The sequence below is a fragment of the Dermochelys coriacea genome, chromosome 14 (genome assembly GCF_009764565.3).
Source record: "Dermochelys coriacea isolate rDerCor1 chromosome 14, rDerCor1.pri.v4, whole genome shotgun sequence".
NCBI lineage: Eukaryota > Metazoa > Chordata > Testudines > Dermochelyidae > Dermochelys > Dermochelys coriacea.
Genome location: NC_050081.1, coordinates 26844687 through 27106714, shown reverse-complemented (window position 1 = coordinate 27106714; position 262028 = coordinate 26844687). Strand labels below are relative to the sequence as shown.

General features: G+C 47.2%; 1 protein-coding gene across 9 annotated transcripts; it reads right to left on the bottom strand.

The window, feature by feature from the left end:
* Positions 1-30811: 30811 nt before the first annotated feature.
* GAS7 (growth arrest specific 7) lies at positions 30812-255036 on the bottom strand. 9 transcript variants are annotated; one of them, XM_038371401.2, is made up of 14 exons: positions 254785-255036; positions 152109-152232; positions 116436-116513; positions 107779-107864; positions 99778-99831; positions 83802-83891; positions 78237-78352; positions 75605-75679; positions 68525-68603; positions 67139-67267; positions 61436-61559; positions 49939-50018; positions 45467-45565; positions 30812-41054 (listed from the first exon to the last, which is right to left on the bottom strand). In XM_038371401.2, the coding sequence occupies exons 1-14, from the start codon at positions 254965-254967 to the stop codon at positions 40941-40943; spliced, it is 1431 nt and encodes a 476-aa protein (XP_038227329.1). In that variant the 5' UTR covers positions 254968-255036; the 3' UTR covers positions 30812-40940. The 9 variants fall into 9 exon arrangements, with proteins under 9 accessions (XP_038227329.1, XP_038227330.1, XP_043352380.1 ...); XM_038371402.2 differs by having other exon boundaries at positions 152109-152229; positions 254785-255024; XM_043496445.1 differs by lacking the exon at positions 254785-255036 and adding an exon at positions 174259-174577.
* Positions 255037-262028: the final 6992 nt, after the last annotated feature.

Here is a 262028-nt window from a genome sequence, read left to right as displayed (position 1 = left end):
GCTGGCCCAGGGCAATGATCTGGGCTGCTGGCTGCCGACACAAGGATGTACAGCAATAGAGGGATCTTTGAAACTGGGCCCAAACCAGCTCTGCACAGCTCCCAGCATCCTAACGTTCAGCCACGCAGAGCACACAAGATTCCAGGGATATGGCCTCACGGAAGGACATTCTGAGAGGGACCATGCTGGGTGCCAGGAGACTGGACACCTTTGAATATATCTCTTTACTGCGGGGAACCTCTGGCACAGCACTGGCAGCAGGGGAGAAAGGAGGGCACTATCCAAAGCTCCCAGTAGCTACATGTAAGGAGACTGTGCAAGTTGAGTGGTGGTTCCAAGTGGAAATCTCCTGCGCATCCTTTCTCCCCATCACCATCCAGAGTTTCCAACTTTTTAGCAAGCATCCGGCACACGCCTCATTGCATTGTTCACCATCTCTCCCTACCTACCTCACTGAAGAGCAGCCTCACAGTCCATGTGGAGCAGGTGGCTGCCTCTCTTCTGAACCTCCCTCCTTTCCCCCTTCCATCAGGTACATGCACTGCCCAGACAGCCATGCAGGAGAAGGGAGAAGTGCCCCAGATGCTTCATACATTCTCTGACTGTCAAGACGCATGAAAACACCAAAGACTAGAGCAACAGGTGCAGCCTCAACAGTTAGTGCTGTCTGCAGCTGAAGCACACAGATGGATAGTTAATCCTACGGCCATTCCAGTTCATTGCCAGCATTTCATTACGACCTAATTCCTTGTACATAAAGAGGCCCAAGATGATTATATGACAGGTGCTCAGGCTGGGAGCTCAGAGTACTTACAGTGCAATAATGATTCTAGATACACTTTCACTTTGAGCTGGAAATGAACTTGCAAAGAATTACAGACTCCTGCATATTTTGTTCTTTGGGGCACAGTATTTCACAAACCGATCCAATGCTAAATGGGAAAGAATAGCTGAAACTTCCAGCTTCCTCTGATTTTAAATACAGAGTTTCATCTTAAATCACTTTCTAGCACAAATGCCATATTACAGCCCCTCCTTCACACATTTCTGTCCTTTTGAGTCACTTCTTACTAAGTCAACAAATTGCAAAGCCCCTGCTCAGCTGCCCCTTCAGTATCAGATTCTGTTTCACTTTTTGTCAATTTCCCATGAAATAACCTACCATAATCCAGGCACTTCATTTCCTATTCAAACAATTCCAGCCCTATAACTCCATGGACCTTGCAGAGCAAGAGGCCCTGAGGAAAGCAGATGCTGCTGGCTCTGCAGACCCACCATTGCGGTTTCAGCAATACCCAAGGAGCCAATATAATGGTATTTAAAATAATGTTAATGTTAAGTTCATTAAAGGAACCTTGTTTACTCAACTATTTCTAAATAGTTTATATATGGAATTCCCAGCTTTTGAGAAGTCTGGCGATACTAAATTTTACTATTACTTCTAAATGTGTGTATTTTAATTGTATTTTTATTCATTTGTGAAATAAAATGATGACAATGTAAATCATAGGGGCTGTAACTCGGGATGCTGGGGGTGCTGCTGCACACCCTGGCTTGAAGAGGTTTCCATCATCTACAGAGTATACAGTTTGATTCTATGGCTTTCAGCACCCCCACTGTACAAATTGTTCCAGCATCCCTGACTGTAATTATAATGAATGAAAAGAGGCAAATCTTATGAGAGTCCTATTGCAAAAAAGCTCAAAACAGTCCAGAGGAAAGACAGTCTCCATGAGGACCAGGGAATGAGGGTGGGGCACAAGGCAAAGTTAAGATCAAGAGATGCTTAGTTTGCATGTAATTCTGCAGCCATTACCCATGCTGAGTAGCATTTACTCACTGAGGTAATCTCATTGATGCCAATGGGGATAATCGTATGCTACTCAATAAGTGCTAATCAACATGAGGTAGAGTGGGCCAGTTGGGTCATAGAATATAAACCACGGGCTCACAGAGTGTGTCAAACAAAAGAAAACAAGGAAAACCTCAATTCCTAGTCAGGAAGCCGAGATATCTCCAGAAGGCCCTCCACCAGCATCAGCATAGAAATGAGCTTTCTTTTGACTCAGGTGTGGGGCAGGACCTTCCCCTGAGATCCAGATGCAGAGCCCAGCCCAAGGCTCATTCGAGGGAAGGGGCGTTGTCAAGCCTCCCCCCACAACCAAATATTTTAAGCCTCTCTGAGCTCTCCCCTGTCAGTGCTGCAATGGATTGAGGCAACGTGGCTCTGTGTTAAACTAACAGCCCTGCATCTCTCATGAGGGGAAAAACAAAATGCTATCTTAAATTTTTTAAATAAGCTTCATTTTCACCCAGAATACAAAGCTGGGAAGCCCTATAACAAGAATCCAGGGGATAGGCCATTACTTTCTTCTTTTGGATGGTTCTGCTGATTTCAAGAAAAGTAAAGATTTTTTATTTAAAAATATTATAGTCTAGTCTCCATAAACTAGTCATGATGTGTCCCTGGCTCCATGCCCATGCCCCCTGTGACTAGTCTGGTAATCAGTCTTTTATTCCAGGTAACATTCAGGCAGAGGAGATGGATGAGGCATTTCTTGAACAAATAACAGAAATATGCAAAACACAAGACCTGGTAGTAATGGGGGACTTCAGCTACGTGTTGGAAACATAATACAGTAAAACACAAAATTGCCAATAAGTTTTTGGAATGTTTTGGGGACAATGTTTTGTTTCAGAATGTGGAGAAAGTAACCAGGGGAACAGACATTTTGACTTGATTCTGACCAACAGGGCTGAATCTGAAGGTTTTAAGACAATTGGGTGAAGGCAATCTGGTCCTGGTGACTTATTACTGTTTAGTTCATCAGTTTGTTCCAAAACCTCCTTTAACGACACCTCAATCTGGGACAGTTCCTCAGATTTGTCACCTAACAAGAATGGCTCAGGTTTGGGAATCTCCCTCACATCCTCAACCATGAAGACCGATGCAGAGAATTCATTTATTTTCTCCGCAATGGCCTTATCGTCCTTGAGTGCTTCTTTAGCATCTCGATTGTCCAGTGGCCCCACTGGTTCTTTATCAGGCTTCCTGCTTCTGATGTACTTAAAAAAAATTGCTATTACTTTTTGAGTCTTTGGCTAGATGTTCTTCAAATTCTTTTTTGGCCTTCCTAATTTTATTTTTACACTTCATTTGCCAGAGTTTATGCTCCTTTCTATTTTCCTCACTAGTCTTTAACTTGCACTTTTTAAAGGATGCCTTTTTGCCTCACACTGCTTCTCTTATTTTGATGTTTAGCCACAGTGGCACTTTTTTGATTCTCTTACTATGTTTTTTAATTTGGGGTATACATTTAAGTTGAGCCTTTATTATGGTGTCTTTAAAAAGTTTCCATGCAGTTTACAGGGATTTTACTTTTGGTGTTGTACCGTTTAATTTCTGTTTAACTAACCTCCTCATTTTTGTGTAGTTCCCCTTTCTGAAATTAAATGAAATTAAAGTGTTGGGCCACTGTGGTGTTTTCCCCGCCCCAGGGATGTTAAATTTAACTATATTATGGTCACTATTACCAAGCTGTCCTGCTATATTCACCTCTTGGACCTGATCCTGTGCTCTACTTAGGACTAAATCAAGAATTGCCTCTCCTCTTGTGGGTTCCAGGACTAGCTGCTCCAAGAAGCTGCTTCTCCCCCCACCACCACTCCATGGCTGGAGGAGTTTCCTCTCCCCGCTGCGGCCCTGGCACCAGTGGATCTGTCTGTCCTTCCCTCCCCCCACAGCCCCTTGGCCAGAGGAGCTGTCATCTCCCTTCCCAGCCAGGGCCAAGGAGCTGTCTCTCCCCACTACGGCGGGTGGAGCTGTTTCTCCCCTGGTGGCAGAGTTGCTGCCTCTCCCGCTGCGGCCCTGGCACCAGTGGATCTGGCTCTCCCTCCCTTCCTCCACAGCCCCAGGGCCAGAGGAGCTCACTCTCCTCACCAACGGTCCCAGAGGAGTTCTGTGCCCCTGCTGATTGGGGAGACCTGTGGCCCTGCTTACCCCACCTGGAGGAGGTAACAAATCAACTAACAATGGGAAAAGGAGACTGCACCCCAGGAAGCCTTCCTGCTTTTGGAAGCAGAGTCAATGAACTTCAAGAGACATGCTTTTCAAAGGTTTGCTGGACTCTAAAGAGAGGGGCAGTGAACCCCTAAGTGATCTTTCACCTAAGAAGACAAGGCAAACCAACACCTCATACTTCTGTAGAAGATCCTAACTGAGAGACAGTCAGCCATGATGGACCAAAAGTATGGTGAGCAAATCCATCTTAAACAAAGTCTGTCCCTTGCTAGATTAAGTTTTAGACTTTAGATCCATGTTTTCACTCTTATGTGCTTGTAACCATCTCTGCCTTTATTTCATTTACTTGGCAACACTTAACATATGTCTAGTTGTTAATAACATTGTTTTATTTTAATCTAAACCACTTTAGTGCTGTGCTTTTAATTCAAGTAATTGTTAGCTCCAGTTAATGTGGCAAGCTGATGAGTATTGTCTCTTTAAAAGAGCAAACAAACCCTTATTGTTCCTCTGAATGGCCCAGCAGAGGGCTGGACATTTCAGGGCAGACAGTTTTGGGGAAATTCGGGACTGGGTGTGTGTTGGGGTCACCTGGCGATTAGTAACCAAGGCTGACGGAGACCAGAGTGAGGCTGTGGTGCAGCATGTAGGCTGTTGGAGTCAGAGTTACTGAACCAGGTCTGCTTATCACTCAGACAGTTAGTACATACCTATATGCATCTGGGAGCATCCAGAAAAGGCAGCAGAGCATTTTAAGGTACCCAGAGTTATAGGGCAGGTGGTGAAACAACCTCTCACTGATCTGAATGGCACCCCAGAATGTGACAAGGGAAAGCAATAGATGTGATGCAACTACAAAATGTGGAATAACTGACTACATGTAAGAGCCCACAGGCCTAGAGCTTAGACCACAGGGAGCTGAGGCTGCTGACACCACCACATTGCCACTAGAGATATAGGCTAGCCCTCTACTGGAGGACCCTGAGAAGCTAGGCTTGGCAGGAAGTACCACTCCACAGGGCCTGAGTGGCAGCCCCTCACAGCCACTGATTGGCCAATACCAGTATTTAAACCAGGAAACCATCATGAGGCAGTATCTGAGCAACAATACAGACTGCCTGCCTGCTTCAGGCTCTGCTTGTGATAGACCCTATAGTCTAATTTCTGACCTGGTTTGTCCTTGACTTTGCTATTCAATTGCTGTCTATAACCTGGTGCCCAGCTCCAGCCCTGCTATCTGCCTACAACTTGATGGCCTACAATAGTGTTCTGACCCAGCTTGCTCCTGACCCTGCTGCTTGTTTCCTGATTACAAATTAGCAGCTGACTGGGGCACACTGACCACCCACAGCTCGGCCCTCACAGTATGTAGTTGTACTGCTGAAAAGCTTCTGGGGCTTACAAATGCAATGAAATAGGTACAACACTTATGGCCCCTAATGCATAGAATGCTGTTAAGGTTGCAAAGGCAAGGACCAGACAATGGGAAATGTCAGAATTAAGGCACCTAAGTCTGGGCTGGAGGGAGATGCTTCCCTCCACTTGGGATTCACAGCCATGAACCCTCTCCTGAAGGTAGATGCCTAAATAGGTCAGTTCTTTTCCAAGAGAGGTGGAGGAGGACCAGGAGTCCCTTTTCCCCCCTCCTCAACCTATAAAACAGTGGTTAGAGCACTCACCTAGGAGGTGGGAGACCCACGTTCAACTTTTCTCCCCATCTGATGTGAAGAAGGGATTTTTAAATTGGGTCTTCTGCCTCTCAGGAAAGTGCCCTAGTACTAGGTTATGGAGTGTGCTGTGGCAGGGCTTTCTCAGTCTCTCCTGTTGAAGCTGTTCAAGTGTGAAGACATAATTAAGTATTCATTAGAGTTGGGGAACTGGATCCTGGGTCTCACACCTCTCAGGTGAGTGCCCTAACCACTGGGCTATAGAGTCATTCTCAGTCTACCTCTTTCTCTAGTGCAAATAGCCAATGAATATTTAAGCAGTTATACACCAGAGGTTCTCAAACTGGAGGTCAGGACCCCTCGGGGTTATTACATGGGGGGTTTGTGAGCTGTTAGCCTCCACCCCAAACCCCGTTTCACCTCCAACGTTTATAATAGTGTTAAATATAAAAAAGTGTTTTTTACTTTATAAGGGGGGGTCACACTCAGAGGCTTGGTGTGTGAAAGGGGTCACCAGTACAAAAGTTTGAGAACCACTGTAGATACAGTGGAACAACTCCGATAGGACAGTTTGAGAGAGACCAGTTTTACAATACTCCATAATCCAGCTGTTCAGCAATCCCCTGGTAGGTGGAAGACCCACATTAAAATCCCTAACCCACTTAAGGCTGGGGGAAGGGAGGGAGGAAGGGAGAATTAATTGACTCGTTAACATCTGGTTTCACATCTCCCGTTCTTAACAAGCATAATTTCAACACAGTCCTTGAATCATATCAACTTGGTCTTTTTGTTCAGACTAGTACAGTTCTTCTGTCTTCCTTTCATACCTTTTTCCATCAGCATTTGTTGTTATGGGTTATCGTATGAACTTTTACATCCTTTTTAAAGCTGAACTCACAATTCAGGGAAATGTATACACCCAGTTGTCACAACAGATCCCAAAGGCAAGAGAGGCGGAAGCATGCCTAGTTCAGGAACCCTGCTGGACCTAAAGGGTAAGTTAGGGAACCTGAGCTGCTGGATGATACCATGTCTTTGGCAGCTAATCATGTCCTAGCTGCTGAAATGTAGGCACTTAGGGGACTTTGCCACTGGAAACAGGCACCTACAGGGGGAGGCAGCAGCTGAACAGGGCGTGATGCTGCCCAGCAGGCTGCCAGCTCAAATCAAGGTAGCAGGCTAATTCACCTGCATGCCAATAGAAACCAAAGAAATGTTAAAAGGTCATAGTGTGTTCAAGCCAATGCACTTGTTAGAATAGAACAAAGGGAGATGTTGTTATACTACATGTACCTGGCATATGCCTGATCAGTGCATTTGCCCTAGAGGCTTAAAAACTATTGAAATGCCAATGTTATTGTCTTCACTCGTCTGAAACTTGTTGACTTACATTGTACTTAGTTAGCCCTAGATTAAAAAGCATGTTAGCATTAGGATAAGAATTTATTTAATATGTAAAACAGCATGAAAAAAAAACAATGAAAGATTGTTTCTGGCTACCTCTTTATTCCTGTAAACTAATGAAAGCTTGTCTGGGTGGCTGTAACTAAATGCATTATCTCTAAATTGCCCATTAAATGGAAAATCCACAAAGTTTGTCTGTGTTTAGTCAACAAAGCCTGTTGCCTGATTTTAGGAGGTTAATATTCTTGTTTGGATAATATGGGTTAGAGGCTCGCCAATTGATCTGATCAGAAGATAGCAAGGTTCTTGTCCCAGAATCAGGCTATACAGAGTTTGCAAGGACCCTCAGGATGTATGACAAGGAAACTCACACTGAGACAAATGTAGCCTTAAAGACTTTTATTGAGATCAATGGAATAGTAAACAAATCAAATCAAGTGAAATAATCAGAGTTACCAAGGCAATAATATTGTTCTAGAGATACATGTGATATTACGCACTAAAAAGCTTTTGATTAATATACTCACACCCTTCCTTGATAACTGGTGGTAAGAGACAAAGGACCAGCCTCATCCCTGGCATGCCAAGAGAGTTCAGGTCCAGGTTCCTCAATTCTTGAGTGGGAGATAGAGTGCTTAGGAGAAGTGTAAGAGCTATAGAAGATTAAAAAACGCTAACTGACTTAAAACTTACAATTAAGAACTAACAGACAGACAAAGAAACAAAAGGATAATAAACTAAGAACTGGTTTCAGAGTAGCCAACTAAGAATGAAGAAGCTTCCTTGGCATGGTGGGTCACCCCTCTTATAGAGCTTGAACACCTGAGCCCTCCTTCTATGTCCAAACTTAGTTTCCTCACCCACAGAAATGTCTGAATACACTTATACTATAGGCTGGTATGTTTGTACACAATGATATGTACACACATATTAATGACATTAGCTCATTCTCACATTTGTTATTTCTGTCCTATCCATTTATTTCGGTTCTTTCCAAGTTCTTTGTGGTGTACCTGTTAAGTTTAAAAAGGGGGTATGAACTTAGGTAGCCCGCTATACCAACCTGCTTCCACGCATCCTTTATCTATCTATGTTAAAGGTTGTAACCATACATGGACCTTATGCTTTAGCTCATCACCACCTATCTAGGTGAAAGGTCCCAAACATATGTACACTAACTTTGCCTTAGCTTAACATACAGGATGTGGCTTGTAGGTCCCTTGCATTACAGCCAAAAAATACTCTAATATCAACCTGTTATAATAAAACAAATAATCAAACCCATACGAAAATAAGAAACCCATCAGAAAAGATCTATAGACAAGCAAGCAGGCTTGGTATTATACTGCAAAAGACCTACACCCAATCCTTTAGCTGATACATCACACTGGAGTACCAATGGCTCTCCTGGATGGCAGTACTGCAGGACGGGGGCATGCATTAGTATTTGTGTCAGCAAGTCAAATGCTTGCCATTGGGGACCTGCCCAGTCCCCAGCTATATAGATTCATAGATTCATAGATACTAAGGTCAGAAGGGACCATTCTGATCATCTAGTCCGACCTCCTGCACAGCGCAGGCCACAGAATCTCACCCACCCACTCCTATGAAAAACCTCACCCATGTCTGAGCTATTGAAGTCCTTAAATCATGGTTCAAAGACTTCAGGGAGCAGAGAAGCCTCCCTCAAGTCAACCATGCCCCATGCTACAGAGGAAGGCGAAAAACCTGCAGGGCCTCTCCAATCTGCCCTGGAGGAAAATTCCTTCCCGACCCCAAATATGGCAATCAGCTAAACCCTGAGCATATGGGCAAGATTCACCAGCCAGATACCCAGGAAAGAATTTTCTGTAGTAACTCAGATCCCATCCATCTAATATCCCATCTCAGGGGATTTGGCCTATTTACCCTGAATATTTAAAGATCAATTACTTACCAAAATCCCATTATCCCATCATACCATCTCCTCCATAAACTTACCGAGTAGAATCTTAAAACCAGATAGATCTTTTGTCCCCACTGCTTCCCTTGGAAGGCTATTCCAAAACTTCACTCCTCTGATGGTTAAAAACCTTCGTCTGATTTCAAGTCTAAACTTCCTGGTGGCCAGTTTATACCCATTTGTTCTTGTGTCCACATTGGTGCTGAGCTGAAATAATTCCTCTCCCTCTCCTGTATTTATCCCTCTGATATATTTATAGAGAGCAATCATATCTCCCCTCAACCTTCTTTTAGTTAGGCTAAACAAGCCAAGCTCCTTAAGTCTCCTTTCATAAGACAAGTTTTCCATTCCTCGGATCATCCTAGTAGCCCTTCTCTGTACCTGCTCCAGTTTGAATTCATCCTTTTTAAACATGGGAGACCAGAACTGCACACAGTATTCTAGGTGAGGTCTCACCAGTGCCTTGTATAACGGTACTAAAACCTCCTTATCCCTACTGGAAATGCCTCTCCTGATGCATCCCAAAACTGCATTAGCTTTTTTCACAGCCATATCACATTGGCAGCTCATAGTCATCCTATGATCAACCAATACTCCAAGGTCCTTCTCCTCTTCCGTTACTTCTAATTGATGCGTCCCCAACTTATAACTAAAATTCTTGTTATTAATCCCTAAATGCATAACCTTACACGTCTCACTATTAAATTTCATCCTATTACTATTACTCCAGTTTACAAGGTCATCCAGATCCTCCTGTATAATATCCCGATCCTTCTCCGAATTGGCAATACCTCCCAGCTTTGTATCATCTGCAAACTTTATTAGCACACTCCCACTTTTTGTGCCAAGGTCAGTAATAAAAAGATTAAATAAGATTGGTCCCAAAACCGATCCCTGAGGAACTCCACTGGTAACCTCCCTCCAACCTGACAGTTCGCCTTTCAGTAGGACCCATTGCAGTCTCCCCTTTAACCAATTCCTTATCCACCTTTTGATGTTCATATTGATCCCCATCTTCTCCAATTTAACTAATAATTCCCCATGTGGCACGGTATCAAATGCCTTACTGAAATCTAGGTAAATTAGATCCACTGCATTTCCTTTATGTAAAATATCTGTTACTTTTTCAAAAAAGGAGATTAGGTTGGTTTGGCACGATCTACCTTTTGTAAAACCATGTTGTATTTTGTCCCATTTACCATTGACTTCAATGTCCTTAACTAATTTTTCCTTCAAAATTTTTTCCAGGACCTTGCATACTACAGATGTCAAACTAACTGGCCTGTAGTTACCTGGATCACTTTTTTTTCCTTTCTTAAAAATAGGAACTATATTAGCAATTCTCCAATCATTCGGTACTACTCCTGAGTTTACAGATTCATTAAAAATTCTTGCTAATGGGCTTGCAATTTCAGGTGCCAATTCCTTTAATATTCTTGGATGAAGATTATCTGGGCCCCCCGATTTAGTCCCATTAAGCTGTTTCAGTTTTGCTTCTACCTCTGATATGGTAATATCTACCTCTATATCCTCCTTCCCATTTGTCATGCTACCATTATCCCCAAGATCCTCTTTAAGCTTATTAAAGACTGAGGCAAAGTGTTTGTTTAGATATTGGGCCATGCCTAGATTATCATTAACCTCCACTCCATCCTCAGTGTTAAGTGGCCCCACTTCTTCTTTCTTAGTTTTCTTCTTATTTATATGGCAATAGAACCTTTTACTATTGGTTTTAATTCCCTTTGCAAGGTCCAACTCTACTAGACTTTTAGCCTGTCTCACTTTATCCCTACATGTTCTGACCTTAATTAGGTAGCTTTCCTTGCTGATCCCTCCCATCTTCCACTCCCTGTATGCTTTCTGCTTCTTCTTAATCACCTCTCTAAGATGCTTGCTCATCCAGCTTGGTCTACAACTCCTTCCTATTAATTTTTTCCCTTTCTTGGGATTCAGGCTTCTGATAGCTTCTGCAGCTTTGATTTAAAGTAATCCCAGGCCTCCTCTACCTTTAGATCCATAAGTTCTTCAGTCCAATCCACTTCCCTAACTAATTTCCTTAATTTTTGAAAGTCAGCCCTTTTGAAATCAAAAACCCTAGTTGCAGATTTATTTTTGTTAATCCTTCCATTTAGTTTGAACTGAATTAGCTCATGATCACTTGAGCCAAGATTGTCCCCTACAACCATTTCTTCTACGAGGTCCTCGCTACTCACCAAAATTAAATCTAAAATGGCATCCCCTCTAGTCGGTTCAGCAACTACTTGATGAAGGAATCCATCAGCTATCGCATCTAGGAAAATCTGAGCCCTATTATTATTACTAGCACTGGTCCTCCAGTCTATATCTGGGAAGTTAAAGTCTCCCATGATCATGTAGTTTCCATTAGTATTTACTTTATTAAAGACATTAAAAAGGGCTCTATCCATATCCAAATTAGATCCCGGAGGTCTATAGCACACCCCAAGCACTATCGTAGGAGAGGCTTTACTAGTTTTCTTCCCCAATGTAATTTTTGCCCAGACGGACTCTGTCTTATCTATTGCATCGCTTCTTATTTCTTTACATTCTGCCTCATCATTGATATACAATGCTACTCCACCCCCTTTACCTTTGTTTCTGTCTTTCCTAAAGAGCACATACCCTTCAATACCTGTAGTCCAGTCATGACTACTATTCCACCATGTTTCTGTTATCCCTATAATATCTGGTTTCACTTCCTGCACCAGTAGCTCTAGTTCCTCCATTTTGTTACCTAGACTCCTCGCATTGGTGTATAAACATCTTAATTTTTGCTGATTGGCCTCGCTCACATTTTGTACCGTATTAGGCACAGTCATTCTACAGCCAGTATAACCTATTAGACTAGTATCCACACTGCCCTCGCTCCTTATATACGTTCTCCTACCCACGGCTGTATCCTTTCTTACTTCATCTTCTTCCCTCTCAATGCTAAAATCTGGCGTGGAGATTACCTGGACATCTCCCATCCATCTCCCCCTAATTCCTAGTTTAAAGCCCTCTTTATCAGTTGTGCCAGCCTTGATCCTAGAAGTCTATTTCCTTCCCTACTCAGATGAAGTCCATCCCGAGAGAACTGTCCTCTGTCCGTGAATGCCTCCCAGTGGCCATACATCCCAAAGCCCTCCTTATAGCACCACTGCCTAAGCCATCTGTTGACAGTCATAATCTTGTCAGACCTTTGTTGCCCTTCTCTAGGAACAGGAAGGATCCCGCTAAAGATCACCTGAGCCTCAATTTCCTTAAGCGTCTTCCCCAGCCTAGCATAGTCTCCCTTAATACTTTCCAGCGAGAATCTAGCCGTATCATTTGTTCCCACATGAAGGATAATTAGGGGATTCTTTCCCACTCCTTTTAGGATCTTTTTCAACCTCAGGTCTACATCCCGTATCTTAGCACCCGGAAGAAGCACACCCTTCTATTCTCAGGATCAGCTCTAGTTACAGGCCTGTCTATTCTTCTCAATAAAGAGTCCCCGATCACATAGACCTGCCTTTTCCTGGTGACAGTGCTATTCTCCAGTCTCTCCCCTGTTCCCTCTGGCTGCAAGTTCTTTCCATTCCTATTTTCCCTTACAATCTTCTTCAACCCATCCTGTATCCTCCTGGGGCTCATATTTGGTGTAGTCTCCCTTGACTCTTCCCCTTTTTCTATAGGACTAGCCTCTCTTCTCTTCTTCCTTACCCTTCCACCTTCAACAAGTACCTGCCGAGCCCCTTCTTCATTTTCCAACTCTGCAAACCTGTTCCTAAGCTCTATTTCTCCTTCACTAGCCCATCTTTTCCTCTGCCTGGTTCTTTGAGTCACATGTTTCCACTGACCACTTTCCTCACCCAGTCTCTCCTCAAAATTCCCCAGCCCTGCTTCCATCTGTGAGTCTGAGCTTTTCCCTTCAGATACCTCATATCTTTGCTCCATCATCTGCTCAAACCCCTTCCTAAACTCAACCAGACTTTCCACCTGCATCTCCAAACCTCGGATCTTTTCCTCCATTAGCTCTATCAGACGACATTTCATGCAGAAAAAACTCTTACCGGTTCCCCCCTCCAGGATCATGTACATACCACAGCTTCCACATCCAGTCATCCTCAATGTGTCTTTCACTACAGGAGTCACTCCCACAGCTGCCTCTGTATCTGTCATCTCCTTCCCACCTAAATCCTGTTAATCTGGGAAACAGAAGCCACACCAAAAAGACCACCCCCCCCAGCAAAAGCAAACCCCAAACAAGCACCACAATCCAAACTCCCCTTGCAAACTCCCACTCAAACTCCCCTGTTTAGAGCTCTGTTTGCTAGCTCCTGTGCCGCTGCAGCTGTCTATATCCTGCCTTGTGTGTGGATGCATAGGTTCCACTCCTGCAGCCAGGTGAGGACAGAACTTGGACAGAAAAGTATCATGCCTATGAAGTGCTGTTCTCCTTTCACGTCCACTGGATCTGGAATGCCCCTGACTGCCTTGATCTTCTTGTAATCTGCTTTCAGTCCCTCTGCTGTGCATAGATGTCCAATGTATGTCACCTCACACTGTTTCAGTTCCTTTTTTTCTTGGTTCAGTTTTATGTTCTTGTCCATGTCTCGCTGTAGAAAAGGTTATAGTTTTCTGTCATGGTATCATTGCTCCTTTTGCCTACAATGAAGATATTATCTGCAATTATTTTCACCCAGAGAGTCTTTATAGTGGTAGGGTCAGTCTTTTCTGGAACACATCTGGTGCTGGGCTTATGGTCATTGGCATGCTCAGCCATCTGTAGCAACCAAATGGTGTTGCAGAGGTTGCCAGCATGCTGGACTATTTATCCAGGTTTATGTGCCAAAAACATTCCTCGCATCACAGATCTTAAAGATTCTAGCTTTGGAAAGTTCTGGAAAGATGTCATTAATTGTGGTTAGTAGCATCTTTTAATGCCCAGGTCAGTTCCTTTGGGTCTATGCAGATGCATAATTTTTCTGATGGCTTCTTTACCACTACCATGCTGCTTACCCAGGCTGTACTGGCCTCTACAGGTGCTATGATATGTCAGTTCTGCAGGATTTACCACTCTTTACATACTGGATTATTTAGTGCCACTGGAATTTTTCTTTGTGATGAGCATCCAAATTCCAATGTGGGGGTCTATTTCCAGTTGATTTTTCCAGAGGAAACAGTTTGATCCTGACACAGTCTCCTGAAAGTAGAGTTCACTAAATTTGTAGACATTGCCCTATGTATAAGAATGTTATCCTAGTGTTCCCCTGTTGGGAAGTTATTTATCAAAATGGGTTGGGCCTGCAGTACACCTGGGATGGGCCCAGAGGGTGGGAAATGCACCCAAAGGGCAGCTCTAGCACCTAGGTGTTGGGTCTGTGTTTGGGGGTGAGAAAGCTTTGGAAGGAAAACTTCTACTCTGTGTCTGAATTTTTGTGGGAGTGCCACATAGGGGTTCTCTCATGCCAATCCATGGGAATAGAGGAGGCAGTAAGGCTGGGACTCTCTGGAACCTCTAACAATTGTCCAGGAAATTGTCCTCTATCTCCAAGAAGTTTTGGCAGAGGCCAGTGTTATATTCACAGCCCCCACACACAGAGAAATGAGAAAAAAATATCTCTGTGTTTGCTGGAAAGTTGCAATGTAACACAACTTTATTTCTTAGAATTAAGAACAATAGCACTCAAGAACCCCAAAACAGAGATAAAAAAGCAGGTTGCTCCCTAAAACAGAGGCAGAACTCACCGCACCTTACTCTAGGCTAGCTGAAAACTGACACCGATCACATGCTTTGGTACAGACCTCTCTAGACTGCAAGCAGAATCAGGGAACCACCTCCCGCTAGTCATACACACACAAACACACACACTCTTAAAACAATAGCCTGCAAGTCCAACACGTTGCTTATATACCAAAGCCAGAGAGTGAGATGCCTCAACCCCACACATCCTGGGTAGCTCTAGGGAACGGAACACCCACAGAAGTGGGAGCTTCCCCCTTTCATACTGCCTCTAGGCCCATCTCTACATCTGTGGGATCCTGTGTCTATGGAGGTGCAGCTTCAAGGGGACACAGAAGGCATTAGTAGTGTTTGCAGCAGCTAATTTCCTAATTTCTACTGGGAACGTCACGTGGATATCCATAAGGTGACCATACACAATCCCCCAGAGAGTGACTGATACTCTCAGCCTCACTCCCAGCCCCGATGGTGCACCCTGGGAGGAGTTTCCACAAAATCCCTATGGAGTTTGCCCTGTATGAATCCCCTCCTCTTGTGTAAGGGTGGGAGACCAACTGTACTTCAGTGTGTATGTGCGTGCTGGATAGGAAGGAGGCTCTTGTGTATAAGGCACTGGACTAGGACTCAGAAAGCATGGGCTCTGTTCTCTGCTCTGCCTCAGAAGTACTGTAGGCAAGTCCCCTAGGGTACATCTACACTGTGTTTTAAAAACCATAGCCAGAAAGTCTCAGCCTCAGGCTCATGGGGCTTGAGCTACAGCATTAAACACAGATGTGTAGATGCTTGGGCTGGAGCTCAGGCTCTGATACCTTGGGTAGGGGGCTATAGACCTGGGCTCTGAGACTCATTGCTGTGAGTTTTTAAAATGCAGTGTGGATGTACCTCTAGGCCTCTAGGCTTTGGGGCTACTAGCCCTGCTCCACAGCATGGAGTCAGAGTGATGGGATATAAATGCACCAATGCATGTGAACAGTCCACATGCCAGCTACTTGTAAGTAAATTCAAAGTTTTCAATAAAAGTTATTTGTTTTAAGTAATTCTGCGTAATAGCTAGTAAAAATGTGGTGCTTGTTTTACATGGTGTTAGTAATTACTATGTAATGTAGTTTAAAAAATAAGAACTTCTTGGTAACTAAGTAATCACTAGGAAATGCTGGAGAGTTTGTATGTCAGGAACTGATTCTTGCTGAGTAGTTCCTCTTGGTGACTGCGCTGGCCCTATAGCCTACTCCTAGCCCATAGAGAGCTTCAGAGGTAAGACTAGGGCCTGACTCTGATGCTGATTTTACACCAGCATATCCCCATTGATTTCAGTGAAGTTATTCCAGTTTTACACTGACAGGTCCATTATCATGTGCAGTGCTGTACAGCTAAGATACATTTAAGGCCCACTCGTCTCAGGGAGAAAGGAACCTAAGTCCATGACAGACAGGGGTTGCCCATCTCTGCCTGGGATTTTTAATTGTGAACCCCCTCTTGAAGTCAGGCACCTCAGACATTTTTGAAACATTAAAAAAAAAAACAGGTAAAAATAAAAGTTCCATAATCTGTGACTCTTTGAGTAGACGCCACCAGCAGGCCTGTGAAGTGTTCAGTGACTGTGAAATGAAAATGATTAGGGGGCTGGGGCACATGACTTATGAGGAGAGGCTGAGGGAACTGGGGTTATTTAGTCTTCAGAAGAGAGGAGTGAGGGGGGGATTTGATAGCAGCCTTCAACTACCTGAAGGGGGGTTCCAAAGAAGATGGAGCTAAGTTGCTTTCAGTGGTGGCAGATGACAGAACAAGAAGCAGTGGTCTCAAGTTGCAGTAGGGGTGGTCTAGGTTAGATATTAGGAAACACTATTTCACTGGGAGGGTGGTGAAGCACTGGAATGGGTTACGTAGGGAGGTGGTGGAATCTCCTTCCTTAGAGGCTTTTAAGGCCTGGCTTGACAAAGCCCTGGCTGGGATGATTTAGTTGGTGTTGGTCCTGCTTTGAGCAGGGGGGTTGGACTAGATGACCTCCTGAGGTCTCTTCCAACTCTAATCTTCTATGATTCTATGACTGACACCAGAGCTCCTATGGAGGCTACCTCACCCTGTCCTCACCTGATCAATTGTACATGGTCACACTTGAGTTGGCCACACCTGCATGCACTGTACAGCATGCCACGATCTGGCCAGAAGGTAGTCACATGGTCACATAATGCTGTATGACATTGGAAAGCACCTCTAGACAGGCTTCTGCAGGGAAAGGAATGTGTATGGACAGCTCCGTGCTGCAAACTTCCCCCTAATTTACTTTTTAAAAAACAGCAGTGACTTTGAGAACTTGACAGGCATTGTTTGCAGGCAGAAATGAGTTTGCCTGTACAACGCTATGGCTCTTGGAGATGAGCTATCTCTTGATCTCATTTCAAACTAATCAAATGACCAAGGGTTAGCTCTCCAACCATGGTTCATACAGTCAGTTTATCTCACGGAATTTTGAAAGTGTTCAGAAATCATCCACTGGAAGAATACATCAATAAAAAATACATTTGGAGTCATGCCTTGAACCTGGAATGACACAATTCTGATTAGAAGATTTTCAGTATGCTGAGTTTGCCTGCAAATGCCTTTACAAATCAGAGTTTTAGACAAGAATTCGTATTCTGTGTTGTAATTGAAATCAATATATTTGAAAATGTAGAAAACTATATTTAAATTAATGGTAGTCTATTACTGTTTAACAGTGCGATTGATCGTGTTTTTAATCGTTCAATTAATCGCGATTAATTTTTTTAATCACTAGACAGCCCTAGTCTTAAGCAATAGCTTAAAGCATGGTGCCTGTAACGGACTGCTAAACTGTATTATATTGTTCAGCCACTAGGTGGCAATGTGTGTAACATCCCTTATGTGGACAGAAAGGTGGACTAATTTATGTCATTGAAATAGAGCAACATGGCTACAACAATACTGCAAACATACATTACTTAAGTTCACAATAGCCATACCTGGCAGAGCATTGAAGGCTCTTATAGTCAACACATCTGGTATGCATCTCACTCAAAAGGGAGCTCCGTAACCATGTACAAAAGCCTAACCTGGTAGTAGCAGCCCTGCAACCTACCTCGCACACAGTGTACATGACATGGTGTCAGGAGTAAACTAGAGCCAGAAGAGAACAGAAACCGAAGGAAAACAGCACCAAAGCAAATAGAAGAAATAAAGCAATGAAGGTTGCAGCACCGTGCTGCTCTTCAATGCCCCAGAGAACTTCGGCTTTGACAGCTCTTCAAAATGGACATAGTAAAGCAGCATTTTGCAAGATTTTGAATTGCTGTGAAACTCTATAAGGAAATTGAGGATATTCAGGTATCATAATTAATTCATGCTAAAGGGAAGCAAACAGAGCATATCCTTAAATCCTTTGGCTTCATTGAAGACAGTCACAAAGATGATTATGAAAGAGTTTGGGCTATGTTTGGGCTTTATATCTCTGAGAAATGTTATTTATGAAAGAGCATGTTTTCAACAGATATTTCAAGGACTAGGGGAAAATGTTGAAAGTTTTATAAGAGCTCTGCATGCATTGGCCCCAAACTAATTTTGGAACTGCAAACTTTGAAAATATCAGAGATAGGCTGGTTGTCAGTCACGATAAGTTGGAAATAAAACTAGAGTGTCAGGAGAATTCAGCCTTGATGTGGGCAGACAGATAGAAAAGTGTCAGCTGCAGCATCGTGAACAGTGATAGATATATATTCAAAGTCATGAGAATGGAGAGAGAATGGACAACCTAACCTTGAGTTCCAGCAGCTTCTTCCTGATAATAAAAAGTATGAGGTTTTGCTGTTGCAAGTGTATCCCACTAATGAAGCATAAAGAGAAGTGTCCTTGAAAAGTTTTTACTAACTTTGAAAAATACAAAAGTTAACAAGTAGGCAGCCTTAGGCATCTGAACCCCTGTAAAGAGAAAATGATTGGCTAAAGTTTCTTTGCATAGGATGCTATGAGTAAAATAACTGGTGAAGGTATTGATAAGAAGAACTCTCATTTTAACTATACAATAAGGGTCAGATAATAAGCTCATTGGAACCTTAACTCTGGGATACAGCTCAAGACCAAAGTTGCTAGGATTTTTAACCCCTGCACAACTAGACTGTGTAGAAGCCGGAGCTCTGGACGAGATCGGATCCTGACTGACCACTGGGAGACGTAATCTGTTCTATTGGGAGAGGTGAACATTGGACACTTAGCGTGTGTATTCTGCTGATTAGTTGTTGATTGCTAATAAATACATGTACATGTTTAAGAATATTCACTATGTGATAAAGGCTCTTTTACTGGGAAAAGGTCCCATTAACCTTTAGAGGGCCATTGCACCCAGAGTGTGTGTGGGGGGGGGAAGAATTGTGCTGCTAACAGGTTAACAGAAAAAACATTTTTCAGCAGCTATAAATAAGAACAGACGTACTCTGTGTACTGCCTTGCTACTTGAATAGCCATCTGAGATAGTGAGACAGCAAAACCCAGAGCAACTTCCCAAACTTGAAAAACAAGTAGCTAGCTTTAGAAGCTGTTAACAGATGCAACATGAGTGCTACAAGTCATTGCCATAAGAACACTGAGGCAAGGAGAGAGAATTCTCAGGATAAGAGGACAAATACAAGTCTAACACCAAAGCCTTACAGTCCAAATGCACAAGACATGGAAAAATTCCTAGTCCAACAGATGTATGTTGCACCAAAGGCGCAAAGTAATAAGTGCACAAAATATGCAGATTTTGGATCTGTTTGTAAAAAAGCAGTCAGGGAAGTTGACTAATATTACAGACAATCAATATCCCTTAAATCTTATCAAGTATGATGACACAAAGCCTGCCTAGAGAATGAAACTGAATATTCATGGAAAGACTATTGACTTTAAAGTTGACTCAGAAGCAAACATCTCAGAAAGGATTTACAATCACTTTGAACCCCTCCCAAAGCAAAAATCACCTGACACAATCGTGAATTGCCCTGGAGATATTCTGAACTACATGGGCCAGTTCTCCATAGAAAGAACTTGCAAAGACAAAAGCTTTGCATTCAAAGGATCATAGAATCAAAGAATCACCGACCAACAGCTTTCTGTGCCATGCATGGCAGCCATGATGGGCCTAGTGAGAAAAGTAAAAAAATTCAATGGAATATTTGGTGATACTGGAATTTTGAAAGGAGCTCCGATACAAATAAAAATGCTGGATCATATAGTGTACATACGCCTCACCGGATTCCTATCCCATTATGTCATAAAGTGGAAACTGAGTTAAAGAAAATGGAGCAGATTGGCATTATTGAGAAAAATCTTTGAGCCAACAGCATGGTGTGCCCCAATGGTACCAGTTACAAAGAAAAATGAAAAAATACAAAACGGTGTGGATTCTTAACAACTTAAAGAAGCAGTTGTGAGAGAAAAATACATCCTCCTAACACTGGATGTCTTCTTCCCTAAAATGAAAGGAGCTACAGTATTCTCCAAGCTGGATACCTTGCATGGATTCTGTCAAATTCCTTTAGCCAAAAAAGTGCTAAACTGACTTCATTTATCACACAGCCTTTGGGAGATTTTGCTCTTGAAGGTTATCTTTTGGAATTAGCAGTGCACTGAAATTTTCCAAAGAAAAATGGCAGAACTGTTAACAGACACAAATGGACATAGTTTTCATGGGCAATATTTTGGTATATGAGTCTTTGATGGAAAAAAGACCACAAAATTCTAAGCCTAATCAGCCAGTCCAGACTGAAGCTAAACAAGGAAAACTGCATTTTCCACCTATCCCAAATAAAGTTTTTGGGACAGACATTTCCCTACTCCTACTCAATTTTACCTGTGCATATCTCCAAGACTTGAATTAGCCCTCTTCACCACAGCATCACTCACAAAGTCACTGCTTTCCAGGATGAAGTCCCCCATTCTGTAAGTATGACGTACATTCCGTCCCTTGTAGATTGTGCATTTGGCTGTTTTAAAACATGTTGTTTTAATGAATCCAGTTTACCAAGCAATCAAGACATCTCTGTATAACAGACCTGTCCTCATCACTATTTTCCACTGCAACAATTTTTGTGTGCCCTCTGCAAACTTTACCAGCAGTGATTCTGTATTTTCTTCAGGTTTCAGAGTAGCAGCCGTGTTAGTCTGTATTCGCAAAAAGAAAAGGAGTACTTGTAGCACCTTAGAGACTAACAAATTTATTAGAGCATAAGCTTTCGTGAGCTACAGCTCACTTCATCGGATGCATTAGGTGGAAAAAACAGAGGAGAGATTTATATACACACACAGAGAACATGAAACAATGGGTTTATCATACACACTGTAAGGAGAGTGATCACTTAAGATAAGCCATCACCAGCAGCGGGGGGGGGGGGGGGGAGGAAAAACTTTCATGGTGACAAGCAAGGTAGGCTAATTCCAGCAGTTAACAAGAATATCAGAGGAACAGTGGGGGGTGAGGTGGGAGGGAGAAATACCATGGGGAAATAGTTTTACTTTGTGTAATGACTCATCCATTCCCAGTCTCTATTCAAGCCTAAGTTAATTGTATCCAGTTTGCAAATTAATTCCAATTCAGCAGTCTCTCGTTGGAGTCTGTTTTTGAAGCTTTTTGTTGAAGGATAGCCACTCTTAGGTCTGTAATCGAGTGACCAGAGAGATTGAAGTGTTCTCCAACTGGTTTTTGAATGTTATAATTCTTGACGTCTGATTTGTGTCCATTCATTCTTTTACGTAGAGACTGTCCAGTTTGGCCAATGTACATGGCAGAGGGGCATTGCTGGCACATGATGGCATATATCACATTGGTAGATGCGCAGGTGAACGAGCCTCTGATAGTGTGGCTGATGTGATTAGGCCCTATGATGGTATCCCCTGAATAGATATGTGGACAGAGTTGGCAACGGGCTTTGTTGCAAGGATAGGTTCCTGGGTTAGTGGTTCTGTTGTGTGGTGTGTGGTTGCTGGTGAGTATTTGCTTCAGATTGGGGGGCTGTCTGTAAGCAAGCGCTGGCCTGTCTCCCAAGATCTGTGAGAGTGGTGGGTCGTCCTTCAGGATAGGTTGTAGATCCTTGATGATGCGTTGGAGAGGCTTTAGTTGGGGGCTGAAGGTGATGGCTAGTGTTATTTTCTTTGTTGGGCCTGTCCTGTAGTAGGTGACTTCTGGGTACTCTTCTGGCTCTGTCAATCTGTTTCTTCACTTCAGCAGGTGGGTATTGTAGTTGTAGGAATGCATGATAGAGATCTTGTAGGTGTTTGTCTCTGTCTGAGGGGTTGGAGCAAATGCAGTTATATCGTAGAGCTTGGCTGTAGACAATGGATCGAGTGGTATGATCTGGATGAAAGCTAGAGGCACGTAGGTAGGAATAGCGGTCAGTAGGTTTCCGATATAGGGTGGTGTTTATGTGACCATCGCTTATTAGCACCGTAGTGTCCAGGAAGTGGATCTCTTGTGTGGACTGGTCCAGGCTGAGGTGAAGTTACAGAATAGCACTGGGCCAAGGGAAGATCTCTGTGGTACCACCCCACTTGGAACATGCCCTCTGGATGATGTTTCCCCATTATTGATTACTTTTAGAAATCTGTCAGCCTTTAATTCAAGTAATATACATGGCATTGATCTTGTATTTTTAATTAGATTAAAATTAGTGATTGAGTGATTTTAAGATAATTCTACTTGTTTTAAAACCTGAATTAATGTAGGCCCTGGTTAGTTTTGAGACATACTCCTGGAGCTTCACCTAAATGGGTGTCTGTGCTCAAATGCCATCCTCCCTTAAGGGACACCATATCAGCCTTTAGAGCAGTGTTTTTGCTGTGGTGTACCCTAGGTTGTGCAAATCTGCCATTAATTTCAGTACTTCCTCCCCACTTTGAAAAAAAAAAGCCTTATTTCTCCTAAATGTGTGGTTTTAGTCTTTGAAAAGTGTTCTATTTCCTCTGGTTATGAATGTATTGTATCTGTGTATTCCAGTAGAAGTGCTTGTGAAATAAAAAGCTTATGATCATATTATTATTTCTCATCAAAAACTGTGGTTTCAACTACTTCTTTGGAGCAGGATAAGATATTTCCCCTGGGGAAGAAGGCAGCCTCTGATGTTGCTGGCCACAGTTTATAGTGAATGGCATTTCTTCTCTCTCATGCATGTATAATCTTTCTGCCTGTTTCTGTTTATAGAAATCAACTGATCTTATATAATCAGACCCAGGAGGCCTGGTAAAAACAATCTCTTGCATTATTTCAATATTACATGGATTCTGTTAAAAGGCAAGTTGGTAACTATATTAATCAACAAATTTAATCATTGGAATATAATCATATTATTTATCCTATCAAAGAAAGACAGTGCATGTCAAATTCAGATGACCACCCACATGCTTTGTTTTTAAAGAAGCATTACAAGCTCCCCAGTTCTAAATAAATCACCACACTGTCTTGAAAACAGTGACCTTCTAGCAAATGAGGTCTTAGTTCAAGCATCATTTGAAATCTCTAATCTGGTTTACCTGTGTTTGGGGGAGGGGGCTGTAAACTGTGTAGTCCCAATTTACAAAATGCACCCTATAATCATGCAGGAACTCACAAGTGCAGAGGGGAAGCTGCCAGCACTGGCTCTCCAGCCAGCCAGGAGAGCAGCAAGAGTGTGTGTGCTTCCTTCTCCAGCAGCCTGAGGGTGAGGGATGCTAACCCTTGCTGGAATCCATGGGGGTGTTGTGAGGTCATAGACTGGATAAATAGGAGACAGGTGAAAAGAGCCTTAAAAGTGAAAACAAGAAATCTGAGCTTGATGTGCCAAATTTTATGCAGCTTTGTGTATGATGGCTTATGTAAATAATCTAATGATCTCATTTGCATATATACAATTAATTTGCATATAACAATAAAGTCTGGCTTTACAAATATTGTATGGCTTTAGAGCCGATACCCTATGGGGTATGCTTGCTCCATACACTGTGTTACCATCATGGCTCAGCATCATTCCTGATCTGGGGGGTTTCCTCTGGGTGTCCCATGGCCCCAGCCATTTTTGGCCTCACTGCTGAGTTGGCCTATTAATGCAAAGCATGGTGGGGAGTCTGTGACATGGGAGCTGATGTGAGACCCACCAAAGGTGTCTCACTCAGAGCCCACCAAACAGCCATTAGATAGGGACAATGTTAAATTCCAGCTGAGCTGGGCTGAACTCAGGCTCCTACCCTCTAGGTGGAAAGTTCTGTAGTGCATTAGCAACACTCCACAGCAGTGTGACAGAATACACCCCTGGAGTCACACCCTATACACCACTGTTATAATCTTTGTACAAAGTATGCCTTGTAAGGGATCATTGGAAAACTGATAATTTGCTGAGTAATATTGTCCTGGTAAAATGTGTGGCAACATTGTATGTGAAGTTAAAACATTCCCCTATATGGTGTTATTAACATATGTTCCAAACCCCACAGCCCTAGCCAAACAGATGTTGGCAAACAGGTTTGTCCTAAACAAAGGAACATGTGCTCAGCTTAGTTTGCATTTAAGCAGTAAACAGAGTCATCAAGCAGGAAAAAAAGACAAAGAAAGTTCAAACAGGTGAAAAACCAGCAGAGACTGTCCTTCCTCATAGGCTCTCTTTGGCTCCCAGTTCTCAGCAGGCAATGTTTTTCAAGAGGGGGACTCAAACTATAAAAAGGAGGGGCAAACACCCAAAGGCAATCCCCTCTGCCCTCGCCCACTGCACCTGAAGACACAAAGGAAGCAAGTGCTGGACTCTAGGGGAGAGGTCCTGACCTGAGAGTTTGGCAAGTTATCTGCTGGAGCATGTGGTGAGAAATGCTTGAATCTAGTATAGTTTGATAGTTAATATATTTTTTATTGTTTTATCCAATCCAGTGTGTTCAAACTGAAGTCTGTGGATCACTACATTTGGTGTAACAAGTTGTGTGCATATTATTCCCTTAAAGGAATAACAGATTCAATACATTTGTACTGTCTAGGAGAGGACAGGGCAGACAGGCCAAACATTTCTGGTGGAAATGGTCCTGATTTGAGCAGGGGTTGGACTAGATGACCTCCTGAGGTCTCTTCTAACCCTAATATTCTTATGATTCTATTCTATGATTCTATGAAAATCTGGGACTGAGAGTGTGTTGGGCTCACCTTGTGGTAATTGTTAAGGCTAGTAACAGCCAAGCTGTGGCTGGCTGGCTGGCTGCAGCACACACAGATGTGACTGGGAGTGATTTACATGCTGGATGCTCTTTATGAGCAGCAAGGTATTGTAAAGGGCACCTCAGGTTACAGGGCAGACGTGACACAGCTACTCATCAAGTCATCAGTCTGGATTGTGTCCTGGTATGTCACAGGCAGCCAGTTCCCAGAAACACTAATGTGACACTTTGGTGGGTGAGGCTGCTGTTTGCTTAGTAAATCAAGTTCTTACCTATTTGAAACTTGTACAGGTAGGATCCACTCACCTCACAGCACCCTGCTCACACAGGGAACATCAATGTAATCAGCCTCCTCCAACAAATCGTAGTATTATGTTTGTATTACCATAGTGCCTAGGAGTCCCAGCCATGACCAGGGCCTCATTGTGTGAGGTGCTGTATAAACACAGAACAAAAAGTTGGGTCCTGCCCCAGACTGCTTAGCAGGTTAGTGATGTCCCACACTGTTCTTAAAGGGACAGTCACACCCTTAACTTAAAGTTCCTGTTAACCAAAATACAGACTTTAAAAAACATTAACACAACATCCATATTCACCATAATACTCTGTAATATACGATCATTTCAAAAATTATGCCAGAGCCCTCACAATAATTTGCATATATTTTCCTCATGCATGGCTAGGAGGAGGGTTTGAATCCACAGTCTTAAGACCTGCAGCACAGACTTCTAGCATGTCAACTATAGGAGTTGCTGATGAGGGAGTCCTGCTGTTCTACGGTCTGTGAGGCTCAGTCCCTAGCTGGGGCCACATCACACACTCCCGGGGTTAGACATCTCTTTGTGAACCCAAGAAATGTCGTGTGTCAAGATGAGATGGGAAAACAGAATTCTACTCAATGGGAAATTCTGACATTTCAAAAACTGTTTTCATGCTGAATCAGAATGAAATTTGAAAATTTGAGCAGAACTGAAATTTGGAAAAAATCTATTTGGAAACATCTCAACATATTATTTTGATAATGTCATATTGTTTTTACAATGTAAAATATGTTTCCATAATATCAAAACAGTATAATGCCAAATATTACCACTTTTTGGCTGGGGCCCCGCACTGCCCCTGTTCCTCCTTTTCCCCGCAAAGGTCCCGCCCTCCCATCATGCGGCTGCAGCTGGAGCCCAGCCAGGGAGCTCGGGCAGCTATGGGGAGCCACACTGTGGATCATCCACCTGCCCGGGGTACAGGGGTCAAGAGCAGCCCCCGGCCCATATCCCTGCCCTGTGCCCCCCACCCCAAGGGCAGGAGGGTGCATGGTGTAGGGTTGCCAACCCTCCTGCTTTCGCCGGGAGTCTCCTGGAATCCACTTCAGCCAAACCGGGAGATTTTGGATGCTAAAAGTCCGGTAGCGCAGTGAGGCTAAGGCAGGCTCCCTGCCTGCCCTGGCTCTGTGTCACTCCCAGAAGCAGCCAGCACCATCCCTGCAGCACCTGGGTGGGAGGGAGGGGGACTAGGGAGTCTCCACGTGCTGCTCCCATCCAGAGCGCCGACTCTGCAGCTCCCATTGGCCGGGAACTGTGCCAAATGGGAGCTGCAGGGGTGGTGCCTGCGGGCAGCATTGCGCAGAGACACCCTGGCCCCTCCACCTAGGAGTAGCTGCCAGATGGATGTTAGTTAGTTGTTATTCAGAGCTTGTCTACACAGACATATAGTTCGCAGCAAGAGGGGGTGTAAATCTACCTGCTGCACAATAAATGGCCATGTGGACCCTGCTGCAGCACAGTAACTGATCCCTAGTGCATTTTAATTATTCCAGTTTCAGCGTGCACTAGAGAACTTACAGTGCACAGCAGCAGCGTCAGCAGCACTAGTGGAGAGTTAGGGCGTGGTGTGGTAGAGTTACACCCCAGTTTGCTGCAAACTAAGTGTTCATGTGGACAAGCCCTCAGTTAAAATTCCCATTCACTTCAGGGCTTGGATCATTAGGGAATTCTGACTCTCCATACACCTGTCAGGTGGGTACTGAGGTAGGTGAGGTAATATCTTTTATTGGACCAACTTCTATTGGGGAAAGAGACAAACTTGCAGGTTGCACAGAGCTCTTCTGTAATATAGATGCATAAAATGAGGCACAGAAAGATAATGGGGCAACATTCAGAATGAGAGGCCATGGTCTATACACATTTCTTTGGTATATGTTTTTACTACAACAGCATGTGCAAACTGGTCCTTTATGAATACAATTAAGTGTTCAGCTGTATTTGCACCAATTTGAGTCTTCAAGTCCCTCTTGTGCCTGTAATTACAGATATGCAAAAGTCTGTACTTCTTACATTGAGACTGTGACCCAAAGTAGTTTACAGAAGGAGTGAGCGCGCTTTTCCCATACCTGTGCCTCTGCCACAACAACATCCTTTCCTGCCCCCATGAAAGAGAAGTTCCAAAAAGTGACCTCATAGTAGGGAAAAGATACTGAGGCCTGAATCTCTGAGCAGAACATGTCAAATGTTCATGTCACCTGAGGAGACAGCTTACACAGCTAGGATACATGTAAACAACTGACAACTAAAGGACAGTTTAGGTCTTAAAAAAACAAGTTGTTTAAACTGATGTAGTGTTAATACATTTGTTGGGTCTAAAACAAGTCATAGCTCTGTATATAAAAGGGTATAATTTATGCAGTATCTTCAAAAGGGCTGAGTGTTTGGCTTGCTATATTAGACATCAGGAAATGAAAATAATATTGAAGTTGAAAGTTCATGGCCTCTCTCCATAGCAACTTGTGAAAATAGAATCATTACAAACAGGAGTGCATGGATGTTGGCTGGTTCAGCAGCAATGTTTGTCTTTGGTGTAAATATTTCTGTAGGACCAGTTTATAAAACTTATTTTTATTTGTAGAACATCTGAGACCGCAATTTAGAAAACCAGAAGGTGACATTAGTGTTTCCATGTTTTAAGTCATAATTTCCATGGAGCTTCTGACAGGAAAATCTCAACCTAGCAGACGAGCATGACTGACACACAAGATGCCCCTTCCCATTTTTGGGTGCTCAAATTGGCCATTAGGAACTTAGGACTGGAAGGGACCCCCAGAGTCACCAAGTCCAGTCCCTACTATTGCAGGCAGCCCCCACTCCTATTGCATGGCTGCTCCAGAACCTTAGTCATCTGATTATTAGAAACCAGCAATAGGACAATGGATTTGTCAGTTTGCTGGTGTGACACCCAGTACCCCACATGGTTATGATATATTTTGTACAACATATGCTTGTGAGGTATCATTTGAAAACTCATAATCTACTGCATATTATCATCCTGTTGAAATCTGTATAACAACAATGCATTAAAAATTATGAGATTTTTCAATATGAGTGTTACTGAAATATGAGTGTCATTCTGGGTAACACACACAAGCCAATTTCCCAGAGACAAAGACACACTTGCACACCAGCCAGGTGCTAAAGATCCATTACCTACTTAATCCGATGTTCCCAAGCAAGGGGGTGGGGAAGGTATAAACAAACAGTTACCATTTAACTGACAGACAGTTGGCAGCTCACGTATGCAATAGAACTGCCTGACCCCATGATCCAGTAAAGACTTTTCTAGTACAAAGGGTTAGAGTATAAGAAGAGGAAAAAAGGCCTGTGACCACTTCTCTTTTCCTCTCCATCTCCATGACATCACCTGAAGAACACGGAAGCCGACGCAGCCTGTGAAATGTATTGCAGCTAATGGTGAGACACTTATTTTGTTTCTAGAACTATTAACTCTGGTAAAGTTTAGGAATTAGATTTTAGTTTTTTGTCTTTGTTTCTTTTGTCACCAATTCTGACTTTTATGCCTTACCACTTATAATCACTTACAATCTATCTTTCTCTAGCTAATAAACTTGTTCTATTATTTCATCTAAACCAGTGTGTTTGATTGAAGTTTTTGGGAAAACACTACTTGAGATAACAAAGGCTGCTGCATAAACATTACCCTTTGGAATGCCAGACTATTTATGAGTTTATGCTGCCCAGGGGTCTACTGAGCAGTTTAAGATTTACATTTCTGGGATGCAAGGCTGGGACTAAGAATATGCAGATGTTGTCCTGTATGTAATTCATGGCTGGCTGGGAGAGCAGTCATGTATTCACCTGGGAGTGATTTTTACATGCTAGTGTGTGTGTGTGTGAGCACAGGAGATTGCTGTTTACCAGCAAAGGAGTCTGAAAGGCATCCCAGGCTGGAGAGTTAAGGGGATACAGCAGTTCAATGGGCCATGTTGCACCCCAGGGAATATCACAGCTGGCAGGTTCAAAAAGGTTTCATTCTGGATCAAACTGAAAACGAAAGCTTTCAAAACTTTTGGCAAATTGAAAAGTCAGAAATATATTTGAAAAAAGAAAAATGTTGAGATGGGTTGAACGACAAGCTGGATGTGACTCAATTTCTTTTTTTTTTTTGCTTTGTTTTGGCCTTTTTAACAACAGCAAAGGAGGCCTACATTCACTGAATGGCCAGAAAAGGAGGTAGAGCTGGAGGTTTCTTCTTGATAGCTTTTAGCCCATTGGTTGGAGCACTGACCTTTTAGGAGGGAGACCTGGAGCCAACTCCTATTTCGCTGATATGGGGAAGGAACTTGAACTTAAGTATCCCACGTTGCAGGGGAGTATCCTAGCCACTGGGGTATGGGATCATCTAATACAGAACTTCATTATGAATCATTATGAATTGCACAGTATGAGTGATAATGAATGCTCACTCAGCCAAGGCTGAAAAAAAAAAGAATGACTCTAGTCTGGTGTTAAGGGCATTCACTTACGAACCATAAGACCCAGGTTCAAGTATCTGCTTCCCTGACTCGTTAATTATTTTTAAAAGTGGAACAGCCTCAATAGGTGTGATTGAAATAGACCCCCTGTGAAGCTAGGTTATAGCTAGGGCATTGTCCTGCACTGTAGGAAACCCATGTTGAAATCTCTTCTGAAGTTCTGACTTCTGGGACTGAACTTGGATCCCCCACATTCTACGCAAGTGCCCTAACCACTGGGCTAGAAGTTATAAGAACACTACTGCCTCCTCCAGCTGCTTTGTGACTCTGGCCTGAAAAATCAAAATGCTTTAGTAATGTCAAAACAAAAATTACTCATTTTGCTATTACTGAAACATTTAAAATTTTCAGTTCACATGAAACTATTTGGTGAGCTTGACACAAATTCACGAATAGTTTTCGGTCAACCAAAACTGCACATTTCAGCAAATAAACTACTCACCAAATTTTTTTTGCCCAGCTCTATTAGAAACCTTCTTCTAATTTTCAACCTAAATGTATTCACAAGCAGATTATCCCCATTTGTTCTTGTGTCAACTCTGTCCATTACCTTAAATAGCCCTTCACCCTCCCTGTACCCTCTCCCCAGATGTATTCATAGACAGCAATCAGATCCCCTCTCAGCCTTCATTTTGCTAGGCTAAACAACTTATGTGCCTCCAGCCTTTTCTCATAGAATAGATTCGCCATCCCCAATCATCCTGGTAGCTCTTCTCTGCACCTGTTCCACTTTGAACTAATCTTTCTTGAACACAGGTGACCAAAATTATACACAGTATCCAGAAGAGGTCTTATCAAGGCGAGTCTATTTTTACTGGATATACCTTGCCTGATACATCCTAGGATTGCATTTGCCTTTTTTACAGCTGCATCACGTTGATGGTTCATAGTCATCCTATAATCAACTAATACAACCAGGTCGTTCTCCTCCTTTGTCACTTTCAACTGATGAGCCCGATCTTATCACAGAAATTCATTGGAGCAGCAGGTGGGGGAGATACAGCCACGTGTGTAATTGTTATGACAATGGGCTTTTGATTTAAAACAACAATTCTGTAAATATGACAACGTGATCGGCCAATGTATCTCTGTACAATTTATTTTACAAAGGATGAGATGAAGCACTGAGGTGCATACACACTCATGAATAATGCAGGAAAATACAGTTTACTTTTTGCAATAAGACAGAAAAATTATGTATAACAAATGCTTTCAACACTTAAGGACCAGATCAACAGCTGGTGTAAATCAACTGCCCTATTAACTTAAATGGAGCTATGCCAATTAACCCAGCTAAGGAGCTGGCTCTTAAACATTTTGAGCATTCAATTCTTCAGCCAAAATGACTCCATCATATGTTTTTATGGGACAATGACAACATTACAATTTACATACTGATCAAAGATTTACTGTTGTTATTCAGATACAGATCTTATGTTACATCAGTTATTTAAGGGTCTATTCAGACAATATTTGTGGAAAGATATAAAATTTTGATTAAACACATTTTAAAAAGAGGTCATTAGTACTGGCAAAAGACAACTGTTACTTTAAAAATTTAGACAGTATTTAGCAAAAGGACCATATAGGCAACTACATTTTATTAGAAAACTGCTTTAGAACATGGCTCACCACTGATCTGATCTGCTTTTGAACAACTGCAGTTAGACTGTCTACCAAACTACTCACTGGATTTCACACCTTCTTTTGGACTGTTGAAACAAAGAAAACAATTTTAAAAAGAGAAGATTCCATTTGTCTGATATTGCCACCTGCTTTGTCCAGAACAGACTGTGTATGACCAAGTGAATGGAAATTGGGCAAACCCCCAAGGCAGCTTTAAAAATCACAGCATCAGTACCCATTACTCTGAAGGAGTAGCAAGTCTCAGGACAAACGTTCCTAAATCTAAATGACTAGACAGTGACGTCTTGCAAACCTGAGCACCGCAAGAAATACTCTTCAAACTCCAGTCCCAATCCTCAGCCAATACACATGGTAACCCCACCCACATGCTGAGTCACTTTGCCACAGTGACAGCCTCAGAGGAAAGAGTCCACATTTACAGGGACCTCATCAGAAAACAGCATTTGGTTGGGTCCAGTGTGGCCTTTATTCAGACCCATTATGTGATGATTGTTGCTAGTTTTAATAGCACCCCTGTATGGAAGGACCTTTTGTTGTAAGATTAGCTTAGGAGGTTGTTCTGAACACCCTTTAGGAGAGGGTCATTTCTCTTTGTGTGGCATGAATAACTCTACCCTTCCAAGGCAAGTGTGACATAGCCCCTGGTCATGTGAAGTACTGAATGACCTCAACTTCCACTGAAATGAATGTGCACTAGAAAGCTCATAGGATCTCTCCCAAAACAAGGAATAGGCCCAACAAAGAGCAGAGGAGAAGGAAGCAGAGGCTAGTGGAAGACGAATGGGCAGTGATTGGGCCTTCTCTTTAACACGGCTAAAGTTTGCTATACCCTCAATTTCAGTGGCAAGCATTTCTGATGTCCGTACTTGACATTAATAATCAGTGAGGTAATATCAAGTGGGTTTGGGTCTGCACTGAGTGACAGTGTGGGAGCAACAAAGGGGAACTCAGAAAGCTGCTGAGGTCTATACACTGGCTGCTCCTGAGCTGTGGAAGTTCATAAGGTGGGTCTATGCATTTTTATACCTGTGTAGCTGTAGCAGGTACAATTTAAAGAGGCACTTAGAATTTGGGGGAGTTACTAATTGTATTTTTGGGGAATTGAAATTGAGATTCAAACCATTGTTCAGTTACTTAAGAAATCTGCAGCAATGAAACCAGTTTGCTCAAATTGTATTCCTGGAAGCTCAGGGAATCTGAACACAGTAACTGGTAGGCTTTTCCTGCATTCCTACTGAGTTTGTCTTTCACACCATAACTAAAAGATAGTCCAACTTAATATAAGTCAAGGGAAATTAAATTTGCACATCTGTTTCAAATTTGATTAAATATTTTCTCTGTTTCTTATGCTATTGACCTGAAATGTTATTTAAAAGGTCTTTACAAAACTTTAGTAATGTACGCATGTTAGAATCATATCTTTAGATAGGCCCAAAAGGCCTTCTGCCTTGTGGAGTTCATGGGATTAAAAATTAGAAATCAAATTATGCCAAGTATTGGTCCCACTGGTGAACAGACTAGGAAGGATTAGTGGAGTCTATGGTATGTAGCCCAAAAAGGAGTAATTGCACTTCCAACCACAGCAGCTTGAAGCATAGTTTGAGTACCAATCACTTTCAGAAATTATCCAAGAAGCATGACATTGTGTTCTGAACATCAGTGCAATACAAACATGCCAGTTACACCTGAAAATCTAAACTGAAGAACAAAATGCTTAGAAACAGATATAGCATTGGTGGAAATGTGTCTAAAATAACAATTAGGAGCTTACCACTCAGAAACAGACATCATATACCTTTATAGATAAGATCTACTTTAAAATATGACGTAATCACCATTGCACAGATAGCAGTTGAGGAGAAGAAATCCCCAAAGAAAAGACATGCTAATGAAAAAGAATGTGTCCTCATTATGTCACAGAAAGAATGCATGTGCTCCCAAGTCTTGGAGGATGCCTGAGGTGGGGTTTGTGTAGGTAGGACCCTGAGTCACGCGGTGGCCTAATGTAGTTCTGGACACGACCACACTACCAGGAACCTGGGAAATCTTTGGACATGACATGGGTGTTGCCATACATCAGTATCCTGATGAACCCTTGAGAAGTGACCAGGGAGTCACTGTATTACTGAGTATCAGGCAAGCCAGTTCACATGCCATGGTGAAAAAGATCTGGAATAACAGTAGGGCATTTATCTATGGGTATATTATGGATCTTGTACCAACTGAATTCTTCCCAGCATTGTTTTGGCCATAATTTAATTCAAATTAGTAGCAGAATTGGTGTTTCTGTATTGGGGTGGGAAGACATTTGCTCGTGACGTGCTGATACTCTCCCCTGGCTCTAGTAGTTACTGCTCCCTCTAACTCCCAAAGCTGGTCAGACTCTGGATTGGCCTGATCTCTAGAAGTTTGTCCCATGGCTGGATCCCCTGAACAGATAATTGTATTTTCTTAACAAAACTTTTGGCAGATGTTGCTCTTGTGGTGCAGGTGGTTAGCTGCATCTGGGATCAGCTTTACGAGGCTGATGGACCCACTGGGTTCTCGAGCTCTTGGAAAAGGACTGAGTAGATTCAGCTAGTGCAGAACACAGCAGCTGGTGCCTTGAAAGGAGAGACCCACTGTGATCACATTGCTCCACGAGCCAGCTACCCACTCTGGGAACCTTCAAGGGGTGGTTATGATCTGTAAGGTTCTCGATAGTCAGGGAGCCAGCTGTGTGAGCAGCAGTCTGTCTCCCTGTGTCTGACTGTGGGAGTAGAGATCTAACAGTTCACTCTTGCTGTTTGCCATGGGGTTTGTGCTTTCTTCACTTGCTGGCAGCAGAGCATGGTGAGTGGTGGGCCCCTCCCACTTTCCTGGCTCCCCATCATGGTCTGGCAGAGCCTGGGTTCAGAGCGCTGCAGTACACTATGGATATGGAAGCTGAGCCTTGTGACTCTTGTATAGAGAAGGAGCAGCCGGGAATATCAAAGGGTGTTTGGGTCTCAGTATGTTTTCATTGATGGAGAAGCTCAGGTGCCATGTTAGAGGGAGCCCACAGACTTTTCTAAACCCAACAAGTAACTAGGTCCCCTCCAGCCCACCATGGTAGCATAATGCCTTGTCTTTCAGCAGATCGTGAAGTTAATTTTCTTTGAATAAGCTGGAGCCTTTCACACTCAGGTATCTGAGGCTCTTATTTTTGAGTGCTCAGTCACTATTTATACTTGAAAGGTCACGATTTGTTATTTAAATGGAAGTCTGAATTACGTACAAGACCTTATTTAGGCACCTAGATCAGTAGTTTGATTTCCAAAGATTCTCTTTACCTATTAGCTCCCATTTACTTCCAAGAGACTTGTGAATGTTCAGCACTTCTGGAGAGCAGGTCATGTATTTCTATATGTGGATCAAGGAGTCCAACTTACCCATTTTTTAAAACTTTGCTGAAATGCAGAGGTTAGGTAGTACCCTTCTCAGACAGTCTGAGCAGTTATTACTAGTGCTGGTTTGAATCCATTGACCCAACCTTCTCCAAAAGATTTAGTCATAATTCCCATTGAAAATATCTGATACGTTGTTAAAATAGTGTGTTGGGAATGTAACCTTCTGCCAGAGAACGGTTAAGCACACTGGTCACACTGTTGTGTAGGAACATGCAAATGGAAAGCAGCAACAAAGCAGTGTGAAACTGCACAGCAAAGTGAACACAATGAAACAATAACTCTGTGAGCAAGCAAACATTTTCCTCTTTTATACACTGCAATGGAGAAGGTTTGCTTCTAGTGCTCATTGCAAACAAAGTCACAGCTGTTCCAGGGAAGTGGCTCCAGATGTGCACTTAGGCAGAGTTGTATATGAGAAAATTACTCTGGTAGGCGAAAAAAAGCTATTTGTTCCATGACTTCATGATTTTTTTAGAATAACTCACTCATCTTGTAAAATGCAGCCTCCAGAGCTCTCAGGCTGTCACAATCATTGACTCAGTGTTCCTAAGAGTGAGCGTCTCTCAGACTTACAGCAACCTGAATGCTTGAGTGGCTGCACAAAAATGCTGGTTATGGATCTGAGAGCTTTTAGAGCAGGTTTGGAATCTTTCAGCAGCCTCGTTTCATCTGTGAGAATAGCTGGTGGCTTGTCAGTCATTGAAGAGGCAGATATGACTCCTATGTTAAAGCCAGGGTTTAGCACATCCAGCTAGCAATGAACTGGAAATGGCAAATGTGTTGGTTCCAGAAAGAATTCAAAGAGTGAGAAAGATAGGCTTTAAAAAGATGGTTTGCTTTAATTAAGATGCATCAATAAATGGCTGCCCAAAAATGCACGGCAGGCTGGTGTATGAAGACAGAAAAGGCTACCTATGTGTGACATGCACACTGTTTTACATTCTATGGTAGAATGTGAAGGACTCAGACAAGCTCAGGCTGCTGACAACATAAAGAAGTTAAAATGGATAGATTACACTGCAGTTGTGAGGGGAAAGGAAGTGTTTGAGGCCAAGGAAGGAGTAGATGTGAATGAGATTGAACAATGTGGCAGAAATGAAGGGGAGCATACAAAGCCATTCAGCCTAGACAATGGTAATAAATATTCCACCCTTGGTGAGCGAGGACAATCAAGCTGAGAAAAGTGGCTACTGAAAACCCAAAACTGACAGTCAGCTGGATACAAGAGGCTGGGGAGCCACTGCTGAAGGATGTGGTTCAAAATACCTGCATTTGTTTCAGATTTAGAGAAAAGAACAGTACATCACCTCTGGGGTGAAAAACAAGGCATGTGACAAACAGCATCCTGAGAAATGCTGGGAAATTCCCCCTAATTGTCCTTTGTGTGGAAACAAATACACAAATCATAAACTGGAGATCTTCTAGTGTCAACAGTAAAATTTCTTTGGAGTCTCTTTAAATTATACATGACAATTGTCTAACACAAAAAAGTATTGCAGTCCTCATTCTGACTCAAAGATTAATTTATTACTGACATAAAAGATTAACTGTCAAATAGATGCTAGTTATTTTAACCTGACTGAAATATTTATTAGCAAAAAGAATACAATCCCAACTAGTAATATGTATATATACTTAGCGTTTTAAACAGGCCAGTTTCCAAAAGGTAAATTAATTATGAGCAAAACTTATTGGGGACAAAAAACTTGAATAGAAATGTATACATTAAATAATTACTCATTTAAGAATGCTTTACTACATGTCCCAAAGTCCACGATTCTTCAGTCATGAGAAAAGGCTGTTCAGTTAAAAAGCAAACAAAAAAAACAAATACCCATAAAGCCCTCCACTAGCTTAAGAAGGGATGTGAAACAGGAAAAACAAAATTGCTGAATAAAAAAGGGGAAATTGTAATAATAAATATAAATTAAAGTTAAGAAATGCAGGTAATCGATAAGAGAAGCTGAAGGTATTACCAAAAAATCTATGGTCAATATGGTTAAAATAATTATTTTAATTTATTTATGTCCGGTGATGTAGGTTCCATTACTAGATGAAGTGCTAAAATAGTCAGTAATGATGCAGAAAAAGAAGAAGTGTTCAACAAATATTTATGTCCTGCATTTGGAATGAAGTTGAACTATGTAGTTATTTATTTATAAAATTATGGTGAAACATTTTCTGTTTCAACAGTAACTAAGAAAGATGTTACACAAAATCTGCAAAATGATAATTTGCACCTAAAAGTTTTAAGAGTTGGCTGAAGAGCTCTCCAAATTATTGATTTTAATTTGTACTAAATCTTGGAAACAGGGATAGTACCAGAGGACTGGAAGAAAGCTACTGTTGTGCTAATAGACAAAATTTTCAAATTGACCTGCAGTAAGACGTAGGCTCTTAAATGCCAGAGTCACTTTTGGAAATTGTACGTTTGAAAACATTGCCTTACGTTTTATTGACTTTTCCAGTGCCTGTCATCCAAAGTGCTCAGTAAAGATAACAGAAGGACACATCACTAAAGCAGAAAACCAATGTAATAATAATCAAACCAAACAAGTGATGAGGATTGGGAGTGATCAGAGGAACAGCAGGAAAGTCAGGATAGCACAATGTGATGTACTCACTAGAGCAGCAAGGCAAGTCAGGTGAACTGGGTTCTAGTCTAGCCAGTGTCTAAATAGTGAGACAGGTGGCTGAGGGGCACACACTTTTAATACCATCTAGGGAAAACTCCTCTCTGATTGGCTGCCTGGCCCCATTTGTCTGCCTCCTGGGGAAGAGCAGCTAATCACAGCTGCTCTTTTGCTCTCTCCCCCACCCCTCAGGAGTTGACACCTTTCTCACAGGAGACGAAGGAGCAGAAAGCCCAGCAACTCACGGTAACATGGAGATGATTCTGATCAGAGTACTAAGCTGCAGTCCCAGCACGCTGGTGCACCAGCTTTGTAGGCATGATGGCAGAGGAGAGCTGTAAGGTGGCATTTGAAGGAGGACATTGTAAAGGCATTGCAGGTCTTTATAGAGAGCCCCTATGCATATGGGGTGGTGTGAGAGAAAGTGTGAAGGATTTGCTGGGCTAAACAAGCCAAACTCTTTTAATTTCCTCTAAAATCATCTTTCCATTCCAGTGATCATCCCAATAGCCCTTCTCCAAACCTCTTCCAGTTAACAATGTGATAATCAAGTAGCAGGACCAAAAGAGCCAGAACCAAGTTTTCTGCTGAATCTTAAAAAAGGATCTTGCAGTCCTGTGCAATGTCAAGAAGGGGTTAACTGCAAAGTTTAACAACAGGAATAATATTGGAGACAAGAAAAAACTGTAATTCAAAGATAATGTCAAACTTACACAGCTGTATAACATCAAAGAGCTATGAATATCAAAGGGCATTGGTGAGCATTCTGTCCCTAGTTCTGACAGTGAGAAACAGGAACAAACAACATTGGACAAGGGGCTTCAATTATAACAATAGGTTCCTGATGTTCAAAAGTACTGGGCACCCTCAACTCCACTGAAAGTCAGTCAGCTGGATATGCACATGGTTGGTGCCTTAGAAAATCTGGTTGGCAGAGGAAAATATTTTGAAGAGTTTGCAGCCCCAATGAAGTCTTCTTTGGCTGAAGGTTCATATCCACAACTGGTCAATTCCGTTGGTAGTCTAGAAGTACTCTTGGATTCCTCGCAAATGTTGACCTCTCACATCACAACATCTGTGAGTAATCTCTGTCCCATCCTGGCAGATCCTGGCCTTGGTTATTTGTGCCTCCATCACTGCTGGACTACAATGTGATATACCTGGGCATGAAACCTTCAGCTCTTTGGAAACTCCAACTAGTGCAAAACACTGCAGTGTGTCTCCTTAGCAACACAGGCTATCCTCTTGCTCTACACTGTGACCTTCCCACAGAATTTCAAATCAAGTTCATGGTCTTGGTCCTTATCTTCAAAGCACTGCATGGTCAGGGCCCTAAAAGACCATCTAAAGCTCCATGACGAAGCCCATAGTCAGCTACGTTCTTTTGGCACAGTGGAACACTCAACAATAAGAGTCAAGCTTATTTGTGCAGGAGACAGAATTTCCTCTGGGGCCAGTCCAAGACCGTGGAATGAACTCCCCCAGGAAGTAATGACTATTATAACCTCACCACATTCAACCTCCAAGTGCAAGGCACATTACTTTGACCTTGCTTTTTCTAATATAAACATATAGAGACAGGGATATTTAATAAATAAGAATTTTTTAAAAACAAGACACTTCACTTCATGGTTTTCCTTCTGGGGGAGGATGAGAGAACAAACAACATGTGACAGATGTGTAGTTGCACTGCTGGAAAGTGCATCATCAGATACTAGTGATGAGTGCAATATAAAGACCTATACAGAATAGAATAGACCTGCTAACTATCTGCAGACATCTGATGGGTGTAAACATCAAGGAAAGCGAGAAAGAGATGGAGAGACAGAGTGCCTGGGCATCCAAAAGGCTACAATCTAGGAGTTATTTTGAGGAAATTAAACAAAGGCCAATTTAAACTTGGATCTGTTTGGCTGGGAAAGGACCTCCCAAATGGAGTGTTAGAAGATCCTGCAGAAAGCAGAGACTGTAGGACAGGGTGGGCAAACTTTTTGACCTGAGGGCCACATCGGTGTTGTGCAACTGTATGGAAGGGCAGGTAGGGAAGGCTGTGCCTCCCCAAACAGTCTGGCCCCCACCCCCTATCCACCCCTTCCCACTTTTCGCCTCCCTCAGAACTCCTGCCCCATCCAACCCCCCCTGCCTCTTGACCTTCCGCCCCTAACCACCCCCTAGGATCCTACCCCCTATTCAACTCCCTCTGCTCCCCGTCCCCTGACTGCCTGCCCCGAACCTTCACCCCATCCAACTACCCCCTGCTCCCTGTCCCCCGACTGTCCCTCATCCAACCCCCCTGCTTCCCGCCCCCTTAGCATGCTGGAGCCAGCCATGATGCCGCACTGCCCGACAGGAACGGCAGGCCAGAGCGCTAGTGGTGCGGCGAGGTGAGGCTGCAGGTGAGGGGCGACAGCAGGGGAGGGGTCGGGGGATAGCCTCCCTGGCTGGGAGCTCAGAGGCCGGGCAGGATAGTCCCATGGGCCGGATGTGGCCCACGGGCTGTAGTTTGCACGCCTCTGTTGTAGGACCACACCCTGTACAGGCAGAAATGGACTTGAAGTCTAATTTATTCCATGGTAGCTGTCCACTTTTTGCCACTGAAGTCAACCAGACAATAAATGAGGTAGCTACAGCACAACCGAGTCCTTCCTGGTAAATAGGTGGTACAAGAGGTCCCTTTCAATCTTACTTTCTATCAGCCTCAAAGAGAAATGTTGATGATACAGGGTCTATATGTCTCTGCATGGGATTATAAAACAGGAACAGGCTTGAACAGGTGTCTTTCCTCTGTGGGATTTTCTCCTAGCCTTTTGCCTTGTTTACTGCTTTGGGGAAAAGCCCATACCTCCCTGCACTCAGACATACTACCAAGGTAGTTGTGCTAAAACTAGCAAGGTAGTTGTGCTAAAAAGTATTATACAAAATCAAAGTACCCTCACAACACCCCTGTGAGGTAGGTAAGTATTATGAGCCCATTATTATAAATGGAGGAACCAGAAAAGTTATGTAATATGCCCAAGGCCATCCAGCTGAGCAGTGGCAGTGCTAGGATCCATGTTCAGGAGCTCCTTGCTTCCAGCATCATGGTCAAATCACTAGTCTGCTTCCTTGGTAGAGGCTTGCTGCATGGCTGTTCTTACATTCTACACAAAGAGTCATGCAATGGGTGTAGTGCACAGTCACTGAAGAACAGAGCTTGCTCTGTACCAGGAAGCAAGGTCCTCAGTTTCTCCAGGCAGCAGTATATTCCTGGCAGCTGGAAACTTCTGACAGGAAGAACAGACATCTGGCTTCTTAACACTGGAATGTTGGGAGCTTAAGGCATAGCACAATGGGAACTGATGTGATGATCAAATGTGACAGAGATACTCCCTACAGACAATAAATACAAGGTATCTGGTAGCAGAGCAACCCCTTTGCCGTCCTGTACCTCTTTTGACCCTTTACAGATCCCATTGGCCTGGTTAAACCAGTGAAATCATCACATATCACTAATCAGATCAGTCTATATTTCCATGTCCACAGGTCTGATATCTCCAGTTTTGTGTTCTTGTACCCACACTTCCCTGTCTTTGGCAGGCTCCACTTTTTGAAGTAACTGATCGACAGGCTCTATTGTCTAAAAAGATCAGAATGAGAAGCAAATTGTCAAAAGCACATATCAGAAGACAGCAATTCCTTGCAACTGAATCAGCTGTGTCACTGTCACAGAAGTAACAGCCTCCTCTCAATTAGCTGGATCCATAAATGGGAGGTCAGACAAAATACAGGATTTGCAATAGGAATCATACCATTGGTGAGGCAAATCCAGTGTATGCTGCATCCAATTCTTGGTCTGACTGTAGGGTTGCCAACTTTCTAATGGCACAAAACTGAACATCCTAGCCCCGCCCCTTCTATGAGGCCATGCCCCCTTCCCTGTGGCTCTGCCCTCCGCTCACTACATTTCCCCTCCCTCGGTGGCTCGTTCTTCTCCACCCTCATTCACTTTCACTGGGTTGGGGTGCAGGAGGGGGTGAGGACTGTAACTGGGGGGTGGGCTCCAGAGTGGGGCCAGAAATGAGGGGTTCATGGTGCGGGGAAGACTCCAGGCTGTGGGTTGGGGTGTAGAAGAGGGTGAGGGCTCCATCTGGGGGTGCGGGCTTGGGGGTGGGGCTGGGTATGAGGGGTCCGGGGTGCTGGAGGGGGGTCCAGGCTGGGGGTGGGGCAGAGGGGTTTGGGGTGCAAGAGGGGATTCTGGGTTTGGGGGAGGCTCAGGGCTGGGGCAGGGGGTTGGGCCTTGGGGTTGGGGCACAGGCTTACCTCCGGCGGCTCCCAGTCAGCAGCGCGGTGTGTGTGTAGGGTGGGGGCTAAGGCAGGCTAATTCCTACCTATCCTGTCTCCACGCTGCGCCCTGGAAGTGGCCCCTGTGCTAGGCACTGTACAGACAGTCCCTGCCTGAAAAGCTTACCAACTATAAACAGACAAAACAACCAAAGGGTGGAACAAAGGGAGCACAAGTGTCCCTATTTTACAGATGGGAACTGTAGGCAGAGGGAGAGTAAGTGACTTACACAAGGTCACACAGAGAATCTGTGGCAGAACTAGCCCAGAATTCCTGAGTCGTAGGCCACTGCCTGATCTGCAAGACTATCCTTCCACTCTCTGTTTTCACTGGCTTGTTATTGTGACAAATGCCTTGCACAGGTTGAGTTTTTGGAATTGTCTGAGCAAAAACGGTTCAGCTTTTGTGAGAACGAAGTTAGTGGGGAAAAAAATCTGCCAATTTAAAAAAAAAATCAAACCATTGCTTGAAGTCCTCTAGATCTTCATGGGCTTGGGGCAGGAACTTGGAATTTTCAGGAGGATAGTCATAGGGTCAGAAAAATGTCTTACACTGTCCCCCCCAAAATATGTCTCAATTTAGCCAAGTTCTAAAATGTGGAAAATCACCATTTGCAGCTGAACTTCTTCAATGATTGCTCAATCTTGCCGCATTGTATTGTTTTGGAGTGATTGTCATGGAACTCAAGTATCAGAGGGCTAGCCGTGTTAGTCTGGATCTGTAAAAGCAGCAAAGAGTCCTGTGGCACCTTATAGACTAACAGACGTATAGGAGCATAAGCTTTCGTGGGTGAATACCCACTTCATCGGATACATGTAGTGGACATTTCCAGAGGCAGGTATAAATATGCAAGCAAGAATCCCTGATTGAACTAACCTCATTATCCCTAGCCTGATTCTTGCTTGCTGCCTCTGGAAATGTCCACTACATGCATCTGAAAAAGTGGGTATTCACCCACGAAAGCTTATGCTCCAATATTTCTGTTAGTCTATAAGGTGCCACAGGACTCTTTGCTGCTTTTGCATGGAACTGTGTTTCCATATGGGTTTCAGGCAAAATCCCTGCACCTGCACATCAAAATACTCCTTGGTCTATGGCAGGAGCACCTCCTCTCTCTACTGAATGGGGAGTTAAGAATTATTTCCATATTTTACAGATAGGATCACTGAAAACTGGAACAGTTGCTTCTGGGACAGCTTGGAATAGAACCCCAATTCCTTACCTATACTTCTCACAAAGGAAGTTCCACATCTATGTGTTTCATCTTGCTTTCTGTAAAATTCTGTTCTTTGCTTATCACTACAAACTCACTGATAAATGTACACATCACTTTATACAACCGCACACAGGAATCCTAATTCCCAATTGGCTGATCTAACTAGTAGATCACACTTCCCTCCAAGAGCTAGGAACAAAACCCAATTGGTAGCATTCTGCTGCTTAGCAAATAGTTGCACATGTGTTGATCCATTTTTCTTAAAACATGTGACCAGTCCCCTCCTCCTTCCCCTTCCAGGGAATTCCCTCCAAAAATTATATGAAAAGAATTGTCAAACATTTGTAAAATGAAGGACTCCAATTCCAGAATTAAGACTGCCTTTGCAACCTTAATTTGGCCCCTTGTGTGTTTGCATTATGGAAAAGTATTGAATTGAATGATCATGTACTATTATTTTCACAAGACACCTGCCTCATATGGTGCACAGAATGGATGTTAAAAGAGGCAGGGCTGTGTAGTGAATGAGGCTGTCCATAGCAGAAGATTGAAAGTATGCAGTAACTGTGGTAGTGAATTGCAGAAAGGGAAAACAGGAGCTTGTGTTTAAAGCAGTCTTCCTGGGACTTGTGAAATCTGGGTTCTTTCCTTAGTTCTGCGACAGACTTCCTATGCCATCTACTTAAAATGAAAATTTTCAGAAGTGGCCACTAATTATGTGTTCCTATTTTGTGGGTGACCAGCCCGAGACATCTGAGGCCTGATTTGCACTAGCTCAACAACTCAGAAAAATCAATCACCCAATCACTGTAGCACCCAAAATTACTGGGGACTTTTGCAGTTTGAGTTTAATTTCTCTGTACCTCCTGTCCCTATTCGTAAAATGGGGATACTAATACTTCCCTGCCTTTGAGGTGTTGTAAAGGTAAATTCATTAATGATTGTGAGACTCGGATACTATGGCGATGAGCACCACAGAAACATCGATGAAGAAATAAAAACTGAGTGTAAAATTTAGATGGCTTGTAGTAATGGAGGCACATGTTGAATGCTGAGGATAAACTACATAATCATCCAGTGAATAAAATATGTGATCATGTAATTAGAGAGTACCATAATGCATATGCACAAGGATCCAAATTAAGGTTGCACCAGCAGCTGTAACTCAGGTATTTCCTAACTTTTAGGTGCTTGACTTTTCAACCATAATACCATTCTTTTAACATATTTTCGTTTGAATATTATTATCCTGGGGAGACTGGCCCTTTAAGGAGAGTCTTGGCCCAGACTGCCCAGTAACTGCCTTCTTAAGGTCTATCTGGGAGTAATTCATTGTCCTAAGTGGCTGCTTAGTGGTTAATTAGTAAACAAGCACCTGGAGCTAATAAAAAAGGCTACCTGAGTTTGGTTAGGGAAGCTGCTCTCAGAAAGAGGGGCTCATGGAGAGAGGAGCAATCCCAGAGAAAAGGTTCTCCCAGGGAAAGGACAGGAGCAGCCCAGGAGAATGAACTGGGAGCCATTAGGGACTTATTCAGCAAAGAGCAGCATGGTCTGGGAAGAGTGGCAGCAGCAGAATGCCCCGCAGAGGCCCACGCCCCAGACAAGGAATTCAGCGTGAGAATGCTCCATGGCTAAAGGACCAAGATGTAAGACTAGTTACACCCAGAAGCAGAGGGTTTCCAGTGGAGAGCTGACTGAAGATTTTGCTTATGTTTTGTGTTGTTCTTTTCTATTTCATAAAAGAGACCCACAGAAGAAGGTGCTCTGTGATTCCCAAAGGCCTGCTTGGAACTGTTTATTGCTTGGGTGAGGGGAAACCAAGGCAGGGCTCACCACAGCACCAGGCCTGAGTGCAGTGGGGAGCACTGGGACAACCTGCACTATGACAATTATCTCTATATGTTATGATGTATACGGCTATGATTATATGATTTCTGTAATGTGAATATATACCTCCAAATATATCACAATATACTGAATACTACGCGCATCAGAATACATATCACATATGCAAGTATTTGAAAAGGTGCCAGTTTTACAAGATTTTACATTTTCATTTTGAAATAATGGTTGCTGTGATTACCATCTTTCCTGCAACAATGAAGGACTGTGTGGAGCTGTGTGTGCTGCTGGGAGAGTGATAAGCATCTATCGAGGAGAGGTGTAAATTAAAGTAAGGGGCTGCTTTGCCTTATGCCTTCCTGTCAAGCACTTCTCAGCCACATCCTGCACCACAGGGCTTTCCATTCCAGTGGACGTGCCCCTTCTGACCAGCTTCTCTGCTCTTCCATCTGTCTCACCCCCAGACTCTGGATGTCTCTGGAGATTCATGGTAGATGCACAACCACAGACTCCCAAACTGGCACCACTTACATCTCAGTCTCCACTAGACAGTGGAATTTAGCACACTGTATACAAGACCAGGCTTGAGTTCAGCAGATCCTCACTACAGCTTTTGGACCAAAGGGACCTAAAGGAAGAGTAGACTCACGCTTTGGTTGAACATGTCTGTCTCGTGCCGCAGCTGTGTGTACTGGCAAAGGTGCTGCCGAATCATTTCCACCCGCTCCACCTCCAGCCTCTCCAGCTCCTGTGAGAGAAAAATAGGCCCATATCTTGATCAATGGCTAAGCCCAGAGTGCTGCATGCAGGGCCAGCATAGGGTTTGCTAATGGTCAAGGTTCCCACCACTGGCGACAGCTGGGGCAGCTACCCCAGTCTGGGCTTCAGAGCCGGGCTGTGTGCACAGTGTCTCAGTAAGTACACTTAGTGCAAGAACAGGAGCAGCAACAGCAGGTCTGGCCTGTGCCCAGTGCCATTGGTGGGGGATCCAGTAAGGAGACAGTGGAGCAGGGAAGGAGACTTGTGCAGTTCCTCAACAATTCTGAACCTGGCCGAAGGTGAGAGTCCTTGGAGAGGGGGAAAGGCAGGAACTACAGAATCTGTGGAGGGCTGCTACCTCTGGAGGCAGGGGCAGGACAGGGACAACGACGCCCTGTTTCCTAGCTGCAGCTTACTGTGCTGCTAGCTCCAGAAGTTACCCTGGAAGCACTGCTCTGGAGTCCTGGTGACATGGGTTTATGCCCAGAGAGCTCATTCACTGGGGGGAATGGCTATGTGTAAATTAGCTTCCCATAACTCAGCCTATCCTTTTCTGTCCCCACTGAGGGTCAGCTGAGCCTCAGGCCACTGTGCATCTGAAGAAGTGTTTTTTTACCTACCAAAGCTTATGCCCAAATAAATCCGTTAGTCTTTAAGGTGCCACCGGACTCCTTGTTGTTTTTGTGGATACAGATTAGTACGGCTTCCCCCTGATACTTGTGTCTCTTGGATTCTGATGATGTATCCAAGCCCCCTGAACGTGGTCCCTGCCTGCTTTTTGACACTGCTGAGAGAGTTTGGCCTGTAAGACTTGTCAGGCCAGAAAGCTGCTCTGTCAGGAAGAAAGCTCTGTCTCTTACAATGACATGCAAAGGAGCAAACTTCTGCCTTCCATCACGAGAAACAGTGTCAGCCTTCACACCGCCTCCTCCCTGGGTAACCCATTCCAGAGCTTCACCACTCTCCTAGTGAAATAGTTTTTCCTCATATCCAACCTAGACCTCCCCCAGTGCAACTTGAGACCATTGCTCCTTGTTCTGTCATCTGCCACCACTGAGAACAGCCTAGCTCCATCCTCTTTGGAACCCCCCTTCAGGTAGTTGATATGCTCCATAGCTGAACTGGAGCCAGAATGGAGGGCTGTTTAGGAACTGACGGCTGCCTTGATTTAGCAGGTGACAACTTGGAAGGCATGTGTGGCTTGATGGTTGGTACCGATGCATCTGCCAACCTGTGCAATTTTTATCATGCTTTGGTGCCTTGGAACATACCACTTCACCGGGCTGGAACTCATGGGCAACGCTCTTCTTGGGCCTGGAAGAAGACTTACTGCCATGCTTATGAGCATGCTTTCTTGCCTCCCAACTAGGCACTGGTATGGGGTCCATAGTACTGGTACTGGCAGAACCAGACTCGATCTTCCTGGTGGAGGTGTGCTCCTGGATTTCTCAGGCCAATGAATAGGGGGGTTCCCCAGGCTGGATCTGACTGAGGCCTCACTGAGACCTCCACAAAGTGCTTCTTGAGGCGGAAAGCACAGCCCTCTTGGGTACGGCTTGGGAAGGACAGGCAGATACTGCACCTGGATGAAATGTAGGCTTCTCCCAAGCACTAGAGACAGAGTTGGCACTTGTTGTTGACCAAGAATGAATGCAGGCAGGATGCACAGATCTTGAACCCTGGCATCTTTGGAATAATTCAGTACGCATTCGTGGGTGCTGGGTGGGGAGTGGGGGGACTGGTGAAAAAACGGATCCCCAAAGTCTCTTAATTCCCCAAATTAACACTAAAAACACTAAAACTACAAGTAAAAACAGGAAAAACTATGCACAATTCTAAAACTTTTTTTTTTAAATGTGTCAGTGAGAGATGAGGGGACTCTAGCAGCTCTGACTTGGACCATGGGGTGGTGAGAAGGAACTGAGGGTGTGGTCAGTTCACCCCGTCCTTTATCGCCTCGGACAAAACCATGAGGCAGAGCAAGGGCACATGTGTGGACCTACAGACACTACTTTCAAATTCTTTGGCTCCGGACACATGTGCATGTGTAAACCCTCAGTGGAAAACAATAGGGACCATCACTCAAAAAGGAACCAAACAATTCTTTGTGGGAAGGATCATGTGACTGATTTGCATGTGGTTAAGGACACCTCTAAGCTGGAGCTGAAGGTATAATTTCCAGCTTGGACAGAAATATTCAAACTGGCTTTGAGTGAGCTAGTGCGCTATAAAGAGCGGTGTAGCTGCAGTGGCATGTGCCTGGGACTGGCTAGCCACCCCAGTACAATTCTGCCCAGGGCCTAGGTGCAGCTAGCCCATCTTGCTGCTTGAGCTGTGGTGACTACACGTCTACTTTTAGTATGCTAGGTCAATCAAAAGTAGTGCATGTACATCTATCCGAGCTGGAAATTACATCTCCAGCTGCCATGTAGGCATACCCTTAGACAGAAACTTCCCTGAGGAAGTTAAATAAAGAAAATTAAAAAAAAATAATCAAAACCTGAGTATGGGTTTCATTTGGAACTGAACTGCATTTCAGTCATTTGTCTTTATGCGTATGAAGATACAGCATTATGGGGACATTTCTCAACCTACTTTGATTTAAAACAAATCTTTCATGTTGCTTGTTGGGCAGTGGCCTCTGTCTGCTGCTGCAGGAGTTGTGAGCTCTATCAATTCCCCAGGAGTGAGAATCCTGCTCCTTTACACCAGTACACAGCAAGAGTCATTGTGCCATGGATGTCAATGGATTTTCCCCAGTGTAAATGAGAGAAGAATCAATCCAGCCCCACAGTAGGAGAGACAGATAATTACTTACCGTCAGTCATTCTGCTTCTCTGAAGAGATCACCTCTCAGGATTTTCACTCACCCACCTGCCTCCCCTGGGAGTTCATGGGCTTTGAGTGTTGAATGCTGGGTCTGCCCAATGGGCACACAGTTCTGAACAGCCCAGGGCTGATCTAGAATGGCTCATTCCTTTGTATTTGTTTGAAGAAAAAAATGGGTTACTTTTAAATTGCCTGTCAGGAGAGCTCCAACTTCCCATTCTTAAAAGGAACCGGCTGCAATCTTTAAAGCCCCTGAGGTACCGCTGTTTGGAGCATGCCCACAGGGAGCATGTGAGGTGGATTGGAGAAGAGCCCTGCAGCCCACTTACAGGTGCTTCAGAAGGCCTTAAATTACTCCTTGGGGAATCATGCACCACTGCGCAATGCAGAATTTTGCAGAAATTAACATTGTGTGCACAGAATTTCCTTTCCCCCACAGAAATGGGCTGCAATGTTGCTAGCCACCACTAGGGGCCGCTGGACCCAGCAGAGCCCAGATCGCAGACAGAAGACACTGCTGAGGAGCTAGAGGATTCCTGGCAGCTGCAGTTCCCAGCATGCCTTGAGGGAAGGAGAGGGCGGTGCACAGGAAACTCCGTGCAAGCCAGGGACGGAGCATCAGAATGTTACTCCCTCTGGATCCCTGGGCTCTGGAGGGAGGTTGTGGGTAACTGGGCTCTGGGGTGGGGAGGGGGGATTGTGAGTGTTTGGCCCCCTGGCTGGGCTTGGGTGGGGGGGAAGGGGGCAGAGAAAAAAGAACTGGGTTGTCATAGGGGTTTCTTTAACTCTCTACTCCTGGGGGAATTTTGGTGTGTCTGTATTGTTACAGACATACTTGCTGACAGGAATTTTGAAATAAATTACCAAACTAATTGAAACTGGCATTATTATGTAGTGTTATTTTGACAAATAAAATTTGCAGAATTCTGCAGATTTTTAAAATATTGTGCACTGAATTCTTATTTTTTTGGCACAGAATGCCCCCAGGAGTATTAAATACATAAATGCCAGGACCTTTCCCACATGAGTAACCCTGGAAGTATGAGCCCCAAGAGCGATTGTTCTGTGATATGATGCCTTCAGAGAAGCAGAATTACCAGCCATTATCTCACTCTATGTGCTAAATTGCAAAACCATGGGATAAAAAATGATTGCAAACCTTATTAATTTATAAATGTATTCACAGTTTAGCATGAATCTTTTACTGCTCTGCCCTCTTCCCATTATCCCAATTTTTGTGGCCTACTTCCACCATTCCTAATACCTGAGCAGCTTCAAACTACTGCCCCTTTACATTCATACTGCGAGGAAAATGCTTTCTTTTTTTCTCCCCAAATGACATTATGCTTGTTTTACTGGATGAGCAATATAGTGGCAGGTTAAAGTCTGTTATCTCTTCTGTATTGTGGCTGCAAATGGAGAGATATTAGGGTGATCGACATGACAGATTATCTTGAAGGGCTTTCATCACAAGGAGAAATACAAAAAAAAGAGCAGTATTAGAAACACAAAGTGCTACACACTGATACATACCAGAGTACTGGTCACCATTTCTTCAAACCACTTGGATTGGGCTTGATTATAAAGATCCACACAACGCATCAGGTCATCTCCTGGAAAAGGTCAAGATAGCAGTAAGTCATCCTCCTAGTCCTCATAAAGGAGTGGAGTGGGAAGTGACAGGTTACTTTTCATTTATAGTCATATATTTGAAGGCCAGAATTGACCATTAGGTCATCTAGTTTGACCCCCTAAACAGAACAGCCATAATTTCTGGTTGAACTAGAGCACATCTGTATTAGATCTGTTATGTGCAAACAGAAAACAATCCCACCATATACCCAGTGCTAGAAAAGGGCCAGTTGGCCAGTTTTCCAAGGCTGAAAACATTTATTAGAAAAAACTAATGGGGAAGGGGGATTTACACATAAAAATGTGAACAATAATTGGGACTTCTTTAAAAACATTTTTCTAGAAGCCCAAAAAGCCACAATTCTGCCATCATGAAAGAAAGCAACTTCAGTTAAAAAATCCATCCTGGTTAAGATGAAAAGTGAACGTAGCAATAAAAAGTTTAAAAACAGCAACTTATGACAAACTGAAACTAGGAGAATTTGAAAACAATGAATTCTGGACCCTCCTGGTAGCAACTCCACAGTTAAGACTGCATTTGAAAATGGGTTTAACATGGGGTATAAACCCTGATTTGTGCTGAAACTAGATGGTCATGGAATTTTAAAAATATATCAGGAAGAAATGGTTACTTACTGTAACTGTGGTTCTTCGAGATGTGATACGGCCGTGTATTCCACTCAGGTGTGTGCACGCCCAGAGCATCTGGAGCCAGAGAATTGTACCTAGCAATACCTGTAGAAGGGTGACATTCGTACCTCACAGCCATAGCCCGTCCCCAGGGTGTATGAGGCAGCACCAATATGACCCCCTCAGTTCCTTCACACCGAACGCCCAGAGACGAAACTCTGATGCAGAGGTAGTGGAGGGTGGGTCGTGGAATACATGTCTGCATCACATTTCCAAGAAATACAATTACAGTAAGTAACAGTTTCTCCTTCTTTGAGTAGGTGCAGCTGTGTATTTTATTTAGGTGATTCACAAGCAGTACCCCCAGGGGTGGGGCTCAGAGTCTATTGAAACAGACTGCAGGACCACCTTCTAAAAGTTTGCATCTACTCTGGATGCCACAGTAATGGCATAATGGTTCTTAAATGTATGTCTGTATCAACAACCATGCAGAAGCCCTGTAAATATCCAATATTGAGACATCACTTAAAAACGCTAGTGATGTAGCCTGCACTCTCGCAGAATGGGCTTGGACCTGCTGAGGGGGCACAGCTGAAGCTGTTTCACATGCAGTCTTGATGCAGGGAGCCATTCCGTAAAGTGCAGGGAGCTGAGTGAGCAAGTTGGGATAGGGAGGAAGAGGTACGGGAGGCTGAACCAACAGCACAAGAAGGTCCGAGAACCAGCACTGTTTCAGCCATGCTGGAGCAATGAGGATGAGTTTGGTCCAATCTGCCTTGAACTTGAGGATGACCTGAGCAATGATCAGTATGGGGGGGATGTTAGGATATAGATATTCAGGCCTGTCTGTAAAGGCCTATTCTCTATGAATTTAGGTGTATTCTTATCATTTAGCTAGTTATAGAGGTATAAAAGAAAGAAAAAAAGTCTCTGTCTGTCGGTGTAAGAGCCTTCTCTTACTGTGACAGTCTGAGGCCCTGTTCTTAGGCTAAGGCCTTTGGCCAAGCAGCAGACTCATGACTCATGGAGAAAATCCCACTGAGATGCTCCACAAAATGATTCTGCTCCTTGGGCAAGTGGACAGCTATCCAATTGTCAATGCAGAATTGCCACAGGGTGTTGCCTCTAGGCAGATTAAAATGGACTGTGCTCCCCTTGTTTGTTCACATAGCACATCATGGTGGTATTGCTGGTGAGTATGTGAGCCACTGAGTGTTTGATAGGGTCCCAAAAGCCATGGCATGCCTTGGGAATGGCCCAAAGCTCCAGCACACTGATACAGCCCAATGGCTCCTATTCTGACCACAGGCCCTGCACCCTCAACGAATCCAGATGCACCCCCCAACCCAGAAGGGGAGTATCAATAACCACTGACTGGGTTGGAGAAGGCCGAGCAAAGGCAACAGTCTGGCATACATTGCATGGGCACGTTCACCACTGTAAGGAGTCCAGGACTAGTGGGGGAGCCCAGATTGACTTTCCAGTGTTTAAACCAAGACGCAGCTGGTCGAGCAAATGCAATGTGGTGTTGACGTGGGCAAGAACTTCCTCTCTGGAGACACCCCTTAGTAGCCAGTCATCAAGTTATGGGAAGATGTGGATTCCTTTCCTCCTAAGATATGCCATAATCACAATCAGGCATTTGGTGAATATTTGGGGATCGGAAGAGTGGCTGAATGGGCAAACCATATACTGAAAGTGGCATTCTCCTATAATGAAATGAAGGAGCTTCCTGTGGCTCTGTAGAATCACCACATAAAAGTACGTCCTGAAGGTTCAGAGCAGTGAACCAGTCAATCTGAGACAATGTGGAAAGGATAGTCAGAGTGACCATTTGGAACCTCATGTATTTGATAAATGTATTGAGGCTGTGAAGGTCGAGGATGGGTCTCATCCCACCCTTGCATTTGGGTATCAGGAAGTGCTGGGAGTAGAGGCTGTGAAGTGGAACTTCCTCCACTGCTCCCATTGCCAGCAGAGAGCTGACCTGCTCAATGAGCAGTGTCTCATGAGAGAGGTCCCTGAAGAGGCACAGGGAGGGAGATTGGGGAGGAGGGATGGAGAGGAACTGGATGGCATTATCTGATACAGTGTCTAGGAACCCTGTTACCAGAAGTAATCGATCCCCAAGCATTGTAAAAGTGGGCCACCCTGTCCCCAAAGGGGCAGGAGAAAGAAGAGGGGAGAGAAACAACTGGACCAGTGCTCTGGACCAAGGAGTCAAAATGGGCATGTAGAGGGCACCACAGGAGGGTGCAGGGCCTCGCCAAACCCCAAACGTAACTGCTTCCTCTTGTGGGATCTCTCTTTCTGGGGTAGTCCCAGTGTTTCGGGGGAAGGAATGCACAAAGCAGTGCTGTGTGCGATACTGCTGCTGCTGAGCACCACAGTGACACCTCTGTGTTGATGGTGTATACACCCCCAAGGACCTCCAGGTCACTCTGGAGTCCTTAAAGGAGTGCAATTGGTCATCGATCTGGTTGCAGAACAAGGTCCAGCTGCCAAAAGGCAAGTCCTCAATGGCTTGCTAGACATCAGGAGTGATTCCAGAGTTTTCCAGCCAGGAAAACTCTCTCTTATAGTGGCTACAGAGGCCATCACCTGACTGAAGTGTTCACAACATCAAGGGCAGACCGCAGGGGTGTCTTGGCCACCAAGCAGCCTTCTGTGACAAATGCCTAAACCTCACTTGAGGCCTCAGGTAACTGGTCCACGAATTTGCACAGAGCTGTCCAATTAAGGAAATCGTATTTGGATAGCAAAGCTTGTTGATTGGCGATCTGCAGATGTAGGGACAAGGATGAGTAGATTTTCCTGCCCAGAAGGTCCAAGTGCTTGGAGTCTCCATCTTTGGGGGTGGATTTCAATCTGACCTGTCAGGCCCTGTCATTCACCACCATTACAATGAGAGAATTCAGGGCCGGATGGGAATAGAACCCCTCAAATCCCTGCACTGGAACGAAACAGTGCTTCTCTATGCACCTCCCCACTGGCGGTACAGATGCCAGTGTGCTCCAGAGGGCTTTTACCAGTTCAAGGAGCGTGTCATTGATCAGGAAGGCAACTCACCCAGGGACAGATGGCTGTAGATTGTCCACCAATGTGTGAGTGTTCTATGTAGGAACTCTGCCTGAATGCTGAGCTATGTGGCATAAAAGGTCTTGGTATGCCTTAAAGTCTTCTGGTATGGAAGGGGAGGATGAACCAGGCAACACAGCATCATCTGGAGATGAGGACAAGGCTCTTGATTGAGCCAAAGATGGATCTGGCTCCCGGGATGACATACCCTGGTGGAAGGACTCCGGAGGCTCTATGGCGAGGAAGCCTGCTGATGCCTGGGCTCATGGCTTATCTGTAGCCATCACTGTTGATCTGGCAGGTGATCTCATCTTTGAATGGAACAAGGAGTGAGATCTCTGCGAGCAAGCGGTGTCCCACTGGGTCCATGGTGGCCACTGATATGGGTATGGCATCAGGAGCCAGCAGGCACTAGGCCAGGAGCTTTCGTCCCAACCATGGGGCGCATGGCAATCCTGAGAGCCATAACCGTCCATTAGCAGCCCTCGGTGCTCATTGAGTTATGCAGAATGGATGTGGAAGAACCCTGGGATCTCGGTGACGGGGTGGAACACCACCAGAGGGAGTGGGGCTCATGACTTCTGAGGAGAAGCTGAGGGAACTGGGCATATTTAGTCTGCAGAAGAGAAAAGTGGGGGGTGGGGAATTTGATAGCAGCCTTCAACTACCTGAAGGGGGGTTCCAAAGAGGAAGGAGCTAGGCTGTTCTCAGTGGTAGCAGATGACAGAACAAGGAGAATCATAGAATATCAGGGTTGTAAGGGACCTCAGGAGGTCATCTAGTCCAACCCCCTGCTCAAAGCAGGACCAATCCCCAACTAAATCATCCCAGCCAGGGCTTTGTCAATCTTGGATTAAGGAGCAATGGTCTCAAGTTGCAGTGGGGAAGGTCTAGGTTGGATATTAGGAAAAACTATTTCACCAGGAGGGTGGTGAAGCACTGGAATGGGTCACCTACGGAGGTGGTGGAATCTCCATCCTTAGAGGTTTTCAAGGCCTGGCTTGACAAAGCCCTGGCTGGGATGATTTAGTTGGGGATTGGTCCTGCTTTGAGCAGGGGGTTGGACTAGATGACCTCCTGAGGTCTCTTCCAACCCTGATATTCTATGATTGTATGATTCTGATACTGGCTCTATCCCAACTACCAGGTGGGGTGCAGTGCTGAGAGACACAAGGATTCAGCAGCATATTCAGTTGCAAGGGCTATCGAAGGTGCAGTCCTAGGAAAGCCTTGGACCAGTGATGAGGTCAGGACCAAAAATAAGAGGAGGTCTGCAGCTGACCGGTATGCCTTATGCTGTGGATACAATTGCTACTGGCATCGCTAGCATCAGTACCTGACTTGACTGATGCCTGGAGGCTGGAACTGGAGATGGGGGCACAGGATTTCTGACTTCCCTACTTGGTACCAGAGAAGGGTCAGAGGTACCTGCGCCATCCTGCGTCGGCCACTGGCTGGTCCGTGATCTTCCTGGGGGAGGCAGAAGGGTTTCCTGAGACCTGGAGAAGTCTCAGTTGGTCTTACAAGACCTCTTCCTTGATGCTATCAATGGGGAACAGCTCCTCCACCTATTCGGGGAGGTGCCTGCCCCTGAATGGGTGGCAGTGCTCTCAGAGCCAGAGGGCAATCTTCAGCCCAATGAGGGCCTCGGTACTGGATCAGGCCACATGGCCTGTTTGAGCAGGTGCCCCTTGAGGTGAAGGTCCCGAGCCTTTTCTTGAATTGAATTTCTTGAATTCTGCAGATTGAACAACGCTCTTTAAGGTGGGCCTCACCGAGACAAAGCAAGCACCACGTATGGAGATCACTGTTAGGGATTGCTCCTCCATATAATGGACAATGTTTGAACTCACCATGGAGCCAGACTTTAACAACCAACACTCACTCACTTTTTACAATAAAACTAGGCTAGGACTAATCGTGAGGTTATGAGACTAGAACCACACAGAGCTCTGACTCCAGCCATGGGCAGTAAGAAGGAACTGAGGAGGGTCGGGGTGGTGGCACTCCATATGCCATGGGAGGGGCCACAGCCACGAGGTGCAAGCACAGCCCCTCTACAGGTACTGCTAGTGCTAGGCAAAACCTTCAGCTGTGGTGCACTAGGTGCACACACACCTAAGTGGAATACACGTCTGCATCTACTTGAAGAAGAACTTAGGATCTAACCTGGTCCGCAGAGTATGCTCACTTGTGAGAAGGTCACCACACATTGAGTTGGCAGGCCTGGAAGTTCAAGATAATTTTCCTAGTGATCCGAGCACATTTGATATGGAAATTACTGAGACCAGGTAAACACCGAAGCCCTTGATGGCCTTTTAGAATACAACCACCCAGCTGCCTTTTTTAGCTGGTAACACTGCCATAGTATTTGCACTATTCCTTATAGGAAACATGATGGGCTACTGCAGCAATCTCCCTCTACTCCCACTTAAATACAGAAAGGAGTTTCCTAAGTGTTTTAGTGAAGAAATGCAGATGATAGTGTTTTGCTGGCACCCAACCCCAGGTCTGTAGCAGATGCAATCCTAATAGTAGTACAGCGACCCAGTGTTTGCAGGAGAACCAAGTTGTGGCAATGTTAAGGGAAAATCCTGAGAGAACTCGTGGGAATTGTATCAGGACCAGTGACTGAGGGAGCCGAGCTGCTCCGTGTGATTCAGGTTCACAATTCAGGGTACTTATGGGACAGATTTGCCATTGCTGCTCAAGGTTTGCACAGCAGTAAGTGTGCTTCCCGCCCCCCTATCTGTGCCTGTTAAAGTGAGTCAACTCTTTCCTTTCACATGCAGACCTTGCAACACTTATCCACCCCTTTGTCACTTATCAGCATGGCACCTAAGCCCCTCACAGTCTTTGATGAGGTTAGCTGCACAACTCCCCGTGAGGGAGGGCAGTGCAATTCCCATCATTTCATAGAGCAGGAACTGCAGCCCAGAGAGGCTAAGTGACTAGCCCAAAGTCACACAGGGAGTGTGTGACACAGCAGGGAACTGAACCTAGTCTCCCCAGCCCACAGCTAGTGTCCTAACCACCAGACCATCCTGCCTCTTTAAGATTGCAAGACTAGACTACTCTAATACTCTCTGCATGGGGACCATCACATCTGTGACTGCTTGGAAGATGAAGCTTGTGCAGAAATACAATGGCTTGCTTGTTAGGGAATGCCTTTACCAATGTGCTTTGGAAGCTGCACTGTCTGCCTAGCAGGTTCGAAGTGCAGATCAAAGTGTCCATTTGGACCTTCAAAGCACTCTCAGGTTTGGAACCTGGAAGACCACCTCTCCCTGTGCCAAACTGCTGGCTGTAAGCAGTGGAGCTCTCGGGGCAGGGACAGCATGTTCTTTATGAATATGCTAGCCTCTGAAATTCCCTTCCCCCTCCTCCACAAGAGCCTGGATTTTTGGCCTTCTGTATGTACTGTAAGAGCTGTATTTTCCCCTCGCATTTGGAGACAAGACTGATGAAAGGGGATGTTATTTTGCTTGTTGGCAGGCAGCTGTAGCTGTAATTATCAGGGTAAGACGGGCAGCTCGTAAACAAGTTATTATACGAGTTTCCATCTCATTTCTTACTGTGACACATCAAAGGATACAGAGCCTGGGGCAAGCACTGAGTTATTATTATACAAAGCAATGAATAAGCTGCATTTATGTATTCCAGGCTCCATTTTCCTTGTGCTCTGTCTCAGACAATGTCCAGAGCCTTGGCAATGGAGCAGCATTCCAGGGCCACGCAATGGAGCAGCATTCCAGGGCACATTAGCTAGCTACCTGCAGACTATGGATTTTACTTGCCCTAGCTGCAGTTTCTGCGAAGGCAGCAGAGCCCCGCCTGTGCTGAAGGCACTTAGCACCTCTCTGGATTTGGCTTTCTCAGACATCTTGGGGCTGAGCACCAGGAAAACCCTGGGTTAGGTTAGATGGGCTGAGGCCCAGAGATTTCTTTGAAAGAGTAAATCTGCTTCCAGGATTAAGCTATTCATTAGGGGTGCGGGGTCACTGTGATGAAGTCCCCACACTAGTAGGGCCGGCTCCAGGCACCAGCTTTCTAAGCAGGTGCCTGGGGTGGCATTGAGAATGGGGCGGCAGTCCGTATCCCACAGCGGCAATTCGGCAGCAGTTCCGCCGCTCTTCCAGGCGCGGTGGCAATTCAGTGGCAACTGCTTGGGGTGGCAAAATTGGTAGAGCCGCCCCTGCTCACTAGTCCCTCCTTGCCAGCTGCACTGCATGCCTTGTGGAGTGGCTGCCACACTGCAGCACAGCTGGCTGCCAACAGGGCTCCTGGCCCTGCAGTATAGATCCCAGGAAGAGACAGCACAGAGTAGGGACTTCAGTCTTCTGTGGGGCAACTCCAGATCATGTGCACATGTCCCTTGCTGCCTGTTCTCCCGGTCTGCCAGATCCAGCAGGAGCAGGGGGCTTTGGAGTCTGGTGGTGGGTGCCAGGGAACAGGGGAAGAGCCCCGAGCCTGGTGGGTGCATGTGTGTATGCAGGCAATACGTGTGAGTGTGTGGCTGCATTCAGAGTTTGGGTGGGGGTTCTCAGCATGGGGGAGATAAGTGTGCCAGGTATCCACTAAAAGTCCAGTTGGTAGCAGGGGCCAAGGCAGGCTCCCTGACTGCCCTGACTCCACGTGGCTACCGGAAGTGGTTGCCAGATCCTGGCGGCACCTGGGCCACCAGGGAGGCTCCGCATGCTGCCCCTGCCCTGAATGCCAGCTCCTCAGCTCCCATTGGCTGGGAACCATGACCAATAGGACCGGTAGGGGTGGCGCCGCAGGTACCCCGCAACCCAAACCTCCTCCCGCACCCCAACTCCCTGCCGCAGCCCAGAGGCCTGCACCCCCCAAACTCCAACTCCCTGCCCCAGCCCTGAGCCCCCTCCTGTACCCCAAACCCTTCATCCCTGCCCCCACCCCCACCCCAACCCCCTGCCCCCTCTTGCACTCCAAACCCCTCATCTCTGGCCCCACCCCATCAGCCCCCAGGCCATAGTTTAGCCCTCCCAGACTCACCTCCACTTCCCTTAGGGTTCTTCACCCACCCCAAGCCTAGGAGGGCTGCAGTGGGTCCCCTCTCCCACTTCCCAGGCTGAGAGTGGCAGCCCTGGCCCCCACGGGATTGGGGCTGACATCAGGAGCACCAGCCAACCGGGGCCGGCTGACAGTTGGAGGCTCTCCTTGCGGCATGGCGGGACTGCTACAGTCAGCCCGCCCTGCGAAGAGGTCAGCCCTGGGTGGCTGTGACTTCCACTGTCATCCCCCAGGCTCATTGCCAGCGGGAGCCCTCGGCCACCCAGGGCGAACTGACAGCAGCTGAAAAAAAAAATCCTGATATTTGAGAGTTCTCTCACGAGAACAGGAGTCAGGCTTAATTTTACTTAGAAATTGTGTCCCTCGGATTTAGTTCGGGAGAGTTGGCATATCTGCACTTGTAAATGAGGGGGAGGGTGGACTGGCAGGCGGAGGATGTGGGCAGGGAACAGGGAAGGTCTAAGTTTGAGGGGAGTGTGTAGGACGAGACTGGGATGAGGATAGAGCAAGGAGAGGTCACAGAGGGATGAATACAGCTTGCCTCCACCCTGTCCCTTTCTGTACAGTTCCCCCGTTTGTCACTCTGACAAGTTGAAAGGGTGCGAGGGGGGGCCCTATTCCCATACACCTCCTCTAGCTAAACAGTTCCCAGTTACACACCATAGCAGTGTCCCAGTGTTTCACTCAGAGCATATGGCCAATCTGCAGAGAGTGGAGCATGTGGTACCTGCATCACTGCCAGCTATTTTGAGCACAAAAGTCAGCGATTTATGGAAGTTTTAGAAGATGCAGCCACATCCCTTGCAAGGCTGTCTGTGGACAGCTTCTGCTGCTGCCTCTGTGCTCCTTATCAACTCCACCAGGAGCCAGAGGAGCTGCTTGATTTACAGATAGGCAAAAATAAACTATTATATAAAAAAAACATTGTTTTGATAATGTTCTCAGATCATGTGTTGTCTCAAGAGGATCATCCCAAGGCTCTCTCCTTCCACCTAGTGGACAGAATCAACCAACATATTCATAGTTTTGTAAAGGCCAGTAATTGTGAAAGCTATGAAGAATAAGGTCCACATACTCAAAGGTACTTAGGTGCCTAAGCCTCAGATTTAGGTGCCTAAGTCGTAGTGTTAGGCACCACTGAGTCCACAAAACCGCTGCGTGGCTGCCACTGAACCCTGCAGGTGTTAAACTCACTTGGCACCTAACTTTTCGCTGTAACAGTTCCCTAGCTGCCTAAATTTCTGCACTGGGGTATGTCCACTTCTCCCTGTCTCCTGCCTAAATTCTACTGCAAACCATGAACTGGGTGAAGATACCTGTGGGAAGATACCTGTGGGGCATGATCTGGTACGCATGATTGGGTCCCATTCAAAATATGCCTGGAGGAGGTTGTTCGGTCACTATCAGCCTTGTTACCCTGGGTGTCTTGTGCCTGTGCAACTTAGGTCCAGAACTCTGACCTCAACAGCCTGCCAGCAACCCACAAGCCTCATGCACATCAACCTGCAGATGGGTCATCAGTAAGGTCGGGAGCAAAGCATACAGGCATTAGAGCTTCTCAGTGACAGGATAGTAGGGAATGTTGGCAAAACGATATATTTTCTCAACACCCTGTTCTTGGAAATGGCTGGACCAGTTTTGTTGGAACTTTCCAAAAAACTTCAGCATAAGGCAGACACTACGCATGGGAAATTTTACCCTGAACAGTTAAAATTTGTTGAAGTTATAAGGAACTTATAATAGAAAGTATTGGCCAACTTTAATTAGGGGTTTTGCTGCAGCTCCATCACTGACTAACTGGAAGGACTAGGATAGAAATCATAGGCCAAATTGTCTTTCAATAGATTTGTAAGTCCTATCTAAGACACGTTGGGCCCTCTTCTTTCTACCCACACCGCTCTCACTGAGGTCCCCGGTGACCTCTTTCTGGCCAAACCTAAGGGTCTTTACTCCATTTTCGCCCACCTCTGCTGCTTTTCACTCTGTCAGCCATCCTTTCCTTGCCGAGATCTTTTCCTCCCAGCTTTTCAAAATAACATCCTCTCCTGGTTTACCTCCTGCCTGCCTGACAGTTTCTTCATTTCCCTTCCTGTGGGTCCTCCTCTACCCTGTCAGTGGGGTATCCCAATGCTGTGCCCTTTGCTCCCTGCTTGTCTCACTTGACTCCCTGTCTCTCATCAGCTCACTGGGTTTAGGTATCAGCTCTATGCTGCTGACTCACAAATCTCTCTTTCCACTATTGATGTTTCTCCTTCCATCCAATTTCCTAGTTTGGCCTGTCTCGCCGATATTGCCTCTTGGATGTCTTGTCATCCGTTAAGCTTAACGCAGCCAAAATCAAGCTCCTTCTCTTCCTTTCCAAATCTTCACCAGTCCCCCGCTTCTCTATCATTGTTGACAACATCTCCATCCTCCACACCACTCAGACCCACAATCTAGTGGTTACTTTTCCCTCCTCCCTTTTCCTTCCCCCATACTGCAAATTCTGCTGCTGCTTCCTCATCACCTCACCAGGAACATCTTTTTCTTCCCATCCCAACAGCCTCATCTCTCATTCTGGCCCCCTTTGCACCCCACCCTAAGTACTGCAACATACTCCTCTCTGACTTGCCTAATTCAGTTTACCAGATATGAACCTCAAGCCTCACCCACTCACCAGCCTGAGTGGATTTCCGCCTCGCTTTCTTGATCTCCTCTTCTGTCTTGTTGCTGAGCTTTATCTCCAGCTGCTGGGTTTTCATTTCCAGATCCTTCTGCCTCTCTGTCAGGGCTTTCCGGGCCTTGAATAAACAAAGCACACCAGACATGCCTTACAGAAGAACTTCCAGCTGCCTTATGATGTCTATAGAGTCCGTCTCCTCCCAAATTAAATCATCCCAGTACAGCACGTAGGTACTCTGTAGTGATGTACATGCTGGGGACATTTTATGTCACCCAAAGTGTCCTTTGAAGTATCTCATCAGCTTCAGCCAGCCTGTCTCAGCAGTGATTAGGTTTGAGTACAGACAACTCTCTTTTGCAAACCAAGAAGCCAAGTGAAAAGCTGAGGGAATCGTCCCTCCTGACTTAGATTGAAAACACTCTATGGCAATGACAATGCAACCTGCACAGGTGATCATGCACCAAGCAGCACAGAGCCCTTCTTAGGGCTGCTCTTGATGGCTCTGTGGTCTGCTTAACAAACCACAGACACTGGGGACCTGGCCAGGCAATTTCATGAGAAGAAATGACAACTTACAAGAACCCGGATGTTACCCTATAGTTAATGACCCATTAGCGCTGGGTGAAATTTTCTGGATGAATCATTTATTTGCCAAAAATGTAGTTTTAAATCAGCTGCAGCTACTAGTGAGTACAACAATTGGGTTTCCCATATTGCAGGTGAGTGCCCTAAGCACTGGACTCTTGGGTCCTCGGGGGGTGGGTCTCTCAATTTCCTCTTAAAGCTGTTCCATTCTACATAACTAATCAAATATTTATTGCAGCAGGGACTGGAACCCACATAGCCCCCAGATCACCAGGCTTACAGAGTCACTCGTCTGCTCTTTCTCTGGCTCAATAAATATTTAATATTTGTACACAGTGCTACAGCTTCAGCAAGAGAGCCCAGCCCCACAGCCCCAGAATATCTGACAGCTCAGTGGATGGGACCCTTGGCTGTAATACTAGAAACCCAAGTTCAAGACCCCTGTGGCTGATGTAGAGCAGGACTATGACCTTAAGCCTTGCAGTTTAAAAGCAAGAGCCCTAATCACCGGGCTATAGGATCTGGAGTGGGGGGTACCTCTTTCTTTAGAGGCTTTGTGAATGGCATTTCAAATTTAATTTGCTTTTAATAGAAGAAGTAGTTTAAAATGCCTGAAATCTAAGCGATACATTCATATGTCCCAAAATGTTTGTTTCACTGAGAAAACCAAAGAATTTTCATTTTGGGTTGATCTGAAATGTACTGGGATTGGTTTTTTGGTTTGACCAACAAACGGATGAATTGATTATTGCTCAGCTTTAGTCCGAAGTAGCGAGGCCTCATGTTATAAGGGTTAGCGATATTAAACACCAGATTCATTTGACAGTCCTAATTGCTGCCCCCTACCATGTGGTCTTATGTTAGGGACACAAAGCCTTCTCCACTTTGTTCCTGTTACCTTCTGGGGGTGGCTAGTTGGGGTCCCCATCTTCAGCAGCTGCTAAGGGGGGGACACTGCCACCCCCAATTTGACAGATATGCACTAGTGTCATCAAAGGAAGGACTGCTGCCCTCCCCACATAGTGCTGGCAAACTGAAATCAGGTTGCCTAGGGTGCAAGGGGTTTCCCCTGTGATAAAGAGAAACTGCAGAGAAACTGGTGATCTGGGTCAGGTCTGGGGCTTGAAGGGAGATGGGGCACTGCAGGAGGGAGGAGGAAGCCGTGGGTCTATTCTTCCTGTCTTGGGGCACAAGAACAGGTGAAATTAAAAGGTGGAAAATTCAAAACTGATAAAAGAAAATACTTTTTCACAAAATGTGCAATCAGCCTGTGGAACTCACTGCCACTGGATGTCACCGAGGCCCAGAAATTACCAAGATTCAAAGGGGGATTGGACATTTTTTGTAATACAAAAATATCCAGAGTTATCATAGTAAATACCAAAAAGAGAGAATGTTGAAAGGAATACAAACCCTCCTGCTACCAGGCGCTGAGTATGAGGGGCTAAGAGGACACTTTCATGGGGAATCATTGCCCCACATCTGCTACTGCAGGGTTCTGGCACTTTCCTAGGCAGTGGTAGCTGCTGGCCACTATCAGAGACAGGATCCTGGACTAGATGGTCCTCAGGTCTCATGCAGCCTGGCAATGCCTACATTCCTATGACATGTAAGTATAAGGCTTGGGGTATGTGCCACAGCTTCTTGCCCATGCCCTCGCCTCTTGCAATGGGTGAGAGTAATTACAGGAAGGGAAGTCCAGTGGCTAGGGTACTGCACAGAGATGCAGGGAATCTGCTTTCAATTCCTGGCTCAGCCACAGGCTTCCTGGGTGACCTTAGGCAAGTTCCTCAATCTATTCTGTGCTTCAGTTCCCTTCTGTAAAAGCAGGGATAGCATTTTCCTGCACCACAGCAGTGTTGTGAGGATAAAATTCATGAATGATTGTGAGGCATTGACACTACAATAATGAAAGCAGTGCAGATAGTCCAAAAATATGAATCAGCTCCAGTCACTAATGGAGCAAGCCAAACACTCAGCCCTTGCAATACTGTCCATTGAGAAAAAAAAAACAACTGTTGGAGAACTGGGCTCCTTCAATGTGCCAATTGAATTCATATACAAAAAGGTTTTCACAGTGCAATTCAGAATAAGTTTAATCTACAGAGTGCTTTATATCAGTCTATTTCTGTGTAGCAGAGGTAAAATGTCCCTAGACAGCCAGGGAAGAAAAAGTATACCTTGAAAAGCAAGCAAAAAAGAGCTCAGTTCACCTACTCTAGAAAAGTTTCAGAGTAGCAGCTGTGTTAGTCTGTATTCGCAAAAAGAAAAGGAGTACTTGTGGCACCTTAGAGACTAACAAATTTATTAGAGCATAAGCTTTCGTGAGCTACAGCTTAAGATGAGCCATCACCAGCAGTGGGGGGCGGGGGGGGGGGGGGGGAGGAAGGAAAACCTTTCATGGTGACAAGCAAGGTAGGCTATTTCCAGCAGTTAACAAGAACATCTGAGGAACAGTGGCGGGTGGGGTGGGGGGGAGAAATAACATGGGGAAATAGTTTTATTTTGTGTAATGACTCATCCATTCCCAGTCTCTATTCAAGCCTAAGTTAATTGTATCCAGTTTGCATATTAATTCCAATTCAGCAGTCTCTCGTTGGAGTCTGTTTTTGAAGTTTTTTTGTTGAAGGATAGCCACTCTTAGGTCTGTAATCGAGTAACCAGAGAGATTGAAGTGTTCTCCGACTGGTTTTTGAATGTTATAATTCTTGATGTCTGATTTGTGTCCATTTATTCTTTTACGTAGAGACTGTCCAGTTTGACCAATGTACATGGCAGAGGGGCATTGCTGGCACATGATGGCATATATCACATTGGTAGATGCACAGGTGAACGAACCGCTGATAGTGTGGCTGATGTGATTAGGCCCTATGATGGTGTCCCCTGAATAGATATGTGGACAGAGTTGGCAACGGGCTTTGTTGCAAGGATAGGTTCCTGGGTTAGTGGTTCTGTTGTGTGGTGTGTGCTTGCTGGTGAGTATTTGCTTCAGGTTGGGGGGCTGTCTGTAAGCAAGGACTGGCCTGTCTCCCAAGATCTGTGAGAGTGATGGGTCGTCCTTCAGGATAGGTTGTAGATCCTTGATGATGCATTGGAGAGGTTTTAGTTGGGGGCTGAAGGTGATGGCTAGTGGCGTTCTATTATTTTCTTTGTTGGGCCTGTCCTGTAGTAGGCGACTTCTGGGTACTCTTCTGGCTCTGTCAATCTGTTTCTTCACTTCAGCAAGTGGGTATTGTAGTTGTAAGAATGCATGATAGAGATCTTATAGGTGTTTGTCTCTGTCTGAGGGGTTGGAGCAAATGCGGTTATATCATAGAGCTTGGCTGTAGACAATGGATCGTGTGGTACCCAGAAGTCACCTACTACACAACAGGCCCAACAAAGAAACACAAATCAGACGTCAAGAATTATAACATTCAAAAACCAGTCGGAGAACACTTCAATCTCTCCGGTCACTCGATTACAAACCTGAGAGTGGCTATCCTTCAACAAAAAAACTTCAAAAACAGACTCCAACGAGAGACTGCTGAATTGGAATTAATATGCAAACTGGATACAATTAACTTAGGCTTGAATAGAGACTGGGAATAGATGAGTCATTACACAAAATAAAACTATTTCCCCATGTTATTTCTCCCCCCCACTGTTCCTCAGATGTTCTTGTTAACTGCTGGAAATGGCCTACCTTGCTTGTCACCATGAAAGGTTTTCCTCCTTCCCCCGCCCCCGCTGCTGGTGATGGCTCTTCTTAAGTGATCACTCTCCTTACAGTGTATATGATAAAACCCATTGTTTCATGTTCTCTGTGTGTATATATAAATCTCCCCACTGTATTTTCCGCCAAATGCATCGGATGAAGTGAGCTGTAGCAAATAAATAAATTTGTTAGTCTCTAAGGTGCCACAAGTACTCCTTTTCTTATAGTTGCTGAGGTTACCTAAACACACAAGGTAGACGTGTTTTGCACAAGCTGTTGCCTGTTTAGTTAAAAATCAGGCCAACACTCCCTTGCCTCCCATAACATATTGGAGATTTTGACCTAATTTGGAGGCTGCTTTTTGTGTATGTGTTGAGTTACACACAGACATCCCCGCTCTGGAATAATGGCTCGCTACATCGACTTCAAAGGCAATTACTGGTGGGTTAATTTTGCAGCTTTGAAAGATTTTGAGGGAGGAATATTTGGTGTTGGGCTTAGCTGGCCAGGCCATAAAAGCGCATTGAAGCTGATGGAAATGGAGCCTGGCAGAGGGCTATCTCCTTTGTCTGTGTCATGCTGAGCAGATGCCACCCAGGAGGTCTGCATTCGTTTTCTAATCCATTGATTTAATTGTCCCTCTGGATAAATGGTTGGATAATGCTTGCTTCATACAGAGTCTAAAGAAGTTAGCACAGCTGGGGAAAGTGCTTTCCATGTAAGCAGTGCAGACTGACAGTTTTCCATGTGCTGTGTCCTTGGCTGTCTGGGAAGGCCATGTGATGTGTACTCCAGCATATAGTTTGGTTCCTGTGAGAATGCTCACCAGAGATTTAACGAACAACACCTGGATCATTCAGCAATATTGTGTTTTGGCTTCATACAGGACACAAACAGTGCTGGCACCTGGCTTTTCCTGCCCTTTCTCCAGTCAGAGAGTCAGTCAGGAGAAGGGGTGGAATGCAGAACAGGGGATGGGGCATGACCTCAGCTGTCTGCTGAAGGTGTATATACAACTGGCAGAGGCTTTGCTAGTAACCTTAGGTAACCCATGTTAGACTGACATCCCTGCCAGGCCCTGTCTGGCTAATGTGACTGCAGAGCATGCATCAGGATGGTATTTTCACCTAATGCCATAGCAATATATTAACTTAGAGAGTGAGAAGGGTTGGGTTAGAGACATAATTCAATGTAACAAAAATATCTCCAGACATGACACTGCCTCCCTGGTTTCCTATGAATCACCAGAACAGAACAAGACTTTAGGAGTTTAGCACAGCAGACCACACTCCACCTCTGGCAGAGTCCTCTCCTGTGTGGTTAGAAGCTGAAGAGAAGCATTCCATGAGTTTTTTCTTGTGTCTCAGAGGAGATTATCCCACCAAAGCTCACTCTGTTTCATTCTCTGCTCTTACCTTTTCTACTGCTGTGTAGCGACTAGCCAGCTGCTTCCGTAAATCCGCGATGTGATGGTCATATTTCTTCATGTCTTTCTTAAAGTTCTCTCTGAAGTTGAGCAGTGGTTTCTCCACATCACTCTGGAGCTGGGAATGACAACAGAAAGAGGCATTGGGAAGTGATAACAGCCAGGCACTGATCAGGAGCATAAAATGGCTGGATGCAGTTAGCTGTTTCTCCTGGAAGACTTGTTCACAGTGGACGAGAATGCGATGCTCATACTTAGCCAGAGATGCAATTTTAGCCGCATGATGGCAGAATGGGCTAGGGATCTTTCCCTTCCCAAAGAAAGCCTGGAGCAAAGCTGCCTCCACCCCAGCCCATCAGTTAAGGGTGCGTAGGAGGAATTTCTCAAAGGTCACAAGAGTCTTAGGCTCTTGCTATCCTCTCTCATCAGAAAGCCTGAAACCTTTAATCTCCTATAGAGATACTTGTAACAGCGACTGTCACAGTGTCTCGTACACAGGTAACGAATTTCCCCAGCCCATGCCCTGTGGGGACACTGCTGTTATCCCCATTTTCTGATGGGGACTGAGGCCCAGAGAGAGTGAGTGACTTACCCCAGTTGACCCAGGGAGCCAGTGGCAGGACCAGGAATTAAGGCACAGGAGGTTTGGGTTTAACCACAAGACTGTCCCCGCCCCAGCTCGAAGGTGGCAGGAAGCCGCCTCTCCCAGGCACAGCGCAGGCATCACAGTCACACCCTGAATTCTCCACTGAGCTGGGGACCACACAGGCCATTAGTGCATCCCCCACTGCAGGTGGCCTCGGACGACAGTGAGTGGGAGGGAAGGAGGGAGAGAGGGAGTGGGACTATGGCTCTGCCTCCTTCCCTTTGCATTGGGAAATCGCATGCTGTCAACAGACTTGGACAGAGGTGGCTGTGTGCTCCACTTAGCAAATGGCCTGCAGTGTTTTTCAGCCCTCTCATCAGGTGTGCAAGAGCCGGAGGTGTCTTCCCCCCCCCCCCATATAACCCCTGCACATGAGCAGGCCACACACCGGCCTGTGAGTTTGAATCCTGCTGCTACCACCAAGGCTATCGGTTCCCTTTGCCTTTTGGTGTCTGTGTCCCACTCTATAGGACAGGGTGATAATAATAATACTCCCCCATCTGACTCTTATGTTCTGTTCCCAGCTTTGGCAACAGAATGGGGTCTAACGGGTTAGAACAGGTTTGCAGAGAGCATAGGCAAACACACAGATTTCCTTAGTGCTCTCAGATTTTGCCATTTGGACTACCTGTGTATGTTCATATTTTCCTTATTAATATCCCCCAAAGGTTAGACCACTACCAAACTCCTGAAGAATGCTCTGTGTGAACAGAGGAGCTTGCAGATTACCTTGGAGGAAAATTTGAGATGAACCTCTGCCTCATCTGCCAGACTTTTCTTCAGCTGGGCCCAGCCCTCTCCTAGGGTGCTGAAAAACACAATGCGTCACTGGTCACTGCCCTGATCCGAGTCTTGTACCCATGCATAGCCCCCACCAGAATTCATGAGACAACCTTTCATTTGTGCAGTGTAGATTGTTATCAACCCTTCATTGTATCATACTCATCATACTGACGTGTGCACCATCCAGCTACTACAGCTTAATCAGACTGTTGTCCCCTCAGCATTAAGACAGTAGTACCAGTTCACCCCCTCACATCTCAGACACAAATACCTGGACAGCCCCCTCCCAATAGAATTCCCTCACATTAGTTAATGGAAAATGTATAGTCATTAAAACCTTCTATCATCCACAATGTTTAGAATCCCTGAGCCTGCAGAGCTCTGAAACCCTATGTACAAAAGTGGTTTAGCTACGTGTCTGCTTCATAGCCCTCAGTTCTGTCTTAAAGACACCTGCTGCTGAAAACATTGTCATATCTCCAGGCAAATCACTGAAGTGCACACAGTGTCCCACTCTCCACAGTGAAAATGATGGAAATGAAAGAGGCTATGGAAAGGGACCTCCAATTACAGGCAGTCAAGAGAGCAACAGTAGCAGAGTGCCCAGAAGGCAAAAAGCTAAGTAATGGTAGGAGCAGATTAATATTTTCAAATTAACGATGAACTGAGTGTGCAAGATGGAATCATATTTTGAGGCCAGAGAGCTGTTGTCACTGCCTCATTAAATAGAATACTGTGCAAGAAATTAATGCCTCACACCCGGGCATTGACAGCTGTCTGAGATGGACTCAAGAGTGTGTTTACCAGCCTGGAATGAATACACAACTCTGCTCCTTGAAAGAAGGGTGTCATAACCACCAGCTGAAAGAGACTGTTACCACATGAACTGCCCGCCCCACCATGGGAAAGGTGAGAGTGGACTTACATATTCAATGAAAAGCAGTACTTGATTACAAGGGATACTACTTAAACTTTTGGGAGGTCAGTGCCCTGCCTGATACAAGAAGCAAGTCAGTGACTGGCACTTTGGCATTCTGGATGCTGCATTCACTAACAGACCCCAATTTGCCTCAGCAGATTTCAGGGAATTTGCAGGCAAATGAGAGTTTGACAACCACCCCTCCTCCCCAGCATAACCACAGAGAATTAGTAATGTGGAATCAGCTGTGCAAATAGCTAAGACTTTTACCCAAGGTTGTTTCTTCTGGTTAGCATTTCTCCTTAGCATTTTTGGCACACAGGAATACCCCATCACAGGGGTGCCAAACAGTGCATCACAGCCACTGATGGGACAAAGGACCGAAACCTTGCTACCAATGAGGGGAGACATGCTAAAGCCAGACGGATGGAGATATGGCTGAGAAGAGATGGCCAACAATAAGAGAAAGCAGGCATTAGAGTATGACAGGTCAGCCAAGGACCTACCGTGAGGAACCAGCCATTAGACAGACACTAGAAGGACTGGACTAAAGGCCTTGTGAGGGATGCAATGGCACCCAAGTTATATGAGATGTCTGTGCAAGAGGGACAAGTGGCAGAAGGAACAGGAGACACTTATGAGCCAACAGACAACACCCAGAGAGAGCCTGCAGAGATATTGAGATCATCACAGAATGGAGAGACAGAAAACCACCTGCCAAGGAGACTCCACAAAGAAACAGTTTGCTAGACTTGGTGAGTGGACCCAGGAAACAGAAATAGATCACTCCTGGAGTGGTCGCCTGTTGAGGAGCTCAAACTAGATCAAAGATTGCGTAACCAGCTGGGTCTGGACAATACCCAAACTCAGTTATGGTTTAGCAACCTCCGGCCAAAGGGACACAGAATGGGAGTCAATTGTTGGTTCGTAATGTTTATATTAAATGTTTGTAAAATAAAAAAGAAGATGTATCATGAACTGGACTCATAGGGCCATTGTTCCCTGTGGGAGCCGTTATTGAGGGGACATCAGAAAAACAGGCAATGTGAAGGACTTAGGCTGGAAGCCACCTGGACAGAGCAGTGCACAGGGTTAAATAAAGTTTTCCTTGGTCAGCTTAACCTGAATCCAGCGCCTCTCATTGTGAATGAACACTTGTATTCTTTTAACTTTTCTGTTTGTTTTTCTCTTTGATTTTGTAAAAAAATGAACTTTTGGCCATGGCTAGTGGGCTCAAGAGAACAGCTGTGTTATTCACTATATCTTAATGTAGTGGGTTAGCAGCGACCACTCCCCCTCTGGGTCAATGGAAGGCCACTCCGCCTCATTACATTGTGGGCATTGCTCACAGTTGGGGAATTAGCTGAATCACACTTGCCCTATAGCTCTGGTCGACAGTTTGGGCAGAGTGATAGGCAGTTAGGGTCTCTAGCCCACAATCAGGGCAGTGAAGGGTCTGTGGCTCGGGCCTATACTCCGGGCCGAGCAGCAAACAAACAGTTATAAGCCGAGCCCTTAGTCAGGGTGGGGAGATCCAGAGTCTTGTTCTCAGGCCTATACTCAGGACTGAGTGGCAAACAAATAGCTCAGACCCTTAGTCAGGGTGGGGCAACAAGTCCTCCAGGCTCAGGCTGGGGTAGAGCACCCATCCACAGACTAGGGGTCTTGGGAAGGAGTTAGAGCACCCCAAACACAGACTAGGGGAGCTCAGGCAGGAGCAACGCCTAGTGTCCTCACTCAGCGGACTGTAGGCGGATGCAGGCCCTCTGGCTTACAGAGGGGGAGTACTGCCACTCCAGGGTGGGGTGGCAGTGGGGACGCCCATCTCCACTGCATCCCAGCCCAGCGCCCTAACAGTGGCAGAGCGGGTCCACCACTGGGTCAGCAGGGATCTGCTGCAACACTTGTTGCTGACCTTGTCGCAGGCCAGCTCTTAACCAGACAGTTGTCTAGTTCCCCTGGGCTACTTCCTATCTCCCCCAGGACTGAACCTGGGTCCATAAGGGTTCCTCTGGGTCATTCAGGTAGAAGGCCAGTGGCAGTCCCAGAAACATCAACCAGTCCTCAGCCCCACAGGGCTTGCAGCAGTCTCCCAGCTCAGGAGTAGGCAGGAGGCATCTGGCCCCTTCAACAGCTGCAGCCCAACTGAGCTCCCAGACCTGCCTTTTATACTTCCTGTCCTGCCCCCTGACTTCCAGTGGGAGGGGTGAGCAGAGCTTGGCTCCACCCACCAGGGCTCTGTGAGTGGTCCCTCCCCCTCTGGGTCAGTGGGAGGCCACTTCGCCTCACTACACTTGGTCTCCTGCTTGCTAGAATTGCAACCAGTTTTCTACCATATTTCATCTATGGACTTCTTTAAGTTCTTTCATATGACTGGTTCTGTCTCTGGGAGGTTTCGGAGTGCCACAGGATTAATGAACTATGCTGGATCCCTCTGAAGACTTGTGAGGGTTTGAGAACTTTATTTATTACTCCTAATATCCAGTATGCCGCACGCTGTGCTGGGAAGCTCCACCAGAATCTGGAAGCCAATCGTGGATCTGAGGAACTTGCTGAGTCATTCATACTCTTATCAAACCTCGGCCAGACCTCAGCAGTCCACAATATATGGACCAAGCATATTTCTGAAAGTATTCATTCCCCAGGAGTAATTTCCCCAACAATCAGGGCTTGCTACATGATGCATTAGTCTGTAATGAGGGGTGCAAATTCTAGAGTGCACTAGTGTGTCGTGCACTAACTGGCCTGTGTGGACCCTGCTGGTGCACACTAAAAGTTCCCTGTTTGAAATGGGACTTCTTAACATAAACTAGGGAACTTTTTGTCTGTGCCAGCAGGGTCCACACAGGTCAGTTAGTGGGAGATATGCTAGTGTGCACTAGAATTTACACCCCTCTAGTGTACTTTGTAGATGATCCCTCATTATTTCTAGGCCTCACATTTCTCAGATATCATGGGAACAAAAAACAAGTAATGACAAGAACTTGCCAAATGGGACAAATATCTAATTTTTCAACTTTCTGTATCTTGGAATAGAATAGGCCAATTCACCCAGGGTTTGGAAAAAACTATGCCCTGTCTCCCAGCTGACATGTGCCAAGCTGCACTCTGAATGGACATTTTCTGAGAATTTTGTTGAGACTAAAGTGCTGAAAGCCCCTTATTAGAAATGCAGTGACAACCTTAACTACAGAGAGGCCAAGAGGTCTCAGTTTCCCTATATGTAAAATGGGGATAAAGATCCTCATCCTCCTTTGTAAACTGTTTTAAGATTGACAGATGAACAGTGCTTAAATGTGCTATAGAGAGACACAGCAGCTCCTCTTTACTTAACACTGAATTTGATCTTTTATTTTAAGCACAAATTCAATCTATGGATTTGGTTTTGTTTCTGTATGAAGATAAGTGTACCCTCCCCACATTTACAACACCTAATCTGTGAGTGAAGGCTGAATTTCTGAAGGATTTCAAGTAAATCTAGTATTCAAAAAATGAGTAAAAATAAACTAAAAATGTTTCCTTTATGGAATGCCTCTAGCTGCTCCAAGTCTGCCTGTAAGGATCCAGATTTCTGACCCGCATAGCAATACAAGTGGTACAGAAGTTTGATAGATCATGAATTCTGTCTCAGTACAAAGACATTTTTGCATCCATAAGTGAGACATGGACTTCATGCTGGAGGTGGCAAGCCCTATTCACTGAAGAACATCCAGTTTGCTGCAGCCGTTTGAACTCTGTGTGCAAGCTAGGTAGATGAACTCATCAATGCTCTTCACAGAATCCAACCCCACCTGCACAGAACCTTAGATTTCCCCCAGAAACACACACCACACACTGAGTCTGCACACAGATGGCAGTGCTGAATAGGAGCAGCTGCTGCTCAGCTCGTAGTCGAGGTGTGGTGTTTATACAGTGAAGGGGATTGATGTGTGGTGGGTAAAGGTGTTTCTTTCACTGGAAGTAGAAGGAAGCTCTATGTGAAGCTGTGGCATCTCTCACCGCCAGTAGAAAGGTGCTGGGTGATGTTAGGACACAGATAAGAGATGTCCCATAACTTGGCTTTCTTTTGTTTGAAGTGTTTGCCTTGGGGGCTGTCACGCTTACCTAACTTTAAACTAGGGCTGTAAAGCAATTCAAAAAATCAATCACAATTAGTCACACAATTAAAAAAAATCATCGTGATTAATCGCATGATTTATCGCACTGTTAAACAATAATAGAATACCATTTATTTAAACAGTTTTGGATATTTTCTACATTTTCAAATATACTGATTTCACTTACAACACAGAGTACAAAGTGTACAGTACTCACTTTATATTTATTTTTTATTACAAATATTTGCACTGTAAAAAAAGAAAAGTACTCTAATAGTATTTTTCAATTCACCTAATACAAATACTGTAGTGGAAATGCTTTATCATGAAAGTTAAACTTACATATATAGAATTATGTACAAAAAACTGCATTCAAAAATAAAACAATGTAAAACTTTAGAGCCTACAAGTCCTACTTCTTGTTCAGCCAATCGCTCAGACAAACAAGTTTGTTTACATTTGCAGGAGATAACGCTGCCCGCTTCTCGTTTACAATATCACCTGAAAGTGAGAACAGGTGTTCTCATGGTGCTGTTGTAGCTGGCATTGCAAGATATTTGTGTGTCAGATGTGCTAAAGATTCATATGTCCCTTCATGCTACAACCCCTATTCCAGGGGACATGCGTCCATCCGGATAACGAGTTTTGCTTGATAACCATCCAAAGCAGTGCAGATGGACATGTGTTCATTCTCATCAGGTGAGTCAGATGCCACCAGCAGAAGGCTGATTTTCGTTTTTGGTGGTTCGGATTCTGTAGTTTCCGCATCTGACTTGCTCTTTTAAGACTTCTGAAAGCATGCTCCACACCTCTCAGGTTTTGGAAGGCACTTCAGATTCTTAAACCTTGGATCAAGTGCTGTAACTATCTTTAGAAATCTCACATTGGTACCTTCTTTGCGTTTTGTCAAATCTGCTGTGAAAGTGTTCTTAAAATGAACATGTGCTGGGTCATCATCCATGACTGTTATAACATGAAATATATGGCAGAATGCGGGAAAAACAGAGTAGGAGACATACAATTCTCCCCACCAAGGAGTTCAGTCACAAATTTAATTAACGCATTAGTTTTTTAACGAACGTCATCAGCATGGAAGCATGTCCTCTGGAGTGGTGGCCGAAGCATGAAGGGGCATACAAATGTTTAACATATCTGGCACATAAATACTTTGCAATGCCAGCTACAAAAGTGCCATGTGAATGCCAGTTCTCCCTTTCAGGTGACATTATAAATAAGAAGCGGACAGCATCATCACTCGTCAATGTAAACAAACTTGTTTGTCTTAGCGATTGGCTGAACAAGAAGTAGGACTGATTGGACTTTTAGGCTCCAAAGTTTTAAATTGTTTTGTTTTTGAGTGCAGTTATGTAACAAAAAATCTACATTTGTAAGTTGCACTTTCATGATAAAGAGATTGCACTACAGTACTTGTATGAGGTGAATTGAAAAATACTATTTCTTCTGCTTGCCATTTTTACAGTGCAAACAGTTGTAATAAAAAACAACAACGTAAAGTGAGTGCTGTCTACTTTTTATACTGTGTTATAATTGAAATCAATATATTTGAAAATGTAGAAAAGCATCAAAAAACATTTAATAAATTTCAATTGGTATTCTACTTTTTAACAGTGCGATTAATCGCGATTCATTTTTTTAATTGCAATTCATTTTTTTGAGTTAATCGTGTGAGTTAACTGCGATTAATCAACAGCCCTACTTTAAACCCTTTTAAATGGTTTTTGTTTATTAAATGAATTATGTTATAAGGATTTTTAATATAGACCATTAATCATGAAACCAACTCCTAGCACCCCTCTATTCTAGCTTCCAAAAGATTCTCCCAGTCTTCTCTTGAACACATCTAGTGACGGGGCCTCCATATCAGTGATTTCTGTCAATGGCAATAGAGCCAGGATCATAGGCTGAATTACCCTTTGCTCTATGGAAGGCCTCAAGAGAAGACCATGTGCGTAAGTTAGGGGAAATGCCTTTTGTGCAAAAGCTCCTTACCCTTCTTCTTGAGCAGCCAATGAGTTCTGAGACAGTTTGGACAAGTTCTTGGCATATTCTTCCTCAATCTTTATCCTACAGAAAACAGACAGCAGTGAAAATATATTAAATATGGAAGAAATCACTACACGGCAAAGTAAATCATCAGATTTTCCAGTGGGGCCTTAGTCATGAATGTTTCTTTTTATCGCCTATTATAATCAACCTGTGGAACTCACTGATGAAAGATATAGTTGACCCATAAGAATGGCCATACTGGGGCAAACCAATGATTCAGCTAGCCCAGTATCCTATGGTCTGACAGTGGAAAGTGCCAGATGCTTCTGAGGCAATTCTGAGTGATCCATCCCCTGTTGTCCAGTCCCATCTTCTCACAGTTGGAGGTCTAGGGACACCGAGAGTATGGGATTGTATCCCAGACCATCCTGGCTCATAGCCATTGATGGAACTATGCTCCATGAACTTATCTAATTCTTTTCTGAACCCAATTATACTTTGGGCATTAAAAATATCCCGTGGCAGAGAGTTCCAAAGGTTGACTGTGTATTTTGTAAAGAAGTACTTCGTTTCAAACCTGCTGCCTCTTAATTTCATAAGGTTCTTGTATTAGGGAGGGGCTAAATAACACTTTTCTATTCATATTCTCCATATCATTCATGATTTTATAGACCTCTAACATACCCCCCCTTAGTCTAAAATGAACAGTCCCAGTCTTTTTAATCTCTCCTCATATGGAAGTTTTTCCATACCCCTAATAATTTTTGTTGCCTTTCGCCATACCTTTTCCAATTCTAATACATCTTTTTTGAGGTAGGGCAACCAGAACTACGTGTCATATTCAAGGTGTGGGGTACTATGAATTTACATAGTGGTATTAGAAGAACATAAGAATCGCCATACTGGGTCAGACCAATGGTCCATCTAGCCCAGTAGCCTGTCTTCTGACAGTGGCCAATGCCAGATGCTTCAGAGGAAATGAACTGAACAGGGCAATTACTGAGTGATCCCATTCCCTGTTGTCCAGTCCCAGCTTCTCTCAGTCAAAGGTTTAGGGACACCCAGAGCATGGGAGCATTATAAAAACTTCTGTTTTATCATCTATCACTTTTCAAATGGTTCCTAACATTCTGTTCGCTTTTTTTGACTGCAATTGCACATTAAGTGGATGTTTTCAGAGAACTATCCACAAAGACTCCAATTCTTTCTTGAGTGGTAACATATTTTTTCCCAGTGTGCATTACTTTGCACTTACCAGCATTTAATTTCATCTGCCATTTTGTGGCCCAGCCACCCAGTTTAATAAGAGCACTTTTTATCTATTCACATTCAGCTTGGACTTAAATTTCTTGAGTAATTTTGTATTGTCTGTAAATTTTGCCACCTAGCTGTTCACCCCCTTTTCCAGATCATTTATGAGTATGTTCAAAAGCATTCATCCCATTACACATCCTTAGTGGATCCTGCTATTTACCTCTCTCCATTGTGAAAACTGACCATTTATTTCTACCTGTTGATTCCTATCTTTTAACCAGTTACTGATCCATGAGAGGACCTTTCCTCTTATCCCATGACTACTTACTTTGCTTAAGAGCCTTTGTTTAAGAGCCTTTGTCAAAGGTTTTCTAAAAGTCCAAGTACACTATATCAACTGGAGCACCATTGTCCATGTACTTGTTGACCTCCTCAAAGAATTCAAATAGATTGGTGAAGCATAATTTCCCTTGGCAACGACCATGTTTATTCTTCACCAACATATCCTGTTTATCTGTGTGTCTGATAGTTCTGTTTCAACCAATTTGCCTGGTACTGAAGTTAGGCTTACTGTCCTATAATTGCCAGGATCGCCTCTGAAGCCCTTTTTAAAAATTGACATTACCATTAGCTACTCTCCAGACATATGGTATAGAGGCTGATTTAAGTAATAGTTTATATATCACAGTTAGTAGGTCTGCAACTTCACATTTGAGTTCCTTCACAACTCTTGGATGAATACCAACTGGTACAGATGGCTCATTACTGTTTATCAATTTGTTCCAAAATCCACTTGACTGACACCTCAATCTGGGACAATGTCTCAGATTTGTCACCTAAAAAGAATGGCCCAGGTGTGGGAATCTCCCCCACATCCTCTGAAGTGAAGACTGATGCAAAGAATTAATTTAGCTTCTTGCAATGACCTTATCTTCTTTGAATGCTCCTTTAGCACCTAAATTGTCTTATATTTCAAGCATGGAATTTCTATCCATAGAGATTCTATGGTACAGTTTGATTCATTCAAGATTTTCACTTTATTTGACTCTATGCTTTCTTTCACACGTAGTTCCACTCCCCCACCAGTACACCTATTCTGTCATTCTTATATGTTTCGTACCCTGGTATTACTGCATCCCATTGATTATCCTCATTCCACCAAGTTAAGTGACTCACAAACCTTAAAGACATGGGAAGTCTAAAGCTAATAGGTGCACTGAAGGAGAACATTTTTTAGAGAAGATTGGAGAGTTTGGATGGATAGTGATGTGTATGTGTTTCATAAAATATGCACAACTTCCAGAGTTCAGACTATGTGTTCGATTCATGCAAATAAAGTGATTACAAGAAATATTAAACTCAACAGAAAGCTTCCAATTACCTCTCTCGAACAAACTCTGCCATTTCTTTTTGCATTTGTTTCCCCTTGAGTTGCTTTTGGAGCAGAATTTCAAACCCTGATACTGTGTTGTTCCCTTGTGGATCCTTCTTATCAGCCTGGAAGAGAAATGGTAGCTAGTACGTGTACAACACAAGACATGCCAAGGCTCCTAGAATCCTAACTACAGTAATTCTGCCAAAAGAGGGCATTCCAGGGGTGGGAACAGCTGCTTTTCTTTGCAGAAGCCTCCTCCTGGGATCTAAGCTGCTGAGCAAAACATTAAAAACACTTTGAAATGCATCCTGGAAGACCATTAAATGATTTCCTCCCCTCTGCTCACCATCTAATCCACCAGTGCCTGATAGAATGTACCCAGTGTGATAGCCCTTTCAGTGTGTAAAAGACCACCTCATTTCATGGGCTGCTAATAATGCCATTCATTCAGTCTTTCAATCATGGTTTGTTTTGTTACTTGGACCAGTTCATCCCTAGGATAATTCCATTGACTTTGGAGCCCCCCTCTCTGTTTCTTTTTCATCTTTTCTCTTTCCCTCTTCCCTACACTTTTGAATAATGTCTAACTCCACCCCCCATCTCTCTGACACATAGGCATAGGGGATATTTTCAGAATTGCTATGCTTTTTGCCTCACTGTGCTGCATGCTGTACTCACATATATAGTAAAGACTGCAGTAATCAAAAAGCAAGATGAGCTGGGCTTGGATGAGAGTTTTGGCCATGACAGCAGGCTGGATCCTGGAGAAGCTGTGCAGAAAGAAGTGGCAAGTGACGTGGCTGATGTGTAGGTCAACAGAGAGGGCTGAGGCAGAGATAGAGGCAAGGTTGCTAGTCTGAATGACAGGGAAGGTAGTGGTGCTGTCCATCATGACAGAGAAAAGGGGAAGACAAAAGGATTTGCGTGTGTGTGTTGGCGGGATGGGAAATCAGGAGTTCCATTTTGGCCAGGTCTAGAGCAGAGAGGTAGCTCTGTGAGCCATCAGCATGAAGAGAGGACGTGGGCTGAATGCTAGCCTTGGATGCTGGAGATGTGAGTTCCCATCTGCTCTGCCACAGACTCCGTGCATGACTTTAGGCAAGACCCCTAGGGCCATATTCTTAAAGGTGTTCAGGTGTCTAAAGATGTGAAGAGGAGCCTTGTGGAATTGTCAAAAGCACCAGGGTGCCTAACTCCTATCGATGTAAACATCTTTGGAGAAAGCTTTAGAAATCTGGCCCTACCTCCCTTAGGCCCCTTTGAAAAGTCCAACCTTAGGGTATGTCTACACTACAGATGCTACAGTGGCACAGCTATGGCACTGCAGCTATGCCACTGTACGCCATAATGTAGACGCTTGCTACAGCGACAGAAAGGGTTTTTCCATCGCTGTAGTAAATCCATACCATTGAAAGGCAGTAGCTAGGTTGATGGAAGAATTCTTGTATTGACCTAGCAATGTCTACACTAGGGCTTAGGTAAGTTAAACTACGTTTCTTAGGGTGTGAATTTTTCACACACCCGAGGGATGTATCTAGGTTGACCTAAATTTTAGGTGTAAACCAGGCCTTAATGTCTCTGGGCCTCAGTCTCTCTCTGTATAATGGGGATAACAGCACTGCCCTACCTAACAGGAGTATGTGAGAATCAATACATTAAAAATTGTGGGGCACTTAAATACTGTGGTGATGTCGGCCAGATAAATACTGTAGATAGCTAAAGATGATCATCAAAGCAGTGTTTGTGGATGAGATCACCAAGAGAAGAGGAGGGAACCACATTTTGTGTCTTATTCATAGGCTCATAAAATAATGTGTTGTCATGTCAGACCCTTTCCATACTTATACTCCCATCTCACCCAGGTGCATAATACTTGGGAAGAGGTTCTTCTCAAACATCTAAGGTGCTCTGAAAGTGTATTGCTGAAATTGCCTTGCTGTGATAGCAATGTGAGGTAAAGTGCACAAATGTCAGACACTAACCTATAAGCTACATGACTTGCATCTAGCACTTCCGGGAAACAAACCTGGAAGGTAAGTGAAGAAATTCTCAGTTATTTAGAGCTTTCAGTGTCTGTCATTTGGACACCAGTGATAGCTTCTCACTGACCAGGAGAGGCCTCTCTGTCATTCGTCGTGTCAGGGGTATCTTTCTCTGGCTTCTTGCCATTTGAGCTACACCACTGTCAGCCATTGGCAGCCCTGTTACTAAATCTGCTGGGCAATCTCTTTTTGTGGTTCTGTACATGGTTCTGAGCATGGGTGTCCTCAGCCAATGGCCGCTCTCTGGTGGGCATCACCTCGGGCTCTGATATGCCATATGCCACTTTGAAGCTCTGAATAATGGTCAATAAGGACACTCTTTATCGGAGCACGTCAAATAATGGAATTTCCATCCCACAGGAAATGCTGTGATCTTTGAAATTTTGTTTTGCCCCAAGTGGGGACCCAAAGTCGAAGTCTCTGAATTTTTCATTAAATGAAATATTCTGAAACATATCATTTATCATTTCAGCTATTCTGTTCCATCATAAAAGTAAAACGATAAAATCAAATAAAACATTTAGATAATTTCCAATTGAAAATTTGGATGAAATTGATTCGCAACCTGAAAACATTTTGATTTGGTTGAGCCAGCATTTTCTGACAGAAGCTATCTGACTAGCTGTACATCTCCTGCATTCTGGCATTCATAACCTCAGGCTGGCACCATTTCCCAAGATTGCTGGGGATGGGGGAAGACAGAGACAGGGAGGGTATGGCAAGCTAGACATTTTTTCCATTCTTTGGTTCTTGTCCCCAAGGCTTCAGCTGGAGTGAATTTGTTCTTTGTTGACATGTAGTTATTAGCTGAGCTGCAGCGCACTGCGATTTACATCCAGACGATTCCCAGGTAAAGTTCTGGAGGGGGGGCGCTTCTCAGCATCCCCTGTGCAACAGACGTCAGTATTTTCCACATTCTTCTTCTCTGGCCTTGGGCTTGACATCAGCAGAGTGCTATCTGCCTCATCTCCCATAGTACAGACGAGGAGATGATGGCCCCAGTTCTGCAACTGGTTTGGCAAAGGTACAGTCTGCCAGCATGGAAACAGCTGCAGGATCAGTCCCTATCCTGGTGCTCATCACAATTATTAGCAAGTCTTGATACAACATGAAACTGCTCAAAATGGCTTATCCCCTTTGGCCAGGCTGATGTATCAGCAAAGTTTCAGTTCACTAGAAGGGTTACAGGAGATGCTGACCCATCTCCCCTCACAAGAATTACTGTGCATCTACAAAAACATTCTTTTAGGGGTTTCCTGCTGTTTCTTTACCATTAAGGTAGCTTTTTTCTCTGCCTCCAGTGTGTGTCTTGCCCCCTCCTTTCTGGGGCTCCTTGCTGTTGCTGCTGTGCATCCAGTTTTCTGATTGACTGAGACTCCTCTGACTCCTCTCACTGGAGTTTGGACTTTTCTCAGCCCACCCTACCTGCCCATCCAGCTGGAGCTTTTCCTGCCCTCTCAGACTGTCTCTGTAACCCACACACCTCCTGGGTGTGGTGCTCTGTCCCATCTAGTGGCACTGCGGCCACTTAGAGAGCAATTAATGAGTCTGCTCTACAGCCTTAGCTAACAGCCATACAGCTTTTAGCTCATGAGGTAGAGGCTCATGCACTAAGCTCCAGAGGTCCCAGGTTCAATCCCGCCTGCTGATGACCAGGGTCTGTCGGAGTTACATCAGCACCTTTTTCAGAGTAGCAGCCGTGTTAGTCTGTATTCGCAAAAAGAAAAGGAGTACTTGTGGCACCTTAGAGACTAACAAATTTATTAGAGCATAAGCTTTCGTGAGCTACAGCTCACTTCATCGGATGCATTTGGTGGAAAAAACAGAGGAGAGATTTATATACACACACACAGAGAACATGAAACAATGGGTTTATCATACACACTGTAAGGAGAGTGATCACTTAAGATAAGCCATCACCAACAGCAGGGGGGGGAAGGAGGAAAACCTTTCATGGTGACAAGCAGGTAGGCTAATTCCAGCAGTTAACAAGAATATCAGAGGAACAGTGGGGGGTGGGGTGGGAGGGAGAAATACCATGGGGAAATAGTTTTACTTTGTGTAATGACTCATCCATTCCCAGTCTCTATTCAAGCCTAAGTTAATTGTATCCAGTTTGCAAATTAATTCCAATTCAGCAGTCTCTCGTTGGAGTCTGTTTTTGAAGCTTTTTTGTTGAAGTATAGCCACTCTTAGGTCTGTGATCGAGTGACCAGAGAGATTGAAGTGTTCTCCAACTGGTTTTTGAATGTTATAATTCTTGACGTCTGATTTGTGTCCATTCATTCTTTTACGTAGAGACTGTCCAGTTTGGCCAATGTACATGGCAGAGGGGCATTGCTGGCACATGATGGCATATATCACATTGGTAGATGCGCAGGTGAACGAGCCTCTGATAGTGTGGCTGATGTGATTAGGCCCTATGATGGTATCCCCTGAATAGATATGTGGACAGAGTTGGCAACGGGCTTTGTTGCAAGGATAGGTTCCTGGGTTAGTGGTTCTGTTGTGTGGTGTGTGCTTGCTGGTGAGTATTTGCTTCAGATTGGGGGGCTGTCTGTAAGCAAGGACTGGTCTGTCTCCCAAGATCTGAGAGAGCGATGGCTCGTCCTTCAGGATGGGTTGTAGATCCTTGATGATGCGTTGGAGGGGTTTTAGTTGGGGGCTGAAGGTGATGGCTAGTGGCGTTCTGTTGTTTTCTTTGTTGGGCCTGTCCTGTAGTAGGTGACTTCTGGGTACTCTTCTGGCTCTGTCAATCTGTTTCTTCACCCCACCCCCCACTGTTCCTCTGATATTCTTGTTAACTGCTGGAATTAGCCTACCTGCTTGTCACCATGAAAGGTTTTCCTCCTTCCCCCCCCTGCTGTTGGTGATGGCTTATCTTAAATGCATCTGATGAAGTGAGCTGTAGCTCACGAAAGCTTATGCTCTAATAAATTTGTTAGTCTCTAAGGTGCCACAAGTACTCCTTTTCTTTTGGCTTATCTTAAGTGATCACTCTCCTTACAGTGTGTATGATAAACCCATTGTTTCATGTTCTCTGTGTGTGTGTGTATATAAATCTCTCCTCTGTTTTTTCCACCAAATGCATCCGATGAAGTGAGCTGTAGCTCACGAAAGCTTATGCTCTAATAAATTTGTTAGTCTCTAAGGTGCCACAAGTACTCCTTTTCTATCAGCACCTTAGCTGCTCCCTTTCTCCTCAGTGCAGCCTGCTCTGGTGGTTGGGGTTGAGGCTAACAAACACTCCACTCTCCCTGCAGGAACTGTGGTCCCTCCCTTGAGCCTTTCCCTTGTTTTCTCTTTGTTCTGGAGAGCACCTCTAGCACCATGCTGTGCTGTCTGCTTTATTAAAGGCCCTGCAGAAGTAACGCAGCAGAGTTGGTGCTGCTCCTTGCTGCAGGGTGTCTTTTTCAGCGCCTTGCCATACTGAATTCTGATTTGCTCTCTAACAAACCTAGCAATTTGTTCTGCTCTTCCTGAAACTGAGACGCTGCAGCGTGTGGCATGTGGCTAGCTGCCTACTTACCCAGAAATAATCACAGTAGCTCCATTCAGTGGGTTTCAGCAACTGCTGTTCTTGCATTGTGTCTGGGTGTGGAAAAGTCACGCAGTTTATCTGCAAAAACCAAGCAAAAGGCCTGTCAGACGGGGCAGATAAAAAACAATGAAATGCTTGCGAATTGATAAGAAGCAAGTGAGTGAAAGTTGTGCGCATCCAAAGCAGCAAGTCTAGATGACATGCATCTGACTGCCGGAGAAGTAGCTGTTGAATTTGCTGAATTATAGACAATGATATTTGGAAAGACACAAAGGTAGTGACAGCTTGGATGAAAGCAAATATGGTACCCATTTTCAAAAAAATGAAAGCTGCCAGATTCTGGCAAATGCCATCCTGCGCGAACCTGTATCTCTAATGGAACAAAGATGCAAAGAAAACTGCAAACTTCTAAAGAATAAACAGAACCACAAGCAACAGGCAACAGCACTGAGGGTTTTACAAATTGCACATCACCTCAGACACACGTGGTTACTTTGGTGTTTGACAGAATCACATTTTTTTTGTTATTCCTACTGCACAGGATGCTTTACATGTGCCCAAAGAGCATTCAAATGAAAGCCCCAGTCCTGCCAAATGCTCTACAGGCCACTCTGAAGTCAATGAGGCTTCATGTAGGTGCACACCCAGAGCAGTTTCCAAGACAGCGGCTATTGCACAGCAATTAATAGCAACTAAGAAAGTGCAAGGAAGGCCAAGGGTTAGAGCAATAAAACCTAGCAGGCTTGTCTTTTAGGGCTTGTCTACACTTGAAAATTAATTCCGATTGAGGTGGGGTGTAAATGCAAAATGCAATAACTATAATGGAATAACCCCATGTATGAATACTCTTATTCCCATGTGTAAATACTCTTATTAACAGCACCTTGTTTCTCTTTAGTTTAATCCACTTTGAAAGCAGAGGAAGTGTAACAGGAACAAGGTGCTCTTATTCTGGATTAAGAATGTCCTTACATGGAGTTATTCAGGAATACCTAATCTAGAATCATCGAAGATTAGAGTTGGAAGAGACCTCAGGAGGTCATCTAGTCCAACCCCCTGCTCAAAGCAGAACCAATCCCCAAATAAATCATCCCAGCTAGGGCTTTGTCAAGCCTGACCTTAAAAACTTCTAAGGAAAGAGATTCCACCACCTCCCTAGGTAACGCATTCCAGTGCTTCACCACCCTCCTAGTGAAAAACTTTTTCCTAATATCCAACCTAAACCTCCCCCACTGCAACTTGAGACCATTACTCCTTGTTCTGTCATCTGCTACCACTGAGAACAGCCAAGGTCCATCCTCTTTGGAACCCCCATTCAGGCAGTGGAAGGCTGCTATCAAATCCCCCTTCACGCTTCTTTTCTGCAGACTAAATATGCCCAGTTCCCTCAGCCTCTCCTCATAAATCATGTACCCCAGCCCCCTATTCATTTTCGTTACCCTCCGTTGGACTCTCTCCAATTTTTCCACATCCTTTCCGTAGTGGGAGGCCCAAAACTGGACGCAATACTCCAGATGTGGCCTCACCAGTGCCGAATAGAGGGGCATAATCACATGGAGTACACAGGAGGTGGTGGAACTTATTGCTGTATGGGGAGAAGAGTCTGTGCAGGCACAGCTCTGATCCAGCAGAAGAAACGCTGACATCTCTGCAAAGATTGTGCAGGGCATAGGGAGAAGGGCTACACCAGGGACATGCAGCAGTGCTGGGTGAAAATAAAGGAGCTTCGGCAAGCGTACCAGAAGACAAGGGAGGCAAACAGGCACGCTGGTTCTGCCCCACAGACATGTCACTTTTATGAGGAGTTGCATGCGATTCTCGGGGGTGACCCCATCACTACCCCAAAACGCTCTGTGGATACTTCCCAGGAGCTCTGGGCAACCTCGAGCAACAACGAGGAGGACATTATTGATGAGAAAGAGGAAGAGGAGAATGTGAGGCAGTCAAGTGGAGGATCCACTCTCCCTGACAGCCAAGAACCGTTTTTAACCTTGGAGTCCATCCCTTCACAGGACCAGTTGGCGGCAGAGCGTGATGCCGGGGAAGACACGTCTGATGAGTGCACATTGCTAATCAAACTGTAGGGGTTACATGCTATTATTTTGTATGTTTAATCTGAACAAAAAGTAGGTGTAGTGGATATCAGTGGCCACTCCAGCCATGCAAAGGGCACTCTCTGAAAAAAGACTCTTTATGTGCAGGGGATTGCCCTGGACTCCTTCATGGAGATCTCTAGGAAGCTTTAATGAAGGTACTCCGCAATCCTTTGCAGAATGCTTCTGGGAAGGGCTGCCTTATTTCGTCCACCATGGTAGGACACTTTCCCAGGCCACTCCAGTATTATCTCTGCTGGCATCATTGCAGCACACAGCATTGTAGCATAAGGACCAGGTCTCTACCCAGACACTTGCAGCATTTGCTCTGTTACTCTCAGGAGAGTGATATCGCATGGGGTCACCAAGGAGAAACAGGGGAAGTTTTCAATGCTAGCCCTTAAATCGCAAACAATTCAACAAGTAATCCACCCCGCTGGTGAAATTTGGGTCACACAACGATTCTTTCCCAAACATGCCGTGGTTGTGGTTGGAAGAGATCACCGTGTATTGCAAGCAGCATTGGGGAAAAAAAAAGGGGGGGCAGCTTCCTGTTTGTCTCCCTTCCCCCCCAACCCAGTGCTGCTTTTGTAAAAAACAAACTATTTGGGGGGTTTTACACCGGTGCCTCTCTTCAGGTTGCTAGGGGAAAGGGATCCCAAGGGTGTCTTCACAAAAGCAGCAGCACAAGACCTCTTGCCCATGCATCGTGGCCTTACTCACCATGGCTGGAGCAGCAAACTGACTCTTGCAGTAGCCGGTGGTTGTGATTACATTGTGGCTTGCAGTGAAGTGTATTGAGGGGTGGTTTTTTTAATAAAAAAAAATAACCTTGCACTAGAAACAATCTATGCACTATCAATGCTAGCCTGGTGCTCTGCATTCCTTGCAGCCGAAAACCTGTCTGTTGACGCACACTGGGACAGAGAAGATCCCAGATTAAAAGGCGCAAAAAAGAAGACTCGGGAGAACATGTTTAATGAGTTAATGCATGCCTCCAGAGTGACAAGACAGAGGTCAGAGCATGGAGGATTACACTGTCTGAGAACCTGGACTTGGACAGGGAAGACAGGAGAACAGGGAACAAGAGTGTGCCACGCAGGAAGAGATGCTGCGGATTATGAAGGAGCAATCAGACATGTTGAGGCCTCTGGTTGAGGTTCAAGAAAGGCAGCTGAATGCTGCAGCCTATGCTGAACCTGCTGCCATCATCACCCAGTTCTACATCCACCTCCTGCAAATGTCTTATGAGGCGGGGGAGGGGGAATTCGGTATCCCTTGCACTTAACACCAGGGGAGGGTACAAGGACCAGAAGGCACCCATTCCCAGACCTTTGATAGTTACTGCAGTGCATCTGTAAGCCAGCTGTCCTTGTTTCTCCCACCACAGTGTTATCAGCGCTTTTGCCCCAGGTTATCTTACTTTTCTTTGCTCTGTGTGTGTGTTTGTGTGCATAATAAAACTTAACAGATTGAGGAGAAAAGGCTATTTTTTCATTCAACACCCTGTGGTTGGTGGGGTGGTGTTTACAGGGGAGAAAATGCAATGGAAGGGACAGTTTGGTAAGGAACACAGATAAGTCTCACATTACTCTGGCTCATTGCTGAAACTGGTTTTCAAAGCCTCATAGATATGCAGAGCTCCTTGATGTGCTGTTCTTATTGCCCTGGTGTCTGGCTGCTCAAAACTGGCTAACAGGCAATCTGCTTTAACCCCCCACCCCAGCGGAAACTTTTCTCCTTTTGTTTCACAGATATTGTGGAGCACACAGAAGGCAGCAATAACAATGGGGATATTACTTTCACTGAGGTCTAACGTAGTAAGCAAACAATGCCAGCAACCTTTTTAAAGGTCCAAAGGCACATTCCATCACCATTCTGCATTTGCTCAACCTATGGTTGAACCAGTTCTTACTGTTGTCCAGGCTGCCTGTGTACGGGTTCATGAGCCATGGGAGCAAGGGATAGGCTGGGTCTCCCAGGATCACGATTGGCATTTCAACATCACCAATGGTTATTTTGCAGTCTGGAAAGAAAGTGCTTGCTTGCAGCTTTCTGAACAGACCTGTGTTCCTAACGATGCACGTCATGCACCTTTCCCCGACCATCCCACACTGATGTCGGTGAAACGGCCCCTATGATCCACCAGCGCTTGCAACACCATTGAGAAGTACACCTTTCTGTTTATGTACTCTTTGGCAAGGTGGTCTGGTGCCAAGATAGGGATATGCATTCTGCCTATCGCCCCACTGCAGTTGGGAACCCCATCATGGTAAAACCATTGACTATGTCCTGCACCTTGCTCAGAGTCACTACCCTTCTTAGCAGAAGTCTGTTGATGGCCCTGCAAACTTTGATCACAACAGATCCCACGGTAGATTTACTCACTCCAAATTGATGCCCCATTGACCGGTAGCAGTCTAGCGCTGCAAGCTTCCACAGAGCAATCCCCACTCACATCTCAACTGTCAGAACAGCTCTCATTTTAGTATTGCTGCACTTCAGGGCTGGGGAAAGCTCTTCACACAGTTCCTGGAAAGTGGCCTTACACATTCGAAAGTTCTGCAGCCACTGCTCATCATTCCATAGTTGCATAACAATGTGATCCTACCAGTCAGAGCTTGTATCCCAGGCCCAGAAACGGTGCTCAACTGTGTCAAGGTGATGCATGACTGTCGCCAGCAAGTGAATTGCTCCGCTCTATGTTTTCCAGCAGGGTGCTTGCATGGCATCACATTGCTTCATGTGGCAGCGCCTGTTTCAGCTGTGTAAATACTGCAGAATAAAGTGTGAGGTGTTTGTAATGCTCACAACAACGGTGTACAGCTGAGCGGGGTCCATGCTTATCATGCTGTGGCATCCACGTGGGTAAGCCAAGCTTACAAAAAAAGGCACAAATAAGGCTTGGTTTGTCTGCAGTTGATTTCAGGGATGGAGAGAGGGAGAGAGGGAGGTAAGTGCATCATGGGAGGCTAACACAATGTTCCCATAACCACCCGTGCCAATGTTTGGTCCCATAAGGCATTGCAAGCCCAACCCAAAATTCCACTCGGCTATGTGCACTGTGGGATAGCTACCCACAGTGCAGTGCTCCGTGCATTAATGCAAGCCCTGCTAGTGAGGATGCACTCTGCTGACACAATGAGTGTAGTGCAGACACACAAGATCAACTTGCTTAAATTGGAGGCTTAATGTTGAATTACATGAAGTAGACTTAACTTTGTAATGTAGACATGGCCCAAGTTGCGCTCCAAGTGGCCGCCTTAGAAATGTCAGAGATGGAAATTGTGATAGGGCATACACATCTGTTGACTAATATATGCTGGCTAGCATAGATACATATATTAATAGTATGCATTATCCATACCACATAGTTATTAGTATGCATTAAGCACAAATATTACAGCAGTTATATAGCCTAAATGGACTATGATTTTTGCTCATTTATGCCAAGTATCCCATAACCCCTTGCTTTCACTGAAGTAAGTTTTGGCTTGACCAAATAGGGAAGCTGACAAAATCAGGACAGATGACTGGTTTATCATAGCAATAGAAAGGAAGTTACTCTTACTGGCCTGAATTGGAATGTCCCAAAGGAAGAGGACAAGAACTGTGATTGTTCTACCCTAGAACAAACCTAGGAGGTGCCTTCATGCTCTTTGATATCTGAAATGCATGTATTCAGAACAAAGAGATAAGAGGGAAACCACGGTACCAGAAAAACAAGGTAGGAAGCTTCTTGGTTCAATCTAGTTTCAGATGATGTACACAGTACCTTTTACTTGTATAACCCCCTTGGGGTTTAGAGAGCCTGGCCCCTTTAAATCTTTGTCCTGAGGGGGGGAGAGCTGATTGTTCCAGGCAGAGGATGTGCTGGTTTTTTTTGTTTTGGTTTTTTTTTTGGGGGGGGGGAAAGCAGGGAGAGAGGGAGAGTAACAGGGTGGGTGTGTCTGGGACTCCAGACAGAAGGGTTGCAGCAAGCAGGCCCTCACAGAGCGAAGCAGCCGAGAACCTGCCCAAAGCCCAGGAGGGACAGAGCAGCTGATCAGGGACAGCCCAGGACAGGAACCAAGAGGAGCACTTCGCCAGGGAGGAATGTCCTGAGAAGGACACACCAGAGCTGGACTCAATATCATTGCTGCCCCAAGCTGTGTGGGGCCGTGAGTATTGGAGTTTGTGACTTTGCATTTGGAATAAGGAGAGAGGCTGTTAGCTAGTTAAGTGGGGAGATTGTCGCTCTGTGTGACTTTGCAAAGAGTGGCAGAACAGGACACTGGAGGAGTTTGCTGGGGAAAGATTACTTGTGTCGCAGATGACCAGGAGCACCCAAGACTCACCACTGGACTGGAACTCTGCCCAGGACTCCTGACCTCTGAGTGCAGATGCATTGCTGGGTTTCTGCCCTTTCACACTGGTACTGAAGAAGAACTTTTCCATCGACCTAGCTACCGCTGCTCTACTCCTTTACATCCTATATGGATGGAAAAACCTCTTCTGTTGCTCTTGGAAGTGTTTACACTGTGGCGCTACAGAGGCATAGCCGCAGTGATGTAGTTGTGCCACTGTAGCGCATGTGCAGATATGGCCCCATTCGGAAGAGAACTTGCTGTGAGATTCTCCTCACTGCTGTCAGAGCAACAATGATGGGCACTTGCAGATGAGGCAGACAGGATCCAGACAAAGTGAGTTTCCATTAAACAAAGGGAGGAGAAACAGGTTTGTACCACAGTAAACAGATCTTCAGCTACTGGGAAAAAGAAGTCCTTTGTTGTTAATATAAGTGCTGTTTACAAAGCCACTGTGGAGGATGGAGGAGTCCTGGGGTTTCTTTAAAGCTGTCTGAGTTTTAAAAAAATAATAAATATTTATGAATGATTTTGCTTGATTCTTGCAGTAAGATTTGATAGTAAAAACATCAACAAGAAAACTGCTTCCTCTCAATAGAAAGTAGAGACTTGATCAGGTGTGGTGAGAAAATACTCAGATATATTGCCAAATTCACTGGGTTCAATTGTTCTTGGATGAGTTATCCTAAAATTGAAAACCAATATTCAGTCTAGTGATCACAATCTTTTGGCTGTGCACACTGCTAAGCAACCTTACAATAATAAATGAGGTGCTGGGCTGCGCATAGCACTGCTGAGCAAACCTACATTAACAAATGAAGTGCTTGGCTGTGCATGCCGCTACTAAGCAATAACAAAACAAAATAAAAAGAAAAGCAGTACTTGTGGCACCTTAGAGACTAACAGATTTATTAGAGCATAAGCTTTCGTGAGCTACAGCTCACTTCATCGGAAATGCATCCGATGAAGTGAGCTGTAGCTCACGAAAGCTTATGCTCTAATAAATCTGTTAGTCTCTAAGGTGCCACAAGTACTGCTTTTCTTTTTGCGAATACAGACTAACACGGCTACTACTCTGAAACCTAACAAAACAAAGTGTAAGATTAAATATGGGGCAAAGCTGCAGAAAGGAAGCAGACTGTGCCGTAAACTCTAATCTCTGTCTTGACTTGCTGATCACTGTGGTATCCAAGAGATTTATACAATATATTGTTCTATATGTACTCAGTGTATCATCTACGAATAGCCCCAGCAAAATCAATGGGACTGGTCAGTGCTCATAGGCTTTTGCAGGCTACAGCTCTTCACTGTGCCAACAACTCCTTCTTCAGTTATCTCTTCCAACTTGTCCTTTTTCTCCTTTTCCCCCTCACTCAACTTTTCCTCTATCACAGGGATTCCAGGGGGCTAAATTTTATATTTAAAATAATATTTTAAAGGTCTCTCTCGTAACATATCATGAAATGGGAACAATTCTCTAAAGAGCAGCACTGCAATAGAAAACACACTCCAGGGGTTTTATACAGTACATGTCTAACAGTACTGTCCTGGTAAATATCTTTGGCTATTTGCTGAGAACAACAGTTTACCTCTTGCAATGGCTTTTTGTTCCTCCCTTTCCCATCCCTAAGTATTCCAGCTTCTATAAAGGCTTCTCTGTGTGATCTATGCTAAGCACAGCTATGTGACTGTTCTAAGGGAAGGCATTGTACAGTCTCTTTACATTTATGTAAAGTGGAAAGTCTATTCATGTTTAGAATTGTTAAAGGGCTCTATAGAGACAAATTCCTGCCAAGTGACTCAGCAATAACTCTGAAATGCAAAAGTACTTTCTTCTTTACCTCTACCTCAAGGAGCTGCTGTTGGATCAAATCCTATCATCAGCTGGAGGGATTATCAGAGGATCCTAGGACTGGGCTGGCCAATCTCTTGAAGTTAAGCCTTTCATCTTTTGTCCTCTACACCCAGAACAAAGGAGGATTTGGCGAGCAGCTCTCAGTCCCTGTACACTGGACCGTTTACAGCAGATAGATAATAGTTTAACACTCTATTGGACTTGATTTATAACACTGCACTTCTTTCCCTCTTTACTTTGATCTCCAAAATGGATTAGACTGAAAGGACCTTTGAAAAATACTTGGGAAAAGCAGTAAAATTTCAAAAGGCAAAATGAAAGTGTTGCTTCCTGTGTGCAGTGAACTGGGGAGCTCCTGACAGACATTAGTGGGTTGGCATGGCATAGTGACCAAGTGAAACATCCTCTGGGACAAAATGAGGATGTTTGTTTAATTAAATGACAATCCCAAAATGAATGCAACCCTGTGATTACAATGGGAGTTGCCACAAGTCAGGAAATACCAGTGTCAAAGGTGTGTGCACACCTTCTACTCTGCCATTGTGCATATGCACTATCAAAATACAACTTGGATGACATGGTCACATGCTAACATAACACAATACATCCAAATGCATCCGATGAAGTGAGCTGTAACTCACGAAAGCTTATGCTCAAATAAATTTGTTAGTCTCTAAGGTGCCACAAGTACTCCTTTTCTTTTTGCAATACACCAGTGGTTTTCAAATGGGTACCTTTATTCTTAGGGGGTACGCATGCTTTTGTCAGGAAGTATGTGAGAAAAATCCTGTAATGGTGGACAATGCATTTTATTTAGTAAGACTTGGCAATCTAATCATAGGTATATTATGATGCTATCTCAGATGGGGATACGTGGTAGACTCCATTATTTGGAAAGGGGTGCAACCTAAATGGTTTGAAAACCAGTGCAATACACCATAGCATTGGTGACCAAACTCAATGACCCTCTGAACCGCATACAACGATATTCAGAAGTTCAAGAGCCGAGGCGCACCTGCCGGGGCTTGGGGCTTCAGCCCGCTCCTGCTGGAGCCCCAAGGCCCGGCAGATGCAACTTGTGGGGCTGAAGCCCCGAGACCACCCTCCCCTCTGGGCAGAAGCCCCTACCCCACCAATGTGCTGCAAAGCAGAGAGCCCGAGCCGTTCTCCCCCTGCCCCAAGTCTGGTAGGTGGAGAATGGGCGGGGGGGGGGGGCTCGCAAGCCACACTTTAACTGTAAAAGCCGCATGCGGCTCATTAGCCGCAGTTTGGCCATCCTTGTGCTATAGTCACAGTGTCTACAGCTTCTGGTTCTATAGTGTGATGTCCCTGGCACTGTGGGAATGGAAGCCACAATGACCAGGTTGGCATTAACTCACACAGCACGCTGGTCTTCCCAACACCACAGGAGCATGAGACTTCTGTATGCTGGAGCCACGGAGGCAGAGATGGGGGAGGACCCCTGGCTTCCACAGACTGAGAACCAAGCTGATTCCAAACCTCACCCATCCCTGGAATCCCATGAAGAGAACTGAGCACAAACCCTGCCTTGATTTACCTTACCGAAAGGCCCCTCATCTTGAACATATTCTTGCACAGTGGGCTCAGTCTGACTCCCACTGCAGTCAACAAAAGTTTCACCTTTGCCTTCAATGGGAACAGGAGTGAATCTATGGTTAAGAGAGCTCCCACTACCATTGCTCTATTCCTTGGAGAAAAGGAGTACTGGTGGCACCTTAGAGACTAACAAATTTATTAGAGCATAAGCTTTCGTGAGCTACAGCTCACTTCATCGGATGCATCCGATGAAGTGAGCTGTAGCTCACGAAAGCTCATGCTCTAATAAATTTGTTAGTCTCTAAGGTGCCACCAGTACTCCTTTTCTTTTTGCGAATACAGACTAACACGGCTGCTACTCTGAAACCTCTATTCCTTGGCTCAGCCTGTCGGGCCTCTTCCCTTCCTTGCTTCCATACTGTGAATGGGCTTCAGGAGATGTGGGTTTTCCAAGAAACCCAAGGCTGCTCCGACTCTTCCTGTGCTTACTGCCAAGGAAACCAGCAGCCGAGGGTGACACATTTCCTTTAAATACTCTTGCACAGGTGGAGAGAGACATTCCAAAGAACTTAATTTGCAAGCTCAGTAAGCAGCTGGTCCAGTGCCTCCAGGTGCTGATCAAAGAACAGAAAGAGCAGGTTTCTTTTTCCATGGCCTCTTTCCCATGCTATGCCCAGCTGCGTCTCTTTGCTAGGTCCCTGCAACTCTCCTGTGCACATCTTGTGCTTGGACAGCTCTGACTCCCTCTTTGTGCACTCCTTCCACAAGTATTTCCATGCTTGCCCCCAAACTGCCCCTTAAACCTGGAACATGGTCTGTAGTCCTGTATCCCAAGCCATCTGCCATCTCCCAAAACCCAGCTTCTCTCCACAGTCTCTCAGGCAACAATCCTCTAATGCAGCTGTTTCCAAATTCTTCAGAGTCGCAACTGACTTTTAGACCACCAGTATTTTCACAAAAAGAAAAGGAGTACTTGTGGCATCTTAGAGACTAACAAATTTATTAGAGCATAAGCTTTCGTGAGCTACAGCTCACTTCATCGGATGCATTTGGTGGAAAAAACAGAGGAGAGATTTATACACACACACACAGAACATGAAACAATGGGTTTATCATACACACTGTAAGGAGAGTGATCACTTAAGATAAGCCATCACCAGCAGCAGGGGGGGAAAGGAGGAAAACCTTTCATGGTGACAAGCAAGGTAGGCTAATTCCAGCAGTTAACAAGAATATCAGAGGAACAGTGGGGGGTGGGGTGGGGGGGAGAAATACCATGGGGAAATAGTTTTACTTTGTGTAATGACTTATCCATTCCCAGTCTCTATTCAAGCCTAAGTTATTTGTATCCAGTTTGCAAATTAATTCCAATTCAGCAGTCTCTCGTTGGAGTCTGTTTTTGAAGCTTTTTTGTTGAAGTATAGCCACTCTTAGGTCTGTGATCGAGTGACCCGAGAGATTGAAGTGTTCTCCAACTGGTTTTTGAATGTTATAATTCTTGACGTCTGATTTGTGTCCATTCATTCTTTTACGTAGAGACTGTCCAGTTTGGCCAATGTACATGGCAGAGGGGCATTGCTGGCACATGATGGCATATATCACATTGGTAGATGCGCAGGTGAACGAGCCTCTGATAGTGTGGCTGATGTGATTAGGCCCTATGATGGTATCCCCTGAATAGATATGTGGACAGAGTTGGCAACGGGCTTTGTTGCAAGGATAGGTTCCTGGGTTAGTGGTTCTGTTGTGTGGTGTGTGCTTGCTGGTGAGTATTTGCTTCAGATTGGGGGGCTGTCTGTAAGCAAGGACTGGTCTGTCTCCCAAGATCTGTGAGAGTGATGGCTCGTCCTTCAGGATAGGTTGTAGATCCTTGATGATGCGTTGGAGAGGTTTTAGTTGGGGGCTGAAGGTGATGGCTAGTGGCGTTCTGTTGTTTTCTTTGTTGGGCCTGTCCTGTAGTAGGTGACTTCTGGGTACTCTTCTGGCTCTGTCAATCTGTTTCTTCACCCCACCCCCCACTGTTCCTCTGATATTCTTGTTAACTGCTGGAATTAGCCTACCTTGCTTGTCACCATGAAAGGTTTTCCTCCTTTCCCCCCCCTGCTGCTGGTGATGGCTTATCTTAAGTGATCACTCTCCTTACAGTGTGCATGATAAACCCATTGTTTCATGTTCTCTGTGTGTGTGTGTATATAAATCTCTCCTCTGTTTTTTCCACCAAATGCATCCGATGAAGTGAGCTGTAGCTCACGAAAGCTTATGCTCTAATAAATTTGTTAGTCTCTAAGGTGCCACAAGTACTCCTTTTCTTTTTGCGAATACAGACTAACACGGCTGCTACTCTGAAACCAGTATTTTCACAAGCGCGTCCCACAGTCCTCAATCCCTGAGAATGACTTTCCCAATCTTGCAAATATGCCACGTCTTTATAATCCACACTATATCAGCAACATTCACAGAAATACTCTGTTCATGGCCTCCAAGCCCCACAACTGTACAATGATATAAGAAGACTTCTTTGGTTAAAAAATCATTCCGGTTCAGAGGGAAATTAAAATATAAACAAACAAAATTGAAAAATGAGGAAGATGACAGCAATGACTACTCATCAAAAGTTAGGAAATGCAAACTACTGATAAAGATATCAATGAAAAATCTATGGCCAATAAGAAGCAGTTCTTTAAATGTGTCAAAAACAAATGAAATCCAAACGATGGTATAGTGCCATTATGATAGGATAAGGACATAAAATTATCAACCAGATACACAAAAGGCAGAAGTATTCAACAATTTTTTTGTTCTGTATTTGGAGAGAAGCAAGATGATGTATTCGTATCTTACAATTCTATTCCATCAGTATTTTATTATCATGATGATGAGAAGCGACAGCTTATAACCTGGATGGACTTTTCAAATCACTGCAGAAGCCTGGGTCGCTATCTGACAATGCTTTGCTGCATCACGTATAATATGCCCTGTATTGTTCAGCATAGTGCTCCATGCAGCAGAACCAGCTGCACAAGAAAGACTCATCACCTAGCGGAGTGAACACGCTCCCTGCTGTTAACAACTAAAGCCTATCACTGACAAGTACCTATTAACCTTATCTGTTAAAGTACCATCTAGGGAGACTGCTGCAAAATCTGGAAGAGACAAGAACTTGGTATCACAACACCCTGAGTGAATTACCTGAATGAATGAACTCTCTAGCTAACTCAAAGAACCAATCATTGCAACTGTGCAGATGAGCTGGAGAAGCCACCTTCAGGCCAGTTCTAACTGATAAGTAGCAAAATGACTAATACACAGTCCTGGAAGGATTCAATTTTTATTAGTAAATGTCCATTTCACCGTATATATGAAACTGACAAAAATATTTCCATCAATAATAACTGAAATTTATTGAAGGGAATGTATGAAAAATTACTTAAGAACTTACTCAGTTGAGAATGTGGAGGCTGGAGAAACTCATTATACTAAGAGTAGTACAATTTGTAAGACGAAAAGGTGTTTCCCTACTGGGAGAAACCCTGAGTGTTTCAAAAAGTTCAGCCTAAATCACACAGACTTTGTTGACAAGAGAATTGACAGTTCATAGACAATAAGAGGAAGAAGCCTTGAATTGGCTTGTAAACTAAAGATTTTAGCACTGGTTGTACCTTTGGTTAAAGTGGCAGAAGAGCCCACAGTACTGCTTAAATACCAGAGAAATTTGAAGGGCTTCAAAATTATCACCTGCATATTATGGTATGGGTTTAATGACAAATTCAGACAGAAAATAAAGTGCAATTTTTTAACAGTGAGGGCTGTCAATCACCAGGAGGGGCTGACTGGTGGGATACTTTCAGAGGACCAGGTGTAATTCACAGTAGAATGGACGCACTGTGGGGGAATTTCCTGGGGTTTCACTATTGTCCTAGGTGTGTTTATACACCCTCTCCCTTCTGTCAACCCCTCAGAGCGCTTGACTCCCAGTGTGGACAGTGGCTACCTCCTGACCTCCCTGTGCCACGGTCCCAGTTGGCAATGGGCATGCCCAGTAGCCCCAGACAGATGAAGGTGTGGACTTCAGCAGTGATACAAGCAGCAGTATGGGCATTTACCAGACCTGGGGAAGCACTGCTCTGAAATGGCTTACAAGTGAGCTCCACTCAGCATGCATGGCTATGTAAACTGCTAGGTGACTGCTGGGCAGAAAGGTAACCAGACTGGCCACTTTTGCAGTGACTGGTGCACTCTGGGACAGCAGTGGGAGGACTGATGGAGGTGACTGGGCTACCACAGCAGAGAAATGCATCATATGGGCACTCAGACAACTGAATTAACTCCCATCGAGCCTCAGTGACTCACCAATGGCAACCAAAATGGCCTGTAACAAATCTGTACATGGCACAAGAGCACTCCCCACTGACGGAAGGGCAGATCAACAGACTGTTCTCCCAAGATTGTCCCATTACTCCTAGTTACACCCCTACAATGTATGACTTCAAATAATTCCTCTCCCTCCCTTGGGCTTTATACCCTTCCAATATTTGTAGATTATGAGCATGCTCCCTCCCCTCTCCCTTAGTCAATGCTTAGCTCACTTGGTTGTTTTAATCTTTCCTCTTAAGTAAATCCCATCCAGCCCCAAGCAGTTGTGTTGTTCTTCTCTGAATTCCTTCCACTTTTAAATATCTTTCCAGCATTCAGGTGCCCAGAACTGAACACTAAAGCCCAGATATGGTCACAAAGTTTCATCTAGGGGGATTAATAACACCCTTTTCTGTAATGCGAAGTTGCAAACTATTCACCGTGGTTCAGTAATGAAGACATTAATTAACACTGATCCTACCAGCAATCCCTGCACTTTCTACCAGAAACCTCCATCCAACTGCATGCTTTGCCAGTTACTAATGCCCTTCCATTACTCTGTTTCAGCTAAAGAGAGAAGTTCCACATCTAGGGTGGTAATTGCCAGAATCATTCTTCATTGAAAATAAGGTGCTAAATTTCCATTTCTTCAGTATTTCATTACCTCCTGAATTGTCCCTGATTTTTAAAAAAGATATGGTAGTGGTTTAGTAAGCTTGTTAGACAGATCACCCAGAACGTCTGATTTGTATAGTGGGTATTCACATTTCCCAAGTACTTCCTTACCAGCTGTTTATCAGCAATAGTTATTTTGCAGAGTCAGCATTCCTTACTAATTGCTCAAACTTCTTTTCTATATTTTTTATTGAAGACAGATTTAGAAAATAGTTTTGGATCTCAGCCAGTTTTCTGCCACCATGTAACATGCAGATTAACTAATCAGTTTCCAAATCCCAGAGCAGCAGAAATGGCGCCAATACGTCCCTTGGCCCGCGCTGCTTCCAGCAGCTCCGATTGGCCTAGAGCAGCGAACCGCGGCCAGTGGGAGCCGTGATCAGCCGAACCTGCGGACGCGGCAGGTAAACAAACCAGCCCAGCCTGCCAGGGGCTTTCCCTGCACAAGAGTCAGAACAAGTTTGGGATCCACTGATGTAGATGATATTTCAGGGCACAGATATCTCTTGTGAAACTGTATCACTTTGATTTGTATTGTTTTTCAGGGTGTGACCTTCAGTGCTGGTGAAAGACGCTGGCCTGGTAGCCCGGAACACTGAAGATTTCCATTCATTCACAGAACAGATAATATACAGGCGGAACAGGCTTCGCTACCAACTTTCCTCACCTCTGCTGCTAGGGCTCCGAGTAGTTCAATGTCTAGTGCTCATTGAGACTCGGGGCCTCCGTTGGCAGTACGCATAGGATTGCAATTAGTGTCAATTCCATTTTTGTGATGTGGCCACTTTGCTAAGAACTGGTTTGACACCAGCTACATGTTTGACCCAGGCCATTTTGTTAAAGTTGTTTTTGATTCAGTGCCCCTTAAAAACAGAGCAGGGAGAGCCTGGACATGTGCCCTCTGGTTTAACTGGCTGGCCCAGGACCACCCCATCCACCAGGGGCTTTCTTTGCCATCCCAGGTCGCTCTGCCCTGCCCCCAGCAGCTGGCCCACATGCTGCTGGCCCTCAGCACAGCGGCAGGGATCATTGTCCAGGCCTCAACCCTTACCTGCAGCGCTGCCAGCTGTCCCGGCTATACTTACCGTCCGCGAGCTCTCCCTGGCCAGCCTCCTGGGCATGCGTGGGGATCCCGGACTCTGCGGAGAGAGGAGAGAGGCATCGTCAGCATGCACCCCATGGCGGGAGGGTGTGTGAGTGTGCTTGGCCCAAGCTGCGCAGTGAATCACTGAAAGGCATCAGTGTCCGGCTGAGAAAGGCGAGGGCAGTTGGCAGGGGAGTGATGTGGGGGCGAGGGGGCAGCCGGGAAGGAGCTGAGGGGCAGCCCTGGGCACCAAGGAGCCCCTGAGCCCCTGCCCTCCTCCACTGAGTCCCAGTGCTGCTTCCCCCCTGGGCCCCTCCACTAAGCCCCTCCACTGCATCCCCACCCTCCACCACAGAGTCCTGGACCCCTTCCTGGCTGTGCCCCTCCACTGTGCCACCACTGCCACTGTACCCCCTACGTCCAGCCACTGAGCACTGTGCCCATCCACTGAAGTACTTAACCTGTGCAGTCCCCCAGATCCACTGAACCGATTGTGCCCCATGGTACCACCCACTGCCCACAAGGCCAAATTCTGAATTCCTGCAGTACTGAACTGATTCTGAGGGGATGTGTCACTTTGGAGAATTCAGCTAATTCTCTATTCTAGTAATGTCCACAGGCCCTGATCCAGAGCAGGGCCTTGTACTGTGTGCTGTACCAACACGGGCCCTGCCCCCAAACAGCTGAAAGCTTAAAATCTGCAATCAAAACACCCTCCCTGTTTTTTAGATGTTCTGACTCCATTTGTAATGGACCAAGAGGCCCCAGGCCTGGTTTATGGGGCTGCCCAGAGAATTCTCCTGAAATCAGGGGTTATCCCCCTTTCACTAAGCTTGGGTGACATTCCCCCGGCTCTGTGCCACCTGCAGCACACTAGCACTCCCCCATCTCCTGCCTGCAGCTGCTCTGGCATTGCTGGCTGCCTGGAGGTTGTTCTGAGTCAGCTGCAAAGTGATATCTGCCTTGAGCCGCAGCCAGCTGATACAGACACCAGCTACAAAGCTGTGAACTCAGAGGCAGCAGAAACTGTTCCAGGTGAGTCCCAGCCATACACCCATCCTCTCCAGCAGATCTCTGCATGAGGCACTGCCAAGATACTCGTCCAATCAGTGAGCAACCCTGCTCTTCTGCACTCAGCTCTGCTTTAGCCCTTGACCTCTCCCACCCTCCCACTGCTGACTGAGGGCTTTCAGCTCCCCAGACTAGCTCCTAGGGAGGGGGATTTCACCTTGCACAGGCAGACAGGTTTTGTGTGGTTCTGGGCCAGAGCAAGTGGGGGCCCCTCCCCACCTCATTTGCCTGTCCTCCTCCCCACTCCGGTCTCTCCTCCCCACTCCCGCCCTGGTGCTCCTGCTGGGGAAATGGGGCCGGAGTGTGGGGGCTTCCCCTGCCCGCTCAATGCTCCTGCTGGGGAGCAGGGTCAGGTTGACCTCGCACCCTGGGAGGAGTGCTGGGTGGGTGGATGGAGCAGGTGAAGCCCCCATACCCTGACCCTGCTCCCCAGCAGGAGCGCCGGGCTGGCGGAGCAGGTCGAGGTGCAGGGGCACCCATTTTTCTGGGGTCCCCCAATTGGCCAGGGGCCCTGGGCATGGGCCCTGTTAGCCCAGTGACTGATCTGCCACCGCAGGCAGAGTCTATGCTAGAACTCTGCTCCCCTTGCCCTGGTGCTGCTGTGGTTAATTAAGTGATACAGAACACACCAGCCTCACCAGTCTTTGCCTGGAATCAGGCTGTACAATCTGGAACTTGACCACAAATGAAACTGTTTTAAGTCTTAAAGGAACTAGCCGAGGAGGGGCTATCTGAACCACTAATGTTCACTTTTAACAAATATTGGAAAACTGGGGCAATTCCAAAGGACTGGAGGCCTGCCAATATAGTGCCAATATTTAAGAAGGGTAAAAGGGGTGACCCAGGGAACTCTAAATCTGTTAGCCTGATGTCAATCCCAAGTAAAATAATGGAATGGTTAATTTGGGATTCAAAGAATACAAAGCTACAAATAGAATTAATCCCGGTTGGTGTGGTTTCATAGTTTTGTCAAACTAATTTGTGGTCTTTTTTTTTTGGCAGGATAACAAATCTGGTTGATAAAGGTAACTGTGTTGATATAAGAAAAGGAGGACTTGTGGCACCTTAGAGATTAACAAATTTATTTGAGCATAAGCTTTTGTGAGCTACAACTCACTTCATCGGATGCATTCAGTGGAAAATATTTTGCACTGAATGCATCTGATGAAGTGAGCAAATAAATTTGTTAGTCTCTAAGGTGCCACAAGTTCTCCTTTTCTTTTTGTGGATACAGACTAACACGGCTGCTACTCTGAAACCTGTGTTGATATAGTATACTTGGCTTTTGCCAAGACATTTGTCTTAGTACCACATGACATTTTGATTAAAAACTTGCATTGTATTGAACTAACAGGGCACAGATTTGATGGAATAAAACCTGGCTCACTGACAGAGCTCAGAATGTAGTTGTTAATGGGGAGATATTAATAGGCAAAGTGTGGTTCCCCGGTGATCAGATCTTGGTCCAACACAATTTACTATTTGTACCAACCATCTAAACGATGATATAAAATGTTTGCTTGTAAAGTGTGCAGATGACACAAAGATTGGTGGGATAGTCAACAATGAGGAGGGCAAGATACTGCTACAGAGTGATCTGAATCATCTGGTTAAGTGGTCACAAGCCAATAAAATATATTTTAATGCAGCCAAATGCAGGCCATGTATCTGGGAACCAAGAATGCAGGTTATATCTACAGGATGGGAGACTGTCTTGGAAAGCAGTGATGCAGAGAGAGTCTCAGAGGTCACTGAAAACAATCACCTCAACATGAGCTCTCAGTGCAATGCTGTTGCAAAAAGGGCTAATGTATGAAAAGGGGAATATCAAAGGAAAATAATCTTGCTTGGGGACAGACCATTGGTAGGACCACTACTAGCATACTGTGTCCAGTGCTGGTGTCCACACTGCAGGAAGGATTGGAAGTTCTGGAGTAAGGTCAAAGGAGGGCCACCAAATGATCCAGGAGCTGGGAAACAAGATTTTCTATGTGAGTCTCAAGGAGCTCCATTTATTCAGCTTATTGAAGAGAAGGTTGAGAGATATCGTGATCACTGTGTCTAGGCACTGACACATCATGGAACGGAGATCTGAGAGCGGGATGTTTTCAGCCTTGCTGACAAAGGCCTAACCAGATTCAATGGCTGGAAATGGAAGTTTGACAAATTCAGCCTTGAAATAAGATGCAATTTCCTAACAGTGATTAAACATTGGAACAGCTTAGCAGGGTAGGTGGTGGGTTCACCCCCACTTGTAGTTTTTAAAATTAGATTAAGGGAGAAATTTTACAACTTGGGTGGATGGGATTGGGCTGGATGGTCATGGTGGTCTCTGGTTCATGGTGGTCTATGAATTCATGAATCCTCCTGTTCATCCTCTTCCTTCACGAGCCATGAAGAGCTCTGCATTGCCCTCGACAAGCTCAGGACTGTTGCAACTCTGCACTATTATGACTATACTCAAATCTCATGCTTCAAGGCTTCTGGAAGGCACCTGCAGGGGTCAGGAAGGAATCATTTCCTCAATGCACAATTGGCCAGATGCATTCTGTTTTTTTGTTTGTTTTCTTCTGCCTTCCTCTGAGGCATCAACAATTGGCCACAGCTAGAGACAGGACAGCAGGTGGGGTGGATCAGTGCTCTGAAGTGGTTCAGAGAATCTTTCATCGAGATGCCTGGCTGGTGGCTCTTCTTGCATGCTCAGGATCACAGGGATCACCAGATTTGAATCAAGAAGGAATTTTCCCTAGGTCAGGTTGGCAGATCATTGGATTTTTTTTTCTTTCTCTGAAGCATCGGGTGTAATTTGCCTGCTGGGACCCTAGAAGTATGTCTCACCTAATGAATTCCCTGCCATTTCAGTGGCCTCAGGTGGTGGGGGCACCTCAGTCTCTCCTGTTCTCTGCCTGTGACTCACAACACTTTAGTTTTCTGAGGACTGAAATGCTTTAGTTATTAGGCTCCATAGAGTAGTATTTGCAAGAAATGTAATGGCCTGTGCTATGCAGGAGGTCAGACTGTATGATCTAGTGCAATGACCCTCCATCTTTACAGGCTACGGTACACCTTTCAGGAGTTTTGCGTACCCCAAGTTCCACCTCACTTAAAAACTACTTGTTTACAAAATCAGACATAAAAATACAAAAGTGTCACAGCCACACTATTCCTGAAAAATTGCTTCCTTTCTCAATTTTACCATATAATTATAAAATAAATCCATTGGGATATAAATATTGTACTTACATTTCAATGTATAGTATATAGAGCAGTATAAACAAGTGATTGTCTTATGAAATTTTAGTTTATACTGACTTTGCTAGTGCTTTTTATGTAGCCTGTTGTAAAACTAGGCAAATATCTAGAGAAGTTGATGTACCCCCTGAAAGACCTCTATGTACCCCGGATTGAAAACCACTGATCTTGTGGTCCCTTCTGGACTTAAACTCTATGAAACTATGAAAAGTTTAAAAAAAAAAAAAAAAAAAAAAGGACCGGGGTTAAATAGAGCTAAAGTTTCAGACTGTGCTAAGTGCTGGCCTAGAATATCTCAGCTTTGCAACAGCTGCTGCCCTTTTTTGGCAGTAGTGACTAGCAGAAAGAGAGAGAGTTTTGTGCTGTCCTATAAGAAATTGTAACCAGTGCTCATCCAAGCACTCCAGTGAACAGTGCTTTGTGATCAGTTTGTAACTAGGTCAAGTGAGAAGATTGTGTGGTTGCACTAGGGCTGTCAAGCGATTAAAAAAATTAATTGTGATTAATCATGCTGTTAAACAATAATAGAATATCATTTATTTAAATATTTTGGATGTTTTCTACATTTTCAAATATATTGATTTTAATTACAACACAGAATACATGATGTACAGTGCTCACTTAATATTTATTTTTGATTAAAAATATTTGCATTGAAAAAAAAATTGTTTTTTTCAATTCACCTCCTACAAGTACTGTAGTGCAATCTCTTTATCATGAAAGTTGAACTTACAAATGTAGAATTATGTACAAAAAAAACCTGCCTTCAAAAATAAAACAATGTAAAACTTTAGAGCCTACAAGTCCAATCAGTCCTACTTCTTGTTCAGCCAATCACTCAAACAAGTTTGTTTACATTGGCAGAAGATAATGCTCCTTGTTTCTTGTTTACAATGTCACCTGAAAGTGAGAACAGGTGTTTGCATGGCACTGTTGTAGCCAGCGTCACAAGGTATTTACATGCCAGATGCACTAAAGATTCATATGTCCCTTCAAGCTTCAACCACCATTCCAGGGGACATGTGCCTATGCTGATGACGGGTTCTGCTCAATAACGATCCAAAGCAGTGCGGACCGACAAATGTTCATTTTCATCATCTGAGTCAGATGACACCAAAAGGCTGATTTTCTTTTTTGGTGGTTCAAGTTCTGTAGTTTCCACATCAGAATGTTGCTCTTTTAAGACTTCTGAAAGCACGCTCGATACCTCATCCCTCTCAGATTTTGGAAGGCACTTCAGATTTTTAAATCTTGGGTCGAGTGCTGTAGCTATCTTTAGAAATTTCACATTGGTATCTTCTTTGCATTTTGTCAAATCTGCTGTGAAAGTGTTCTTAAAATGAAAAACATGGGCTGGGTCATCATCTGAGACTGCTATAACATGAAATATATGGCAGAATGCGGGTAAAACAGAGTAGGAGACATACAATTCTCCCCCAAGAAGTTCAGTCACAAATTTACATAACGCTTTATTTTTTTAACAAGCGTCATCAGCATGGAAGCATGTCCTCTGGAACAATGGCCAAACCATGAAAAGGCATATGAATCTTTAGCGCATCTGGCATGTAAATATCTTGTGATGCCAGCTACAACAGTGCTATGCAAACACCTGTTCTACCTTTCAGATGACACTGTAATTAAGAAGTGGGCAGCATTATCTCCCGTAAATGTAAACAAACTTGTTTCTCTTAGCGATGGGCTGAACAAGAAGTAGGACTGAGTGGACCTGTAAGCTGTAAAGTTTGACATTGTTTTGTTTTTGAGCGCAGTTACGTAACAAAAAAAATCCCTATATTTGTAAGTTGCACTTGCATGATAAAGAGATTGCATGACAGTAATTGTATGAGCTGAATTGAAAAATACTATTTATTTTATCATTTTTACAGTGCAAATAATTCTAATAAAAATAATATAAAGTGAGCACTGTTCACTTTGTATTCTGTGTTGTAATTACAATCGATATATTTGAAAATGTAGAGAAACATCCAAAAATATTTAATACATTTCAATTGGTGTTCTATTGTTTAACAGTGTGATTAATCATGATTAATTTTTTTTAGTTAATCATGTGAGTTAACTGTGATTAATTGACAGCCTTAGTTTGCAATAGTCACTCTGTTTAACCATGTCTGTCAAAGAGCATTCTGGGAACACTGGGCAGTATCCTTCCCCCATGCTCCAAGAACATACACGGCATCAAAAGTACGTGGGGCAAAGAACTCGGGAATGCCTATGGCACAGAGTTTGGAGGCAGGAGGACCAGCCAAACTACAGAAAGCCAGTGTGCTGAACCAGCTTAAGGACACATTGCTGTGTCCATCCAGGCCTTGGGGCCACATTGACACATGGTCAGCTGCCTCACAAAGTACTCAGCATGGCCGGTTTCAGAAGCACCCACAGCTCCTGTTGAAAACCAGTTTCCAAATTGTATGGACACAAGACACAGATAGAGCCAACCATGACAGCAGGCTATAGGCTGCGTTCAATGTGGTAGCCTGTCTGTGAGTGATAACGGAGGTGGGAAGAGTCAAGGATGACACTGACGAGACATGAAGGAGGGGACTTTAAGGGGAACTGAGGAGTGGTGTTTTTGCCAGACTGAGTGGACTACAGGGCATCCAGGAGAAGGTGGCTGCCATATAAGAGTGAAAGGTCAGGAATGGAGAGGTAGATTTGTGAGGTGTTTTATGTGCAAGTATTTATAGGTGGCTTAAGGCTATATTGGAAATTAAGATAGGTGAGATGTGAATTGCTTTTATGAAAAGTCAATCATTTCAGACATTTTATTACTGTCTTAGAATGAAATAATTATTACTCTAAGAGCAGAACCATATGATTCTGTACAGATGGATTTTCAGATGTTTTTGACAAAGGTTTATATAATGGATTATTGTAAAACTGCTCTAAACAGAAGGTTTAGAACAGATCAGTAGGTAGATAGCAGACGGTTGGAGTTAAAGGTGTGTCTTCTTTGTGGAGGATGGGGAAAGTGGAGTCCAGGGTTCTGTACTGGGACCAGCATTCTAAAATTAGTTTAAATAATGGTTTAGATGAAGCTCTAGTACTCACAATGATACAGACCCCAGTGCTGAAAGTATTAATTCACATACTTAATTTTACGCAGATTAGTAGTGCCATTAGCTTCAGTTAGACTACTCAAGGAGTAAAGTTAAACATATGTATACCTGCAGGATTGGGGCCTGCACTTGAAGATGATACTAAAACTTTTGGGGGGTTAATGCGTTATCAGTAACTCATTGAGGTTTAAAAAGGGGGGTGTAACTGTAACCATAGAAATGCTGCCCTCACTCGACACATGGCTACTGGGTGGTAAAGCCATTTGAATGCATTTTCAAGCTTAGCTTTTGTACCACAGTCCCAAAAGGAGAGACTTAGTGGATCGCTGCCAGTGCATTGCTATCATATGATTCAATATCAAAAGGCCTCCTTGTGTCTATCATTCTTTTCACAACAAAGCACCATGAGGAAACCACACGATACAGTGGGGTTCCACTGTTTGCTGCCTATACACAAACACGCCTGGCCCAGCTACATACACACTGATGCTCTGAATGGGTTCTGGCGGTTTCTAAAGCATGCTCACTGTGATTGTCACTGACGGGCTCAGAAACTACCCTAACACTACACACTCCCACTCAGAATGTTCCCCAAAACCTACCTGGGGGTCCCCGCTGGGTTTTCGAAGACTCATATGACCAGGCTCCATTTGATGCATAGGGGTCACAGGGGTGTGATATCCATTTGCTGTAAGGAACACACAGAGGAGGTTAGATGGGCTGCTCTAGGCAGCAAATACTTAAATACAGACTTTCAATGATTCTTAGTCACTTTATTTATCATAAAGATAAACTCACAGAACCCTGTAACAAGATACTTGCCTTCCCTACGTGCCGTCTTACCCCAGAAGTGCCTAAACTGAACAGATCTCTAAACAGGCCTGGGCCTGACTCGATAGAATTGGATGGGGCAGTGCCAACCCAGAAACCAAAAGTGTATCTAGCCTCTGGGCCCAGGCCTTCTCTCACTGCTACAGGGCAGACTGAAGTCAGAAGAGTTAGACGGCTGTGGAGATGCCCTAGAACTTGAATCAATTCCCAACAGCCCATTTAGTTCCCCCATGTGGCAGATACTACCCCTTCTGTTCCACAAACCAGCACCCCAAAAAACAGAGGCAAAGGACAACAATCCAGTGCTGATTATATTTAAAAACTGCGTGATTTGAAAGCCCGTCCCCTGATTTTCTCAGGCCTGACTTGTGGCTGCTTGGGGCTGGATACTGCATCTGCTCCTTGAAAAGCCAACACTATGCGTAAAACAGAAACCAGTCCTGACAACAAATAATGAGTGCAAAAGACTTCTGCACCCTCAGTTTTCAGGGGCTCATACATCCTGGTTCCTCCTTTTCAGAGCATTTGACTTGGGTCCATGCCCAAATCTGAATGTCTCCTTAAGGGACAGATGTCTGCAGCTGCCTGTTGCATAGAGGCTGAGAAATGGGGATAGAGGACATTGATCCTGTCTCGAGTGAGGGAGGAATCCATGTACATAGCCCCTAGCATCTGCTCCTGGCTCCACCACACTCCAGGATGATTGCTCCAGAAGGTGTTTGTGGAAATAGCCATTTCTACTACTAATGGCTGTTCCCCTGGGCTGCGACCTGTTGGACGACTCCTGGGGGACTGAATTCCAGTCAGGCAGCTGTAGGGCTACTAGAGTTCTGCCATTACTCTGTCAAGCTGATGGTATGAGCTGCCATGGAACTCAAAGTGGCACCTAAACTGGGGCTGCCTAATGCCCTAGGAGAGAGGGAGGGGTGTTGGGAGAGAGAAACCTGCAGTTCTGTGTTGCTGTGCTATTAAAAATGAGTCACTGTTTGTATTATGGGAGCACATGGAGTGAGATCAGGACTCCCTTGTGCTGGGCATAGGACACACGGGGAAGCAGACTGTCCCTGCCCCAAAGAGATTGCAGTCTGAATAGACCAGACAGACAAACGGAAAGAGACAACATCCTAGCCAGAAAACATACACACCACACCTCAAGAATCTCCACCTTGATTAGCTGTGTTTCCCCACCTTTGTGTGCACTCTCCACCCCACCATGCTGCACAGGCCATGTGCCAGGCTCTTGCTCAGCACTCCAGGCTCAGTCTCAGAGAGCAAAAGCCAGACAGATTAGATGTCTACAGGCCCATGCCCCAGCTGCTTCACCCTCTCCCCAGAGGGAGGGCGCTTCTGGGGACCCACATGGCTAGGCCCTGCCCCTGACCTTCTGGGGCAGTCTCCAAATTCAGGAGATTGCCTTCCCTACTTGAGCTGTGGGGCAGCCCCAAATCTCAATTTTTCACCAATCTGGGGTAAAAAACAGCCTGTGACCTGGGGGCAGATTGCACTGTGCTGAGAGACAGGCGCACATGAGTTTAAGTCTCACCTCTGTCACTCTCTTCTGTTACTATTTCTGCACACCCCTCCACACTGGGTAAGGTTTCATGTCCCCCCATCTGGGGCAAGTATTATTCTCATTTTCCAGATAAGGTCACTTCTGGCAAAGTTGGGAGCAGAACCCAAATATGGCAGAGCCAAATCTCAGCACTCAGCCATGCTTCCTTTCGGAAAGTGCCCCAAGTCTGTGCTGTCAGGAACAACTGTGCTAAACAGCAGCCACGTGCTGTTCCCGGAGCTAGGCATAGAACCCAGGAATCCTGATAGCCAGCATTCTACTGCTGTCTAGCAAATAGCTAGAATCTATTTGTCACACACACCTCTAAAAACTGGCCCATGCAAAGAACAGCCTGGACATGTTATGAGTTTCTCCTTCAGCTCAAGTGGGCAAGGTCTATGGAATGGCTATGAAGGTCCTCTTGGGTTCAGACCACAATGAAATATCAGTATGTAATTAAAGGGTATCACAGTGGAGACAGAATTAAGGTAACATTAAATTGGCATTTCCTAACTTCTGAGTACTTGACTTTACAACCTTACCATTCATTGTATATAAAGGGCGTTCTATGGATTCTATCTTCCTAGGGATCGACGTTTTCTTAAGGAAGCACTGACTGGGGACTGGCTGCCAAAGGGTGCTGCTAATGCACTATATACCTTTCACTGGTAGAGCACCAGCCTGCATCCAACCCAGCTCAGCAGGAATTTAACACTGTCCCAATCTACTGAGTCTTTGGGGATTTGTGGGGGTGGGAGGTCTCAGCTCCAGTTTTCACTTCACAAACTCCCCAGTGCTCTTTGCATTAATGGGCCAACTCAGCAGAGAAGCCAAGAACTGCCTAGGCCTTTGGAACCAAGCTGCCCTGGGGGCCCAGATGAAGCTCCTCAGATCTGGGCTGAGACATGCTGGCAGTGGGAGGAGCTCCTGCTGCTTTGTAGCTAAAGAGAGGGCTCCATACACCAGGGCTGCCACCTGGTGCATTCACCAGCACTAAATTTACAAACCACATTTCTAAAACTGCAATGGATTATTATATGCATATTATTTGCAAATATGCAAATCAGCTGATTAAATAATTTGTATACAATTTTTGCACAGTACCTAAGAGTTCCTAATGTTTTTTTAACTAAAAGCTGGCAACCTGACCTGAAGTCCCACTTCTAGCGGCTTCCTACTCCCCAGTGGGAGTGGGATCCTCATGGCCCATCCCTGCTGTGGTGACAGATCCCAATATTTTGATGCAAAAATGATTATTAATAAAATTATTCTAATTCTGAGTTATTACAAACTTGCCTGTGCCTTTACTGTTTTTAGCAGATACAATTATTTTCATATACATGACACGTGGAACATATGGATAGCTCACATGCTCATGCTTTTGGTTGCTTATTTTATAAAAATGAAATTAAATGTTTGAGCTAATTGCAACAACCTCTAGGAAATCTCTACTTTCACCTTCTTAGCCATAAAACCACATTTACTACCTCTAGCTGTGTTTACACAAACTCTAGGAAGCAATTTTATAACTTCTATTTTGGTTTAACATTCTATATAATTTTCTTTAGATTCTAATTTGAAAGAGGTACTTATGTGATAGTTATTGGATTTGTGCCCTTCATAGGAATCTTTAATTGCAAATTGTAAATGTCCTATAAATAGAGCCCTGCAAATCCACTAGTATCCACTTTATATCTGTGGAGATCCACAGACCATTTCTGCAGATAGCAACGCGGATGCGGATACAAATTTTGTATCCGCGCAGGGCTCTGACAGTAAGAGCCAGACAGGCAGCTGTGAGGAACCACAGCACAGATCCTCCACCTGCCTTGGGTGGTGGAGCAGGGGGCAGGAACATGGGCTGGGGCTGCTCGGGCTCCGAGCTACCCCCCTCCTCACCCCCGCCCAGAGCTGGGTCCAGGAGAGCCACTCTGGCAACTGTGGGCAGCCTGAGTCTCTCCACATGCCCTGGGTGGGAGGGTTAGGGGGCAGGAATGCTGGGCAGGGGGGCAGGGATATTTGGCAGGGGGCTGGGGGGTAGGGACACTGGTCATGGGGGGCTGGGACATTTGGTGAGGGGCTGCTTGGGCTCCCCGCCCAGGACAGGTGGAGGGTCCCCCGCAGCTCCCCACAGCTGCCACAGTGACTCTCCCTGACTGGGCTCCGGCGGGAGAGTGGGGGAATGCCTCAGAGCCTCAGCCTGGCCCCCAGTGTAGAACCCCGCAAATCTGCAGATGCGAATATCCCGCAGATAATTTTTGCGGTTGACGGATCGAATGCGGATACACATTTGTATAGGGCTCTACCTATAAATGGTAGGCTGCAAATCTAGGAACAATTGGTCAAAAGACAAACAACTAACAAAGAAAAGGAGTACTTGTGGCACCTTAGAAACTAACAAATTTATTTGAGCATAAGCTTTCATGAGCTACAGCTCACTTCATCGGATGCATTCAGTGGATTTTTAAATCTCCCCACTATATTTTCCATTGAATGCATCCGATGAAGTGAGCTGTAGCTCACGAAAGCTTATGCTCAAATAAATTTGTTAGTCTCTGAGGTGCCACAAATGCTCCTTTTCTTTTTGCAAATACAGACTAACATGGCTGCTACTCTGAAAACTAACAAAGAAAGTCTTCTCTGAGAATAAGACACCTCTCCTTGTGAAAAACACAAGGCTGGCATACCCGTGTACTTTATCTCAAAAAAACCAAGTTTGTAAGATAGATAGATAGATATATATATATATTATAAAGAGATCTGGTTTATTCAGGATATTACAAAGACAAGTGATGCTTAAGATGTGCTACCAGAGTCATAAACAAAGTCATAAAAGCACCCTATTCACCCTTCCTCTTTGCAAAAAGAAAAAACTTTAGTTTTAAACCTACACAAAGAATTCTAGAAATATCCTCACTGAAACTGATTTGTTTTATATGTTTTCTAAAGCCTTCATTCTTCAAACTTTAAGAACATTTATGGTTGAGAAATGTTTTACAGAAGACTGATTACTTCTAAATCATGTTTTCTCTTGAAGGTCAACCTTTGAATTGTCTTTCAAATGCTTAAGATGATATAAGCTTTGTTTGAGATGTTCATTTGCAAATGTTTTGAATCTTAATTCAATCACTCCATACAATAACTGCCCGATATCATTGGAATATGAATAGTGAGATGTTTTCTGTACAAATAGGGAATCAAATGACCTTGCTAGAACTGAGAACTAATATAAGAAGCTGCTTGAATATAAAATTATTTATATTCATTGGGAAATTAGTTAGTTATCTGGCAGGGTTTAAGCACTCATCAAATTCAGGAAGACAAGAACTTCTCCAAGAACAGTTAAGAAGACAGTGTTTTATTTGATCACATTTACGTTTAAAGACTCTTCTTAAGAACAATTTGTTTTAAAAAAATATATTAAGGGCTGAAATATAAGAAATAGCAATGTTTGTATTCATTTGAAACAGAATTTAAACTCCTATTAAAACCTGGTGGAACTAATGAGATATCTCAGAAAATGGACTGAATAAAAGCTAAAACTCTAACTTTAAAGATGTTCTGAGACATCAAAGACAAAAGCAATGCAATCATAAGATAGAAGAGTTACAGCCCTGCAGCACATGCATACCTGAGAATGGAAGATACTACCAAGATCAGCCCATGAAGGTGTTGAGCCAATGAAAGGTGACAGTGGCTGATACTTGAGTCCAGCCAAGCCCTTCCACCTCCAGTCAGATCATGGAAAGAGAGGAGTATAATTCCTCTGAAGTAAGAGACTCTCTCTCTGATTATGGTTTTATGCTATTACACACAACTACACTCTCTTGTGCTCTTATGTTCATTCTCATACAAACTCAGCCTGTTAATGTATTCTCATCAAACCTCCAAGCCAACACCTCAAGAAGCAAAGAGCAGCAAGACAACCAAGAAGAACAAAGAAGCTACAACACAGCACCAAGAAGTAACTTTCAGTCCAGCACGGCTTCTGCACTTGGGGATATCTCAGAGATCTTGGCACTATTGGTGAAATGGAGTTTGCAAAAGCACTGCCAAGGGTTTAGGTTTAAATTGTTCTTGCAATAGTTCTAATGGGATATGGAAATACTATGGTAATTTAAGGTACTAACAACTTCTCCTGTTAAACGTCAGATTGTTCAGACCGCATACACCGGGAGAGAAGATAGCAGCTAACCCTGGTAAACAGAGAGCCTTAGAGGGATTTAATTGAAATGTAAAGTTCTTAATATTTATTTATTTATTAATTTATTTATTAATTTGCCTGCCTCCACACTGCTCCTTGAATTGGTTCTTTTATTAACTTTGTCCAATTTCATAGGACTTAGCTCAGGTCACTCACCTCTGCCTATTTATCGACTGTTTAGATTATCCACGATAAAACAAGAAGGATTCACTGAGCCTTAGACAAAATTCTTGTGCCCATCTCTGAGTCAGGACTCGTTGCTGAGTTGGGGAATAATGCACTCTGGCCCTAACTTACACAGAGGAGAGCATCCCACAAACAAAACCCACTCTTTAAAGTGTAATCTCTGAGGACAGCTCTCTGAGAGAGACACAAGAGGAATGTATAACTGAAGGAACTGTTGTTTTCTGATTGCGTGTGTTCTGTCTGAGTTGAGGTTTGTTTACCTTTTTCTTTCTTTCCTTTCCTTAGTTACAGGAGTTTGGCAATTAATCCTTGGGAGTATATTGTTTGTCTTTCATCACGCAGTGCCTCCCCTAAGGCCTGCGAAGAACCCCATGTGACTACAGTAGAGGGCATCACATCCTTGAGTGTGCATTGAGATAGCCAATCAGATTTGGCCCCAACCATTTCTTGTTTATCTGCACTCTACATTTTTAGTATTTTAGGAGATAAAATTACATGGTGCTCAAGACCTTACAACACCCATCTTCCCCCACCCCCATCACCCCACTGGAATTCGGCTGCTGGCTGCTTTCTAACCACCCCTCTCAGGAGTAGGACGTTTGTGGCCAGTCCCTGCCCCAAAGCTGGATCCCCAGTTACTTCTCTCCCTCTGCTCTCTCTCCCAGTCATGGGCTGCACTCCCTGAAGAGTGAACCCTGGTATAAGGTAGCGAAGGTGCGAGGGCTGAGCCCCTCCCCTGAGTACAGGAGACAAATTGAGTCACCTAGATTCCCACAAAGAATGCAGGGTTTGAAACCTTTGCAAACTAGCCCTGCTTGCTCTAAGCCTAAGGGAAGGTGGGCCTGGGTGGGAGGTATGGCTCTAGGAGAATCCGGGATCCCCTGCCTGTGCTGGGGAGTACCAGGGAAGTCTCTCCTCTCTTCTGCTGATGGGACTGCAACCAGCTAGCGAGCAGCTGGTCAGGTCAGCATGGGCTGCAGACAGTGCAGTGCTGACAGCTCTCGGGCTTACGGCCAAGGTGCCAGGAAATGGGCACTGGAAGTGAGGCCCTCCGAACTAAATGAGTCCATTCTGGTGGCTGGCTGAGTGGGACTCCACTGAGTGTGTTTCATAGAATCATAGAAGAGTAGGGTTGGAAGAGACCTGAGGAGGTCATCTAGTCTAATCCCCTGTTCAAAGCAGGACCATTCCCAACTAAATCATCCCAGCCAGGGCTTTGTCAAGCCAGGCCTTAAAAACCTCTAAGGATGGAGATTCCACCACCTCCCAAGGTAACCCATTCCAGTGCTTCCACCCTCCTAGTGAAATAGTGTTCCCTAATATCCAACCTAGACCTCCCCCACTGCAACATGAGACCATTGCCCCTTGTTCTGTCATCTGCCACCACTGAGAGTAGCCTAGCTCCATCCTCTTGGGAACCCCCCTTCAGGTAGTGGAAGGCTGCTATCAAATCCCCCCTCACTCTTCTTTTCTGCAAACTAAATAGGCCCAGTTCCCTCCCTCATAAGTCATGTGCCCCAGCCCCCTAATCATTTTTGTTGCCCTTCACTGGACTTCTTCAGTTTGTTCACATCCTTTCTGTAGTGAGGAGCCCAAAACTGGACTCAATACTCTAGGTATGGCCTCACCAGTGCCGAATAGAGGGGAATAATCACTTCCCTCGATCTGCTGGTAATGTTTCTACTAATGCAGCCCAATATGCCATTAGCCTTCTTGGCAACAAGGGCACACTGTTGACTCATATCCAGTTTTTCATCCACTGTATCCCCAGGTCCTTTTCTGCAGAACAGAGGCCTTGTCACCAGGAGATGGGCTGTTGCCCAGCAGTGTTCGCTGAGCCGTGAGCCTGTCCCGGGCTTCCCCAACAGGGCACACACCTTTGATCTCATGCTGCTATGCGGCACCTTGGCGGGCTGGCATATTCTCTGAGCTGGGCTAAGGCCTTTCCCCCATTCAGATGTAAGGTCAACAGACTTCGGTTTGTGGCGGCTGGGATCAAACTTGGGCCCTCTGGAGCTTAATATATGAGCCTCTACTGCATGAGCCATAAGACACGTGTCTCTTAGCCACGGCTGTAGCAGGTTCATCAATCCCTAGCTGGTTTAGGTGCCACTAGAGGAAGACAGAGCGCCACACCCAGCAGGCATGGATTACCTAGGGTGCGTACTGTTTGGGGATTGTACCTACCCAGCCTCCTTCCTGCACCTTTTGTGGCCTCCATTCCTTCCCCCTGGGGCAGCAGCTGCAGCTGAGCTGATTCTCTGCAGGAGGCAGAGCCACATCATCTGTAGCTCGGGGCTGGGAAGGCGCTCATGGTGAGAGGGGCACCAGCCACTGCCCTGAAGCCCGCCAGTCATGCCTGAGCTGGGAAGGGCCTGTCAGGCCAGAGCATGGGGGACGCTGAGCTCCTTTCTCAGCCAGAAATGCCTCCCCCTCCCGGCTGCTTGGGCAAACCTCCAGGGCAGGCCCAGCTGAGGGAACAATACCTGCAGGCACAGCACTCTTCTGGCTCCCAGGGCTCCTGGGGGTCCCAGGCACGCTGCTCGGCCGTTCCCACGTGGTTTCTGTTCAAAGAGAACAGCACAGTGAGTGCATTGGGGCCCTAAGAGCACGGCACAGTGCCACATGCCAGTCACAGAATGAATGGGTCACCCACCGCCCTGCCAGTGCCACTCACTGCCCGATGCTTCCCCCTACCCTCCCACGCCACCTTCCATCTGTGCAGCTCTCCTCACCGGCTAACCTGCCTCCCCCGTCCTGCCCGCTTCATTAGCCATTTTTCCCTTCATCACAGGGTGTGCCACCTACTATGGAGCAGCGAGAAAGAACACATTTGCATAAAAACAAGCCCTGGCTAATGTGCTGCTCTCACCAAAATGCACCTGGCTTTAGCGAAGTATTTAATTAGCCTCCACAGACTTCTTTTCCTCACCTGCAGATTACAGGGATCTCAGCCCAAGAAGCCCCGGACATGCTCAACTGAGACGTAATGACATTGAGTTGGTATGCAACAAAATGTAGTAAGGAGAGCATGGAATGGATTTATATCTAAAATTCTCTGGAAACTTTGTTTAGTGACATTTTTGACTCAATTTGTGTGCTTAAACAGTGACATCTAGAGACTTTTCAGGGTTTGTCTGGCGACTTCCTGCTATGTGGAGTTGGCAACACAGAATTACTGTATGGAAAGGAGCCCTAGCCAGGGTCTCTGTCCTGCTCCTCTCTGACAGTGATTGCAAGGAGCCAGGACTGTGACTGGTGGCAGTGGCTTCACAGCACCCATGGTCCCTTGTCTTCATGAGCGTTTGCTAGGTGAGTGGCTTGATTGTGGGATTCAGCAAACTCTGACTCCTGAGGGTCTGTGCAGGAGAGCCTGGGGAGATGGCAGCAAAACGCCAGGCAGGGGATGTGGCCATGGCACAAAGGCCTTTTAGCAGCAGCTCCCTCCTAGGACGGTGGATCACATGAACAATACAGGTTTCAGAGTAGCAGCCATGTTAGTCTGTATTCGCAAAAAGAAAAGGAGTACTTGTGGCACCTTAGAGACTAACAAATTTATTGGAGCATAACCTTTCGTGAAGTGAGCTGTAGCTCACAAAAGCTTATGCTCCAATAAATTTGTTAGTCTCTAAGGTGCCACAAGTACTCCTTTTCTTTTTATGAACAATACAGTGAGGCTGTGCAGCCATTGTGGGGGGGGGGTGGAATCCCCAAGCCCAGAAGCCCCTCCAGACTGCATGGATTTAGGTGCAGAAATGGCCCAAAAGAAGCAGCGGCTGCCACCCAGAATTAGAGCTCAGGAGTGCGTTTCTGGTACAACTGTACTGCTATATTGTACTGGCCAAGCACTCCTAGTGCGGACACAGCCTGGCTGGCAAAGCTGTGCTCTGCACCGGGGTACTTGACTCCAGTCCCTTTGAGTGAAATAAGCTGTATGGATCAGTGTTGTCTGTCGAACAGCATCTACACTTGTGGCTTTTGCTGGCACAGCTCTATCGGTTACAAATCACACCTCTGGCCATCAGAGCTATGCCAGCAAAGGTTGTAGTGTAGATCTGGCCTTAGATCAGCGATCCAAAAAGGTGGCCCTGCCCAGAGGCAAACAAGGAAGGTGGCACCATGCCATAGCAGGCAGAGCAGGTTACAACTCATACTACGAGAGAGAACCAACCCCAAAGTCAAAGTCTTCCTAATACATGTCAGTCACCTTGTGGAACAGAGTTATGGGATGCCTGGCTCTGCTGCCACTGCCTCTTCAGCTTCAGCTCCAAGGAGAAGCCCAGAGAGGATGGACAGATAACTAGCTCAGCAAGGAAAGTGTGTGCAGGAAGATAACCTGTGACTTGAAAGGTGGGTCGTGCCTTCCTGTCACATTCCTAGCCTCAGTGATTCCAGGGTACGTCCACCAGCAGCCGTTTCTGGGATTGCTGGGGAGGGGCCTAAATCTGAGAGGAAGCACATAAGCACACTATTCATATGTTCTTCTTTGACCACATGAGGGAGCTTATTTTTTTCCTCATAGCGAGCCCCAGATCAGATGTCATTTGCAGCAGGCTACAGAGAGATAAAGACCCAAAGGAACTAAATGGCCCAAACAAAGGGAAATAATCATAAGAGACAACATGAAAACGTGGATGGGGTGTAAACAGCCACAATGTCACCTTCCTGAGCATGCAGAGTCTGAAACAAGAGCTGTAAAAAGTGGGAACTGCCCCAGTCATCTCAATCAGGGCTCTTGGACTCTGAGTCCATGAGCATGGAGTAAGACGTTTTACTACTATGCCATACTATTCCCCATTTTGCTGCCGCTGGAGGCTTGACATTTGCTGTCTCTCTGCTCTGCCAGGAATTGCCTCTTGAGCAGCAGCTTTCTCCAGCGGGCTCTCATGGGAGTTGTACTCTGCTTTCCTCAGTCAGAGGTGCAGTCACCACAATGGCAAATGGGTGGAGAGTGGCCAAAGGAGCCTGAAGATGCTGCATGAGGGGACACATCTTGCTGGACCAGGCCCCAAGAGACCTGATCAGTGAAACAAATTCTGAACACAAGCTATGTGGCCTAAGTGAATGAGAAGTGAGTCAAGTGTCCAGGGCACAGAAAAGGACCAGAAGGCAATAGCCGTGGGGAAGGCTACAGAGAGGGCAACAGGAACTCCGCCATCCATGCTTTGGGATTGATGCAATACAACCCTGCGCATATCCTGCAGAGTCTCAACAACTGGTGGAGAGTAAATAGATGACAGAGGTTTCCATACACGGCACTAATCAGTTCAGGCTAGGAACTGAGTTAGCCACAGCAAAGAACTTTCATTATTCTCAGCTGTATAGAGCCCAATAAGGCAGGGCAGCCGAAGGCTAAATCCCAGTGCATTACAGTTGCTCCCCCTCTCACCCACACAGAGAGATGGCTCACCCCAGCACACAAGCCAAACCAAGCATTTCCGAGGTCTGGAACACATAGCATGTAACTGCAGTGGGTGGATTTCCTTAGTGCAATGCCCCAGCTCAGAAGAGCTGAAAGTTGCTGTTGCACAGAGAGAAGAGTGCAACTGGAGAAGCTCAGACATGCAGAGCTCATTGACAGACGAAACCAAACCATGGCTCCCAAGTGGGAGCCTCACTTGGGCTTTGCACTGACTTGTACCTTGTTTGCAATGTGACCAACACTAACACACTAATATATACAGTGAGGGGCTATGGTGTTTGTAACCCAAGGATTTCTGCATGCCAACTGGAAGAGGGCACAGAGGTACACACAGGAGCACAGAGATCCCCTGGGTTCACAAAAAGAATGTCATATAAGGTCTCTACTGAAAGCCTGCTTCACACTGGTCATCATAATCATTGTGAGATATATGTGCGGAAGACGCAAGGAGTCATACACACACACACACACACACACACACACACACACACACACACACACTGAAAATTATGTTCTCTAGGTCTGTGAGTCAGACAGGTAACCAAAATGTGATCCACATACTCCTGACAGGCATGGGGAAAGAGACACTTATTTCATTCTGGTTGCTTATATGTGATCCCACCAGAAATCACTGCTCATTTCTCAGGCCCAGAAGTGGTGCTCCACAGTCTGCAGCTGCTCAGTGAACACCACCAACAAGCTTGATTTGTTGTTTGCTATGTCCCTTGGCAAATCGGCCTCGAAGAAATTGTCACGTCCTCCATTGTTGTGGTACTTCCTGCAGGTATGCAAATGCAGGAGAATCATGCGTTCTGTATTTGCGACATTCCTGACAATTGGCAAGCAACAAAAAGTGCTGTGTGGGTTTGTGGAATTTGTTATAAAAGGCACAAAAATTATGGGTATGGATGTCATTATGGGATGGAGAAAGTTACTTGCTGGGAACTTGACCCCTAGGTAGGGGCGACAGAACAGGATGGGCCATGGCCCTCCCACTTTTGAAAGTAGATGGGCCTGGCCCATCTGCTTTTCACCACGGACCCCGCCCCCTTCCCCTCCTCTTCACCCCGAGGCCCTGCCCTGTGGCCAGGCCAGCAGCGGGTGTAGCCTGGGCAGTTGTGGGGGGCCATGTGGACCCTCCACCTGCCCAGAGCGTGGGAGGCCTGAGAGCAGACCCGGGCCCGTGTCCCCGCCTCCCCACCCAGGGCAGGTGGAGGCCTGGTCCATGTGGCTCCCCACAGCTGCCCACATGGCTCTTACCCTGATCCAGCTGCGGCTGGGAGGCAGGGCCTCAGAACCACAACCCGGCCATGTAAGAGCCGTGCGGGCAGCTGTGGGGTGCTGGCACAGACCCGGCCTCCACCTGCCTGGGCGGACACCTGGGGGGGCAGGACTAGGGTTGCCAACCCTCCAGGAGTGCCCTGGAGTTCCAGGAATTAAAATTAAATATTAATCTTTAATTAAAGACTCTGTCAAGTGATGAAACCTCCAGGAATCAAGGTCAGGGTCACCATTTATCAGTCACACAGCACACAAAATTGGACAGTCCTTAGGTTGGCATAAAGAGGCAGAAGTTTAGCCACAGTCCATCCGGTCAAACCAGTGCCCTGATGAGCCAGTGAAGCTGTGATGGACTCCACCTCTGTCTCTCTCTCTCTCTCGTCCCCTCTTGTCTCCCCTCCCAGTCCAGGCTTCTGAGTCTCTCCAAAAAGCCCCCTTCTTCAAGTCACCTGACACCTTGTTCCACAGCTCAGTTCCCAAGTCCCACCTGCTGGTGTGTCCAGCTGTTAGGTGTTGATTGTTCAATTCTTGGGGCACCCTTTTGTCTTCTTGGACTCTCTGTTGATACTGAACTATCTTTCCTGTTTGTAACAATCCTTCCTTTTCCAGCATGTTCCTTATAGCAACATGGAATATTGCGGGTGCATTGCAGTACCCCATAGGCAAAACATCAAGCAAATTGAGTACCCTGGAATGCAAAAGCCGTTTGATACTGGGATTCTGGACTCAAAGGTAAACTCCAAAAACCAATTGCCACATCCAGTACAGAAAACCTTTTCATTTTGGGGGATACCACCTCCACCAGCTCAGGCTAAGCAGCTACTATGGGGGGGCCCCCCCCATGTAAGCAGTTTTGTTTAGCCCTCTATAGTCGATATTTAATCTCCATGTTCCATCTGGCTTTTTTACTGGCCAGACTGGTTAGGTGCTGAGCACCTCTGGGCTAATTTCCATTTTTCCAGTTCTTCTGTGACTTGTCTTAGTGATTCCTTTGCTTCCTGAGGTATTGGACATTGTTTAATGTGTACAGGCATGCCTCCTTCTAGTGTAACTGAAGTTTGTACCTTTCTTGTATCTATAGAGTCTGCAGCCCACACATTTTGTATTTCAGTCCACCAGGTTTCCCAGCCTTTCGGCGCAGGAGGTGGCTTTTTCGGTATTATTGCTTTTACAGTTTGAGTTAGCAGGCCCCATGGGGATCAGATTAACATTGTCCTTCCCCTCTTTTACAGTGAGGGCTTGTCGGAGACACATGTTTGGGAAATCTATGATTATTCCCAGTCGCTTTATTGTTTTAGCTCCAATCAAATTTTCTCTCCCTGCGATAGCACAATTCTCCTGAATGGCATGTGTACCAAACTGGAGAGGCAGTGTATTTACATATGTGTTTGCTTATTTCCTGATATTTCCTGTATTTGTACAGAGTCTGTAACTGGTTATGCACTAAATATGTCGTTTACTATGGGGATTCCTGCCCCCATTAGAATCCAGTAGAAAATCTACAAGCCTATCCCTGACTCGGCTGCTTAAGTGGGCGCGCCCCCACACATCTATTGTCATGGGTTGCTGAAAAATGCATTTCAAGTCTTGGAGAGGGCTGTCCTATGTCACCTGATCGCTAAACACAGGCTCATTCAATCCAGAAGCCAGAGCAGTCGCTTCAGCAATCTTTGTTACAGCCTTATCGTCTCTTTCCTTAGACACTCTACTAACCATACATGCCTGCAATTGTGCTTGTAACTTCTCTTTCTCTCCTTTAAGATCCTGATTCTCCTTCTTCAGTACTCCAGGCGACATTCATTCACCCTCTCAGTTCATTTCTCTGCCTCTATTCATTCCATGGCCACTCCTGGAGGCAGCGCTTGTAACACAATCTGCTTTAACTCCTCAAGATTCATCTTTCCTGCCGTTAACATAATGTATGTTTGAATCTGTCAGCCAGCTTGGCAGGAGCCTCTCAAGGCATTCTTGTAATTCTTTTTAATGTGGCTAACTCACAAGATAGTTTAAAATGCTTTTGAACCATTTGAGTAACATCGTCGTCAAAATCAATAGTGTGACTACTTAATATCCTAGCAAAGTTTGTACTAGCATTGGCTCCTGTACAATAGTAATCACCACTGCTTTTAGGAATTGTGTACATTTTTGTAACCATGCCAAAAACAAGTTAACATTTTCAGAAGATGAGGGACCAACAGTTCCTACTAGGACTTTAATTCATTGATTTTTAAGGCATCTGGCTGTCAAATCACTAGCTCGAGGTGAGTGAGGTGTATAGTGTATTAGGGTGCAATATTATCCCTTCTCTCACAATCACTGTGGAGCCATGACTGTTTCAGATTGTTTTCTAATTTCTGAGTTGCCTATTCTATCTCTCAATAATTTCAATCTGTCTTGAGATATCTGTGGAGTGGTTTCAAGGGTGAATTGAGGTATTGGTAAGGTGCCATGCTCAATTTCAAATTCTGGGCTCCCTTTCTCTTCTTCACCAGATATTCCTGTTTTAACAGGAATTTATCTAGGTTTTGATGAAGGTTTTTCTAAAACCTGGTCCTCACCAGAAGGTGGTGGTTTCGGTGCAATAGCCCTGCCCATGGGCTATTGGATGGTGCCCTCCAAGGGTCATTCCACATGTCCCCAAGGCTGGATCCATTCCAATTATCCCATGTTCCATCTTTTAGTTTGGCTAGGGCCACCTGTTTCCATTTCTGTCCCCATCCTTCAGGCACTATAAAAGCCCTTGAAGTCTGTTGTTGGGTAACAGGGGACGGCACCTTTCTTTTGCAGGTTTTCCACAGTTGTTTCCAACTTTTTATTTTCCTGCTTTATTTGTTCAAGCATATCATGCCTCTGGACTGCCTGTTGCCCTGCTAAAAGAGCTTGGGCTTTCCAGTGCTCGACAGCCTGGGATGCTTCTTCCAAAGCCTGGGTTACCTCTTCTACTTCTCTGGTTATTTCCATTACTCGCCTGGCTAGTACTGTGGCATGTTGTCATGGCCATTAATTGAAAGATTTTACATTTTTTACAACAGCAATAGAGATGGGAAACTCTTCAACCCATTCTGACTTAAGTCAAAGACCAAAATCAAAAAGGTGCTAATCAGCTGTTTGCTGATGATGCTGCCCTCACAGCCCACAATGAAGATCTACTACAAGAATGCATAGACCGCCTTTCAAGTGCCTGCCAGGCATTTGCTCTCACCATCAGCATCAAGAAAACAGTTGTATTAGGAGAGGGAGTTCCACAAGATCCTTCAATTACCTTAAATGCAAACCAGCTAAAAGTAGTCCAAAAGTTCAGCTATTTAGGTTCTACAGTGACCACCCAACCTCTCACTGGATGAAGAACTAAATTTTCATATTGGAAAGGCTGCAGACTAACTAAAAGAGCACAGAACAACTCAAAGCTGACCATCAAGACCAAAATGCTAGTGTACCAAGTCTGCATCCTCAGCACTCTCATGTATGGTGGGGAAACATGGACAACTTATGCTCATCAGGAGAAAAGGTTAAACAGTTTCCACCTGCATTGTTTATGCCACAAACTCAACACCAAATTGCAAGATAAAGTCACTAACACAGAGGTTCTTCAAAGGGCAAATTTACCAAGTGTGACAGCCCTGCTCAAGCAAAGACGATTGCACTGGCTGGGCCATCTGAGTAGGTTGGAAGACAGACGCGCACCCAAGAACATGCTATACAGTGAGATATCGGAGGGAACAAGAACAACAGGACATCCCAAGCTTTGCTATAAAGCAGGGGCGGGCAAACTTTTTGGCCTGAGGGCCACATCAGGGTGCGAAACTGTATGGAGGGCCGGGTAGGGAAGGCTGTGCCACCCAAACAGCCTGGCCCCCGCCCCCTATCCACTCCCTCCCATTTCCCGCCCCCTGAATGCCCCCCTCAGAACTCCTGCCCCATCCAACCCCCCCTGCTCCTTGTCCCCTGAACGCCCCCTCCCAGGACCCCGCCCGCCCCAAACCGCCCTTCCGGGGATCCCACCCCCTTCCAACCCCTCCTGCTCCCTGTCCCCTGACTGCCCCCCGGCCCCTATCCACCCCCCCCAACAGGCTCCTCGGGACTCCCACGCCCTATCCAACCCCCCGTTCCCCGACCCTGACTGCCCCAGAACGTCTGCCCCATCCAACCACTTCCTGTCCCCTGACTGCCCCCCAGTACCTCCTACCCAACCCCCCCACCGCTGCCCTCTTACCATGCCGCTCAGAGCGGCGGGAGCTCACAGCCCTGCTGCCCACATGGCAGCATGACTGCAGGGGAGGGGAGACAGCAAGGGAGGGGCCGGGGGGAAGGCTCCCTGGCCAGGAGCTCAAGGGCCAGGCCGGATGGTCCCGTGGGCTGGATGTGGCCTGCGGGCTGTAGTTTGCCCCCATCTGCTATGCAAGCGAGATATAAAGGAATTTGGAATTGATCCTGACCACCTGCCTGCAGTGTGGGGGGCCCCAGAGCAGCCCCTGGCCCATTATAGCCTGCTAGTATAACTGTAGAAATTGATTCAGGGGGAGCTAGGACCAAGCCTTGTTGACAATAAACCCAATCAAGTGCCTTCATACCCCCGGTCCATTATAACTGTCTCAACCTTTTTCTTTCTGAGGCCCCCTCACAACATGCTATAAAAATTCCACGTTCCACCTGTGCCACAACAACAGTTTTTCTGCAAATAAACGCCAGGGTCAGTGTTAGAGGGTAGCAAACAGGGCAGTTGCCTGGGACCCCATGCCACGGGTGCCCCCATGAAGCTACATTGCTCAGGCTTCGGCTTCAACCCTGAGTGACAGGGTTCAGGGCCCAGGGCTTCAGACCCATGCAGTGGGGCTTCGGCTTTCCACCCTGGACCCAAGTGAGTCTAACGCTGGCCCTGCTTGGCGGATCCCCTGAAGCTTGCTTGTGGCCCCCTAGGGGGCCCCGGACCCCTGGTTAAAAACCACTGGGCTATAACATTATCCATTTGGCAAATCTCATTTGGTAGATTTCAGCTTTAAAATCTAACTGGCAATTTTGACAAATTCATAAAATTAAACCCCTTTCACACTGACAGATATAAGTGCACAGCTTCAGCTTGGGAGGTCTGGCTGGGAAAGTACCCAGAATAACCTGCAGGGAATGCCATTCACCCATCTAGGTCTGAGACAAACCTGTCTAGATCTGAGCCAGTGGCTTCAGGGAGAGTAAATCTCACAAACTAGATGATAAGGTCACTCTCCTACCCCCTCCTTTCTGGTGCCCACAATTCAAGAAGGATGCTGATAATTTGGAGTGGGCTCAAAGAAGATGGGAATGATTAGAAGATTAGAAAACCTGCCTTAGAGACATAGATTCAAGAAGTTCAATGTATTTAGCTTAACAAAGAGAAGGTTAAAGGGTGATTTTATTACAGTCTATAAGTATCTACATGGGGAACAAATAGTTACTAATGGGCTTTTCAATCTAGCAGAGACAGGTCTACCATGAGCCAATGGCTGACATTGAATATAGAAATAAGGCACACATTTTTAACAGGGACTGGAGCCATTTGCCAAGGATTGTGCTGCAGTCTCCAGCACTGGCAATTCTGGATGCTTTTTAAAAGAGCTGCTCTAGGGGGTTTTGGAGCAGTCTCATGGCCTGTGCTGTACAGGCGGGCAGGCTAGATGATCACAATGGTCCCTTCTGGCCTTAAAATGTACGAATTTCCCAGCAGGCTCTGCTCTGCCAATAGTATTCCCTTCCCTTTCCTCTCCACTTGAGGACACCCTCCCCCCCTTGCCCACTGACTCTCTGAGGAAGGCATCAGGCTTTGGGCAGAGACAGGGATACTTATTCTCTGTGGTACAGTCTCTGCTAGTCTCTTACCATAACTGTATTGAGATTTATTTCTTTCTGTAGCTCGGTCTTGCTCAACTTTGCCTTATGTGAGCTGAATGCCTCACTTGTGCCCCATGGACTGGGCATGGGCAATGTGCGACTCTCAAAGACTCATCACTTGATCAAATTCATTTTCTCCAGGATGAGCAAAGGAACTTTTCCTTACTGAAGGCCATTTCTGTGGCAAATTTCACCTTTCTCCCCTAAGCTCTTTTTGTCAGAGAGCTATTTTAAAAAATGTTCTGATCAGTTTTGATATTCATGGTCTGGTTTTTCCCCACTCTCCTCATGCTCCCCAACAGCTCAAACACTTGTGTTCAAATTTTCAATAAATACATAAAATGCACCTTGGGCCAGAGACCCAGCATACATGGTGGCTGCCCTCTTTACTGATCCACTGGGGATAGAACCAGGATCTTCAGAGTTAAAAAGCAACACTTCTTACAACTTGAGCTAAACTGCCAAGCATCTGTAGCAGCTCATATCCTCTGTGCTTAGCATATAATGGGACCTGTAGTGCCCTCACCAGCAGGTTACACACAGAAAATGTCAGTTCAAAGATGAAAGTTTCCAAAGGTTATGAGTGACAGAAACACTGGGATTAGAACTGGAATGTTCTTACCAACTCAGCCACAATGCATTCAAGCCAGTGCCCCATGAGAAGAAAGACATCAGTTTGTGCTTACTGAGATAAAGAAATCAGTATTGAAAGCAGTGCCTAAACCCCCTACTGGAGATTTTACTAGCAATGAAGGTAAAATGAAGCCTAATGGAACACAAGGAACAAAGACTGGATGTCTTTCTCTCTAGAAGATGTGCTCTAAAGCAACCAGAAGTTATGGCGTGTGTTATGCAGAAGGTCAGACTAGATGAGGACAGCATTCTCTTCCAGCCTTAAATCTATAACTTCTGCGTAACTTTAACCTGGTATTGCTCTAGCGAAGACACGAAGTAGCACGAAGTAAACTAAACAAACAAAACCAGTCACTCAAAAGACTCCCCTCCTCCCCCTTGCATGACAATAGTAAAATAAGCAAAGTACAGTAACAGGGAAAAATACCTTCTGGTTTGAGTAAGGGATTTCTGCCTCTGTTGAACTGAGGTGGTTGTGAAATAGTGTGTAGCAGAAACAAACAAAATCCTACATACTAGAAGAAAGAAAGGTTTCAGAGTAGCAGCCGTGTTAGTCTGTATTCGCAAAAAGAAAAGGAGTACTTGTGGCACCTTAGAGACTAACAAATTTATTAGAGCATAAGCTTTCGTGAGCTACAGCTCACTTCATCGGATGCATTTGGTGGAAAAAGCAGAGGAGAGATTTATATACACACACACAGAGAACATGAAACAATGGGTTTATCATACACACTGTAAGGAGAGTGATCACTTAAGATAAGCCATCACCAGCAGCGGGGGGGGGGGGGGGAGGAGGAAAAACTTTCATGGTGACAAGCAAGGTAGGCTAATTCCAGCAGTTAACAAGAATATCAGAGGAACAGTGGGGGGGGGGAGGGAGAAATACCATGGGGAAATGGTTTTACTTTGTGTAATGACTCATCCATTCCCAGTCTCTATTCAAGCCTAAGTTAATTGTATCCAGTTTGCAAATTAATTCCAATTCAGCAGTCTCTCGTTGGAGTCTGTTTTTGAAGCTTTTTTGTCGAAGTATAGCCACTCTTAGGTCTGTGATCGAGTGACCAGAGAGATTGAAGTGTTCTCCAATTGGTTTTTGAATGTTATAATTCTTGACGTCTGATTTGTGTCCATTCATTCTTTTACGTAGAGACTGTACAGTTTGACCAATGTACATGGCAGAGGGGCATTGCTGGCACATGATGGCATATATCACATTGGTAGATGCGCAGGTGAACGAGCCTCTGATAGTGTGGCTGATGTGATTAGGCCCTATGATGGTATCCCCCGAATAGATATGTGGACAGAGTTGGCAACGGGCTTTGTTGCAAGGATAGGTTCCTGGGTTAGTGGTTCTGTTGTGTGGTGTGTGGTTGCTGGTGAGTATTTGCTTCAGATTGGGGGGCTGTCTGTAAGCAAGGACTGGTCTGTCTCCCAAGATCTGAGAGAGCGATGGCTCGTCTTTCAGGATAGGTTGTAGATCCTTGATGATGCGTTGGAGAGGTTTTAGTTGGGGGCTGACATCATAATCAAAAAGGCTGACAAAGGAGGTGCTGTCGTCATCATGAATAGGTCGGAGTATGAACAAGAGGCTACTAGGCAGCTCTCCAACACCACTTTCTACAAGCCATTACCCTCTGATCCCACTGAGAGTTACCAAAAGAAACTACAGCATTTGCTCAAGAAACTCCCTGAAAAAGCACAAGAACAAATCCGCACAGACACACCCCTGGAGCCAGGACCTGGGGTATTCTATCTGCTACCCAAGATCCATAAACCTGGAAATCCTGGATGCCCCATCATCTCAGGCATTGGCACCCTGACAGCAGGATTGTCTGGCTATGTAGACTCCCTCCTCAGGCCCTTCGTTACCAGCACTCCCAGCTATCTTCGAGACACCACCGATTTCCTGAGGAAACTACAGTCCATTGGTGATCTTCCTAAAAACACCATCCTAGCCACTATGGATGTAGAAGCCCTCTACACCAACATTCCACACAAAGATGGACTACAAGCCGTCAGGAACAGTATCCCCGATACTGTCACGGCTAACCTGGTGGCAGAACTTTGTGACTTTGTCCTGACCCATAACTATTTCACATTTGGTGACAATGTATACCTTCAAATCAGCGGCACTGCGATGGGTACCCGCATGGCCCCACAGTATGCCAACATTTTTATGGCTGACTTAGAACAACGCTTCCTCAGCTCTCGTCCCCTAATGCCCCTACTCTACTTGCGCTACATTGATGACATCTTCATCATCTGGACCCATGGAAAAGAAGCTCTTGAGGAATTCCACCATGATTTCAACAATTTCCATCCCACCATCAACCTCAGCATGGACCAGTCCACACAAGAGATCCACTTCCTGGACACTACGGTGCTAATAAGCGATGGTCACATAAACACCACCCTATATCGGAAACCTACTGACCGCTATTCCTACCTACATGCCTCTAGCTTTCATCCAGATCATACCACTCGATCCATTGTCTACAGCCAAGCGCTACGATATAACCGCATTTGCTCCAACCCCTCAGACAGAGACAAACACCTACAAGATCTCTATCATGCATTCCTACAACTACAATACCCACCTGCTGAAGTGAAGAAACAGATTGACAGAGCCAGAAGAGTACCCAGAAGTCACCTACTACAGGACAGGCCCAACAAAGAAAACAACAGAACGCCACTAGCCATCACCTTCAGCCCCCAACTAAAACCTCTCCAACGCATCATCAATGATCTACATCCTATCCTGAAAGACGAGCCATCGCTCTCTCAGATTTGGGAGACAGACCAGTCCTTGCTTACAGACAGCCCCCCAATCTGAAGCAAATACTCACCAGCAACCACACACCACACAACAGAACCACTAAGGAACCTATCCTTGCAACAAAGCCCGTTGCCAACTCTGTCCACATATCTATTCGGGGGATACCATCATAGGGCCTAATCACATCAGCCACACTATCAGAGGCTCGTTCACCTGCGCATCTACCAATGTGATATATGCCATCATGTGCCAGCAATGCCCCTCTGCCATGTACATTGGCCAAACTGGACAGTCTCTACGTAAAAGAATGAATGGACACAAATCAGACGTCAAGAATTATAACATTCAAAAACCAATTGGAGAACACTTCAATCTCTCTGGTCACTCGATCACAGACCTAAGAGTGGCTATACTTCGACAAAAAAGCTTCAAAAACAGACTCCAACGAGAGACTGCTGAATTGGAATTAATTTGCAAACTGGATACAATTAACTTAGGCTTGAATAGAGACTGGGAATGGATGAGTCATTACACAAAGTAAAACTATTTCCCCATGGTATTTCTCCCTCCCCCCCCCACTGTTCCTCTGATATTCTTGTTAACTGCTGGAATTAGCCTACCTTGCTTGTCACCATGAAAGTTTTTCCTCCTCCCCCCCCCTGCTGCTGGTGATGGCTTATCTTAAGTGATCACTCTCCTTACAGTGTGTATGATAAACCCATTGTTTCATGTTCTCTGTGTGTGTGTATATAAATCTCTCCTCTGCTTTTTCCACCAAATGCATCCGATGAAGTGAGCTGTAGCTCACGAAAGCTTATGCTCTAATAAATTTGTTAGTCTCTAAGGTGCCACAAGTACTCCTTTTCTTTTAGAAGAAAGAAAGAAATTCCTATTCCCTTCAGGGAATTACTGAAGTGACCAAGAAAATATTTTTAAACCTTGTTTGTCTTACTTGCTTAGAGAAAAAAAGTCAACTGAACAACCCTCTGTTCACACATGAGCAAATGAAGTATGCAACTTCAGACTAGTTAAATAGCAATTGGTTCCCAGAAAAAATACATTGTCAAAATGCCATCTCCTGGAAGTTATTAAAGACTACAAGACAATATTATAAGTGAGCAGAAATAGTCTCGGAGACTCCCTCGGGTCTGGAAGTGTCTGCCTAGGAAAAAGAAGATTTTTATTTCACATTTGCACTCAAGCTTATTGTTAGACAGCAAAAGTGAATGACATATTACAGCTAATACCTGCATTCATTTGCATGCACCAAATGCAGATGAGTTTTGACACCAATGTTTGGAAAATCTGAGCACTATTTAAAAGATGAGAAGTGTTCTTTGCTATTAAGAATGTCCAAAATTATCTGAGATGTACGATAACTCACCAGGATATAAAAGCAGCATATAATCTCTAGGTTGAAACCTTCAGGTTTTTGTCACCAAACAGTAATTTAGAAGATGGAGGACAAGTCTTTAAATCTATAACACAATATAGCAGAACTGTGCTTTTCAATCTTTTTTTCATTTGCAGACCCTTAAAATTTTTTGAATGGAGGTGCAGACCCCTTTGGAAATCTTAAATACAGTCTACAGACCCCAGGGGTCACAGACCACAGGTTGAAAACCACTGTTTTATGGTAATGACAACCTTTCACAGACCCCTTAGACATAGTCTATGGACCTACAGACCACAGGTTGAAAACCACTGCAGTAGACAAATATCTGTCTTCTGAAAACACCGGCCACAACATGCTAATTATACAGTCTAGCTAGTGAACTGAAGTAACACTTAATAGCTTCCTGCACATCCATTGAACCATTAAGAAGAGCACTGAAGACAGAAATGACTCCTGAAACTATGGCAACATGGCAGACATTTGGAAATGACAGCCAGGAACTGGAAAGTTGCCTGTGCAGACTGCAATTGTGCAGCAAGAGGTAAATTACCAGAAAAGCCAAGTTATACACCGCTAACAAATCGGAAGAGGCTAGCTACAGAGGTGGCCAACCATTTCCTTCTGAAGCACAGGATTCTGAAAAAGAGGATACCCATGGCATTTTGGGGAGAAAAGTTCCCTCTGCATCTGTCTGATGCAGTAAGAAGCCAAATGACATGCCAGGCCATCACAAACTTGGAGATTCCAGAACTTCATACTAGCCAAAAAACACTGCTACAGTAAAGTTCCCAGTGCAGACTAGGTCTGATCAAAGTACAGCAGATGAAGTTAGGCGTGTACTTAACTTCCAAAAGCAGCTGTTGTGCAATTAGCAGATGTAACACTCTAGCCAGTAGCAGCAGTAGGCTATATTTCCTCTACATACACAAGCCATAATAGGGAGATATTACACATGTGCCTCAGAAAATTCATGCCAGATGTCTGAGGTTCACCGGAATTGAAATCCCCACACAAGCTATCACTTTGTAATTCTCCCTGCACGAGTGGTGAGGAGGAACTGACAAAGATTTTTAATACTAAAGGACAGGCTTCCATCAGCTGAGTTGTAAGAATATTGCATTAACTAACAGCAGTAATAGGCTCTGATGATCTCTGTGGAGCAGCCACTAAAGGTACAAGGCTAGCCTGACAGCATGGAGATTCTGGTCAGTCAAAGGGAGCTGGAGAACATGACTTCCAGCTCTAGATCAAGAGCAAGCTACTGCCTCCAAAAGCATCCTTTGGCTGAGATGGGAGAAGCCATGCTGTACAGAGACCTGTGCGCCAAGGTACCCAGGTGGGCAAAAGGTAACAAATGCTTAGCTGGGCCTCTTATGGAAAACTGCTTATGAAATAAGGAGCCAAGGAGACTGGCACAAACTGGGTATGTTACGCTGGGGCATCAAGCCTCCTGGGGAGGGCACAGATTGCTAGAGCCACACAGCAAAATGGCTCTAAGAACTAAATGGGCCATCACTGGAATCACCACAGTGGTTTGAAGGATAATTTTAAGGGCACAAGCTACCCTGCCACCTTTTAGGCACTGCTTTTCTCAGGGTTACTTGGCAGCTTGTTTAAGCTAGTGGACAGAAAAGGAAGGGCAAACAAATATCACCATCATGGCTGCCATCTTCTCTGGGGATCCCAAGATCTACCACCACATCACCAAATCTTCGCAGTTGAGAGGAGAGAACCAGTTCCATATCTAGTTTGGCTGAACCCTGAGTGACATGTGGGATGTGGAGCTGAGGTACAAGCAATTCCCCCTTCCTAAATGGTCTCCTTTCCCAACTTATTGCTCCTCTTTTCTCAATAGATAGTCTGGTTTAGTCAACCAGAACAATCCCACTACAATGCTGCCGTAATGGAAAGGCAGGCTAGCCACCATTCAGGATCTCTGCACTACTTGGAGCCCTTCCGCAGCCCCCATCCCCAGAAGAATGCAGGCCACCCTGAGAGGAGGGGAGCCTCTATCCCAGAAACAGTGACTCTGAAAAGGAGTTGGACATCATGGGGGATAATTAGCTGAATAACAGCTCCCAGTGTGAGGCTGTGGCCAAAAGGACTAATGTGAGTCTGGGATGCATAAACAGGAGGATCTCCAGTAGGAGCAGAGAGGTTATTTTACCTCAGTATTTGGCACTGGTGTGACCACTGCTGGAATCCTGTGTCCTGCTCTGGTGGCCACAATTTAAGGATGCTGATAAACTGAAGGGGGGTCAGAGAAGAGCCACGGAAATTATATAGGATATGACAAGGATCAGAAAACAGCCATGATAGTGATACACTCCAGGAGCTCAGTGTATTTAGATTAACAAAGAGAAGGCTAATTGGTGACCTGATCATGTCTATAAGTATCTACATGGGGAACAGAAATTTGATAATAGATGGCTCTTCAATGCACCCCTTTGAAGGGGATGAAACCCACCATCCACACAGGGAGCCTTAGAGCTTCTTCCTACAGTGTATGGTATTGCATCCGGGTGGCACAGGCCTCTCCTTCACTTCTGCCCATGACCATGCTCCTGGCAGCGTGTGAGAATTACGCATCTTCACAGGCTGTTAATTTGTCAGGAGATTTCTTCCTTTGCCTTCAATGTTACTTTGTATCTCTCCGATTTTGAAGCCAGGGATGTTGCAGCTTGCCCAGAAGTGCCCCTGGTGAGAGCTGTGCACACAGGGAAGCTCAAACAACCCATCATTGTAAAGGTGTTTTCTTGGCGGGGAAAGTGCTGGTTCTGAAACTGTCTGGCTTTAGGAAGGGCGCGTCTTGCTTAGACCCCAGGAAACAAAGTGCTGTTTACGTTTTTCTCATCCTGTTTCCCCTTCCCCTTCTCACTACAGCCCCCTGGTTGCAGTGAATTGAAGAAGGGGAGCAGGGGAAAAGCAGCTGTGGAGAGATGGATAGAAGGGGGCAGGTTGGTTACAGGGAAATTACCTGAAGTCTGCTCTGAGACTGGTTTAAATCATAGTCAGCCCCTACCCTCGAAGGGAGTGGGGTGATTTCCTCCTATGCTATTAAACAGACTGGCCCTAGAGAGGTCTGGCTTTTGTAGGAGGAGGAGGTCCCTGCTGTTAACCAATAGGAACCGTGAACTCCAGAGGTCAGGGCCAGTTTAAGGCCCGTATAGCACACACTAACTCCTGCAGTGGAGTGGGTATTCTCCCTGCTCAGCTGGGGCCATGTCAGTCCCAGTGACTTGCTGCGCAGAGCTGCTCCATAGGCGTGGCAACATCCATGGAGCCCAGCCAGACTATCCCCTTTCAACCGTCTCAGGGCTTTTCACTCTTGCCAGCGGAATTCCTAGTGTTGCCTGTTATTAAGGCTGCTCAACTCTTCCCATTATAATACTCTGTTTTCAGTTGCTTATAACTTTGTCAAACATTAACCATTTGGGCTGTAATTTTCCGTGCTGGGAGCCTACCTCGAGCTGGAATGTTTTGGAAAATTCCAGCCCAAATGGTTCATCTGTTTCTGAGAATAAGCCTAGGGTGCTACAGAAAAAAGGCCCACGTCTGTCTTAGTAGCTGGAGAAACAAGAAGGGCAGAGTACAGGGAGAGCAGTGCTCTGCTGCACAGGAATAAAGACCAGACCTGTAGCATCAGGAGGGGGCTATGGGGTGGTGTTTCTACGTCTGACAAAAATGTGCACAGGACCTGGCCAGAACAGGAGGAGCAGCCTACAGTCCTGGTCTCTCAGGGACAGTGGAGGTTCACTGCAAAGAGAATGACTGCTTGTGTACACGCCTTTCAGGGTTGTATGAATGTTTGTGACTCAGTGCTGGGTGCAGGCCATAGGAATCCCTCTGATGCTACAGTTTAATAGTCTACTTTGCCATGATGCACATACTTGGACCTTAATTAGGATCACGGCAACATACAAAAAGAGTTCCCAGGTTCTAGTAGAGATACAGCTGTCTAGAACATGGTAAAGACATGGCATAACTTCCTACTCAAGCAGATCTATAGAAAGTAGGAGGCACCATCTAACTTGGTGTTTCTCAAATGCGGCCACACCAGGGGCTTTTTGTGCGGCCACAGCCTCCTGGGTTGGGGAGAGGGGCAAAGCAGTGGCTCCTCCCCCAGGGCTCTCAACAGGGCCCTGTCCCCCTCTGGAGCCACAAACGCTGAAGGAGTAGGCAGGTAGTGGGGCTTGGGCTTCAGACCTGGGGTGGCAGGCGGCAGGCTCCAGCCGTGTGGCAGTGGGCTCCAACCCCTGACCACGAGCTTTGAGCCCTCACCCCAGCCCTGGCCCCAGGCTCATCCACCCCCCAACCTCGGCAGTGGGTTCTGACCCCCCCAGCCATGGAGTCATGAGATCCCCCAGCGGTGTGGCAGTGACTGCCGGCCACAAGCTCACCTCCCCCCCTCGTCACCCCTGACCCCCAGCTGCCTCCCTACCCACCTGTGTTTCTTCTAAGCTGCATGGCCACACTAATGCCCAGGAGTGATTCAAGTGCAGTGCACTTGAATAGCAGAGCCACGCACATCCGGCAGCGTGTGTTCAGGTGCCCCTCTCCCCTCTGCTTTGCACACGTTGCTCCTGCTGCTGCTCCCAGGACCCACTTGCTGGCTGTGCAGAGCGGGAAGAGGAGGAGGGAGGTGCTGATGTCAGGGTGTTCTCATGCCCTGTACCCCATCTCCACGGACCAGCGCAGTGGGGACAGGGCTCAGGACTCAGAGCAGGAGAGAGCTGCTGTGGGCTGAGGTCTGAAGGAGCCTTCTGGTGGTGAGTGAATGCCTTAAAGAGACAGCAGATGGTCTCTTAGAGACTTCCCCAGCAGACAGCTTGCACAATCTCTCTCTCTCTCTCTCTCTCTCACACACACACACACAATCTCTCCCACTCTTCCATGCCCATGTATCCATCTCCGCAGAGAGGGGTGGGGGGACAGGACTCAGGAGAAGGAAAGCTTTCAATGAGTGCCTTAAAGAGACAGGGCACAGCGTCTCACAGAAACTTCCCACCAGCCAGCAGACACACAGTCTCTGTGTCACACACACACACACACACACACAAACAAACACACACACACAGTTTTTCACACTCACCTCCCAACACATACTTGTATTATTGTTGTTGTTATTTCTTGCACATATATTCTCTGTAATTTTATTCTTTCAAAGTGTGCTATTTTAGTTTTTGACTGGTCTATTCATTTCACAATTTTTATTTCTCTCTTACACTTCAATTTAATTCTTTGAGTAGTGAGTTCTAAAATGCTTAACCTGTCCTGGCTGGAGTAATTATCCCTATGATAACTTTTTAAATATAATTATATCTAGGTTTTTTGTTTCTACTGGTGGCACACACCCACACATTACCTCGGTGCACATGACAAAATTTATTTGGCACACAGATAAAAAAATTAGTGGGAACATTGCTCCCCGCCTCCCTATCCGGGGCTTAATTTGTCCCCCAGCTTGCCAGGGCTGAGTTAAGTCTGTTGTGAAAAATGATATTTATATGTTTATTACTATCACTTTTCACTGCCTCCCAGATAGCTAGCAAGTCTGCTGCTGTGAAAAGTGATATTAACAAAATACAAATATCACTTTTTAGAGAAACAGATTTACTAGCTAGCAAGTCTTAAAAAAATAAGCAATCAAAAAAGCAAAAGAAACAACAAAAATGGACAAGAACATGTACAACACATTATTTGTTTCTATTCTGTTTAGGTCCAGTAAAGAACAGAGAAGACTGTACATTATTTTTATTATTGACTCTGCGAAAAAAAAAACCCTACATAAATAAATTACAATGATTTGGACATGTATACGTGCATATTTATTTGTTTCCTAAAGTTAATTGAATATTTTAGGAAAAATTGTCAGAGCGACCACCGGCAATAGTTGGTAGCTGCACTGTGAGGCCACCAAAAATTTCTAACTGGACCTCAATCCAGAACAGGAGACAGCAGCTTGTCAGAAACATGTGACTCCTCCAGCACAGGATGGACAAGGTTTCCAAAGCGTTATTCCTTGACTAATGTGAGAGGTATTCAGCTGTATCACATCAGAGCAACAGCAGGAAAGCCCTTCACATGCTGACAAACATCTTCCAGCTGAAACCACCATCCACACAACTGGAGGACACTGCCAGCTTCCCAGCACTGCTCACCCAGATGGCCTAACCATGCAGACACACTGTACACTCACACTTATAAAAGCCAGTTGATTCAAGGCACCATTCACTGTAAAAGCACTTAAGCATATGCTTAAAGTTAAGCCTCAGTGCTTTCCTGAGTAGGGACAGGCGCAAGCATGTGTTTATAGGCAGTCCTGAATCAGGGTCTTGTGCAGAGCTAGTCACCTCAATCACAGAGCAGAGCCCTTTTCCACATCCTGGGCACATGTTCAGTCTCACACTGCTCTGCATCCAGCATTCAGACACTGGCATGGGACAGCCCCACCCAGCACAAGAGAGCTTCTCTCTGCATTAAGAGGATCAGTTCAGTGTCAAAGTACATCAGGGAAGTCAGTACATCAGTCACTTGGCTGACTCCTCACCTGTTTCTCCTCAGCCGGGCCCCGCCTCCCCTCCTGTTCCCCCTTGCCTGGCCCCCTCGCTGTATCCCCTTGTCTGGTCCCTCATCTCTTCCCATTCCATAGACTCATGGATTGTAGGGCTGGAAAGGCCATCTAGTCCAACCTCCTGCATAACAGGCTACAGTGAATTAACTGCTCTTTGAACTATGGGTGCCATTTACTATGGGGAAAGGGGGTTGTTGTTCCCCTGACCTTGGCTTACCCTCCCCACCTTTTCATAGGTCTATATGCTCTATTATGTCCTCCACTTTGTGCTCTCCTCTGACTTGGCTCTTAATCCTTCGCCTTTGTTACTCATCTAGTTTGCCCCCCCCCCACCCTCCAGAATTTTTCTGAGATGACACCCTACTTTGAACTAGAGCAGATAATTTAGGGAAAAAAACATCCAATCAAAATTTTATAATTGTCAGTGATGGAGACTCCTCCAAGACCCTTGGTAAACTGTTCCAGTGGTTAATTACCCTCACTGTTCAATGTCTTCCAGCCATTGGATCCAATTACAGCTTTGTCTGCTAGACTGAAGAACCCTCTATTACCAAATTTCTGTTCTCCAGACAGGTACTTACAGACTGTGATCAAGTCACCCCATAACTTTTTCTTTGTTAAACTAAATAGATAGACTCAAGGAGCTCAATTACCATAAGGCATGTTTTCCCATCCTTTAATCATTCTTGTGGCTCTTCTCTGATCCCTCTCCAATTTATCAACATCCTTCTTGAATTGTGGGCACCAGAGCAGGACACAGGATTCCAGCAGTGATTGCACCAATATCAAATACAGAGGTAAAATAACATCTCTGCTCCTACTCGAGATTCCAGTTTATTCATCCACGCACTGCATTAGCCCTTTTGGCCACAGCATTGGACTGGGAGCTCAGATTCAGCTGATTATCTACCATAGCCCCATGTCCTTTTCCAGGATAGAGTCCACATCCTGTAACATGGTAGGCATAGTACCATGCTCCCTGCTTTGGGCTCAGATAGTGCCAGCTAGGAATTCGGGACTGATTGTCCAAATGGTGTATCCACTGGTCAGGTTATTACTTATTTCACTGTGACTGTCAAGGTAGCAGGAATGTAAAAAAGAGACCAGAAATGGTTCCAGCTTACCTGGATTTGCCCCCAAAAGATCCACAATATCTAGAGACGTGCTCAAGTTTGAATCCAAATGTCAGCACCCAGCCAAGTCACCTTCTGCCTCAGACAGATATGTTCTTCCCACACACATTCCTTCCATCAGGTTATGTATGCAGGAACTTCTGAATGCCTCACAACACCATGGTTTTTGCAATCCAAACCGGCCTGGGGACATTTATTTCCTGATATTCCGGCAGAACAACTCAGTTTCTAGTTGACTCTTCACACTGGAGAGAATATACAGGCTGCTTGGTGTGCTGAAAAGCAGCCAGTAACCCGAGCTGGACAGCAAACTGGATACATTTGAGTCTTAGGAGCAAGCAGATGTGCAACACTTCGCAGAGACAGAACAGCTGCCTAAAGTCCTGAACAGCGTCTACTTCCAGACAGTGCTGGAGGCACCACCCCAGCCTACACCTCACTTGGCTGACTGCCAGCCAGTCAGCCAAAAGCGAGTGGGTGTCAAAAGCAGGGATTTCTGCTCTTCCCAACTGGGAGTGAGTCCGGGTGTTGTCAAACATCTTCTCCCGTTCACAGTTTCAACAGTTCTTGTTGAGAGGCTGCACCTTAAAGAAACCAGTAGCTCCCCGAAGTCTCATTTCACTTTGTGTCAGAGGGGGCAAAATCAGCACCTGACATCTAAAGCCAGACAGGACCAGAACGTGCAGACTGGAGGGCCCAGATCAGAACCCAATACAGGCCCCTCTTCCAGTGGAGGCTGTGGGGACTGGCGTGGGATTGAGAATGGGGGGAGGGACTGAGCCTGGGGCTGGGGGGACTGAGCAAGGGGCAGGAGGGAGGGAGTGTAAGGCTGAGGGGAGTGAGCATAGGGAGGGAGGGACTGAGCATAGGGCTTGAGGGACTGAGCGTGGACTAGGGGAATGATTGCATGGGTCCAAGTATCCCCCTTACGTTCACCTCTTCATCCCAATCATTTTAGGTCTGACTCCATGTGCCACCCTGAACAGTCTCTCTCCCTCCATAGCGTTTACACTCAGGAGATGTTCCAGCTGGGCCCAACTTTTCCATTTTATTGCCTTTACTCCTCTAACTGTGTCAGGGACTCCAGCCCAATGCTTCATTTTTTGCCCATGTCTGGCCTCCCTCTTCCTGGTATTCAATTTAGCCCAGGCTGTTCCGTGGCCTCCCTCCTGTAGAATCTCAGCACCAGGTACTATTTGTGTGTGCACATGGGTGTGTGTGGAGGGGCGGGGGGATCCAGATGTGTGTCTGTATGTGTGCACAAGCATATGTGCGTAAATGACACAGAAAGAGTGAGGTGATGTTATAACCTCGGGATGTATCGGTTGGAAGTGACAGGAGGAGAAAGCCCTGGATGATTTTGATCACATGATGACTATCACAGGATGATAATGAGCTGTCAATGTGATGCGGCCATGAAAAAGGCTAAGGCAGCAGTAAAATACATCAGGTGATGTATTTCCAGTAGAGATAGGGAAGAGTTATTGCCATTATACAAGACACTGATGAGACCTCATCTGGAATATTGTGTGCAATTCTGGCCTCCCAGGTATAAGAGAGATTAATTCAAACAAGTGCAGAGAAGGGCTACTAGTAGGATCTGAGGAAATGAGAACCTACCTTACGAGAAGGAAGTTAAGGAGATTGGCTTGTTTAGCCTAACTAAAAGAAGGCTGAGGGGAACTATGATTGCTCTCTATAAACACAGAGGGATAATTACCAGGGAGCAAAAGGAGTTATTTAAACTTTAGGGCCAATGCTAACACAAGAACAAATGGATATAAACCAAAAAGTTTAGGCTTGAAATTAGATGAAGGTTTCTAACCGTCAGAGGAGTGAGGTTCTGGAACAGCTTTCCAAGGACAGTAGTGGGAGCAAGAAACCTAACTTGTTTTGACTGAGCTTTATAAGTTTATGGAGGGTATGGGTATGATGAGATTGCCTACAATGGCATGTGGCCCATCCACAACTGCTATAGCAAATATCTCCAAAGACCGGAGACTGACCATTAGATGGGGAGGACTCAGAATTACTACAGAGAATTCTTTCCCAGCTGGTAGGATGGTGGGTCTCACCCTGATGCTCAGAATCTAACTGATCACTATATTTGGGATCAGGAAGGAATTTTCCCCCAGGTCAGATTGCTTTCCTCTGCAGCATGGGGCATGAGTCACTTGCTGGTTTGAACTAGAGTAAATGGAGGATTCACTGTAACCTTGATATTTTTTAATCATGATTTGAGAACTTCAGTAACTTAGCTTAGGGTTATGGGTCTCTTACAGGAGTGGGTAGGTGAGGTTCTGTGGCCTGCAATGTGCAGGAGGTCAGACTAAATGATCATGATGGTCCCTTCTGGCCTTAAAGTTTATATCTCTGTGAGGTGAGTGTGTGCTTGTGTGTGTGGTTGTTGCAACACCTGTAGTGACAGAGTTTAGAGATAGGCCATTTAGAGCCATCCTCTGCAGGGGAGGCTAAAGAAGAGATGGTGTATGGTGGTGTGGAGGGAGAGGCGGTGGAATCCTGTCCAAAGACGTGGTAGGGGGAGCAGTCCCATACAGTGAACAATACAGAATAGATGTGGATTTGCTAATGTCCCCTTTCTTCTCCAGTCCCTACACTGGGCTGTCAGCCTTAGCAATGGGGGAGGAAGCTGTCCCAGACTGGAGAAGCAAGCAGTGCTCTAGCCCAATGAACAGCCATGATGGCAGGAACACCAGCCAGACATTCCCGCAGACGTACCTTTGTCTTCCAGTCTCTCAGTCACACTCAGCTGCCACCTAGTTCTAAGTAAAGAGCTGGGCCACAGAGTGGGACCCCAAACTGGGGCACAGACACTGTGGTCTCACCTCCCAACAGCAGGACCAGTGAGGCTGCAGGACAAGGCCCTGTCGAAGCCCTCCAGAATGGCTAGCCAGCTCCTCTCTCCCTTACTTGAGCTTCCACACGGAATACTGGGTGTAACACATCAGGGTGCCTCTAAATGTCACACAAGGGACCGGACCAAGCTTGAGGTGGCTGGACTTTGTACCGAACCATTCTCCCTACAGCAGCTCCTGCTGCAGCAGCAAATGAGCCGTCCACCTTGGAGAACTGAGCCACAACAGGATCCCATCGGACGAACTTCTCAGACACTGCACAGACAGGACCTAGGGGGAGTTCTGGCTGCAGAATGGCGGCGAGATGGGGCCCCCTAGTTCCAAGGCCCAACAAAGCCAATCCAGGAGTTAGTCCATGTCAGCCTTTGAGGGATGGCGCTGAGAATGCCCACGAGACTGCTGGCTGTAGTGGCAAGGGCCTGTTCCTTCCCAAGGAGCCGTTCCAATCCCTACAGCAAATTACAGATCTTTTCATAAAGCTTTTTCTGAATATGAATGTGTTGTAGCAGTTCTCGTTCTTTCCAGTTAAATGCCTGACTCCTCACATTCCCTGCTACAGACAATGAGCGTTCAAGCACGCAGACACCCCCGCTCCCCTGCCAGAGCACAGCCACTGGCACATATGGGTAACATTGACAGAGAGTCACAAACATTGCCAGGATGCTAAGCCTGAACGGGAGGACAGAAGCCTTGTTTGTGCTGGAACTGGCTGACAGAATAATATTCGCTCTCCCAATGGGCAGGTTCTGCCATGTTTTGAAGACTGAAAAGAGCTATACCATAATTTGCCTCTGAAACCACAATTACCATCCCCAAAAGTGACAACACATCTTTGTCAAGTTCTCATTTTCTCAGAGACTAAGTGCCAATAGCAAGGAGTTAGATGAAAGTCAGGGAAAGCCCTGGCCACCGGCATGTGTGAGGGAGATGCACAGACGTCACCTCTCCATGATAGCTACGGAGGGAGTGCCCAGTGTGCCAGGCCAGAGAAACAGCTTGGAAGGTGCAGAACTCGCTACTGGAGGCTGGGCAATGCCAGGCACAGACACTCACACAAACAGCATTGGCCACAGAATGCTCTTTCTTTTCAGATGAGAGAAAGGGAGAAGAGCAATGTAAAAGGTAAGGTCAGGCCAGGCCATTCAGGAGCTGGGGTCTGCTAAGGGACCCCTCAGAAAGGGGCTTCCAGGGCTCAGCAATACTACTTAAGTGGGGAGGGGGTGAAGAGAATTGCTCCATGCAGGATTCTTGCCTGGCAGATCGGGGTTTTTAGGGGCCAGCCTTCCCTGAGCTGTGGGGCTCTTTCTGTATGAAGTGTGTGTGCATGTATGTGTAGGGGTGTATATACATGGGAGAGTGTGTGTGTGTGTGTGTACAGGCATGTGAGGGAAGAGAATGAACTGTAAGCAGGGGATGGGCAGCATGAATTGACATTTGGATGGTACAAACAGGGACCCTCCTCCCTCACCTGAGTGGCAATGAGAAGCCCAGGTAGGATGTCCTGGCCCCCTCCTCAATACCCTCAGCAGCCTGGCTAGCACCCTTGCATCTCCACCTGGGCTGATAGGTCAGGGGTGTGCAAACTTTTTGACCCAAGGGCCACATCTGGGTGGGGAAATTGTATGCAGGGCCATGAATGTAGGGCTGGGGCAGGGGGTTGTGGTGCGTGAGGGAGTGCGGAATGTGGCAGGGGGTTTGGTGTGTAGGAAGGGGCTCAGGGCAAGGGTTGGGGTGCAGGAGGGGCCTCAGGGCAGGGGGTTGGGGTGCAGGAGGGGTACGGGGTGTGGCAGGTGCTCGGAGTACAGAAGGGTGCAGCTGGGAGCTCAAGGCAGGAGGTTAAGGGGCTCAGGGCAGGGGGGTTGGGGTGCAAGAGGAATTTGGAGTGCTGGCTCCGGCCTGGTGCCACTTACCTCGAGCAGCTCCGGGGTGGCAGTGGGGTTAAGGCAGGCTTTCTGCCTGCTCTGGCCCCACGCTGCTCCTGGAAGTGGCCAGTATGTCTTGCAGTGGCTCCTGGGGGTGGGGTGGGGCAGGCGGGTACCAAGCCCAAAGCTCCCATTGGCCATGGTTTCCCATTCCCAGCCAATGGGAGCTGTGGGGAGACAGTGCCTGCAGGTGAGGACAGCGCATGGAGCCCTCTGCCCCCACCCTCCTCCAAAGACCGCAGGGCCGTGGCCTGGCCACTTCCGGGAGCAGGGTGGGGCCTGGGCAGGAAGAAAGCCTGCCTTAGCCCTGCTACACCCCAGGGCTGGCAATCTCGTGGGCCGGATCAAAAGCCCTGATGGGTCGGATCCGGCCTGCAGTTTGTCCTCCTCTGTGGTAGGTGAAACACACACAGAGGAAGTAACATACTGCACCATACACCACATCATCATGGGCTTTAAGTGTAGAAGTGTAAAACCTGTTTTTCTCACTGCCTGAAATGAAATAAGCCAATCTTCAGTGTGTACCAGCCCTCCCACCCTGGCCATTGCCAGATTTCAAAATGGATTTCTCTGCTGTGCTGCACCATGAGGCTAGGTTCTTCTCTTTCAGGAGAGCTCTGGGCAGGGAGTCTTTGGTTTTCATCAGCTCGGTGTGAAAGGGGATGCTGAATGCTCCGAGGTCAGGCCCAGGAAGATCGAAGCTATGTCACAGAGTCACCGGGTGATGCTCTGGAACTACTCCATATGAAGCCAGTCACGATTCTGGGGGAGCATGCTTCTTTCCTCTGAGCATACTGTCGCCAGGGCAAGAAGCTTACATAGCTTCGACCTTCCTGGGTCTGACCTTGGAGCATTCAGCATCCCCTTCCGCACCATGTGTTTCCTGCAGTGATTCTGCTTGAGCAGGGCTCCTGGGGAAGCCAGAGGGCCCTGCACCCCAGCTTCGCAGTCAGATGTGACTTTCAGCCAGCCAGTAAAACAGAAGGTTTATTAGTTGACAGGAACACAGCACAGAATAGGGCTTGCTATCACAGAAATCAGTGACTTTCAGCCAAGTCCATCTTGGGGAGCCCTGGGCCAGAAGCTCTGGACTCCCCCTCTTCCAGTCCCCCCAATCAGACTGCCAGCTCCCAGCAACCCAACCTCAGACCCCCCCTCCCCCCCATTGTTCCTCCTCCTTGTCTTTGTGTCGCTTTCCGGGCAAAGAATCACCTGGTCGCATCCCCATCCTGGGTCTCGCGTCACGAAGGGCACCGGTCATAGCATATGTACAGGCAGCTTGAGCAGCCTCACCTGCCCCAGAGGTCTCACCCAAAGTCACACACCCTTATTTTGACTGGTGCAGCATACAGGGAAACTGAGGCACACACAGTATTCATGCAAAACAGTTAAACTCACATAGGCTCTATAGTAAGACTCATACAATATAACAAGGGAAAATCCCCACTTCTTCACACCCTTCCAGTCCTATGATTTCATGAGGTCAGAGCTAACGTTCTGCAGTGTGCTGTGACTGCATTTGGAGTGATGGGCCAGGAGCAAGGAATGCTGGAGACTTTTATCATTATTTCCATGCTTTTAAGGTTCTGGGTGGCAGGGAGGGGCTGTTCTGATGCAATCTGAGCTGTCATGAAATCAAGTTTTTCATTGTGTTTATTAGCACAAACTTTGCGTCAGAGCCCAATGTCTGGGGAAGGGCAGCATTAAGCAGAGATGGGCAGGGCAGGCACTCTCACACCTGGCTGGGTTGTGGCTATGCTTGTTGCTGGGATTTACCGGCAGGGAACCTCAGAACTAGCCCCTCTGCACTCTCAGGTCAGAGCTGCAGTGCTCACGCATGGGTTCCCAACCCCCCTACTTTCTCACACACAGAGACAGACTCAGAACCAAGCCTCTATAACCCTCTGATGTAGGTAATTCAGTCACACGATTTGCCATGTGACGGAACAGACTCTCTGACTTTGGGAATGGTGAACTTTGCTGCAATCCATGGTGTGACGTTTCACTCCATATTCTTTACAAAAATATGCTTATGATATGAATATGACATAACTGAGATATAGTTTATGCAAGATAAATCTTGTAAGGCATCACTGGAAAGGTTATGATTTACTGAATGTGATTATCCAATTTGTATGCATGTATCATTTCTGTATCTAAACTTAGAAATATGGACTATGTAACAATTACAACTGGATGTGTATTGGGAAGACACCCACCAGACCACAGGCCATCAAATTTGATGAGCCATCCTGAAGGAATAACAAAACCAGGATATACTAATCTCTCTCTCTCTCCTGGGAGGCGGGTAACTCTGATACTACAGTCAGGTGGTCTTGTCACCTGGTGCTAAACATTACCTGGGACTTCTTGTAACTTTCCCCTGGAAGGGAAGGGGGGACAAATTTGGGAAACAAAGGATTCCCGCCTTATGTAAATCCTGTTTAAGGGTGGGGAGGAAGGCAAACTGGACTCCTCCTCTCCATGGCCTGTCTGCCCAAGAAGAAAGACTGATAAAGCCACCCAAAGGGAAGGTTGGGGGTGTGGGGTCCAGACTCAGACAGGGGTCCAGTCTGAAAAGAAATATAACTGGAATTCTGAACCACAGAAATTTTGCAATCTGCCTAAAATAATATTTAAGGTAAGAAATTACATTTTGCATCCTGTTTCTTAAGTATATTGAGCTTAGCTTGAGTATTTTGTTTTATTTGCTCAGTAATCTGCTTTGTTCTGTCTGTTATCTCTTATATTCACTTAAAATTCATCTTTTGTAGTTAATAAATGTATTGCTTGTTCATAATAAAACCTAGTTTATGTAATTTCTAACTGGGGAGGGGCAAGAAGTTGTGCATATCTTCCTCCACATTGAGGGAGCAGGCGAATTTCATAAAACCTTTGGGTTTGTACCGCTTAAAGGGAGTGGGCACATGAGTGCTGGGAGAGCCCTCTCACAAAGCGGCCCTACCTGTGTGTGTGTGCTGAAAGAGGCCAGAAAGCCTATTCCAGCAAAGCAGTAAGAGGGAACCCAGGTTTATTGAGCAGGCAAAGCTCAGTTAAACCCCAGCACATCAGGTGGCATCCCAGAAGGGGGGTACAACCAGTCACACATGGGTTCTGCCCTCACTTCTCTTAGCAGAGTTAATGTTCCTGTTCCCAGCTTTCATTACCGACCTAGACCCCATATCCCTGCCCTCGGAGGCAGACGAATATCCTTCATCCAATTCACAAATAAAGTAACTGAAAGGCAGCACAAGTTAACTGCCGGTAGAAGAACCTAGGTCCCAAACTGGACAAAATCACATTTCATGAACATCACAACACTGCATTTCAGAATAAACGCACCAAATCTGTGCTTGGCTATGCAGGAATCCGGATACTCAACACTCCACCTCTGACTCTAATAGCTGTGTAACCAACTGGCAAATGTAGTGTGTCCTCTAGTGGCCACAGATAACAGACTACTGCTCAGTTAGCTGAAGTAGCAGAAGTTTGCGCTGGGAAGTTGAAGCTTCTAGATGCAAACCCCGCTGAAAACCCACTGAGGAAAAAATATGTGATCATGTAATTAAACACTGTTTTAAAATACATAGTATAAAGGGCCAAATGAAGGCTCTGAGAGCTACCTTAAATCTGGCATCCCCTAACTTTCAAGCGCTTGAGTTTACAACCTAAATAACGGGTGGTTTTTGTTGTTGTTTTTAGGGAAAAGGGTTGATTTTTGGTGGTCGTGGTGATATATAATACACTATACAATGGGTCCACAATTCTGCACTATTTTATTACCTTTTTAATTCATTGTCTACAAGAATGAAAGGAGTGTAGCATTTGTCTATGACCTTCTTAATTGAAAATACAGCCTGTTTTCTGCTGTGATCAACAAGGCAATGTTCTCTGAAGTTTCCCATACATACTAGACTGAAATGCACAGAGCACTGGATAAGATGAGCCAAGCTGTTGCCAAATTTTCCACATGTTCATGAAAGGACAAATCATGCAAGTATGTTGCATATTTTGTACAACAAACAATGCTCTGTACCTAATTTTGCAAAGGGAATAAATAAAAGATCGTGTTTTATCTGCAGCATATCAAACGTTCTTTAGTATGTAAAACAACAGCCCTTCATAAGAGCCTTTTGCTGATGTTGCAAAAGAGGAAGGTAGGATTTTCTGAAGTGGAACAGCACCTCTTCCATCAGTCCTGGAATCCTACCTCCTGCCTGTCCTAGAGATACCAAAGTATCTAGGCAGCCAGCACCATTAAAGGAGCACAGCCAATGGACCAAGTGATTTCAGCTCCCTGACCTCAGGATTTCAGACTGGCTTTGTGTGTTTTTAACTTCTTTTTCCTTCTTTCCCTAGATCACCTCTCACCCTCTCTATTCAATACTCACTAGAAGAGATGCCTGTACTTGTACTTGGATGAACCCCATCAGATGGAGGCCCACCATGGCCTGTGCTCTAATGTCAGAGCGGCAGAGTCTGACTGTTGATGTGCCCAGCTACTGGCCCCTATCTCAGCTGTGTGTAAACAGGGAGCATAGGAGAAGTCGGTGCCTATGTGAGGGTCCCAAGGCAGGGGAGCATGGGGGGATGAGGGCCCTATGGCAGGGGAGAGCAGGAGGACAAGGGTCACATGGTAGGGGAAGGTAGATAGACAAGGGCCCTGCAGGGGGGGAGGGCAGGGAGAGGAGGGCACCACAGCAGGGGAGGGCAGGAGCACAAGGGCCTCATGGCGGGGGAGGGCAGAAGGACGAGGGTCCCAAGGCAGGGGAGCGTGGAGGGATGAGGGCCCTGCAGCAGGGGAGAGGGCAGGAAGACAAGGGCCTGTAGCGGGATGAAGGTCCTGCGGGGGGAAAGGCAGGAGGACGAGGGCCCCACAGCAGGGAAGGGCAGGAGGATGAGGGCCCCACAGCGGGGGAGGGCAGGAGGATGACGGTGGCAAGGCAGGGGAGGGCACGACGAGGGCCCTGAAGTGGGGGTGGGAGGGTAGCAGGACTAGGGCCCAAAGGCAGGGGAGGGCAGGAGGACGAGGGCCCCGGGGCAGGAGACGGCAGGAGGACAACTGCCCCATGGCAGGGGAGGGCAGGAGGATTCGGGCCCCGTGGCAGGGGAGGGCAGGTAGACGAGGGCCCTGTGGGGGGAGGCCAGAGGGATGACAGCCCCAAGTCAGGGGAAGGCAGAAGGATGTGGGCCCCAGGGAGGTGGAGGACAGGAGGACTATGGCCCCACAGCAGTGGAGGGCAAGATGATTAGGGTCCTGTGGCAGGGGAGGGCAGGGGAACGAGAGCCCTGCAGCAGGGGAGGGCAGGAGGATGATGGCCTCTCGGCAGGGGAGGTGAGGACGACGAGGGCCCTATGGGAGAAGGTCAGGGGGAAGAGGGCCCCATGGTGGGGGAGGGCAGGAGGACGAGGGCCCTGCGGTGCGGGAGGGTAACGGGACTAGGGCCCCGCAGCAGGGGAGGGCAGGGGGAGGTCAGGAGTCAAGCGCTGCCCCTAGCCCTACCACCCTGCCACAGGGCAGAAGCCCCAAGCTCCCCGGCAGTTTGCTGGAGGATTCTCTGTACCCTGAAGTCTTTAAACCATAACTTGAGGACTTCAATAGCTCTGACATAGGTGAGAGGTTTATTGCAGGAGTGGATGGGTGAGATTCTGTGGCCTGCATTGTGCAGGAGGTCAGACTAGATGATCATAAAAATGGTCCCTTCTGACCTTAATATCTATGAGTCTATGAGTTTGGTAGGTGGAGAATGGAGAAGTGGTCCTCCATGAGCCACACTTTAACTGTAAAAGAGCTGCATGCGGTTCGTGAGCCACAGTTTGGCCACTCTGTTCTACAGCTTATCACCAGCGCTGGCAGCAGCAGACATGGAGTGCAGTTAAAGAACCCCTAGAATGCCCTACAGCCGTCAGCACTCAGCTGTTCTGTGAGTCACACAGCCTGGAAACAGGGTCCCCACTCTCCCCTGCCCTCTTCATCCCATCCTGAGCACCTCAGAACCCAGGCATAGATGCTGGAACAATTTTTATAGTGGGGGGCCTTAAAGAGCCATTGAACCAAACTGTAACCCCTCTATATGATGGAAACCACTTCAAGCCAGGGGATGCTGCCACACCCCCAGCACCCTTAGTTCCAGCACCTATGAGCCCTGGGCTAAATAAAGCCACGTTCTATTCCCACCCATGCTGACAACTGGCCTTAGCAATCCTCTGCACTTCACCTCTGCTGCTTGGGGAATCCTCCAGTCACGTGCCACGCGTGGACTGTAAATGTCACGCCTCTTCCTGAACTGATAGGGCAAGTTATGAGGAACGATGAATGAGAGTAGGGGGACTTGTGGCAGAGCAGGTACCAGGAGCCATATCTCTGATGCGATGATAGATCCCTGCCTCAGACACCAGCTGAAAGAACCTCTCAGAAACAGTGGCTTTAGAGATGCTTAGTTATGCTGCCTGGAAAATAGGGCTATTTGTGCCTCCCTTTTGTCAGCACTTTGAGCTCTCCAGTGGAGAATGTACTGTGTGAGAGTTGGCCACGAGTCTGTGTCAGCCTGACTGTTCACACAGAAGAGTGAGTGCCAAGAAGAGTGCCTGTAGTCACAGGCAACTGGATATGCAGGGTGGGCTGGCCATGTGGGGTGGGTTAGCACTGCCCTGGGTTCCACTACCCCATTGGACACTTGCTTGCTGCACAGCCTTGGGAAGCTACTTTTCCACCGTTTCACCATCTGGAAAAGTAGGCCACTGGCTCTGCCCTAGCTCTGTGCAGACCTTGTCAGGAATGCTGGGACGGTGCCTTGTAAAAATACAGCTCTGGGGACAGCTCTCATTATTATCATCTTCCCCTGCAGCTAGGAGGACCAGAGCACTGCATGAGGCAGGAGCAAAGTCTGCTCGCTCTCTACCAGCATCTCTGGCCATGTGTAACGCCAACAGACCCCAGTCATTGGCGGGCGGGATCAAGCCTGGGACCTCTGGAGCTAAATACATGAGCCTCTACTGCATGAGCTAAAAGCCATATGGCTGTTAGCTAAGGCTGTAGAGCAGACTCCTTAATCTCTCTCTCTAAGTGGTCTCAGTGCCACTAGAGGGGACATAACACCACACCCAGGCGGTGTGTGAGTTACACATGCACAGATTCTGAACAGATTGGGGGCGGGAGGGTGGGAATGCTTGGCACAAACATTTTAGAGTGAAGAGAAAAGCTGATTTTAAAAGGAAATTAAAAGGGCAGTCCTCAAAGCAGCAGTCAATAGCACAGGCCCTCTTGAGTGGCTTAAGCACCATGTTTGAAAAATGCATTTTTTTCCTGATGCCAGTGGCTCAAATCTAGACAGATCTGGCCCAGACCAAGAAAGATGAATGGGTTCCTGTCAGTATATTCTGTGCTTATCCCAAGCTATTTCACAGCCCTTAGAACCACTGGTTCATGCTGTCCAGAGACCCCTTGCATTGACACACATTCATGAGGTTAGAAATGGGGTCTTTCTGCAAGTTTAAGAATTAGGGTAAAATTTTCAAAAGTGCTCAAGTGACACAGGAGCTGAAGTCCCATTGACATCCAGTAAGACTGGCTCCTAAATGCCTAAGGGCCTTTGAAAAAGAGGACTTTGGCTCCTAAGTCACATAACCACTTTTGAAAGTTTTAACCGACAGCCATTTTTCATTTATAGGAGATCAGAACAAACTTGCAACATTCAAACTCTAAGTGATTGCACACAATCACTGGTTCTACATCCATATTTATCCCTCTGCCTATAAAGCACTAATTACCACAGCACATGGGCTCTGTAAGAGCCAAGACACATGGACAGCCATTATCACTACCTTATGCGATGAAACACTTTGCACTTGGAATCAAACAGACATTTTTGTTAGCTGATGGAAAAAAATAGTTTTCAGTTTGAAAATATAATGGCCACGTCTGAAATCTGCCATGCACCAGTCAGAATCCTGTACACCAGAGAAATACCATGGAACTAAAGACGGCCTCTTGGAGTACACACTGCGGGGTCAGAGTTAAGGTGGCACAGACATCCCGCACTCTGGCACTTCGGAGTGAGTGCTTAACCGTGCTTCCTTGGAGTTCCTCTTGATGTCACTGGAATTTGTCAATGAAATTTATTTGTACCATTCACATGCTTTTGTTCTTTGCATTGTTTCCCTGAAAACCCCGTGTGGACCACCACCGGCAGCCCCAGTGGTGAATTCAAAGTGCCCAGAAACAGCCCTGTGAGACCCTTCATTATAGTAGAGCCAAGGTGCTACAAGCTTGAATGGGGCTTACCGTTGGTGAAGGTGTTCACATAGTACCTGTGGCCCTGGGGAGACATGTAGCTCTGCCAGCCGGGGGGCAGAGGGCAATTCAGAGAATCTTCTCCTGGCTGAGGAGTGACTTTCCTGGGTTTCTGCTGGGAAGAAGAAGAAAGTCCTGTTAAGCTGGCTTTGAGACAAGGCAAAGTGTAAACAGAGATGGATATGGAAAGTGGGCCTACAATCTGGAGGTCTCGGGGAAGGAGTGAGACAGACAAACACATCTAATAAATGCCAGTACTACACTCTTCCCATCTGCAGCCTGGAAAGAGTGCCCTGGATTCCAACAAGATTGTGAAGCACCCCTCATCTCCTGGAGTCGTTCCCTGGAGAGGCAGAGTGCGAAGGTCTGCTGTGTGTCTTGTATCAACTGTTTATACCAATGCAACATGCTGTGCTGAGCATATGACTTTGGGAGGAGTCTGGGAGGTGGAGGCTCTCTGGGGAGGAGCAATGTCACCCATTGAACAGCAAGGTGCAAAGCAGGCAGTGAGCGGGCCAGGCTGTGAGAGGGAAAGTCCCTGCCTGGGTCACTAGGGTCTGTCTACACAGCAAATAAAAAACAGTGGTTGGCCTGTCTCCCCACCCCAGCTCAGTGGAGACTGGGTACACTGGCAAGGGGATGGGGACACCCCAACATCAGCCCCTCGCCCTCTGCACAGCACACAGGAGGCTCCCAGGAGCATGTTGGCATAGGGCAGCTCCAAGCAGGGGGATGGGGCAGGAGCAGCAGTGGAAACAGACAGCTGAAGAGCAGCAGGAGGGACAGAACTCCCCTGCTCTGGACTTGCCCTCTCAGGAAGGCATGCATTGGGTCGTCGCCCAGCCTGCCCACCTCCAAAGCTGGCCCTATTTGGCCCAGCAGGCCCTGAGTGGCAGCCCCTTGTACCCACTGATTGGCTGATACTAGGACTTAAACCAGGAAGTAACTGCTCCAGCCCCTGCTCGCAATAGACCCTAGACTCTGGCTTCCAGCCCTGGTTTTTCCTTGGCTTTGCTCTTCGATTGCTGAGTGCAAGCTGACTCCTGACCCCCATTTCCTGGTGACCTAATCCTGCCTGACTCTCCATTCGCCCTCTGGCTGGTCTCAGACCCTGACCTGCCGGTACCTGACTTGGCCTGCCTCTGCTCCAACCACTAGGTCTGACTGCCCTTGTCTCGGTTGTGCCAGCCAGCATGTCACATCAAGGCACTACTGAGGGCCAGTACCATAACCTAGATCACCAGGTATCACAACGCATGTAGAGGACTCAGCCCCATCCTATGGTGCATGGTGTTTAGGTGTTCCTGCCCAGGGATCGCTAACACTAGAGCTATGTGCCACTACACCTGTTCAGTCTCAAATCTGCATTCACACAAGGTTCAGGTTCCAAAGCCAAGCACTCAAACTGGCAAAAATGAGGCTGCTAGGGGGCTATGCCCCCTCTGTTCAGCCCCCAGGCATCCAGAGACAGTTTTTAATTACATGTGATGAGAGCTCCACATTGCTCACACCCTGTTCAAGGCCTGATTCATGCTCCAGGAAAGCCTTCTGGGTAGTGCCCAGTGAATGAGGTAGCTAAGGAATATTTATTTAATCCTTGCCTTCAGTGACCTGCCTCACTGATCCTGCATCCTCCAGCCTGCAGTGATGCAAGCTCTGCTCGTGGGCCCCACATCTGATCTCATTCACAGGACATCTCTCGAGGTCTTTGGATTTACTCCAGGTGCATTCTGGGATAACTGCAAAGAGATTTTGGCCCCAAATGAGGCACAGGCCCTTGGGCTCCTGTTTAATACCCTATGTGTCCCTGCCTCATTCACTGTTCCCTGTTGAACTTGGGCAGGGGTTAGGGTTGCCAATTTTGGTGGGATGGATTCCTGGAGGTTTCATCACATGACATAATCTTTAATTAAAGATTAATCTTTAATTCCTGGAGACTCCAGGTCAATCCTGGAGGGCTGGCAACCCTAACAGGGGTCCCGGGTAAAAAGTATTTGGGCAAAAACTGTTGGAATGCATATACGCAAGTGGCCTGCTATGAGTGCACCACAGGCTCAACCTCAGCAGTGCCTAGCGCGAGATGGAGTCACCTTCCTCCTGGACATTCTTGGGACATTGATACTGGGTTTATTTTGCTAGGCACTTATCTCTTCAAAAGAGAAAGAGAAAGAGAAAGAGAAAGAGAAAGAGAAAGAAAAGAAAAGAAAAGAAAAGAAAAGAAAAGAAAAGAAAAGAAAAGAAAAGAAAAGAAAAGAAAAGGGCGCAGGTGCGAGGGGACAGACCAAACACAATGTGTCAAATGGAGTTGGAGCAATTCTCTCCACCCAATGAGGCAGAAGTTCCACAGAACCAGGTGAGCACAAGGCTTCTGCAAACTTCCTAAGGAGCCTCATTCAGGGAGCAGGCAGGGTTTCAGTGTTTGGTTACATATGTTGTAACCGCCCCCCCCCAAACACACACATGCCCTGTGCCGTTAGGTTACTACACATGATGTAAACCTCACACAAGCACTCTTCAGGCCAAATTCCAACTCTCTCCCCCCCCCCCCCCCCCGTGGGCACTTTGAACCGATTGAACCAAAAGGGCACAAACAATGTTTATAAGCCAAAATGTATTTGTTCCACTGACTTCATCAATAAAAACTGAACTGTTTTTGCTCCGACTTTAAACCTTTACTCTTCAGGCAGAGAGAGAGAGAGAGAGAGCACGCCTGGGAAAAGCCAGGCAGTCAGGGGAATATTTCACAAGTCTATAGGTGTCTGAAAGACCCTAAGCACTGGGCTCACTGAGGCAGCCTTACCCAGTGCTGCGCTGCACAGGGCTAAGAACTAGTCAGAGGATTGCCATCTCCATGATTTTTTATGTCTCATTTGCTTCTGTCCATCAATATATTTGCAGTCAAAACAATTTGCAGTCTCACTCATCCTGCTGTAGATATGAGACTGAAAAGCTTTGGCTTCCAGAGGCTTTTGATAGTCTCCTATCTATGGCAGTGTTGCTCCTTTCAAGCTTTTGAGCTGCCCCTGGCAACATCGACCCCAACTCTACCCCACTGGGTACTCTATGCACAGACAGGGCTCTCTTCTGGTTTCCAGGCCAACTATCTTAGAGCTGAATTCATTGCATTTCCAATGAAAGAAAAGTTCAGACTGAGATTAAAGAAATAAAACCACATTGTTGTTTGTAGTCTTGTTGTACCCATGTTGGTGCCAGCATATAAGACGGACAAGGTGGGTGAGGTCATAGCTTTTATTGGACCAACTTCTGCTGGTAACAGAGACAAGCTTTCAAGCTTACTAAGAGCTCTTCTTCAGGTCTGGGAAAGGTACTCTGGGCTGGTCTACTCTGAAAACTTACGTCGGCCCAGCTACATCTCTCAGGAGTGTGAAAAATCCATGCCTCTGAGAGACATAGCTATGCCGACCTAACCCCCGGTGTAGACAGAAGAATCCTTCCACCAACCTAGTCACTGGTGGATTAACTACAGCTACAGGAAAACACCTCCCATCACTATGGTGAGTGTCTACACTGAAGTGGTACAGCGCGCAGTTCCAGCACTGTGGCTATGCCACAGTAGTGTTTTAAGTGTAGACCTAAGCCCAGGCCTGGGGGACAGGGGATCTGGGTCCTGTTTGTGACTCTGCCACTGATGTGCTGGGTGACCTTGTGTGAATCATGTCCCCTCCCTGGGCCACCTGTAATGGGGCCAATATATCCAGCTGCCTTTTGGGATGCACTTGGAGAGCCATGGCTGCCAAGTGCTTAGCATTGTCATGGTCACTGTAATGTTGCTAGCCCGAAGCATTTGAAAAGCATCAGTCACACTCCAAAACCATGAGATTTGAAAATAATAGTGGTGGGGTTTCTATTTGCCTGTGGATGTTGGACAGTTTAAAGTTTTCTCCACAGCCATAAGGGCTGGAAACTTACTTTGCACTCAGACAAAAGCTGAGATTGTCAGGGACTCCTGTGATTTCAGGAGCTGGGACCTTCACTGAAACACCAAATAGCACAAGACTCAGGATAGAATGGAGAGAGTTGGCCATACTGCTGTGTAGTGGGGGCAGTGTGGTGGCCAAGCTGGCTGGGCAGAGCTGGCATGGCTGTGCCTAGGCTGGTCAGGGTCTGGGGGCATTATACAGAAGTGTCATCTGGAAGACAGGAAGCCTGGATCAGATCTCCCCCCAGGGTAACTCCATGGGCCAGAGAGCTGCTGGTTGAGGTCGCTGTGAGCTGAGCATATAGCAGAGGGCTCGGCAGCTCCAGCTGTGGTATTTGGAATGAAGTGGAATTGCAGAGAAGTGACCGCTCCAGGCAGTAATGAGGCTGTGTGCACAGGTGGAGTGCTCAGCCAGGCTCCACTCCAAGGGCACCTGCCATGCCACTGCACAGTTCTCTCTTCAAACGGCAGCCAAGAGTCACTCTCACTGCAGCAGTGAAAGCCTCAGCCCTGGTCTCTATTCACAGCTCAGACTATCTGACAGGCGTCATCGCTCTCAGTCTGCACTGATCAGCCTTATACCCACGACGGAAGAGGAGAAAAGCCCAAATACTAAAGCAAGGCTAGGAAACCAACACATTCAGACAGGTCGGCTGGAAATCCTCCATGACCCCTTTGTGCTCCCACGGGAAGACAGGCCCAGGCAGCAGTTTTGAAGGAACAGCTTTAAGCTCCCTCCTGCAGAGCTAGGCAAAGAGGAGCAATGAGTCATTCGTATCCCTAAGCCTGTTGCTGTGACTGACAGGCAGAGGGGGCAGGAGGCGGCTCCCCAGTTCCCTTGCAAGCTGGAGTGCATGCTGGAGCTGAGGTACGTATGCTATCTTTACTGAAGACTAGAAATAAAAACCAAGACAATAAACCATTTCAGTCTGAATTAACCTAACAGTCAAAGCACTCAAGAGAGTCCCAAGGATCTCAGCCTCTTTTTTCCAGGCATTCTGGTCTCCTTTGGGCTGGCCCATCACTACCGTATGTTTTGCGGGTTCAATCCAGACCAGTAGGGGCTTGTGTTCCCTGTAACCCTGGGTGCTTCTATGCTGTGCAGCTTTGGCTCAGTGCCCTGATGCCAGCAGCCTGTTCACAGCACAACAGCCTCACCCTGGCTTCCACCAGCCTGGTTACTCCTCGCAGGGTGACACCACCAACAGCACTTCAGTCTCAAGTCTTCCCAAAACTATCTCCTCTGCACTGCTCAGCCCCTCTCCCTGCAGCACTCATAAAACCTTCCCAAGTTCTCTGCTCCTTTCAAGAGATGGGACACAGCACCCACCTGGTAGTTTGGCTGAGGATCTTACCCTTCCATTTGATAAACTGCACTGAGATGGTTGTGTAATAAAACAAGATTTAGTTTATTACCAAAGAGCAGATGTTTCAGCGATACCGAGTAGAAGCAATTGGGATAGAAATGATTACAAACAAACAAAAGTAAAAATACATTGATAAAACTCAACCCTAACTTAACAAAGCAAAGTAATTTTCCCACCACAGTTGTTCTTCCAGATGGCTGGCCAGTCCTTAGCCAGGGTCCAACACAGAGCCCAAAGCGCTGCCTTTCTTTGTCCCCTCAAGTGAAGGATGCCAAAATGCCTTTTTCTGTCTGCCTGTTATCCTCAAAGGTTATCTTTATTTTCAAAGCCAGGCAGTCCTCCTGGGGGCATTAGGGAGTTGACACCGTGTGAATTTTTGCAGTCCCCTCCCCGAACCAGATAGTTAAGCAGCTGCCTCTGCAATTTGCTAATTTGATTACGGTATTTACCTTTTATGTAAATATACTTGTATATTCTCTCTTTGCTGAATTTACACTGGAGAGACAGCCATGCTGGTGGAACCGCATTCATTTGTCCAGAGTGAGGTGACTTAAACCCTACATGCCAACCACATTTTAAGAACATATTTCCAGGGCATATTTATAATTTTTCACATATCACCTGGGCATGCACCATGCAATAATAATAATGACCAGCATGTCACCAGTGTACACATGACACCTTCCACAATGCTGTCTAAACACAGATTATGACACCAGTGAGCTTGGGTTCGCTGAGCTGAGGCCAGCTGAGGCTGACTGATAGCACCAGAAAGCCCTGGGCTTCAGGCATTGGGGTGCTCCTAGGGCCACATCTTGTGACCAAATGTGCTGGAGAAGTCCCAGTCCTGCCACATCACCAAGGTTTGAGGCTCCCCACAGTGGACCCAGTTCTTGTGATATTTGATGTTTTCCTTAAAGCCCCAGCTCCTGGAGTCAGGTCACTACAAGAGAATCTTCCATTTTAAAACATCTATTTCTAAGCCCTGTGGTGTGAAGAAAAGCTAGGAAACATGTTCTGAGCAGGATCCAAAGGCTCAAAAGCCAGGAGGTGAATAAAAGCCCCCAACACTGATTATTCTGAAAATTCCCTATATTTTAAGCCAGTATTAGGGGACCTGACTACTATTTCTAGCCATGTGGGGCTGGTGATACTGTTCCCAGGCCTCTCTCAACAGGCTGATGAATGATGACTCTGGGACCATCCCGCAGGTCTGCTGAGCAGTGAAGGTCTCTGGCCATGGCTCACTAGCTTGGCTGGGGTGCAGTTAGCACAGCACTGGCCCTCCCTTTCCCATTAACTAGGGGCCAGTTAGTGACAAGACATCTGTTGTCCCCAAGCCCTCTTCAGTCTGGCCTGGAGTGTCACTGTAAATGGGGGATGGGTGTGCTCTGGAAAAGAAACAAGGAGCTCCCAATGCCAGTGGGCAGCAGCACAAACGTAATGAGCCCACAATGTTTCCACTTAGAAAAGCTCAGCTGCTGGACAGGAGGCACCGGCAGCACCAGGTTCTCGCCTATTGGGAGTTACAGCAAACTCTTTGGCATAATTAATAGTGATGTTTCAAAGGAAATCAATGACACATCATTTGTCTGACAAGCCAGGATTTTTCTCCTAGAGGAAGGACTCCAAGCTCTGGGGTTGTGAGGAATCATTGTATCAGCTGTGCAAGGGGCCAGGGTGAGGGGCACTCTGCTGTGACACTCTCCTGATTGCAGCATGCGCAGGTTTTGAAGCTGTCTAGCATTCAGCTGTTTACACAATAAGAGTGTCTCCACTTCAGACAGCTCTGGAAAGCAGCACATGGCTGGAGAGCTGATTACTAGATCTATGCAAACCAATCAGTGGCTGGAAGGTGGCATGTTTATGCCCTGTTAGTGTCTGCTGGCTGCACAGGTCATGGAGCCTGTCACGAGTGCGGGGAATGCCAAGGAATTGCTTTTGAATGGATCTTAAAATACAAGGTACTGTGTGGCCACTAAAAATTAAAGGGGCTTTGGCACTGTGACATTACACCTTATATTCTTCATAGAAATATGGTTATGATATGAATATGACATAACTAAGATATACTTTATGTAAGATATCACTGGAAAGGTTATGATTTACCGAATGTGATTATCCAATTTGTATACATGTATTATTTCTGTACCTCAAGTTAAGAATATTGACTATGTAACCATTACAACTGTGTGTGTACTTGGGGAAACAGCCACCAGACAGTACACAATCAGCCTTAATGGGCCATTACAAAAAAACAATGAGTCTTTGAAGATGTGGATCTCCCATCTGCCTGGAGTTCATTCCAGTGGACATTGCAAATAAACCTGGTTTCATAGTTGCTTTGACACTGCAAGGTCAGGTGATATGATCATCTGATACAAAATACCACCTTGGACACTGCTGGTACTTTTCCTCTATAGGGGGATGGGGATCAGACAAAGGTTTTCCGTCTTAGGTAAATCCTTTTAAGGCTTGGAAGGGGGCTAAACTAGTCTCTCCTCCATTGTCTACCCAAGAAGAAAGACTGCTGAAAGTACCTGAGGGGACAAAGGAACTAACCTGAGGGAAAAGGCAGAGGTGAGTCCAGACTGAGACAGGAGTCCAGTTTGTAAGAAGAAATAACTGGAACTCTAAGCTACAGAAATTCTGCAACTTGCCTAAAATAACATTTAGGGTGAGAAATTACTTCTTGAAACTAGTCTCTTTAAGATCTTAAGCTTAGTATGCATTTTGTTTTATTTGCTCAGTAATCTGCTTTGTTTTGTTTGCTATCCCTTATAATCACTTAAAATCTGCCTTTTATAGTTAATAAATCTGTTTTGTTTATTATTAAACCCAGTTTGTGCAATTTCTAATGGGGGGCAAGAAGTTATGCATATTTCTTTTCACATTGAGGGAGAGGGTGAATTTTTATGAGCTTGTGCTGTGCAGATCTTTCTATACAACACAAGACAGTATTATGTTGGGTTTATTCCCCAAAGGGGGTGTACACGAGTGCTGCGTGCATCCTCTCATACAGAGCTGACTTCAGTCTGTGTCTGCAGCTGGGTGTGTCCCTACCTGTGTGTGTGTGTGCTGCAAGAAGCCGGAGAGCCAAATTCAGCAAAACAGAGAGAGGGAATCCAGGCTAGTACAGCAGGAAGGGCTCGTGAAACCCCAGTACATCACATGGCATCCCAGAAGGGGTATCTAACCCATCACAGCCACCAAGTCCCAGTTTGCCCAGCTTCCTAGGCAAAGCTTCCTTGCCCTCACTGTTGGTGCAGTGTGTTGTCACCCCCAGAGGTGGCTGCTGCCTTTTGGTGGCGCTCCGCATAGTGAGCTTAGCAGTTTGCTTTGCTCTGACCACTAGCTGTGGAGCCAGTTGACAAGCAGTACGCTCAGCTGACTCTTCTCCTAGGATCCCCTCGCCAGCCATGCTATGCTCATCCTCCCCAGCTCTCTCATTCATCACCACAGCCGCCACTCTGTGTTATATCTTCCAAACAAAAACCGCCTATTCCGAGCTAGAATTGTTTCCCAGCCATGACTCAGAGAGGGCTCCTCATCTCCACTTCCCATCTCCTCTTTCTATCAGTCTTGGTTTTCAAATGCTGAGATGTCACTGCTCCTTCCTATGCCTGGCCTTGCTACAGTCTAGTGGCTAGAAGAACACTGCTGCTCATGAGCAGCCTGCAGTAGACAGGCTTCCAAACGGGCTATGGTCAGCATGTCACTTGACATGAGCTGATTTCTGTTTTGGCAGATACTCCATTAGCTAGGCTCTGTTCTGTCAGGTTCACCGTTTCTGTAGCTGGAATCACATCTGCTGTGGGCTTCAGGCAGCCACAGGAAAAGCACCCCCAGCTCCGGCTGACAAGGAATTATCCCCCCACACTGATTCTTAGGATCAGTGGAAGGCCTAGAAGAGAGTCTCCTTGCCCAGCCCCTCTGCCAGGATGCTTTGACTACATTTAGACTTCCAGCTGAGCCATGAGGAGCACTGCCAGGTACAGCCCAAGCCCTTTGAGTAGCTCTCCTCCTAGTTAAAGCCAACCACCTCCACCCCTCACTTACCATTTGGGAGCTAGCGGCTCCCCAGCATGAATCTTCTCCAAGCTGGGGCTGGCCGCAGCTCTGCACTGCTCAGGGGTCGAACAGGGAAAGGACAAAGGACCTCGTTGTCAGATGAAGTCAGCTCATTGCCTGCTTGCTCTGGATGTGGAAAGCTTCCACGGCATGGCTGAATCCCCAAGCAAGACTGGGGCTTGCTTCCAGGGCCCTGTGAAAAGCTCTGAGCACTGCTGTATTCTTGCCTGAGAATCCAAAGGATTCACTCAAGACAGCCCAGATGCAAAGCTTCTGGGAGCCTGAGAGCGGCTGTGCTGGTGGTACAGCACAATGGCCACATCTGTGTCACTGACCAGTTGCTTTCTTTGTACAGGCAAAGCGAACAAGTGCTGCATTGTCAGTCGCTATGTCCTTCTGGGTCCCCTCCGGTCCTGCTGGGGAACTGTCTAACCCCAGTCCCTTGTACAATGCCTGGCCTGATAGAATGTAACACTGCAAAAGAAAAGAGCCCTGCTGGAGCAGCTCTGCCCTTCCTGCTGCCAGGCTGGGGTAAGTGCTGTGTGCTATCAGGGTGACAGCTCTGCTTCCAGACCCCGCACTAGATCAGGGACTCCTTGTTCTGGGTACTTTGCAGACACACCCCTCTCACTTTGAATGGAGACAGAGAGGAAGGATCACTGTCACCAGCACAGAGACAGAGTAAGTGACCTAGCAGCCTTCCTCCTATCACACGAGAAGGCAAGTTAAGAAAGTGCTGCTGGAAATGCTCCCCCTGGCTGCTCCTTCACAAGGCAACAGCATCTTGGTCTTTCCTTTGCCTCACTGAGAGCGACTGGCATATCCGTTAAAATTCAGTCAAGCTCTCATTCCTGAGGGTGTCATAGAATCATAGAAGACTGGAGTTGGAAGAGACCTCAGGAGGTCATCTAGTCCAACCCCCTGCTCAAAGCAGGACCAATCTCCAACTAAATCATCCCAGCCAGGGCTTTGTCAAGCCTGACCTTAAAAATCTCTAAGGATGGAGATTCCACCACCTCCCTAGGTAACTCATTCCAGTGCTTCACCACCCTCCTAGTGAAAAACTTTTTCCTAATATCCAACTTAGACCTCCCCCACTGCAACTTGAGACCATTGCTTCTTGTTCTGTCAGCTGCCACCACCGAGAACAGCCTAGCTCCATCCTCTTTGGAACCTCCCTTCAGGTAGTTGAAGGCTGCTATCAAATCCCCCCTTACTCTTCTCTTCTGCAGACTAAATAACCCCAGTTCCCTCAGCCTCTCCTCGTAAGTCTGTGCCCCAGCCCCCTAGTCATTTTCTTTGCCCTCCACTGGACTCTCTCCAATTTGTCCACATCCTTTCTGTAGTGGGGGGCCCCAAACTGGATGCAATACTTCAGATGTGGCCTCACCAGTACCGAATAGAGGGGAATAATCACTTCCCTCGATCTGCTGACAATGCTCCTACTGATGCAGCCCAATATGCCGTTAGCCTTCTTGGCAACAAGGGAACACTGTTGACTCATATCCAGTTTCTCATCCACTGTAATCCACAGGTCCTTTTCTGCAGAACTGCTGCTTAGCCAGTCAGTCCCCAGCCTGTAGCAGTGCATAGAATTCTTCAATCCTTCGTGCAGGACTCTGCACTTGTACTTGTTGTACCTCATCAGATTTCTTTTGGCCCAATCCTCCAATTTGTCTAGGACACTCTGGACCTTATCCCTACCCTCCAGAGTATCTATCTCTCCCCCATCTTAGTGTCATCCACAAACTTGCTGAGGGTGCAATCCATCCTTTCATCCAGATTATTAATAAAGATGTTGAACAAAACTGCCCCAGGAGCCTTGGTGGCAGGAACACCCCCCGAAAGGCAAAACCACCTGTGCTGCCAGCCAGAGACTGCAGCCTGGCAAGCAGCTTCCCAATGCCATTCCACTGTGCATGGGGCTGGCAGCTGCATTCCACTGCCAGGCCTTGGAGTGGGACACCTCACCCCGCCTTCTGTTGAGACAGTGCCAAATTATTATGAATCGCTGTCATTGATATAGATAAATGTGGCAAGCATGAGTTTGGTATGGCTTGGTATGTCTGAACTTGCTAGAGGATTCTGGGAGCAGAATTCTCTTAGCATTAGATGAATGATGTGGAAAACTACTGGAGGTGCTGAAACTGCGTTGGAATGGTTAACAATGGCTCAGTGGGCATATGTGTTTTAATTCCAAACTTTGGAATATATCAGCAGAGAACCTGCTCACAAACTAAAGAATACCTAAGATGATGAGATCAGTGCTTGGTTCTGACATGGCTGACATGGGTCAAAATGACCCTTTTTGGATAACCTCATACTAAGAGTTTAAGTGAATGATTTATGAGAGGGTAAACTATGGATGAGCTTTGGTCTGTGTGTCCGCTTTGCAATCCCTTCCAAAATTATGAAGAAAACCAGTAATAAACGCCTATGAGGCATATTTCTGGAACATCCTGACTCCTTTGAAAACAAAAAGGTATATAAGTGCTAAGCAAAGTAAATGAGTGAGATGAATTCCCCAATTAACATCTGAAGAGGTTTGAGGCTGCGAGAAAGAAGTCGTCAGGGTAATCGACACCCCGCCTTGAGGGACCTTTGCGAGATCTTAGAACCAGAGGTCATCAGAGTAACCAAGACTCTGATTTGTGGAACCCTTGACAGACCAAGTACCTGAGAGGGGAAAGAAGAGAAGAGAAAAAGTCTCCATCTAGAATCAGTCGATATACCTGATTTGTTTGCCAATCAGGATACTGTTACTGAGGGTTTATGCTTGGGGAGCTAAGGCTTATAGAAAAAGATGTGTAACCGTAACTGCTTGTGTGATTCTCTCTCAAATAAATGACAGTGCATTAAGCATATTGGCTTCCGAATTCTCACTGGTACCATTAACACCTGCCCAGCTGTGGGCCATTAAAAGATCCATTTCAACATCTGTGTGTCTCAGACAGGTCCAGCAAACCTTGTGCTGTGGGATCCCAAAGCACTCTCTCACACCTCAGCCAGAACAAGTCCACGGCTGGACAAGGCTGTGGGCAGCAGGGAGCCGCAAAACAAAATTGAACAGCACACCAAGCAGAACTAGTTCTACGTGGATAAGGAATCCCAGTGTAATCTCAGATGTTCCACCTCTGGTGAGGAGTGGAGCTGAAAAGCAGATGGCTCCTCTTGCCAAAGCAGTTTGGCAGCCTGTAGGAAGTAGTGCAAGATGCACTAATTTAACCCAGTAGCTGCAGTGCGATCTGCCTCACAGCTGGTGGGGATGGCAGGACTGCAAGGGGCTTGGTCTACTGCAGTATGTTAGCAGCAGGGAGTCTTAATCCCTGTAATACATCCCTAGACATCATGAGGCTGGATACGGTACGAATACACACACAGTCTGCTACAGACCTTTAGGCCTCCTGCTGTGCAGGTCAGGGCCCACACGAGCAAGGCTTGGCTGCTCCTCTCTGCACTGCACTGGAGCCTGAACCCCTCGCCCAACAGTCCTTGAGCTGCTGCTGCTGCTGCGCCAGTCTCAAAGCAACGCTCGCATCCTCTATGCTGCCTGCCTGGGAATTTCTGCAATAGTCTCGGTTCCATGTTCACTCCACCCAGTGGCCTGTGGGGCCCGTTCCCAGCATGGAGGAGCCACCATGCAGACTGGTTACCAGCAGAGCTGCATGTGGCACTCTGTATTTCAAAGCAGCACCCTGGAACCCGCATATTCTCCGCTGTCATATCATGATATGTTTTTTTACTTTTGTACAAAGTATGCTTTGTAAGGAATCATTCTGAAAGTCTTGATCTGTTGATCATTAATATTCTGTTGAATTGTATGTGCTACCATTGTATGGGAAGTTACAAAGTTTTGCTCTATGTGTGTTACTGAAATAAGTTATGAGGTTGGGAACACCCACAACCCGCCTTTCAGGAGCAACAATGGATCAGCCAGATGCAGTGATGGCCCATTAAAGGAAATCCACACTCCCAAGGACTATCCCAGGATCTGTGTACAATGGAGACTTCTCAGAGATAGCACGTGTACAATGGAGAAGCCTTGAACAATGCGGGTGGACCCCCACATCATTAGCATAGATCATTCCAGCAAGCTGGAAGAGACTATAAAAGAGAGGAAGTGACATCATCACTTGGCCTCATTCCCCCCACAACTCAACACCTGGAAACACGTCTGGAGGACAAAGATTTTGAACTGGGGAGGTGGTCCCAGGCTGAAGGAGAGTTTCAGCCTGTGTATTGAAGATCTTTAATTATTGCTTGTATTATCTATCAGGGTGAGACACTCCTTGATTCAATTCCTGTTTAGTTTATAGAACTTAGATTGTGCACTTATTTTTATTTTCTTTGGTAACCATCTCTATCCTTTATGCCTATCACTTACAATCTGTCTTTCTGTAGTTAATAAAGAAGAAGTTACTCACCTTGTGCAGTAACAATGGTTCTTCGAGATGTATGTCCCTGTGGGTGCTCCGCTCTAGGTGTTGGTGCATCCCTGCACTGGAGATGGGAGATTTTTCGCAACAGTACTCGGTTGGGGGAAGGGCGCGTACAGGAGCTGTCTCGTGCAGCCGTTGGTGCCTCCTGTAGCGCTTGCACCCCCGACCGTCCTCTCTGTTCCTTCTCTACCACAGAGCTCAGCTGTGTGAACTCCGAAGTAGAGGGGAGGCGGGTGGGTAGTGAAGCACCCACAGGGACATACATCTCGAAGAACCATCGTTACTGCCCAAGGTGAGTAACTTCTTCTTCGAGTGGTATCCTTGTGGGTGCTCCACTCTAGGTGCTTGTAGAGCAGTACCCCACCAGGGGTGGCAGAGGTTCAGAGTTATGTATAGTGTGTGATGAGAGCACTGTGAGGCCAACGGTAGAATCTGAGAGAAGGCCTTGGGTGATAGCGTAATGCTTTGTGAAAGTGTGCTCTGATGTCCAGGTTGCAGCTCTACAAATGTCTATTAAGGGGACATTGTTCAAGAATGCAATTGATGTCGCCATGGCTTGTGTTGAGTGGGATCTGATGCCCACAGGGAGTTCTTTGTTATGTAGAGGGTAGCAAATTTGAATACAGGAAGAGACCCATTTGGAGAGTCTCTGGGTTGATACTGTAGAGCCCTTGGAGCACTCTGCTGTAAAAACAAATAGTCTTGGTGATTGGCTAAATGGTTTAGTTCTGTTCAAGTAGAAGGCAACAGCACATCTGACATCTAACATGTGTAATGTTGCTTCTCCAGAATCCTTATGTGGCTTGGGATAGAAGGCAGGTAAGTGTATGATTTGGTTAATATGAAAATGCGTACCCACTTTGGGCAAGAATTTTGGGTGAGGATGTAATATGATTTTGTCTTTGGTAAATACCATGTACAGTGGTTCAGTCATCAACGCTCCTATTTTGCAGACGTGATTAGCACTAGGAATGCAACCTTCATTGACATATGTAAGAGCGAGCAGGTTGCTAGAGGTTCAAAGGGTTGTCTTGTGAGACATTTGAGTACAACACTGAGATCCCATAGTGGTGTAGGTTGTCTTACTTCTGGGTACATGTTCTATATACCTGCGAGAAAGTACAGTGTAATCGGGTGAGCCAATATTGAAGCCCCTTCTATCTGTTCGTGGAGGGCCATGATGGCAGCCAGGTGTACTTTATAGCTAACCTTGTTTCCTTGCGTTCTAATAGGTTGTCTAGGATCATAGATAGAGGCACCTTGGTCGCATCCAGCTGTTTTTGCTGACATCAAAGAGAGAATCTTCTCCACTTGTGGTGGTAAGTATTTCTAGTGGTGAGGCGACAGCTATTTAGTACTCCCTGTTTTACTTTCTCCAAGCAGTTCAATTCTCCATGTTGGACCCACAAAGGAGCCAAACTTTGAGACGGAGCTTCGCTGGGTTTGGATGGAGTGTCAGGCCCTTGTTCTGGGACAATAAGGGCAGCAGTTGTGGGGCACAGACTGCTAGGTGTGACAGATACAAAAACCAAGTCTGTCCGGGCCATGTGGGGACAATGAGAATGATGTATGCTCTATCAAGTCGTATCTTGCGGATGACTCGTGGGTCAGTGGTATCGGCGGGAAGGAGTACATAAGCAAAGCATTCCACAGGATGAGGAAGCCATCCCCTAATGATCCCGGCACCAGGCCTGCCCTGGAGTAAAAGAGTGGACGTAGTTTGTAGTTTGTTGCTGAGGTGAGCAGGTCGATTACTGGGTGATCTCATTTTTGGAATATCGTGCTGAGAACACTGTCATGGATTTCCCACTCGTGTTCCTCTGAGAAGTGCCTGCTGAGATTGTCGACTGTAGTGTTTTGGCATCCCAATAAGCATGACGCTGTGATCAGGGGTGAAAGTAACTTAAAGGACTTACCGGTACTCCAGAGTCCTGAACAGGGGGCATGGTCTCGACCGGAAGAGGTGTGGTCGGGCCCTTTAAATCAAGATTTAAAGGCCCCAGGGCTCCAGCTGCGGCTGGGAGCCCCAGGGCCTTTAAATCACCCCCAGAGCTACCAGCTGCAGAGGCAGCTGGGAGCCCTGGGGCTCAGGGGCGATTTAAAGGGCCCCGGGCTTCAGCCGCCGCTACCACATCGGCGCTCCAGGCCCTTTAAATCACCGCCAGAGCCACCACTACCCCGGGGCTCCAGCAGCAGGGCTCAGGGCGTGCTTTAAAGGGCCCGGGGCTCACCACAGCAGCCGGAGCCCCAGGCCCTTTAAAGCGCTGCCAGAGCCCAGCCGCTGCTACCCCAAGGGCTCCAGCAGCGGGGCTTGGGCAGCGCTTTAAAGGGCTATGTCAGCATGATGTAGGAGTTGCACTGGTCCCGCCTTGGGGTTGCAGTCGACCATTGGAGCGCTGACCGGTGCTGGATTCAGCTTGTTAGCCGGCATCAAGTCTGGAGTCGGTGCCGGCAGCATTCATTACAGTGCCGCTACCTGTGTTGTGCTCCGCACCAGGGTAGTTGGTGCTGTGGAGGAGACTTGACATCTCAACTCCAGTGGCATGCGTTGGGGCTCGGCAGAGGTCCGCTGAGGGACGGTGCCGGAGGAGCCCGGTGCCTCTCTGGATGAGTGCCACACTGAGGGTAAAGACCTCACTGGGGAAGCTCTCTTTTTGTGGTTGTCTGTTATTGGAGAGGTCGAGGCTTGCTTCCTGATAGTTTTGGAAGTCGGAACCTTATCATCGCTTAGGGATCTCGGTTTATGAGACTCCCCGGAGGATGTCTCTTGCGGAGGTTGGAGGTATTTCTCCATCAGAAGCATTTTCAAATGGAGATCCCTATCACGTCTTGCTCTTCACTTCAAGTTACTGCAATGTTTGCATTTCTGGGAGATACAAGTTTCTCCCAGACCGCTAATGCAGGATGCATGGTCAGAGACCAGCATCAGTTCATGGCAGGAATCACACTTTTTAAACCCTGTTGAGCCCAGCATGACTTCAGTTAAGCCTCTCCCCTCCTCTCGATAGATGAGGGTGGGAGTGGTAAACCGTAGAACTATTCCTAAATGGAGAACTAAATAAAGACTTTTTTGTTGTTGTTGAACAAAAACCTCTAGGAGGAACTAATGAAACTATGTAACTATGTATATACTAATACTAAGGAAACTGTGTAACTGAGTGTAGACTAATAAGAAGTTCCTACGTAATTTGTAACTTTTTTTTTCCAGAAAGTATTGAAGAGAGCACTGCCATGGAGCTCCGCCTGCAGCTGAGGATGGTGGAGAAGGAACTGAGGGGATGGTCGGGGGTGCGCGCACTACAGGAGGCACCAACGACTGCACGAGACAGCTCCTGTGCACACCTTTCCCCCAACCGAGTGCTCCTGAGAAAAATCTCCGATCTTCAGCGCAGGGACGCACTGACAACTAGAGCGGAGCACCCATAGGGACACCACTCAAAGAAGAAACTGCTTTATGTTTTACGTAAAACAGTGTGTTTTGACTAAAGTGCTTGGAAAATCTGCTCAGGAACAAAAACTGGTGAATGTCCTCTCCACAGTGAGGGAGGGGCAGACTGGGTTATAAATGTATACTGCTCAGGTGTCTGACCAAGGCAAGATGGTACAGTTTTGGGGTGCAGGGCTGGGGAGCTGAGGACAACTGGCTGGACTCTCTCTATTGTTGGTTCATGAGAGGCTGGGAGAAGCATTCATTTAACTCAGTTGGGTGTGTCCCTGCCTGTGGATGCCTGTGTAAATGCAGGACCTGACAGAAGTTTGTGGCTTAGCAACAACATCACAGTGCGAGAGGGAGACCAGGTTAGTGGGGCAGAGGGCTCAGCAGTACCCCAATTCAGGTTGCACCCTGGGAAAACCCATCACACTATGTCAAACCACTGGAAAAGAGTGCAGGAAACGAACAGGGGAGCCTGCACCCTGATCACTTAGTTGCCAATCTGTGCCTTGGAGGAAGCTGATTGGGGGTAATTAGCTAACTGGGCTGGGTGGGATAAATAGTCCATCAGCCCAAGTCAGATAAAGAGGCACAGGAAGGAAATGCCAGGGGGGAGAGAGAGGAACAAGGCTAGCTGCACCCAGTCACACAGTGGCCTCAGGGAAGGGAGACCTCCATTCCCCTCAGCTCCTCCTGTGCCTAAAGCACAGAGGATATTGTAATAGGTTGCTGCACAGGGATTATAGCGGTATTGGTGGAGAGAACTCAAAATCAATGGCACGGTGGTTGCACAACTTGTGCAGTCAGCACAGTTTCTGCAGGGTAAGAAGACAAGAGCGAAGGCGCCCCCTGTAACACATCCCTTTAGTCAGAGACAATCGCCACTTTGTATGGGGGCGTTCATATGCTGGAAACATCACGTGCCAGAGAAATTTCAGGGGAATGGTTATTTCTTGCCTGGAAACATGAGGAACCAACTTTGCTTAAAACATCCTGCTTGTGAAATACAGAGCAGAGGCGGAAGCGGCATATCACGGACAAGCTGTGGGTAGGGGAGGGGGAGGCTGGCAGGGCAGGGCCAGGCAGGCAGCATGTGCTGTCCTGCTTCATGCTGCCAAGCCTCCCACCAACACTGGCGCACCCGCGCACCCAGTGCAGTGCCGCCAAGGGCTGGGCAGAAGTTGTCGTAGCTTTGCAGCTTTCCATAGCCAAGAAGTGGCATGTTTGCCTTGGATGTACTATGCACAAGGGCTGTACTGTATACAAGGGAGTATTCCAGACTCTCACAACCTGAACACTGCAAACAGTCCAGGGAGAGGCAAGGATGATCCATAACAACACAATAAATCATACATGAAGACAGGAACTGCAGGTCTAGACCTTCAAGGCTTAGTCCACCACAGGATCCCTTACCACGAGTTGGTTTTTGCACTCAAAGCAGGGATTCACCCTCTCGGGTATGTACAAAGCACTCTGTGTCTCCTCCCCCAACAAGCAGCACTTCCTCTGACCACAGAATGGATTAAAGTTAATCTGTTAATTAGTTTAGGAGTTAAGATTCATTGTAAAATAGGCACTTAAAGAACTGTAATGCCCTGTATCACCCCTTGTCTTTTGACAGAGGGAATTCTTCATGTGTTTCTCTGATGGAGATTTTATGTGCCACCCTCTGCTGACAAAGAAACTTTGTTATGAAAAATAATGGCCAAAAATCACCATTAATCCTAAATATTTCTTTTCAGCCACTACCCCTTGTACCAGATCTACCCCACAGGGAGGGAAGGAGGGTGGGGAAGACTATGCAGGGGGGATCAGCAGACGGAAGCAGGAATGTGTGTGTGCATATGTGTGTGCTCAGAAGAATGGAGAGGGGCATGGTCAGTGGGAATTTCCAGGGGGTGTGTGGGGAAATGTCAAGAACAAGAGGGAAGAGGAAGTGAGGTGTGCAGTCATGCAATTCGCAATGCACTAGCCATGCAAACAGCAGTCAATCCAGTTGAACTGGCCAGTGCACACTGGCTGCTTTACACGACTCCCCGGTGGCACATGGCAGTCAGCGCACACCAGTGAAGCTGAGCTGAGAGGGGAATCTTTCAAAACGATCTCAGATTTCATCTCTTCAGATTACTATCAAATGTATTAAAGCCACGACGTTTGCAAAGTTAACGAACGCCGATTTACAGCTGTCCACCCCACCTTACTGCAGCCGTGTGTGTGTGTGTGTGTGTGTGCACATGTGTGCATGCAGAATGCCCTCCTCCCAGAGCAGTTTTCCAGGGGATCCTGCCCCACTCAGTGCACAGAAGGAGTAGTTCTTCTTATCCTCAGCTCAAAGGAAACAGCCCACCAGAGGGGCAGTAGGACCCAGGCAGTGCCCTCCTTCCCTAAACCAGGCGGGATTGAGGAAGAATGAATTCCAGAGAAGAGCCAGCCCCAGAGGCCAAAAACACAAAAGGCAGGAGAGAAGGCACAGAAGCAGCCTCACTCAGTAGGTGCCCTGCATTGATCCCAGGCAAGGATCACATAATGATGAAACTGCATGTCGGGGGCTGGTCCTGGAATAGCTTAATCTGATTTTTAAAGACACGTTCTACTATTTTTCCCCTGCCCCCTCCAAACCACATGTTGTCACAGCAGGGCAGCATTATGTCGGTCTGGGTGCCTTACCTGCATTTCTGGACTTTACCCATGTTTGGGTTTCTTACTTTGAATGTCCTGGGTTCATAACACCTGTGTTTGGGTGATGACATCATCCCAGTAAATGAATTCCGCCCTAAATTACTGCTGTGTATTCCCAGCCCTAAGTCTTTCTGTACAAAGATTTTGTTGAGGAATTTTTTTAGTGCTGTCAATTACTCTCTCCTGATCATTTCTGAATCCCAAATTGAAATGACAATCTCTCCTTTCCCTGCATATAATTTTTGTCCTGCTTCTAGGTTAAGCTAATACGGCGAGTCAAACAAATCAGGTTATGCTAATATGGAGAGACAAACAAATATGCCAAATGACATAAACAAGCCCACAGCTACCAGCCTCATAGCAAAGCTAGAAAGCAGCTCTGAGCTTAAAGCATATAAATGACTGGAATCGACTCGGGGGGGGGGGGAATTATTTCCCCTGCTGGGCATACGTTCTGGGTGTGACCATAGGACAAAGACAAGAGTTCAGCTGACAGCACCTAGCCCTGACTGCTCTGCCTGCCACCGCATGTCGGGGGAAGTGATCGAGAGATGTGATCGTTCCCCTCTATTCAACATCAGTGAGGCCTCATCTGGAGTACTGTGTCCAGTTTTTGGCCCCACACTACAAGAAAGATGTGGAAAAATTGGAAAACGTCCAGTGGAGGGCAACAAAAATGATTAGGGGACTGGAACACATGACTTATGAGGAGAGGCTGAGGGAACTGGGATTGTTAGTCTGTAGAAGAGAAGAATGAGGGGATATTTGATAGCTGCTTTCAACTACCTGAAAGGGGGTTCCAAAGAGGATGGATCTAGGCTGTTCTCAGTGGTAGAAGATGACAGAACAGGGAGTAATGGTCTCAAGTTGCAGTGGGGGAGGTTTAGGTTGGATATTAGGAACAAGTTTTTCACTAGGAGGGTGGTGAAGCACTGGAATGCGTTACCTAGGGAGGTGGTGGAATCTCCTTCCTTAGAAGTTTTTACGGTCAGGCTTGACAAAGCCCTGGCTGGGATGATTTAGTTGGGGATTGGACTAGATGACCTCCTGAGGTCCCTTCCAACCCTTATATTCTATGATTCTATGACACCAGTGCACAGTCACTGCAAAGCCCACCTCCCAGGAGAGGAGGGAATTTGGGGCTGGGACTGCAGCTCCTGGAAGTGCAACATGCACAGGAGCATTCCAGGGGGCGGGAGGAAGGCAGCAATGGCTTTCAGATACTTTTGTGCCTGGGGGAGTCTGGTTGAGAGCCAACATAAAACAGTAGATTCTAAATTGCATACATTTGCATGTGCAAATAGGCATTAATTTGCAGTCACACTGCCTATTTGTCTTATTCACACCCACTTCATGCATTCATTGCCTTCATCTCAACTCACATCGTTAAAGACTGTGTCATAATTCATTATTATTATTTATCTGTAGCACTTAGGAGCCCAGGTCAGGTAGCAGGTGCTGAGCTAGGTGCTGTATAGAAGCAGGACACAAAGATGGTCCCTGCTCCAGATTGCTGCCAAGAGACACGAAATGGAGCCAGACTGGCCGGGGAGTACAAGACATAATGAGACGGGGCTGGTTAGCATGACCAGCAACCTAGCTGTTGTAAGCTTCGGTACATATGCACATGGTCAGGGCTGAACTAAAGCTGTATGAACGCAGAGTAAGAGCCAGTTCCTGCCCTGAAGATTCAGTCTAAACAGACAGCCAGACAAGCTAGGGACAGGAACAGAGAGGTGAAGTGACCAGAGAGATGAAGTCACCCAGTAGGCCAGCTGATAGATGTAAACTAGTAGGTTAGTTGAAAAGGTATCAGAAGATGGCACTCATGAGTATGTAGCAATGTTCCTGGGCTTTGCAACATCAATAAAACTACCTGTTGTGTACCTTGAAACCCTGGCTGAGGCACCTGAGGAGGAGGAGATGCGGCAGCTGACCTAATATGGCTTTTCCACCTCTCATTTGTATGATTTTTCAAGGCCCTTTTATTACGAAGGTTTCCAGTTCTTCTATAGCAGGAGAATTATTGACAGGATAATTGATGAGAATTATAAATCACTGTCTAGAAGTGCCTACATGAGGAGAAAACTGTCTAGCCAACAAAGGCAGAACAAGAGCCAATGGCTGGAAGCTGAGACTAGAGAAATTTGAGACTGGAGCAAAGGCACAAACTATTGATTGTGAGGGTAATTAACCCCATGGAACAACTTACCCAGGGCCCTGGTGGATCCTCCATCTCTTGGAGTCTGTAAATCAAGGCTGTCTGTCTCTTTCTAACAGCTCTGCTCTGACTCAGTCACAAGTTATTAGCTGGATGCAGGAGTCACTGGGCGAGGTTCTCCGGCCTGTATTCTGCAGGAGATCAGTCTGGTTTTGAGTCCCTTCTGCCCTTAAAATCTCTGGCTACGACAGTGTGGCAGAGCTGCAAGAAGAATAGACACTCCGCCTCTTCCTCTCATGCATGGGAGTGACAACTGTCTCCTGCAGGGGAATACCTGAATGTATTGGCCCATTGAGGAACTAACTGTCTGCAGTGTGTCATTGCAAGAAATGGGGGATTTTAAAGTTGTAGGAACAGGAAAGAATGTAACCACAGGGACTCCTCCTACTCCCCTGTTCACTTGCAGAACTGAAAAAGGGCTAAAGTATCATTTGGAAAAAGTTCTTTTGAAACTTCCAACCCTGTGCCCCTAAGCTTCTGCCCTGGGAGTGTTTGCAGGGAACTAAATGCCCACAGCCAGATCAGGGAGTACCAGGACATCTAATGACAATCACCCCATGCCTGATCTACCATCCCTGACAAGCTCTCTCCCCCAAGCCAAGCGCTGTCTGTCAGGAGGTGTAGGCAGGCCCCTGCCACCCCAAGGGCTAAGGTCACAGCATGTCACGGAGAAAGAGGCAGCAAATGTAGGAGGGATCCCAGTGGGAAACAGAGAAGTCAGGGTTTCTGAACACAGCTCCTTTGAGAGACAGGGAGAGCTGGAAGGTGCTGGAGGAGGTGGGGGGGGGAAGGGCTAACTAATTTCACAGAAACCTTGCACCAGAGCTCCCACCGCCACACAACCAGAGACCGCACTCCGAGCTAGGGAGACCCAGGCAGAAACATTCCATTATGGCCAATATACCAGGGCAAGAAATCAAGTAACTTCTCAGAACAGACTGACAATTAGCCCCCCAGTGGCATCACCCCTCCCCTGCCCCAAAACTGCTATCTGAACCTCAGCAAGAGAAGACGACTAATAGAGTGTTATAGATTCCAAGGCCTGGAGGGACCACTGTGACTGAGTAGTCTGATCTCCTGTGTATCAGGCCAGAGAAATGGCCCAGAGTCATTCCTTTTGAACAAGAGCATCTCTTGCAGAGCAGAAGCCGCCACGCTGAGGCCCGTGCTGCCACCCCTCACTCCCAGCACTTTGGCTGTGCTGTACGTGGGCAGCCCTGCAGCAGTGCCAGCGTGCATGCGGGGTAGCTGGCTTAGCAGGCTCTCTACAGAACTTGCCCTTCCTCTCGGACTTCCATCCAACCCAGGAATTCTTTGCAGGGTCCTGTCGCAGTTACTCTTCCCTGATTGTTCGCCATATCCAGAAAAGCCAGTATTGCTCAGTGCATTCTGCAGGGTTTCACAGCCCAGCTGCCAGCCTGCGCCCTCTCCAGACAAGACAAGGTGGAGGTATCTCGCACAGCAAAGGCTGACTGCGGGAACTCGTGCTGCACGTGGCCCCTGAGCCCTTCCAAGCTGGGTGACCCTGTGAAATGAGTTCAGCTTGCTCAACAGAGAAAAATTGTTTCCCATTTTCAAACGACAGGAAAACCCACATTGAAAGGAGGGATCCTAGAGAGGAAACATCTGTGTAACTCACCAGTCACGGTAGCTCACAGCAAATGCTGACAGAGTCGGGGCTGGAGCTTTGCCAGAGACACACAATTCGAGTTAGCACATCCAACCCCCACCCCCATGTGCTAGGTGCCAGCTGATGTCATATTCACAGCTGAGCTAGGAAAGAGCACTAGTGACATTTGCACAGGACAGTAAATTAGGAGCATCTCTGACCCTCAGTGGGGGGCCAAGAAGCAGTACAAAGTGACCCCCAGCAATAGTAAAGGAGTACTTGTGGCACCTTAGAGACTAACAAATTTATTTGAGCATAAGCTTTCGTGAGCTACAGCTCACTTGTAGCTCATGAAAGCTTATGCTCAAATAAATTTGTTAGTCTCTAAGGTGCCACAAGTACTCCTTTTCTTTTTGCGAATACAGACTAACACGGCTGCTACTCTGAAATCCCCAGCAATAGTGTCACTCTAAGATTCCATCTGGACAAATGCCGCTGATCCTCCCGGGGATAACAGACCCCTCACCCCTACTGCATGGGAGGGAGGAAGCTAGGAAGCAGCAACAGGGATCCTGAGGACCCAATTAGACATGAGTTTGCAATGTGATAGGGCACCAGCGTAAATGGATATTTGAACTCCATAGGCAAACGCATCCAGGGAAGAGAGACAGGTTCGTCCCTCTGTACAGGGCTGAGGTGCAAATGCACCTGCAACTCATCACTGGGAAAACAATGACCAGCTGGGAGCAGTTCCGAGCAAGGCAGCAGATGCAGAGCGGCCCGGAGAAACAGTTCCAAGTCCCTGACTCCTATTATCTCAGGCAGCCCAGGGTGCTAACAAGGGGAGATGTAAAGCTTAGGGCATGGGACAAATATCTGCAGGTGTAACTCAGGAAGGAGAGGGGTTGTGTAGCGGGCACAAGGGGTAGAACTTGGAGTAACAAGAACCATCCTCTGGCATGTGTTCCTAGCCCCTCCCAGATGAGGAGCTATAAGGACTTGATTCACCACTCACAGCCCCCAGGGCAGGTCACTGCAGCTACCTAGTGCAGCCTGGGCTCTGAAACCCGGCAGGAATGTCTACACTGGTATTTTTAGCTCTGTAGCATGAGTCTCATGAGTCCCAGGCAGCTGAGCCAGGCTCCAAGGCCCGCTGCCACAGGGCTATGGCTGCAGAGTAGATGGACCCTGTGATCTCCCAAGCCCAAGGGGGTTGTTTGGCTGGTTAGAAATAGTCCAACCGTGGCTGAGCCAGCAGCACAAGCCAGGCCTGCAGCTCCCACTGTGCCATCTGCCGAGTGACAGGGCAAAGTTAGGGAAGGGGACATGTTGGCTACGTCACTTCCATGCTGGAGCTGATAGGCATAGAAGGGAAAGCCCCGAGAAAGGGAAAGATGTCCCATCACAGTTGCTAGGGCTAGTCAAATGGAATTGGATAACACGCCAGACATCATCCTGTCCTGCAGCGACTACTCCTGCCTTGCCCCCAGACAACAGACAGGGTGAGCCATCCCCTTGTTGATCACTGTGGCTGGAGTTCTCGTAAGCCAATAGCACAGCAGAGGGTGTGCAGGAATACTGGGGCAGGCATGAGGGCAACTGTGGTGGGCAACCAGAGATGGGTGTGGGAACAACGAAGGGGCAGATATGAGCACAGGGATGTCAGCAGCCAACACAGGGCAGCAGTGATGCAGAGATAGGAGTGGTGGTGCCAGGAGTGGGGCACTGGAAGAGCAGAGAAAAGTGGGGGGTCAGCTGGGTGTGGAGGTGGCAGTAGCAGAGGCGAGGGCAGGTACATGGGCAGCAGAGCCAGGACTGGGGCAGCAGAGGCTGGCAGTGGCTGGAGGGACTGAGTATTTTCACACTGCCAGTGCCGTGGAAGCAGTGCTGTGAGGGCAGGAGGGAGGAGACCCCAGCAGTGGAGCCAAAGGAAGCAGAGAGAGACAGACAAGCCCTGCCCCAGCACTGCCTGACTCCCAGCGCCTTCTCTCACTGTTGGGGGGCCTGCTGAAACCCACCCTCGGGCAAAGCAAAAGTTATAGGAGAACAACAAGTGCAGCTCCAGGGATCAGTGCGCTCAGCCACCAGCAGAGCAAAGGGCAGGGAACCTCCAGCCACACAGACAGGGCCTGGTCACTCTGAGATCCCAGGCTCAGGTTCCACACTCAAGAAGGGTGGGGTGCTTCACTATGCAATGCCCACACAGGGTGCCTGGCCCAGTCCCAGGAAAAACAGATACTCACACTGGTACCCACAGCAGGCATGCAGTGGGAGCCCAAGATCCTGCTAACTCACAGATGCAGGTGAGGAAAGTTCAGATGCCTTCGGGGGACCTAGAGCAAAGCTAAAAGTGGATCACCTCACCAGAACAGTGAGCAAGGGGGCAGGGAGGAAGGAGGAAGAGGAGCCCTAGCAACACTGGCAAATGCATTCTACCTCTCAACAGGAGCCCTGATGCCAGTGCCAATTGGATAGCGCCAGTGGCCAGGGGAGCGGGCTCTGCTCAGGGCTCATTCAAAAAGGGAGACATGTTCAATGGTTGAAAAACACAAGGAACAGCCATTTCGCTGCTGCCCACTCCAGGGGCCACATGGCCCTGGGATGTTTGTTGCCTGCACTCAGAGAGTAACATGAGAACGCAATTCACTGTGGCAACAGCAAAAGATGGGGCAAGAGGTGGAGGACCTGGGGCACCCACAGAGCACGGTGCAGGGTCCCAACCATGGCTAGTGTCCTGGGCACCACCGAGCCTGGTGCAGGATCCCAGCCATGGCTAGTGTCCTGGGCACCCACAGAGCCCAGCACAGGGACCCAGCTGTGCCTATCTCAGTATTATCCTCCATTCTGCATTTCTGCTTTCCCCCTGCTTGTTCTTACACAATATTTGGCCCCGTGTCTCAGATACACTGTGTGAAAGCAGGTTTATATTTAGAAAGTGGAGCGGGTCATGTGAGCTTTCCAGCACAGCCTCTCAGTTGTTATGGCAACCAACAAAACTCCTAGTTAGTACGAATCTAACAGATCCTGATTCTTGGGTTGGTACTGGCCTGCCCACTGTGTCCCTCGGTATGCTGTGGCCGCAGCGTGGTATCACAGGGTCAGAGACGCCAGAGACACAGACAGACCTGGTGCTGCACCCACGTTTCAAGTGCTGCAAAACCCAGTGAAACCCCCTGCCCGATCTCCACTCCCCATCCCTCCAACAGCCTCTGGAAGAGAAATTGTAGCCCCCACTCTCACGCTAGACATTAGGTCATCCCCAAGCCTGTTCCCCTCAGTCTCCAGGCTAAGCTCATAGACCCTCCGGTCCCTCGCCCCAGGTCACAGAGCGATGGAGGCTCCAGTCCCTCACCCCAGGTCACAGAGTGATGGAGGCTCCGGTCCCTCACCACCCACAGTGCAATGGAGGTTCTGGACCCTCACTCCAGGCCAGGCTCACAGAGCGATGGAGGCCCCGGTCCCTCGCCCCAGGCCAGGCTCACAGAGCCATGGAGGCCCCAGTCCCACGCTCCAGGCCAGGCTCACAGTGCAATGGAGGTGGGATTGCCAACTTTCTAACCACATAAAACTGAACACCCTAGTTCCACCCCTTCCCTGAGGCCCTGCCCCTCACTCACTACATTCCCCTTCCCTCGATGGCTCGCTCTCCCCCACCCTCACTCACTTTCACTGGCATGGGGCAGGAGGCTGGGACTCTAAATGGGGGCGTGGGCTCCGAGGTGAGACCAGAAATGAGGGGTTCAGAGTGCAGGGGGGGTTCTGGACTGGGGCAGGGAGTTAGGGTGTGGGATGGGGTGAGGGCTCCAGTTGGGAGTGCAGGCTCTGGGATGGGGCAGGGGATGAGGGGTTTGGGTTGTAGGAGGGGGCTCCAGGCTGGGGGGGTGGGGACGAGGGATTTGTATTGTGGAAGGAGGCTGTGGGTTGAGGCAGGGGGTTGGGGTAGAGCAGGGAGTGAGGGCTCTGGGTGGGGGTGTGGGCTCTGGGGTGCAGGAGGGGGCTCCAGGTTTGGGGGGGCTCAGGCTGGGGGTTGAGGTGTAGAAGAGGGTATGGGCTCTGGGTTGAGGAGAGCGCTCCTGACGACAAAACCGCATTCACACTGCCACTTGCGTCAGCAAAACTTTTGTCTTTCGCGTGGGGGCTTTTTTAAGTACCCGTGAAAGACAAAAGTTTTGTTGACAACTTCGCAGTGTAGACATACCCCTAGTTTAATAACAGGCTACATAAAAAGCACTAGCAAAGTCAGTACAAACTAAAATTTCATACTGACAATGACAGGTTTATGCTGCTCTGTATATTGTACACTGAAATGTAAGTACAATATTTATATTCCAAATGATTTATTTGATAATTATGTGGTAAAAAGGAGAAAGTCAGCAATTTCTGTTTATATACATCTTCCTACTGTATTTTCCACTGCATTCATCTGATGAAGTGGGTTTTAGCCCATGAAAGCTTATGCTTAAATAAATTCGTTCGTCTCTAAGGTATCACAAGTACTCCTCGTTCTTTTTGCTGATACAGACTAACGCGGCTGCCACTCTGAAACCTGTGACACTTTTGTATCTTTATGTCTGATTTTGTTAACTAGTAGTTTTGAAGTGAGGTGAAAATTAGGAGTACGTAAGACAAATCAGACTCCTGAAAGGGGTACAGTAGTCTGGAAAGGTTGAGAGTCACTGTTGGAATCACTGTTCAGTAAGACAAACAACAAGCATGTTTATTTGCCCCCTTTTGCTTTCCCTTCCTGTGAATCAAACATCCTTTATGCTCATATCTGATCCTAAACCTCTTGGAAGGATTCCAGGACAAACCTGTTTCCTGTGATGACACTCTGCATGGCAGCTGCTGCCTGGGGAGGGATGAGCTGGTGTTTGCACTGAAAAGCACTGCAGGGGGACAGTCAGTGTGTAGAATTGGAGGGAATGTTTGTTAGGTTTAGTTGGGAAATGATGGGGAGCTGAAATACAAGCCTACATGAGACATGCACCCTACTCAGCAAAGGTTTGGTTGACACAAGCCAACCAGGATGATGTTAGCTCACCAAGCGAGTTGCACCCCGTGCAGACTAGATCTAGGCAAAAAACTGTCATTGAAAAGGCCTGTTTCTGGCAAACAGTTTCAGCTTGGCTGGTTTGAAGTGAATTCCTCTGACTTATCGTTTTGAATGGGCATTCTGTTTCCAACTTTAGCTAATTGGGAAAAAAATGAATTCCCTAAAAACAACCCAAAATGAAACGAAAAAGCAGAAAAAAATTGTGGACAAACAAAATTATTTGGATTTTTCATTTCAGCAAGAAAACTGGACTCAGCATCAGGTCAAAATGTATGGCCAAATTTTTTGGTTTGGCCCCCTAAACCAAAAACTCAGTGATTTGCACAGCTCTAGTGCACACAGAGTCTCACACCTATGAGCCTCGGGGGGGGGGGGGGGGGAAGAGGGGCAGAGCTAGAGAAGGATCCATGTGAGCTGAACTAATTGGATAGAAAAATACAGTTTGGGCCCCAAGAGGGCACCAACCTGGGCCCCCCCCAGCTCTCACACAGCAGGCACCGTTTGCACCAGCCTGGGCCGCCAGAGCTCGCACAGCAGGCACCATTCACAGCAGCCTGGGCTCCCGCAAGCGCACACAGTTTGGACTGTATTTTCCACTGTATGCATCCGATGAAGTGAGCTTTAGCTCACGAAAGCTTATGCTCAAATAAATGTGTTAGTCTCTAAGGTGCCACAAGTACTCCTTTTCTTTTTGCTTAACACTGGGTAACTTTGTACATATTTTGGCCTTTCTGACAGTAATTTGGGCCCTCTGGAAGATTGTTCAGGGGACAAATGTCTCCTTTGCCCTCCTGGTGGTGCTGGGCCTGCCTGTGAGGAAGGAGCTGGCTTTTAATGCACGTCCTCCTATTCAGTGCAGTCCAGTTCCATCCTGGAACTCTGCCATCCCTCCCATGGTGCCTGAGAGGTTTCCTGTGTCCTTTAATTGTCTGTAAACCTCTCCCCTCCACCGCGTCCCCTACCCCCACACAACTAGAAGACACGCTTTCTTCCCTTTCATCTGGTCTTCCGTGCAACATGGATTTCTCCCCGTCTCAATGGGTGTCTATTTAGCACCTGTTTTGTACAATGTAACAGTGGAGGTCCTGAGAGCACCCTGTGCACTGCACTGCACTGTCATTTTCCTCAGCTCTTGGAAAATGAGGGGGATTTGGATAAGCTGTTCTGTGCCCCATCACACCGCCCCAGAGCAGCAGGGTCTGGGGATCAGGGCCAGATGATCCCAGCACGAGCTGATGGTAGGACAGCTCCTTGATTCACTGCCCAGCCCCCTGTGCCACCACTTGGCTTATCACATGGCCATATCACTCAAGTGACTAGGCCTTTGTCCAGAGAGACAGGAGATGGCCAGGGCTGAACATCACCGGCCCCGCACTTTCCCCACCACCTTGGTGTCTGGCACGCCTAAGCTGCTGGCTTTTAAATATCATAGTGAAGAAAGCTGTGAGAGAGGGTGCGGCTCAGGCGAACATCCCCAGGACAGTGAGCAGTGAGAGGCAGGGGAGGCCAGCCCCATGGCCGCATCTGATTGAGTGTGAAGCTGCTGCTAACTGTCTGACAGACGGAGCAGCCTCGGCACGGGTAGGCCACTGGAGCTGCCAGCAAGCAATCAGGACAGGCTCTGCCTCAGACTGGCACCTGCAAATGGGCTAATGGCATGGAGCAGCCCACGAGTGGCTGCCTCCACCGCTGCCTGCGGAGAACTCAGAGCCTCACCTAGGAGGGGCCAAGGCCCACAGGCTCTGGAAGGAGGGTGGCAGAGCCAGTGAGGGGCAGGGTCCACCACCCCAGCTCTGAGCTGGATGCCATTCAGATGTGTTCACTCTGGGCGGGCTCAGAGACCACGGTGCAAACTGGCCCAGGATGTCCCTCTGCAAAGCCTAGACTGCAGGGGGATGGTCCCAGCTCCCGTCTCTGACATCATCACCTGGTACAAGCCAGAGCACTTGGGCCAGAGCTCTCTAAGGGGCTTTGTTGTGCTCTCTTGCAGCAGAGAATAGGCCTGTTGTTGAGCAGTCCTGGTGCTGCACGAGCCAGCTGCAGAGCTGTGCTGAACGTGGGGCGCAGAGATCTGCTGCCAGGCAGCCAGTGACACAAACCTCCAGTCCCAGCAGCAGAGGAATGGCAGGGCCAGAAGGGAGACACCTGGGCTGCACGGTGGGTGGACAGATGATCACTGTGGCTGGGGCGGGCTGCTGGCTCCTGGCTGCTCTACATGGGGGAGCTGCCAGAACTAGGGCTGTCAGTAAGACAAAGAAAAGGGAAACTGCTTCTTGAGCACAGGCTCCAGGGCCAGAATGGGGTCGGGCTCCATCACCACAAGCAGCAGGACATGCCCCATAGGTGCATATCAGTACCCTCTTTCGTACAGTCCTGCCATTGCCCCAGAGCACAATGAGACGGGACCAGTCCTTGCAGATGCCATGGCCCTGGCCCTCAGAGATCCAGGCCTCTGGCCAAAGGGGACTGGCCCTCAACTGCATATTGCAATCACCCCAGCCCCGTCACCTTAGCACCCGGCCAATGCAAGATCAGCCCTTGCTGTTGTGCTCCTGTTAACCCATGTGAGCCCCTGCTCTTCCCCGGCATTCTCCATTACCCCCACCCTGTCACCTCTGTCCCTCCCCTCTCCCAAGGGCTGTGCTCCATCCGAGAGGCTTCCTCCCCCCCCCCACCCAGTGATCTGTGCTGCACCCCAGTTTTGTCTGGGTTCTCCTACCAGCCCCGTCACTGTAGTACCGGAGCACTGCCAGGGAGTGCCTTGGCCAGGGTGACTGCTCTCCCTGGGGAGGGCTGAATGTGGGGGGAGGGGGTCGTATGAATGATACGTGCTCTGCTCTGCCCTGTCTACCCAGGCTCTATACAGGCTTGCTCCCCACAGGACTCGAGCTCTGCCCCCTCCCTGCACCAGGTGTATCCACTCCCCCCCCCCACACACACACACACACACAATGGGGGCTCTCTTCTTGCCAACCCCACCCCCCAGGTACTCCGTTTTGTACCCTCCTCCAGCCTTCAGGGTTCTTCTTCCTCCAGGCACCCTGTGCAGGCCCCAGTGCCCTGCTTCCTTTATCTCCAGCCTTCCACATGACTGGCTCCTAGGGTCAGGCCCGCTCACTGCAGCCCCCTACAGGAGAGAAGCAGGACTCTGTGCAGCGCTTACTCTCTGCTGGCCAGAACTGATGGGCAGGACTCCATCCTTAAAGGCGGGCGGGGCGGGGGAGAGGGAGGGGGCTGTTGAAGAGATGCCAGCCTTGGTCTGACACTTTTAGGGATTTTTATAAAAAAAGTTAAGGAGGTTGGTTGGAACTCACTCTTCCCCTCCCGTCCCCAAGCGGGACCAAGACCTCTTCTCTCTTTGTTTATGGCTGAGGGGCCTCGACCCCCTAGGTCCCTGCTTCACTGGGCGTGGGGGTCAGGGGAGCAAGCAGGGAGAGATGAGTGTTGGCCCTAGGAAAGCTGACCTCCTATCCACCTAGGGCCCTTCATTACCGTGACCCAGGGACCTCTTGCTGCCAACTGGCTGAGGGCATAAGGGATGCACGAAGGTTACTAGAATACCAGGGTCTGATATTTACAGGCTAGTTCACCCAAGAGTATTATGTGAGGTCTCTACAGAAAAAACAGTTACCTATCTTTCGTAACTGTTGTTCTTTGAGATGTGCTGCTCATGTCCATTCCATTCTAAGTGTGTGCGCGCCCATGTGACAGTTATCGGAGATTTTTGCTTTAGCGGTATCTATAGGGGCCGATGTGGCGCCCTGTGAAGTGCCGTGCTCATGCATCAGTATATTAGGCGCCACCACCCCTACGCCCTCTCAGGGGCAGGAGGGCAGGTAATGGAATGGACATGAGCAACACATCTTGAAGAACAACAGTTACTAAAGGTAGGTAACTGTTTTTTCTTCAAGTGCTTGCTCGTGTCGATTCCATTCTAGGTGACTCACAAGCAGAATCCCTGGAGGTGGGCTCGGAGTTCATAGACATGCGGCTTGCAACACTGCTCTACCGAAGCCAGCGTCGTCTCGGGCTTGCTGGATAAGTGCATAGTGAGCTGTCAACATATGCACGAACGACCACATAGTGGCTCTGCAGATATACTGAATTGGCACTTGGACCAGAAAGGCTGCTGCTGAGGCTTGCACCCTAGTCGAGAGGGCAGTTACAACTGTCGGTGGAGGCACTTTCACCTGTTCGTAGCAAAACCAGATGCAAGTGGTGACATAGGCGCTGACTCTGTGGGTGCTCCAGTCCTGGAGCACCCATGGAGAAAAATTAGCAGGTGCTCAGCACCCAGAAGCAGCCAAGCTCCCCCATCTTCTCGCCATCCCCCAGAGCCTCTCCCCCACTGATCACCCCTCCTCCTCCCTCACAGCACCTCCAGCCCATCATGAACAGCTGCTTTGCGGTATGCAGGTCGGCTCCTGGAGGGAGGAGGAGGAGCAGGGATGCGGTGCACTCAGGGGAAGGGTTAGAAAGAGGCAGAGAAGAGGTGGGGCAGGGGCTTGGGGAAAGGGGTGGAGTGGGGGCAGGGCCTGTGCAGGAGGGGGGGTGAGCCCCCCCAGGTAGAGGGGAATTCGGTTCCTATGAGTGGTGATCCTTGATGAAATCCTCTGGGTGGACACTGGATGACACTTCATCTTGTTTGCCACCAAGACGAAATCTGTGTCAACTTGTGAAATGGCTTGGTCCTTTGGATGTAAAAGGCTAGAGGTCTCCTGATGTCCAGAGAGTTCAATCTACACTCCTCCTCAGATTTATGAGGCTTTGGGAAGAAAACAAGCAAGAACATGTCCTGGTTCCTGTGAAACAACCTTGGGCAGGAAAGTCATAGGCCCCCTTTTGCTTTCGGAATCAAAGTAGCGGGAGTAGAACCCTCTCCCCCTCATTTCCCGAGGGACCTGCTCCACTGACCCCAGCTGTAGAAGGTTGTCAACCTCCTGAACGAGGAGTTGCTTGTGAGAAGGGTCCTTGAAGAGGGACGGGGAAGGAGGGTACGAGGAGGGTGCAGCCGAGAATTGCAAGGTGTAGCCTAGAGATACAATTTCTAGCACCCAACTGTCTGAGGTGACCAGCAACAGGCTGAATGGTAGGGATGAAGACAGTTGAGGAAAAAAATGAGGCAGATCCAGGATTTAGACTGGGGCATTGCTCTCGAGCACATCATCAAAATGAGCGCTTCTGGCCTCCATGATAGGTTGTGCTGGGCCAGGTTGCAAAAGGTGAACAGGAGGAGGAAGGGAAGCGATGACTAAAATTCATGTCCCTATCTCTTCTCCTTGCAGACCCTTGACAAGGCTGCCAGGGTCTTGGCAGCAGGGGTGTACAGAACTGCTTCCTCACTGACTGAGGCCCAGCAAGTGGACAGTAGCCCAAGTGTCCTTCAACTCATGCAGCCTCGCATCCGTCTGCTCTGCAAAGTCCAACCCCACCAAACGGGAGGTCCTGGATGGAGGACTGCATCTCCTGGGACAGGCCTGTGGTTTGAAGCCAGGAACTGCGCCTCATGACCACTGCTGAAGTGACCACCCTAGCCGCCAAATCGGCTGCATCCCACGGCATTTGGAGGATGCATCTTGCCACTGTAGTACTCTTCTCAACAAGGGCCCCAAACTCCTGGGCCAAGTCCTGGGGCAGGGAATCCTTGAATTAGTGGAGGGAGTCCCATAAATTGAAGTTATACCTCTGCAGAAGAACGTGGTGTTTTGTGACCCTAAACAGAAGGCTGGCCATGGAATGCATTGTCCTTCCAAAAAGGTCCAGCCTCTTGGCCTCTTTATTTCTAGGGGTAGAACTGGATTGCCCCAGTCTGTCTTTCTCATTGGCCACAGAGATGACCACTGACCCCAGGGGCAGGTGGGTGTATAAATATTCGACCCCCATGGGATGAAATACTGGGATGAAATACTTCTTTTCAGCCGTCTTGGAGATTACCGGGATTGAAGAGGGGGTTTGCCAGAGGGCTTTGGCAATCTTTAAGACCCCCTCACGTACAGGGAGCACAATCCTCCCTGGGGTTGACATGGAGAGCATGTTAAACAGAGTATCCACTTGCTCTGCCATCTCCTCCACCTCCAGGCTTAAGTTCATGGCCTCCCCATTGGAGCGGGGCCTGGTGCTCCTTAAAATCATCCGGTGGGCTAGCACGTGAGGGCTCCCCAACAGTCTCATCTGGCAAGGAGGAGGACGATGGACCACTGGGCAGGGCCCGGGGCATCATCCCCCATCAGGAAAGATAGTTTGGGGGTAGGCAATCTCTCCTCCACAATGGCGACCAATTGCACAACATGCGCTGAGCCCGGTGCCATCAGCTGCTTTTCTGAAGTGGCGACCGATGATTGGTGCAAAGGAGGCATTGACATAATTGGCATGCCCCAGGCACTCCAGTACTGCCATGGTGTCGGCCACTGACCTTGCTGCCAGGACAGCACCGTGGAGGTTGACGCAACCTCAAGTGCCCAGTCACGGCGAAGCTGTCTGGGTGAGGGGCTGAACTCCCTTTCTATACTGGAGGAATCTCCTTCCAGTGACCACAGTGGAGCTGTCGAAACCTGAATCTGGCAGCTAGCTATTGCCATGGGTGAACAGTGCCCAGAATAGGAGGATCAGTGCTTGGAGCAAGGGGATCAGTACCATGCTGGAGAGCGTTCCCACGATCTAGGTGACGGTGACCTGTGTCATGGGGATGGTTGGCGAGAGGATGAGCGGCGAACTGGCAACCTGGGCTGGGGCGGAGACCTGAGGTATGGTGACGGAGAGCGCTGCCTCGGCTCCAGGGACCGGCGGCATTCGTTCGTCCTTTGGGAAGTTGGTATGGCTGGCTTGTCCTCATAGGGAGCCTTTGCTGGGTCCATCGAGCCACACGGTGCCAGCTGCGCTAGGAGAGTCCCTTGCTCTCTGGGCACCAGGAGGGCCTGGTAAGGCATTGGCTCCGCCACAAGTCTGGGTCCCCTACCATTCCGTGGAGTCGGTGGCGGATCCCTCGGGGGGCTATAAGGCTCCATAGAAGAGCCATCCCCGTGTGGCTCTGGAGTGGGTGACTGGCCCGAACAGTGTCCTTTACCCACTGCCCCTTGGTCTATTTTGCTCGGTGCCAGATTACATTTCTTCAGTCTCTTCTTGGACACTGGTGAAGGGGAGCAGTGCCAGGCAGAGGCCTGTGCCGGGAGTGCACTGTGCATCGAGGCTGAAGTACTGGGAGTCAAGTCTGGCTGGTACGACTCCGAGTCCGGGAGGAGAGCAGCCTTCATGAGGAGGGCCCTTAAGCGGATGTTGTGCTCTGTGTTCTGGGACGAAAATTCTTATAGATGCAACACTTCTCTTTTACATGCGATTCCCACAGGCACTTGAGGCAGCTGCTATGGGGGTCACTGACAGGCATAGGCTTGTTACAGTCAGAACAGGGCTTAAAACCCAGAGATCGGGGCATGCCCCACCGGGACCCTAACTTACTAACTACAGTGCTTAACAACTACTTGACTAACTAACTACTGAAAACAAACTATTTACAAACACTAGAATCAAGAATCAAAGGAGAAAACTGCTGACCACTTGCTAGGCAAGGGAAAGAGGCGCTCCAACCAACTACCACGGGTGGTAAGAAGAAACTGAGAGGGCATAGGGACAGCAATGCCTAATATACCAACACATGAGCACGGCACTCCAGAGGGTGCCACTGCCAACCCTATGTATACCGCTAAGTCAACAATCTCTGACAATTGTGCATGTGGGTGCACACACACACCTAGAATTGAATTGACATGAGCAAGCATTTGAAGAAGAAAGCTGGTGTCACACTGGTCATCAATATTATTGAGAAATGTATGTACAGATACTGTGTAAGGAGCTATGTATATAGACTGAAAGTATGTTCTTAGGGTATACAGCAGGGGTTGGTCACCAGGAAAAGTGAAAGGAGGTTTCTCTCCAGGCCCGAGATGTTTATCCATTTATCTGTTTACATGTACAGTATGCTCCAGTTCTCAATAGGCAACTGTTAACATTCTAAGTCAAATGCTAATGAAGAGCTTGCAGGGACTTCAGAAAAACAGTAACAGGGGGTAACAGAGGAGGGTGGGGAAAACTATCTTGAGGTGCACATCAAAGGTTTGTTCTGGCATATTTGGGGGGCAAAGCAGACACCCTGGCATCCCTGGCTTAAGTAGTAAAGGGACAGCGAGTTTGCTTCATGAAAGATTCTCAAACTGGCTTGGCTGAAAAAGCTGGAGAAAGCTTTGGGTGAGAAACTTTTCTAGACAGAGGGTAACTTATTAGTTAAGTTTAGTCTCTAGAAAGCATGTTGTGATTTTGTTAGATATGTCACCATTTGTTTCCAATATTCTCACTAATATTTGAATCTGTTCTTTAATACTACAATTAATGCCTGTGTTCACTATAGGCCTGTTTAAGTGCTGTGTGTAAAGCAAAGAGCTAGTCCTCAGTTGAATCTTACAAGCTGCTGTGCCCTACTACTTGGGGACAGCGAATCTCAGAGTTCTGTGAGTGCTGGATGGAACAGGGACTGTGCTCTCCAGAGCGATGCTGAAAGGCTGGGGCATCACCAGTTACTAACATCTCTGGAGAGAGTGAGGCCTGGTCTTGTGTTGTCAAAGGCTGGTGGTTCAGGGAACTGGTCCACTGTGGGCACAGGCAAGACCTCCTCATATTAAAGACAGGGTGACAGTGAGGTGCTGTCACGGTTCCTTCCCCACTCTGAACTCTAGGGTACGGAGGTGGGGACCTGCATGAAAGATCCCCCCTAAGCTTATTCTTACCAACTTAGGTTAAAAACTTCCTCAAGGCACAAACTTTGCCTTGTCCTTGGACCCTATGCTGCCACCACCAAGCATGTTAAACAAAGAACAGGGAAAGAGCCCACTTGGAGACATCTTCCCCCCAAAATATCCCCCCAAGCCTTACACCACCTTTCCTGGGGAAGGCTTGATAAAAATCCTCACCAATTTGCATAGGTGAACACAGACCCAAACCCTTGGATCTTAAGAGCAATGAAAAAAGCAATCAATTTCATACAAAAAGAATTTTAATACAAGAAAAGGTAAAAAGAATCACCTCTGTAAAATCAGGATGGTAAATACCTTACAGGGTAATTAGATTCAAAACATAGAGAATCCCTCTAGGCAAAACCTTAAGTTACAAAAAAAGATACAAAAACAGGAATATACATTCCATTCAGCACAACCTATTTTATCAGCCATTTAACAAAACAGAAACCTAACGCATATCTAGCTAGATTACTTACTAAATTCTAAGTCTCCATTCCTGTTCTGTTCCCAGCAAAAGCATCACCCAGACCAACAGACCCTTTGTTTCCCCCCCTCTTCCAGCTTTGAAAGTAACTTGCCTCCTCATTGGTCATTTTGGTCAGGTGTCAGCGAGATTATCCTAGCTTCTTAACCCTTTACAGGTGAAAGAGTTTTGCCTCTGACCAGGAGGGATTTTATAGTTCTGTATACAGAAAGGTGGTTACCCTTCCCTTTATATTTATGACAGGTGCCTTAACTCTGGGTCGTCCTGGGAAGTGTCACAGTTGCCTTGGCCAGCCCTGGGCCTGGACATCCTTCCTGGGACAATCCTCCTCCAGCACTCCCACCTGCTTCTCCTCCCATGCAGACTGCATAGCAAAAGTCTGCTAGGAGCCAACCCATGGTGATTCTCAGTGGGGTTTGGGCTGCTGGGTTCCTCACCCACCCACAGGCTGTGTTGTGCTCTAACTTCCCCAGGTGGACACTGTTGGTGCACTCTAGTGCATTAATGTAGTCCAGCAGGCTCACCTGGGGCAGTTAGAGTACAACACACAGCCTGGGGCTTGGGCAGCGAATCCAGTAGGGCCATAACCCATTCTAAGTCACCATGGCACGCCTGCTATCAGACCACCATTGCACAGCCTGTGCTGTGCCATACGTGCGCTGGAGAAGAAAACTCCCTGTGGCCACAGCACTGTTTGCTGTGTTCATTGGACCCAACTGGCAGGTCTCTCTCTCTCTCACACACACAAACACACTCAGTGCTTGCAAAATTAGTAGATTTAAACCTGAATTAGTAATTTCATAATTACATGTAAAAATATTTTTCCTTGTACACATTCAAACCTCCCCTTCTGGTGAATGAGTCATCTCCAAACACCCCTCCCCCATCCTCCTGCAATCTTCCTCACATGTCCCTAATGTCAAACATGCATCAGGCATTCAAATATTACTGTGGGAGTAGGGCAAATTTCTTGGAGAGAGAAAGAGGTTAGCCTTGTAGTTAAAACGCATGCCCCATAACTCAGAAGACCCAAGTTTGACTCCCCCTATCCTGTGACCCCAGGTAACTCGTGCAGTCTTTCTGTCCCTTGGTAGCCTAAAAAGGTGGGGGGGAGGGTCACTCATCCTTATCTCTTTAGCCTGTCAACGCTTCATGGCAGGATTTGCTAGAGAGAGTGTGACACAATGTACCCTTGTACATACCCTACATGCTGTGTAATAATCTTTGTACAAAGTATGCCCTGTGAGGTATAACCTGAAAACTCAATTTCCTGGTCAATATTGTCTTGCTTAAATATGTGGGGCAACATTGTATGTGAAGTTACAAGATTCCACTGTATGGTGCTATAAACACATGTTCCAAATTGAGGTAGGCAAACAGGTCTGTCTGAGACAAAGGAATATGCGCTCCGCTTAATCTGCATTTAACCAGTAAACAGAGTCCCCAAGCAAGCAAGAAGGGAAACAAAAATGCTTCAAGAGAGGAGGAAAAACAGGAGAGAACATCCTTTCCTACAGACTCTGTCTCCTGCGTCTCAGCTCGAAGTGTTTTCCAAGAGGAGGAAATTGCCTCTGCTAAAAGGAGGGACAAACGCTCCAAGCCTCCCTCCTCTCTCTGCCCATTGATTCGCTGCATGAGACGGGATAAAGGAGGCAGCCATTAAACAGAAGAGTCCCAGTACATGGTTTATCATTATTTTACTTGCAACCATTCGACTTTTATGCCTCCTCACTTGTATTCACTTAAAATCTCTCTCTTTGTAGTTCAGCTTGTTTTATCTAATCCAGTGTGTTTAAATTGAAACAGATGTGATTATATCCTGTTATTTTGACAAATAAAATAAGCAGAATTTGCAGATTTTGAAAATACTGTGTGCAGAATTTTTAATTTGTTGTTGCAGAAGTTTTTATTTTTTTGGTGCAGAATTTCCCCGGGAGTAAAAGTATTTTTCTCTCTGGCACTTACATACTGTGCTGATGGGTAATATAGAAGACATCACTTAAATACAGTAAGGGAGGGAGCCCCCAAGGGGTTGTGAGGCAAACCTCTTTGGAAGCGGTAAGTGGCACATATCATTATTAACCTCTGTGAAGTCTCCAACTGCAGCTGGTCTTGACAAAATGTAACGGCCAGGAATTAAGCCAAGTGTCCTTGTACAAAGTTTGTGGCCTTCCTGAAAGTTCAATCTGGTTAAGATTCTCTCTTTGCTGCCCACATTAATGTAATGCCTCATTTCAGAAGGGTTCATGAGGGCAGACTGAAGCTCTAAACACAAATGCTCAGCTGAGCATGGGGACTTACTATGTTCAGCCCAGGACACCTGCCAGAAAAGTATTGCCACAATCCCCAGGCTCAGAGACCATTTCAAACTCAGCTAAATCTCAAAGCATCAGGGTTAGGTGCCGTAATTTGGGGAGCTTTTCCAAGCAACTTGTGCGTCAGGAAATATCTGTGCTCCAACTCATGTGTGTCATTCTGATTACCATCTGGCAGTTTTCCACTTGAGTTCTGACATCATTTAAGCAGCTGCCATTGCAATTACTAGTACTTAGCACCATTTGCTCTCATGGCTTATGCACATTGTTTCCAAATTCTGTACACAAGCCAAAAATAGTCTTTTTAGCTGAGATGCTATAATATTCCATTTAGAAGTCCAAAAAGGAGGATAAGGAAAGTGAGAGGAGTCAGAGTAAAACCAAACCCTACCCCAGAAAAAACAGGTAACTGCAGAACACTGATGGCAAGTTAGCACTGTTCTGAAAAGAATGGCACAACTCAGCACAGCCACATATAAATGGTGCAGTGGGTACTACATGCTAAGCATTTTGCAGAGGATCTGGCTTTTATCGAGTATTGCCAGTGGCTTGGGAAAATTCACTGCCCATTCCAATATGACATTCTAAGTCTTGCCTTATTTGTAGGCATGTTGTGCTTTGCAGCTTCCCAAACATGATGCCCACAGCTTTCAGAGACTTCTGCATGTCAGCAGCCAATTACTATAAATCCTTACTCATCCTTCTACCAGGACCCACAGTATTTTAGGGCTGACTTTCTTTATATTAAAATGCGGTATGTGATATTTTGAAGGGATGTCATCAACTTGAAATCTAAACAATTTTTTAAAATAGTGAAAGTAACTTCTGGTTCAACACCTTCCAGGGTACTACAATTCTATTTTCTTACACTTTAAAATGAGATTTTCTTTCCCCTGTTTCTGTGTGAAAGACCCACACAAACAAAGAGGGAAAATGACTATGCAGGGAAACAATAAAAGTGACTGGAAACAAAGTACTCTCAAATGCACAAAGCAAACAGGAAAAAGAGAGGGATCTTTTCCCCCCAATGTTTCTCAGCCAGAGAAATCAGTTGCGGCTTGAACCACTCATAGGTAAAGAATTTTCAGACAAATGTGATACTTAAATTTTCCTTTGTATTGCTGTAAAAGGATACAATGTACAGATCTGTACGCTATCAGTGTCCCTTTATCTGGCACCAGAGAGGCAGCTTTGGCTTTAAAAAGTTAAAATAAATGTATACATTCCCCGGTCCAAAGAGCCCAGGAGGCCCAGACACAGCTGCTGGGGGGGGGGGGGGAGAGAGAGGGGAAGGAGATCTTCTTTGTCCTGAAGAGCCCACTGACGTAGTGGGTCTTTCTGACTTCAGATCCAATGGGTCTTTCTGGGCCTGTGGAATATGCATCAATGCACACCCCCAAACATTTCATTTTCACCTCCCTTGGGGGTGGGGTCCCTGGAGAGAACATCTGCTGCTAACCAGCACTCACTCTGCGGCCCCATATACATGAATGGGAGCTGATAGAGCACATGTGCAGCTGTGAGCGTTTTACCCTCTTGATGGAGTTCTGCTCCTGTGATCATACAGGGAATCTGAGGTCTCCCGTCTCTTGGAAGAAAAGTAGTGTTTTAAGAGTGGTACTAGGAAGAAATGGACATTGAAGAAGCTGGAGTTAAGGTCGTAACTAGAGCTAAACCACATCACCCAGTTTCAGACCAGAGCATTAGAATGCCATGCCTCTCACCAAATGTTTGTAGTTCAGGAAACTGCTGTACAGGTAGTTCCACAAACAGTGTCCAGCAAGGCCTCAGTTACAGCACCTGAACCTAGCCTGACCCACAGCAGCCCAGAGCAACAATTGGAGAGAAAATCCTGCCCAGCCTCAGGCTGGAGCATGCACAGTGCGGAATCTAAAATCTAAGAAGTTTCTACTGATCACGTACAAACGGTGATTTTCAAAGCTTTATAACTAGGCCAAACATGGGCATTTTTTCCCCACAGGGCCAGCAAAAAGCACATCCCTGACACAATAGCCACCCACCTGCCAAATCCCTTCTCCAAAGCCTGGGGACACTAAAGCTTTCCAAAGGAAGAGGTCAGCAGAATTTAACATGGGCAAAACAACGTTTTATTCTTGTTTTTGAAAACAGCTGAAACATTTTGACTGAAGTTTTCTAATAAATTCAGCCTTGAGGCAGGTTCCCAGCATGGGATATTTCAGTCCAAATAGTTACTTTGGCAAAGCTATAAGCAACTGAAAACAGGATCTTACAATGAGACGTGGCAGGCAACCTTTTTAGGCAGTGCCCCATGCCCTGCCTAAAACAACATGGCCAAGAGCTGAAGTAGGCTTTGCACCTTGCTCTGAGGTTTGTGAGCACCTCATTGTGTTGTGGGAGCAAGTTCCAGATTCACAGGCTGGTCACCAGGAAACTTCTGTCTCCTGCACAATGAGCCTTGCCATTGCGGCAGATGGGACCATCGTTCTGTAGCTGTCATGGCAGGACAGGAAGGTTCTGGCATAACACTCCACAAGGAGACAAGGCAGAGATCAGAGTGCTGGAGCGTGAGGCTCTCAATGGCCTGTGCTGCTCATCACATAGGCTCCTGGGGCCTCAACCAGCTGTCCTGCTGGATGTGTCTACACTGTCATGTAAGCCCAGGGCTCAAACTCAGGCTCAAGCCTAAAGCTCTCTTCTGTCTACACTCCAATCATGCTAACCCAGGGCTTGGTCCCAGGACCCCATGGGGATTCAGATCAAAGCCTGAGTCAAACCCAGAACCAGGGATCAAGCTCTACTGCTCTGCCGTGAAGATGCAGCCCCCCTGGATTCGTGCTCTGAGGGAATGTCTACACTGCAGTAAAACACCCATGGCAGGCATGTGTCAGCTGACTTGGGCTCATGGGGCTTGGGCTGCAGGGCTTGTGCTGTAGATGTTTGGGCCTGGGCTGGAGCCCAGGCTCTGGGACCCTCCAGAGCCTGGGCTCCAGCCCGAGTATCTACACTGCAATTTTATAGCCCCACAGCCTGCGTCAGCTGACACAGGCCAGCCATGGGTGTTTTATTGCAGTGTAGACATTCCCTGGGAGTCCACCAAAAATATCCCACAATGCCACTGGCCAACTTTCTGTGTCCTCTCGACAGTCGAGTTGATGGACAATCACGTTTTCCCACACTGCACCATGAACAAAGAGCTGGAGCGGCAAGTCTGGGATATGAGTGGCTGGACTCAGGCCCGCACAATGCAGTATAGACATTGGAGCCCCAGATTAGGGCCCAGGGTTCAACAATTCCTAACCTGGGGTTACAAATGAGTGTAGATGCTCAAACCCATGGTTAACAAACCCAAGATCTGTTAACTCAAGTTCTACTAACCCTGGGCTTACATTGCATTTTGGACAGACCCTCTGTAGGTACAGAGAATTACAGTAACCAAGCCTAGAGATCTCCAATATGTGGATCTCTGCGGCCAAAGGCTGAATCCACCGAAGGGGAGCACTGTTTCCTTGACAGCTGTAGATGGAAAGAGCACAGTTTCCAGCAGTTGCTATTAAGTATCCAAGAGCGCAGAGAGCCTGCAGATTGCCTTCCTAATCTCAGGGCAGATGCCCTCAGTGGATAGTGACGATGGTTTGGAAATGCTTCCCTCTCCCCACTAACATCTCAGTTTTACCAAGATTCAGCTGGATTCAAGATTTAGTCAAGCCCTTGGATAGGCAGGAGATGGTGCTGTTTGAGTGAGGCAAGATGTCATTTACACCTTGTTGGCTGTTACATCATCACCGCCCCCCATCAGTTTAAACTGAATGAAACGGGCCCTGTGCTGGAGGATCAGCTGCCATTCATGACTCCTGGGGAAAGGACTGACACCAGCACAATCCCACTGACCCCTGGCACCTCTAATGAGAGACAGAGGACACCATGATTAATGGTGCCAGCACTGCAGAGAAGCCCAGCAGCAAGAGCATGGCCACAAGGAGATCAGGCATCAGTGCTGCCCATCTGATCTCAGATCCATGTCCTGGCTGATGGAGGGGGGCAGGATGCTGGCAGTGAGGGGGTGGGGGTGGGGTCACGAGGGTTCTTTGGGCTCTATGTAGAGGTATTTCTCTCTGTCTTGTGTCTGGCCAGCCTTGAGTGGGAGCATCATGCCCAGAAAGGCATGGAGGGGCAGGAGAGTGAAAACTCAGACGCTGAGGCCTTCCCAGCCGGAGGGTGGGGACAGCACTTCAGAAACAAAGCACTGCTCTTCCCTCTCCCAAGCTCTGCTAGCTCATGGCATTACTACATGTGCTCTGCTGGGCCACTGGGGCGCAGCTGCATGCAGAGTGGTGTTTGGATAAGCCCAGGAGCAGGACTGGTGTAAGACAGGCGCAATAAGCACATGACAGGCTCCCAGAATGGTATCTGATGGTGGCAGAATCTAAGCTGCATTTCTTAAAAAAAAACAATTCTAGCTCTTGTAGTTGTGAAGAAGAATTTGAAAGTGACAAGTGTAAGCGATGCAGCAATGGCTGTCCAAGTCTGCAGGGAGCCCCCCACGCAGGGACCAGCAGCAGCTACTGCAGCCAGCCCCATCTCCACCTCCAGAACAGACCAGGCCCTGGTTGTTCTGGGAAAAGTCGGGGCTGGTCAGCAAGGAACTGGGAGACGTGCAGTGCTCTCTGGGGTTGGCTCCTCTATCAGATGCCCCGTTTCCACTCTCTTCCCCTGTGGCCTTTCAGCTCCATGGATCAAATTAGGAAAAAAACTGGGGCCCCCTTCCAAATGCCACCCACCTATGGCACCAGACTTTGCTGCCACTCCCAGCAGAGCATGCAGATCATGACAGTGTGCACGACCTGGCAGGCTCTGCTAGATACCAGAACAGCTCAAGTTTACATTCAAATTAGCAATACTGAGCATCTGAATTAACATTTCGCCAAGGTGAACTGAGCAGTTCACACCTCTCTGAACTAGTGCTTCACGATCTCGGCACACTCAGCCATGCTTACACTGGAGCCACATTTTAAAGTTTTTCTTTACCTTATGAAAAGTGAGAGACTTCTTAAAAATAAGATTCTGGAGCAGAAGATGGCAGCTACAGAAAAAGAGTTCCTTGGTCACTATGACAGCATAAGCAGCCTCCGTGAAGTCCTGGGCTGATATATTCACAGGGATTAGATTTAGCCTACCTTTTAATGGGAACCATAATTGCTGAGGTCTCAGATGTCAGAATTAGTGGGGGAAGCAAAAGTGGATGGGAATCTGGGAGGCAGTGACCATGAGTTGGTTGAGTTCAGGATCCTGACGCAGGGAAGAAAGGTAAGCAGCAGGATACGGACCCTGGACTTCAGGAAAGCAGACTTTGACTCCCTCAGGGAACAGATGGCCAGGATCCCCTGGGGGACTAACATGAAAGGGAAGGGAGTCCAGGAGTGCTGGCTGTATTTCAAGGAATCCCTGTTGAGGTTACAGGGACAAACCATCCCGATGAGTCGAAAGAATAGTAAATATGGCAGGCGACCAGCTTGGCTTAATGGTGAAATCCTAGCGGATCTTAAACATAAAAAAGAAGCTTACAAGAAGTGGAAGGTTGGACATATGACCAGGGAAGAGTATAAAAATATTGCTCGGGCATGTAGGAAAGATATCAGGAGGGCCAAATCGCACCTGGAGCTGCAGCTAGCAAGAGATGTCAAGAGTAACAAGAAGGGTTTCTTCAGGTATGTTGGCAACAAGAAGAAAGCCAAGGAAAGTGTGGGCCCCTTACTGAATGAGGGAGGCAAGCTAGTGACAGAGGATGTGGAAAAAGCTAATGTACTCAATGCTTTTTTTGCTTCTGTTTTCACTAACAAGGTCAGCTCCCAGACTGCTGTGCTGGGCAACACAAAATGGGGAAGAGATGGCCAGCCCTCTGTAGAGATAGAGGTGGTTAGGGACTATTTAGAAAAGCTGGACGTGCACAAGTCCATGGGGCCGGACGAATTGCATCCGAGAGTGCTGAAGGAATTGGCGGCTGTGATTGCAGAGCCCTTGGCCATTATCTTTGAAAACTCGTGGCGAACGGGGGAAGTCCCGGATGACTGGAAAAAGGCTAATGTAGTGCCCATCTTTAAAAAAGGGAAGAAGGAGGATCCTGGGAACTACAGGCCGGTCAGCCTCACCTCAGTCCCTGGAAAAATCATGGAGCAGGTCCTCAAAGAATCAATCCTGAAGCACTTAGAGGAGAGGAAAGTGATCAGGAACAGTCAGCATGGATTCACCAAGGGAAGGTCATGCCTGACTAATCTAATCGCCTTTTATGATGAGATTACTGGTTCTGTGGATGAAGGGAAAGCAGTGGATGTATTGTTTCTTGACTTTAGCAAAGCTTTTGACACGGTCTCCCACAGCATTCTTGTCAGCAAGTTAAGGAAGTATGGGCTGGATGAATGCACTATAAGGTGGGTAGAAAGCTGGCTAGATTGTCGGGCTCAACGGGTAGTGATCAATGGCTCCATGTCTAGTTGGCAGCCGGTGTCAAGTGGAGTGCCCCAGGGGTCGGTCCTGGGGCCCGTTTTGTTCAATATCTTCATAAATGATCTGGAGGATGGTGTGGATTGCACTCTCAGCAAATTTGCGGATGATACTAAACTGGGAGGAGTGGTAGATACGCTGGAGGGGAGGGATAGGATACAGAAGGACCTAGACAAATTGGAGGATTGGGCCAAAAGAAATCTAATGAGGTTCAATAAGGATAAGTGCAGGGTCCTGCACTTAGGATGGAAGAATCCAATGCACCGCTACAGACTAGGGACCGAATGGCTCGGCAGCAGTTCTGCGGAAAAGGACCTAGGGGTGACAGTGGACGAGAAGCTGGATATGAGTCAGCAGTGTGCCCTTGTTGCCAAGAAGGCCAATGGCATTTTGGGATGTATAAGTAGGGGCATAGCGAGCAGATCGAGGGACGTGATCGTTCCCCTCTATTCGACACTGGTGAGGCCTCATCTGGAGTACTGTGTCCAGTTTTGGGCCCCACACTACAGGAAGGATGTGGATAAATTGGAAAGAGTACAACGAAGGGCAACGAAAATGATTAGGGGTCTAGAGCACATGACTTATGAGGAGAGGCTGAGGGAGCTGGGATTGTTTAGTCTGCAGAAGAGAAGAATGAGGGGGGATTTGATAGCTGCTTTCAACTACCTGAAAGGGGGTTTCAAAGAGGATGGCTCTAGACTGTTCTCAATGGTAGCAGATGACAGAACAAGGAGTAATGGTCTCAAGTTGCAATGGGGGAGGTTTAGATTGGATATTAGGAAAAACTTTTTCACTAAGAGGGTGGTGAAACACTGGAATGCGTTACCTAGGGAGGTGGTAGAATCTCCTTCCTTAGAGGTTTTTAAGGTCAGGCTTGACAAAGCCCTGGCTGGGATGATTTAACTGGGACTTGGTCCTGCTTTGAGCAGGGGGTTGGACTAGATGACCTTCTGGGGTCCCTTCCAACCCTGATATTCTATGATTCTATGATTCTATGATTCTATGTCCAGGTTCAGATCCAGAAGCACCCAGAGGTGTGCATGGTTATAACTCAGGCTCCCAGGGTTGTGTGTCCAACAAGCCCCCTTCTTCCCCTGACTCCCCCTATCTACAGCTGTCTTTATGGAGAGCCACAAGGGGCAGGAGCCCTTCTCTCTCAAGGACAAAAAGGGAGGGAGAACCTGGTTTCCAGCCTCTAATTAGTAGGTGGGTTCTCAGCATATGGGCTAGTGCCTGAAGTGATCTCCAGAATTAATGATAATGCTTATTATTATGTATGATTATACTATAGTGGTGCTTAAGGGCCCAGTCACAGACCTAGGCCCCACCATGCTAGGCATTGTGCATACACATTCTGCCCCCCACCCCACCCCCCGAGAGATAGGCCGTGTAATCAAAGCTGTGTGAAGCTCTGTGGCCTTTGGTTGAGAGTAACATGGTGGAGGTGATAGGGAGCCAAAAAGGCAAAGGTTTGGGTACTGCTGCAACCTTGCTTAGCTTTTAAAATTGAAAACAGCCACACAGCAATGTAAAAATATTGTTTTAAAGATGACCATTTGTCTGTTTACAATCTTAACTATAGCAAAGATTTGTCTGGGAATATTAACTTATGCAATTCAGGTTTGAAGCAACTTTTGAGACTGTAGACCTTTCTGCACCCTTGAATCATAGAAGATTAGGGTTGGAAGAGATCTCAGGAGGTCATCTAATCCAACCACCTGCTCAAAGCAGGACCAACACCAACTAAATCATCCCAGCCAGGGCTTTGTCAAGCCAGGCCTTAAAAATTTCTAAGGATGGAGATTCCACCACCTCCCTAGATAACCCATTCCAGTGCTTCACCACCCTCCTAGTGAAATACTTTTTCCTAATATCCAACTTAGACCTCCCCCACTGCAACTTGAGACCATTGCTCCTTGTTCTGTCAGCTGCCACCACTGAGAACAGCCTAGCTTCATCCTCTTTGGAACCCCCCTTCAGGTAGTTGAAGGCTGCTATCAAATCCCCCCTCACTCTTCTCTTCTGCAGACTTAATAAGCCCAGTTCCCTCAGCTTCTCCTCATAAGTCATGTGCCCCTGCCCGCTGATCATTTTCGTTGCCCTCCGTTGGACTCTCTCCAATTTATCCACATCCTTTCTGTAGTGGGGGGCCCCAAACTGGATGCAATACTCCAGATGTGGCCTCACTAGTGCCAAATACAGGGGAATAATCACTTCCCTCGATCTGCTGGCAATGCTCCTTCTAATGCAGCCCAATATGCCGTTAGCCTTCTTGGCAATAAGGGCACTCTGTTGACTCATATCCAGCTTCTTGTCCACTGTAATCCCCAGGTCCTTTTCTGCAGAATTGGTCTTTTACTACAAGACTGAGCAAGTGTCCCTAATACTGATTATAATCAGCAACCCTGGTAGTGAGAATCTAGGAAGGTAATCAGAATGACCCTACTTTTAAGGTCAATATTTTATACTTGCTATGGTTACAAATAGTTGGAAGAACAATATAAATAATTACAGGAACCAGAAACTTGCATTGGCCTAGGACCAAAGCTCAGAAATAATGGTCTACAGTCTACAAATATTCGTAGAATGTGTGTGAAATTAAGAAAACATTTGTAACATTAAAAGAGTTTAGTCCCAAATGATGAATATAGGAAATATATAAATGGTGACTATTTTTAAAATCAGAATTTCCATACTTTCAAAGATTTGGGTTTCTAAGTCTAACATTAACTCTGAAATTCCTGGGTTTCAAACAGTTGGGTGGGTGGGACATGTGTTTTGATTTCATTACTTCTAGAGTTCTTGGAAAATAATCTGCACTCAAACCACTGATGTGTGCTTGCAACCTTAAGAAAGGCCAGGTCAATGCTAGAAGCTTTTACTGGTATAATAGTGTTGGCTGGAGCGTGATTTTTTTAAACATTTTTCTACTGACAAAAGCCCTAAAGCAGGCATAGTTATATTGGAAAAATGCTCTTTTGCTGGCGTTGTTTATTTCATTGGGGGAACTAGTATAAGCTAAACCAGCAAAAGCATTTTTTGCCAGTATAAGATACATTTCCACTAACGGTTTGCCAGTATAGCTATACCTGTATATAGTCATACTTTTTCTAGCATAGACTAGGCCAAAGTTTATTGTGGGGGAATGTTAACACTTTAACAGTAAAATAATACTCAGGGTCAGAGTAAAGTACACATGGTACTAATCTTTTAAAGAGAAAATCAGTGCTAGCATTTACTGTCTTGTAAATCTGATCTCAGTCTGCGGGGCTTGTCCACATAGGAAATTAAGCCCTATTAACAAAATGTGTAAATGTGAAGTACATTAGTTAAAACATATTAGATCTCAAATTAAGGCCATTTTGCTTCTGAATGAGATTGACCACAAAGTTTAATAAAGAAAAAACACCTCCTCTGAGTGACATAAGTTGCGGCATAAGTAGTAGTGTGCACACTACTATGTCGGTGAGAGAGCTTCTCCCGTCAACTTAGGTACCGCTGCTCGTTAGGGTGGTTTAATTATGTTGGCAGGAGAACTCTCTCCTGTCAGCATACAGCGGCTACATGAGAGCTTACAGTAGTGCAGCTGCAGGAGTACACCTGTGCGGCTTTAAGGTAGATATAGCTAAGGATATGTCTACATTTAAACCAGTACAGCAGCACCAGTCCAACTGCACATCCTAACAAGGGCATCCAGGACCAAGGGGCACAGCAGAGTCAGACCTGAGGCTAGGAGTAGCAGAGGAGTTGGCACTCAGGTTCCAGGCCAGGATCAATACCAAAGGTCAGAGTCCAAGTCAGGTTTCAGATTCTGGATCAGCAGGCAAAGTCCAAATCAAGCCAAGGTCCAAGCCAGGCATTCAAGAGCAGGAACGCTCCCTGAAATACCCTTTGGGTTTGTATAGGGCGGGGAGCCAATCATGAGCCATGAGGCTGCTGCCTGTCAGACCCCTTGAGGCAGGACTTCCCATGGTTTGTGTCCATAATGGTCATGAGTAGTAGGGCGCAAGGTATCTACAGTGGCAGGCAAGGGTGCTGGAACAATTTTTATAGTGGGGGTGCTGAGAGCCACTGAACCAAACTGTAAACCATGTGTATAATAGAAACCACTTCAAGCCAGGGGGTGCTGCTAGTTCCAGCACCTATGCCAGGCAGGCAAAGGTTCTAGCTCTGTGGGCCTTAATGTGCTGCTGAACTGCATCAGTGTAGACCAGTGGTTCTCAACATATTTACCACTGTGGGCCACATATGCAGCGCTCTCTGTGTTATGTGGGCCACATCCACACAATATATATACTACCTATATGGCCCTGAGGATGTCCCATGGGCCACCCACAGGCTGAGAACCACTGGTGTAAACACTCACTATGTCAATAGGAGGCGTTCTCCCATTGCTGTAGGTACTCCACCTCCCCAAGAGGCAGTAGCTAAATTAACAAAAGCATTCTTATGTCAGCCTAGTGCTGTCTACAGTGGGGGGTTAGCCTGGCTTAACTATGTCACTGAGAGATGTGGATTTTTCACACCCCTGAGCAACATAGCTGGGTCAACTTAACTTTTTAGTACAGACCTGCCCTAATGCAGTTTACAGTCACACCTTTAATTAATATGCCTTCGTTTTCTGTGTGAACAAGCCAAGAAACACAACAGAACAACTATTAAGAGAAAGGTCTGTAAACAACAGAGAAGAAAAAGAAACATGAACTATACACTGCGGATGAGTTTAGAAAGCAGAAGTTTACACTAGATACATTTTATTTATTTTTTAATCAAATGACAGAGTTGCTACCATAGGGAATAATACAGTGTGTCTAGAGCTTAGTACATATTTATTCAGGCTGGCTTCAAACCAATGGGAACACTAGCACAGCCTACAAATTGGCTTTAGGCAATAGGGAAGAGTAAAGGCAAAACTAGGGGAAGGTGCCTTGGGAGGGCCATAATGATCTTCATTCATGGCTGGGAGAAAGAGTCATGGATGGTCCTAAAGTGTGGGATAATGAGCTCCAGCCAGGACAGACATACCACACAGCAAATTGGAGAGGTCAGAAATATGACCAGGAAACAACACGAGATTCAGGCTAGAAAAATGCAGCTGGGGAAAAAAACCAGCCAAAACAGCTATTCAGTGGGAGGAAATTGCCATCATTGCATTTATAATCCAGCTTCACCCTGCAGCTGAGGAGCATGGGGCCCTTCATAAATAATCACAGAAAGTCCAAAGTCCACCATCAGTCACAGCAGTGAAATGCCCAGCAGAGGTGCTAGCACAGCACTTGGGAGCTCTGCCCCTGCCCATCCCAGGCTGCCTGGGTTTGCTGAGGAGCAGGAAGACCTGCAAGAAAGAGGCTAAAGAAGAATAGCAGAGAAAGGAGCAGAGAGGCTGCTGGGCTCCAAAAGATGACACCCCCACATCCCCACTGCACTGACTGTGCTGGTCTGTGTCCTGTGGACCCATCACACTGCACCTCATCCCAGTCCCCTCTCATGCACCCTGAGAGGCTTCGGGAAACAGGTGGCAGCTTCTGCAGGCCATTGTGGCACCATGGCCACCTCCTGTCCAGGAAGGGGGGCACTGCACTGCTGCTCAGGGCCAAGAAGCACAGCACTGGCCCTCAGGAACTCCCCCTCCTGCCCTGGTGTTGCACTGAGAGGCCCAGGGGCAACACAGAGGCAGCAAAGGGGCAGCATGGATGGAGGGAGAAGGGAGCCTTGGCAGCCTGCTCAGAGCCCTGGGAGTCACCCCCAGGAGCCAAGGGAAGGTGATGCAGGGCTGCCCTAGTTCAGGAGCATGGCCAGGTGTGATGGTCATGCTGCAAATAGGACAGGCACACCAGATGAGTGACATGCAGCAGTTTGGCTTGGTGTTGGGAGGGTGGGGGATTCCTCCAGGACAAACCCCGCCATGACCAGGCCATGACACAGCTCTTACTGTAACTCCTGCCTTGCAGTCCGCACGGGTGAGGAGGAGGCCTGCAAGCCCCCTTCTGTCCCACCCCAGCATTCCCCACAAGCCCTGCTGTGCTAGCTTTCTCCAGGGAGCTGCCATTCCTCCTTTCTCCGCTGCAAGCAAGCAAGCTCCGGCAGGCACACTCACTCCTGGGGCCCTGCAGACATGGCTGCTACACCGGCCCATAGAATGCAGTGACTGGGCTCCACAAAGGTGGACTGGACCGTTGCCCACTGCAATGGCGCTGGAGCTGTGGGTGTCTGGAGCTGGACTCATCTCACTGCACTTAGCCTCCTACAGATGCATGCAACGGGAGTGAGAGACAGTAGCTCTTGGCCACCTGTGGATGCAGAAGTGACGTTGCTCGGCGCTCTGTGCCTTCCCTCACTTAGAGCCTGAGTCCGAGCCCAATGAACCTGATGGCTTTTGTGGACACCAGGCCAGGCCCTTAACAAGCCATTCACCATTTCCATGACTGAGCCAGACTTACGCTGACAAACAATGGGTGACATCCTGGGCACAGCTGGGCTATAGCTCCAATGGGAGAGCCAAGGGACCAAGCGCCTGGCAGGGCCAACCTCAGCTAATGATGTGTCCCTCCTGTCTAGCTCCACCTCTTCAAGCCCAGCGTGTATTTTACCTCTCTCAACCCCATATTGGCATTCAGTATGTGCTGGGAACCAGCGACGCTGCCTCTGACCACTTGTCACTTCCTTCCCTTCACCCCGCTTGCTGCCTCGCAAATGCTCTTGCCCTCCCTTTTCTATGCAGAGATGTTTTTCTGTAGGGCACGTATTTCCCCAGAGCTCTTCCTCTCACTTCACCCTCCTCCTTCCCCTTCCTCTCTTGCTCCAGACATGCTATTAATTTAGGAGGCACTGGTAGTGACCACTGTGGTGGGGTTGCCTAACATTTCCCATTCTAGTCCATGTTTTTCAATCCTTAGAACTTTGCCACACTTTAACCGCTGGAGCTGAAGTTTTCCAGGTTGGGCCTCTGCTTCCCCTTGGATCTTTTAGATATCTTAGCGGAGATTGTGCAGATATTGTCGAGATGAGGCTGGTGGGAAATCAGTCACTTTGCCACCATTAACCACTGCTTATAAATAGAGTTCTAACATGCAGTAGTCTGGAGCAGGAAAGTGAAATGTTGCAGGGGATAGTGCTGGCCCCTCAGAGGGGCCTTTTGCTGGCACGTGACCATCAGGCTGCATTGCCAGGTTATGAACCACAAAAGCTGCTACTTGCAGTAGTGCCCCCTAGAGGCTTCCTCCTGTCTTTCCTGACAGTCTGTCTGTCCTGCTCATGAACCCAGCCCCCCTGTCCCTCTTAAGTCATTCTGCAGGAGCCTTCAGATGGGCCACAGACAAAATGGGTGCTCGTGTGCCTGCCCTTTGGACAAGAGGATCTACACTGTGCCAGGAGTTCAAGACTAACCACTTCTCCGCACTAGTGTTAATGCACTAAGCAGGACTCCTCCTACCCTCCGAAGGAAGCAAGTATCCACCCACACAATTTACAGGAGAAGGAAGTGAGGGTGTGCTTCTTGCAGAGCTAGGAAGAGAGCCTACAGCTCTGCTGTGACAGACTCGCATCTCAGCACTTGGCCACACTGTCTCTCAGAAGGAATCTGCCATACCTACATGCTTGGCTGTGCTGTCTATAATAAAGGGAAATCTTATTTATGTAATTATCATTCCTGTGTGTTATATGTTCCCCTCCGGTGGCTGGTCCACTGAAGAGAATGCCCTTCTGATACCACCAGCTAGTGTACTTGTTATTTGGTGGTCACACCAAAACTCATCAGGACTGGGTCTCTTGTGCCCACTGCTGTACATACATAGATAAAGAGACAAGCTCTACACTAGGGAATTTCCAACAGAGATTATTAGTTACTCCTGTACAGTTCTCTACAAAGCTCGAGTTCAAACCAGGCCAATGGCCTTTGAGGGGCAAGGGGGTTGGTATACTTGCATATCATATGAAAACAGAAATTAGCTAATTACATAAATAATCATCCAACCACCCATCTACATTAACAGAATGTTGTTCAGGTTTCAAAGGCAAGCACCACAAAGTTAGGAAACGTGAGAATTCACGTTGCCTGGGCAACCATAACCCTACCAACTGGGTATGTGCATTTTGGAAAAGTCTGTCACAATGTCATCGCATGGCACTTCTTCCTGCCGCACGACTTTTTTTTATTGTGCTGCAGTTTCACCCTTTGCACTCTAGCTCTTTGTGCTAGACTGTAACGGACTCAGGTGGGAACGCAGCAATGCCCAGTGCCAGTGTCAGTGCCAGTGGGTAAAACATTAAGGCCTGCAGTGACAGAGTGTTGACCCCTCATTAATTCTGAGTAGCATGAGCCAACATGGGCAAGTAAGCTTTCGCAAGCAAAACATGCAACCTCTGCTCTCTTGACACTAGACAGACGGCCATTCTCCAAATGTCTTAGAGGGTCCCTGCTCATTGCAGAGCTCAGATATGTCACCTCTGTGCAGATGACTCCTCATTCACGTGGGGCAGGTTTGTGGACTTGCACAACACCCCTCTGAGCAGGGCAGGCTTCTGGAATGAGTGGGGAGCGCTTCCTTAGCTCATTTTAGCAAGGACTCACAGACAATGACAGTAATGTCTACACTGCAATTAGACACCCGCAGCTGGCTCAGGCTAACAGGCCCTTTCATTATTGCAGTGTAGACTTCGGGCCTCAGGCTGCAGCCCAAGCTCGGGGGCCCTCCCACCCTACAGGGTCCTAAAGCACGCGTTCCAGGCTAAGCCGAAACATCTACACCGCAATCAAACACCCCCTTAACTTGAGCTCCACAAGCCTGAGTCAGGTGGCACGGGCCAGCCACAAGTGTCTAACTGCAGTGTAGACATTCCCGTAAAAGAGCAGCGCATAAAGTCATCAAACAAGCAGGGAAGCTCCTATTTCCCAGGATGTTGGAGAGAACTCAGTCTGACTCACTGGTGAAGCTCCAAAGCCAGGCTGCACTGCATTATTCAGAGGGTTTCACAAAAAAATGACCTGGACAGAGTCTATTGAGCCAAGTGGTCTCTGCCAAGAGCCTTAGGGCCCTGCCGCAGACACGCTTGCAACACCTGACAGTGTCTGCCAAAGGCTGAAGTGCAGAACTGACAGTTTCGTCTCCCAGCCCAGGATACCTTATGGGAACTCCCTTCCTCCAGCCCCACTCTATTCCATTTCGTGCTCCTTTCTCTGATTAGAGTACTGCCCCCTCACACAACTCTCCTGACCGCACTCTCTCAAAAAGGCACCCCAAAGCTATCTCACCCTACCACCATTCCACCTGAAATCCCCTGGGTTCTTCGCCACAGGGAATACTGGTGTGTACAGTGAGAAAGATCTGCTGGGTTTGGTATCTGCACATCAAAGCTCTAGAAGGTTTGTGTTAAACCTGGGATGTCAAACTCATTCTGTGGAGAGGGTCAGATTCTACTCTAAATTGTGGTCTGGGGGTCAGATATAAAACAGCGAGCCATACACTACCCTGGGTTGCTGGCAGCTCTCCTGCTGGTAACAACAGCAGGAGGCACAGACATCAAGATGGGAAGTAGTCCATCTTAGGTACAACTATTGCTGCATTCAGCATCACATAGTGGTGGAAAAACTTCTGCAGTGACCACAGCTATTTCTTACCTTGATTTGGCCATTTGTACATGCACTTACCCATTTAGTGCATTCTTCTGCAGCAATTCATCACATTAAAACACATAAATGCACCCCTGAAATTACCTGAAAATACCATAATTCTGAGCCAGCTGCTTCTGCTGCCCAGCATGGCACCCTGGGGGCCAGCCGCCTTGTTCCAGAGTACAGTGCTTTCTGCACTGGCTTGGCTCCCTGTTGAACAAAGGGTCCAGGTCTAGGTCACAGTCTGAATTTCCAAGCCTTCTATGGGATTGATCCTCACTGCTTGAACCAAAAAAAACCACAATATGGGCATGGCCAGGGAAATTCAGGGATGCCCTGAAGCAGGAGGAACCCACAAGAGACTCCATGCTTTGGATAACACAGATTCCTTCTTGACGACCTGCGAATGTATGTTCTTCTGAAGCCTCAGACTGAGGATGGGACCATGCCATTTGCTTTACTGCAAACGGCCCTTGTTAAGGAACAAGGAGAAGTGGCTAATGCTCAGCCTTTGGGTACACTCTGCCCTGTAAAAAGAAAAGGAGTACTTGTGGCACCTTAGAGACTAAAATTTATTTGAGCTACAGCTCACTTCATCGGATGCATTCATCCCCTGTGCCCTCCCCCCACCCATCTCTCTCTCTCTCTCTCTCTCACACAAACACACACAAATACAGAAGGGTTCACTTCCCCTATGGAGCCACACACAGTGCAAGGCTCACTTTCTCTAGAGGGGGACATCCATTCATACTGTGCAGGGCTCACTTCCCGTACAGGGATGGATATGGACACACACACACACACACACACACACACACACACACACAGTGTCACCGCCAGGGCTCCATTTTCACCTCTATTTCAGGTAGGGCACTCCTGACAGCAAACATACTCTGTTCTAACCCATGGCAGTTTCACCAGGTGGAATGGGGGAGGTTCTAGGCTGATTCCAATTGTCTCCGTTTGCAGAGATTCAGGGTGAGAACTTTGTGTCAGTGCAGCTGCAATGTTTCACAATGTGATGGAAAACAAGAGCTACATTATATGCGGAAAACTATTCTGAGTTACTGTATTTTTGGCCAGATAGTTGCCATGGATACCAGAACACAATGACTCTGTCTAATTAGCCACACCCACATTACACCATGGCAACACAGTTAATATTATTATTCTCCAAAGAATATTGTCTAAAAAGCATGCATCATTTCAACTTGCACTGTGACTTGTGCCTCTCACTCCTCAGAGACTTAGCTTCTTCCAGGGTGCCAGGAGGGGCTCTAGAACAGAGGGCAGTTATCCCTGCATTCTGTGAGCGACAGAAAAGAATGTGACATTTTATTCTATGATCTTCCTTGAAAGAGAAAAGTCTTTGGTCACAAAGCAGGAGGTCTAAGTTCAGAGACAACTTTACAATGACAGTTCACACATCTGGCTGATATATTTAACTCCCTTACATTACTACCTCATACTACCTGCCAGGGCTGGCTCTAGGTTTTTTGCCGCCCCAAGCGCTGAGAGCGCAACTGCCCAAGCAAAAAAAAAAAAAAAAAAAGAAGCCCGGAATGCCACCCCTGGAATTGTGCCGTCCCAAGCACATGCTTGCTTTGCTGGTGCCTAGAGCTGGTTCTTGTATCTGGCTACTGGTTGTCACTTGCCCACTGGAAAGAAGCTGGCAAATAGCAGACCTCAGACGGAAAGGGAAATGAGGGTGAGTGCCAAAGAAAAAAAACAAAACGATTACCTACCTTTCGTAACTGATGTTCTTCAAGATGTGTTGCTCATGTCCATTCCAAGTAGGTGTGTGCGTGCCACGTGCATGATTATCGGAAGGTTTTTCCCTAGCGGTACTTGGCGGGTCGGCTGTAGAGCCCCCTGGAGCGGCACCTTCATAGCTGTGTATATAGGTCCCTGCCAACCTGCCGCCTCTTCAGTTCCTTCTTGCCGGATACTCCGACAGAAGGGAGGTGCGTGGGTCTTGGAATGGACATGAGCAACACATCTTGAAGAACAACAGTGACAAAGATAGGTAACTGTTTTTTCTTCTTCAAGTGATTGCTTGTGTCAATTCCAAGTAGGTGACTCCCATGCAGTCCCCCAGAGGAGGAGTCAGAGTTCACCGAGCTGCAGACTGGAGCACTGCTCTACCAAACATGGCATCATCTCTAGCCAACCGAGTGATGGCGTAGCGTGATGTAAAGATATGAATAGATGACCACATTGGCGCCCTGCAGATGTCCTGAAGGGGGACCCTGTGCCAGTTATGCTGCAGATGAAGCTTGAAGCTGCCATATGCTTGAGCAATTTTAGGCAGTTTCTGACTGTCATGGTGGGGAACTGATGGAGACCCTGCATGATGACGCTCATGACTAGAAAATGAGACTCGGGCAGAAATGCCCTGGCCTACGTGAAGTCCAAGAGAACTTTGATTAATTCTGTTCTTTGGGAGCCAGAGCTGACTTAGCCATGTTGAGGATGAGACCGAGATTGAGGAATGTCATATGCACCTCCACCTGGGACCGGCCCTTGGTGAGCCATTCGTCTAGGTATGGGAAGACTTGCACCTGACACTTTCAAAGGAAGGCTGCCATGACTGCCATACACTTGGTGAACACCTGAGGCGCCGCCAGTAGGCCGAAGGGGAGGACCGTGAATTGAGAATGCATGCCACTGACCACAAATTGCAGAAAACATCTGTGGGAAGGGATTATGGAGATATGGAAGTACGTGTCCTTCAAGTTGAGGGTGGTATACCAGTTCCCCAGATCAGAAAAGGAATGATGGAGGCCAGGGAGACCATGCAGAACTTCAGTTTCTTCATGAATTTGTTGAGGTTTTGCAGGTCTAAAATGGGCCTGAGCCTGCCTTTAGCCTTGGGGATTAAGAAGTAATGGGAGTAGAAACCCCTGCCCCTGAACTCCAGGGGAACCTATACCTCCCCCAACTGTAGAAGCGTTTGCACCTCCTGCACTAGAAGTTGCTCATGAGAAGGGTCCCTGAAGAGGGACAGGGAGGGTGTGTGGGAGGGCAGGAGGGAACATAATTATAGAGAATATCCGAATTCTACTGTGCTCAGGACCCAATAGTCTGAGGTTATCTGAGCTCAGGCACGGTAGAAATGGGATAGGTGGTTCACAAAGGGAGGGGAAGGATCCGGGTATTAAACTGGTGCTCCGTCCTTGGGCACACCTTCAAAAGTTTGGCTTCTAGCCTGTGGGCTCCTTAGCCAAGCCCTGCCCTTGGCCGGAGGAGGACTGAGATGGGCGCCTCCTATTACTGCTGCCCTGCTTCCTACTGTAATCCTGTTTGGAGGGGCAGGGTAGAACCATTGGGCAGCCTCGGGCTTGAATGTCTTTCTTTACGGGGCTGGTGTATGAAGCCCCAAAGACTTGAGGGTCTCCCGCGAGTCCTTAAGGCTATGTTGCCTTGAGTCCGTCTGTTCCGCAAAAAGGCCAGAGCAGTTGAAGGGTAGGTCCCGAATTGTATTCTGGACCTTGTGTGGGAGCCCTGAAACCTGTAGCCAAGAGCTGCATCTCATGGCCATGGCCATGGCGCGAGTGAACGAGTCAGCTGAGTCCAGGGTGGGCTGAAGAAGAAAGTCCTGGCCACCATCTTTCCCTCCTCCAGAACCGCTCCAAACTCTGAATGGGAATCCGCTAGAAGCAATTCCTGGAATTTGGCCAGAGAACTCCAGGAATTATAAGCATAGCAGCTCAGTATTGCTTGTTGATTCACTATGCAAAGCTGGAGCCCTCCACTGGAGTAGATTTTCCGACCGAAGAGATCCAGCTTCTTAGCATCCTTGGATTTGGGGTTAGGCCTCGGTTGCCCCTGACACTCTTTGTGGTTTGCCGCCTCCACCAACAGGGTCCTGGGCTGGGGTGGGTGAAGAGATGCTCATACACCACAAAGTACTTGTTCTCTACGCCCTTGGCTGTTGGGAGGGTAGAGGCAGGTGTGTGCCACAGCACCTTGGTGGTATTTTGTATATTTTTCATGAGGGGCAGAGCCATCCTCAAGGGCCCTTCAGGGGCCAGAATATCCACCATGGGATCCGTGTCCTCAGAGACCACCTCTGCCTGCAAGTTCAGGTTCTGGGCCACCCTCCTGAGCAGGTCTTGATGGGCCCTGGTGTCCATAGTGGGCAGAGTCGTGGAGGTGCCTGCTACCGCCTCATCTGGGGAGGACGAAGATGACACCCGCAGAGGCACTGAGTTCTCTTGCCCCTCCAACTCACGGGGATCCTCTTGCGCCACTTGAGAGGTGCAGGAAGTGGCAGTAGCACCCAGTGCTGCAGCCGCTTCGGTGCCAGAGCTGGTGCAGACATTCTCATCAGCCTGGGCTTCTGCATCCCTACCCCAGGGAGGCTCCCAGGCTGCAGATGTGGCCAATGGAGGGATTCGTGCCTCTGACACCACTGACAGGGACCTGGAACCCGGGACCTGGATTTGGTGGTAGGCCCACGGTGTCAAAAAGGGCCACTGCGTTGCTCCCTGCCATTGTGGAGGCCAGGACATTATAGGCACCAGATGCCCCTCACCTTGTGTGGGGCTGTGCCGGGAGTGGTGCCGGCTCTGCCTGGAACGATAGGAGTCTGCCTCTGACTCCAAGTCCGAATCTAACCAGGGCAGTGCAGATTGAGATGGTGCTGGGGATCGGTGCTGCGGCGAAGGCGATTGGCGCCGCATCATAGTGGGCTTGCCCCATGTGGGATCGGCATCGATGCTGACAAAGTTGCCAGTGCCAGACCCGGAGCCTGAACTGGTGCCAGTTCACCTGCCAGTGGAGTGGTAAACTGCGCCATCATGACAATCATCTCCCTGCCACCTTGAATGTGTTTGGCGTAGAGGGAGCATCCAACTCCTCCTCCAAAATCTTCCCGCACCAAGGAGTCCACCATAGCCGGACTCAATGAACCTCCCCAAGAGGCCGGAGTCAATAGTGCTGGTCTAGGCGGGCCCTAGGCTGGGTGTCCTGACACGGGACGCACCTCACTAGTGCTCACCTGCTCCACTGCCCTAGCAGGGGAGAGCCCCCTGCCAGCACTCCTCTTCTTGTGCGGCCCCGGTGACTGCGAGCAGTGCCTTGCACTACAGCTGGTCCTTGGTGTCAGGGAAGGGCAGTGCCGTGCACTTTGGCTGAATCCTTTCTAGATATCGAGGCTTCCCATAGTGAGGCCGGCGCGCTGCACACCAAAGCACCTAGCGCCAGGTCAGACACCACCTAAAGCATTTTTTAAGCCTTAAGACATTATTTTAAGCAAAAGTCCTGCTCCTTCTTAGTTCTGGGCTTAAACCCCTTGCAGATTTTACACCTGTTGGACTGGTGTCCTTCTCCAAGAGAGGAGTTGTGCAAGTCTCCTTTCGGCATGGGCTTCAGGCACAACCCACATGGCTTAAAGCCCTGAGACCGAGACAGGATGGGAATAAAGTAGTGATGGAGAGGTAACCCCCAACTAAAACTTAGCAACTAGACTAGCTATAACGTTATCACTAACTATACTTTTAACTATTTACAGAGAGTAAAGAAAGAGACCACTAAGGAATCTCTTGCTAATGCAAGAGAGAAGCTGCTCCAACAACCATCACTGACGGTAAGAAGGAACTGAAGAGGCGGCAGGTCAGCAGGGAACTATATACACAGCCTTGAAGGTGTCATTTCAGGGAGCTCCACAACCAACCTGACAGGGGTTGCTAGGGAAATACCTCCCAACAATCGTGCAAGCGGCACACACACACACCTACTTGGAATGGACATGAGCAATCACTCGAAGAATATGAAGACGTAAGTTCAGCAGGAATGCCCAACTCTAAAACGTGGAAATAATTAAACTATATTAAGCCATAAATCAAAAGAAGAAACCCATGGCAGACAGGGAAACATCTCTTCTCTTAAGAATGTATAGAAGTGGTCCTGGGAATCAGTTCTATGCTCAGATGTTGCCTGATCAAGGCAAGTGGGGTGGGAGCTGTGGGAGATCGGGACAACTACTGGTCCCAACACAGCAGCTATCTGTGCAACATGGACCCTTCGTAAGTCCCCCGATACCCAGACCTGACTCGTCCACTTTCAAGTAAAAGAAAGCTAAAGTTTCAGGAGCACCAGAGACAGGTGTTTGCTGCTATAGGAAGCTGGAAGAAGTCTGTCCCTCCACGTGTGGGCTTCCTTCCATGATGGAGAAGCACCAGTGCACCGAGGATTCCAGAATGAACTCAACCCTGAGCATGCCACGCCCCAGGGTGTACAGCCAAAGCAGCACCAGTGTCTATTACATCTAGGCCATATTATCAGTGACTGCATCAGTACCCTCCCTGCCACAGTAGCGACGAGCACATTCCCCTGCTGGCCTTGGGTGAGGAGAAGATGGGCTTCCATTTTCAGTAGGAAATACGTGAAGTTATCACCTAGAAAACACCCTCAAAGCCTCCATCACTCAAAGCAAGACACAGGAATTGCCTGGGACCAAGATTTTCAAAAAGGACTAGTGATCTGGAGATGTCCTAACTGGGCCTCTGAAAATCCGGCATCTGAAGGTGTCTCTATCTGAGCGCTCAAAAAAAATGAGGCTCCCAAAATTGTTGATCACTGTTTACAATCTTGGTGTGGTCTTTAATTATGGCTCACGGCAGCTGCAGCTGCTCAGCAACTCTGCCTCTAGACCTTTAGCACAAACACTTAATGTGTGTTAGAGTCTGCAGAGGCACTAGAGCCAATTTGGCTTTTTCAGTCTTCCCTCTACTATGTGGTTACCCACTCCCTTCACACACAATTTCTCAGCTTTGTGACAGGAGCTCTGTGCACAGATGGCTCCCCGGGGATGGCACCTGGTGATCACCTGCACCAGACTGCCAAGTGGCAGCAAATCCAGATGTCACCGTGTGAGCGCAGCAGCCACTTCTCTGTAGGGAAAGGCTCAATCCCAGACTTGCCCACTGCAGTTGTGTTCCCACTTCCCTGCTACTGAGCTGGGAACTAAACAATTTAAAGTATTTTGTAGTACAAGAGTGAGATTAAACCATTCAAACATGTTTTATGCTTCGAGAGTCAGCAATAAATCAGCAACTAAACAGTGTCACAGAGAGTTAATTGTGTGGTCATCTCTGCTGAGCAACAGAGAAGATGTGTTTCCTAAATTAAAGGAAATGTTAATCTTCCACCAGTAGCTTAAATGGTCCATATGATAAGACTTTGGTTGAACAGTGTTGGGGGCAAGAAGATGCCAAAGAGAGTGAGATGCTGATTCTCACATTCATAAAACATACAGGAGGTACAGTGGCTGGATTATGACAGAGGCTGGTGGAGGGACAAGGCCCTGCTGGAAGTTTTGCACCGGCTCAGGATTTGCAGTTTCTTTATTTTCAAAGCAATCAAAAAGAAGCAAATGAAAACTTGACAAATCAGAGGAGGCAGCTGGCACCAGAGCAGGAACAGCACACACCCTCACTCCCAGGAAGTCTTTGCCTTGCCAGTCTAAGCTCTGTGTGCAAAGGCCAGGCAAAGGGTTCCCGGCATGATGCAGCAGCCACAGCCACGCCTCCTTCATTCCTTGCTGACCCTGTTTTAGGCAGTGAACAACCTACTGGAATGCTAGGGCTTTCTCACCCTTCACCCTCCTCCTGCTCTCAGCATGTATCTACACTGCAATCAGAGGGGTGACTGCAGCACCTGTAGACACACCCAAGCTAGATTTCATCTTGAGTAACAGCAGCAGTGAAATCACAGCAGTATGGATGGCAGCATGGGCTAGCCACTTGAATACATACCCAGGGTCCAGGGGAGGTATGGAAAGCTTGTGCTACTACCCATGTTGTCGTAGCTTTTTCCTCCTATTGTTATTTGTTCTACCTAAATCAAAGCTAGCTCTGGTATGTCTACATGGGCTGCAGTCACACCTCTGTTGTAGTGTAGACAGACCCTTTGTCTCTGCTTTCTGGCCAACTCACACAGATGGCAAATCCATAGCACAGGCCTTTAAACCGTCAGAGCAAGGAGTTTTCTTCAATCAGTTGTGGGCAGTGGCACCTAGCTGGGCAGGCCTGGCTTTCCTGGACTCTCTGAGGAGAAGATTGGCCTCCGAGTCCCAGGAGGGGCTGTCCATTCTGGGAACACAGCCTAACTAGCTCCTTAGATCCACTCAGCCCTCAGAGGCCCACTGGAGATAAGGTGACAAGCAGATCAGTGCAGTGGTCAAGAACTCCAAAACAGGGAAAGAAGAAGTTGTCCCTCCAGGTCCTGTGGCAAGGTGAGTCCCAGCCCATCACACTGGTGGAGAAAGGCCTGGGTGCAGCAGGTGTGACAGACATTCCCCAGAAACACCTTGCAGCAACCTCCCTGTTGAGGTAGGTAAAGAAGTTTCCCAATGCATTGGCTCTTTAGTTACCAAACTAACTTCCATGTCACCTTGGTACAGCTCCACAAGAGTTCCCAGGAAGCCTAAATCTGAGACTCTCAGCCTAAAAACATAGGTGTGAGAGCAGGGTATGTGAACAGCTGCAAACTGTGAGTGGGTATCTGACATGGGCAGCTGAGTGAGCCAGGGACTCTCGTTACCAGATCAGACCTGCACATACATAACCTGCTGATGCCCTGCTAGGAGCATGGGTGAGAAATATGGCATGGGGCAGAACTTGGCCCAAGATGTGAGGCAATGTGTTTGTCCTAGCAGAGCTGGACCTCTACCAAGCCAGCTAAAAGCCCACCCTCAGGCCCCCCAGGTGGCACTAAATACTGTGTGAGAATGGGAAAAATGGGCAGAACAGAAGGGTTTCTAGATGTTCCATGAAACTTGGCTTGTACTGGAGCTGTCTGATTTCACTGCTGGCAGCTCAGGATTGGAATGGCTCGAAGCCTTTATCCAGACACTTACCATCTAACATAGCCAATCCCAGCTCCCATACACAGCTGGTGAAACATGGAATACTCACTCATCCTCTCAGCTGTATTAGGACGTGCATCTCAAAGACTCATTGTCAGAGCTCCTCATCTTACCAGTCAACCAACCACTTTGTTAGCTGGAACCAGCCCTAGTTTCCTACAAGAATGGTTGCCATTGATACATAAGAATGGGGGCCCAGAAGCTACTGCTTTGCACAGTGTGCAGCATGTGCCACTTAGCTAGCTAAGCCCAGACCAGCAGTGTCTGTCAGAGCTCGCCCCCCACCTCACTCTCATCAAAAGGCTGGCTGTTGAGATAGAGTGCCAGGGAGCAATGAGAAGCCCATTCACAGCAAGCTAGAGGATTTTAATAAAATCCACTGACTAAAGTCTTTCGGCCTGATCCAAAACCCACTGAGGTCAATGGAAAACTTGGAAGGAGATGGTCAGGCAGAACAGAGCTCCCCAAGAATGACACTCTGCTAAATGAGGATAGCACCTTCACTTCTGCCTCGGCCATCCAGGCCTGCTCGACAACCAAAGTCTGAAAGCAACTAGAGTAATTTGCCTGCTCTGTGTGTGACATTTTATGCACATTATTCAACTTGTATATAGTCAAACTTCAGCTTTAAAATAACTCCCCTCTAAGCACAAAAGGACCAAGTGTTGGGGCCCAGTAGCCCATAGAGGGCCCCTTAGACACACTTTGCCAGTGGATTATATAGCTGTCTGTGAGACAGCAGTGATCATGGGAGACTTCAGTCTGAGTGACATATGCTGGAGGTCGCATGCTGCAAGGACTGAAACATCCTAGGAATTTCTAGTTGTAATACAGTAGATGACAATTTTCTAACTAAAGAAGTGTTGCATCCAACGTGGAAGAATTCTGTACGAGACCTCCTCTTGACAAATAAAGAGAAAATGTTCACAGGACTAAAATTTAATGATAGCTTAGGGACAAGTGATCATGACTAGATCATATTTATAGTCTGCCAAGAGAATAAAGTCCAAACCAGTAATTCATATACTCGGTGCTTTAAAAGAGCAAATTTCACAAAGGTGAAAACAATTATAAGCCAAATAGTTGGTAAAGAGAATGTAAACAGACAAATGTGAATGATAATTGGGAACTATCTGTAAACATTTTCCTAGATGCTCAAAGAGCCACAATCAAGAAAGGCGGCTGCATTGGTGAAAAAAACCACCATCATCAACAACAAAATCCTAACAATGATGTTGGCCAATTACTAGATGGAAATAAACTGTGAAAAATAATGCAGAAAATTCAGAAGTATTGTATAAATAATTCTGGTTTGTATTTGGGAAACAAACAAATGATGTAATCATATCATATGATGATGGTGGAACATTTCCACTCCAATAGTAACTCAGGAGGATGTTAAACAGCAGTTATTAAAGTTAGACATTTTAAAATCAGCAGGACCAGATAACTCCCATCTGAGAATTAAAAAAAGCTATCAGAGGGGATTGCAGGACTGTTCATGATGATTTTCAATAGTTTATGGAACCTTGACACAGTCCCAGAAGACTGTTGTACCAATACTTAGAAAGAGTAAACAGGATACCTGGGTAATTATAAACATGGCAACTATGCTGGGTAAAACAATGAAATGACTGATATGGGACTCCAGGAATAAAGAATTAAATGAGGGTAATGTAATCAACATGGACGTACAGAAAATAGATCATGTGAAACTAACCTGATCTCTTTTTTCAATGAAATTACAAATTTGGTTGTACAGTTAATAGTGCTGATGTAACCTACTTAGACTTCTGTAAGCTGTTTGACTTGGTACCTTCTGGCATTTTGATTAAAAGTCAAAAAGATGTAAAATTAACATGAGAACACTTGCCTCTTTCACCAATAGAAGTTGGTCCAATACCTCACCCACATTGTCTCTCTAATATCCTGTGACCGACAAGGCTACAACTACACTGCATACATGAAATCAACATGGCACACATTAAATAAATTAAAAACAGGCTAACTGATTGGTCTCAAAATGTAACTGTAAACGAGGAATCATAAGTGAGCCAGTGTATTTCCAGTGGGTTGTCATGGCCCTGGTAACCAGACTGCTGACAATAAATGTGTTAAATTGGGCCTTCCCTCTGCTGGAAGGCCATAGCCAGGTGCTGTCAAACTGGGATATCTTCCTCCAATTAACGTCAACTTGTATAGAGCTCCCTGAGGGGACTCCGGCAGGGGCAGCACACTTCCACCGCCTCACAGTGGATACAGAATAGAATGAAGAACAGCAGCTGCATCAGTTCCAGCGTAGCTTGCAGGAAGAAATGAAAGATGAATTGGTCCATGTAGGGATGCCTATGGGCCTAGACACCCTGGTGGACCTTACCCTGCACATAGATAAATCAGCTGCAAGAATGAACGGAGGAGAAAAGTGGTTCCCGGAAGCCCCACTACCTGGGTACCATGACCTCAACTTCTCTATTGCCTGCTGAACGCATGCAAGAAGATACGACTTGTCAGCGACTCACTCTTGAAAAAAGGAATGGGGCCATCAATGCCACCTGTGCTTCTGTTGTTGTGATCCTGGCCACACCGCGTTGGCCTGCTCAGTACAAATGCCAAGGAGCTTAGGGAAGAAGCTGATCCAGGTACAGTGAGAAGAACCTTGCACATATCTTAGTCCTCACTGAGGCACAACCTGAGTACAATCATTGCAGGTGTGTACCCAGCTGCACACAAAAGGAGACTTTCAACAGATTACCCTCTAACAAGTCTTCATCAATTCTGGAGCAGCAGACAATTTAATGGATGCAAGTCAGTTCAGGCACGACAGATTCCCCTGCTCCGCAAGGCAACGTCTGACACAATTGAAACTATTGATGGTTCCCCACTGTTTTCAGCTCCAATTGTCATCCTGGAGGGAGTTGTACAATTACAAAGAAATAACAATTCCCTGCATTTTCCCATAATCCTTGGCATCTCCTCATTCACTGGTAAGAACAGTAGTTCACTTTCCCATTGGAATTTTGCCAACAGCACGGCCAGGGATCAACAAATATTGCACCAGACCCAACAAAGTTCAAGTAGGTGTAGCCGCCTGCAGTGAAACTCCCACTGGGGGAGCTACGAAACCTCCCCGCAAGTACAACAACTAGAACGACCATCTTTGAGAAGAAGAATGTGGAAAACCTCCCCCCATGCTGGAACTATGACTCTCCATAGAATTTCAGCCAAGGGTAAAGATAATGGTTGGATGGATACACACAATGTCAGAGCCTGAACTGGCAGTGTTGCAAGAATACCTCCTAGAGAACCTGGCCCGAGGGTTCATTTGCAAGTTGACCTCACTGGCTGGCGTCCTGGTCCTTTTGGTAAAAAAGGATGGCAGCCTCCACCTCTGTACTGAATTGTTGATTACCAATCCGAAAATCAGATCACCATCTGTAACAGTTACCCAGTGCCCTGATCCCTAAGTTGTTGGACCACATGTGGGCCACCTGCATATTCACCAAACTGGATCTCTTGGGAGCTTACAGTTTTGTCTGTATCCAAGAGGGGAACGAATGAAAGACAGCCTTTTGGACCCACTACAGCTACTTCGAATATTTAGTTCTGCCATTTGGACTGACCTAATGCCCCAGTGATGTTCCAGCACTTCATTAACGATGTGCGACCAGACTGACCAGATCAGTTCATTATGGTGCACTTAGATGATATATTGATCTTCTCAGATGATCTGGACCAACAAACCACTCATGTTCACACAGTCCTGAAAAGACTACAACACAGTCTGCATGTTAAGCTTGAGAAGTGCATATTCAATTAGACCGCAACCAAGTTTCTAAATTTCATCCTGTGTCCCCAGAAGGAATCAAGATGCATCCACGTAAGGTCCAGATAGTTTGCAGCTAGGCAGCCCCCTCAATGTGCATGTCCTACAATATTTTTTAAGCTTTGCAAACTTCTACTGGAGGTTCATTTTCAATTTTTCAAAACAAGCCAAGTCCCTCTCTGCCCTTCGCTGAAAACACACCCAATTCTGTTGGTAGCTCAAAGTCCACCATGCATTTGAGCAGCTGAAGCTTGTCTTCACTACTGGCCCACCCAGATGTGATGCAAGCTTTTGTTGTGGAAGCCATTGCCTCTAGTACAACAATCAGGGAAGTCCTCTCCAAAAGATATGAACCTGGGCAAATATTGCACCCTGTTGTCTATTACATGAGGAAGCTCACCCTTGCTGAGTGAAACTACGAGATCTTGGACAAGAAGTTCCTGACAATTAAGACCATCTTCAAAGACTGTTGACACTACGTAGAAGGAGCCCACAATTTAGTCCAAGTGTTTACTGACCATAAGAACCTGGAATACCTGCACAAGGCCAAGGCTCTAAACCAGGGGTCTCAAATTCAAATGACCACGAGGTCCACATGAGGACTAGTGCATTGGCCCGAGGACTGCATCACTGATACCCCACCCTTGCTGCCCCCGGCCCCACCCCCACTCCACCCCTTCCATGAGGCCCTGCCCTGCCCCACCTCTTCCCACCCCTTCCATGCCCCCATTCCAATCCCTTCCCCAAAATGTGCCCCACAAAACAGACTTTGTGGCTTCCTGCCAGGTGTGTGCCTGCACCAAGATCCCATGCCAGAGACCCCTCAATCTCCTCTTACCTCTGGACACCCCATCTTGGCCCTGGTAAGCCACTTCCTTGGACTTTGTGATGGAACTACCAGAATTCAATTGTTTCATGAGCATTCTGATGGTGAGAGATCACTTTTCTAAGATGCCTCACTTCATTCCCTGAACAGGTTTACCCTCTACAGAGAAAACCGCTCAGCTCTGGATAAACAACGCCTTCATGGCCTCCTGACTGGGGGTCATGGTTTATTGCCCACTTCTGTCACGAGGGCCTACATTTATTAGGAGTCTATCCACACTAGTTCTCTGCCTACCATTCTCAGTCAAACAACATCAACCAGATCCTACGTCCACTATCACCAGTTTGACTGGTCTTCACTGTCACTCTATGCAGTGTTCCTATACAATAATGGGGACCACGCATCCACCCCCCCACAGCCCCTTCTTTATCAACTATGAGTCCCACCTCAGATTGCACCCACAATTACTCACATCCTCCCCCAACCCATCTGCCTCAGACTAATACAACATATCCATCGCATCCAAGAGGAGGTGAAGAGACATCAGAACGAGGCAAAGTAACGTTACAAAAGTCATATGGGCAAATGTAGACAACTGGGCCCTACTCACTCTGGAGGACAAAAGGTATGGCTTTCAGCAGAGGACCTCCATACGGACAGACTCCCTTGGAAACTAGACTATCAGTTCCTTGGTCCATACCAGATTCGGTGAGAAATCAACTTGACCATCTTTGAGCTCTAGCTCCCTGGTTCTCTTAGAGTCCACGCTGTATTCCAAGTCTCACTTCTAAAATCATACACTGAGAACATATTTCCCCATACAGCCCAATCACCATTCCCACCAGTACAAGTCACGGTCAGGAGGAATAAACTGCAAAAAGTCCTCAACTGTAAGATGAAGCAGGGCAAATTATGGTAATTGATTGTTTGGGAAGGTTACAGCCCAAATGAACACATTTGGGAGCCTGCTGAGAATGTTCACGCTCCCTCCCAGATTCAGATCTTCCATAGAAGCCACACAGAGAAACCTGGACCCAAGTAGCTCAGAGGGCACTCCTGGGGAGGGGGTGAAGTGATGACCCACAAGTCTCAAACCCAGCAGTGCTTTAACATTGGTAGTGAAGACATACCCTAAAAAAGGGAAACTGATGTCCCCCAAATACTTCTCCCTTTCTCTCTGCTCACAGCACCAACACCTCCTGAAGGACAAGGAAGTAACCCTCAACTGGGGGAAGAGTCCTAGCTAAAAGGAATCCAGCCATTAACCATGTGGTGAGAGAAACATTTGCTTTGAATTCATGTAGCTTGATAAGTTAGGTATTAGTCACATTTCACTATTTCTTTACAAATAATTCTGACTTTTATGCCTCATTACTTGTGATCACTTAAAATCTATCTTCCTGTAGTTAATAAACTTGTTTTATTTAAACCAGTGTGTTTCAATTGAAGTGTTTGGGAAACTTCATTCGAGATAACAAGATTTGTGTATATCATTTTCTATTAATGAAATGACTGACTTTATATGAGCTTGTATTATCCAGGAGGGTGCTGGGCAGTACAAGACACACATTTCTGGGGACAAGTCTGGGACTGGGAGTTTGCTGGTGTTGCTCTGTAATATAATTCAGGAGTGGCTGGCTATAGCACTCATACAGTATAGCTGCGAGTGATTTACATTCTGGAGACTGTGTGAGAGCAGACCAGGAGTGGCTGCTCTCACAGCGAAGCAGTGTAAAAAGCACCCCAGATTGGAGAATTGAGGGGACACAGCTGTTCATCAGTCCAGACTGTACCCTGGATAATGTCACACTGTGACTTGTCCATATCTGGTACAGAAACATGACATGGAATCAGGAGTAAACTAAGAACAGAAACAGAAGGAAAACAGAAACAAAGGTTTCAGGATCTCAACATGCCACTCTTCAATGCCCCAGAGAACTTCAGGGTTGACAAACCCGCAGAATGGACAGTCTGTAAATGATATTTTGCAAGATTTCACATTCCTATGAATCTCCACAAGGAAACTGATGATATACAGATATCTTCTTTAATGTATGCTATAGGGAAGAAATAAAGAGTGTCTCTTTAAATCCTTTGACTTTATTGAAGATGACTATGAAAGGGCTTTGTCTATGTTTGATGCATACTTTATATGCATCAGAGAAATATTTGTGAAAGAGCATGTTTTCACCAGAGAATTCAAGAATCATGGGCAAATGGTGAATGTTTTATAAGAGCTCTGCATACAGCAGTGGAAAACTGTGATTTGGGGAATCACAAACATGAAAATATCAGAGACAGGCTGGTTATTGGGTTAACAGATAAAAACTTTTCACAGCAGCAACAAATGAAGAGAGATTTAACCCTAGCCACACCTATACAAAGAGCAAAGCATTCTGAGTTGGTGAGACAGCAAAACCTAGAGCAACTTCCCAAACTTGAAAAATGTGAAACTAACTTAGAAACTGTAAAGAGACATTTGAGTGTTAACAGTCATCATCATAAAACCCTTGAGGCAAAGAGAAAGAATCCCCAGGCTAAGAGGGACAAATTCCAGCCTACGTGCACAAGGAGTGGAACAAGTCATATCCCAAGAGATGATGCAAGTCCAGCCAGAGGCACACGGAGTAATAATGTATGAAATATGGACATTTTGCAGCTGTTTGCCGCACCAAAGCAGTCAGTTAGTTAACTCATATTATAGACAATCAAGAGCCACTCTTTCTGGGATCTATCATATGTGATGACATGGAGCCTGCCTGGAGAGTGAAACTGAATATTCATGGCAATACTTTAAAATTGACTCAGGAGCTTATATCACACTCTTCTCAGAAGGGATTTATAAACAGCAGCATCCCTTCCCATAGATTAAATCACCTGATACAGCTCTGTCTAGCTCTGGAGGAGTTCTGAGCTGCAGGAGCTAGTTCACCACAGAGACAACTTGCAAAGACAAAAGCTTTGCATTCAGAATGAATGTGACCAAAAGGTCACAGACCAACAGCCTTCTCAGCTGCAGTGTGACAGCTATAATGGGCCTAGTGAGAGAGGTGGAAGAACCTGAGGTGATATTGGACTTTTGAATGGAGATCCAGTACCAATAACCCTCAAAGACAACACTGAACCATATACATACACCTCACAGAATTCCAATCCCATTATTTCATAGAGTGGAAACTGAGTTAAAGAGAATGGAGTGGATTGGCATAATTGAGATAATCTCTGAACCAACAGCATGGTGTGCCCTAAAGGTACGCATTATAAAGAAAAATGGAAAAAATATGCATCTGTGTGGATTTTAAAAATATTTAATGAAGCAGTTGTGAGAGAAAAAACACGGGATGTCTTCCTCCCCAAAGTGAAAGGAGCTACAGTGTTCTCCAAGTTGGATGCCTTGAGAGGATTCTGGAAAATTCCTTTAGCCAAAAAAGTGCTAAACTGACTTCATTTATCACACCCTTTGGGAGATTTTGTTCTTGAAGGTTACCTTTTGGGATTATCAGTGCACCTGAAATTTTCCAAAGAAAGATGGCAGAACTGTTAATGGACACAAATGGCATAGTAGTTTTCATGGATGATATTCTGATATGTAAAAAAGAAAAGGAGTACTTGTGGCACCTTAGAGACTAACACATTTATCTGAGCATAAGCTTTCGTGAGCTACAGCTCACTTCATCGGATGCATTCCAATGAATGAACGCATCCGATGAAGTGAGCTGTAGCTCACGAAAGCTTATGCTCAAATAAATGTGTTAGTCTCTAAGGTGCCACAAGTACTCCTTTTCTTTTTTTGTGAATACAGACTAACACGGCCGCTACTCTGAATTCTGATATGTGGATCCTAAAGAAAACGACAAAACCCTCAACAAAGATCAAAGTCTAATCAGTTAGTCTGGACTGAAGCTAAACAAGGAAAAAGGTATTTTTCACCTGCCCCAAATCGAGTTTTTGGGACAGACAATAAACAAAGATGGAATCAGTCCTAGCCTTGAGAAAGTAAAAGCAATTCGAGAATTAAATGCACCAAACTAATGTACCAGAACTGAGACAAAAATGACAAGGAGTCCGGTGGCACCTTAAAGATTAACAGATTTATTTGGGCATCATCTTTCATGGGTAAAAATCCCACTTCTTCAAATGCATGGTTTTTTTACCCATGAAAGCTTATACCCAAATAAATCTATTAGTCTTTAAGGTGCCACTGGACTCCTCATTGTTTTTGGTATACATGGCTACCCCGATACAGAACTGATACATATACTGGGGATGAAAATCACATTGGTCAGTACCTACCTGACCTTTCTACAATGACAAAACCACTGAATGAACTGCTAAAGTCCAACACATCTTGGCCATAGGGGCCAAATCAATAAATTGCCTTCAGCCAGACAAAATACATGACCTCAATAGCTCTAGTTTTCCAGTACTACATGTGAACAAACCCACAGTGGTCAGCCCAGGTGCAAGCAGCTGTGGCCTAAATGATGTATAGTTGCAACAACGTGCCTCTGAGTGGAAGTCACATGCATTTTGTTCTCACACACTCACAGAAGCAGAAAAATGATATGCACAGATTGAAAAGGAGTGTCTGGCAAGCGTGTGGGCATGTGAGAATTCTTACACATATCTACGTAGACTGGATTCGTTACACTGCTAGCAAACTATAAATTACTTGTAACCCTCACCAATGGAAAAGACCTGGATAAAGCACTACTGAGATGCCAAACATCTATTTCAGAGTAGCAGCCATGTTAGTCTGTATCCGCAAAAAGAAAAGGAGTATTTGTGGCACCTTAGAAACTAACAAATTTATTAGAGCATAAGCTTTCGTGAGCTACAGCTCACTTCATCGGATGCATCTATTGTTAAGGTTAATGTGATTTCTATGAAATGAACATTTCTAGAACAGTTCAGAACAGAACAGTTCTAGAAATGAACATTTCTAAATATGTTCCTGGGAACTACCTGTTAATAGCAGACACTTTACATTATTTTGAGCTCTAGGTAGTTGAATGTTGGGCTCAAAGGTAAAGGCGTATGTGAATGCTGTAGACACATACAGACCAGTGTCAGAAAAGAGACTACTCCAGCTACTAAAAGGAACCTTAACAGACAGGCAACTTCAGGAAGTTATAAGTTTCATTAGAGGCAGCTGTCCCCCAAGTGTATAAAGGACACTAAGGAACTGAAAGAGAGTACTTTGTGGTGCATTGCAATTAAGCAAGTCAAATGGACCCATGATTAAAGGCAATTTCATTGTAATTCCAAATAAAATAAGAGGAGAAATCCTAAATCTCATCCATGAAGGATATCAAGGATTAACTAAATGCCAGCCAGTGTGGCGGCCAGGCATCAGCAAGAACATAAAGAATAAAGTACCTGCATGTGAATATTGCAGAACTGACAGACCAACACAACACAAAAAACATTTAATAACACCCTGACCAAAGAGACCATGGAAGAGAATAACTGCAGATTTATGTGAATTCACAAGACATCATTATCTGGTCGGCATGGCTTATTTTTCCAGGAATATAGAAATAATGTACTTGAAAAACATAAGTCATAGTATTATCAGAAACTGACATGCATTTTTGCTCATTTTGGTATTCTAGAACAACTAGTAGCAGACAATGGATTGCAGCAGAATTTAAGTCCTTCCGAATGAAATAAGATTGTGATATTACCGGCAGCCCACATTACCCACAAGTGAATGAAGAGACAGAGAGCTGTACAGACAGCCACGAAAGTCCAACAGCAGGAAGATCCATTCTTTGCTCTTCTGAGTTACAGATCAACACCAATTGTGGCTACTGGACATAGTCCAGCACAGCTCCAAACAGAAAGACAAGTCATAACTACCGTTCCAACTTTGGAAAAGAATCTATTTCAGAAGTGCCCAGACATTCTGAGAGTAGCAAAGTATGGCGAAAGCAGATAAAAAGGATAAAAGAGCTTATGAACTATTTTACAACAGAAATTGCTCAATCAAAGAACTGCCAGCTATAGAACATGGTGACCATGTTCATGTCAAACTGGATGGAGAAAATGGATGGACAGCTCCAGCTCTTGTAAAGAAAAAGACTTCAGATCATATGCAATCAGGACCAACTGTGGAGAGTTCAGCAGAAAACACTGACATCTACACTTTGTGCCTCAGAAAGAGCAATCAACAGAGCAAACTCTACAGACTGCAGGTGCAAAATAAGACTACTCAAGGATTCCAAACCTACCACAGACAGTCATTGCAACTAATGGACAGCCAGATGACCAAGTTGTTACACATTTGGGATGTGTAATTAAAAATTCAGCATGATTCAGAGCCACTTAGACTAAACCTCAATGACAGAGTGATAGAATAAATATTGTAAATGATAGGAATGCAGAACTTAAAGAGGAAGATGTAATGGAATGCTAAACAGTATTTACTGTTTATCCACTAGGTGGCACTGTGTATAAATTACCTTATTTAAACAAACCTCAGCTGGCAGAGCCTTTAAAGGATCTTATGATGAACACACCTGCTGTGTATAAGCAAGATCTGTAGCCAGTCCACATCTGATACGGGAACATGGTCCCCAGGCCTGGGGTAATGGGGCAGGGAGCTGTTGTGTCTCAGCTTCTCCTCTTTCCCCATCCCTGGGTGCCCGGGGGGCTGTGAGAGAGGGGAGTTGTCCTTTGCTTGGGGGTCCCCTAGGCTCAGGCAGATCCAGTCACACTTCTGTCAGGCTGTACCTTGGATTCCCAGCCTAGTAGCAAAGTGGAGGATGGAGCAGTCAGAGCTACTCTCCTCCCACCCCTGCAGTGCACCATGGGATCAGCTATGGGCAGGGAAGGACAGTCAGGGAGGTGGTAGGAGAGTCCGTGCGCTTTCCCTCTCCCTAGAGCACCAGGACTGAGTCACACGTCAGTTTAAAAATGGCGGGATCTCAGGGACACACTCTGAATTCATCATCAAATCGACATTTTCTGAGCAACAGTCACCTGTAAGGGCTCCAATTCACTGCCTTGGGGGCAACAAGTGGCCTTGAGGCCAAGAGCTGGCCAGGACTGCGCTAAGCTGGAGGGCGTTTTGCTGAGGCAAGGATTCAGGACAGGAGGTAGATCCCTCAGCCTATGTCCTGTGTTCTGGCGCTGTGTGTATCACATGCTGCGAAGTATGGTGCATGGGCTCAGAATGGTCAGCAGACCAAGAACAGGCTGTAGTAAGCAAAACACAGATGGGAAATGGTGATTTGCTCATCTCAACCAAATCTGCACAGATTTTCAAGGAGGCGGCAGAAAGCAACTCCCTGAATCCCAACCACCCCAGGCCAAATTGCAAAGTTCTGCTGCAAACCATGGAGGCACCAAAGCTCTTTATAAAAACAGTTTGAAGAATCTGTTTAATGGAAAGCATTAAACAGCTGTAATACCGCTGCTCCCCTGTAATAGACAGCACTCCTTGGCTTAGCAGTAATGGAGCAGAAGCATGTCTAGTGGTTAGAGCAGGTGGTTGGGTATCAGGACTCCTGTATTCTGTTTCTCACTATACCAGTGACTTGCTGTATAACCTTGGACAAGTTCCTTAACCTCTCTATACCCCAATTTGCAAATTGTACAGCTGTGAGCTATAATTAATTGTGTTTGTAAAGCTCTTTGAGATCCCCAAATAGATAATGCTACTTACGTGTAAAGTACTGTTCAAGAGCTGGATTGTTGCAGCTCAAAGCCCTCTGGCTGACACTTATGTACATTCACAATGGAAATTCAGTGGGTAACTAAGATTTTCTATGCACAAAAGTCAAGAAGTTCCAAGTTCTGCATTTGCTGGGGAGCCATCTCATGCAACGGGCACAGAGTGTATGAAAGATTCCATATTGCTGGGGAAAGCGTTAACCTGAAAGCCTCCTCTTCCTGAGCACCCTGGCCAAGATCCACCCTCCCACTACATTGTCCCTGCAGTTTTCAAACAGGAAACCCACTCAGAGCAGAAATCACTCTGCCAAACAATCAGACAGGGAAGGCATATGCAGCAATTGCAACCTGGGCCCCAGGGGAAGCCAGGGGATTGATAAAAAAGAAGCAAATTCAGTTTCACAGCTGGGACCGCTTCTGGTTTGTTCTTGGTGCTAATCACCTGATGGCATTGCCCAGTGTCTGCTCAAAGTGTTTCCACTCTGCTCTGATGGCAGCTCTTACAAATCTTTAAAGCCCAAAAGGATAAAACTGTATCAAGTTGGGACTGACTGGGCAGGAGAGCTGCCTCCAGCACACTCATGTTGCTGAGCAGGTATGATTTCTAAACTGCCCTTATTCCTTGTACGTCCATGGTCTAAACTTAAATACTTTACTTCAGACAAATGCCCACCTTGAATTACATCTCATTCAGATTCAGAAGGCAAGGCAGTTATAAAGCCTATTCTCTGTCACAGGCCCCCTGCAGCAACATTCCACACACTGAGTGGCCCCAGCAAAGCATGCTACACTTCTCCACTGGTAATGGAGTAGAGCGCCTACATCCAACAAGCACAGGTAAGCCTTGCTTGCCCACCAGGCAGAAGAAAGCACTCTTGGCCTCTACTTGATCCACACACAAGAGCCAACAGCTGCTTCACCACCACAGATTCATAGATTGCAAGACCAGAAGAGACCATTGTGATCTCTAAGCTGACTTCATGAATGGCACAGGCCAGAGAACTGCCCCAAAACAATTCCTACAGCAGAGCTTTTAGAAAAAGTTCCAATCTTGATTTTAAAATTATCAGTAATGGAGAATCCACCACGAGCCTTGGTAAATTGTTCCAATGGTTAATTATCCTCACTGCTAAACAAGCTAAACAAACCTTATTTCCAGTCTGAATTTGTCTAGCTTCAACTTCAAGCCACTGGAATGTCTTAGTCTTTCTATATGCAAGGCACTGAATTTAGCCGTATGGAGTGGAAATCTATCAACTTCATGATGCTCAAATAAATTTGTTAGTCTCTAAGGTGCCACAAGTACTCCTTTTCTTTTTTGCGAATACAGACTAACACGGCTGCTACTCTGAAATGTGCTAGACTGTCCCCACTATCTGTTCCCCATGTAGTACTTATGGACTGTGATCAAGTCACCCCTTAACTTCCTCTTTGTTAAGCTAAATAGATCACTGCTGCTAGGTTCCAAGTAGCTCACTGTGTGACAGCTTTGCAGAGATGAGCATGTGCAGAGGGCAGTTTTTTGGATTCAGCTTATTTTCCCCTTTCTAAATACAACAGACCTGCACCCACGCTCCCCTAGGAGCTGTCTCTCACCTGGGAGGTCAGGCTGCACTATCATTCAAAGTAGACTTTTAAGGTGAGACAGAGAAATGATGGTACTTTCCCATGGCAACCAGCGAGTCAGCTGGCAGAGCTGGGAATGGAACCTAGGAGTCCAACACCCCCAGTGCTGTGCATTAGCCACATGACCTTCCCTGACTTGTCCCTTCAGATCCATTCCTCTGCCCCCAAACCCACTCTTTCTCCTGGGCTACTTCCCTTCACCAGCCTTTCCTTTTGTCCCGCTGCACCCTGAACCCTTCCTAATGGCTTCTTTCTGCCCTCTCCTTGTCTACCCTGGACTTTGTCACCCCCTTCCCAATCTTCCTCATGCCTCAGCTGCCTCCAGAGGGAGGAGGAACAGGGAATGCCTTGCTGCTCAAGGCCAGGAAGCACAGCACGAGCCCTGAGCTCCTCCCTTTCCTGCCCCGTGCTGCACTGAGAGACCCAAAGGGGAACAAGGGAGGGAGCAGAGGGACAGCGTGGAGCAGAGGTGGGAGGAGAAAATCTTGGCTGCCTGCTCAGAGCCCTTGGAGTCACCTCCAGCAACCAAGGAGAGGTGATGCAGAGCTGACCTGGTTCAGGGCCTGCATTCCTGCTTCTGAGGGATATCTTAGTGGGCAGAAAAGTGACCTCAGAGAGCTATGGAATCATAGAAGTGTAAGGCGGAAAGAGACTTCCATAGGTCATCTAGTCCAGCCCCTATGCTGAGACAGGAATAAGTATTCTCTAGACCAGCCCTGTCAGGTGTTTGTCCAACCTGTTCTTAAAAACCTCCAATGACAGAAATTCCACAACTTCCTAGGCAATTTGTGCCAGTGCTTAACTACCCTGCCAGAAGTTTTTCCTAATGTCAAACCTAAATCTCCCTTGGTCCAATTTAAGACCACTGCTTTTTATCATGTCCTTGGTGGTTAATGAGAAACATTTATCGACATCCTTTTTATAACAATCTTTTATGTACTTGAAGACTTATCATGTCCCCCTCAGTCTTCTCTTCTCTAGACTAAACAGATCCTTTTTTTTTTTCACTCTCTCCTCATAGATCATGTTTTCTACACCTCTAAGCATTTTTGTTGCTCTCCTCTGGACTTTCTCCAATTTGTCCACATCTTTCTTGAAGCGTGGCACCCATAACTGAACACAGTACGCAAGCTGATGCCTTATCAGTGCTGAGTAGAGCTGAAGAATTCTTGTGTCTTGCTTACTCCACTCCTGCTAACACATCCCAGAATGATGTTTGCTTGTTTTGCAACAGTATTACATTGTTGGCTCATATTTAGTTTGTGATCCGCTGTAATTCCCAGATCCTTTTCTGCTGTACTCTCTTCCTAGGCAGTCATTTTCCTTTTTGTATATGTGCTACTGATTGTTCCTTCCTAAGTGGAGTACTTTGCATTTGTCCTCATTGAATTTCATCCTGTTTATTTCAAACCATTTCTACAGTTAATATCATTTGGAATTCTAATTCTGTCCCCCAAAGCGCTTGCAACCCCTCCCACTTTGGTATCATCTGCAAACTTTATAAGTGTACTCTCTATGCCATTATCCAAATCATTTATGAAGATTCTGAATAGAACTGGACCCGGGACAGATCCCTGCGGGACCCCACTCAATATGCCCATGCCCTTCCAGCTTGACTGTGAACCATTAATAACTATTCTCTGAGTACTGTTTTTCAACCAGTTGAGCACCTTATAGTAGGTTAGTCTGGGCTTTGTTTCCCTAGTTTGTGTATGAGAAGGTCATGTGAGACCATACCGAAAGCCTTACTAAAGTTGAGCTATATCACATCTATTGCTTCCCCCATCCACAAAGTGTGTTACCCTATCAAGGAAGGATATTACATTGGATTGACACAGTTTTTTCTTGACAAATCCATGTTGACTGTTACTTATCACCTTATTATTTTCTAGGTGCTTACAAATTGATTGGAGTGGTGCACCAGGTCACAATGCCACTCACTCAAATTTGGCCCAGTCGCACCCCAGTCCTGACCAGGGGTTTGGGGTGGCTGAGCCAAACCTGAGTGAATGACACGGTGACCTGGTGCTTGGCTTCTCTACTTCTACCATAACCATCAGAAGGCTCGCTATGCTCCTCCCCAAAAGTTTAATGCATCCACTGGTTGAAAACCTCTGTTCTAGGGAATTGGAGGAGGGCAGCATACCGAAGTTTTGCATAGGGCAGAGACTGTCTTCTGCATCACATGCTCTGTCTAATTTAACAAAGGTGAGGGGGGGCCTGTTGTAATAATTGGGCCTAAAAATTTAGCCCACTTGTGAGCCTTACTGTGGAAAAGTGGATAAAGTTCATAAAAATGTCACTGTGACCTATAACTAGAAGGTGTAAAAGGGAGACAAAAAGACTGAATTAGTCCTGATGAAAGGCCTCCTGATATAACCCAATACCAGTGTTAAGATCATTCCAGGTAAACAAGAGAAGCGTGGGTCCAGAAATTAATGGACAAAAATTGTTGTGTTAAAAATTAGGCCTACCTGGTGAACAAAACAACATGGGGATGAGCTGTTCCACCTCTCACTCCCTTTTGGAGCCCTCCTTTTGAAGAGAAATTATGGATGGACAGAAGCGAGCACAATAATTGCTGACTGAAAGAAGGAGAAGGAGCAAGCTTCTCCATCATGGCTGCCATTCCCGCCACCTCCTATGACTCTGGGATCTACCATAACATTATTGGGTCTTCGTCATCCTGATCCTGAGAAATGTGCTGACTAGTCTGGGCCAAGAGAGGGGCACAGATGACATCACCACCTCCACTAGCTCCAGCTAAATCCCAACAATTGCCTGGGATGTGACCTGGCTTAGTTGTCCAAATCAGTGTGATTTGCAACCCTGCTGTAAAAGCCTGTGACCAGAAAGAGGCAGCTAAAAGATGCTGGCACAAGTTTGCCAGGTCTGGGAGTGGCTGATAAGCCCATGTGCTGGGCCTGTGGTTTTCCAGGAGTGAGGTTGCAGGTGAGAGTCAGCACCAGAGACAGAAGCTGCATTTTCTCTCTTTGCTGTTCTTTTCTGTCCCATTTCGTGTGTGTTTGTCTGGTTTTGTCTTTTGGGAAACGTGACTGGACTTCAACAGCAGTAGCAATAGCAGCCCCAGCCCATCTCAACTAACTTCTTCTCTTTTTCCTCAAAAGGACAGTTATTACAATCTAAGAGACTGTCAAACATGGGAGGTCCCTTCAAAAGGCTCTCTCCAGATAAAAGGAAAGGGAATAAGGGAGATTGTTAAAATAAAAGCCTTACTTTACATTTCAAAGGCTTTAGTTGTTTTTCCCCTCTTTTCTGTATCTTTAGTAAAAGGTTCAAGGGATGTGCTTGTCACGGTATTTGTGTCTTCTCTGTCCATCTCTCACCCAGCCCATCTCTTCCTCGATGAAAACGAGGTCTGTGGGAGGGGTATCTGCACTCCTGCCCTGTGATGCTGTAGAAGAGCTCAGTCTCTTTATCCCTATTGGATTTGATCTGAACCAGATTTTTAGGGAACGGGCCCATCTCATTCTCAGGAACCCTTACTGGAGGGATCACCCAGTCTCTCTTCTGTCTCTTCAGACCAGGTTTGGCCTGTGGGAACATTAGCACCTCCCCTTGATGACCTGCAGCAGATTCCTGTCTGAAGTGATGGCATTTGTTCATCACAATCACAGAAGCAAAGAATTTCTTGCCAATGGAATCCCAGGCATTCATGGTAAAAGTCTTCCCCCACCCCAATCCCATGCAGCTGGACGTGGAGTCTCACTAGTCCTGAGCAGGCGAGGTCTCTGTAGACCAAATTCCAAACCTTGTTTAAAACTGTTTAATGTTAAGACAATTAAAGCGTCATGTTAACACTTTTTGACTCTTCGGGCCCATTTAGTCCATCTAAATTAATACAACATCCCCAATTTCCATAGTGCACACAGCCCCAAAATTCTTTAATCTGGGCTTACTCTTCAGAACACAGGCCGCTGTTGGCTGGGTGGCTGATAAGTGCAGAAGTCTGGTGTGGGCCCTGGGCTGCCATAGGAAACGGCAACAACAGTCATTGCTCCTGTCCTCTCCCACTGTTCCCCTCTCTCTGACACTGCCTGTGCCTTGAGCCCCCACAATACCCACGGCACCACTAGGACACATATGAACACCAGGGGCAAAGCTAGTAAAAGACAGCCATTTCCACTAGTTGAAAGCTCTTTGGAACGAAAGCCACAGGATCAGGAAACAACCCAGATCCAGGTGGCAGCCTGCCCTATTGTTCAAAGACTTCAGAGCCCAGAATCTGATAAGGAAACACAGAGAAGGCTGACTGATCTGCTCAGAGGAAAGGCCCCTCAGTTCAATTATCTCACCCCTCTTCAAATGAACAGCTGCTTGCTGGAGACTGGCATTGCTCAGGTATGTACAGCCCACCCTCTTCCTCAGAGCGCCTCAGAACTGCACACTTCCTTGTGGCCCTGCTGTTAAACATGCACCCATTGATAACAGCATGGTGCCAACATGAACCCTGCCAGGCCTGCTGCCTGAGAGGCCATATCTGCTGCATCATCTGCACCCCATCCAGAGTCTGGAGAATCATCACTAACCCACCTGGCACATGCATGCCATAGCGGTGGCGTCCCAAAGCAATTATCCAGACTCACAAAAGGTATATCTGAGCAGTGCTGAGAGCAGAAACCCAATCCGACAGCGGGATTACCGCTGTGAATGCCAGTGGCACATACTGCAGCAGGGTAAATCATGAGCTCTCATCTAAATCTTGCTATTGAAAGTGATTACTTGGCTTTAGATAATGAGTTAGTCCTATTATAAAACAGCTGGTGAAGGGGAAGCAAGTCTGCTGCTCAGGCAGTCAATTGCATTGGCAAACTTGAAATCATCCAATCATGTGCTGGAAAGATTTCTTCAACCAACTTTAAAAAAAAAAAAAATTGGAAGCCCCAGACGTCTTTCTCTGGGAGAGTGAACAGCACTGAATTCATCAGCCCAGCTTTGGACTGTTCCTTCCTTAGTGACATGTTTGTTCATCCTTAAAGTCACGGCTCTCCGTGTTCAGTCTCACATCTCCTGCATGTCCCACTGCCTCCACAAACCAAACACACTGAGATTCCTGCCATTTCCCAGCGCAGTGAGCTCCACCACACAGCTCTGTTACCCTCCCAACCACCTCACATGCCTCTCTCTCCATCTCCCCCTGCAGCCAGGGTCCTGCCAAATCCTGGGGCTGCTGCTTCTAGACCAAGCACTCGTCATTTCACCTCAGAGACTGTAGGAATTGTACAAGAGAGATTTAGGTTAGATATTAGGAAAAAACTTTCTACTTCTAAGAATAGTTAAGCACTGGAACATGCTACCTAGGGAGGTTATGGAATCACCATCCTTGGAGGGGTTTAGGAACATGTTAAAGAAACAACTGTCAGGGATGGCCCAGGAACACTTAATCCTGCCTCAGAGCAGGTCACTAGATGACCTCTTTCCAACTCTGCTTTTCTGTGATTCTAGGTGAATGGGCAACATGATGGAAAACTAAATTCAATCGTGATAAAGGCACATGAGAGGGAAAACTTGAACTACTCAGACACCTTACTGGGTTTCTAAACTATACCAATTCAGAAAAAGACCTCGGAATCTTTGTATATGATTCAACAAAGACCTGTGCAGCTGCAATCCAAACAGCAAACAAGGCATAGGGCTGGAACTTGGGGTGCTACCGCACCCCAGCTTGAAGTGGTTTCCATCATATACAGGCTATACAGTTTGGTTCAATGGCTCTCGGCACCCCCACTACACAAATTGTTCCAGCACCCCTAAACAAGGTGTTATCAAGCATAACAAATAAGAGTGAGACAATACGAACAGTATCCTACTGCCATTATATAAATCAACGTGCAGCCTAGTCTGGATCCCATGTGCAGGACTGTTCATCCCATCTCAAAAAGAATACTCCAGAAGTCCACATTGCCATTAATTATTTTGCTCATCTCCTTCTGAGACCTTGTCTCCCTCGTGAAATCTGTGCAATCAGGGATGGCTGTGGCCATTTGATCACCCTGCTTCTTACCAGTGTCTCTCTGTAGATGAGGCTTAAACAAGTCCCAGCAAGACCTTAAATTATATCCTATAAACAACATAGCTGGCATCTGATTTGTAGTAGCACGGGTTGCATTCCTATAACCTTGTATTGTAAGTTACCTTACCCAGCCCGAATCAGTTGCTTGAATGTTTGGATAAATCTTTCCTCCGCTAACCCATTTGTGGCAGGATGTTGAGGAGCTGATGTGACACGTTTGATACCGTTTGCTTTGACAAACAGCTGAAGCACTGTGGATGTGAATTAGTTCCTTTGTCACTTACAATCTGTGCAGAAACCCTCATCCATGAAAACAAGAGTCTGAATACTTCCGCCATCAACAAGGAACCAGTGGAATTCAAATAGAATATTTCAGGCCATTTAAAATAGGCAACTACTGCAAACAAACATTTGTGCCATAAACAGTCCAGCATAGTCTATGTGGATTCACTGCCCTGGAGAACCTGGCCACTCCTAATGATCCAACAGAGCACGTTTAGTTATGTGTTGTACTTGCTGACAACCTTAACAGTGTTTGCTAATTCCTGTTTGTGTACCAATCCCTGGCCAGGACACAAAACCTCTGGCCAGGACTTCCATTGTTACAACTCCCAACTGGCCTTTGTATCATTTTTGGAGAACATGGAACTGGAGCTACATAGGAATAACCACTCTAGTGACACACAGAAGGCACCCTTGAGATACACTTACCTGCTCTTCTGGAGCAACATCTGATGGAAACAGTTGTTTGTGTGCATCAGACCATCCATTCATCATAATGTCATGGTCTTGAGCCAGCACTAGGTCATTTTAAAGTTACATTGTACCATGGCATTTATCACTATCAAGGGTTCAGTTTGTGTCATACAGACAGTCTCTGGTTCCACTCCAGTACTGTTATCTGCCACTTCCAATGGAAAGCATGACAAGCAAGTTACAAAGTTGCACACAGTGAAAGACACCATCTTTTTCTCCTCAATTATACTGTTACTGATTATACACGGTGCCAGTCTCTTGACAGAAGTAAACCAGTCCTCAATACGTGACTATCAAACAAGCCCCTTTCCCCCAAACAGCCAGATATTTTAACCCTTTTTCTATTTTTTCCTAAATGAGCAGTTTACTGATGGTTCCAGTGTTCCAAGCTGCTGTTTCCTTCTTACATTCCCTGGGCCTTTGCAGTCACTCTCTGTTTCAGTATTCGGTCATTAGGACACCACCTCATCACCAGTTTTTGTGTCTTTACACAATACACGATATAACGGAACTGCATGGGCACAGTGCAACCCAAAGGGCCATGTTTACTAAATGTGTGCAGCGTGCCTGGCCTTGGTATACACACACTGCTGCGTGAGCTGGCTTCGTGCGCCTTCAGACAAGACTAAAGCTTCTTCTTACAGCAGCCCAGCCATAAAAATGGTTTTCTGGGAACGGACAGCGATTACTAACAGTTCTTGCCAAGGGCCACTAGGGGGCTCAAAACTATTCCAACGGATACTCCCTTGTTCCTACACACTATGTACGCCTGCCTTGCTACAAAATACAGATTACTAGTTCCTATGCCCCCTAGGTGTTATCTACCATTCAAGATGCTAAATTATAAAACAATCTGAGATACCACTGGGATCAGTGTACAGTTCTCTGCTCTGATCATCAATGGAAGCCTGTAGTCTTAGGACCAAAGATAGCTATGATCCAAGCAATGGAGGAACCAGGTGCAGAGGTCTCTTTATCTTCTAGCTGAAGTGCTCAGTCCCAGGTCTGGCCTTTGGATTCTAGGCTGCTTTGTCCAAGTGCTTTTTATTTTGTAAGATGTGTAATTTAGGCCTGGTCTTCACATAAAAGTTTTGCTGGCATACCTATGTCCACTGCAGGGTGAGTTTTTGCTGACATAGCCCTAGTGCATATGGCCTGGTTTATACTAGGAACTTACACCCAGTGGTGAGCTGGAACCGGTTCCCACATCCATACTGATGTAAGCAGTGATGAGCTGCCAAAATCTTAACAATTTAATCACCCCACGGGGGGAGGTCGTTGCCCACCCCCACCCCCTGGGACTCCTGCCCCATCCAACCCCCCCGTGTTCCTTGATCCCCTCCCCAAGGACCCCTACCTTATCGACCCCCCTCTCCTGTCCCCTGACTGCCCCCAGAACTGGGCAGGAGGGTCTCGTGGGCCACCGTAGTGGGTGTCCATCCCACCCCACTCCACCCCTAAGAGCCAGAGGGACCTGCCAGGGGGGCAAGGTGGGGAGTCCCGGTGGTGCTTACCTGGGACAGCTCCCAGGAAGCATCCGGCAGGTCCCTCTGACTCCTAGGGGTGGAGAGCATAGCTGGGGGGGAGCAGGGGGAGCGGCTGCTCCCCCCAATGATCACATCAAAAGTGGTGCCTTAGGCGCCGACTCCACGGGTGCTCTGGGGCTGGAGCACCCATGGGGAAAATTTGGTGCGTGCAGAGCACCCACCGGCAGCTCCCCGCCCCGCACCCGGCCCCAGCTCACCTCATCTCCGGTCCACCTTCTCCCCTGAACACGCCACCCCACTCTGCTTCTCCACCCCCCCACCCCAGGCTTCCCGCGAATCAGCTGTTCGGCAGGAAGCCGGAGCAGGCTGAGAAGCAGGCGGTGGCTTCGCACTCAGGCCCAGGGAGGCGGAGGTGAGCTGAGGCGGGGGGGGGGGGGCGTGAGGAGGGCCGCCCGCACTGCAGCAGGTAACCCCGAGGGAGGGGGCTCAGGGGAACTGCTCCCCGCCCCAGCTCACCTCCACCACCCTCGGCCTGAGCATGAAGCTGCCGCCTGCTTCTCAGCCCTCCCAGGCTTCCCGCCGAACAGCTGATTCGCGGGAAGCCAGGGGAGGGGCGCAGAGAAGCAGAGCAGGGCAGTGCGTTCAGGGGAGGAGGCGGAGCGGAGATGAGGTGAGCTGGGGCCAGGCGGGGAGCTGCCAGTGGGTGCTCTGCACCCACCAAATTTTCTCCGTGGGTGCTCCAGCCCCAGAACACCCGTGGAGCCGGCGCCTAAGGCACCACTTTTGATGTGATCATTGGGGGGAGCAGCCGCTCCCCCTGCTCCCCCCCAGCTATGCTACTCCACCCCTAGGAGTCAGAGGGAGCTTCCTGGGAGCTGTCCCAAGTAAGCACCACCGGGACTCCCCAGCTCGCCCCCTGGCAGGTCCCTCTGGCTCTTAGGGGTGGAGTGGAGTGGGCACCCACTACGGTGGCCCACGAGACCCTCCTGTCCAGTTCTGGGGGCAGTCAGGGGACAGGGGAGGGGGTGGATGAGGCAGGGGTCCTTGGGGGGGATCAAGGATCGCAGGGGGTTGGATGGGGCAGGAGTCCCAGGGAGTGGGGGTGGGCAACGACCCCCTCGTGGGGTGATTAAGTTGTTAAGATTTTGGCAGCTCATCACTGCTTACATCAGTATAGCTGTATCCCTCAGAAGTGTGAAAAATCCACCCCCCGAGAGATGTAGCTAATGCTGACCTAACTCCCAGTGTAGACAGCACTAGGCTGACAGAAGAATTCTGCTGTTGACCTAGCTACCGCCTCTCAGGGAGGTGGAGTACCTATGCTGATGGGAGAGCCGGCATAGGTGGTACACTGAGGCGCTGCAGCTGAGATGTTGTAGCATTTTAAGTGTAGACATACCCGACGTGTCTTCTTACCAGCATAGCTTATTTCGTTCAGGGAACTGCTATAAGTTATACTGGCCAAAGGACTTTTTTCGCTGATATAAATTACATTGTTACTAGGAGTGCTGTACTGTGCCAGCAAAGTGCTCGTAGTTTATACCAGCATAACACCAACAAACCCTGGTTGTCAGCAGGAGGGATTGAACCTGGTATCTCTGGAGTTTAGTGCGTGAGCCTCTACCACATGAGCTAAAAGCCACATGGCCCTTAGCTAAGCTGTAGGGCAGACTCATTAATTGCTCTCTAAGTGGTCTTGGTGCCACTAGATGGGACAAAACACCAAACCTAGAAAACTCTGCTTTTTACTGATAAATTTATTCCAGTCCCCTGAGCAAAACAAGCTATAAAGAGGCAGTTTTGCTGCTATAATTGCATCTACACTAGGGGTTCGCTGGCACAGCTGTGCTGGTCAGGGATCATTCCCCAACTGACAGAGCTGTGCCAGCAGAAGTGTGTAGTATAGAGCTGGCCTCAGCTGGACCTGCAAGCACACCCATCAGCATTGCCCTGGTAGCTATCATCCCAGGTCTCTCACACACATAAAGCTTCTGGCACAATGACCCTTTACCAGGTGATGTTTTACACTCAGTTGCACAGTGGCAAAACAAAAATTCCAGCTCCATTAAATCATACATTTATTTTTCAAGATAAACACATGTCGCTGTGGTATGCTACTCCACAATGGCAGCAAGTAGGTGCAGTGAGCAGCTGAACAGCCACTGGCCCTGAGGTGCAAATCAGCAGTGCTGAATGAATGAGCTCATGCTCAGCAGTTGTGCTCTCCATGCCCCACACCTTACTGCAAACAGACAGAGGTACAGAAATCCGTAACACACAATCTATGACTCCCTCACCACACTCAGTTACAGCCCTGATTCTGTCCACAGTGAAAACAAATGCAAAATTCCCAAAGATTCCCATAAAAACTGGTTATTATGCCATGCTGCTGTAATGCAGAGTTAAAACCACAAGTGTGGGAGCTTGCCCTAATAAAAGAACAGCTTACCTCTGCAATCTCAATGAGAGTGTCAGTTGAGAGCAGTCAGCACAGTTCAAAGCACCACGCTCTAATAAAATCAAGCCCCGTATAAGTGCATACTTAGGAAAGTAGGGCCCTGATAACATGCCATTGCTGTGCAAACTAAATAAATGCTCACCTTAGCAAACAGCCGGGGGAGGGATCAAAGCAGTAGTATAGTTTATCACTACTACATCTCATTAATACTGATTGGCCAGTTATTTACCCACACAAATATAAATCAAAGGACTCCAGAAAGCAAAACCCCACCAAATTCCAACTGACTGCACCAAAAAGGAGTGGCCAGACTTTCAGAATTCATCAGTACCGAGCAGCTCCCATCCTCCCGAAAGCTTTATTTACACACCACCTGAAATACAAATTACACATGTAACTCCCAAGGAGCTTCCCGGGGTCTGTGTGTGCTGGTAGTCCACTGTCACTGGGGGGCAAGGGGCCAAGAGCAGACTCAGTCTACTGGGCAACCAAGAGGGAGAGAGGAGAGCCGCAAGTCAGAGTGATGGGCCCTGTCACCTCAGGGGAGCATGGCACGGTGCCTGGATGGCCACCAGCTGCCTGCTCAGAGGCGGGCAAGTGTCTGGGTGGGGGGTTAGAGTTGAATGATTGACAAGTAAAAGCCTGGGAAGAAGAGCTATCCTGCCCAACAGGCAGATCCTCAGGGAGACGCCCATCCCCAGGAGCACTGGGAGAGAGGAGAAGCCATTTTGTGGGGTCTGGAGCCAGCCACTGAAAGGGCAGGACTGGCTGTGGGTGAGCAGGTGAGTCCCAGGGTGCATCAGGGTCCCCTGAGAACCGGCCTCTGGGTGCCAGGCAGCAACCCGTTAGCTGGGTCCTTTCCCTGTTCAAGGTAACACCCAGTGTACAGAGTTTTGTTTGGAAAACTCCCCCCCTCCCCAGCCAGGGGAGTTGCCCTCCAGTGCCTAGATAAACCCGTCACCACATGACAAGTGCTGCTCTGGTGCTAACTCAGGGCTGCCTGCCTGCCGGGCATGTGGCTGAGTGCTGGTGTAAGAGTCTGGAGTGAGCAGTTTTAGCAGAGTTATTGTAATTACTACCTGAGCCCTGCACCCCTTTGTGGAGAGGGGAAACTTTGGGGACAGAAGCAGCCTGATTCCTGCATGAAGAGGACACCTGCCAGCTGTGATCATCAGTGGCTGAAGAGTCCAGAGCCATCTCTGAACCCAAGGATCACTCAGGGAGTTTTGAGTGCACCATCTTTCACTTAGCTAGTCAGGGGAATTGTTTGTGAGACCCCTGCTCCCTAAACTGTGTCCTCAGACCAAGGAAAAGGGTTTGGGGATTTCATTACCTGCTGCCTATTAAACCTGCAGAGGGGCTCACCCTCTTATCCCACTTGCGAGTCCTTGGGCAGGACTGAACCAAGTCACCCAAGTTGCTTATTGCTGCTACAGAAGATATCTTTGGCACAGGTCAATCAAGGGTCCCTTCAAGGATGCATATCAATGGGACACAAATTTACTCTTGCTATCTCAGATCACATGACTGGGGAAATTCATGGGTTTTAACAGTGTGGGCACCGGTGACCCTAAGACTTGTGTTTTACCCTGTTGTGTTATATTTACAACCCATTTATTATAATTACTCTATTGAATATATTGTGTGTGTTGGTGTTATTTCTTGGGAGTCTCTATGTGGCAAGAAAGCAGGGGGTAACCTGGAATTACAATTTTTCTTCCAACCTGCCCCGGTGACCCTGCCAGAAAGGAGCAACGGGGGGGTGGAGGCATCACCAAATAAGTTCACATGGGAAGAAAATAAGGAAATTACACCTTGCTGAACTGGAGGTGGGATCCAGATGAACCCAGACCTGTCCATCAGAACCAGTAAGGAGATGGGCACTAAAGGAGGTAATTTGGTGGACTGGGGCGCTACACATATAGATAGCTAGATGCAATTAATGCTGTTAAAGTTGCAATTTCAGGCGCTCAAAGTTAGGACAGGCCAGCAATAGAGTTGCCCTTGCCACTTTGTATACGTACATGATGACACAGTCTTGAATTGCATGACCACATACTATTTTCTTCTGCCTCATTCAGTGCACAAGAGAGACAGAGCTCAGAGACTGAGGCAGGTTTATCTGTACACTTATTGTCTGATGTGTAGCCACCATATACCACCAGCCTACTGCACTGAATGAGGCAGCAGCCAAATGGAACCTTATTTCATTCACTGACCCTTGCTGAATGAGGGAATCATAGAATCATAGAATATCAGGGTTGGAAGGGACCTCAGGAGATCATCTAGTCCAACCCCCTGCTCAAAGCAGGCACAATCCCCAATTTTTGCCCCAGATCCCTAAATGGCCCCCTCAAGGATTGAACTCCCAACCCTGGGTTTAGCAGGCCAATGCTCAAACCACTGAACTAGGGAGTATTATTCTGGATCCCAGCCTCGTTGCAACGCAAACTCCATATGAGTGAGACAGGTCAATCTGGTCGGAAAAAATAGTCTCTGATCAAGTTATTTAAAGACTGCACCCTAATCCTAATACATACACACAAGTAGCAGAATTGAGGCTGCAGAAGTGATCTTTGCCATTTCCGGACTTTCAAGTGTGTCACTTTGCAATCTTAATGTTCATGTAGTTTTTGAATGGAGTTTCCTAATGTGTTTACAAAAGTGAAGAAATAAATTCCACTGTGTGCAACTATTTGCAACAGAGAGGTAGTTTGTCACCCACACAAGCTCTGCACACATGAACCCACGCTCCTGCAGCGCTCTCACCTCATACAGAAGGAGTAAGCAGTCTCCCAAAGAGACCTCCACCCAGCGTGTAGAAGCCCCTTCAGATCTGTTCACCTGGAGTACGTAGGCACATGCACGCAAAGTCAATGGTCAGTGGCCAGTACTCTATTGTAGTGTAACAACAGCCAGTGTTGATGCACATGGTACCTAACTAATCCATGTAACTCAGCCAAACCAAACCTAACCAATTTTCACCAGGTCAGTGCTAGCTACATCTATGACATGGGAACAATAACTGTACAAATGTCATGTGTCTGTCATGTCCTACTGGGGCCTTAGACCCTTAAAAATATGGAGCAAACACTGTTTTTGTAATGGCAAAACAGCATTTTACCACTGTCTTTGAACATGAGAGCCTCTAATGGTTTGTGCTCAATATGCAGAATGTGCGACGTTTCAGACTGAAAGATTAAAGTTAAAGATATTGGTGAAAGACCCATTACAATGGAAATGCTTGTGCAATCTTAACTACAAACATTGCTTCCGTGTGGAGTGTGCTTCCTCTAAACAAACCCTTGCACATTTTCCTGGGGTCTGCAGCATACCCACTACATGGCTGGGATGCTGCTGTATGCTAGTATTTCTATCACACTTCAATAGCTCTGATTTACATACTATAAAATCTTCAGTTAAATCCAAGAATGCCATTGCAAAAACAGCTATGACTTGTCACCGACCACTTACAAATCCTTATTAGACCTCACCCATGCTATCATGCAAAGGTTTGCTGTGCTGTATTCCTGACAGCACTTGGAGTCACCCTCACCACGCCCAGCCGCCCCCACATTACTCTGATATATTGTGCTCTGGCTTGCCTGTGCTTCTAACACAAGAAGGGAGTGCTGCAGTACTATCAAAGCGAAGGGAAATGCATGTGTTTTGAGAACATGATGATAACATTACTAACACAGCACTTGGTTTATAAATCTGTAGGAGATCGATGGAAGCAAAGGCAGCTAATTTCCCTCCATATTTACATTTAGGAAAATTAAAGTGAGATTGTTCAAGTGTTTTGGACACATTCATGAAATAAGTTGGTGGCATAGCAGGGATTTGAACTCAGCTCTGCTGATGCTTCGCTTTGCCTTGTACTGAGCTGGTTATCCAGATGTAAGTATTTCTAATCTGACATAAATTGTAGATCCACACAGTTACTGAGCAAAGTAGCTTAACGTCACTTAAACTGGTAATATCAGGAGCAGCTAATATGCTGAGGCTGCCTAGGAGCTGCTGACCTTGTGCCACCGTCTGGTTACTTAGCCAGCCCAGCAGGCTCGAGCCCATAGAGCATAACCTTTGTGGGCAGGGACTGCTCTTCCCCTTTGATCACCCAGTGCTGAGCATTTGCATGGCTTGGTTTGGTTTTTATCAACATTCTGAAAATCTCTGTTGCATAAATTCCAAGGCTGAATTTCAGTCCCTGGTGAGTTTCCATTTCTAGTACTTTCATTTCCTTGAACCCTACAACTAACGCTTCTGGAATGGGTAGTGATGTCGCTGCATTCATTTCTATATAATGGTTCTGTTCATTTGACAATCATATACCTGCCCTCACTTCCCCTTCTGTGCGCTGCCCTCTATGATTCTGTAGGTTGAACTGGCAGGGGATAATTAGCTTCCCACACGATCAGTAAAAAAAAAAAGCTGAGTACCAGAGCCCAGGGCAAGACGCAAAGCAGCTGCCCAGAACTGCACACAAGCCTGGGTCTCCCAAATTCTCCAAAGTCACACTGCATAGCCAAGACTAGTCATACAGTTAATCCAGCCTACATATACTCCCGTTCACCTCCAGCCCTGTCTCATGACTGCAATAGAGGGAGCTTTCCTTGACCCAATAACATTCATAGACTAAGGCCAGAAGGGAGCACTGTGATCAACTAGTCCAACCTTCTGCACAGCACAGGCCAGAGAACTTCCCCAAAATAACTCCTCGAGCAGCTGTAGCTCGCCCCATGGGCTTTACCACAGAGCCCCGGTGCTGCAGACTTCCCCCAGCAGCAGGCGGGAGGGGAGGGGGATGCAACCCCCAAACATCCTGGCAAGCCTCCTCCCTCAGCCAATGGAGAAGGGGAGAAAACAGCAACCGCAGCATCTAGCAAGAGGCAGAAGACAGCCAGGCAGACTGCAAGCACTCTCTGACACTTTGCAGAGCCCCGATGCTGGAACAGCAGGAGGGCAGCTGGGATAGCCCAGCTCCTGCCCCGCACAGAGAGGAGGCGCTCCCTGCAGCCAGCCAGCCAGCCCAGCACTGCCAGGCCCAGCTACTGGCCTGTCTGTAACCTCAGTCTGCAGGAGAGACTCAGGAAGGAACAATCCCCAGCCCCAGCCTGCCAGCAAGGGAAGGAAACAGACTGTCTCTCCTGCCACTGCCTATGGCCAGGTGGCCCTCCCTGAGATACTCCTCCCCCATGTCACCGTGCCACACACCTCCCCGTTCCACCCCACCAGACACCTCCCCTGTGCCACCCCGCTTCCCTGAGATACACCTCTGCCCATGCCACCCTGCCACTGCTGAAGATAATGGAATGCTCCAACTGGATTTCCTTCAGTGTGGAAGAGGGAGCTGCCAACAGGATGTTCTCCATGAGTGGCCCTCAACATTGGAGCCTTCTCCCTGCATAGTCTGTCATCGACCCACGGTGCTGGAGCCAGCAGAGCACACTGGAAGGACCACCTTTATTCATGGGGCTCCTAGGACTCAAGAGGGATTTTTTGGGAGGGTGGATTCTTTTTCTTTATTGGTTCCTTTGTGTAGAAGGTCATGTTGGCTGCTGCTTAATATAAAGCAGGTTTTGTCTGAACGTTTTGTCCTTCAAGGGGGCCCCAGCTTAGGATGGGGATAGGGCTGGTGTTTTAAAGAAATCCAAATAAAGGAATAACGATTAGTCTGAAGATGGTTTGAGTGAGGGCTGGCCCCAGATGGAGAGGGACAAGACAGCCTAGAAAGAGATTTGGTGTGAAAGTGTTTGAAACCTTACTATAAACCTTTGAATATACTAAGAAACCCAAAGCTGCACCACTGGCTGGATCGTTTGCACATACTGTGTAACAATTTTTTGGAAACTTAACATGTGGAATTTTTAGAAGGAACAGGTTAAGTCTTGCTGTATGAACTATCCAGTCAATTCAGTGCTATTTAGGTTCCTATACCAAGCCCATCATCATGATATCAAAACACCTCTGATAAAGACATTTAGCCCACATTTTTCTTGCTAAAAGACACTGAAAACTGTAGTATCTGATAGCAGTGGGCACACACGTCCCAGGAGCACAGCATGGCTGCTCATTCTCCCCTGGTTCTTTGCCTGGATTATGCTAGGTTTGGAGGGTTTAGCAGGTAAATCTAATGTGCCTTGTGTCTGGCAGGGCAGGGCAGGGCAGACAGGACTGAATTCCTGACATCTGCTTCTGTTGAGATTACCTTTCTGGGCAGGCTGGCCCTGCCTTTGCCAGGCTACTGGCTTTGCTTCAGTGCACATGCAGACCGTTGCTTAGTGGAACATTTTCAAAAGCACCTGAGTGACTTGGAAGCCCAAGATCCATTTTCAGAAATGACTTAGGTGCTTAGGAACCTGGGACTCCCTGGAAGCCAGTGGGAGTCTGGCTCCCACATCAGTGAGGCACTTTGAATATATTCCCCTCAAACTTGCATCCTCTCTCTGTCTTTGGTAAAAGAGGTCAGGAGAAAGACCAGTCCTGCGCTCTTCCCTTCTACTTCCTGCTGGAGCCAGCCCACGGACAGACTGCAATTCTTGTCAAGACCCAGGACCGTACGTTTCAGCTGGCCTGTGCCCCCCACAAACCCCCCAGCCGTGCTGTGATGGCTGGCCTCCCTGACAGTAAGGTGTTTTCAGCCCCTGGATTGAAAACACTGTGATGAGAGAGTTACTGCTGCCCCAAAGCACCAGAGACTCCGGGCACAGCATGCATTGTTCCTTAGGCACCTACATAAGTCTTAAACACGTTGGTAACTAAGTCACAAGTCATGGGCAGAAGCTGTCTCCCACGTCCTATTCCTTGGCCACCTGCAGCTCAGCCACTATATTAAGGCTGCAGAGGGTAATGAGATGGATATGGAGTGCCATAAGGCAAGAATGAAGCCACATAGCCACTGCACTTTCCACTCCACACACAAATTCTCTGTACTGTTACTCCCCACTAGACAGCTGACAAACAGGTTGCAGAGGCCTTACAAGTGCTTTGTATTGCTTTTTACACATTGTGAAAGTGCCACCCAATGAAGGCAAATCAGTGTGTGAAAGTGCCATCCAATGAAGGCAAAATAATGGGACAGTTCTTGGTCCAGAGCTGGCTGCTGGCCAAGGAAGCTTCCCAAGCCATCTCCAGCATTGTTGGAAGACACGTTCTGCTCCATACAAAGATTTGCAGCTAGGGGAGATGACAGTAGATATAAAAAGTGCTGACAATTTTCAGTGATGCAGAATTTGCATATGCTGCTGCTGCTTCTTATATAAGGGATTTCTGACTAAACACAAATCAGAAAAGCAGACACTGAAACGTACGTTTAAACAACCCCTTTGAGACACTGCTATTGTGTAAATGTCTTCTCCCATGCATGAAACACACACAAATAGGATTCAGAGTAGCACACTCTGCTACCTCAAGGACATAAGAACGGCCATACTGGGTCAGACCAAAGGTCCATCAAGCCCAGGATCCTGTCATCTGACAGTGGACAATGGCAGGTGCCTCAAAGGGAATGAACAGACAGGTTATCATCAAGTGATCCATGCCCTATCACCCCATCCCAGCTTCTGGCAAACAAAGGCTAGGGACACTATTCCTGCCCATCCTGGCTAATAGCCACTGATGGACCTATCTTCCATGAATCTATCTAGCTCCCTTTTGAACCCCGTTATAGTATTGGCCTTCACAACACCCTCTGGCAAGGAGTTCCAGAGGTTGACAGTGTGTTGTGTGAAAAAATACTTCCTTGTGTTTGTTTTAAACCTGCTACCTGTTAATTTCATTTGGTGGCCTCTTGTTCTTGTATTATGAGAAGGAGTAAATAACACTTCCTTATTTACTTTATACCACTCATGATTTTATAGATATATGATTCTATCATATCCCCCCTTAGTCGCCTCTTTTCCAAGCTGAAAAGTCCCAGTCTTGTTAATCTCTCCTCATACGGAAGCTGATCTATACCACAATCACATCGCTATTCAGCTCTGAGGGGAATATTTCCTAGAAAACAATCCGACACAACAGGTGACAGCTCCTGGGGACATATCATAGCATAGCCCAAGCATTTTACGTCGTCTCTACACCCTTCAAAGGGGCCACCACAGTCCTTGGCATAAATGAGAGTGGTCCTGAGGGCCAAGCCTTCTTCTGCCCTCAGCTCAGCCCCTACACCAGGGCCATGGGTAAGGAGGGAGTTTCCCAGGGTCACATGTGGCCACACAAATCAGCTCCTGTATTTACACCACCACATACACAGACACACAACTCTCAGAATTTCTCAGTAGCTCTTCAGCTATTGCAAATCAGATAACATGAGTGTTTGGTGGTGAGGTGTACTTGAAGCTGGTTTTCAGGGCAGGACTAAAATCTGAAATTGGACAGCCCTGAAGACGGCTTGGATCTGGGGTGGTGGAAGCAAATGTCAATGTTAGTGACAAAGATGGAAATACCTGCTATGAAGGGGGTGTTTCCATTCGCCAAAGAGTTCTTGTGTTAGTGGCAGGTTGTCATTGTTAGCATATGCAGCACTAGCCAGGGAAAGACACACACATTTCTAACCAAGCAGGAGGTCATATGGACCCCAAGACTCTATATAACACAATAATGAACCCAGGGCAAATCAGATCTGACCTGAGGGCATGGATCTGGATGCGAACAAGCTCACCACTGAGGAGTACATACTTATGCAGCAGATGCAACTGGGAGGCTCCCTAACCCAGGAGGAAAGGCCTCATACAAAGCACTGTGAAATACAGCTTTACTATAGACATGAGTTGAATAAATGCCCTTAGTGAGCTCCCAGCACTGCATTACTGGGGTGTTGAGATATCACTGCATTGCACGGTGACGGCAACTATTGACTTCAGCAAGGTGTGGAACATACTAAAGGTGAAAGGGTTTTAAAGAAATGAGCATTTCTCACATGCGGCCCTCAGGGGGTTTCCTGGGTGGTGATGGGGAGGGGGGCAGGGCAAAGCATCAGCTCCTTTCCCTCCCTCCCTGTGGCTCCTAGATGCGCCGCTCTGCATCATCTCTGGAAACAGGTGGGGAACAATGCTGAAAGAGCAAGGTGAGTTCTCGACCTGGGAGGAAGGGGGACTTAGGGGGGCTCACGCTTTAGCCCTGGGGTGGTTGGGCAGTGGGGACTTAAGGAGCCTGGCTGCAGACCAAGACTCCAGTCATGGGGCTTCAGGCGCCAACAGCCAGCTCTGGACACGGGGTTTGGGGCACTGACCCCCAGCTCTGGCCTTGCAGCCCTGGCCTTCAACCACAGGTCTTTAGGCTCCAACCCCTGGCCGCGTAGCTGCAGGCTCCAATCCCCGGCTCTCATTTATGGCGTCAGCCCCCAACCCCGGCGGCAGCCACCGTCCCCAGGTGCTGATCCACAGCAGCACACTCCGACCCCCAGCCATGGTCGCTGACCCTGGCTGCCGACCCTGGGTGCAGATTCCCAGCCCTGGCTGCTGGCCCTGGATGCAGATCCCCGGCCTCAGACTCCAGCAGGAGCAGGTGCTGGATCCCAACCCCTAGCCCTGGCTACACAGCAGCAGGTGTGGACCCCAAGTGCCACCCCTGGTGGCGGCTGCTGGCCCCACGCGCCAACCCCTTGCCACACACTCCGACCCCCAGCCCTGGCCACTGACACCAGACACTGCTCCTGGATGTCGACCCTGGGCTCGAGCGGGTGCTGGCCGTAGGCACCAATCCTTGGCCCTGGTCACATGACAGTGGACGCCAACCCCTGGACTCCAATACCTACCCCTTGCCCCAGTCACATGGCAGCAGGCTCCTGCTCCTGGACCCCAAGCACCAACCCTTGGTGCTAACCCCCGGCCACATGGCAGTGGGTGCCGATCCCCAGGCCTGACCACACAGCAGCAGGTGCTGACCTCCAGCCACCGATCCTCAACCTCCAACCATGCAGTAGCTGGGGGGGGGGGGGCATCCATTGCACCTGGCCTCTGCTACCTCCCCCAGCCCTGCATCCATCTTCCCTGGCCCCCGCACTGCCTCAATCCCCACCCCATCCAGGTCTTAATTATCCAGGTCTTGCTGTGAAAAGTGATATTAATAAACACACAACTGGTGTGGGCAGAGTTGGGATACAACTGGTGATTAGCACCTTTAACAAGACCCTTAACCCCAGGTGTCCTCTCTCCTCCAGTGCTGGGAAGGCCTGGGCCACAAGCTGGCAACACTGCTCTGCCAGGGCTCAGCCCTGCACACAGGTTAGGGAGTGTGAGAAGAGCCAATGGCAAATGGCCAGAGGGTCTGGGGAAGGCAACAGCTCCATCCTGAGCTAGCCACCTGCACGAAGCCACCAGATTCGTACAGCACCAAGCGTTTTTCATGTATGTTCCATCAAAGGGCCCCACTTGTGCAATCCTTCCCTCCTAGGACCTAGGCTGATGCTCGTGTATCTCCTTCCCTTCCAACCCTGCACTCCCTTCATGAGCCCCTTCCCCCCACCCTGCACTTCCCCCTGCTCCCCAAGCCCCACACTCCCCCAACTCCTCTCCTGAGCCCCTTCCCCCCTCACTCCCTTCCTGAGCTCCTTCCTCCCTCACCCCGCACTCCCCTCCTGAGCCCCCCACGCTGCACTTGCCCCTGCTCCCCAAGCCCTGCACTCCCCTAACTCCTATCCTGAGCCCCTTCCCCCCACCCTGCACTTGCCCCTGCTCCCCAAGCCCCACACTCCCCCAACTCCTCTCCTAAGCCCCTTCCCCCCACCCTGCACTTGCCCCTGCTCCCCAAGCCCCGCACTCCCCCAACTCCTCTCCTGAGCCCTTCCCCCCACCCTGCACTTGCCCCTGCTCCCCAAGCCCCACACTCCCCCAACTCCTCTCCTGAGCCCCTTCCCCCCTCACTCCCTTCCTGAGCTCCTTCCTCCCTCACCCCGCACTCCCCTCCTGAGCCCCCCACGCTGCACTTGCCCCTGCTCCCCAAGCCCTGCACTCCCCTAACTCCTATCCTGAGCCCCTTCCCCCCACCCTGCACTTGCCCCTGCTCCCCAAGCCCCACACTCCCCCAACTCCTCTCCTAAGCCCCTTCCCCCCACCCTGCACTTGCCCCTGCTCCCCAAGCCCCGCACTTCCCCAACTCCTCTCCTGAGCCGCTTCCCCCACCCTACACTTGCCCCTGTTCCCCAAGCCCCACACTCCCCCAACTCCGCTCCTGAGCCCCTTCCCCCCACCCTGCACTTGCCCCTGCTCCCCAAGCCCCGCACTCCCCCAACTCCGCTCCTGAGCCCCTTCCCCCCACCCTGCACTTGCCCCTGCTCCCCGAGCCCCACACTCCCCCAACTCCTCTCCTGAGCCCCTTCCCCCCTCACTCCCTTCCTGAGCTCCTTCCTCCCTCACCCCGCACTCCCCTCCTGAGCCCCCCACGCTGCACTTGCCCCTGCTCCCCAAGCCCTGCACTCCCCTAACTCCTATCCTGAGCCCCTTCCCCCCACCCTGCACTTGCCCCTGCTCCCCAAGCCCCACACTCCCCCAACTCCTCTCCTAAGCCCCTTCCCCCCACCCTGCACTTGCCCCTGCTCCCCGAGCCCCGCACTCCCCCAACTCCGCTCCTGAGCCCCTTCCCCCCACCCTGCACTTGCCCCTGCTCCCCAAGCCCCACACTCCCCCAACTCCGCTCCTGAGCCCCTTCCCCCCACCCTGCACTTGCCCCTGCTCCCCAAGCCCCGCACTCCCCCAACTCCTCTCCTGAGCCCTTCCCCCCTCACTCCCTTCCTGAGCTCCTTCCTCCCTATCCCCACACTCCCCTCCTGAGCCCCCCACTCTGCACTTGCCCCTGCTCCCCAAGCCCCACACTCCCCCAACTCCGCTCCTGAGCCCCTTCCCCCCACCCTGCACTTGCCCCTGCTCCCCAAGCCCCGCACTCCCCCAACTCCGCTCCTGAGCCCCTTCCCCCCACCCTGCACTTGCCCCTGCTCCCCGAGCCCCACACTCCCCCAACTCCTCTCCTGAGCCCCTTCCCCCCACCCTGCACTTGCCCCTGCTCCCCAAGCCCCACACTCCCCCAACTCCTCTCCTGAGCCCCTTCCCCCCTCACTCCCTTCCTGAGCTCCTTCCTCCCTCACCCCGCACTCCCCTCCTGAGCCCCCCACGCTGCACTTGCCCCTGCTCCCCAAGCCCTGCACTCCCCTAACTCCTATCCTGAGCCCCTTCCCCCCACCCTGCACTTGCCCCTGCTCCCCAAGCCCCACACTCCCCCAACTCCTCTCCTAAGCCCCTTCCCCCCACCCTGCACTTGCCCCTGCTCCCCAAGCCCCGCACTTCCCCAACTCCTCTCCTGAGCCGCTTCCCCCACCCTACACTTGCCCCTGTTCCCCAAGCCCCACACTCCCCCAACTCCGCTCCTGAGCCCCTTCCCCCCACCCTGCACTTGCCCCTGCTCCCCAAGCCCCGCACTCCCCCAACTCCGCTCCTGAGCCCCTTCCCCCCACCCTGCACTTGCCCCTGCTCCCCGAGCCCCACACTCCCCCAACTCCTCTCCTGAGCCCCTTCCCCCCTCACTCCCTTCCTGAGCCCCTTCCCCCTCTCCCCACACTCCCCTCCTACCCCGCCCCGCCTCGCGGCCCGAGCCTCTCGCGCCAGGCACTCGGAGCCGCCGGTCTCCTACCTCCAGCAGCTGCACGTAGCTCGCCGGGAACCAGCCGCGCAGCCCGTCCTCCTTCTGCCCTTCCCACCAGCCGCCGTCCGGCACCTGCAGCAGCGTGAGCAGCTCCCCGGCGGCGAAGCGCAGCCCCTGCCGGTGCCGCTCCCCGGAGAAGGGGTAGAGCGTCTGGCAGCGCGAGCCCGACATGCTGCGCCGCCGAGCTGCCCGGCGCTGGCAGAGCGGAGCGGAGCGAGCGCGAGCCGCCCCCGGGCCGCGCCCCCCGGCAGTGACTCGGCTGGGGGTCGGGGCGGGTGAGAGTAGAGTGACCCCACGGGGGCAGCGGGGGGCGATGGGACGCTGGGGGTGGCTGCAATGAGTCCAGAGTGTGTTTGTGGGTGTGGCTGGGAGTGACAGCACGGGGTGGGGGTGATGGGCTGGGTGATCGGGGACGCTGAGAGTGACTCCAAGCTGGGAGTGTCTCGGGCGGGGTTGCTGTGACTCCAAGGGGGGGGTGTCGGGGGGGTGGCTGGGAGTGACACCCCGGTGTGTGTGGCACTGGGGAGGGGGTGATGGGATGTATCGGGGTGCATCGGGGTGCTGAGTGACTCCAAGGTGTGGGGGGGATGTTGGGGTTAGCTGTGAGTGACTATGGTCTGTGGTGGGGGGGTGAGGGGATGTATTGGGGGTGTCTGAGAGTGACTCCAAGCTGGGGGGGAGGAGTGTCGGGGGGGTGGCTGGGAGTGACACCCCGGTGTGTGTGGCAGTGGGGAGGGGGTGATGGGATGTATCGGGGTGCATCGGGGTGCTGAGTGACTCCAAGGTGTGGGGGGGGATGTTGGGGTTAGCTGTGAGTGACTATGGTCTGTGGTGGGGGGGTGAGGGGATGTATTGGGGGTGTCTGAGAGTGACTCCATGGGGGGGGGAGTGTCTCGGGCGGGGTTGCTGTGACTCCAAGCTGGGGGGGAGGAGTGTTGGGGGGGTGGCTGGGAGTGACACCCCGGTGTGTGTGGCAGTGGGGAGGGGGTGATGGGCTGTATCGGGGTGCTGAGTGACTCCAAGGTGTGGGGGGGGATGTTGGGGTTAGCTGTGAGTGACTATGGTCTGTGGTGGGGGGGGTGAGGGGATGTATTGGGGGTGTCTGAGAGTGACTCCATGGGGGGGGAGTGTCTCGGCGGGGATGGCTGTGACTCCAAGCTGGGGGGGAGGAGTGTTGGGGGGGGGCTGGGAGTGACACCCCGGTGTGTGTGGCAGTGGGGAGGGGGTGATGGGATGTATCGGGGTGCTGAGTGACTCCAAGGTGTGGGGGGGGATGTTGGGGTTAGCTGTGAGTGACTATGGTCTGTTTTGGGGGGTGAGGGGATGTATTGGGGGTGTCTGAGAGTGACTCCATGGGGAGGGAGTGTCTCGGCGGGGATGGCTGTGACTCCAAGCTGGGGGGGAGGAGTGTCGGGGGGGTGGCTGGGGGAGTGACACCACGGTGTGTGTGGCAGTGGGGAGGGGGTGATGGGATGTATCGGGGTGCTGAGTGACTCCAAGGTGTGGGGGGAGGAGTTATCTCAGGGGTGGGGGTGACTGAGAGTGACTCCAGGATGTGTGTGTGGGCAGGGGGTGTCTCGGGGGTGGGAATGGCTGTGACTCAGAGGTGTAGGGGGAGGTGTGGGGGTTGGGGTTAGCTGTGAGTGACTTTCTGGTCTGTGGGCGGGGGAGGTAATGGGATGCATTGAGGGTGCTGAGAGTGACTTCAGAGTGTGTGTAGGGGAGGGATCTCTGGGGTAGGGGTGGCTGGGAGTGACACCATGGGGGGACTGTGGGGGGGGGTGATGGGATGTATCGGGGTAGCCATGGGTGACTCCCAGGGTGTGTTGTGGGGAGGTTGTCTCGGGGGTGGCTGACAATGAGTCCAGAGTGTGTGTGTGAGGGGGTGTCTCAGGGGTGGGGGTGGCTGGGAGTGACACCACGGGGTTTGTGGGGCAGGAGGTGATGGGCTGTATCGGGGGCACTGAGAGTGACTCCATGGTGTGTGGGGGAAGTGTCTTGGGGGTGGGGATGGCTGTGACTCCAAGGTGTGGGGGTTGTTGGGGTTAGCTGTGAGTGCTTATGGTCTGTGGTGGGGGGGGGGTGAAGGGATGTATTGGGGGTGTTTGAGAGTGACTCCATGGGGAGGGGGGAAGTGTCTCTGGCGGGGATGGCTGTGACATCAAGGTGTGTGGGGGGAGGGAGTGGCTGGGAGTGACACCATGGTGTGTGGGGGGGGTGTCTCAGGGTGGGAATGGCTGTGACTCAAAGGTGTGGGGGGAAGAGGTTGGGGTTAGCTGTGAGTGACTCTGTGGTCTGTAGGGCGGTGATGGGATGTATCCGGGGTGGCTAAGAGTGACACCACGGTGTGTGTGTTGGCGGGGGGGGGGGGAATCAGATGTATCAGGGGTTCTGAGAATGACTCCGGGGGAGTGGGGAGAGGAGTCTAGAAAATGGGGGTGGCTGAGAGTGATTGTATGGTGTGGGGGGGAATATGGTTAGCTCAGTTGGAAGTGGGGTAGCTTAGAGGTTTCAACATTTGCCTGCTAAACCCAGGGTTCTGAGTTCAATCCTTGAAGGGGTCATTTAGGGATCTGGGGCAAAAATTGGGGATTGATCCTGCTTTGAGCAGGGCCTTGGACTAGATGACATCCTGTGGTTCCTTCCAACCCTGATATTCTATTATTCTATGCCCGACACTTCTACGACCAGGGGTATGCGCACCTGAATGATCGATCACTTTATATGTATGGCATAGTACTTAGCAGTATTTTCAACAATCCCAGTGCATATCTCCCCCCCTTTTGCAATTCTCCACCAAAAAATTTTATGCTTATAAGAAGCACACGGGATCTTTTTCAGGGGAAAAGGCAATATGCTGCATTTATTGAAGATGCAACAATTAGTATATGCATTCAATCACACCATACACACACACTGTCCCATCAGTCGATGTTATAGTTACCAGTCCAGAGTCCGGATCAGTATAGTGATCAGCTAGTTTGATCACGGGTAGGTAGGAGCTGTCAGGGTTCCCTCCCCACTCTGGGGTACAGATGTGGGGACCTGCATGAAAGACCGCCCAAGCTTATATTCTACCAGCTTAGGTTAAAACTTCCCCAAGATACAATTCCTTTCCTTGTCCTTGGACGGTATTGCTGCCACCACCAAGTGATTTACACAAAAATTCAGGAAAAGGGTCACTTGGAGTCCCTGTTCCCCCAAAATATTCCCTCAAGCCCCTTCACCCCCTTTCCTGGGGAGGCTTGAGAATAATGTGAGTACCGACCAGACCCTTTGTCTCTAGGACACTGAAAATCAAACAGGTTCTTAAAGGAAGAATTTTATTTAAAGAAAAAGTAAAAGAATCACACCTGCAAAATCAGGATGGAACTTTACAGGTTAATAAAACGATTTAAACACAGAGGATTCCTCTCTAGGCTCAGCTTCAAAGTTACAAAAAAACCAGAATAAAACTCCCTCTTACAATAGGGAAAACTCACAAGCTAAAACAAAAGACAATCTAATGCACTTCCTTGCCCTTACTTACAATTTCTGTAATTTTAGATTTCAGAGTAGCAGCCGTGTTAGTCTGTATTCACAAAAAGAAAAGGAATACTTGTGGCATCTTAGAAACTAACAAATTTATTTGTGCATAAGCTTTCGTGAGCTACAGCTCACTTCATCGGATGTTTCAGGAGATGTTTTACCTGCCTGGTCTCTCTCTCCGTCCGAGAGGGAACAAACAAAGAGAGCACAAACAAAACCTCCCCCGCTAGATTTGAAAGTATCTTCTTCCTTATGGTCCTTTTGGTCAGGTGCCAACCAGGTTATTTGAGCTTCTTAACCCCCTCAGTACATCTGGCCAGCAGGGATTTTATGCTACTGCATACATAAAAGTTGTTACCCTTCTCTTTATATTTATGACAGAATCCAGGTTCTGTCAGTCACAAAATGATGTTCCAAGGAGGTCTTGGCAGAACAAACCCAAAGTTTCATGGCAAGGCACCCTGTTTATATAGTGATTTTCCTTCATTAGGACCAATGAGTTTTGCACCGTCATGCTGTAATCAATTGTTGTATGACAAGTGCTTGTTTTCTTAAATTGTCCTCATCCTTTATCTTGTTCTTTCATCAAGTCTCTCAGGGAGTTATCCCATGCTGATTTTGATCACAGCTATCTTGTCCCCATTGATAGGTGCCTGTCTCATCTTTAGAGTCATCAATCTGCCCTCCTCTGATATTTCTATGGGGCATGTTGCAGCCTCCTGGTACCCTTGCATCTGTCTCTGGTGTTCCTAGAACATCTGGTTCAGCAATGGCCTTCTCACTTATCTCTTAACACCCATTCCTCATTCACGCACAAAACAGAATTAATGTACACAGAACATTTTGAATAGGAACATCAAATTGCAATGCAAAAGAAAAATAATCATGGCATTCTTTTACTTATTTTAAAATGCTAAGCCTACAACAAAGTTGTGACCTCAAAAGTCTGTTACTGCCTTGAAATCAGTCACAAAGAGATTCTGGCTGATGCATCTTTACCAATGGCCCATTAGGCCATTCCTTTCTGCTATTCAGAAAGGGTTGCTGGCAGGATATGGTCAAATCATACATCAATACATTGAATACCTGTTACATTCTTATTTTATTATTCTTTATCCTTCATTCTAAATTATACAAAATACAAACATAAAATCCTACTACTACACCAGGGAGTGGTTAGAGTCCCCTGTGCCATTTCGCGTACCGACACTAACTTGTCCGGTCCATGCTCTTCCTGAGAGAGGTGAGAGAAAGTTTACAAGATCTGGAGCCGACTCAGTTGGTCTTATGTGATCTCGGTGCACTCAATAGGGAACGGCTTCTCTATCTCTTCGGAGAGGCACCTGCTCCAGAGCGTGAGGCAATAACATTCTTGGAACCTGATGAGTTCCAATCCGATGAGGGCCTCGGTGCCAAAGGAGGCTGCAAGGCCTGTTCAAAAGCAGGTACTGTTTTAGGTGATGTCAAGGTTCCCTCCTGACTCTGAACTTTAGGGTACACATGTAGGGACCCACATGAAAGACCCACTAAGCTTATTTTTACCAGATTAGGTTAAAAACTTTTCCAAGGCACAAATTTTGCATTTTCCTTGAACAGTATGCTGCCACAACCAAGGGATTTAGACAAAGAATAGGGAAAGGTCCACTTGCAGTTCCTGTTTCCACAAAATATCCTCCCAAACCCTTACACCCCCTTTCCTGAGGAGGTTTGAGAATAAACAAGATGAGCACAACCCAGCCTTGGATTTTTAAGACCCAAAAAACCCAGTCAGATTCTTAAAAAAAAAAAAAAGAACTTTATTAGAAGAACCAAAAAAGATAAGAGAACAACTCTGTAAGATCAGAATGGAAGATAATCTTACAGGCAGTCAGATTCAAAACATAGAGAATCCCTCTAGGCAAAACCTTAAGTTACAAAAAGACACAAAACCAGGGATACACATTTCATCCAGCACAGCGAATTTCACAAGCCAAAACAAAGAAAACCTAATGCATTTTCTAGCTAGATTATTTACTAACTTTACAGGATTTGCAGGGCTTGCATCCTTGATCTGTTCCCGGCAAACGTATCACACAGACAGACAAAAGCCTTTTTCCCCCCCTCCAGATTTGAAAGTATCTTGTCCCCTCATTGGTCATTTTGGGTGAAGTGCCAGCCAGGTTACCTGAGCTTCTTAATCCTTTACAGGTAAAAGGACTTTGCCTCTGGCCAGGAGGGATTTTATAGCACTGTATACAGAAAGGTGGTTACCCTTCCCTTTATATTTATGACAGGTGAAGATCCTGAGCCATTTGAATCCCGAACAAGCTACAGGTCGAACACCGCTCCTTGACGTGGGCCTCACTCAAGCACAACAAGCACCGCTTGTGGGGATCGTTGTTAGGGCTCACTCCCTCTCATATGAAGGAACCCTGGTTTGAACCCTGGTGAGGGCACCACAGGGAATTCCTAAATAAGTACAACCAACACTTACACTAAGGGTATTACTAGCTATAGCCGACTAGAAAAAAACACTAAAGTAGTGAGAGCATGTGAGGTTAAGTCCACACAGAGCTCCAACTCCAGCCACATCTGGTCAGAAGGAACTGGGCCGGGGGGGGGGGGGCGGGCGAGGCGGGTCGCCAGCTTATATAACCAAGGGAGGGGCTATGGCCATGAGGTGTATTGCTAGGCAAAATTCTGCAGCTCTGGTGTACAGGGTGCACACACACACCCACACCCACCCCTAAGTGGAATACATGGCTGCATCTGCTCGAAGAAGAACAAGGTGACTCCTAGTCCTGGGCACCCTGAGAACTGTCACAGCTCCTCATCAGTTCCCGCCCTTTCTCTTCTCCTATGCTGTGGCTGGCAGAAGATGGATCAGCCCACGAACAGGTTAGAGAAGCCAGAGGGCTACCTGGATTGGTGCCCCAGCCCATTTTCCACCCCCCCTTCAAGCTGTTGCAGAGCAGAGATTCACTGGGTTGCAGGAGTGCCCCAGTCACAGCTCACCCTGCACAAGCCTGCACAGACTCTCGGGAGAGGGGTGCAGAACTGATTAAACCTGCATTGCCTTGTCGGGGGCGCTGCCATTCCCAGGGTGTTCACCATACAGGTTGTCATAAAAATAAAGGGAAGGGTAAACACCTTTAAAATCCCTCCTGGCCAGAGGAAAAACCCTTTCACCTATAAAGGGTTAAGAAGCTAGGATAACCTCGCTGCAACCTGACCAAAATGACCAATGAGGAGACAAGATACTTTCAAAGCTGGAGGGAGGGAGAAACAAAGGGTCTGTATCTGTCTGGGTGATGCTTTTGCTGGGAACAGAACAGGAATGGAGTCTTAGAACTTAGTAAGTAATCTAGCTAGATATGCATTAGATTATGATTTCTTTAAATGGCTGAGAAAATTAAGTTGTGCTGAATAGAATGGATATTCCTGTCTTTGTGTCTTTTTGTAACTTAAGGTTTTGCCTAGAGGGATTCTCTATGTTTTGAATCTAATTACCCTGTAAGGTATTTACCATCCTGATTTTACACAGGTGATTCTTTTTACCTTTTCTTAAAATTCTTCTTGTAAGAAATTGAATGCTTTTTTCATTGTTCTTAAGATTCAAGGGTTTGGGTCTGTGGTCACCTATGCAAATTGGTGAGGATTTTTATCAAGCTTTCCCTAGGCAGGGGGGTGTAAGGTTTTGGTGAGGATTTTGGGGGGAAAGACGT

What these genes read in the sequence shown, in the direction of transcription:
- GAS7 (XM_038371401.2), bottom strand. Translation starts at nt 254,967, where the DNA reads ATGTCGGGCTCGCGCTGCCAGACGCTCTACCCCTTCTCCGGGGAGCGG. An exon ending in GCAGAGTTTGTTCGAGAGAG is followed by an intron (nt 75,680 to 78,236) that starts GTAATTGGAAGC and finishes TGTTTTCTGTAG; the next exon opens with GATAAAGATTGAGGAAGAAT. An exon ending in TTGGCTGCTCAAGAAGAAGG is followed by an intron (nt 68,604 to 75,604) that starts GTAAGGAGCTTT and finishes TGTGTTTTTCAG; the next exon opens with CACCCTAGGAGAGGGCTGGG.